General features: G+C 44.1%; 2 protein-coding genes and 2 long non-coding RNA genes across 4 annotated transcripts; 3 read left to right on the top strand and 1 right to left on the bottom strand.

The window, feature by feature from the left end:
- Positions 1–68314: 68314 nt before the first annotated feature.
- Positions 68315–102049, bottom strand: LOC142564871 (uncharacterized). The gene is made up of 4 exons (XR_012824701.1): positions 101935–102049; positions 96239–96386; positions 87350–87479; positions 68315–68580 (listed from the first exon to the last, which is right to left on the bottom strand). It is a non-coding gene; the product is annotated as an uncharacterized LOC142564871 (long non-coding RNA).
- LOC142564870 (papilin-like) lies at positions 97286–141370 on the top strand. Its single transcript, XM_075676061.1, has 8 exons — positions 97286–97576; positions 125441–125626; positions 129533–129700; positions 132049–132213; positions 133702–133887; positions 137314–137493; positions 138645–138809; positions 141087–141370. The coding sequence occupies exons 1-8, from the start codon at positions 97504–97506 to the stop codon at positions 141272–141274; spliced, it is 1311 nt and encodes a 436-aa protein (XP_075532176.1). The 5' UTR covers positions 97286–97503; the 3' UTR covers positions 141275–141370.
- A 6852-nt stretch (positions 141371–148222) lies between these two features.
- On the top strand, positions 148223–161553 carry LOC142564840 (uncharacterized). The gene is made up of 4 exons (XR_012824688.1): positions 148223–148476; positions 149231–149407; positions 151736–151927; positions 161313–161553. It is a non-coding gene; the product is annotated as an uncharacterized LOC142564840 (long non-coding RNA).
- Positions 161554–179085: 17532 nt separating this feature from the next.
- On the top strand, positions 179086–216740 carry LOC142564839 (carboxypeptidase inhibitor SmCI-like). Its single transcript, XM_075676018.1, has 6 exons — positions 179086–179338; positions 184274–184450; positions 191377–191568; positions 201601–201777; positions 206232–206423; positions 216626–216740. The coding sequence occupies exons 1-6, from the start codon at positions 179275–179277 to the stop codon at positions 216646–216648; spliced, it is 825 nt and encodes a 274-aa protein (XP_075532133.1). The 5' UTR covers positions 179086–179274; the 3' UTR covers positions 216649–216740.
- Positions 216741–237649: the final 20909 nt, after the last annotated feature.

Below are 237649 nucleotides of genomic sequence, written 5' to 3'. Positions count from 1 at the left end.
TGCCAAGCATCAACAAAACACGCCATATTGCATTACTGCTCTTTTCTTATTACTTTAAAGCATCTGCGCTTTATCAGCAAAAACATTGGGGCTTTTTTTGAGAAAAAGTGGTTTGGTCGAATTGTTTCTGAAAGAAAATTGCTCAAATCCTGAAGCAAAGGCGGCCAGTCATTGGCAAAGAGCACTTAGCAATGGGACCCGTTGTGGACTGAGCTCCTTACTTTTGTAAAGGAAGGAGCACGCGCAAATTATTATGCGTTGCACTACGTGAAGCTAACACCAGTGTCAAAAAAATGGTATTTTTTCTCACTAAAAGTGTTACTTCAACTCGTGATGCATTACTAGAACACCTGGCCGCGTTCAAAGTGTTGTTAACAAGCCTAAAGTTTCACCAAAAGATAGGGCTGACAAAGCATCGGTAGTCTGAGGACCATTTTGTAGGAGCCCTTCTCATAGATTCCCTCTGCATAAAAATACTTTTTGCACTGAACTTCTGAAACGACACAAACGGTGCTAAGGGCGCGTTGCCCTAAATACAGGTGCGCGCTCAGAAATGATGCAACTATAATTTTGCATAAATAACAGCATAGTCTCTTCCTAGCTGCGAAAAGTAAAAAGTGAAATACGAGAAAAAAATGACTGTTTCCACACTATGGACTATTTCCGCTGGCCCTAATCATACTCATTGTTGTTGACTATGAACATGGCGTCAGCAGTGACACAGAGAAGTTCGAGATGTACGAATGCAACGTGCTAGCTGGCATGCTGAATGGGATACAGGTCGGTTTAAGTCAGCTTTGTTAATATATTCAAGCCAAACAGTCTAAACAAAGTAGTAGAGCATCAGCGTTGTCAAAAAGTTTATAGTTTTTTACAGACTACATATTCAGTGATTGCTGCGTGTTCACTATAATTTACTCTATTTGGACAAACGAAATACGTAGTCAAATTGCGGCTGCATTGCGATGCCGAACATAGCGCTGGAGCAATAGTTTTTTTTTTTTTACTTAACATAAGCAACGTTTAATATCAATGACTGTGGAATGCAACACAGGTGGAATAACGTTTGTTTTCACTGCTTGAGAATCCAAAGCTAGTCGTTAAGAGCTTCTAAAATTTTACGCGACCAAGATTTTTCAGGTCAAATCTCTGTGTGCTCTGAAAAACAACGAACGTTGCCAAGCAATATGAAAAGAAACGCATCTCATTCTGTTATACTCATAAAAAGCCGTGCGGCTTTATTGTCGCTATAGTTTAACAAAAGCCAGAATAGAGACTCAATTTTCAAGTCCAAGTTGGCTGTCAACACTACCGGGGTACATTGCTTTCCTTTGTTAGGTTGACTTTTTTTCACGCCATTATCTCTGTTCTCTACTTATCGCTGGCCGCTATGATTGTTTTTTCAGTGGTCAAAATCTCCCGATAAAGAGTTACTTTTTCATTCCCCACTTCAGGAGTGCTTGTTTCTTTCTGGGCTCAAGAACGGCCAATGAAGTGTTACATCGATACGCTATTCAACTTCAGTTGTTCTTTTTTTGCGGACGGAGCGGGAGAGGGGCTCTAAAGATAGCCCAGTGAAGATTTACATCTTAAGTTACACGCCAGTAGGGTTGGTTTTTCTGGGCTCAAGATTTCCCAATGAAGAGGTTTATTCGCACTTTCCTCTTCAGTGGTTCTAGCTTCTTAATGCGCTCAAGATCGCCCAATGAGGAGTCACATTCATAATTTCAGCTTCAGTTGTGCTTGCTTTTTCCGAGCTCAAGATCGCAGAATGAAGAATGACATTCGTAAGTTCCGGGTCAGAGGTGATTGTTTCTTTCTGGGCTCAAAAAGCCCAATGAAGAGTTAGATTCATAAGTTCCGGAACAGTGGTGCTTGCGTTTTCTGGGCTGAAGGTGTTTCAGTGAAGAGTTACATTCACAAGTTCCACATCAGTGGCGTTGGTTTCTTTCTGGGCTCAAGATTGCCCAATGAAGAGGTTTATTCGCACGTTCCTCTTCAGTGGTTCTAGTTTCTTTCTGGGCTCAAGATCGCCTAGTAAAGGGTTAAATTCATAAGCTCCACTTCAGTGGTACTTGTTTCTTTCTTGGCTCAATATTGCCCAGTGAATGGTTACATTCATTAGTTCCGCGTCAGTGATGCGTGTTTCTTTCTGAGCTCAAGATCGCCCTATGATTAGTTAAATCAGTATGTTCCAGTTCAGTCGCACTTGTTTTCTTTAAAGGTTCAAGATCACCCAATGAAGGGTTACATTCATAAGTACCTTTCAGTGGCACATTGTTTGTAGGCTGAAGATCGCCCACTTAAAAGTTACGTTCATATGTTACACTTAGAATTGTTATTTACTTTTCGTAGGCAATATAGCGTTGTGTTCTGCATTTCAACTTTATTTTCAACCTAACAGGTGCCGTTTGAAACATTCCACGCAGTTCATTTCAAGTTTGATATTCGTCAATCCAGCATAGCTGATTGCCCTTGAACTATGTGAATAAATTTCTTGCCTGTCATAAGCATTTGAAGTTGTTTGTATGTTATATACTGCTTTTGCGGGTTTCACAATGTTGGCAGGAGTGACATTTATCAGAATCTATTTATTGACTCTATATGACAGTTGATCCCTTCGCTTTTTGATTGGTCTTAAACAACATCGTTCGTTACAGGACGTAACCGGTACGATATTACATTTACTTGCGATAGAACATCGTACATGGCTGAACGAATTTCTATTTCTGTATTTGCGACATGGCATCGACACTCAGACAAATCACATTCTAGTTGTTTCAATGTCAGGATCCGCCGGATACGTAATGTTATCATTGTTGCTTTTGACGTGTAATACGCGAAACACTGATACTTATATGATTATCGGTAGTTTTTTGTCCTATTTATACTTTCCGCTCAAGAGTGCATGCACGTTTTACGATTTATGTTTCAACAAACTACGGATAGCAATATTTTTAATGAGAACAAATTTTATGCACAAAATGTAGCCCACTATTCCATGTATACTTTGAGTACTCAGATTTAGTGGACAATCATACAACCTCTCTATATTGACAAATCACCAAGAGGGCTATATCAAGCCACCATAACAGTTACTGCAAATATGAATATTTAGTCGAATATGTATGCGAAGATGAACGACAAGTTCGAGCAAAATCTTTAAATCGTGGATCTTGCTCTATTGGCCAGTTTTGAGTGAATTAGACGAGACCCTAAAGTGCGATATCTTAATTAGCTAGACTGATTAGATGGTAGGATTTAACTTGGAGCTATAAAACATGAAAATAGGGTGCCATATTTTATAAACAATTGGTTAGTAAATAGTTGCATACTTGCTTTTTGTCTCACCTTCTGAAACATTATTCCCCTTCTTAGACGAAATAATATATATAAAGTGTTAGTTATATTCGTTATAATGTCAGAATAAACCTTACGCTCAAATGTCACAAAAATGCTTAGTTTTGTCCGAAGTTGGTGCAGACTATTAAAACCAATCTGTGCTCCCGACTGTTCCTTTAAATAACGAGTGGTAAGTTGTTTACTTCTTGATATGCTTTCTCGCAGAAGGCAGCGGTGCTGTTTGCACATGCTTGAGTGTGACCGGTTCGATGGAAGTTATGTGCTCACCCAAAATGATAAAACTGTTCAGAGATTCAGCAGGCGCTAATTTTTGCCAGAGCTCCGCACTTCTATTTCGAGCTTCTAAAGAAACATCGATGAACCACATTCAGATGTAAAATGCGGTTTGAGAAAAGCGGAAACAAAATGTGTACTGCAAATGGAGGAATGTCGCGGATTTTCATGCACACAGGTGCAACTTCAAGGACACTGTATGGCTGAATATTTCACGGCGCCTCGTTTCATAGCCGCAGGCCCGTGCAAATGTACCAAGCTCGGTTTTTACGCAAATATTTTCTTTATTTTCACTAGGACAAAAAATACATTAATGTCAAAAAGATATAGGGTGTTTCGTAGGTCACAATAACATTTGTATGCAGGATCACAGAGTACTCTTGTCTCTACTACGCGGTGCCGACACAATACACAAGTAAAATATAAATACATAAAAACTACTGATAACGTTCGCGTACTTATAGGGCAAGTATGTCATTAACCTACAATAGAATTTAGGCATCTTATTATATAAACGGGGATTCTTCTTCATATTTAAATTTATTAACTAAGCTCGTACATCAAAAATAATAAAGTAGAGTTTCGAATAAATACATTGGATTTAAAACTATTTTGCATTTCTCATTAGAGTCCATATAGACTGATCGATCAAGAAACACGGCAAAAAGTTAAAAGTATTAGTTGCAGTGGTCTCTCTTACCTTATAAGATATGAATTTTTTCTTCTTTTAATGAACCATTATAATAGGGAATGAAAAATTTTGAAAGTGAGGTATTGCAGAACAATTATTGTGTGCATTTTGACAAAAGTTTTTATTGCTTTAGAAATGTTTCTTACAGATGTGGTATTCTAAGCGAATAGAAACGCGGAAGAGCTTGAAAAGCTTGCTGCTAAATTTCTTCCTATGTACCAAAATGTGCTCCCTACAAGTTATTTACTTACGTGAACGCCCGTCAAAGTCCTACATGACTGAACTTGTAGGGCATTAATAAATTTTATGTACTCTTAGCTCTACGAAAGCAGCATACAAATTAATTTCGCAGGCACATATGCACATTTGGACGTTCACAAATTACGTTACTAAGAAATTCCTGATGCAAAACTTCGGTGCAGCTGTTATCCTTTGAACCTAATGTGTACGCAACAACTAAGTAAGTACCAGAAATTTACCTTGATACCAGTTATGGGACGCTCAGCCTATTAGCAAGAGATGCTAAAAGAGTGAAGCAATAAAAAAAACAGGCATGTGACGCTTTTATATTTATAATTGGTTTATACTGCATATACGAACTCGTGTGTTAAAATTTTCAAGTCAAAAACTTCTGTTACTGACATTATGATAATTATTTCTCATGTGCCTATAAAGAAGTCATACCCCAATACCGCTACTAGTTCCGTTATTTCATTTCAGACAATATTTTTGTTCATGAAATCAGTGATGGTCTGCCGCAAGTTTCTCATTAAAAATATTTCCGCTCGAAAAAGGATGTACTAATGTAGTTGTATGTGTGTGGTAAATGCCAGAATACAAATACTGAAACAACCACCGAGTAGGGGGGGGGCTTATTCTGTGGGAGTCCGGCTAGTGGACCGTCCAGTTCGACCATTGCTTAGTGGATGCAACTGTACAGGCGATGAGGAGACGAGTGGCCCCAGCCAAACAGCATCGGCGAAATGGACAGACCACTAGGTGGACACCTACCGAATACCCCCCCCCCCCCCCCCCTGTACAGTGTCGAGTCAATGTCTGCAGAAAAAAACGACCATTGCTAGCACTTTTTGCATTCTGAACACGTCTTCACCACGACGAAGTAATTGATTAACACGCGTGTAGCACATTAACCACCAGTTACCGTTTTCCGCGGCAACTCTTTACAATTACTCGCAGACTAATTTCCAGTGCGCAAGCTACTAACAATGTCCAAGGAAAACATGGTCTCTCTTCATTCATTTTACTGTTTTAAAATCTCACTTCGACAATTGCAGCGAATGTGAGTGCATGCGGAGAAGCGGATAGTTCTTTCCTGCCCACATTCGCCGCCATCTCGCTTTCATCGGCAAGTGGGAACGTATCCATATAATCTTGTGCTTAGGACTGAGATGTCTGCGCACGCGTTCATTAGTATATTACGCCTCATATACGAATTTATCCGTTCTCGGTGTAAGCTAGAACACAAGTCGAAATGTAAGGTATTTTTTTCCTTACCTTCTTTTTTCTAATAAAATTATTTGTTGTGATCCTGTCCATTGATGCGCTTTAAGAATATTTTTGACATGTTCCTAAAAACACTTACGGCGAATTTACCCATCACGCATGCAGCATGTTCATAGCATATGTTGCTTTAAAAGCAAAAGGGAAACTCAAGACTCAACGGAAATGCCGTGCGGGGATACGATCGAAGGCGGCATTCCAAAAGTAAGTTTCTAATCGTCCTGATCTCCGAATGCAAGCTACACGCTTGTAATGACATCTACGTGTTTTTTTTATATTTAACGAAATGTTGTGTCACTGTTGATGAGCCCATTGCTCACTCCCGCGCTCTCTCAGAAGTAGGAACGATCACAGCCACCTACAGTAACTGAAGATTAATATTGCTGAGGTGAACCTTTTTGTATACTAGCCCATAAAGACGATCGCTTCCGGTGGTAAGGATTACTTTGGCGTGGAACTCTGTAGTATAAATTTTATGTTAATACACCTTGTAAAAAAAGGTGCGAGTGTCATGTAAGCAGCTGCAGAAGCAACTATCTTGTACTTGACAGTTGTACTTGAAAACAATTTGGGAGGGGGGGCGAACATTGGACGTAGCGGCAACGTACACTTAAAGACAGGATGCGCAATTCAATACCTTACCACGTAGTTTAGGGCTTATCAATTTATGCAAAATATAGAATTAATTGCGGCGCGCGGACTATGGGATTTTGAAAGTCGTAGAATTATGTAGTACACAGATAAGTGGTTGCTTGCACCCAAAGAAGCAGCTGCTCATACTGCTCAGCAGCAGTGCTTTCTTCAGTTGCAATAAATAAAAGCATAAGTTTGGGCTTGCTGCTATTTCATATCCTATACGACTAGTCCAGAACAAACACAAAGGCCAAGCATCTGCGTCTGCTGTGCTTTGTATGCGAGCGTGTGAGAATGTGTGTGTGCGTGCATTCGCGTGTGTGTGTGTGTGTGTGTGTGTGTGTGTGTGTGTGTGTGTGTGTGTGTGTGTGTGTGTGTGTGTGTGCGTGTGCGTGTGTGTTTCCAATCCGTCCCCTCGTCGCTGGAAGGGAATGTTTGTGTCGTGTATGCTACCGCATCAACACTAACGAAAGTTGGTGGGTGTACACGAATGCTCATATTTATGCGCTAAGGAACGTCGCACGAAAACTCTATATATTGTAAGGCCGTTTTGCGAAACATATCAAACTCTTTTTCTCAGATAAAGACTTCTCGTGTCAATGAAGTTATGTTCTTTTCGAAATGCTGAATGCAATATATATATTTCGCTATGCAAAGCTAACTATATTCGAACAATGTACTAGGAAATGCATATGTGTGTGTGTGTGTGTGTCTGTGTGTGTGTAATCGGTCCCCTCGTTGTTGGAAGTCAATCTTTGAGTCGGGTATGCTACAGCATCAAAACCAACGAAAGTTGATGGGTGCGCACGAGTGTTCATATTTATGCGTTGAGGAACGTCGCACGAGAACACCAAACATAACAAACTCTTTTTGTCAGATAGAGACTTCTCGTATCAATGAAGTTTTGTCTTTTTCTAAATGCTCAATACCATATATAGTTCGCTATGCTAAGCTAACTATATTGGAACAATAGACAAGGAAAACCAACACGTTAATATGTATACTAGAAAACAAGAGCATGAAAATGCCGCCAGAAAACACGTTTATTTTCGCCTTCGGCTCTAAATGCAGAATGTTCTTCCTGTTAGCTGCGTCATTAGAACCACGGTGCTCACGTGGAACGCTGAGAAGATATGCATAGCTACAAGTAAAAATCACACGACAATCGTAATCATCCAACGTCAAAGCAGCTGGCGTAAAAGAAGGAAGTATCTCATATGGCGAGCGGAACGCAGTGTGAAGCTGGTACCATTATTCGCAGCGACCGGCACACGCTATTCTAGCCGCTTTTCCCAACAACGGCTGCTCTTTGGAAAATAGAGGACGCGGGTTATTAAAGCGTGGCGGAAATGGCTCATTTACGACGAATATTCCTCAGAGATCGCGTTCTATTAGGGCTATATAAGCAGTACTTGAAATAGTACAATTTTGTTCTAGCACGAATGCGAAAAGTACGTTAGCATACCTGCGAGTATGTGGAACTTGGCTTTTGCAAGTCGCCTACTCCATTCAGCTTAAGAAATGCTGCAAGGTTGAGAAGCGAGTAATACAAAGCTGTGCCAGTTGGATTGACGCGTTGGAGTATATGTGGATCAAAGCTTTTGTGAAGCGGGTCTCTCGCACGCGCGTGCTTTCATGCACACTTGCTGCGTAACGTGGCACATATGCAAATCATTACGATTGGGTCACTTGGCAGTGGCGTGAGAGCAAGTTGTAAGCGTGCGTGCAATTGGCACAGTAGGTAACGTTTGGTTTGCTGGGCTCGGACACCGACCTTCCATCCCATCATTAGAGGCGCAATTCTTCTATTTTTTGTATAGGAGTCATACGAAAGCACAGCAGCATCCAGCAACCGTGGTTGGCAAGGCCCGGGAGGATTCGCTAATAAATCTTCGGTTTAAAGAACCGGTCTTGCCGCTCCCGATGTACCCAAGGAAAACACGTACCATTGCGGCAAACGTAACAGACTAAATAAATGAGCCCCGTTTCAGGCTTTCTTATTGTGTTTTTTACTCGCCCCCTTTACCGCCATAGTTAATTACGTGAAAGTAACTAAGACACCTACATTAAAAGCTGTTCTCTTTGCATTGCAACATTTCCCAAATCGGGTCTTGGGCTTGCATCGCACACCCGCCTTTAATTCTTTCAAACTAAATTTGACGCGTGCTTCTTTTTCTTAGTTCTGTGTGCATCCACCAATGGTCTCCACTGTAGGAATCGCGGAGTTTCAATAGTTTGCGATTTTCTTAACAAAATAAAGTGATAACACACTTGCGCAGTGCAAAGAGTCGCACGAACAATTAAGTGGGTCAGGAAAGCCACTCGCTTGCTCAGATAATCAGCTTCCTAGGTTTCTGCATACCCTTTCTTAAACGTGACGTATACAAATATTTACAAAAAGCAGCGCCTTCTATCAAACTTAAAGCCCACAGCATTTACGCAAACTTTGGGGTTGCAGCTAGATATCTAGTCTTGCCAACCAATAGCAAGTAATACCATACAGCTTCGTGTGGAAGATATATCGCGCGGGCAATATGGCATTGTCACGGCTGCAACCAGGCTGCTTTATTTGTTATATAACCTAGAACATTTCTTTAACTGTCTTATCAGCCCCATAAATGGCCCAAAGGTACGACGACGTATCTGTGACACAGGCATTACATATCTATTTATATTCGTATCTCTGCTAAGCGGAAGATCACCACGCTGCCGCTCAAGTCTGCTAAATGTATTTCGCGTTGAACACACAGCAGCAGCTTCACCTTGTGCCGCTTTCATATGCACCACCAAATAGAAACGAAGTGCTCCTGCATTAGTCACAAATTTCTACCACAGAAGTTTTAGCTTCTCACAAAGGGTGTGCGGCATCATAACTTTTGACTTCCGTGTTTTATTCATTGAACTCTCTTTTCGGATAACATAAAGTGCAAAAGAGCAGTATCTGTGTTTAGTTCAGTGCGCGGCAAGTTGCTTCCATATGTCCGGCTCTGCATCAGAACGACAAGTTGGGCCAGTTGGTTGGGATTCATGGTAAGGGTGCAGTATATTTCTAGTACTCAGGGCTCTTTTCTTTGTGTCTGTTGTCCTTGTCTTGGGTGCGCTGTTACAACCCTTACCATGTCCGGCTCTTACTGTCTCTTCTTGCGCTTGCATTCAATCGACCAAAAACATCGATAAATGAACATTCTAAACAATAATATGCGCACGCAGATGTTCTGTTTTCCATAATATTGCCTTGATTACTGTTTTACCAATATCATATAACTTGTGGAATTTAACACTGGAGTGAGGGAGTGGCAGATCCAAATATGCGGTTGTGGCAGAGCGCTGTATGGAGGCGCTCCCTGCATTTAAATCAGGTGCTATGCTTGCTATTACCAAAGCTGCAAGCTGCACACAGAATAAAACGCATTCACAGGCAAATATGGTGATTTTCTTGGTATTCTTTAGTGTAAGCTACTCCTGACTCACTTTTCTCACCCTCAAACACGTTGCTCATTATTTTTCATACTATTTCTTACCAGGCTGCCAAATATAAGATTGAATTAGAGAAGTCAGTAGTGTTTTGACAGAAAATGCGCTGCATAATACAAAAATGTTTGGTCACGAGTCCACGCTTTACTATTGCGCCGTAATATTGCTATAAATTATAAGAATGACCCTCGTATACGTAAGCGCTGATGGAGGCGTGATGGTTTCTAACAGAGTATCGTAAGTTTTCGTTAGATGTAGTTTATTGATAGGAAAGGTACGGATGAAGATCTCAATTAATGTGCTGTAGTCTGCTAATCTGCATTGGGGCTGAGGGAAGGGGAGTGAGGGTACTGAAATGGAGGATGAAGATGATGAGAGAAGCGGTGAGTGCTATGTACAGGCGCCGGCAAAAGTGGTATACTCCACGCAGTCCACGCAGCGGGAGCCGGAGCAGCGGCACACTGCATCGCGACGCCATCTACAGGCGGCATCTGGGATCGAGACAGCCAATGGGTGCCCTTTATTATCGGCAGAAATGATCTCTGATGCTGCTTGTAGATGGCGTTGCGATGCAGTTCACCGTTGCTTCGACTCCCGCTGCGTGGTCTGCGTGGAGTACACCACTTTTGTCGGCGCCTGTAAGTTGAGCGGTGTCTCTACTAGAGCCACTCGCTTCCTTTTGTGTCATGAAGAAACTTCTGCATGACACAAAACTTCAGTGCTTTGTCATAATCATCGTCTTCTCATCCCATTTACACAGCAAGGCAACAGCTAATGCAGAAATCTCCGTTTTTGCCTTGTTGCTGTAGCGCAATGGTGTTCTGAAATACGGAAGAGCACTGAGTTCGTCTACAACTTACTAAATGCAGACAAGCCGTACGGCGACGGCCTCATATTTTTGGCATCAATATATCCGATTTGATGGTATCCGTGCGATCTGGAAGACTTGATGCAAACACATCATAAAGCTTCACTGGAGCGTAGGTTAGACCACCTGCCGTGGTTGCCTAGTGCCTACGACGTTGCGGTGCAAACCCCGAGTCTGAGTGGGTGAGATCAAAGCAGGTAGCGAAAACCGAAATTCAATGGGGGCAAATTTCACCAACGGCAATGAACCAAGCATTGGGTGCAAGCTAAAGTACTCCAGGTGGACCAGATTATTCCAGAGTTCCCCACTATGGCGAGCCTCATAATCGTATGGTGGTTCTGCGACGCAAAACCGCAGAATTCCAATCAAGATACGTGGGTGTCTCCAGAACTTCAGCACACTGGTGGCAGAATGACTAACGAAGAAAGCTCAAATAGGGGATTCAGTCAACCAGAATAGGACAATGGCGACTTGGCACGTACCATTTGACTGTGCAATTATCAAAGGGCAAAGTACTTTCCGGTACTAGGAATAAAAACTCCGGCGACGGCTTTTCGGACAGCGCTGTAAGCAGCGTGCAAGCACCGCTACAGTTGCTCACATTAGATCTTGAGGCGGAAATTCCCCAAAATGAACTTTGGTATGTCAGGGACACTCAAGTTTACGCTGTTCGATGATTTACTTTGCCTGCCTCAACAAATTAACGCTGGTGAACGATCAAGACTAACCTAACTGCTTCATTTTTATTCCTTTGCATTTTCCAATTGCAGAACTGTTGTCTGCTTACAAATATTTAATACCACGCCTATGGCTTAGCACAAAGACTGCCCGCCACTGAGCTACCATTGTGGATAAAAAATTAGGCAATTTGCCATGTGTTTTATTCAAGAATTCTGCACTAAAATGTACCTTTTCGAAACTGCACACTTAGCCGTTGCCTTGTGGTGGAAAGCTCCGGAATAATGTTTACCGCCAGGCATTCTGTAGTGTGCCCATAAAGCAGAGCACACAAGTGCTTTTGAATTTCAGCCCAATCAAAATGATCCGGCTTGTTGTGAAAATCATGCTTTTGGCGCGGCGCTCAACAACAAATTGCAGTAGCATGTAAGGTATGTTGGCATGTTAGCACATAGACAGGGACTGCACGTATTAGTAGGCTACATTGTGCGATCACCTGCCATGCAAGGTCATAATAGGGACGGCTCGAAATTGTAATCAGGCATGAAAAAAGGGTTGACGTCGACAAGTATACTCGAGCATAAACTCCAGGTTTACATGAATACATAGCGTTTGAATTGTGTGAAAATGCCAAGAAGTCATGCGAACGCTAGCGCACCAGAGTTTATGTCTATGGACACGAGGATGCCACCACCACAGCCTATACAAACTTACAATAGAGATTTAGAGCTGATCGAGCCAGTGGGCCAGTGGGCCAGCAGGCCAGCGTAGACGCGCATGTTGTGCCGCGCATGCACACTGGCGTCTATGCTGGCCCGCTGGGCCCGAAGGCCTTCTGGTTCGCTGAGCTACAACTCTCCTTACAGTCTCGCTCGGTTCAAAGCATTACGGTCATCCACTACTCAAGCCATACTCTTCAAACCCGGCTGCATCCTGTCGACCCATGTGAGTTAACGGAACCTACTATAAATAAGTATTTTCATGACTATGTATGTGCAGCTGAACTTTTTTTCAATTTCACCTTCCTGGAATAGATTAATTTTACAGTCTACTCTAGGCATTTCTAGAGCGTCTCTAAATATGCTAAAACATTTGCTTCAACTCCGAGAACCTTGCACAATTATGCATTTTGTTAGTGTTTCTAACGAAAGCTAGCGTTACTATAGCCCCTTCGGTCACGAATTATGATATTCTGCAGGGAAAATGTTAAAACTGTAGCGTATTGATTCTTTAGTTGTGCAGAGCGCGAAGAATAAAATCCACCTCTGCAGGACCATTACTATGCAAATTCGGTCTTCTTCCTCATATGGAGGCATCGTGACTCAATATCTGACTGTTTTCGAAAGACTGCTTTGGGGGTTTCAAGAAGAAAGAGAACCTATTTATTTAAGGTTGTGCGATTGGTGCATCAACGGCTTCACCGGTTGTGATATCGGAAGGAACTGTGCTTCGGAAGCTTCCACACACGAGAGAACATCACATTTATGGTAGGGGTGCTGGTTTTAGCCAAACACTTCTCGTACATGCACCGCTACGGAAACGCCGACTGGACTTGGTGATGCTAGTGATCTTTCGCATCCTATCTCACACAATCACAGCGCGTTTATGGTAAGCATGGCGACTAAAAATAACTTATTGAGGAATGACATTCAAAGGAAGAATGCTAAATTGCAACGCAGACAATATTTTGAAAAATACAAAAAACATCACTCATTGCTGGTTCTGTGGTTCAGCTTCAACCGAACGAAACTACATTGATTTGGCATCAGACTGGTAGTCACTGCTATCCGGACAACCACTAGAAGACGCGACATAATTGCCACAGCGGCGTCGTTTGCTTGATGGTCCGGAAAACGTGAGCGTCTGCCATCTTCAGGTTAACACAGTGCGTACGAAGTTCTTTCTGCACACATTCAAAAACTGTCGCCACTCGAAAATAAAATGAATATTAAAAGCAAAACCTAAAACTGAGACAGTAAACAAGGTGACGCAACATGGCCAAAAAGTGTCGGTAATTCTACGTTTTGTTTCCCTGCCTATGGTCGCCAGCATGGTAAAAAAAAGAATGAGTAAGTCACGGCGTCTCCGTATGCAGACGCGGATGAAAATGGTCAGAACTTTCCAGCAACAGAACCCTGAGTATTGATTAGGTGCATTTCATGAAAGGTGGCTCTTCGTTTGCGTAAAAGAGGGGTTTTAATTGTTATTTATCCACGAGCAACTAGACCTTCGGTAAAATGTTAAGTCGTCCGTCTTCAAGCATCTTTTTTCTTCAGTAATGTTTTGCTGCGTCATATCACTTGGCGGTCATTGCGTTTATTTATGTCTAGAATGTTAGCCGCGGCACTGTGCAGCGTGACTCCTTCGATTTTCGGTGATCAACGGCAAAAGAAGAAAGTCGTGTCTTCATATGCATACACCGTGATTGAAAGTTAGAGTTTGAGCGTCTCACAAACTGAATCAGCCGATTTGCGAAGGTATTGCTTATGGAGTGTGGTATATTACAATTACAAAAAATGTACTGATTTAGAAAGCTCAGTTATGTGAGATTGTCAGAGGCATTTTCATTTCTTCCTACCAGTGTTCACAAACACCAGAATTGTACAACTACGCATATTGAAGAAAATGTGTTGTATCACGAAATGTAGAAGTGTTGATAAAATCTTTGGGACTGGAGGAACGTAATTGCCCGCCCGATCGGAACGCGCTTTCCGCAAAATGGGTTCAAGATTTATATTCCAGCATTCTTCCGACAGCATGTGTCAAGCACAACCGTTTTTCATGGCTTTGGGACAATGCAGTCAGAAAGCAAGCTGATTGAAAACTTGAAAAGGCCTCGGTCAACATTCGTGAGTTATTTGTGACACGCACACTAGTCACTTTACTTCAGGGTCAACGTGCGTGATTTATTTGAAATTGCGCACAGCGGAAAAAGGTGACGCCCGCACACAAAACACTGCGCAACAGGTGTGGTGGATCAGATGGTGCAGAAGAAGTGGCCAGCCGGGATAAATCGAAATATGAAAAACGCGTGCTCTCTTGAGAGTACACAAAATTGGAAGCCATTTTTCCCTTACTGATAATGTTGTAGCATTAGCATGATAACATAATGTTCAGAGGCAGGAAGAAAGTAGTGAAGGTCAGGGAGCAAACGGGGATAGCCGATATTCTATGCGACTAAACGAGAGAAAAAATTCGCAGTGAGCAGGCCATGTATTGCGTAGGGTAGCTAACCGAGTGTGCCATTGGATTTACAGAACAAGGGCCAAGGGAAGGGCAGCGCAGTCGAGGATGGCAGAAAACTGGGTGAGGTGATTGAAATTAGAACATTTGCAGCCGCAAGTTAGAATCAGCTAGCACAAGACTGCGGTAATTGGGGGTCGCAGAGAGAGGCCTTCGTCTTGCAGCGGAGAGAAAACCATGCTGATGATGAATTTTGTACCAAGCGGGCACCTGCACACTTCAGCTGGAATATTTGGCTATTTACCTTGTGCACAGGTTTTTCCCGTTCATACGACATGTCAAATACTGAACGTACAAGTGGTTTTGTCGGTGGTCACCTAACAGCTTTGTCACAATTCATACACATTTGCAAACATTCATCTTGATACAGAAATGCTGTGTGTTAACTGTCTCATTGAGAACTACAATACCTTACGTGGTAATGGCTCTTCTGCTTGAGAAACCATTTTGTGGTCGTCAAAATACTGTGTTCGCGGCAATCCAACAAAGAAACGGATTTTTAAGCAGCATGAGCAGCTCGTTAGCTTGCGTTCACGGGATCACTCACAGAATGCCAAGCAACTTCACTGCATAAATTCGTGCAAAAGTTCACTGATATGAGTGATACAGCCTGTGTTTGTAAGCATGAGTTCATGAAATGTTATAGCATAAATTGTGCATTAAAATATATTCCGAGCGAACGTGCAGCCGATACCCCGTTAGGCTCCAATCTCCGCAGCGCTCGAAGCAACAAAAAGGTGGTGTCTCCGCAAAAGTGTAAAGGTTACCACAAAAATCCCAAAATCATCGTGTTTTCTGCATTTAAGAACACAAGTTAAATGAGACCAGCGGTTTAGTAACAGGGATAGGTGAAATATTCATTGATTTACCAGCCAAACGCTAAAAGGCAGCAGAATATCCCTTATGGAAATCCTACTTATGACTGACATATTGGGTCTAAATATGCTGTATTCCTGCAGAGAACGCCACTACAAGGGGAACAGATGACACAATAATTGACCTTAGTATTCTTCACTTTCTTGCACACACAGTAATATCTACCATTTGACTCAATAATACAATAACTAGGTAGCAACCGTTTGACAGTCACCATTAGTATGGTAGTGATGTATCGTACTACCTATTTCAAAAAAGTATTCTGTGCTGGGTACAACTTCTTCAACTGACTTATAGCGCCCGATATTAGCAGATTACGAACTCAAAAACATACTTGCTGCCAGTCAGTAAGCCCAACATCTTACAGACCAACTAACTTTCAAAGCTGAACATTGAAATGAATCCTCAGTAAGTCACAAGTGCATGTAAGTATCACCCAGACGATAAAATTCTATTTTTTGACGCCTACAAGTCGAGAAAAGGTCCTAGGTGCTATCGAGTTGTCAGGAACACCCGTTGCCTCTTTAGCCGGTACATTTGGTTATAACTTTTTTATCTGCATTCCACAAAGATCAAGATGTCCGAAGTACTGCAATAACTCTAATACACACTGGAAAAACAAAGAGCCAGACCACCAAAACCTTCCTCCAGTTGCTACTTCCTTAGAGGAAAATGTAATTGCGCTCGAAGGAGTAGATTTCGCGCAAGACTTCAATAAGAGTGGGTTCACTAATTATCCTACGTAAATCAAACCCTCATTTACTATAAAAACAGCGCTATGCTCTTTTTATGCGGCTTCATTCACTTTTAGTGATATTGACCCAAGAGAACAATTTAATTTGAACCTGCAATTTTCAAACTCTCTAATCATGGACTCGCATATGGGCATGTCACGTTGCCTCAGCCTTGGTTTAGGCCAAATGGCACATCTGCAGCACCTCCTGAAAGACAGTTTTTTTGGTAACTGGTTCATCCAGCTTCTAAACGTTAGCCGAGAATACACTCCATCCATTTATTACAGCAATACATTAATTTTGTTTCACGTAGAAAACCTTAAAAGAAGTGTAAAGCTGGGCTGAAATTGTTTTGCTCACTAAAGCTGAAAGTGTCATAGGAATGAAATATTCACAACTACGACTCATGCTTCCCTCGCAATTAACCTATCAGCTATTACACCCCGTCATCCTCATTCTAGTCGTTGTTTTCCAGTACCTTCTTCAACTCAGTCTACAACAAAAGATGTCACACGTATTCTCTACTAGTATCCTCTTGTACAGCAGGGTCTGCTAATTGAAGGCTGGCTAAAATATTTCCTGAACGGTTTCATTTTGCGATCATGCAAAATTTGTAATGCTTGTTTTCCAATGTTTTCATGAGCATTTACGTCACCCTTCTGCCTAGAGTTTCATAAGCCCCACGATATCTAGTTCATGTCGAGAGTCATCGACAAGAGTCATCAGCATATGTAACTGGCGCTGAAAACTTAATGTCGCTGTGCACGCTACTATCTTCAGTACATGTTTCCTATGATCAGGGCATTCCTTCGTGGAACTCTAGTCAATATTGATACTAAACATATTGGGTTGCGGTATCTTATTGAGTGAGCAGGACAATCGTTTGTTCTTGTTTCAAAAGGTATGTTAAAATACCACTCACAAGAGAAACAAAAATATCAAATCAGATACTCCATGGACGTTACATTCATCTACCCGCCTTGTGTAACTGCACGGGAAAATTCTAAATTGACGGGTTTGTACTCTTAATTGTGCGGCCACAAAGTTGAGAAGAGATTCCCAGTGGTACGCGCACCTACTACAAATGTCAATGACCAGCTAACCGCGTAAATGCTATCTCCGCGTAAATGCTACAGGTGACAGACCGCATGAAGACATCTAATATTTTTCCGTACGAAAAAATCCGTGTACACTTTTAAAAAAGGTTCTTTTTACAGCACTGCGCTCAAACATCTGACGTTTTACGATAAGTGCTCAGGACGTTTCGCTATGTCCTGGAAAAACTACTCCTGAAGTAACGTTTCGTACCTTACCGTGTTGCTGCTTCCAAGCGCCGTGTGAGCTGAATGGGAAATGAAGCCCTTATTTTGGCGGGGTAACAGATAGCCACGACAAACCCGATCTGCACTTGTCAAGTGCCGGTCTTTAACCGGGCCCTGATGCCACCCTGTTTCTTTCTTTTAGTGACATTTGTATTTTGATTGACGGGGCAATAATCCGAGCCAGGAAAGAACGCCTGGTACGGTTTCCTGTACTAAACGCATGTCGGCCGCTCACCTACGTGAAATCAAACTTCTGCTCATGCCGTATTCCATGCTCCTAGTCACAGCAGTAGCGCCACTAGAGGCCGCAGTATCGAATTATAGTTTATGGCGCAGTGAACTTGGTGAATCAGATGTATATTACGATAATGTCACAATTCACTTATAAATGTGATTACCTTGAAATGCAACGATTGTGGGGTACCTTCAAATGTTTACCAGTGTCTGAATACGCATACCAGATAGCGTTAGGAAATGTTTTTGTGTGTTCTTTCTCTTGTTTACTCCGGCCTTCTTTTTTTCACACCTGCTTACCGCACAACATAGCATTAACCGCATTCCAATTCTTCTACTAAGTGATTCTTTTCCTTTTTACGTAAATACGCGCGATGCAGCATTTTCGAAAGAACTCCTCCAACGCGGTGCACAAACTACGATGCAGAAGCCGGCACGTAGCAACAAATTACATTCTGTATTTCTACAATTAACACGAGCTGCGCGGCTAGTTCGTTAGGAACCCTGCCTTTTCCTCAACCTTGACCACTCTTGAATTTATTCCTTCAGACTTTGAGCCCACAAAGCCGTCAGAAACAACTTTTCTTCACCAGGTCATGGCGCTCATCGCTTGAAGGCAGTGATCCTGGATGTATTGGAAGATATGTAGTAATCTGATTACTAAGCTCACTCGCAAAACGCATTTCAACATGGCCCGTATGCCACTGGCTCCATTTCGATGTTCTTATTTACAACGCAAGGCAGAGGGTTCAATGGCCGTTTGAGAATATCAGACCACAACCGCACACAGTAAAAGAAAAATGAACTCATAAAGACTAGTTTATGGTTTGGACCGACTCATGTATAGTGTTCAGTGATGTTCAAGCAGAGGGTGTAACAAGGAAAGGACAAGTAACGGGTCATATTTACGCACCGGCACCAATAAAATCTCGTATAAACCTGTCATTGCATGCATTCTAAAGACTAAATGTCGAACTATAGTTAGTTCCACATCGTCGTACTCATACAATCGTGCCCCGCAGGGGCGTCTGCGTCAGCAGGCGTTTGGTGTGTTGCGACACCACGTACCCGAGCACACGAGGGTTGGACCCTCCCGCGTGTAGCCGTGCGCGGCTCAGCCGTGTCCGGGGAAAAGGGGATCCTGGGGGTTGAGCCGATGCTGGGTGCTCGGACCTTTAAGGCCCCCCGGCGGAGGCAACACACCCCTTTGGCCTCTGCTTCACGTAGACGGCACCCCCGGACTGACCCACCCGGGGGAAATCGGTAGTTGCCTTTTCCTGTCTCTCTCTCCTTCGACCCTTCGTCTTTCTCTCACTTTGCAGCTTTCCTGTCTTCTTCTCACTTCTGAATTTCTGATCCTTCTGGCAGCTAGGGTTAACCTTGTGTGAAATAACCAAGCTCGGTTATATCATATTTGGTTATAGTGGTTGTGTACAGCTGGCGATGGCAGGCCTCGTTTATTTACAAGGCCTGTCACGTCCCCTCGTTGGGCTCCATGGTGGGTGGCTGACACCACTGCCGAAATTACTCCAATTTTTATGGCTTCTTCTTTCCCCAGGCTTCCTGATCGCCCTCTCACAAAAAGAGGGCGCACCGAAGAATGTTTCAACTTCTTTAATAAGCCCACTGAAATTTTTCCACGTTTCCACGTGATTCACAGCGAAACCCCCGACAAGACCGTAAGAACTGTATCACCTTTCGTTGTCGCGAAATGCCTAACTGAGACCCTAGGTGCAGGATACAAAGTCACGAAAATGGCCAGTGGTGACATTCTCCTTGAAGTGCGTGATAAAGCTCAGCATGAAAATCTGCAAAAGCTCACCTCGCTTGGCGACACCCAAATCTCTCTAGTCCTCATCGTTCATTGAATAGTACACGAGGGGTAGTATCAGATCAGGACCTGCTGGAACTGACTGAGACAGAGCTCCTAGAAGGCTGGCAAGACCAACACGTTACGAATGTACAGCGAATTAAGATCCGGCGTGACGACAAAGAAATTCCGACAAAACACCTCATACTTACCTTTTGTACGAGCACACTCCCTGAACAAATCGAAACCGGCTACATGAAAATAAATGTAAGACCATACATTCCAAACCCCCGACGCTGTTTTAAGTGCCAAAGATTCGGTCACGGCTCTCAGAGCTGCAGGGGCCGTACCACCTGTGCAAAGTGCGCATCACATGAGCACCCTGCAGATAACTGCAATGATGATGATGTGTGGTGTTTTATGGCGCAAGGGCCAGGTTTGACCAAAGAGCGCCATGACATGTGGTAATGTTGACGATGTATTGTGGATGACATGCACAATGAACTCATCATGGTAGATGTGATATGGCTGTAAAAGGGCCTAAAAAGACTTACGCTGTAAGTGGAGTGGAATATATAGGTGGTAAAATAATGACGGTGACTAGGATGTGATGTGGGCTATTGCAATGGGCTTTCGTTAAAAGGTGATGTAATAAAACCATAACACTGACTCCAGAGCTTAAAGAGAGCCCTTGAATGCAGGGCTGTTAGTCGTGTGCTTAAAAGTTGCCTGGCCAAATGATTTTCAGGGTGTCCGTTGCGGCTAAAAACTCTAAGACTGTTCGGAGATTAAAAAGAGGTTCATCGCTAAGAAAAAATGCAGGGTGAAGGGGTAAATTCTCGCGATATGCAGCAGGGAAAACTTTTTCCTCTCTGTTTCTATTTCAGGGCACTGAATAAGAGCATGGAGGACAGTGAGATTATTGCCGCACTTAACACAGGTTGGAGGATCGCCCCCAGTCAAGAGATGAGAGTGGGTGCCGTATGTGTGGCCTATCCTTAATCGGCAAAGAAGTACCTCCTTGTACCTTGCTATTTTCCCATTTATCCAGTTCCCCAGTTTTGGTTTTATTATGTGAAGCTTATTCATTGCTTGTTTATCCCATTCGCCTTGCCAATGATTCCGCAATTTACTGCGTAGGAAAGGCTTTAGGTCTGTGGCAGGGATGGGGATATTTGAATCTGCATCGCTAAAAGTTACTGACCCAGCGCCTTCGTCAGCAGCTTCGTTGCCTTCTATACCTTTGTGACCAGGTACCCAGCATATCACTGTCACTTGATTGCACATATATAGGGAGCACAACAGACTGTACAGCTCACTAAAAACTGAGTTTTTATATTTTCTTGGTCTAAGTAGGGCTCTGACTACACTTAATGAGTCTGTAAATACAATAGCCCTAGCAAGTTTTGTGAGCTTTATGTTTTGAACAGCCGAGAGTATAGCGTAGGCTTCAGCTGTAAATATACTTGTGTGTGGATTTAGTGCTCCAGATACTGAAAATGAAGGTCCCAGAGCTGCATAGGAAACTCCTTTAGAGGACTTGGAAGCGTCTGTATAATATTCTGTACAGGAGTACTTCTCCTGAAGTTCACGAAAATGGAATTGTATATGTGCTTCTGGTGCCCTCTTAGATATTTCTACAAAAGAGACGTCGCATTCAATGGTCTGCCATTCCCATGGTGGGAGCAGGCGAGTGGGTGCCATTAGGACATTCTCTGGGACTAAGACGCCTGTTTCTTCTGCCAGTGTTGTCAAACGAAGGCTCAACGGAGGTGTAATAGCTGGGCGGTTACGAAATAATCTGGCTGTAGACACTTCATGAATAGATGAGTGAGATGGATGCTGAACATCTGATTTGACCTTGAGAGCATAGGAAAAAGTTAAATATGTCCTTTGGAGATGTAATGACCATTCATTACACTCCACATACAGGCTTTCTACGGGACTTGTCCTAAAAGCGCCTGTAGCCAGGCGTATACCCATGTGGTGAATGGGATCTAGCATCTTTAAAGCACTAGGCGCAGCAGAGTTATATACTATTGCTCCATAGTCGAGGCGGGACCGTATAAGGCTTTTGTAGAGGCTCAAAAGGCACCTCCGGTCACTTCCCCAAGATGTGCGGGATAAGAGCTTTAGTAAATTCATTGTCTTCAGACATCTCGCTCTCAGATACCTAAGGTGAGGGACAAATGTTAGTTTCGTGTCTAAGATGATTCCTAAAAATTTATGTTCGTGGCTGACAGGTAGCCGTTGTCCATTAAGATAGATAGCAGGATCAGGTAATATACCTCTCTTTTTAGAAAATAGAAGGCATGTGCTTTTTTGGGGGTTTAACTTGAAACCATTCTCGTCAGCCCACTTAGATATCTTGTTTAGACCAAGCTGTATATGTCGCTCACAGATAGAAATATTGCATGATTTAAATCCTATCTGTACGTCATCCACATACACTGAATAAAACATTGTTCGTGGTATGACGCTATAGAGGGAATTCATTTTTACGATGAAGAGCGTGCAGCTCAGTACACCTCCTTGTGGCACACCTGTTTCCTGCTTAAATTGACGAGATAGCACTTTGCCAACCCTCACACGGAACGTACGATTAGAGAGGTAGCTTTGGATCAGATTCAAGAGATTGCCTCTGACACCCATACAAGCCAGATCACGAAGAATTCCATAACGCCAGGTTGTGTCGTATGCCTTTTCCATATCTAAAAATACGGCTAATAGAAACTGCTTGTGCACGAATGCATCTCGGATATTCGCCTCCATACGGACAAGGTGATCTGTCGTACATCTACCCTCCCTAAAACCACACTGCAAGGGGTCTAGTATTTTGTTGCTCTCAAGATAATGAATTAGGCGTCTGTTTACCATTTTCTCAAAGAGTTTGCATAGGCAGCTTGTCAGGGCTATAGGCCTGTAGCTGCAGACCAAAGTTGGATCCTTGCCCTCTTTGAGATTAGGAATGACGACTGCTTGCTTCCAGGCAGTTGGAATGTAACTGGCAGAGAATATGGAATTAAAGAGTGCTAGTAGTGTTTTGTGTGTTTCGGCGTGTAGGTGTTCTATCATCTCATAAACTATTCGATCGCCTCCAGGAGCTGATTTATTGCAACAGTCCAATGCTGCCTGCAATTCGACCATGTTAAATGGCCGGTTGTAAGGTTCATTTTTATTTCCTTTCCGGTTCAGAGGCTGGCGTTCCGCTTGTCGCTGATATCTTAGAAATGTATCTGAGTAATGGGATGAGCTCGAGATGTACTGGAAATGTGCCCCTAGCGAATCAGCTTGGTCCTCAATAGTGTCTCCTTGTGTGTTTACTAAAGGTAGAGGGTGAGTTTCACGGCCTTTTATTTTGTTGACCCTATTCCAGGCTTTCCGTTCGTCTGTATATGAACTGATGCTACTGATGTATTTTTGCCAACTTTCCCGTTTGGCCCGGCGGCGCGTTCTTCTACCTAGTGACTTTATTTTCTTGAAATTGATAAGGTTCTCGGCAGTTGGAGATTCGCGAAGGTGACTCCAAGCCTTATTTTGATTTTTACGAGCTTCTTTGCACTCCGCATTCCACCAGGGAACACGTCGCCTAGTGGATGATCCATTTGATTCGGGGATACACAGTGACGCCGCATCAACTATAAATGCTGTCAGATATGCCACGGCGTCATCAATAGAAAGTGCAGAGATGTCTTCCCAGGTCATGCGGGTAAGTTCGTTATAATGTTTCCAGTCGGCTGACTCGACTATCCAGTGGGGGATGCATGGGGAGCATTGATCATGTTTTGTTGATTTTATGATAATTGGAAAATGGTCGCTCCCATATGGGTTTTTAAGCACGTTCCACTCTAGATACGGAACCAGTGTACCAGATGCAAGGCTCAAATCGATCGATGAAAATGTTTTGTTTGCCACGCTATAGAATGTAGGCTCTTTATTATTTAGCAAACATGCACCTGTAGTGAAGAGGAGGCTTTCTACTAGGCGTCCCCTGGCATCACAACGACAACCTCCCCAAAGGGTGTGGTGTGCATTGAAATCTCCGACGACAATATAAGGTTCGACCAGTTCATTAATAAAGCTTTGAAATTCTGTTTTTGAAAGATGGCAATTCGGAGGGATGTATACTGAGGAAATCGTTACTAATTTATTAAACAGTATCGCACGAACTGCAACTGCCTCTAGGGGTGTTTTAAGTTGTAATTGTCGGCAAGCAACACCCTTATCTACAATTATTGCCACACCGCCAGACGAGGCAAAAGCGTCGTTGCGGTCTTTTCGATATATGGCATACTGCCGGAGAAAGTTCGTGTGTGAAGGATTAAGATGTGTTTCTTGGACACACAGCATCTTTGGATTATACTTATTTAAGAGTTCCTTAATGTCGTCCAGGTTGTGGAGTAAACCCCTGACGTTCCATTGTATTATCTGCGTATCCATAATGTATGTGTTTTGTGCTGTGTGTCTAAGAAATATAGATTATATAAGCTCACGAGACCTTTTCAGGCCCCTTGATACGAGCTCGCTCTTTCTTCCCGGCGCGCTCGAGGGAGCTGCGCCGTTCCTTGGGCGTCTGAGACGCCGGATTTGTGCTTGTATCCATCACCTCGTCTGAGGTGGTGGATACTGCCCGCGGAGCAGGCACTTTCGCGAGAGTGGTGGGCCGATCTGTACGAGCAGTGGCCCTGGGTACAACAGGCCCGGAGACCTGCTGGCCCTCATTTGCGGGAGACGGAACAGCGTTGGCTGTTCCAGTCAGGGGGGCGGATGGCGTGACCGCCGTCACTCTCCGAGTGACTTGGGCGGCCGCCGAGCGATGTGGCGTTGCCCCCCGGCGTGCCACATCGGTGTAAGAAGGACTGGTCTGATTGTTGGAATGGAAACGCTTGCGTGCCTCTGGGAAAGTCAGATTTAGTTTTACCTTGAGTTCTATTATTTGTTTTTCTTTTTTCCACGAAGGGCAGGATCGCGAGTAAGCTGGGTGGTCTCCTTCACAGTTGGCACAGTGGGTTGCTGAACTGCAAACGTCAGAAGAGTGTTCGATGGAGCTACACTTGGCACAAGTAGCACGCCCTCTGCAGGTTTGGGACCCGTGGCCAAAACGTTGACACTTAAAACATCGACGTGGGTTTGGAATGTATGGCCTCACACGTAGCTTGCAGTAACCGGTCTCGATTGATTCAGGAAGAATGCTGGTTCCAAAAGTTATGATAATATGCCTAGTTGGTATTTCTTTGTCATCTCGTCTTATTTTAATCCTTTGCACCTTGACAACGTTCTGTTCTTGCCATCCTTCTAGTAATTCACTTTCACTAAGTTCCAGAAGGTCATCTTCCGAGATGACCCCGCGCACTGTATTCATTGTCCTGTGTGGGCCTACTGAGACGGGAATGTCCCCAAACGCTACAAGTTTTGAGAGTCTGTCGTACTGTGGCTTGTCGCGAACTTCGAGAAGAAGGTCACCGCTTCCCATCTTTGTTACTTTATACCCTGGGCCTATTGCTTCAGTGAGGGATTTCGCTACCAGAAAAGGTGATATCATTCGGACTGTCTTAGTTTCGTGTTGGCTGTGAACGACGTGGTATTTCGGGAAGGACTCTTTTGGTTGCATAAAAAAGCTGAAAGGTTCATCGGTGCGCCCCCTCTTCAGGGAGCGATCAGGTAATAGGGGAAAAGCTTCAGCCATAAAAATTGGAAAATTCGGCGGCGATGGTGGCCACCCACCACCGAGCCCAACAAGGGGACGCTACAAGGTTGGGAAAATACCTGCAGACGCCAGCCATGCATCGCCGCTATAACCTAATATACGATACCCAAGGTTGGATAACTACACCAGGTTAACCCTCGCCACCTGGAAGTCTGGAAGTAATAAGAAGCGAAGAGAAGACAGGAAAGATTTAAAGTAAGAGAGAAAGACGAAGATTGAAGAGAAGGACAGGAAAAGGTGACTGCCGATTTCCTACAGGTGGGTCAGCCTGGAGGTGCCGTCTATGTGAAGCCGAGGCCGAAGAGGTGTGTTGCCTCCACCGGGGGGCCTTAAAGGTCCAAACACCCAGCATCGGCTCAACCTCCAGGATCCCCTTTTCCCCAGACACGGCTAAGCCGCGCACGGCTACGCGCGGGAGGGCCCAACCCTCGTGTGCTCGGGTACGTGGTGTCGCAACACACCAAACGCCTGCTCACGCAGACGCCCCTGCGGGGAGATAACTGCAATGATCCACCCCACTGTGCAAATTGTGACGGTGAACACCCGGCATACTCTCGCTCTTGTCCCTTATGGAAGAAAGAAAAAGAAATTATCACGCTCAAAGTAACAGAAAATATTTCCTTCAAAGAAGCTAGAAAACGCCTCTCGTTTGTGGGGCCTTCTTTCTCCGACGTGGCACGGCAGGGGGCAGTGCCACAACGGTTCTCGGCGGCCGTTAGGACCACGCAAAGTGGACCGACGGTAGCGCCACTCGCCCCCACTGCGGGATCAGCTAGTGCTGTTCCGCAACCCAGCAAGAGCCAGCAGTCCACCGGACCTGCGGGCTCCACGACTTCTAGGGCCTCTGTTCGCACAGAGAAGCCCGAAACACCCGCGAACGTACACCGCGAGCGGGCATCCAGCGCCTCTATGGAGGCGATGGATACATCAAGTGTATCGGCGTCTCGGACGCCGAAGGATCGGCGAAGCTCTCAGGAGCTGCCCAAAAAAGGCAAATCCCGCATCACAGGGCCTGGCAAGGTTCCTGTGGGATAACATAGTTTTCCTCTCTTGAACACACATCACCATACACTTTCACTATGGATACACAAATATTATATTGGAATGTCAGGGGTCTTCTTCACAACCTAGATGATGTCAAGGAACTCCTACATAAACATAACCCAAAGGTGCTGTGTGTTCAAGAGACTCATCTGAAAAGCACACAAACAAACTTTCTTCGTAACTACGCCATCTTCAGAAAAGACCGTGACGAGGCTAACGCATCGTGCGGTGGCGTAGCAATTGTCGTAGACACGTCTATAGCTTGTCATCATGTAGCCCTACAGACACCCCTCGAAGCAGTATCAGTGCGAGGAGTTCTTTTTAATAAGTTGGTTACTGTTTGCTCCATTTACATACCCCCAAACTATCACCTTCACAAAACAGACTTCTACAACCTTATAAATCAGCTTCCGGAACCCTACATACTCGTTGGTGACTTTAATGCCCACAACACCCTTTGGGGAGATTCCCGTTGTGACGCGAGAGGTCGGCTGATAGAAGATTTTCTTTTGACATCCGGTGCATCCCTATTTAATAAGAAGGAGCCGACTTATTACAGTGTGCATCACAACACATACTCATCTATAAACTTAGCAATTGGTACTGCTAGTCTTCTGTCTCACCTGAAATTGGATGTCATCAAGAATCCTTTTGGAAGTGATCACTTCCCAGTCACTCTAAACTTAACAACACAGTATGATTCTCCACCGCATGTCCCTCGATGGAAATTAGCCTCAGCCGATTGGAAAAGTTTTCAAGAATGTACTTATTTACCGCGGGACTTTTTAGAATACTATACTATAGATGATGCCGTATCATATTTTACTCATTTTATTATCGACGCAGCGCAAAAGTGTATACCACAAACAAATGGTCTTTCATCGAAAAGACGTGTCCCGTGGTGGAACGAAGATTGCAAAGAAGCGCGAAAGAGGCAGAATAGGGCATGGGGCAGGCTTCGTCGATCACCAAATGCGGAGAATCTAATTGAATTCAAGAAGGCAAAATCACAGGGCAGGAGAACACGACGACGTGCTAAGCGAGAAAGCTGGGAAAGGTACATCTGTAGTATCAATTCGTACAAGGATGAGGGTAAGGTATGGAACAGGATGAACAGATTAAAGGGCAGGGAAACACAACCGCTTCCTTTAGTAAACGCTCAAGGCGACACCATGAAAGATCAGGCCGACCTCCTGGGTAAGCATTTTGAAAATATTTCTAGTGCATCACACTATGCGCCAACTTTCCTAAAGTTCAAGGAACGCATAGAGCGAGAGCGCCTTGAACGAAAATGCGCAGCAGATGAACCTTATAACCGTCCGTTTAGTCTCGCTGAACTGAAGGCTGCTCTCAGTTCCTGCGGCAACTCAGCACCAGGTGGTGACCGCATAATGTATGCAATGATAAAGAATATGCATCCAGAAACATTGAACACCCTTCTGTCTCTTTACAACACCATGTGGCTATCTGGGCATATTCCATCCTCATGGAAAGAAGCGATTGTCATCCCAATTCATAAGCAAGGCAAAGACCCCGCATTAGCCAGTAGTTACAGACCAATAGCACTAACGAGCTGCATGTGTAAATTATATGAAAAAATGGTTAATCGGCGTCTAATCTATTTCCTGGAAAGCAACCGTCTACTTGATCCCCTTCAATGTGGTTTCAGGGAGGGTAGGTCAACAATAGACCACCTTGTTCGCATTGAGGCAAATATTAGAGAGGCTTATATACACAAACAATTTTTTCTTTCTGTATTTCTGGACTTGGAGAAAGCCTATGACACAACATGGCGATTCGGAATCCTCCGAGACCTATCTGCGATGGGCGTACGCGGCAATATGCTAAATATGATAGAAAACTACTTGACTAACCGCACATTCCGTGTTAGAGTAGGCAATGCCCTGTCCAGGCTATTCACTCAAAAGACTGGTGTGCCACAAGGGGGCGTGCTTAGTTGCACCCTCTTCATTGTGAAAATGAACTCCATCCGCAAAGTCATTCCATCCTCAATTTTTTATTCAATATATGTAGACGATGTACAACTAGGATTTAGGTCTTGTAACCTTGCTGTTTGCGAGCGCCAAGTCCAGCTCGGACTGAACAAGGTCTCAAAATGGGCAAACGAAAATGGCTTCAAGCTAAACCCCTCCAAAAGCTCCTGTGTACTTTTTTCTAGAAAGAGAGGCTTGATACAAGATCCTGATATTATGCTGCATGGACAACACATACCACTCAACACTGAACATAAATTTTTAGGCATAATACTCGACTCAAAACTAACCTTCATTTCTCATATCAAGTATTTGAAAGCTAAATGCCTTAAAACAATGAACATCCTGAAAATACTGTCACATACAACATGGGGAAGCGACAGGAAATGCCTCATGAACCTCTACAGGAGCCTTGTACGATCGCGCTTAGACTACGGTGCCGTTGTGTATCACTCAGCTACACCCAGTGCTCTCAATATGCTGGACCCTGTGCATCATCTTGGTATCCGCCTCGCCACCGGTGCCTTTAGGACGAGTCCGATTCAAAGCCTCTATGTCGAATCGAATGAATGGTCACTCGATCTGCAGCGGTCATATTCTACATTTAATTATTTTCTGAAAGTACATGCTAACGAAAACCATCCTTGTTATCCCACCATAAACGATATGACCTCTGCAACACTCTTTCACAACAAACCTACAGCCAGAGAGCCATTCTCGATCCGTGTGACAAAGCTGAGCGAGGAGATGGATGTTCATATTCATGAAAATAGACTAATGGCTTCTGCCAAGCCGTTTCCACCGTGGTTGTGGCGAACCATTGACTGTGACACCGCATTTGTGGAGGTAACGAAGAACGCTCCAGAGGCGCACATTCATATGCATTTTCTGGAATTACAATTTAAATACCCTTGTCCAGAGTATTACACAGATGCGTCTAAATCACATGCTGGCGTGTCATACGCAGCCGTCGGCCCATCCTTTTCCGAGTCCGATGTTCTGCACCCTCAAACAAGCATCTTTACAGCAGAGGCGTATGCAGTATGGTCGGCTGCAAAACACATCAAAAAGTCAAAACTACGTAAGGCGGTCATATACACAGACTCATTAAGTGTTGTGAAAACATTTATGTCATGCTTCAACCACAGAAATCCAATAATTGCAGATCTTTTCTCTCTCCTGTGTACTATTTAGGCCTCTGGCCAACATGTAACGATATGCTGGGTGCCTGGACACAGAGGTATTGAAGGTAACGTCCTGGCAGACCGAATTGCTACCTCCTTAGACACAAAAGCTTGCAACATGTCCGCAGCCGTTCCCTTCTCAGACCTAAAGCCATACTTACGGAAACAGCTCAGAACCTACTGGCAGCATAAATGGGACTCGGAAACCCTTAATAAACTCCACATAGTTAAGCCACATTTAGGATACTGGACATCACTGACCAAGTCCAGACGAAGTGATGTCCTATTCTGTCGTCTCAGAATAGGGCACACTTACGGTACACATAGCTTTTTGTTGAGTGGCGGTGAGCGTCCAATGTGCAGTAGATGTGGGGAGACACTCAGTGTTCAGCATGTCTTCCTAGAATGCCGCGAAACACAAGCCGAAAGGAAAAAACACTTCCCTTTAGCGTACAGTCAGTGTATACCACTTCACCTGGCACTGTTTCTAGGCAGAGAACCGCTATTTCACATGCAATCTACCTTAGCCTTTTTAAACGACGTTGACACGCTCCACGTTTTCTGTGCAAGAGATTCGTAACACGGCCTCTTGCGAGAGGCCACGGTTGCGATGTGAACCTGTGTTATAGCACATGCCTCCAGGCCCTTGTATTCAAGGGACCAGCTGAGGCTGTTGTGCTATTTGTCAACAACAATCACTTGTCCATTTTTATTCATGTAACGCTATTACACCATTGTTGAACATCCTAAACTTACAGCATACCCTACTTCAGCCATTCTCATACTTTTATTCCTTGTGTATTTTATGCAACTTATAGCTCTCAGTTTTAGGCCTCTCTACAGCCACGTCACATAAGCCATTTTTTTCATTCAGTACTCATCACCACTTCCTTGGCGCTCTTTGGCCACACTTGGCCCTTGCGCCAATAAACACTACATATCATCATCATCATCATACAATCGTGATCAATAAGCCGCAAACAACAGAACATAATACCCGATTATGTCCTTCCTGGGACCTGTATGCTCTGCAAATATGTAGAAAAATCTGAAGCTGTGAAATTTGTTAGCACCATTTAATTGTGAAGTTTCTTCGCGTTATATTGATCCCAAATTATAGGTTCATTAGGTGGATTTGTTAAGTTCTTCTGTGGGTTGGAAGAATATATATTCTTTGGTGCTAAATCACACGATTCTCTGCACTTTTTATCTATTGACGAAACTGCACTAAAACAAAAAACTGATGTCCAATAATGAAACTATTTCATAAAGATACGGTCTTAGGAAGCTCAGCGCTACAGCTACTACAAAACTATTTCGAACACAGCATATACGTGGTAAGCGTTTTAGGCGTTCTTTCTAATTACTCGTACACGAATATTGGTTTGCCAAAGTTCTATACTCTCCGCTCTTTTGTTTTTATTTGGTCCATTGACCTTCCACGCTGACCTTCTTGAAACTACATAGTTTACCTAGGCGACGCCCCTATGACCAAGTCTCACAAATTCCTCACAGCTATAGTATCCAAACCTAACGATGATTTCAACTGCCTTCTGTGTTGACCGCATGCTAATGAGCTAAAACGAAGCCTATCCAACGCATTTCTTGTATTTACTTCCCAGCAAGCAACACCGCACTCGGTTCCCCCAACTTTTGGCATTCCCCACGTTGCTGAAAGCTTTTCTTGCAGTAAGCCTTGGCATGTCACTTGATCGCAAGGTAAATTTTATTGAAGAAATTTCTAAAGTAAAGGCAGCAGATAGCGACAAAAACATCAAGCCTAAAAGCAAGAAAAATAATAGCCTCTCGAACATGCCATTACACTTCTAATTGATTCAGTCGCAGATTACCTTTTCAAATATTTACGTCAGAAACGCATACGTAAGCTATTTACAGTCATTTAGGTTCCGCAGAACCAGGTTGTTAGCTTAACATTTAGGGTATATAAACACAACGCATCGTATCTATTATCCGTTTGGTAAATATTAAGTCAGCACTTGTTTTTGTTTCAACGAATCAATAATACACGATGCGATAGCTGGATACCACAATGTTAACTAGTACATAATAATTTTACCCGGTTCGTATTTAAAACAGGACCTAATTTTACTCCAACTACGCACTAATCGCGGAAAGCATAGTGTAATTTTCTAATCCCTCGCTTTCTGGTGCTAACACGAAATATAAGAACGTCTCAGACGCACCAATTGAACAAACGACTTCAAAATATATTTTACCTACTGTAAATGCTAAGTTAATTTGCAATTCATAACAATTCCTGAATCTATCTTCACTTACGTGTTATCGTGTTAGTATATACAAATAATGAGCAGTCGTCATCTTGATAGAGAAGAATTGCAGGATAGTGGAGAACCGGATCTACTGGTATAAACTCATGGTGTGGATATGCAATAAACAACTAGCTGCACATGTGATTGCAGTTGATATTTAGCAAATATTCAGTCTTTGTCAGCGTTGTATAAGCTATTCAAATGTTTTGTGTGTGTTTGTGTTCCGGGTTTTGAAAAGAAGTCTCCGCCTACCTTCCCGCAGTTTGCCTGCTTGCCTTTGACGCCACTGAGTATCTCGGCAGGATATATATATATATATATATATATATATATATATATATATATATATATATAAACGCTTCATATATATCATAAGTCAAGAAACACTGACACAAATGACAACATAGGTTAAAATACTTGTGCTTAATTGAAATAAACAAACGACTAATTAATTGAAATTAAAGGTGGATGAAGAAACAACTTGCCGCAGGTGGGAAGTTGTTCCCACTTGCTTCTTCATCCACTTCAATTTCCCCTATGTTGTCCTTGGTGTCAGTGTTTGTTGGCTTCTTGTAATATGACTATATATATATATATATATATATATATATATATATACGACGGTGCTCTATGATATTACTGGTATCACACAGCGGAAAGCGCCAGCGCCACCACATAAAGGGCAAACCTTGATGGCCCGGCGAAGGGCAGGTGATGTACTTCTGCTTTACTGGGAATGTTTTATTGCATTTTACCTTGCTGCGTTGTCTCTCCTTTTCCTTTTTGTCTTTGTAATTTTCATTGTTATTTTCGCAAATTGCTAACAGATTATTTGTATAGGGTCGCAGGTGGCCTAAATACTACGCTGTATTTGTAGTGCACTTGGCACGCGTTGTAAAGGAAGTTCCGCATTTGTCTTTGACCCTGGGGCCTTACTCTACATGTGTCTTTTATCCTGTGCATGGATATATTTGCTGCAATATAAATGAAGCTTGGTTCAAAATAAGAATTGTGTAGCTGTTTTATGTGTTTAGTATGCATATTTATGTATTTTCGCCAATCAAGCCATGTGAGCCAAATGGCATTCAAAATTTTCTGCAATTTAGGTGTTTCGAGAATTTTTATAACAGTCCTCCGTGAATTGCCTATTATTTGTGCTTACTTATTTCACTAATGACGCCTATTATGCGACGCAACTTTTGACAGCTTCTTATTTACTAATTCTAACTATTGTATTGTTTTTCTAATGTTAATTTTGGAAAAGAGGCCCATTGCAGCGTTTAAATTTGGTAGTTTGACCTGCGTATATATATTTTGAAAACCACCGGTACAGTTAGAATAAAGGTCACTCTGGTTTTTATTGCGCAATTCAGTTTCGAGCATTTCTAGTGCTCGTCAGAGCCTAAGGAGAATTGAGGTAGTTCTGAATTAAGATTTGCGGTGCTTTGGAATGCCAATAAATTGAAATTCTGAAGTTATTTTCCAAATTTTAGCAGCTCGACAATAGCCGTTTAAATTTATGTCGTACTCTCGGCCCCTATGATCCCCTTGATATATGGATGAATGCCGGGCGTTATTAAAGCCAGCGAAAGTGGCGTCAAAACAGTTCACTTCCGCTGAGCCTTCCGCTGAGCTAACCGGATATAACGGGCCAGAATCAGCCACAACATCAAAAACATCCGGGGCACTTTTTTCTCGGCTCATTGTCAGCCATTTCCACCGCGATTAACTTACTTGCGATCGTTGAGGCGCACGTGCTTTTGTGAGGCATTTCGCAACCAATATTTTCAGGTCTTATCAATGAAAAGAATTGAAATTTCATCTGACATATCAAAAGCACCTAGCAATTACTGGCAAAACCTGCCTTGAATAGATTCAACAACATAAAGAGAAAGATCCCCCATTGAGCTTCGTGAGATTAAGGTGAACATTCCCGAAAGGCCAAACAGCATTTAATAGCTTGCGACCACGCATCCGTGATTGCACAAAATCTGTGCATTGAACTCTCTTCAGGAAGCGGTGAAGTGCATGCCAAGCCACTGACCGGCCACTACTGACTTTTATTGTCCTGTATTGCGTAGGATGTAAGGTAAAGGTAATGCTGATGCGACCGTCTGTGTCAATGGCTGACATTAGCTCATGGGAAATATGCTTTGTTCTAATGCAAGACGCTGTATGAACAGATGTATTATATTGCAGATCCGTGAACGTCCCTAGGAGGCGTTGCTCCAGTCATTGTGTAATCATGCCGAAACTACCCATCAATAAGTGCGGTTAGCTCCTATGCGCAATACAAGAATTCGTACTAATTATGTCAAACAAACAATCTGATTATCAAACGTGAAGTTTTGGAATAAGTTACCAGGTCGCATTAGAACTGTTTCATGCGCACCATCATCATCAGCCTGGTTATGCCCCCTGAAGAGCAAAGGCCTCTCCCATACTCCTCTAGCAAGCCCGGTCTTGTACCAATTGTGGCCATGACGTCCCTGCAAACGTCTTAATCTCATCCGCCCACCTCAGTTTCTGCCGCCCCCTGCTACGCTTACCTTTCCTTGGAATCCTGTCCATAACCCTTAATGACCGTCGGTTATCTTCCCTCCTCATTACGCTGTGGTGACCATACACTGTAGCATACTTGAAATCAATAAACTCAAACCTTTCCCTGGAACAACAACTGAAATATTAATCTACCGCACCGTATGACTACGCAGACTGCCGAAGAGAAATGCTATCGTTTTTTTTTTGTGGGGGGGGGGGTGGAGGGCGGCTGTATCGGCCGCATCAGGACCTCAATTGATCATTTCTGTGGTACAGAGCCCATCTCGTCATAGATGACTTATTTTGCAGGCAGTGCACTTAGACCAGTAGAAGGAACATTGATTAGTAAGTATGCCAGAAATAATGCTTTCAAAAAAGTATTCACGGCGATTCAGAAAAAAACTTCATAAGACCGTGAAAACATAGTCACCTGCCGCTAGAACGTGCTGTCGATTTCTTATTGAGAAGTACGCTATAAAAGGAGGCATCTATTGAGTAGAACGCTATACTGCTCGCTTTAGAATTGTTTATTCACCAAAACAAGGGGGCTTATTTACAAGCAATTGTTTATGATAAGGATAGTTGGCACTATGTTGTTGCTGGTTGCCTCGACGACTGCTTATTTTCGCTGTGCTTTAAGATTAATGCCGCATTACCCAGCTTGTCAAATTCCGCATTACAATGACTGGTTGTTAAATTGCGTTAAGGATTGAATATTGAGCAATATCAAGGATAAATTTTACCGAACAGTGTAGTATAACTACAGGGACGTTTCTGGAAACCATGTCCACGTACGTAAAGTCTGCGCTAATGGGATAGAAAATCGTGATGATTCTGGACTAACCAGATAACTGTATCAGTTCAAATGTTACCCCTCTCCGAAAGTATGCTTACGCAAGTTTCCCCTATCCTTATATATACTTAAGCAAGGTTTCTTATGAGTTATACGCCTCCTTCTGTTACCGAGACACAGAGTCTCGTTACGGGGAAGAATACTTGGTTCCCTGTTCGAGCAATCACATCAAGAGGGTCACTAAATCGTTCATTCATGAATTCAAATATAAACAGTGAAGGCTGAAAGAGCCCTGAACCACGTTATATCGAAGTCGGGAAATGGAGGTAAAGTTAAAATCAACTATCCAAGAAAAAGTTTGCCGCCGAGGCAAACTTTTTCAGCAGAGGCGAAGTTATTGGCAATCAGACGTCCCATTCGCGATACCTCCTCTCCTTCTTCAACGGCTTGCACTGCGAAAGCTACGGCACAGCGGGGCTTGCGCACAATTTGAACAGGGCGCCACGGAGATGTTCAGTAGGCGGAACGGCTACTGAACATCTCCGTTACGTGCAGTTTAAGTTTGATTTTGGTTGTTCAAGTAGACGTCATTGCATCCGAGTTTGGCACCTACGATGCGCAGAACGCTGTCGTCCTCAGCGGGCTGCAGTGCGCTCAGTCAGCTGACTCGTCGTGGGACACCGCGGCGGCCGCAGTATTTACGATGGGTGGGTGATCTCAGCTACATGCAGCTGTAATGCGTATGCGGAGCGTTTCCTTTGAGCACGGCACGGATTGAAGGCGAGGTTGCACTCGTATGCTCCAATCAGGCCGTGCTATGCGGTGCTGACCGGATTTGTCCTGCATCAGCTTGACCGACGGATAGTACCCACATTCAACTTGCGCATTTTGAAGCGATATATCAATGGCTCACTGCGAAGCGACGTCTGCCAATGCGTCCAATCAGGAGGAGACAGGAGTGAGCATGAGCTGGTCGGCGTGCATTTCTCCCAATCAAATCCCAGAAATGCATTTGTAGTTGAAATAGGCTATTCCAGAAATACCTTGCCGCAAAAAGCACTTCAATGCGTTCAGCAGAAGTGGCGTTACTGGCAATCCAACACGGCCTCCGCTGTGCTCCTATTCCTTCTTCAATGCCTTGCACTGCGGAGGCTACGGCGCAGTGGGGCGCGCCCACAATGTCCGCCTTCTAAATGCGACCGTGGCTCGCATTTGCGAATTTCATTTTAGAGATCAACGTAGAAGGCACAACTTTCGGCTTTGCTGCCTACTACGCGCCAAGCCTTAGCCAAACGCGATTGTCCTGAGCGAGTCGCAGTGCGCTTATACAATGGACTCGTGGCTGCAGCCCGCTGCGGCCACCCGATAGCAGCCGTGTAAGAGAATGACGAAATAGCGCGTCCGCTGACGATATAGAGCGTCCAGAAAAGAAGGAGCATAGGCCCTTCTGTTGAAAACAGAGCGTTTGAGGGATAGGTGAAATCGCGCTCCCTATGGGCAAGCTGCACTTGTCGCGCACGACTTCAGAACTTGGTTAGCATGTTCCTAGCAGCGTATGCTACGGCTGCTGTGAACTGCCTATGCAGCAGCGTATGCCTATGCCGTTTTTTTTTTCATCAAGCCTGAGGGGTTGTTCACGACCCCTTCAAAGGTTCAATAAAGAATGTCCTCTGTAAAATAGCACCCAAGGTTAAGGTAATGGGCGCGTTAAGTCAAGGCGCTCGAGCGCGCTCTAGCCAGCAGAGTGCGCTCTTTTAAACTTAACGGCTAAAAAGTGACTTCCGGTGCGTGATAACGGAGCGTGCTCTACGCGCCTCACCCTGTAAACGGTGCGCGAGGGCGCGCGCCTGCTACGGCTTCCGGAAAAATGACGTGTTTCCTACTCTTTCCACTGAGGCAAGTCCGTTCTCCTTGCCCACCCGTTCCTCTCGCTCTCGCCGCCGCGCAGCGTCGTAAGCAGCTGCCGCTGCCTCCGTCGCCGCGCGTCAAGTTCTTCTACCTCTTCATCGCGTAACAAGAACTGCAAGAAAACGGTCGGCGGGGCCATTTTCGAGAATGCCCGCGAAGTGCAATAGCGGTTGCGGAAGCAACATGACATTCGCCAGACGGCGCGTTCGTGCATTCGAAAACAGTGGGCGAAAATGGCCGTTAAGTTAATCTGCGAAGGCGTCGCGCTCGAGCGTGCTCGTTTGGAGTTCGGAGCGCGCTAACTTAACGCCCCCAATGTCTTGACTTCCCTGCTCTATTACCTTCTTTCGAAATAATGCGTTACCTTAAAGGGACACGAAAGGTTACTATTAGGTCAACGTGTACTGTTGAAATACCATCCCAGAAACCTCGAAACGCTTGTTTCGTGCCAAGGAAAGACTTATTTTCAGAGAAAATGCGTTCTGAAGCGTTCGCGTACCTCTAGCGCAGTTCTAATCGCCCGCCCTCCGATCGAGGAGTACTGACATCATGGTCTCATAGTGACGTTGCGCCATCGGTGAGTAGAACGGCGTCCGCAGACGGCGCTACGGCTTTTCTGCGCAAAACGCAAACGCGCGGCCAGAAACAGAGCCAAGACAGAGCCGACAAGAGAGCGAAAGCGGGAGTGTGGTGGCTAGCGGAAGGAGAAACGCGCGACCATAAGCTGGTACTTCATTCTATGACGCAAACTTCGACGCTCGTCGCAATGGACCCTGACAACGACAGATTGGCTCGCGATGGTGGGCTCAACTCCAGCGATTTGAGCACTGACGAGCGTGACCTGCTGCTGAGGGGTCGCGCTGCCGGCGTCGTTGCGTACTACGACGGCGGCCTCGACACCACCTCTCCGGAGCGGGAAAGCAACGAGGGCTTCCCACGACATCACATGGACGTGGCATTCTCGCTCCTGCATCCAAATGAAAGTTTCGCGAGCCAGCAGAACCCTCACAGCACGACGCGATAACGAAACTACTGAAACTCCAAAGCGTCCCCGGCGCAGAGTCGAGCGCGCAGAGTAAGCGAAAACGAAACCTTTCGACCACCCATATTACTGAAGGGTAACGTCAAAATGTCAATTTTTTCTTAGAATCGAATAGACGTAGACAAGTAGCATTTTTTTCCGTCTTATAATTGAATGAAATTACATTTTTACTACGAGTAGTTGAGTATAAGTAACACAAATTATGAGGAGTGCTTTCGTCATCGGGCTAGTACCGGAATGTTGCTGGGGGGTCTCAAATCGTGTCATGCATTTACCTCAATTTCTCAGTCACTAAAGCTCTGTTCGCGATTATATTGACGCCTTAGACGTTCTAGAACATTGCTCTACCACTTTAACTTGAGTTTCTGGTAACCTTTAGTGTCCCTTTAAAGAAAGCTTTCCTAAACTTTTGCTCTAAAGAGTCTGAAGTTGAAAAAAAAACCGCAATACCTATGTAGAGCATGAATTCGGCCTTCGCACTATCGCCTGTGCACGCGATGATTATAATATGAATGTAGGCGACGCATGTATTAAACGCAGGTATTGATCGTGCTTTAGTTGCCAATGTTTCCGGACACTTGCCAGGTAAATCTTATCGAGATTGCACATGCATGCAGAAAACGAACAGAATAGGAAGAAGAAAGTCGTGGGTATTTCCTAAATTAACGCTGTCACATAGCCTTAAGCAAGTATGGAGTCGATAAGGCGTAAACTATGTGGTTACGGCTAACCAGAAGTTAGGAAATGTTTGTCTGCATGAAAAACCCGACCGGTTGATATTCCAGAAAAGTCCTCAGAAATGTGCCGCAACGCAGACCAACATTTTCGCAGAAGGCCAACTGGGCGTGGTTTATGAAGTTTCTATTAGCTGCGGTCACTTTTATATAGCGCAGAGAGTTCATTGCATTATTACCAAAAAATTATTAAGAAATTATTTTTAACATAAACATTTGTTTAACACATTCTAACATTCGAACATAACATAACATAGACATTTAACATAAACATCCGAACACACTCCTCCCTTTCGTTACACTGGCGCGATTGTAAGTGAACTCCAAAATGTGTAGAAGGACCGACATTTGGGCGAGTTGGTACTGGTTGAACATCTTGAAGGGGCAGCGCAAAAAGACGATGACAGAAGGCAGGAACACACAGGACAGCGCTGTCCTGTGTGTTCCTGCCTTCTGTCATCGTCTTTTTGCGCTGCCCCTTCAAGAAGTCCAATATGTGTGAACCGTATAGTTATGTTCATACATAAGGGAGAAGAAATTCGTCTTGTGGTTGCGACGTGTAATATTTTTAATAGCATGGGCACGCGCCTCAGTGTTTGGTTTTGTCCCGCAAAGAGTTACGTTGAGCGAGGTCGCGCCCGGGTTTATGATTGACCGGTTGTTGCTACGTTCCCTTGAACATGCGCCGATTGATTTTGTCTCTTCGTTTCTTTTCGCCGTTGTGTCCCCTTGCACTTCGTTGTCGGCATTCGCTGTTCTTTCTTTTTTTTTGTTCTTTCTGTCATCCGTGTTCGCGCACCTGACTTTGAGTAACATATGTGCGCTGACTGTCGTTTCCTATCTGATCTTCTTCATTCTGCGAGGGTACGTTCCGGTCAAATAATATATTTCCCATTTGTATTCGTCTTACGTCGGTGTTTGTCGTTATGTGTGGTTGTTTTTAATTCCCTGTCTGAAATTTTAGCACGTGTAATGACTGGGCCTTTATAGAATATTTTTCGTTCGCGATAGTTAGTTGTAAGGGTTCTCATTTCTGGGCGTATGTGTGTTGGCCATTGATTTTGCTATTATCTTTTCGTTGTGGGATGGTACTCTCGAGCTAATTCAAGTATATTTTTTTTCTGTGGGTAAGCGTATATGTGTGTCTATGTGTGTGTGACAGATTTTCATTTTTTGTATAGTTTTGTGATTCTTCTATGGTGGGCTTCACTTAAACCAAATATTTCTCATGAATGAACTTGAATTCGTTGCGAGTTCGGTTCCCAAGATGTTGTTTTGGTCCCTTGTTCATGTTCCTCATGGATTACAAAAACGTTCACATTAAGGCTCCACTCCTCAAGACTTCGTTCACGACCTAATGCAAGACGCATCTTCGACATAGACACGGTGGATGCCCACAGGCTAACTACATCTAATCCTTCGGAAACATCATCGTGACTTCCACCTGTTGTTACTCCCCATTCAAAACGATGAACATACTTTGCAAATATAATTATAGCACAGACAGCAGTGTATAGTATTTTACAAAGCCCATTTAACATCTTCGCTTTCTTATCCAGAAGCGACAAACATGCTCTGTTTTCTTCATTTGCAACTATCCCTGAGCAGGAATTTTCTGCACCCTAATTCACACCATGAAATTGTTCATTCAGCAACTAGAATAAGAAAACGTCAAAGGGAAATGCATAGAACAAAATAACATATATAACATTAAATTTATCGTATATTTTCTAAAAAGAAATGTCTGTTCGGTGAGCAGTCAATTGTTCAAAGGTGTTATAGATTTCGTATGGCAGAGCATATTGCTTTCAAATAGATTTACTGTGGATTTCCGTTTCAGAAATCACGAGTCAGTCTAAACAGAGGGTCTATCTTCATAGGAGAGGCACGGTAAACGCTGTCGAAGGTAGTTCTACTCGTTATATGTGGGCAAGTACTTCATGTTCCCTTCAGAAAATAATGCCGCTCGCTTGTCTGAGAAGCAGCCAAGTTAGCCTGCAGTTTTATTATCTACAACAGCTCAACTTTCAGGCTAGCCAATGCCTCATGGGCTTAAATGCTGTGGCTTAAAGGCAGAAGCAAACCGAACGATTGCGTACTTAACAAAAATCAACATTCGGATGCATTCTTCAGTGCAATTATAGAGAAAAGAAAAAAACGCTAATTGTAATGCAAACACATCATGTCCAAAAACAATGAGCAATCATAAACAGACACACACTTGGGTATTTTTAGGAGCTTAAATTTAGAATAGCCCAGAGAAAATCGAAAGGTAAAGGGTTCAGAGCGTCGGAAACATAGGTTTCTCATACCGCCGAACGACATTTTTGTAGCGTTGCTTTGGTGTGAAGAAAAGGTCTGCAATGTACTGTCCCTAGCAAGGGCTCACTCAAAATTGTTTCAATGCCACGTCCTCGATGAGGAAACAATCATAATCCAAGTTCTACAAAAAATTTAAATATTACCCTATTGGCTAAATCGCACGTCATAGCCTTTGGGTTTCAACAAGAAATGTAAACGCGAGTTTATTCTCTTATTTTTCAGTGACTTGAGCAGTTAACACATAAAGACTAGGCAGGTGAAGCGTTAAGCATCTGAAAAAATTACCAATGTAGCATGGTTTGTTTGAAGAGACGTAGAATAAATATTACAAAAAGATAAATGATGCATTGAAAGGCTCAAACAAGATGACTGAATTACAATCGGTCTTTGGGGCGTTAGGACAGCAACTATATTTTATTTCTTAATTAGCCCTCCGGGCAATATGCCACTGTGTGCAGTAGTAGGCGAAAGCAGCAAAATTAAACAAAATGCATTTATTCTGGTTATTGGGCAAAAATAATTGCGTCTATTAGGATAATACAGTTTAAGGCTAACTGAACACATTAATTGCTGTAGATTCGCACCCGGTCTGGGGCATTCTTGGCATTGACGTTTTTCTGTGATGGCAAAAGTACTATTCCCTACCAAAGCAACTATGTCGGCTGCATATTAAAAGAAATATGCTTGTAGTGAATAGGCCATGAACAGTCAGTTGCATATGTGATTGCAGTTGAGATGCAACCACTATTCGTTGTTTGTCAGCGTTATACCAGCTATTCACGTGTTTTTTTTGCGCCGGGTTTTAATGCGACGCTTTCCTAGCCTACCTTTCCTAATTTTGCATGACTGCTTATGGCGTGACTGATTACCTTGGCGGGAAATCCTTCTATATATACAAATGTATTGTGTGATTCACTGGCACCGCACAGGCCACTGTCGACCAGTCTTTATGCCGTCATCGTCATTCCATCACCTTTATTTCCTTATGGTCATTATATCGTTTCAGGTTGCCATTATCGTTAGCCGTCATCAGTGTGTTGTCTTCACTGCGCTGTCATTTCGTTGTGATCACGCCTCCACTGTCACGCCATTATAAGAACTCCGTGGTCGTCCCTTCAACAGCATTATCATGTCGCAATTTGGTCAGCACTACAATGTAATCATTGCGTCACTGTAGTCATGCCGTCGTCGTCATGCCATGGTTCAATATTGCGTCTTTGTCCTACAATCGCCGTTGTGAATTCGTGGTCATATCTTCGTCATAATTCCATGGTGGTCATTCTGTCGTCGTCATTGTTCCTTAGTCCCGCATTGTCGTCATGCTGCCTTTATCGAGCCTTTTCTTGTATTTGTTGTCATTACACCATCTTCATCCCATTGTGTTATACCGTTATCGCGTCGACTTCGTCTTCATGATAAGGCAGTCCCGCCATTCCCGTCAATGTGCCATTTTGAGGCAGTCATCGTCGCGTCGTCATTGTCCTTTCATCGCGACACACTCATCGTTATTTCAGTGTCAGCATCTCATTTGCGCACCGAAGTTGTAATTCTGTTGTTGTCATGCCATTATTTGTATGGCGTCGTCTTCATAGAGTCATCGTCATGCATTCATGTTTGTTCCATCGTCATTCCACTGTCTCCATTGCAGTGTAGATATCGCAAGTTTTTCACTGCGTCATCATAAAGTCATCGCCATACATTCGTTGTCATGCCACCATCGTGATGCCGTCGTAATTATTCGTCTGTCATCGCAATCATGCACTCGTCGTCATTGTATGGTCTTCGTCGTCGCGCTTTTGAGTTCATGCCGTTACATTCATGTTGTCATGGTCTTTCTGTCATCAGCGCCTTGGTTGTCCTAAGGTCATCATGATATTGTTGCATCGTGTTCATTCCACATGGTCTTTTTTCATTGTCTACATGCCGTTGTCGTCACGATATTGTCATCATAAGGTCATCGTCAAGCTAGAACGTTATTCCATGGTATTCAAGTCGTTGTCGTCGCACGTCCTGGTCATTTACGTAGGCATCGCTCTAGTGTCGTCATACCATGTCGTCATGCAGAAATCGTCACCATGTCGTTGCCATTCTAGCGCCATCATCTCGTTTTTGTAATTACATCGTTTTCGTGCCACCACTTCCTAATCCTTCATATAGTCGTCCTTACTCGATCATATTATTGCCACCGTCATCATGGTAATAAGTTATATCAATCGTCGTCATTCAGTCGTCTCGCACTGTGCATCTGCCTGATTTGGCGTCTGCATTTTGGCGCCAGTTGGGAGTGGTGAATTGCATAAAGACAATTTTCAGTACTATATTGTTGCACCTTATGTTGCATACAAACATCGCACAAGATTACAAGCTGTAGAGGTGCAATTGCATGCACCGCCATTAGTTGGATAGTGTTTCAGAACCCGCTTCACTAAAAGTTCGCTTTACTAAGGTTCTAACATGCGCTTTCGACCTGTGTATGTTGTTTTATAGCTCAGTGTTTTAAAATACCAGCAATGTATCGTTCCAGCCGATTCATAAAGATGGTAAATTCCTTAACCCGCAAAAGTCGCATCCTACTCGGAAGCAGTTAATGACCGCGTCAACGTACTCGTCGAGGACAGTCGCTTACAGCCCACATGCTCCTAAGCCGTACAATATCAGTCGTACATAAAAGCTAATAGAGTTTGTGGACGTTGACATATTAGTTCAGAAACCTAAGGCTTTTTACCGTTCCTCGCCGGCTCCATAGACATCAAAACTACAGAAATTAAACGAAATACCGCACCAAGCTCTTGCGGTTCGCTGAAAGTGACCTATGAAGAGAAAACTGGCAGCCAGTGAAAATTCTTTATTACAGTGGTTGAAAAACCTAATTGCAGGGAAACTTTGTTTGGCTATTAGGTCTAGCTGCTTCAGTTCTGTGCAAGAAAATGAAAATACTATGTTCATTTGAGAAAGCATTCTACTCAGACCGCAGCTAAGAACGTTACCTCTAAACCTGTCCGCTAACAAAGCACACAACAACCACACAATAAACCTGCAAATTTCCTTCAAGTATGGCTGCTTTGCATTTCACGAATTGATAAAGTAATTATCACTTATATATATTTTTTTACTTCAACCATCACGCGAATAATTTATTCGTCGGTGCGTTAAACTAATTCCTGTGTCTTAAGTTGTTTACGTGCTTGTCCGTAAGACAAAGAGGTTGAACAAACCAAGGCTGTTGACTTCGGTAAGTGCCATAAAACGCTTTCGGGACAAGCCAGTCTTGTTAAAATTCTGTCACTGGCAAACTTATTAGTGCCCTCAAATGCGCGAAGCGCGCAGCGAAGTTCCCACATGTTTTTCGAAGGACTCCGGCCGTGAGGATTGCGTGGGTCCGCAGCTGTAGATTTGTCAGAACATATTTCAATCGTGCACTCTCGGACAGAACCGCACGCTGAGCATTCGTTGGGAAACTGCGGGGCACAATGAGCCATCCAATCACCATTGGCCTTCTGACGGGTTCATTCACAGCTGCAAAGTTTAGCTTCAGCGTGGCAGTCAAAGATAAACTCAAGTCAAATCCTCAGCACATATTTAACTTTAAACGGGTACGCGTAGGCGCTTCTGAAGCTAACTAATGGATCTGCGAGTGAAAGAACAAAGCATAATAGGCGTAACATGAAGAGCCAGACAGCGCTGTGGACTAAACAGCTAATGAAGCAGCCAACATCATATTTGAAATTAGGAGAAACCTGTAGAATGGGACAGGTCGCATAGTCCGTTGGGTATGAAACGGATTGCTTACTAGAAATAAAGTGGGTCACAAAGTTAAGGCCACGCACTTAGACAACGCGACAGTAGATCAGGCTGTCTCCGGGATGGCGCTAGTTTTCATTAGAACATCAACAATATTTCACTACTTTAGTCAAGTACACACTCTAGGATAGGCCTACCCGGCAAGAAACTGACCGAGAAGATCCGACAAACACAAGATAAACCATAGAAAGTTCCTCTTTTAAACGAAATAATTTACTTGAAAGCCTGCTTATATAGTTTGCAGGCAAACCGTTTTTAGTTTGACTGCGTAATTGCGAAGAGACCAGAGCCAGTAACTGGCACATGTGTAGGGGCCCATGGGTATATATATACCTTCTATTGGTTATTAGAAAGCTGTCCGGTGCCTTTTATAGTCGGCAAGACAGCAAGAGCAGGAGCAGCCACAGTCAACAAAGGCTGTTCGCAAGGCTTCAAATCTAGGCTTCATTCCGAAAAAAGAATTCTGCCCGAAATGTGAAGGATTTAGAGTATCAGCAAATGACTAGACAATGTGCTAAGTAAGGTTTGTATTTTTATACGCCGCATAACGAGCTGTAAACATTCGCTTACTATAAAAGTCATGGTGACGCACGAGCATGTACATGAACAGATCTGACTCAAATGGCATCCAACGCTCGCTGTCACGACGCTCACACGATGAGGAACCTCGGCAACAGAGAGCTACCGCTGTGCGATGCCGCACGCCTAGTTATTTCTAAAGCGCCACCTCTAAGACACACAGATTACGCGGCCCTTTAACATACGGCACGCGGGAACGAAGCGTGCATGAACCCACTAGCCGTCTATGTTATCTCTTAGGCCTGGCACCCGCTTCGGATGACCTCAAGAATACTGACACGTCTACTTGTCTTTCTCGGGCGACCCGTTTCACCGCCTAACAAAAGTTATCACACACCGCAGGACGTGCTTGCATGTTTCGTAAGTTTCTGGAATGTTATCAATGGTTCCATCCGCTTTCTGTTGTCGCCGAACCTTGTGCAATCTGATTGCATGTATGCGTGACGCAAATAATAATAATAATATTTGGTGTTTTACGTGCCATAACCACTTTCTGATTATGAGGCACGTCGTAGTGGAGGACTCCGGAAATTTTGACCACCTGGGGTTCTTTAACGTGCACCTAAATCTAACTACACGGGTGTTTTCGCATTTCGCCCCCATCGAAATGCGGTCGCCGTGGCCGGGATTCGATCCCGCGACCTCCTGCTCAGCAGCCTAACACCATAGCCACGGAGCAAGCACGGCGGGTTGCGACGCAAATGGCGTAGAACTTTGTGCAAGGCATGCGGGTCGCAGCGATTACTCTAGAACATTCGACGACTGATCTGTAAAAGCCGACGCGCTTGACCCGCTGATCAGATTTTCGACGATCGCCGAGTGTGTTCGCCGCTACCGTTGTTCTTTGGGTGCAGCCTGTTTTTGAGGGCACAAGTTCGCTCAATACAACGCTCGTTTCGTTAATCACAGTTTTGCTGCCTTCTTAACAATCACTGCCACGTGGCATCTGGTGGAGGTGCTAGTGCGTTCATGTACCGAACGCCCCCGCAAAGCCGCGATCCAAGCCCGAGGACAAAACCAACATCGCCCAAGACCAGCATGCTAGCCGCAGACTGCAAGGACTGCCCCCAGAGCACGGACTTTTACCTGAGTCGTCGACAAAGAAGATTGCTTGAAAACAACCTACTCGTAAAGAAGAACTTCTCACCAGTGCGCGCCAACTACGTTCTTGTTATCCCGTCAGGACTGCGTCCAGAAGTATTGCGCGCCCTGCATGACGATCCTACCACTGGCCACCTCGGATTTTCGCGGACACTATCGAGGATACAGGAAGGTATTATTGGCCGCGCCTGACCGCCGACGTCGCCGGTATGTCAGAACATGCCGTGACTACAGCCAATCGAGCCTCCTTGCCGACCATTCCAGCAGATCGGGATGGACTTGTCGCGACCCTTTCCGACATCAACAGCCAGAAATAAGTGGACCGTAGTGGCGACGGACCACGTCACACGCTTCGCTGAAACTAAAGCACTGCCGAAAGGTAGCGCAGCCGAAGTGGCGAAATTCTTTGTCGAAAACATCCTGCTGCGACATGGCGCCCCAGAAGTCCTCATTACCGACAGAGGAACGGCCTTTACAGAGGAGCTCACCCAAGTCATTCTGCAATACAGCCGGATAACGCACAGGAGGACAATGAGCTACCACCCACAGACGAATGGTCTTACGGAGCGCCTGAACAAGACCCTCGCCGACATGCTAGCAATGCGCGTCGACGTCGAACACAAGACCTGCGATGCCGTCCTGCCGTACGTAACATTCGCTTGCAACACGGCGGTGCAAGAAACAACACAGACCACGCCGTTTAGGCTGGTTTACGGCAGGAACCCGACGACGACGCTCGACGCCTTGCTGCCGCACGTCACCGACGAGGAGAATCTTGATGTCGCTACCTATCTCCAGCACGCCGAAGATGCTCGCCCGCCCGCATTCACAGCGGCGCCACGCACGATCTGAAGTGGTCCACATGGTGCGGCTTAAACCCTTTTACGGACGCTGCCAAACTTCCTTACTTTGTTGTTTTCTTTGCTACGAGTGCTTTTATTTATTTCTTTCATGTGTTTGCAGCACCGGGTCGATGCTTTTTAAGAGGGGCGTATTGACACGTGTACTTGTCTTTCTCGGGCGACCCGTTTCACCGCCTAACGAATGTTATCACACAGCGCAGGACGCGCTCGCATCTGTCGGAAGTTTCTGGAATGTTATCGATGGTTCCATCCGCTGTCTGTTGTCGCCGAACCTTCTGCAATATGATTGCATGTATGCGCGACGCGAATGGCGTCGAACTTTGTAGAAGGCATGCGGGTCCCAGCGATTACTCCGGAGCATTCGGCGACTGATCTATAAAAGCCGACGCGAATGACCCGCTGATCAGATTTTCGACGATCGCCGAGAGTGTTCGCCGCTACCGTTGTTTTTTGAGTGTATCCTGTTTGCAAAAGCACAAGTGCGCCCAATAAAACGCTCGTTTCGTTGATCACAGTTTTGCTGCCTTCTTAAGCGTCACTGCCACGAGATAATACGACGCTGTGGCCACGCTTCCGCTCCGCCCCACGGAAATCAATGTGCAGCCACCGCCGGGCTAAAGGACTCGTTCGCTCCCTCCTTACGCGTCCTCTAAGATTGGCTGCAAAGGAAGATGGAGCGCCTCTAGCCATCGTCCCTCTGCACTATCAGGCAAATGCTTGCCCTCTCACCAGCAGCATGCGACAAACTTGCCGCTCATTCCGCTGGCATATAGACCTATGAATTATCCCAGTGACCGCGAAAGTTCGTTTTGACTGTCGGTGTAATTCAGTCGAAAAAAAAAAGCAGTAAGCAAGTGCCCGAGAATCATCCACAACATTTCGCTTTGTCTGGGCACCGTTCATTTATATTTCGTTTCCTTTTTCAACAAAGCAGCTTTCGTAGACTTCACAAGGTTGCAGCTGTTAGTTGTATGTGCAGCATATACCCCGTCAGGAGTTAACGCACTTAGTATAGATGATGAATCCCGCTGGTAGACAAGTGCAAATGACTTCAACGGATACGATATTGCTGATAAGAGGTTTACTAGCAATGCAAATCTCAGCGCAGCGTACTTTACCAGATGTAATATGCTAATCTAAACGCACAATTTTATTTTACACGCGGAATGTCAGGACCTTCCACATGAAAGAAGTGAATGGCCTTATAACGCGATACCACTGCTTACCTGCAAGTAACATTGAATGATTTGCATTAGAAATAGAGACAAGTCGCTTGCGAAAGCTTCGCTGTGCCAGGTTTACGTTGTGGCCAAAAGACCATTAACAGGATTGAAAGTCGAGTAGGCGTTAAGTATAGTCACGTTGGATGCGAAAAAAACTGGATGAATTGTCTTAGGCATCCAATCGGCAGTACCTCGTGGTAGAAAGATCGAGAAACTGTTACTTCCATCAAATGAGTTTGGCATGCAATTAGGTTAGTATATTTCATCACAACAGTCTGCGGCAAAAAGCCTTTATGTCGCTGGATGCGATGATTCAAGCTTCTTAATAATCGAAGTGAAAGTGCAACAATGCCTTTATCTTTTTGGCAGTTCCTCTAGAAGACAGATCTTACCAGCCATTCTTAGCCTATGTGGAAGCGTCTGTTATGAGTGACAATGACAACACACTCTCTGTTCTCTTTGAACGCTTCCAAGTTAGCAGTTGCGACTTTTGTAGCGAATTTTATCACGATAGTCGCACGAAGATTGTGGATAGAGAAATAGACGTACCCATGAAGACAGACTTCTCAAATGTCTTACGGTAGCTCTGTTTTCAAAACACACATTGTTTTCCTTAGGCGCATTAAAAGGATTGTATTCCTTTCTCCGCGGAGCCCTAGTTTCAGCCAAGCCCAAGTTTGGCAAGCTCGAAATACTGGACAGCTAATCCGAGTGCACTTTGTGCAACTCCATACCAAAGACGAGTATCCACTGCATCAACAGCATTCGTGATATTCTTATTACTGCGTACTTCTTTTTGCAGCTGCCGCACTAAAAGCTATTTTCACTTCATTTTAGGTTAAAGAGACACTAAAGTGAAAAATGATTTCTTCTGCTTCAGTAAATTACCGTTCTACAACACCAAAAACACCACTCTTACAACGATAAGACGTTTGGTAAGCCAGAAAAAGCGCAAGAACGAAATAAGGGTGGCGACGCCTACTTAAGTTCCCGCACCTAGGGGCTGTGACATCTTTGATTTTGATGGCATCCTTTAGGGCCTACTAATTATATATAGCGGTACAGATTGACTACATTGTGTTCTAAAATAACCAAATATCAAACGTGGCAAGTTTCGGAAACCTTTATTCTGCCAACGCGGCCCAAATGCGAAAACATACTTTGGAATCCTTGATGTCATGCTGACGTACCGGCGCTGGGGTTTCGGCGCAAAATTTAAATACTGCTGCTTGCACCTTCATTTTGTCATCTAATAATCAAACAGTTTTTTTTTTATATGACTGCCTGTAGGGTTCTGAAAGAATGCTTCATTAGTCTAAGCATTTGTATTGAAGCCCTGCTTTATGAGTATTTAAGCAGATAGCAAATGGTAGGCACAAAAACAGATTTTGCGGTAACCAAAACTTATCGTACGATCAAATCACAGGAAATATGGGCGGATTGCATCTATAACAAATTGTACCACGTATTTATTATGTTTGTACTACTTAGAGGGGCCACCGTTACAAAGCAAAATGATTGGTTAGCAAGTTTTGTATAGAGGCGCAAGGGGGATGGCGCCAGAATACCGGAAGACACAAACGACGCTCTTTTGGGAGACACGTTTTTTTCTGTAGTACACGTAACCAGAATGCGATGACCACTTACATATGCAACCTATTGTTCCGGCCTTATCGGGCGCTAAACTTCGCAGAGTTCGGAGAATCTTCTCGGGGCTGCATGAAAGTCTATACAATAAGTCTTGTTCATCGGAATCAGGCTTGTAAAAACATTTTTGTTTGCTGAAAAAAAGCTTATTTCGACTAAATCGAAAATTTCACTTATGTAGTTCTTAGCACCTTTAATGTAGAAGCATTCACGCACCTTTTCCGGTACCAAAACGGAGTGGTCAACTCCGGCCCGGTGTATGGTTTCGTAAAAAAGCAAAACTGACATGAGAAACTCAGCCTATACCCATACTTCTCCGTTTCATACTTAGCCTGAAATGCTGTATATTCGGCAAGAAGTTCGGTAATAAAAATCTGCTCGTTACCCACCGGGGTAGCTTAGCGGTTACAGTGTTGCGCTGTTAAGCGCGAGGTCGTGGGATCGAATCCCGGCGGCGTCGGCCACATCTTTTGGGGCGCAAAGTCCAAGGACGCTCATGTCCAGGGCATTGGGGACACGTCAAAGAACCCGTGGCGGTGATAATTATACCGGAGTTCCCCACTACGGCGTGCCTCCTGTGTACCTTGCTGTTCCAGGAATAGTGAAGAAAGCTAGCCTGACCACCACGACTCTCAAATAGATCACATTGGAACTTTTGGCCGCTCATCGCGCTGCTGCTGAATACATTGAAAACGAACTGTCCAACCAATTTGCAATATTTTGTGATTCGAAAAGCAGCCACTAAGAGCTTGCGAGGTATACGACGTGCCAATTATGAACAGCTGGTATCACAAATCAACGAAACTTGCCATTGCGCTTGTATACGAGGACATGATATCATCTTTCAGTGGCTGGTGGGACATTGAGGCGTCGTTGGCAATCAACTCGCCAATGACGCTGCCGGATGTGCCTAGGCTGGCGCACCGACACTACTTATACCTTTATCGAGACTAGGCGCTGCAAGAGAGCTTCGCAGTCTCGCTCGTGCCATCATGTTAAGTTACTGGCATACACAACAGAACTCTAAGAATCGTTTATACAGGCTCCACCCATCACTGAAACTTAAATTACCAGCAAACCTTTCACGATGTGACCCAACACTGATGTGTCGGCTGTGGGTAGGAGTAGCATTCACCAACTCCTACAGCTATCGTATTGGAATGGCGGACTCACCAATGTGCGCTAGTTGCAAGTGTGAAGAGACCATCAGTCATCTTTTGTGGACTGTTCTCGCTTTGATAATCGCCTTCAGACTCTCCAGTGTGCCTTGAATAGACTGGATGACCGGTCATTTACAGAAGCGAAAATCTTGGGAGCCTGGCTTCTCAGTTCATTAGCCCAGAAAGCAGTTCGAGCGCTTTTTCACTGCTTTCAGGCAACAGACTTGAGTGCTCGACAACAGACATCCTACACCTAACTTAGTGCATGTGAAAGTGCGGTATAGACTAATTTTCTCCCTCTCTCTCTCTTTCACTCCCCATTCCCCCTCCCACGTGAAGGGTAACAAACTGGACTCAGTCTGGTTGACCTCCCTGCCTTTCCTTCTTTCCTTCTCTTTCTTTCTCTCTCTCGCTCTCTCTCTCAGACTTTCCATATTGATTCAACATGTGCGCCTAGACCCAATCAATTTAAGGTCCTATATTTACTTTAATAATTATTTCAGGATCGACGCACAACTACCTGGAGATCTCTTTTTCGCGTAGGCCTCAATACAGCCTCTACTTTAAATCACTGCTTTAACCTATAATTATGAAGAATCATGAGATATGTCCTGGCGCTCTTAGGCCTTAGATTCCATTGAGCCAATAAGACCCAATAATCATCGTTAACTTCATCCTGCTCTAGAAGGCCCAACATGGGCCATAAACTTCATAAACTACTGTTGGTAGCATATCCAAATAAGCTCGATCAGAACAAATCAGCCAACGTTTAAAGAGTTCTAAGTTTATTGATAGCATGGATTACACCTCTCACAGATCATGTATCGAAGCTTGGTCAGGGTTACTCAGATCGCAGCGCCCACAACCCTTCCAAGAATGCATGGGGAGTCTGGCCCCCTCGACCAAGGGCTCCATGTTGCAGCTAATGTTGAAAGGAAAAGTGCTAGGTAGCTTAAACTCTTGTGGTGATCGTTTTTCACCATCTACCGACACCTGCAAGTGTTCCGTTTGCTACACGACGCACCTGCATTTATTAGAAATTTCTGCGTGGTATTTTCCACTTTACGAAAGAATTGTTATCTTATCATACAGCGTGCATGAAGAGAATAACGGTGTACACTCTCGAACAAAAGTGAGCGCCAGCGATTGTGCTGGAACCTACGAATTGCTAATAGCCACCACTTTGACCAGTGTTGGGAATTCCAATGAAGGATAACTTTGCCGCCGCTATCGTGCTTTGTGGCGTCACTGGTTTCTCAGGACGCAAGATCGCGCAATAGACAGTTAGTATTATGACTCGCGGTTTTCGCACTGTCTGGTCAGTGTTGCCAGATTTTGATGCGAAAGCGTGAAGTGGCACACTGAGTCACAGTTCGAAGTCGCACCATAAAACGTACTAGAAAAGGCTTTCATAAACTTACACTGCTACGCTTACAAACGTCCACCATTCGAACGTATTCAGTGAATGTGCAGAACTTTCATCGTTAAATACCAGTGAAATTAGTGTAGTAAAGGATTAGGCAAATAAGAAACATGCATTTTATGAGAAAAATATGGATATTGCAAAGGCCACTGTGGCGTGAAGCACACGGTGAAGTAGGCGCTGCTTCATCAGGATCAGAGGAGTCGTGCATCATACAGCCGATTTCGGCCACTTGCAGGTCAGCTAATGCTGTCTAGAAGGCCATTTTGGGAGAAACGTTTTTTGGAAGAAGTGATCAAAATGTCGCCACTTGTTCTCTCACGTCGCTAAATACGCCGCTCGTTGCCAAACACAAAAATCTGTCGTTGAACACACAAGGATTTCGCGAAATGTAGCGGCAGAATCGCTAAAGTGACAACACTGTGTCCATTTTTTCGCCATTACTACATCATGACTACATAGACGTACTACATTTTCACTGAGTGAACATTGCAATCGGATTACAACTCGTGTCCCGTGGGCATTTACTGTTAAACATTTTTACTACAAACGAAAGGGTCTTCGAAGCCTAACCACATACGAAGTCGAACCACATGCGACGCGGTAAGGTTGCTTTGTGACGGGAGAGCGCGGTTGGCTCTACAAGTCAGCAGTAAGATTCAAGAGAAATCAAGAGCGATTTGGGGAAGCCAAGGCAATTTCATAGGCATCCACAAATTAGGCTGAGAAGCGCTTCCTGAAAAAGCATTTCGGATAATTACTTCCTGCAGTCCATACCTCGTCACGCCCTCCGTCGCAGCAGCCTCGATGGATCACAACTGTGCTTCGTCGACAATTGCACGAGCTGTGTTCGTATATCTTTCGACTGATATTGGTGTTGCTACATTGGACGAAACGCGCGATATCAGCCATGCCATAAATCGAAGGATAAGAAGTCCTTTACGGTGGGAGAGCTGGTACATGTTGCGATTTATCACTGGCCCGGATGTCTCATTGCATCATTACTACTGTGAAAAGATGAAGCGCCAACAGAAACAGCGCACTAAGAAAAGACAGGAAGCGCCTTATTCAGTCTTTGTTCTTTCTTGGTGGGTTGTTTCTTTTGGCGCTTCATCTTTTGAAAGCTACGAGCCAACTAGCCCCACAACGTGTGCTACTGCTTTACTACCATTCTCAACTTAAGTTCGTGTACCGCGGGGGCAATGAAGGAATGATGTTTGAGAAACATGCCTAGTTCCGATTGCTACAGGCACTCAGTGCCTGTAACTCTGGCTGCTCATTCTGTGGTTACAATTCTTTTCTTGTCATGTTATTATTGCCATAAATTTGTCGCAGTTGCTGACTGCTACAAGATTAGCGATGCCCGCCACAGACCAAAGGCAAAAAGGAATGGAAAGAGGCAGAAACAGCGATAAAGAAAGTGCTCCTCTATTACCCAAGATAAGAGCGGACATGGCTTTAGACGCAGTGCAAACATCGGAGAACGGAAGCATGCGTATCGAGCGTCCTACAGTGTAGAGCGAGGGAGCCGACCACGGTGGCCTTTATCTGAGAACCCAGTCCACGGAGACGCGCAACTTCTGGCCTGGCAGTGAATTAGCACATTTAATTTACTTGGAAAGATCGGATGAGAAACTCGGCGATAAATGCAGTCACGATTGACTAAAACAGTTTAGTGTTGTTTATTTCAGTTTTCTAATACCCCTTGGCACGTGTCTGTTAAATCGAAAAAAATCTTCCTGGTTTAAGAAGCGCTGCCTCCCGTGCACTGTTGCTTTGTTCGTGGATTAATTACCTGCTGACATTAGCTGAAATTTTGCAACTGAAGACTGGTTTCAGCCATCGACACAGATATATCTTCCATTGTTAAAAAAATTGAAGAGAACTTGGAACACTGAGCTTAAGATTAAGAAGAAGAAATATTTTTATGGTGCGGCTCAGTAAAACGTCCAAACTTTACTCCCGAGTTATCTGTCCAGCACACCTTCGTGTGAGGCTCATGATTTAAAGCTCTACTATGTGCACACTTCTAGAGCCTTCAGTTCGAAACGTCCTCGGCAATGACGTCAGTGGAGCTCTCGTTGATTTTACCTATGGTTTCGCGCAAGTGCACTCTCTTCGTGGGGCCGTTGAACCTGCACTCGCACTCTTTACGAGGTCGATAAGTAAGCCACAGCCATGTGTGCGTTATTTTTACACCACCTTGAGCTATGTGTAAGTTTTCGGTGGCGTGGACATGTTTCTTATTTTGGGCGTCGTTCAACTACAGAGATGGCCCGCCGCGGTAACTCATTGGCTCTAGCGTCAGACTGCTGCGCTCGAGGTCGTGCGTTCCACTCCAACAGCGGCGCGCCCGCATTTCAATGGCGGTGAAGCGCAAGACTCTTGTTCAGCTTTCATTGGGTGCACGTTGGAGAGCACACAGGGAACGTGAATCAATGCCAATTCTCCATTACTGCGCGCCTCATAATCAGGAAGCGATATTTTGTTTTTCTTACCTAGAATTCCAGTATGAAACGGATTTGTTAATACTTAGACGTATTAATCAATTGGGACAAAATTCTACGCGAACCTATTTAACGTTGACACCTTGTGTTCGCGCGCGTTACGGATGCGAAAATAAACTATCAGTTCGATTTAGAAATGACTATCTGAAATGCGACATCAATTTATGTTGCGTCATAATTCGAACTGTTATTCCTTATTGTCTGTTTCAGTGAAACGCTCCGAACGGCAAACAAATAAATCCGTTACCATCGAGAGCGAACCGAAAGAGAGAGTCGACGGCGCAATCGCATTGTATGTAGTAAAAGCGAAAGAGTGCAAAACAGGACCCAGACAACTCTCAACAACACAAGCGCGTTAATTGTTAGTCCGGTCTGTGTCGTTTTTGGGGCTGAGTTTTTTTTTACCGGTACCATGAACCAGTCAGACCAGAACGTAGCCTTGTTAAGCGCTGTAGCTAATATATTTCAGATGCTCTTTAAAGTAAAGTCTGTTTTATCATGCCACTAATGAATAACTTCAGTCAAAACAAACAGACCAGTGGACTTTCATTATGAAATAAAATGAAAGAGCGCGTGATTGTTTTGATGCATCGATATAGGAAGTTGTGCAAACACTACAAGAGATGAATAATGGGCACTTTTTATTGTGGGACGGATGCGTTTATTTATTTTATTCGCTTATTGTACATTCAAGAAATTACATCATTGTAGAGGGCAGGCCTACACAAATAACACTTAGAAATTTGATAAGGAGCACTTTATGTTAAACAGAAAATGACAAAAAGCAGCAGCAAGAAAATTAAACCAAAATATTATTGCATGGTGTCATAAAATACATTGAATGAGGAAAATGGTGGCACTCAGGTCATTGCTCTATGCACGGATACACGCATGGAATAAAAATAATTACAAAGGCTACAAAAACCAAACAAATGGAAGAACAAAAGAACAGATATCAAAAGGACCTGTTAACTTCTTCAGTGAATCTCTCAGTGTTATTAACACATGCGGTGTAGGCCAGCATCTGATTCCAGCCACGGCACATTTTGGGTAGAAATTCTATTTTTAAATGGGAAAAGTGTTGCTTCGCACGCGTTGGAGAATATTGAAACGTATTGAAATGTAAAATGGCATGTGCGCCATGCGTCGAACGAAACAGGGAAGTGCAGTTTGAGAAACTATTGTTTTGTGTTCGTAATTGGGCAAAGTCCGAAGGGAGAAATTGGAGACAAAAGTTCCTATTACCTGCTATTTTCGCCGTCGTTATCGGTTCCTGATTTGCCTGTTAATCTATCCACACTGCAGTGTGCTAGAAGGGGGTAGTGTGTTCAGCGCGGGCCAGCGGTTGACCTCGCAAGACGTCGCAAGGTTGAGTTCACTACACGCCACAAGGTGGAACCACTTCAGCACAGGAACCACTGTGTATGAAAGCCGCGTGCTTTTGTCAACGCGTTCATTAACCGACGCTTCTCGCGCTGGTTTCGTCTGCAAATTTGAATTATTGGTATTTGCGGGCAAACATCTGGATCTGATTGTAACGCACGTCGTACTAGCGGACTCAGGATTAATCTTGACGAGTCGGGGTTCTTGAACGAGCCCCTAAATATAAGTGCACGGTTGTTGTTGTCTTTTCTTTTTTTTTCATTTCGCACTTATCCAAATGCGGTTGATGTGGCCGGGACTTCATTCCGTCACCTCGTGTTTACCACCGCAGCACCATAGGCACTAAGCAACCTCAGTGGAGCTTCAGAATGTCTGCAATTGTACTGGTTTATTAAAGCGAAGCTTTATTTGCCTTTTCTGTCGACATTCCGGGCACTGCTGCTGTGGTCTTGTTCACGCGCGCCGCTGGGTTTCTTGCAACGCCACCAGATGGCGCTCGCCTCCGCTCATCCCGGAAACTGGAGTGGAAAAGAAACCTGCAATGAGTAACTACATAAGAGGACTAATCAAAATCAGGAAAGAAACAATTTATGATAACTCAAAGGGGAGCTCATTACTTTTCGACGCGAGATCTGGATGCTTTGGAACGCGCACCTGTAAAGCGAGATATAAGAAGGGCGAAGAAGCATGTGCTCGCTGCGATAAAGCTAGGGAAACGACGGAGCACGTTTTATTAGAATGTGAAGACGTCTACCCAGCGGTCGATTTAGCAACTACTGGCCTCCTTGAAGCCCTTGGGTTCAGCGGGAGCAGTGGTAAAGCAAACATGTCCGTAACAGGCATTAGTAAGAGGCGATTGGAGGATTGGTGGAAGAAAAGTAGGGAAACGACAAAAGACGGAGACGTACAAAAGCACAGCTCGCAATAGGGGATCAGAAAATTTGGGCGTGGTAGTTCATAGTGTTTATTTCATGGTTTAATTTAGGTAGGACATTAGGCAGTATAATAGCAAGAGCTTCGTGGCGCAACCCACGAGCGTCCACCTTCGTGGCGCAACCTCATGAGCGTCCCCCTTAAAAGCGACGCTCATGACATCCATCCATCCCATCCGGAGGAGGCAGTGGAAAAGAAACCTGACATGAGTAACTACGTAAGAGGACAAATCAAAATCAGGAAAGAAACAGTTTATAAGTAAAAGGGGAGCCCATTACTTTTCGACGCGAGATCAGGATGCCTTAGAACGCGCACTTTTACAGCGAAAAATAAGAAGGAAGAAGAAGCATTTGATGTAGTAGTTCTGCGGAAACCCCCAAGGTGAAGAGAAGTAATGAATAAAGGGAAAATCAGACATCCGGACAGGACCAGGACCGGACCAGGACGAATTTTTCTTCAACTATGAGGTTTTTCTTTTTTTGGAGCAATTGCTACGAACGGGTGCATGTCTGATTTTCCTTTATTCGAAGTAGCAAGCGTGGGCTTGCTGCGATAAAGTTAGGGAAACGATGGCGCATGTTTTTATTAGACTGTGAAGATATCTGCCCACCGATTGATTTGAGCATCACTGGACTCCTTGAAGCCCTTGAGTTCATAGAGAGCAGGGGGAAAGTAAACAAGTAAGCAATAGAAATTAGTAGGAGAGTGATCGGAAGATTGGTGTAAGTAGGGAGGTGGCAAAAGGCGGAGACGTGCAAGGGTAAAGTTCGCAGTAGAGGGTCAGAAAATTTGCTAATGGGAATCTATCAAGGATTTCTTTTTCTTATCTTTCTTTCACCTAGGTAGAACGTTAGGCAGAGAGAGAGAGAGAGAAAAAAAAACATTTATTCGGACCATCGAGGTGGTTGCTCTGGAGGTCGAGTGGGTGATGTCCTCATTTCAGGACTCCTCTGGCCATGGCTGCTCGACGTACTTGCTGGACGAGAGCTTGTTTATTAGCAATAGCTTGGGGGAGAAACACCCCGCCCCGTTCCAAAGGGGATGCTCATAACACCCATCCATCCATCCATCCAGAGCAGATGGTGCAATTGCTTGAAGGCCTATAGAGCTGGGCTTTTTTTCTGTGCCGTTTCATTGCTCTACTGAATCAAAGTGCGTCTAATGCCTTGCCTGGTACGAAAGAAACAGTCCACCTTGCGCTTATTAATCGAAACCATATTATACGCTAGCTTAGAAAAACGGAGAGGTGAAGGGCCACACAATATCAAACACTGTCGTCATTTGCCGCTATAGTATGCATACCACCCGAGACAGGGACTTACGCGCAAAAATTTTGGCGATACGCTTTTGTCCGTTAACTTCACACTTTCACGCTGTCGCATCACTTGAGCACCATTCTCGCGGGGCCGCTCACCAAAGAGTGCTATCTTGCATTCATGATCACATAAAACTGACCAAGCACCAAGAATAACTCGCAGCTTGGGTTTTCATAAAGCGGTATACAGTTGACGATATTTCCACTGCGTGTTGATACGGGGCCAAATTATTCCTCGGACTGTCAGTGATGATGCAGAGAACGACAAACCTGACCTCTTCCCCCTTTATTTAACGTACGGTGCATGATGGTATTAAGTCCTCAATCAAGCCACTTGTTTGTATAATTGTTAGGCACTTAAATACTGAAGCGAGGTAACGGTCAACCGCAATGGACACAACGAACTTATTAGGAAAGGATTATCTGTGCATTTTTTCAGACAAATGACAACAGTTTAGTAATGTACAGTTTTACTTTCTAAGACTAAGGCATAGTTGAAACATGACTGCCTTTTTCTGCATAGCCACGTTACCTCTAATGGCAGCTGTTCTCTCTGTTATCTACTATACAATGTTCGGCTCCTCACACATATCCAGCGCTAAAGAACCGTTGTAAGGAATATATTCGTCTAGATCTTCCATGCTTTTGTCAGTATCTCGTACTACAATGACCTGGCCTTATTCTCAGAGCTAGATGATATAATTTCTATTGCAGTCCAGAACATATTCATTTTGATTTCTGCTATCTCTGTCTGTCCACGAGGAACATACTCCCAGTCGTGTTTTTGTTCCTTGCCATTTACAGCCAATCCACAGACGTTCCTAACTTGTACGGTGTACTCGATACGGCTTCGAACTTGGCCTAATGAGCATGCCTACACCTACACCTTACATCGACGTAATCAATCTGCTGCAACCGCCCCACATAAAAGTGACAATAGCCGGTGGCTGCCCCACATCTCGAATTTAGTCACGGCATCTAAACTGCGTCATCCAGCTGCGTTTAAATTTCCAGTTATTTATCGTGCTATGACCACCCAGTACCTTAATATAAGATATCTTGCGTTGTCTAATTTTTCTCCGGGAGGCATTTGCTAATTCATTGTGTTTTTAATTCAGTTCGTCGCTGGTGTATCGCAACATTAAGCACTTAATCTACCTTTGTTAGAGCCTGCGGCCCGCCTAAAGAAATATAATGGGCGTGGCGCAAATCAACGTCTAACCGGAACTGCTGCACTGTTGCTGATATATCCCGGCACTCACAAATGCGCCCACGTGGCATGCGCGGGGCTGTTCTCGGTTGCTACGCACCACTGACTGTAAATATGTTGCCTAAGCTAGCGTCATAGTTTTTATGCTTCCTGAGGCACTGTCCTTTTGAATTTTGCACTCCTTCCGTTCGACCTCAGGCCCAGTGCACACGGACTTGGGCTTCAAGCTTTCCTGAGTTCGCTAGCCCCATTAGCTACATATATGCTTCGCGACCGCGCCTTGTTGCTGCAGTTATTACCATTTAAATAAGTTTTCTAATTTTTAAATTTGAATAATTTAATCATTATTTTCCCCCATTATCCCCAATAGGTGCCGATCCTTTATTTTGCCCCAAACATGTTACTTGGTTATTGCCATGAGTTCATCGACCAGAGAAGCTCACTAATCCTCACTCAGTCGTCTACGCCTACTCTCCCTCATGTCCGCTTCTTTCCTAAGCATGTTGGAAACCCCAACAAAGAATACTTGGCGTTCTTGCTCCTCGCTCTTCGAATTTCCACATCAAGCTGCGACGCCCTATCTCCCTATCCTATCGTCACCCCTCGTTTTGTTGACTGCTTCTGCTTCCAGCAGTTCAGTTGTAGCCCCGTCATGACCACACCGCTTGCGCCTCCGTCATTGATTCGCAGCTTCTCAGTGTTAGCTTCTTGCGCATGTCTTGTGTCGGAGGCAGCCCTGCTCGCAGTTTTTGTATCGTAGGGTCCACCATTGCTTGGCAGAATCGGGGGCCCTCAACTTCATTTGTACGTTGGCTAACTTGTCTGTTACCAGTTTCCCTTGTTTCTGCTCTCTTTTGTGTTTATTTTCGAGCTTCTCAACCCGCCTCACAAGCTGCTTATAACTTTTTTAGGCTTTCAGCGCAGCTGAGAAAGAGCAAGAAGGAAGGTGGAAGGGGTAATGAGAAAGAACGGAGAAGTGAGTGAGCGCTAACTTCCAACTGATGGTTTTCGTCCTCTAGACGGACGAAGGTCACCATCATCTATATGACTAGAATCACTTAATAGGCAAGTTCATCTAAGGTTTATTAAAATAAGGCTTAAAAGTGGGAATTTGCGCAGGTTAGCAATAGTAGTAAGATTTTGAGATATCGTTACAAACGGTACGTATAGGCGAAAAAACAGGTAAGTTGGAAGCCCCGTGTTTCTTGTGCTTCTTTTATTACATACCAGTCGTTTCTAACGTGCTTTTGCAAGTTTGCTACGAAACGTTAATTAGTATCCACGCAATGATGGAATCCTTCAGCATTTGTAACACACGTAGTATCAGCTATAACGTAAATGGCAAAACATGCAGTACAGTACAAGTCATGCTATCATTTAAAATTTAAGGCAAATAGCAAAACCATACAAGTAAGGAAAAAATGCCTGTCGTTGGGTACAGGTACGTAGGAGTTCGATAAAGCATTTTGTCTGAAAGAACAGAGGCATTGAGCTAGTTTCTTATCAGAAGTTGTACTGTCCGACACTTTCGCACCGTTGTGCTGCAACAAATGCTCGATATAAGTGCTACTTCTTGCGAGGAGAATAAATTTAGTCTACTGGCGCTTCATCCGTTAAATGTGGCAAATGAAACATGTTGATTGAGCTAGCACGGCACTTCACTTCAACAGGCCGTGGTACCTTAGGACATATGGAATTGCGCAGCTAAACACGAGGTCTCGGGTTCGATCGAAGCCACAGCGGCCCCATTGTGATGGTTGCGAAATGCAAGAACACTTGTACTGGGATTTAGGCACACGTCGAAAAACCCGAGTTGTTCAAAATCGATCCCAGAAAGCTCTGCCACTACGGCCTGCCTCATAATCAGATTATAATTATCGCCCGTAAAAAGCCGTTGTCACAAATATATATTCCTGTTAGCTGCCATTGCATATTCCAATTATGCAGGACAATCGTTACATTAACACAATGCATATCGCGTCCATCGATCAGTCGCCGTGCGGCTTCGACTTTCATGTCAAGCAATTATTTATAACAGCTTAGCACTTTCCCCGCCAGGTTCTCGTACGACCTTTTTTTTTCTTTTATACATTGCCCAAACACTTCCTGGTTGTCCTACGTGCCTGAAATATGCCATCAGTAAAAAGCCTGTAAAAAGTAAAAAGGTCGTGGCAGGTTGTCTACCTTGCACGTAGTGTTCGGCCACGTGCCCTGCCGAAACAATGGGAAAATAGAATTTCAGGGACGGACTCTATGAGCAGCGAGATGCAATACCGTAAATACTCAAATATTCGCCGCACCTCTAAATGGGCAGCTCAACAATTATTGAAAAACTGAAACTACGGCAGCAGCTTGTCTGCCTTTGGGTTTTGCCCACGAATTGTGCGTCGACGGCGGACGTTGCCGTGAAAAGCTTTTCAAGTGTCAGGTTTATTCAAAGTAGGAGAAGTGCACAGGAATTTTTGCACAAGACATCTACATTCCGAGATCAAGGCTTTGAGCTAGTCATCTGTGATGTCGCAGGCACGTCTAATTTAATGGAGTGCATGCTACCTACAGGTGCGCTTCTGCGGAGGCACTGTGCTATCTGCACGCATTGCGCATATGTGGACCGTATTGCGATTCAGATGTCACTTTTTTGCATTTGAATGACATCAGTATTGCTTGGCGTGAAGCGTTGCCTCACGCCAATCAGAACATCAGGAAAAAAACGGAGTTTTTGCTGCATTAGCCGTTTCTGAGATTCGTTTACGGCAAAAGTATTCAAGATAAGAAAATGCACCTTGGTGTGTCAGGAGAGGAAACATCACACAACAATTCTGTGGATAGATATTGCGTGTAAGACAAGCAGAAAGTAATGTAGGCTGCAATAAATGTTGACAGAACAATTACTTTTTTGAAATGAATATCTTCCTTCCTTTTGCATGAAGTAAAACGATTTTAACCTATACTCTATTATACATACTACTTATCACGTGTGCGAAGTTTTTATGTGTCCTGATAATTAGTTGATAAGTTATCATTATTTCCAACTGGCACTTGATGTTTATACTTGGTCACGCATTCCCAAAGTTGGGACAAAACTAATCGAGATGAAAACCTGAATTTACATTTTTCAAGCAGCAAGTCCTTCGCTTCCATTCCTTAGAAAGAAAATCGTCATATTTTTATTAGGGGATCTACACGGGAGCACTGAATTTAGCTAATGTTTGTGCTGGTCATGTCAGTGCTAATTGTCATCAATTTCCATGTACGTGCTGATTCACTACGAGTGCTGCCCATAAGTTACCCGCACAGTGTACTGTTATTGCTGTTACTAACAGCTTCCACTAAGCAGTGGTTGAAAGCACAAAAAAAGTTACAATAACTGATAAATCTCACAGCTGTTATTTAGTAGTGGCCTCATTAGCACAAAGAAATTATCAAGCTGTTTCGCGTCCGTGCCGGCATTTCTCAATTGTGGCGGCACTAACTATTATAAACCAGGCAAAACACTGACGGCTTCTTTCCCTAGATTTGAGTGTTTAGCTCAGTCTAGTCACCACGTGTGCCCGGCCCTCATAGCTGGAAGAACGAAAGAAAGAAAGAAAGAAAGAAAGGGAAAGATGTAGCGCCGGGCATTGGGTCACTCCTGAAGAACGGCTGGAAGTAAGGTTGGGCCAAAAGCGAAGTCAGATACGGAAAAGTAAACTAAGAGAAAAATAAATACGAGGAGCTATTCGATCTCTTGTTCTGAATGACGACTAGTAGCGCCCCTAATCTCCTCGCAACATTTCGCTCTCCTTGCACGATACATCATGATTTCGTGTCCGCTAGCCACCAGGTTAGGCTAAAGTCCCGTTATGAACTTTTCTGAGAAAAAAAGCTAAGTACCGAAAATGTTTCCGGCGCCGCCGACGCACTTTATTGGACAGCGCCCACTTCCGGCTGGGAGCTACTTCCGTCCGCCAAGTTCTTCCTGTGCCAGTCCAGCTGGTTCGCTGGACCAGTTCGCTGCTGAATTCCACGGCACTAGCATGCTTCTTTTCCTGCTTGTGCAGTTGTGTGGGCTGCAGATGTTCAGCGAAGGTAACTTCTGTATATCTTTTGCTGTTTGTTGGAAGTCAGCGTACTTTTCCGGACGCTTCTTGCTGCCTGCTGCTTCGGCCGCCACCGCCGAAATGTGCGTTAGAAATAAAAAGCGCGGGAAAAAATGCGGTAGGCTGAACACGGCGGCCGACGCGAGCCCCAAGGGTAAGCCTGGTAGGAGGAGGAACTTGTCGCTTCTTGGCAAAAGCCGTTCTAGGGACCTTGGGTTGAGCCATTGTGTCATTGTGGCCAGGAGCAATCGCGGATAGCGGAAGATTCCAGAAGCTTGCTGGGTACCCGCTTTCTTTTTGGCACCGGCAGTCACCTTTTCCTGTCTCTGTCTACCCTCATCTTCGTCTTTCTCTTCCACTTTTAATCTTTCCTGTCCTCTCATTTATTCCATTCACTTCGACTTTTCCTGGCGGCAAGGGTTAACCTTGTGTGGCTGTCCTAACTTGGGTATATCATATTGGGTTATATTAACGGCATACTGTTGGCGCTGTGCAGAAGCTTGTTTAGATGTTCTGCCACGTCACCTTGTTGGGCTCCATGGTGGGTGGCCGACGCCGTTGCCGAACAAATCACTTATTTCTATGAGAACCTCGAACCCGTTTTCATCTGATCGTGCCTCGAAAAGGGTACGCACCGACGCAACCTCGCTGTTCTTGCCCAAAAACAAAGAAACGTTCCCGAAATTCCACGTCCTTCACTGTGAACAAACATCCACAAAAGCTAGTGCAATTTCATCATTCCTTGTTGCCAAGTGCCTAAAAGAGACCATTGGAGCTGGTTATAGGTAACAAAGATGGCAAGTGGGAACTTGTTCCTCGAACTAAAAGACAAAGAACAATACAACAGACTCGCACACCTCGTAGCCTTTGGTAACTTTCCTGTTTCGGTGAGCGCACATCGAAGTGTGAACACAGTCAGAGGCGTAGTATCAGATGAAAATTTAATGGCATTGAATGAAGAAGAACTCCTGGACAGAGGGAAGGACCAAGGCATAATCCATGTGCAGTGCATCAAAATTAGACAGAATGACAACGAAATCCCAATGAAGCATTTAATACTCACTTTCAGTTCGACTTCTTTACCCGAGTCCCTTGAAACTGGCTACGTAAAACTTCATGTTGGACCCTACATTCATAACCCGCGACGTTGCTTCCAATGTCAGAGATTTGGTCACGCATTCCAGAGCGGCCGAGGGCAGTTTATGTGCGCAAAGTGCGGCACAACCGGTCACTCTAGTGACGACTGCAATAATGATGAGTTAGGTTGGGCGAACTGCGAGGGCAGCCACCCTGCATACTCCAGAGATTGTCCAGCCAGGAGGAAAGAAAAGGAAATAATTACTGTAAAATGTAAGGAGAATATAATGTTCCGTGAAGCGTGACAACGGATCTCCACGCTAGTCACAATGAAAACATCTTTTGCTGAAGTGGTGCAATGGGGCGCGGCACCACAACAGCCTCTGGCGGCAGCCCGGACAACGCCTAGCGTGCCGGGGCTGTCGCCACCCGCCCCTACGGTGGGAGCAGCCAGCGCTGCCCTACCATCTCTCAAACCGTCCACACCAGTGGCCTCTTCAAGCTCCGGCAGCAGCAAAGCACTGCAGAGGAAACAGGGGTCTTGTCGACCTCCGGCCCGGTGGGGACAAAGACTTAATTCATCGCTTGAGATGAAGTCTACGCGACGCACACATCGCTCTCTGGGGCGGGTGTCCAGTGCCTTGCAAGAGGCTATGGACACCAGTCCAAGCCAAACGGCGCAGGTAGCGTTGAAGGAGTGGCGAGGTTCTCTTGACCGCTCCAAAAAAGAAAAAAAACACCAAATACAGGGCCTAACGAAGGCTCTGTAAGGTAATGTCACTTTTGAGACACACAGCACAATTTTTTTCAACATGGATGACGTCATACAGTGGAATGTTAGAGGACTACTAAGAAACCTAGATGATGTCCAAGAAAGTCTCTGTCAGTTTAAACCTAAAGTGCTGTGTGTGCAAGAAACCCATCTAACTTACAAGCACACCAACTTCCTCCGACAATACATGACTTTCCGGAAAGACCGCGAGGATGCTGTCGCAACTTCTGGCGGTGTAGCTACCATTGCTGATAGAAGTGTAGCGTGTCAGCATTTGAAGCTCCAAACGGCCCTTGAGGCCGTGGCTGTTGGAGCCGTACTTTTAAATAAACTCATTACCGTCTGCTCTTTGTGCATACCACCACATTATCAGCTTCACAGACGCGGCTTAGAATCATTAATAGATGAGCTCCCAGAACCCTATCTGATTCTCGGTGATTTTGATGCACACAGTAGTTTGTGGGGCGATTCACGCTGTGATGCGCGAGGTCGCGTCATTGAAAAGGTGCTTTTTTACTCTGGAACATGTCTCTTGAATACGAAGGAGCCCACATATTTTAACCTGGCCAACAAGTCACTCTGCCTATCTTAGGATTTTATCGCCGATGCTTTTACCCTATTTTAAATGGAAGGTGCTTAACAACCCGTATGGAAGTGACCATTTCCCAATAACCCTAACTACACCGAAACAAGATCAACTTCCACCGCAGGTTCCTCGGTGGAAGGTTGACTCAGCCGATTGCGACCAGTGCCGACCTCTTACACGCATGACTTGGACTGAGACGTCCGGTATAAGCATAGATGACGCTGTTGCATAATTTACAGCTTTTATACTTGATGCCGCCTGTAAATATATTACTCAAGCCAGTGGCATGGGTTCCAAATGCCGTGTTCCCTGGTGGAACGATGCATGTAGGCAAGCACGGAGGAACCAGAACAAAGCGTGGGCGATGCTTCGCGATTCTCCAACAGCAGAAAACCTGGAAAACTTTAAACATGTCAAATTCCAGGCAAGGAGAACGCGCCGGCAAGCAACACGAGAGAGTTGGGCGAAGTTTATATCGAGCATCAACTCGTACACAGATGAGAGAAAAGTATGGAATAGAGTGATGGAAGCTAATGGGCAACAAACGTATGCCCTGCCTTTAGTAAATAGCCACGGAGAAAGCCTGGAAGATCAAGCCAACTTATTTGGTGCACATTTTGAACACCATATCTAGCTCCTCACACTACTCCGAAACTTGCTAAAGTACAAAACACTAATAGAGAAGCAAAAGTTAGAAAAAATGTGCGAGAAGTGCGGCGTATAACGAACCATTCTGCATAGCAGAACTTCAGGCGGCACTGAACTGTTGTAATACATCCGCCCCAGGTTCAGACCGCATAATATATCAGATGTTAGAACAACTACCATCCGAAACACAGAAAACCGTCCTTTCGCTTTACAACCTTATATGGTTTTCCGGCGAGATCCCCCCTGTTTGGAAGGAGGCTACTGTAATTCCAATTCTGAAGCACGGAAAGGATCCTTCCTCTGTAACAAGTTACAGACCTATAGCGCTAACAAGTTGCCTCTGCAAAGTATTCGAAAAAATGATTAACTGTCGCCAACTAGACTTCCTCGAGTAAAACAAATTGCTCGACCCATACCAGTGCGTGTTTCGGGAGGGTTGATCGACCAGTGACCATCTTATACGCATCGAAGCACGTATCCGTGAAGTTTTTGTCCATAAGCAGCATTTCTTATCAGTATTGCTTGGTATGGAGAAAGCGTATGATACTACGTGGCGATTAGGGATATTGAGAGACCTCTCAGACTTAGGTATACGTGGCAATATGTTCAATGTTATCGAAAGTTATCTGTCTAATCGCACATTCTGTGTTCGAGTGGGCAATGTTTTGTCACGGAAATTTTTACAGGAAACTGGAGTGCCGCAGGGTGGGGTACTTAGCTGCACGCTCTTTATAGTAAAAATGAATTCTCTTCGTCTACACATACCACATAACATCTTCTATTCCACATATGTGGATGATGTGCAGATAGTATTTCAATGAAGTTCTCTTGCAGTCTGTGAGCGACAGGTCCAGATTGGTCTTAACAAGGTCTCCAAATGGGCTGATCAGAAGGGCTTCAGACTGAACCCACAAAAAAGCACCTGTATCATTTTCTCTAGAAAAAGAGGCCTTCCCCCTGATTCTGAAATTGTGTTGCATGGTGAGCGTCTGCCTGTAAGCAGAGAACATAAATTTTTAGGCATAATTTTAGACGCAAAATTAACCTTTGTACAGCACATAAGGTGTCTTAAAACAAATGTATGAAGACAACGAATATCTTAAAGGTGCCCTCAAGCACAACCTGGGGTAGTGATAGAAAATGTTTCATGAACTTGTATATTCTATCCTATTCAACGCCACTTTATTGCAGTTTAAACATTCATCCCCTTCCCCAGCTCTTTCAGTTTATTTCGTAATATTTGTTATTATACTTTGTATAATAATATTATACTTTGTTATTGATACTTTTGTAAATACTAACACTACTAGGTTCTCAGAACTCCATAATCCTCTTTTACTTAAAGTGCGCACAAACTGTGGTAAGTTCACTACCACATTTGTGGGAATAAAACTGCGCAATTCTATTCCCCATACCATTCCCCTACAGAGCATATATTGAAGGACCAAGGTAAGAATTATTTTATGCAGCAACTGTCTTAATCGTAACAACTGAGTTTTGTGATTGCAATAATAATTCACTTGGCTATTATATGTTATATTACTCTTATTTTTATTATATTGTAAATTTGCGTTACTTGTTCACTACAGAAGTTTTGTTCGCAATTTTTGTCTTACTAAACAGCTTTATATTCTTGTTTTTTCACAGTGTTCCTTATTTTTATCAAATTGTCTGTAAAGTCACCGTAACCAATGCTTGATCTGTTTCTCGTTTTTTTATTTTGTTCATGTATGGGAGTCCCCCTGACAGTTTCTAACTTTGGAACTACCTTTGTAGTGCTCATTCTGTATACAATTCTTTGTAAAACTGACATCGTTGATGAATAAACTTGAACTTGAAAAAGCCTCATACGCACACGACTAGAATATGGAGCCATAGTTTACCAGTCTGCTACTCCAACTGCTCTAAAGATGCTAGACCCTGTCCACCACTTAGGAATTCGTCTGTCCACAGGTGCCTTTAGAACAAGCCCAGTGAAAAGCCTGTACGTTGAATCAGATCAATAGTCACTTCAACCAACTGCAGAAAACATATTCGTCTTTCATCTATTTTCTTAGAGGGAACGGAAACAATCAGCGCCCCGCGTATTACACCATAAATGATTTGTCCAATTGTCAACTTTTTTGCAACCGGCCCACAGTGGCACAGCCTTTCTCACTGCGTGTTAGAGACATAGCTGAAGAAGCAAGGGTTCCACTGCTTGAATACCACCTTATGCCCCCTGCTATACGGCCTCCGCCATAGCAGTGGCAACCAATAGACTGTGATACATCTTTCGTAGCTGTTACAGAGCGCGCGCCTGTCGCGCATATACGAATGTACTTGCTCGAATTACAGCACAAATATTCCTCTCCTGAATTTTTTACACACGCATCGAAGTGTAATTCTGGCGTATCTTACGCAGCCAACGGTCCATCCTTTTCGGATGCCGGTGTTCTGCACCCTAACACAAGTATTTTCACAGCAGAAGCCGTCGTTAAACACTATAAAAAATTTAATATCCCAAAGGCACTTATATACACAGACTCTTTGATCGTCGTAAATGCTTTGAAAACTGTCAAGAAATAATAAAACCCCGTAATTCTATCTCTTTACTCAGCATTACTAAATACCTATGTGTCCAAGCAGCATATCGTGGTATGCTGGTTGCCGGGGCACTGAGAGATAGACGGAAACGTGTTGGCTGACGAGCTAGCCAGCCACATCCTTCCACACGAACGCTTTCAACACTTCCACGACTGTCCCTGTAATGGACCTCAAGCCCTCAATAAGAAAAAAGCCAAGGGCTTTCTGGCAGCGCTTCTGGGATAAAGAAACGGAAAATAAACTATATGTTATTTAAGCCGTATCTTGGCAACTGGCCGCCGGTATCGAAAAGCTGCCATACAGAACTAACACTTTGCAGACTCAGGATAGGACACACATACAGCACACACGCATACCTCTTGTCTGGTGGCGATCCACCCACATTTGATAAATGTGGTGAGCCATTTACCGTGCTTCACATCCTGTTGCAATGCACTGAATTAGACGCTAATAGGAAAAAGCATTTTTCATTACCACACCGGCAACTAATTTCACTTCATCCTCTAATGATCATAGGTATAGAATCTCTCTTTAAATATCAATCCTTGTGGGAATTTTAAAAGATGTACATAGTTTTTTATGTCATAGCACCAGGAAATCCGTAGCACGGCCTGTTAACTGAGGTTTCTGCTGCAGTAACTGCATTAAAGGAAAGCACCTGCCTCCCAGCTTTTGGGCTCAAAGGCCTCCCTGAGGCATAGGTGCTATTTCCATATTCTTGCATTTTAGCTCCATGATCACTTATCACGCGTACTATATCCATAGGCCACTACATGTATCGCTATCATAATTTTTTACAAGATATCATTTTAGGCTTCTACGATACATTGATTTTAGGCCACTTTACAGCCATGTTACATCCCACCATCGCAACTCACAAATCAGCGCTTAACACAACATTATCAGTCATGGCGGTCTTTGGCCATACCTGGCCCATGCGCCACGAAAAACACATTCATTCATTCATTCTTTTTTTCGCAGATGACTGTGGAAACCTTTTCGATAAACAACTTGCACTCGCATCCTTGAAGCTCCCAGGCTCGTTCGACGGTTTCTGGAAAGAGCAGACGTGGCCAAGGCTCGTGCTTCTCCCCTTGTGAGAAGAGTGGGCATGACAGTGGGAGGGAAAAACTTTCTTGTACGAAACGGTTCAGTTGCGCAGACTATTTGCCTAGAGACAAGTCAATTTCTACTCAATGAGATGCATGCCGGTGCTCTTGAAAATGCGGAGGAGGACATTGAGGCGCCACAGACGAACCACTTACACCTAGAGCCGCCACAAGTGGTAATCAACACTTAGAAAAGAGTACGATTAAGGAATTGCTTAAAGTATCAGCGGTGAGAAGGCCTCCAGGCGCAGCAACAAAATGACAATGGTGCCGTGCACGGCACTTCTTGAAAAAAAGGGGGCAGCGGGGGATATATATCTACAGTACAGCAGTTCACCTGTAACAACACAGAGAGACAGGAGCATTCTGAGACGGCGAAGACCAGATATTTTTTCGCATTCGCAAACATTACCAAGTGGCGTCACCTGGTGGGAGAATCTGAACTTCACATTAGACGGCAACCAGGATACTTTTTGCCATAGACAACAGCGTTCGCACATTTGGTACCATATGATCATTAATAATATAGCCACTGCCGGAACAAATCGAACCAAAATGAGCAGCCCCCGTTTAAAGGCTGCGCCTCATAAAGCTCGCAAGAAACCATAGTGTCGCCCTTACACAAGTGCATACGGTACAATTTTTGAGTATAGCACTTTTTTTTAGAGCACACATGGTGGAACAATCAACGGAAACACACGTGTTCAGTGATCTGAGAGCCGCCTTGTCGAACGGAAATAAGTACGCGCAGCTTAGTGTACTTCCGTTTCAAATTGGTGCGACGCATCTTGCTCTGAAAAATGATCGTGCTTATCGATATCCGCAATGGGAACTTTTTATCCTGGAAACGACATCCTTTAAAAATAAATGCCTTGTAATTTCCTTTAAAGCATAGTATTTGTACCCAGGAAATAATATTTTAGCGTGCATCCGAGGTTTGTTCTCATTCAGCGCAATCATGGAACAGAAAAAAAAAGGTTCGCATGTTTTGGGTGATTGCGTTTGCTCATTGAATATGCTGAATATTGTCACGTAGTAGTGATGGTAACGAACACAGTCGCGAAACTGCGAATGACGAAACTAAGGTTTATTGCGCGAGGCTGCCCCCTCCAAAATAGGCTACACTCTACAAACAACGATAGCGGCGAGCACAGTCGGAGATCGTCAAAACTCTCATCTGCTGGCGCAAGGGCGTCGGCTGTTACACGTGAGTCACAGAAGGTTCAAGAATAAACGATGGCGTCCGCGTGTCTTCCAGACAGTTCTACACAACACCCGCCGTGCGTGCAAGCAATCAGATTACACAAGATTCAGTGACCACAGACGGCAGAAGAACCATCAATAACAGTGCAGAAACTTCCCATACTTGCAGGCGCATCCTGCACTGAGCGATAATGTTTAACATTTCTTAGCCGGTAAAAAGCTGTCATCGGTGAAGGATAAAAAAGTGCACGTGTCAATATAACATGAAATTGTTTGATTGATCTAAGGTTGATAGAAGATAGCGCTGGTAGGTGGAAATACACAATTCCTGTATTTATAGGAAAAAAGAACATCAGTTTCGCGACACTCGTAGCAGTAGTGGTACTAGGTGTCTAATAAAGAACCAGCAGTTGTCCTAGGGGCCCTTTGTTTGAATACTGTCATCGTACAATTTAATTTATATTGAATAATTAAAGCCAAAATCTGTTTTCGTCACTTTAGCATTACTTTTCAATGTCAGGTAAGTTTCAAACCTCTTTCCTGGGCCGATCTTGGAGGTAGTGTATAGCCGCGCCAATAAAGTAGCAGTAATTTCTGTTTGAACTTCGTGATTGTTTCACACTTTTAATATTTAAGTGTGATGAGATTTAAGGTGAAAAGCAAGCGATGGTAGTGTTTTGTTTGGCCCTATTTATTCAATGGCTGCCATTTAGAAACTTCTGAGGAATAACATTTCCAAGAATGCAAGGCCTCCTATGAGCAACTTTAGCGATTGAATGGTCTGAAAATATAACCCGCATATCATATAGCAAGGCATGGCATATTACATGCATATACATAAATGTGTACGGAACGTCACGGCAAGACCGGAGGCGACAGCGAGACAGAAATTATCTTCGGATGTCCATACATGCACCTGCGATAAAACTTCCAGCTTCGTAAAGTGAGTCCATTTTGAGTAGTTTGCTGCTAGAGTATTCTATTATATTGGGTGAGCGTAAAATGCATGAGCGTGTCTAGCAGTGCACAAGGCAATGCCTCGCGCGGTATCTTGATGAAATGGGATAGAATGGTGGAATAGTGATTCCTTTCAGATGCTCTAGACTTTAATGACATTGCATATCCTTGAAAATATTTATCATTATTATTATTACAGATGTTGCTCTAGTTGTGGAGGCGTCATGCGTAAGTTTGCCTTTTTTGTCAAAGCTTTCACTTATCTTTTGCGGTTGATGGTTGCGACCTGATAATGCGGAACTTCCGGTAAGGCAATTTACAATTATTTGGCTGCCTTAAAGGAAAGCTGAAGAGTCTGTCGAATTCAATAAGACGCTCATATACGATGCGGGAACCTTATAAACCATGTAGATAAAATTTGGGTTTTTTTTTCAATTAGGAGCGACGTAATCGTCGGTTAAAATTGCGCTGTAGCTCCGCCCCCCGTCGAATGCCGCGCGCTGCTGCTGACGCTGACGATGCGAGCGGAGACCGGAAACCTGGTGTTGTGACGTCAACACTAGTGTTCCGTTCCTTCGCAGCCTCCGCCACCGTGCCTGACCGTGCTTGTTTCTGCGTGCGTGCCATCGTAATCTGCTTCGATCGACCCTGCATTCCTTTGTTGGTGCGTCTGCGTGTATGTAGAGTGGTAGTATACGGCCAGCCCTGCAATTCGGCCTGCGCAGTTGCTGTATATGGCCACAAAATGAGAGAGGACTACTTGCCACAACAGGCTTTTTAAACGCAGGGCGAAAAGATCGGAGCAACGAAAACAAAGACGGCACGAGTGCGGACTGACTGATGATAACTGGTGTTGGAAGGCCCTATGAATAAACGAACTCGCCCAAACCTGGATTTTGATTTACTGCGAGCTCCTTCGTGTTAGCATGCTGAACGGAAGGTGCATGTTTATCTCCCGCCCTTGACGCAGGTTTCGTCGTAAAGCGCCCCGAATTTTCTATTTGCACGTGTGTTGTAAAACAGCCTGCATGCAGCTACCATAACGCAGTGCAAACGTAGAGTTTGCATCTGCTGGAAAGCCGACGCTACGCTCCCCCCTTCTCTCGCGCACAGCGAGAAACTGACCGTCGCACGTAGCCGACGGAATTCGCCGCCTTTACGACTTCTGTTACGAGTAGTGTGCGGATGGCGCACAGATGAAGGTCACTACACGTACTGCATGAACCGGGAAGCTTTTCACGCGTTTAAACTGTCTTTGTAGATTGCCGACAGCTTTGGACAGCGCACAAATGCCGACGATCGCATCCCCGCTTACGTTTCACGAGGAGGCATGCAGGAACATAGCACTACAGTTGTTTGACCGGAAACAAGCTCACTAGATCGGCGAAAGATCGGCGAGATCACTAGATCGTTTTGCAAAAAACATACTCACCAAAGAGCATTTCCAACGCGAGGAGATCCCAAGACTTGCTCGTGCCAGCATCGTTTGCTTCTTCGATAGGCCGGCTCTTCGCCATCGGCTCGTACATGTAGGGAGTAACGCCGAACTGCTCAGAAAAACGCAGTCTCTCTAAATTTTCCAATACCGTCTCAGAAAAACAGCACCAAACTACCTGGCACCGCGCTTCATGTGTAGCGGCAGCGGTCGGTTCGGACGAACACTAGTGTTGACATCACGAGGCGCCCGACCAATCACAGGCGGAAATGAGACGCGCGAGCTGGGCGTGTCTGCTGCTGCACTTTTCGTCGAAATAAAATATATTTGCGCTTTCTTTCGCTCAATTTCGATACGATATTCGAATTCGGAGGGTTGAAAACCATTATGTACACATGTTCACTCATTTTTTTCTGGAAAACCTTTCAGTTTCCCTTTAAGCATGCCACAAAAAAAAAAGACGTAAGGTGGCAGGCGAACCCGCGGAGTAGCTGACGAAATGTTCGATTGGCAACAACACCAATAGCTTGACAAAGAAGCCACCACCGCAACAGGCTCATATAGCTCCACCACATAATCGTAGTGTAAGGTGGCGAAGCCTACGCACTTTATTCTTGTGTAAAGAGAAAATCGCCGACAGGCGATCTTGTACGTGAACGCCCACAGTTACGCTCTGGCAGCCGCAGTGTATGGAACGCACCGGAGATCTGGCGTTATCGGCTTTATCCTAATCTCAGATCCTGAGGCTCGTTATGGCCGGCTTGATTTTTCTCCTTGCGGGCTAAATTATCTAACAAAAATACGTGTCAGCTTTATGGTAAAGGTCGAACCATCTTTTATGGAAGCGTACAAACGTAGGGGAAAAACATTTTGCACTTACCGCAGCTCCCTGTTGCTAAAAGTTTCCAAGAAGAGGGAATATTATAGCATGGATCGTTCATTGTAATACATGGTGTTGTCACTTGCTTGTTCGTTAAAAAAACTGCGAATTTGTTTTTCCCTCTACTCATCGTACTTGGTAACTTCTGTAGCAAGCCTGTAATGGCACTTCCGCCCCCTGCAACCCGGAGGAACGTGGCCTTCGAGATTCGCATAATTTCTCGGCCGTGCAAGTGAGAGGCGCCGATGAACACGATTTCGCAGTTCTGTCTTGACCAGCTAGGCAAGTAACCACGCCAAGTGTTGCATCGCACAATCGCGGCCGCAAAAAATTTCATTCTTCCGCAAAATTGCACAAAGAACTGCGCTACCGTAAACGCAAAATCCTTTTTTTTCTTACAATGTTTAAAGAAAACCGCACGTCTCTGTAAAACGCTTGTCGGCAGTGCTCCCATGGTGACAAACAAGGCAACACAGTGTTGACTTGCACATACAATTTCCGAGATGTTTCGTGCATGAGTACATAAGGGGTAAATTCAGGCAGCTTGCCACCTTACAACTTTTTCTGTGGCACTTGCTGACTTAAAGCAACAAGAAAACGAGTGGTCTCGCTTGCGCCCGTCACAAAGTCCGTGTAGGCACATGGGTAGCCGTAGCAGTTGTTAGCATAGAACATATCCCTAGGGGTGGGCAGCGCAGCCCGAATGAAGTACAAAAGGAAGTCACACGATGCGAGCGCAGGCTAACAACTGGTTTATTTTTTCAAACGAATGTGATCAAACAAATGCGAATGTGATCATCGCACTATCACATTCACTGCATATTCAATCACTTGTTTGAAAAAAATAAACCAGTTGTGTCTGCGCTAGTATAGTGCACTTCCTTTTGTCCTTCGTCCGGGTTGCGCTACCCACCCCTAGGCATATGTTTAGTCATCAAGTCGCCCAGCTTGCTGTGTTAATTCTGTTAGCGAACTTTGATTCTCCTCCTTGAGCTCACTATTCAGAGAGGCAGGCAGTAATTGCACAGAAATCTAACCACATAATAAAGTAGTGTAAAACTTACCTAGTAATTACATACATAATTGATTGCTTTTTGGCCCAATACTGCACTTTACTAATTTTAGCCGGCGAAATGGCAAGGTGTGTCCACTTCGAATGAATCTCCAGAATTACGGAAGTTTGGAGACATGCGCCGTCAAACTCGCCGTAGAAACGCACTGTTGCTCCACTCACTGTTGTAATCAAACGCTAAATACGTGCATTTTTGTAAACTAAAAGGCCTGTTTCTCCCTCCCTCAATTTTAAGCATTGAAGCGCTAAAGTAGCTATAACAGTCATGTATTTGGTTCCACACATTGGAAAATATCTCGAAACTGGTGTCATCCTGAACGTTCATTTTCAGTGAATACATCGTGCAAACTCATCAGCTGCAATTCCTAAGCTGTAATATGTGCCGTGAAGTAATTAATTCGGACATTAATTAGGAAGTCTTGGTTTATAATTTGACCAAAGACTGTAGATTTGTGTTGATTTCTCGTGCTATTATTGTCCGCTTCTTGAAATAACTCAGCTCAAGCACAAGAATTTCGCTATCGACCACAGGCGATTTAAAAAAAATCCTGAATAGTTAAAAATGATCACCTCGATTAACCAAAGTATTCCTTTGCGCGGGATGGTAATACAACAGCATAACACGTGGTACAACCGCTAACCTCAGTAGTAACGTGCGAGGTCGATGCACATAAACAAGATATAGCTGCAGTTAATTACCTTTATTTTATTGTATTCGTACTTTCTCTCGCTGTTGTTATTACGAACGTATTATATGCGCATCATATTCTCTCTGAAATAAGAGACCCCTTGCACACCTTGTTGCGCCATCCCTTGTCGCGTGTGAAAAAAAAATGATGCGTAATAGAATACTCGTACAACGACCTAATTTTAATTTTCTGTAAGCGCTCACGAAAGCCCTCAACCTAGTTAGCAGCTACGTTTCTGAACAAGTTGCCGGGCTGCGCGTGCTGGAAGTGTAGACCAAAATGCCAGTGTGTTTACGTGGATCTACTGCTGGGGTGCAGCGCGGTTAGGCTGTGAACCAAAACTTCTGGTGAGACGGACTACGGAACGTCACAACAGCAAGGCGACTACGGTGTAACAACGACTGTATCGTGGCGATGAACGGAGCACGGCGAGAGTCGTAAGACGAAGGTGTTACAACGACGATGTAATGACCAGGACGGTATCTCGACCACCGCCTAGTGGCACGAGCTGTCATAGAACAAGGGTCATTGGACTGGCGCAAGAGGCGTGAAGACGGCGGGACGATGACATTTGGAAGGCTAACCCGAAAGGAAGATGATAAGACGACCATGACGGTTTCAAGAGCTCGGGAATATACCTAGTGACGCAAGCTCCTCGGAAACTTGGTCTAGATGCTGGGTGGATGCACAGATTGATGAATACATAAGCTCAAATTGCCGGAAGTAAGTAAAGGGTGCTAATCGAATTAGAATTCAAGGTGAAGACTATGGTATCTTGGCAGTTGAAGGGTTGAAGATTTATATTTTATTATTCCAGTGAGCTGTTTTGACGTTCCTGTGCCTAGATAGACGGCGCCAAGACGGGAAGTGTTTGGTTTCCACGTTGCAGACGGCACTAAATCAATATCGTTCATGACGCGCTAGTCCTGTGAAATACTATATAAGCTTGAATCTTCACTGCATCATTATCGCGATAAAAATAATCTCCTGACGTCTCTGCCGCGGTTACGTGGATAAACGGCGCTTGCGCAGTGATCAGACCGAATTGCCAATAACGGTAACGTACCACGCATCACGCAAAGCTAAAATTATCTAGCGTCTTGAAATTTGAACTTGCCCCAGCCTGAATTTTGAACTCTGGAATGATGCATCTTTTACTGTTACAATTACCCACCTTTTTTTCTGCACGTCATGTACGTGTGCATGTTACCAATGAAGCCGTTTGCGGGTCACACAAATGTGGGCGCAAGAACCACGGAGAGTCGAAATGAGTCGCAGGATTGAGTCTTTCGGGACACGCAACGAAGGTTGCTCGAGGTCGCGCAGTCAAGTCGTGGAACTGCTCGTGACGTCATCCGCTAGTGTAAAAGTGGTTCACGACTCGCGCTTTCCGCGGGGCTATTCCTAGGGTAGCGGATATTTCTGGACGCATGCAGCCCTTGCAATGGCACGGTCATCGCAGCTGCCTCTACAAATCTATACATGTTGACGGCTTCATTGCTTCTGACTCCTGGCAGTGTGGTGTAATTCGGGTTGTCATCGCTAGAACTAAGGCACGTCTTGGGCTCGTAGTCACAAATCTTTTTCGGCAAGGGGCGCTCATCTTTGCAGTAATGGGAAAATGACGTTGGCAGTGTTTACCCAGTTTTATTACAAAGCGTTATTGGAATCTATCCCTGGGCTCCTCGTATGCTGTTCTGAATAGTATGGTTTGATTGTGACCTGCCGTTCAGATGGTAGTTACTGCCGCTTCTAGTATGCATTATAAAGGAGTAATGTTTCACGACGCAAAAACTGCATTTCTAAACTACACGTACTTTTTTATAAGGTAGGGTATTGTATTCAACTGGTTCCTTGTTATTCTTGAGGCGTAATTTTTTTTACATGTTGTCCTCTCCTGGCGACTAATTTGCTCTGAGGGTTTTAAGAAATCGTAGTAGCCATAACACCTCATTGTATCGTCATGAGGTCTGACTCTACAACGCAGGCACGTCGTGTGTTTCGTATCCGCTTCCTCTGATTATTTCGTTAAACAGGGATGTATTGACTATCGTAAATTAGTTATATTTTGAAACCATCATTCTTGAGGAGTTGGTCATGCATGAATGGGTATGCCTCACAGGATATGTACCGATTCATGTCGAATTCTCCTCGAAGTCTATGCGCCAATGTGACACAAAGCGCCATGGATTTGCTAAACATATATTTTTTTTGCCTTTCTTTCTTTGACAGATGTCAACCATTCCTTTCGTACCGGTTACGTTGGTGCGTTAATGGGTCACACTCTGCAACCACTTGATTTGCTTAATGTTGCGATCCGGCGCTTTATAGAGTGATGCTATTCAAATACGTTTACATCATTCTTCCTTCGTTAGACCACCGAGACTGCTAAAACATTTTGGGGGCCACGCCAACTTTGCCTATCTCTCACAAGAGGTCATGAAGAGCGTGGTAACTCTCCGTATCGAGACGACGTGTACACACTCATTATGCATCATTAGGCCGAAGATAAGAAAACAAACTTTTCATTTTTATTCTACGCCTTCGTGACTTAGCTTTCCGATATAGCTGCTAATGTTTTCGGACCAAGCCTAGTTAACCTGCTTGTCACCCAACGACCGAAAACCGCAGAAACTCACCACATGAATGTGACATGCACGCACTGAAAGTTCATTAACCTGCCAAACAAAAGCGCACATATTTTTTTAATACCCGGAGGCTGCCCTGTTCCTGAATAAATAGAAGTTGGCTATCCATTGAACGCTCCGGTTCTGGCCACTCGTAGCTACTGGCAAGAAATAATTTATTTCACCGTAATAAAACATTTGGGAGGCAAAATAAGGCTACCAAGACCGCTTGACGCGTATACAACTTCACATTACCAGGTATTCTTCGCAGACGACTCCTTTTTGCTGTATTTACAACGCCGCATTGCACACCGCCGCAATCATCGACGAGATAACGCAAGCTGTGGTGGAAAGCTGAGTTATTGGAAAGGCCGACACCGCTCTGTTCACTCCGTTGTCCACTTTCACTGTGCTAACTCGCCTCCAACAAAACCCCCTCCTCTTCAGTGCATTCCTCGCCTCTCATCAGGTAATTAGATGATGAGATCCCATCACTGTACGCAATTCTATTCGCTTTGCAACGAAACAAAAGTCGCCTCCTAAAAACGAGAACACCGCTTGATTTGGCTGTTCAAACAACCATGCGACTCACCAACCGTGTTTGCATGGGCGGTAGCGTAAATTTAGCGTCAGGAGAGTGGAGCAAAATTGGGACAGAATATATTTGCGCATCAGCTCCGCTGAGCAGTATACAACCTTAAACGCTGAATGGACCCGCCGTGGTTGCTCAGTGGCTGTGGTATTGGGCTGCTGAGCACGAGGTCGTGGGATCGAACCCCGGCCACGGCGGCCGCATTTCGATGGGGGCGAAATGAGAAAACACCCGTGTACTTAGATTTAGGCGCACCTTAAAGAACCCCAGGTGGTCAAAATTTCCGGCGTCCTCCACTACGGCGTGCCTCATAATCAGATAGTGGTTTTGGCACGTAAAACCCCATAATAAAAACAACGCTGAATGTGAATTCTGGTCACTTAGCATGTGATAATAATGTCAATCCCAAAAGCCCCTCAATTATTGTTCTGTGTATCTTGTGGTTGAAGAACAATGTCAGGTTGGAGTCCAGTGTCGCTTGATACAGTATGAGAGAACTGATTATTTGCCAGTGCAGAGCCATCGTCAGCAGCTCGTGACATGACCGATATTATCATGAGGAGCAATAGTAATTGATACAACAACTACTATGCCAAAGCATAATGCTTACGCTAAAGGTGTCACATGTATTTGTGTCTTCGCAGCTATCTTTCTTCGATGGAAGACGAGGACAAGGGGTCAGCGAGCCAGAGTGATATTTCTCTAGCTCAGCTACTTGAACCTGATTTCTCTGTATATCTTGGGAGAGCCGCCATTGGTTGTGGCACGGATGCAACTTGACGTCCCCGTGCCTGTGTTAGGGATGGCGACTGCAGTGGTGGCTGCGTCTAGAATGCGCACTAGCGTATAAAGCGATACCCACCTCGACGATACCAGTGTGTACTCGGTCAGCAGTGAGAACTCCTACAATGATGACTTTCAGCCAGTGAGGAGCCGCAAGGTGAAGCAAGCAAGCACCATGGCCTACCTGTCTTCAAGCACGTTGCCTGTAGGAGCAGCTCGGAATGCTACAGTCAGTACGATTCTATTTCTACCAGAACTCGCTAGCTACAACCTGAGGCGACACAGCAGACAGTCTCACTTGGTGCTCCTTGAAGCGGTGAGGCCAATTCAAGTCACGGACGTCAGAGTCAACACACGAAACAAATGTATTGGCTATTGACGTTGTACATGAGACTGGGCTGAGCACTTTGAGAAAACTTATGGGCCTTGGTGGCATGAAGGCCCGCTCTTATATTCCGCTGGACATTTACACCACTGTCGGTGTCGTCTACGACGTCGACGCTTCCATCTCCAGTGCTGACTTGCCTATAACTCATGTGTCTCTCGGCTCGGCGCATCCCGCGGCGTGAAGGTCATTTTCAAGGGAGAATCCCTTCACATACAAGTCAAGGTGGGACACTTTAGACACCCCGTGCGACCCTTTATCCGAAGGCCACTTTAATGCCGCAGTTGCATGAGCCTTCGACCCGTGAGCGCAGTGTGCAAGCACACGATAATTTGCTCGCACTGCGCAGAGCCACATGCTGGAGACTCTTGTGTAGCCACGGTTCTCAAATGCCCCAATTCAATTGGGTCCCATGGTGCTACCTCAAAAGACTGCCCCGAAATGAAGAAGGAGAGGGGGGTGATGCAGCAGATAGCGAGAGACGGTTCGTCGCTTCGGAAAGCCTTTGGAGCCAGAAGTGACGCTGCCTACGCCATCGGGCTTCGAAGAACGCAGATGCCTCCATGAAGAGCGCACCATATCCAACAGTTCCAACTCCTCTGCCCCCTAGGCCCGGCGGAGTGGAGTCTAACTCTGACAACGAATTGGGGCCAGACAACACCAATGCTGAAGCTTGCCCCACGCCATCAAAGCTACAGCCACACCCACAGCTGCAGACACAGCTGAAGCAACAGTCGGCCTACAGCCGATGGCACAGCTGAAGCTACAGTTGAAACCGCAGCCACAGCCGGAGCCACAACGGCTCTCATAACCGATACCACAGCCGGAGACATAGTCACATCAATGGATACAGCGCACTACGGTAGAGTCCACAGCGCCAACGACCACGGACCTTTTGGTCGTCACACATGTTACCAACGCAAGTCATCAACTATGAAACTTGATCTTGGTGTCACAGCGCTTCACTACACACAGGGATCGCTTCCTACCTGTTCTTGCTATTCATCCTTTCCCTTAGCCCCAGTGTAATGTAGTCAACCGGACGGTCATCTGATTGAACTGCCTGCCTTTTCTCTCCTTGTTATCTCTCTCTCTCTCTCTCTCTCTCTCTATATATATATATATATATATATATATATATATATATATATATATATATATATATATATATATATATATATATGGTGTGTGTGCGTATCTCATTGCAATGCCCTTGTTAGGAAAGACGTCATATAGGTCGTCTTATGAAATTTCGCTTTTTTTGAGATGTTTGATACAGTCTTAGTAAGCACATCAAACTTTTTTCAGAGATATTAAGGTTATTGTTGAGGCATAAAGTGGCGCAAGTATAACCATCTTCTATTGCTTGATGAGTTGTCCAGCTTTTCATCCGCGTTTTCCACAGGTCATTTTTCCACGTGTGCAAGTACAAGGTGACTGTGTTTTGTGCTCAAAAGCACATATCGTAGAACAAAGAAACCTTGAAAAATGTCACGTTTACCACTGCCTGCAAGCTGCCAAGACCGATACATGTATTGGCTGCCTTCTGATTACTACCTTGATTACTATCATGAAAGGTGATATGCAGCCACGAAAACTGCCTGATATATTACGACAGGTATCATAGCTACGCATAATATTTTTTTGCCTTTGTGTGCCCTTATTAGAATAAGGTAACCTACTTGTTTTCACGCAGCATATCAACTGGTTTCGTTTTTCATTGTACTGAGCACAGAGGCCCTGTAAAGAGCCGTTGTACATTTTCAAACTGCAAATGTTTTCTTCTCGCATTCCTCAGTATGACGCTCGTTGTACGGCTTCGTACCGAAGTATAGCATGTATAATATTTCATATAATATCAGAGACATTTGTTAATGACTTGATCCCAGTTGACCAAGTCATTAACTATTCGCGTCAAAATACAGTGTAGACAAACATAGCCGGTAAATAAAGACGACCTAAAATATTCTGGGAGTTTCAGAGGATTGAACCAGGAATGTACTATTTGCGCATTGATAAATGTCACCCAATTATAGTATGCACAAAAATAGAAGGGGCTCAACTGTCTAGCCGATTTCATGTCCGACCAAACATTCAAAGGGCGTTTAGGAACGGTTCTGTCACGCGTATTCATTCAGGAAAATGGTGTGCCCCAGGGATATGCATTCCGCACAACATTGTTTGTGGTAAAAATGAACTAAGTTAATAATGTAATTCCATCCTCTGTAATGCACTCATTATATGTAGAGGATCTGCAAATCCCCTGTCGTGCATCGAACTTTGCAACCTGTGAACGGCCAATCGAAATTGCGTTAAACAATCTCACGCAGTGGGTATCTGAAAACGGTTTTCGTTTCTCAAGGGAAAAAACTATTAGTGTTGTCTTGTCACAAAAAAGAGGCCTGCAACCAGATCCCGTCCTTAAGCCACAGGAAGCCACACTACCGGTAAAACAAGGACACTGGTTTCTGGGTGTACTGTTTCATAAAATGTTGAACTTTCTCGCGCACACAAATAATAATAAAATTAAAGCGAACAACGCCTTTAACATGCTCAAAGCCTTGTTCCGGAAGCGCTGGGGCACTGACCGGAAATGCTTGCGATACATCTACCGCGCTTCCTGTGCGTAGTATGTTACACTATGTTAGCATCATATATGGTTCAGCTAGACAGTCTCGCATCCGATGACTTGATCCAGTTCACAACCTCGGACTATCACTGACAACTTACACAATATCACCTGTCCAGAGTTTATACCTTGACTGCAACGAGCCTCCATTAGAGGAGCGCGGAACACGACTAACTTATTCCTACGTACTGCGAATGCAGTCCTCACCACAACACATATGCTACGTTATCGCCACACAGTGCAGCTCACGCTTACACTATACAAATAAACCGAACATGATTAGGCCGCTTATCCTGCGACACGAGGAATATTGTCGGGATTATGACATTCCTCGCCAATTCCTCCAGGTTACCAGAAAGCCACAACCTTTGCCCCTGTACGAAGGACGCCCCACAGGAATACATTATACAAGAACTCTGCGCTCTTCGTGAAAAATATAAAAATTACAGGACATTTTATACTAGTGTCTTTAAAACAAAAATACACGTGGGGGGGTCGTAACAGGAAATGGGGAAACAAGTATTCAATTACCATACCATGCCTCTGTCTAGACAGCCTGTATACGCAATATGGAGGGTAGTTCAAAAGTTAATCGCTGACAAACACGAAAGCACAGCATATACACAGATTCATTAAGCATACTCAAGGCTCTAAACGTGAAAGCCGAATGTGAACCCCTGCTAGGTAATATTTTAAACACAATAACGTCAAACAAATACGGCAGATCAATTAGGTTTTGCTAGGTACGAAGCCATGTATGGATACCACGTAACGAAACACGGGTAGATGTACATCGATGGCCGCGTGCAAAAACATAACAAACACAATACTTCCACATAAAGAGTGTCAATGCAATTTGAAGGCCTTGACGTGAAAATGGCAACACGAATAGGAACATTGTGCAACATGCTACATCTTATTATACCTGTAGCTAGCGAATGAAAGTCATGCAGTCACCAGCAACGGGACAATGAGGTGATCTTGCATGGACTTGGGATTGGACAAACACATCAAACGCGCAATTTCCTGCTTCGAAAACAAAACTCGCCCACTTGCCAAAAATGCCATGAACCTCTTACAGCAATACACATCCTAAGGACATGTGCACACATCGACAAACAGAAACGGAAGCTTTTGCACTACCTGTATAATTTACATGTACGATTACACCCGGCCCTATTACTTGCAGATGACCTCCTAGTGCCAAGTACTAACTTGTACGACTTTTCTAGAGAAAACTGGTTATCTAAACCGACTATATTATAAGGCAGGTCTACCGGCTCTAATGTTGCGTTTCCTTTTGTCTTGTGACTGGCGCAGCATGAGCTTAGTTGCCTTTGTGCCACTAAACCCAAATTAACCAACCAACCCAGGGGAGCCCAAATTCTAATAATTAGGGCAAGAGCTGGGCGTGCGGTAAGAGAAGACATTCTAGAATGGTGGCTGTACGAAAAAAAGAAGCACGCACAATATGACGGCAGCGAAGAAAGTTGAAGCCCGTCAGCAGCCGCTCCTACAATAAAGTGGCGACGCGAGACCTTAACGATCTTCTTTCGGAATGTCCCAGCCGGAGACATCAGCATCAAAGCGCGCCGAATGCAACCGGTCCGAACGTCACCGGGCGCGCTAGCTGCGCCATGACGCCAAACTGTCAATTGTACGCGTTACGCAGGCTTAGCATAACTTCTGCGCGCGAGGCGCGGGTTCTTGTAAGGCCGACTATATCCCTAAGCTTGACTAGTGACAGTGAACGCCAGAAATTGAATTCAGCAAGCTTCAATGGTACTCGCTGAAGCAACTTTCTCGTGTGCATAGTGCTTTTCAGCGGACGTACACCGTGCTGAAAGCAAAAGCTACATGCATGCTGTTTTTGACACATACCCCAGACTTTTAAGGTGATGTGCACGTGTATACTCAATATTTCATCACATGATCGCACCAGCTGCAAGCGCTACAGAAACCAGAGATACCAAAACAGCGGCAAGTCTCTCTCTTTCCTGCAATTTCTTCCGGTACGTAACTAGCTTTATACACGTATGATTTGCCCAAATGCATATCTTTTTATTAGCTGCAACAGCTTCTCTTCTAGCTTTTTTTTCATCAGCTAGAAGCAAGCCTTGCATTCCGTGAGCATTTAATTTGTCATTACAGTTGAGTTACTCTACTTTTTTTCACACGACATTCTTTTTTATAACATTTGCTGTCCTTCGCCTGATCTCATAGACATGTGTTTTTAGACTTTGTAGATTCTTTTCTCACGGGCGGCAGATTTATCTTCCTTCCGCCTTTTCATTCTTTCTTCTGTTTAAAGGATTGTGGAACGTATGGCTAGCGTAGTGCCCCATCTATAATTCATCACACCGCTCCATAAATGAGCACTTAAGTCCCCGCACGCTTTCCGCGGTTTCACGTGGTTGCTACTAAAAACGAGCCATTCAGTTCCAATTCACACACGCACTCTCTATCTCTCTCTCTGACACAAACACACATGCACATAGATACGTACTAATATGTTGGCACGCATCTGAAAACAAGAACTCGCTTGATAGACCTTACCCTTCCTGTTTCTCTCGTGTCATTTCTTGATCTTGCGCCTATACGTGTTATTTGATATTGTGACAAAGCGCCGAATAGGCCCACTAGAAAGCGCTCGACAAACAGGACCCATGTATCAATCTTGGTTAATGAGCAGAAACAATGCTTGTTCACGTTAGAACTACCCCAATGAAAGGAAAAAAATCCACGACCTTCAAAAATAAAAGAATTTCCAGAAAATGAGCTTTTGATTCCAATTCTGTACGGAAGCAACACTCACCAAGGTCACTGGGCTTTTGCATCCTTGCGGTAACTTCTAGGTCTTATCGAATAATATATACACGCGTGCCCATGGTCTGCTACAAGGGGTTTCTCAATATGGGCCGTGTTCGGTTAAGTTTTATTGTCGACTGTAAAAAAATGGAAATTCTGTTTCTAAGCAATATATTTGTAGCACGGCAGTGCACGTCGTTTCGTGCCGTGTGCAAAGAGCATTTAAATTTACTTTACATTGAGTTAGTTATCAATTATTCACTTTCCTAACACGGCGTTAACCAGGACAGCGCTAACAAGGTACACAAAAATGAAAAGTATGAGCGGATGGGACGTCCACTGCATTTCATGTTCATTATACTGTATAAAATTTATCTAAGTGCTAGGTACGCTATTACGTGCAACCGCGCTTATGTAAAACGACCTCGCCGTATATACGTTAGGTGGAACAAGCTTTATAAAAGAAAGCCACGGTTATCCGCTGGAGAGTAGAAAGGTACCACACCTACGTTCGCTTCCACGACCCTTCCATAAGAAAAATTCTTAGAATCATCAGTACAGATAGGCATCTTAAATATGGTAACATCGCGACGCGCCAAGGAACCCTCAACGGGACACTGCCTTTTCGTGTGATTTATATTTTTTTCTCTGGCCCGCAAAAATAGACCCCGACGGCCAAAGTTCAAAACTCCACCGGGCAGCGCCGTTGCAGTGTGGCCTAGCAAGCGCACGCTAAGGGAGATTGGAGATTAGAAGCATGAAACGTTCGTTTGCCGACCAGATGCAGGTTGTGCGAGCTGCTTGAAATAACAGGCCGGGCCAAACAATACCGAGAATGCTCGGCGCGATCATTCTTCGAGAAGAGCGATAAAAAAATTCACATGAACGATGCGGTGCCAAGAATTCCCCAAGCGCTGTTAAAGGGCAACCTCGAAACGACCTTGGCGCCACCTGGAAGGCAGGAGGTCTCTGTATGCTACAGGCGGAGCCTGGAGACCGACTACAAGTTCGAATGGCTGCGTGGGAAGCAGGAACAATCGACAAAGGTAGTTCTCCGCCATGCACACTCATCGCGCTGCTTGCGCTAAAAAATATGCAACGCAATACTACAACACAATGAGGAATATCGCTACGACAGCTATGGCACAACCGCAGTGCTTTCTGTGGCGCTGTCGACATGGCGCTGGAAAATAACGCCTGGGGTTTGTTCGGAAACACTGTTTTCACGGGGAACATTGTGCTGAACACGCTGTGACTCGCTTCGCGGCGTCTAACGTGTGCTGCATCTGCAGACGCATTTTCCCCACCTGCGCTTTCTGTCCGACCAGTCTGGCTGCCTATACCTACCTCCGCTAGCACTATAAATTCTCCCTGTGCTGCTATGCAACAAGCATTAGCCCTCGTATCGTGATGTTACACTCAAAAAACGAACACGACGAGGAACTTCTTTGAAAACGAGTTTGCCGGAAACTTCAACTATCAAATTAGCTATTATTTTAAAATATTACTGCTGCTTATTCTCCTGTGAAAGTGCGATTGAGTTACTGGTATCTACGGAGGTTTCTTTCTCAAGTAGCTCTTAAGAGAATTTCATTTGGTGCAGTAAAGGGCAGTTGTTTTTTGTGCTCTAGTTTCACGTGGGTTCACGTGAACCTACATACGTAGCTCTATCGGTAGATATCTACGTTTATGCGGTACATAAAACAGTGACAAAAATATTTTACATCATCCCTTTAAGACGGAAGGCAACTATTTACACGCATACTATAAAACTCGAAATTGGAATGAAGGCTCTGATCCAGTTTAAGTTTCGGGTTGCCTGAAGAATATAACCTCAATCTGGATCCGGAGTGGTAGCAATGAAACGACGATTTAAACAACGTAGCGATAGATATGGTCCCGTGAAAATATTTAACCTAAACCTCTTCAAGAAGAGCTTGAATAAGTGGCAGACAGGCAGTAAATATCAGTCTTATTTTTCCAGCGCGCTTTTTGCGCCTCGCGTCAGGCCACCTAAGTTCTAATGACTTACAAGCACAACGAGTGGCAACTGGGAAAAATGTACGCATATATATATATATATATATATATATATATATATATATATATATATATATATATATATATATATATATATATATATATATATATATATATAATATGGCAAGCCACTGAAGAAAAAATGCCGCAAGACAAACAAAGACATAAGTGAGCAGTGAGCAGGTTCCCAACGGACAGCCTACTTCGACTTACAAGATTGCGTTTGTGCCTCTCGACGTCTCTGAGAACTTAAAATTCTGTACACATATAGATTCTTAACACTCACCTTGGTAACGCGGTTCTCAAAGGAATTAACGAAGTGCGTTTCAACACGAATAAAAGCGTAGTCACAGTGGAAGTAGCGACGAGACCGTACTAAAAGAAATGAAAACATTGCGCATACTAGGACACATACAAGTACGGTCGTTCATTGTGCACAGTGGTCGCACTAGGGGCAGATGTTATTTCCGATGTCTTAATTCACATCAGCGACGAAGAGCTGCAAAGGCTTCTCTCTTCAACAGTGAAGGTCATAGATTTTCACCGCTTCGGTCGATCGACGAGCGTCAAGATTCTTTTCGAGGGAGACACGCTACCTGATCATGTCAAGGTGGCCTACGTGAGACACCCGGTGCCTCCTCATGTGCCCCGACCACTGCAATATCACAAGTGCCTAAAGCTTGGCCATGTCAGCGCTGTCTGCACAGGCCAGACGGCTTGCCTCCGCTGTGACGGCAGCCATGACGCATATTCATGCACAGTAAAAGAAGCGAAGTGCTCAAATTGCGATGGACTCCACGAGGCCAATTCCAAGAATTGTCCTAAGCAGAAAAAGGAGGTAAACATACCGAATCAAATGAGCAATACAAGTATGTCCCACAAGGATGCGGCAGCGTCAGTGTAATACTGGAGGTGACGAACGCGTCGTCGGCATGAACAAGCTGTAGGTCCAAACCAGTGCTCCCTGGCTGCGATTCCGCAGGTCCAGCTGAAGGTAGTTTAATCGGCATCAATAGATCTCTCCAAACAATTGCTCCAAGCCCGCCTTGCAAACCTGGAATCGAATGTATAGCCACGCTTGCCGCCACGCACACAGGTTAGCGCGAGCAAGGACAGTGCCCTCGGATATCATCACCGGACCCTGTCATCAAAGGTATGCTGCGACGAATAATCCACGCCCTGCAGCTGCTATAGCCTGGTTTAAATACGCCAGTGGCGCTAAGAGCATCAAAATTATGAAAGCTACAGACAATCTCCAAGCTATACTGCAGTAACTTCCGCCTTTGCCCACGAAGACGACTTAGCTGTACTGGGAAGCGTACACGTACGCGTCGCAGGGAAATAGTATGTTAAATTAGTACACATCACATTCACCATACCACCACCCTCCTTCCTCTTCACATCCTATCGGTGTTATTCCCCAAACCCCTTCCCCAGCGTGGAGTAGCAGGCTAAAGGTACCTCACTCATGCCGACCTGTCCACCTTGCTGCCATTAAATATTCTCTATCTCTCTCTGAAATGTGGATATGTGTTCGGGGTCTTCGCCAAATTGCGGCTTCCTCTCGCGTCAGAGACGCTTCTGCTGTCGCTCAATATATTTTTAGCGTTAGAAAGCGTGGATGTTGTGGTGGCTGTTGGAGCTGTGTCGTGTTTCTCTGCTACTGAATATTTCTCTCGAAAGGTACGCGCATATTTCTCAAGATAGGTGACAGCTCCATACCCCCCATACTCTTTATCCACATTCGTGGCGTCCTAATAGAAGAAATTAGGAGGGCAAATGAATGGGCAGACAACGCCATCAGAATAAATTCATCAGATTATTGGAATGATAACCAGGATCACGCGAAGTGATCGGCGCAGATTCAGTGAGTATCGAATCAATAGGACAATAGAAGCTCCTATTAGATCTCGATTCATGCACACCTTGCCGTACTACGGTACGACTTCAAGCAACAGAATAAAATAGAATGTGCAAATCGAAAGCCACTAGAATGATACTTGCAATGCCTCAGTATGTGTCCAATTAGGCCCTCAAGAAAAGCGATGTTTTTTGATACACTGGACGGTAAAATGTAACTAGTGTGAATATAGTCGGTACAGACATCGCTCCAAGGAAGAGCCCTTGTCAGGTTTCAAGGTTAAGATACCATAAACCTACTTACCATTTTGCCAGAGCGCTCCTTCCCTGGAATTATCTCCCGCGCGTTCGCACCAAAGCGCCCCCTAAGCGCATGTCCTAACAAGACCATCCAGCTCACGGAAAACACATGAATGTACTCTTGGATAACTTTTATCTTTCCAATAACACGTTTCTTTATTGCACTGATGCAGGTATTGTCAATAAGTACGCTGCTGTTTCAGTTACGGTGTGCCATACCAACCTCATCAGGGCCTTCTCAAAAATTGCAGACAAAAAGCAAAGACCGATCGCCGCCATAGCAGACGTAATCATACTGCCTACCTACCCAATGCACAACATTATAATGAGATCCAACAGCCAGGATGAATGCAAAGCGTTCCAAATCAATGTACTTTCCTGCGACATCTTCCATGAACTGCAAGGATATGCGCATAAGCATCCAAGCATCAGTGTCTTAGTGCTGCAGCAAATTAGAAGGAACAATCAAGCCCACAAGTTGCCCCGAGGTGAAGTTAATCCCCTATCTCCTAACCTTGCTAAAAGCCTTACCACGAGAACTGGGCCAAAGTCATGTCGAAAAATACCGATTGACCCGTCTACAAAACATTCGAGAAGAGGCCACGATTTAGCTTCTCAACCTTCACTTTTAACAGAATGGACACCACACTCGCAAGGATAGTGCAGACTTTCTCGCTTGGCATGCTTCACCTTACGGACCATATACAACATGTTCCAGGAAGGCCTCGTGACCATCAGTGCCTTTGTTGGCATATACCTTATCCCAATACAGGGCACCAAATTTGGGCTTCCTCCTACTAATAATGCACACTACAGCATCTCTTTTCTACCTTCCCAGTGCGACCCCATCGTTGACCAAAGTAATCATGCCTGCTGAGAGTTTATGACGAACATGGTGGAGCCTTCTGGCACAGCACATAAGAAATACAGCACGTCCGGAAGACTCCAACAGTATGATGACTCTAGACATGAAGCAAAATAAACATTTATCTCTCCTCGTTATCTCTCACTTGAAGTGTGCTCTTTTTTCGTGGTTAACATTTGTTCAAGGCCGTTTACTTGGGAATGTATTTCAGCCGACATCACTGTATCTAAGGCACTCAGCGGAAACCAGTTCTAGGATAGCACACTTTGGTTGAAGAAAGCAATAACGCTAATTTCTTTCTATGTTTTTCTTCTTTCCCTTTCGCGCACATCAAGGATCCTCTGGATCAACTGTAAGGGATCCTCGTTCCCTTTTTATAGAAGAGGGCGAATGAGTCATCAGGCACAGTTAAGCAACCAAATTCGCGACGGGGCCCGAAACCTGAACTTCTTTCCTGTCTTCACTCTCTGCAGGTTGAAAACTGCCGTGAAAAAGAAGCAGAATAAAGTGTTTTTATAATATTGCTGCTGTAGGACGAGCTCGAGATGGATCGGCGACTAGTCTGGTTAAAAGGTTTGGCACACGATGTTAATTGCTTCTGTGAAGCACTGCCAAGGAGTGTGGGTTGTTTTAGCAGGCGTCATGCAGGAGAATCTAATTTCTACAAACACAAGTGCAGTCGCAACTCACAGGAGTGCGGCTAAGAAACTGCACAAACTAACCAACTTATGTCGTATTCCCTTTCTTCCTCAATAAATTCCATCCCAATTTAGGAAACTTAACGTTTCCTTCGCTGTCATAGGGTAAAAAATTGTTAACTAAAATTCCTGCAACTTCCCTGTTCACCTATCGCTTTTCAACCTTTCAAACTTTTCCTCAAGGCAGTACCCTCAATATCTAACTTGCAATTTATGCAATTATTCAATAATGGTACAGCGAAGAAAGCTAGCAGCAAAGGCCCAATACTGAGTATTAGAAAAAAGTACCCCCAAGTGGTTTTTATACCTAACCAGTTCAAACTTTTTACACATCTGTACTGTTCTTCTCTACACCGATAGCGTCCCTCGAGTTCTGGGCCTTGGTTTTCTACAACTATTTATGGTTTTTTTTGGCGGGACTTAATGCGATTCCCGCGCCTCCTGTGGCCAAAATCAATCCGGTGCCCCTCACTGCGTCGTAGCTCATAATGAAATTGTCGTATTGCACCACAAAATTCCATTATCTCTGTGTGAACTGTTGTAATACCATGCGCACATAGAAGCGGGCCCTCAGCTTTCATCGCATCCGCCCACCTTGCGGCCGGTGTTGCTTTAAATCGTCTAGACAGAAACGGGAGCGACAAGCGCTTATATTTAGCCGGGCGCCAAGCTTGCCGCTTGGTTTTCTAACTTTTGTCGCTCCCAGCGTATGAAGACTGAATGGCCGTGGTCACGTAAGCTCTCCTCCGAGTATCCAAAACGGATGTTCTTACGTAACTTGTAGTCCAACGTTTTTCAGAGAAGGAAAAAAAGCAACGTTAACGCCACCACTGCTCTTCTTTATTCAGCTCTGTCTGACTCGCGCGCGCAGTTGTTTCCCGAGCTTCGAGAACGTCAACAAGGCGTAAAGGCCCATCATGCTTCCCGCCTTTGGCACGTCAGCCGTCTCGGCACGCCGCCGAGTGCGTCCAATGCCGCCTACGACACGTCTATGGCTATAAACTCCCTAGTACGGTGCACCGTTGCGAAGGCTGAGACCGCGTCTCGTCAAACAGGAAGAGGGAGAGGCAGCCAGCTTGCGCGCGACACTACGAGTGTGGCAGCTTCCGGCCGTTACGTAAATAGTTGACAGAGCTGTTCCGTTTTGTTCCCTCGCTTTTTCTTCGTGCCATGGTTGCACGATTGCTGAGGTGTTCTGCGGTATGATAATGAGGCCTCGGTTTTGTTGCGTCAAGAATGCGATGACGCTCGGTCAACAAAATGGTGAACAATGGCTTTGGAGCGTGTTTTCTCAACCGCTGGCGGTGAAAATTGTTAAGGAGACCTCCAATAAAACCTCTCGCGTAGCCGAATTGCCGTTTTCATGGATGTATTCATTCATGGATACTGTAAACATTGGCTACCTCTGCCGTGGGATTTTTTTTCTTCAGAGTTATCAACATTTCGTCTTGGGGGCCCACACTAACCTATTTCGCTTTATCTTATGCAGTTGCATCGCAAACGTATCAGTCGATTCGTACGGAAAGTGCATGGAAATAAACTTCTTAAAGGACTGTCTTTCTACGCACCAACCTGTTACACTGTGTGTGTTTTTGTTGGCTGTAGGACCGTTGAAAAATTCTGGATACAGTGGCGTGCTCATGAATGTACACGTGCTTGCAATACTGTGAGCCTAACCTCAATTTGGCCGAAATTTTGAAGCCAGCCACTTTGGTGTTTCTGTTCTTTCGACTACGCCAGTGCGTTTGGTACATAAAAGAACTTGCTTCGCAGATTTAAAAAAATATATATTTACCTTCTTTGAGATGATTCGTGCTTCGTTTAGACTGTTCTGATGACGACCTTATTTTACGATTGTGATTCGGCCACTTAACGGTACGGCGAAACGACCGTTATGTATATAACTCCGTAGAAAGAGACAGCTCGTGCCCGTAATCAAACGTGACACTGCAGAGAAATGTAGCTCGCTGATTCTATATTCCATGTAGTATTACAGGAAATTATTGGTTGTCCAGCTAGCTTCATTCCACTATGCGCGATGCATACTAAGGTATGAATTGCGAAGAAGATCGAGTGTTTTAGACGCGACGTTATGGGGTAAGCGTTCCGCATGGAGCTGTAAAAACGCGCTCTAAGGATTCACCCAGAAGGAAACGCCTCTGAGCATGCCGCAACTCGCTGATTACACTCGCGTCGCCCTGGTGTGACCCTGGTCTTTACGGCAACTGTTATCACTGAGCCAGTCGACAAAAAAAAAACATTATTTTGGGGATTACCCAAGGTAAAGTATAAAGCACGCCCCGCAAACTTATAATATCATTCAAAAGAAAAACAGCCTAAAGAGCTTCGGGGCAATATTTCGCGTATAAATTATGAAGTAAATCATCACACCTTCCCAAGACCTGCACATCCTTCACAGGCTACGCACAACGCTGACAAAAATTTTGTTAAGTCTACAGGGAGTCTTCTCAGCGCACTTAGTGCTTCTCAGGAGCTTTTGTTAACCTGACACATTATATATATATATATATATATATATATATATATATATACTTTCTGTCTTACACGTACATGCAAAAATTATTCTAGCACAAACAAAAGACACAATACACAGAGGGAGCACACCCACCAAGTGGAGGTCACTCATATCAAGCTGTTTCGTGCGACTAGAAACCACCTGTAATATTAGAACGGTACGCCTTGAACGAATGATACTAGCGGTGCATTCTTCGCAGTCGTCCGTATTCACTGAGGCTAATTAGTCTGCCAGTCTGTTGATTAGTCAGCCGCATTCATGGAAAATTCTAAATGTTCGTTTTATGACATAGGTGGTGCTAGGAAAGCTTGAAAAAAGTTTAGTGATAGCTGTGGTTGTAGTTGAAAAGCTGCACAGAGTTCTCAGAAACCATGAATTAAATTGCTTTCTGCCGTGTTTTCTATGCGGGTATTCTCTTCTGAGCTCTAAAGAAAAACTACGACGCACGAAAAAATGGCTTAACTCTGCTGACCGGACCTCGATGGCAAGACTCTTAATCGTGGTCTGAACAAATGAAGGACGCGTGGTAGTGGTTAGAGAAAGTGTGCTTTCATTCGTGTTCAGTGCGGGACTCTCTCTCATTATTTATAATATTACCTGATTTTGATCTTCAAGACGAAGGTGCTTATGTACGCTTGACGCTGCGGCCACTTCCCTGGCTTAGCAACACGATCGAAAGCGCTGCTACGCAGAGGCGCAATATATCAGTTCCGCTTATTTTTGCTTCCTTGGTTTCCTTCAGTGCCTGCAAAAAAGTAACTTCATTCGTTCGTGCATTCACAATTTCGACCAATCTACATTTGGTCTCGTTCACCTAAGCCCCACCCAGTCCATAGTGAGAGCATATATCTAGTTACCTGAATCACCCTGTATATAACTCTACCGAAAGGAAAAGTGAATGAGACTTCAACATTAAGGCGCCTTTTGAGCACGATACGCTAAAACGGGTACAAAGCAAAACCCGAATACAATTTCCATTTCTTTCAATTGAACGCTGCATTACGTTCTGCTGAGAAATTTCCCAACTCTCAGGTAAACCAATCGCACATTCAACACGCAGACACCAAGATGAAACAAAAAAATGCTGCTGAAAAAGGAAGTCTCCATTTAAACATCACCACCTTACTTTGCTGTGCCGTTACTTCCAAAGCAGTGCTGCCGTTCAGAGAAACACAAAAAAGGAAGACGTTTATTACGTATATATCGAGACGTTAATCGAAACGTAATCGTCGCCATAATGATCGTGATGGCGCCCTGTCGCATAATCTTGTCCCTTCAATTTTTAGGCGCTGACCCACATTGTGACTTTAAGCGTCGTCCGTTGACGGGTGCGTGCACTATGTCGCCTAATATCGCCAGCAATATCTCTGGCCGTCAGTGACGAGATCACCCAGGAATATAATAAAAAAATGATGATGTCACTGCCAGGTTCCCCAAGAACGCGGACACAAGTGAACGAACAAATAAAAGCAAATTCACTGCAAAGGAAGCGCGAAAAGGTGCAAGATTCCGAGAGAAGCACACACACGATACGATAGCGCCCCCCCCCCCTCGCCCTCCTTCGTCGGCACCTTTCTCATGCAGCTTTCGACATTGGCATTGTGCTGCCAAGAGGAGAGACGCATTTGGACTCGGCGCGGAGGCCGCACTAAGGCGAAAGAAGCCAACATCGGAGGGACGAGAGAGAGGGGGGCGACTTGGAGAAGGGGGCAACACAGAACGAACACGCACATGCGGGTCGCTTGCCCGGCGTAAGCGCAAGGAAGGGGGCTCGGTGTGTGCGTGCGTGCCGCGAGAGCGTTTTCATCGGCCAGACCGCGTCGACGAACGAGGCGGGGAACCCCGCTCGGTCCAAAAGAAGGATGTGGCCCGCGCAGTGGATTCTGTCCGTTCTCGTCGCGGGACTTGCGGATTGCTTCGAGTACGAGACCCTCTGTAAGTGCACACGGAATGCTTGTTCTTTGCTCTTTATTGCGAATTTTTTTCCCGCGTTCGCGTTTGTGGGTGGGAGAAGCGGGGAAGGGAAAGAGTTTTGTCGTGGTGGTCTTGCATGGTGGGAAGCCTTGAAAGCCCGCGTTGGTTAAATTCTTTCTTCCGAAACTTGGGAGTTGTGACAGGCGGCGATTGTTATACTCCATTTGAGCAGACGGGCGTGTTTGCAGATTACTTTGTTTTTTCAGTTTGATTTCTACACGTACATTGGGAAGGATAGTTACTGATTGCTGCTTGTTGGATGTTGGTTCGTATTGATTGTAAAGATAAGTGAGTTTGACATATACTTGAAGACGCAGATAGAAATGAGTGCTTGTATTCTCTTTGTGCTTCTAGCCAAGCCTTAGTCTTCTATACGCTATCATAGTCATTTAATTAGTAGCTCTTGAGCACTACTTCATAATGTAAAGACCGATAGTGACTCATAGGTTACCGATTCCTGCCGGGAACATAAACAATTCCCGTGACATGAGTAAGCCATTTCTCGCTTTGACGAAGCTGGAATGCTTGAGATTGTTCGTATTATGTTTTATTATTTACTTATGCTGTGCGGTAGAGTGTCAGACTATGCTGGCGTACGCTCTATCGGAGTGTGATTATCAGTTTTTCTTCAATCGACGTACTTTTTTGTATTTATTGCATTCATTTCATTATTTCATTAACTTCGCACTTGTGTTGAACGTGTTTATGTACCGCCTGAAATCTGCCAGATGCTACGCCGCGCAGTGACCCAGTTTCCGCTTAAAACGCTTCACCCGGGAACACGGGTTGATTGACCCTCTTCCTACGTTGCAAAATTGTCGTTACGAAACGAATCCGGAATTGGCACTTCTTGCCCTGGCTTTGAAGTGTCGCGTGTGCCTCCGTTTACCCTATAGGTATAGTACGCACAAGTTACCTCATTTGCTATTCTGCAAAGCAGCCAACTTCTCTCCTATGCGGGAGGTGTGAGAATTGCTGCTTGGCTGCTTGGCGGCCTTGGGTGTCGACAAACTGATTAGTTCTTGATCCGTTGGCGTTTCTGTAGTCCAAACAAGTAATACTTTCATGTGCTTTAGATTTGCATACTGCCTTTCTTTGTGTCTTTTGCGAGCCCAACAAAGTATTTACGTGCACGCTGCTTTAAGACAAAACCTTGCCAGATGAGTTTCGCGGAAGAACATCCTAAGTGCTTTGCCACAGATATGTTCGGCAATATGCACCTAGCTGCATTAACGGCTTTGCATATTTTACTATGTTCTAATTGTCAGAACAAACCTACCTGTTCTTCCAATTATGTTCGACGAAGTTTGAAGCTGTATTAGCGTACTAAAGCTTTTAAATTTAGATAAAATGGAGCAACCTTCCGCGATAGAGCAATTGTAATCGTAACTGATATTGCAAAAATTCATTTCATTTGTTGATGCCAATAATAATATTGTTACAAAACTAAGGGCGCAGGACGTCTGGTGTGTAGCTACAGTTAACGTCCTTGTTAACCATGCGGCATCGCAGCTGAAAATTAAACACCGCCGAATAAGGGTGCATACACGTTGACGCAATTCCTGCAGTTGAGATTTCGGGTTCTCTTGCAGAATGGGCGCATTTTATTGTGGTAGAAACTATATGGGCACTCCAAACGAGTATTCGCGTTGCTTTCACCAAAATAAAATAAAAAATAAACATTCCACATGTAATAACATTCCGCAAGTGGGGAACAATCGCACGTCTTCGCATTACACATGCGGCAAATTGTTCTTTCATCTACTTTCATTGCCAATAATTAACCATTTCTTTAAATCAATTAGTAAGTACAAGTAATTTCCCCTATGTCGCCTTTGGTGTCTGTGTTTGTTGGCTTCTTAGGATATATATATATTTATATACACAATTCATGAGCCTGTGAGACCAATCGCAAGACGGGTGGGCAGCAAAGCAACAAAAATAAAAATTACATCCGCTCTCTCCTCCTCAAGAGCACAATAAACAACCTACAAATGAACATTAAGTGTCACGTTACCTAGGTATGAGATGTCCATCGCCGAGAATCGAAGGTTTGCTCACGGCCCCATCTCTGGGTACGGTAATTGCGTGTATGGTTATTATGTGTAATCTACACCTCTCGTATATTCATACGGTGGAACGCAACCACACAGAGAACTATGCAAGGCCTCACTAGCTTTCTTGACTTCAGATTAGGTTCATGCAGACAACGTTTGCGCATCCTATTGTTCGCCCTTTGTACCTTATCGCATAGGAGCGAAGAAGGGGGAACCGGGCGGCTCAGTTTTATTAACTAGGACCACGTAAAGCAAACAGACAATGAAGCCAAGGAATGCATCGGGTAAATTAGCTATAGTTGAAATTGAAATGTATAAAATAACGGAGGGATGGGCGAAAGGAAATGAAAGTGGACGCAAAGATAACTGGTCACCGGTGGAAGCCAAAACCAGAACCTCCGCATTACGCTTTCGTTGCACTACCATTTGCGCTACGGCGACGGCTATCATTGCGTCCACCGACTTGAGTATTTATGTTTGCTAGGCCTAGTCCTGGCAATGTTAGCCAGCGCTACTCAGAGCCAGGATAGGCGGATATACAATGTCCACCCGCTCTAGTAAAAGCTGCGGGGTTGCACTAATATCAAGCCGGGCCATGTGCGGCTCATTACATGATGTTGCGCAGAGTTTCTAGCGTGTACTATCACACTGCATGTCCTGCGGGTCGTATTTTTCCCCATCACAGATCATTTTTAACTGTATTACGATAAATTAGTGCACAGTACACCGCTTGCTTCCATGATCACCACTTGAAGAAGCCATCTTGAAATAGATTGGGAGGAGCTACGGTGAGGCAGCTCCAGCAGCTTACGCTTTGACTGTGCTGCGTTTTTCGCGCAGGCCTGGTATTTTTTTAGTGACGCGGTTTGTCAGACCACATAATTATTAATTACTAGCAGACCAGCTTTTCAACACTGTTGCAGTGTATTGATTCCAGTATACAGGGACCCTGTTGCGTAAAACGATTCCAATCTGTTTTTATTCCAATTTCCTCACGTAAAATTTACGCAACAAGCGAAGCAAGCATTTGACGGTAACACACAAGTTTGTTTGAGAAGCCCAATGAAACGCGCCCCTGATATATGGGTCACTTATTTTGCTTGCAAAACGAATAGAGTTGCCTACATTGAGCAAATTTTCTTATCGAATTGGTTGACAAGAGGCGAGCAGCACGCTCAAGTGGAGATGTCTTTGATGGGGCCGAGCCAGCGCAGTGGAAATAGATAAGTGGATGAACAGAGCGGTGCCGGCGTCTGCGATTGGTCCCCTTCCCCTTACTTAGCTTGCAATGGCAAATCGAAAATCGCAATGACGTGCAACGGAACGGTAAAATGCCGCAAGAACGGATCCTCAGAAAAGAAGTGTTGGCAGAGGGACGCCGTATACGTGCCAAAAAGGTTCGATAAGGATATACTCCCACGATAAAATTTTATTATACGCAAATAAATCCATGCTCCCCGGCCACTCCTAGTAGCTAGTGCCAGAGCAATCGGTGGGTAGGCCTCTTGTATTCTTTTCGGAACGGAGCAATATCCGGCTTTTCCAAGAAAAACACTGTTTTGTTCGTAATATTGCTTCGTCTTTAACGCGTAAACTTCACTTTGACGCCATGAGTTTTCGCCGTTTTCGTGACGCCGCGTGAAAGACTGGCGAAGTGGGAGTGGCCAGTGAAACTTTTGACCCATCAGGGAGTGCTGATTGCAAAACTGCAATAGAGAAACTTGGAGGAGTAGCTTTACGTTATAGCGCCCCAGAATTGCGCCGATGAACACCCTGATGAAGAATGTTTCTTGGTTACTGCCTTCTTGTTGGCCAGGCCACGTGGTGCTTAGGCCTTACTGTGCTGCCGGTTCCAGTAGCTTTATTTCCTGAGCTGGTTAGCAGCTTTAAATACTGGGGCACCGAAGTGCGCTAGAATCCGTGCAATGCATGACGCAGCTGATCTCAGTCGCATGTAGCCTTCCTCTCGAGAAGACTTATCTGCAGGCTTCTGTTTTGCGAGTAGAAAAGAGCTTCGGGCTGTGTCGATGTTTGATGCAGAAGTGGTCAGCTGAGGAAAGAATAAATGGACAGAGAGTGCCAAGTCGCCACTAAATTTATTTCACGAGAACCGTTCTCATGTAATGAATGTTTGAATGCGCAGATTCAATAATAATAAAAAAAATAACTGAGCGCGTACAAGGCGCTATCGATTAGCTATGTCGAGACAGGGATACTCGTTTTTGCAAAGTAAAACGAAAGGTGCACTGATGCATAACTCACCCCTCTTTATGATATAGTATGCGTCCCTTAGCTCTGGAGTCACCGTATCACGGCTTCTTCGGAATGCGCATACCAGGTAATGGTGGTATACGGCCCCACAAAGCGCACTGGAAGAGCAAGTATGAAATAGTTTCGTTCCTTATAGCGCTCACGTGTTCTATTGTTCGGTATTTACCCAGCACAGATTGGCTGATGCATTGCGACAGCTCAAAAGTATTTCATATACTACGCCTACAGAGCAATGCTGACATGGTCTAGCATACTTCTTTCCATACGTAAACTTCACCTTCATTGTCAGAGCACAGACACAAAGCCGAGACACTTTGTAAGATGCTGAAAACAGCACGGGCACATTGTTCGTGCTCGCCACCATCTTCAGGTAGCGGTCAATTTTTGTTTTATGTGAGCTACCGCCTGGGGTCTTATATTCGTTTGGTTGGAATCAGGCCTACTGCCATAACATCCGAGCCTTCGAACCCAGAACACTTCACGCAATGGATAATGCCTACCAGTGGCATCCTGCCCACTCTAGCCCCAAGATCTGTATAGATGAAAACTGGTGTGCACAGTTACAAAAATGGGGCTATAATATGCCGTCTTGGCTAGTGGAGCGGAATCGGCACGGAAACGACGTGTCAGTCCAAGTTGAAACATTTGATCTCATATTTTGAAGGGCACAATGCTGTAGGTTTCAAACACCTAGCAGCTGCTTATCCATGCACTGAACTGCGCTCATTGTTAGCATTTTGTTAGGTATGAATCAGTTGTTCTTTTTTTCTCTAAGGAACCCCGTTCAGTGCATCTTTTTCCTCTGTGACAGCGACTAGGAACACAAAATTTGGTTTAAAGTGTCAGTGGGCCAGCTGTCCGTCCTTTCAGCTATCCTGTCGTCGTCATGCGACCTCCTCACCACCTACTGCCTGGCCAACCCTCTTTGTATGTTACCAACAAACCAGGCAGTACTTACTGTCGCCGCTGAGGATGGACTCAAATAACAGAGGCAATGTTAGTTTACGTGCTAGCCCCAGCACCATTGCCCACCTTGCATGTTTGGCCACTCCTCCACGAGCATATATCAAAAGAATGTGGGAACCTGTGCAAGGTAGACAGATATCAAAAGAATATGGAAACTTGTGCAAGGTAGACAGGCGTTTCCGTAATGTTGTCCGCCTCAACTGCAGCCACTCTTATACCGACTCGTCATGTTGTTCAATAATAACAGCTGGTTCAAAAGACGGGAACCGCTACTATGCTGTTGGGGATTTGAGAAACTCTCAGATACAGTTATCATGAGCTCCCTTAAACCTAGACCATATTATATGACGCAGCACCGCGAATCGTTCTCTTTGTCATTGTTTTCTGGCTGCTGATGTCGCCGAACTGTACACTGTTGCTGAAAGAAGGGCAAGCGTATGGTTTATCAGCGGACCCTGCCAACTGCATGGGAATGATCATGGGGGTGCAATAAAAAAAATAAATGCAATTGCAATTGCAATGCAAACATTGCACGGTTGATATGCAGTGGCACTCGGCACAACTGGTGATACATTAAACACGGAATGCGATAACACGGCTGATATGCAGCGGTACTCGGCACAACTGGTGATACATTAAACACGGAACGCGATAACACGTCCGGGCAGTAGATGTATATGTCTCTCCGTACATATCATGAATACGTTCACAGCCACATTTTCCTCTTTCCTCTTGCGACGCTCTTTCCGCCAGTGTAAATCTGAGGACAAGAACTCTGCTCCTCCATGTGACGATTTTTTTTTTGCCTCTCGCTCATATGCTACTGAGAATCCACTTGTTCCGGAAGAAAACTGGGTGTCTTGAAGTGTTTTCTAGAATCGCTCGTACTGCAAGGCCTGGAATGATATTTGTTGATGGTTTCAACAAACTTGCTTCGATCAAATTACCAGTACCTATATCGCTGTCTGGCCCATGTCAGCATCGTTGTTTCTAAGCTAATTAAACACACACGGTCATTCCATTTGTGTGCCCACTATATTACAGCGACCATTTGTTTTATTCACAGTCGTATTGACTGCCTTGTCACCAGGTTTTTTTAAACGTCATGTTTCTACCCGCGAGAATGGTTACCCACTCCTAAGTCGTCTGATACTCACTTGGTTTCTATTATATTTCGAAGCCTATCATTTCTAAACATTCACTTTAGTAGATATTGCAATTATTTTGCTATGATTCGTGTAGCGGATTAAGACATTCTCTGAAATTATTCACAAGCAGCATTCACAGAAAAATGTTCGTAATTAACTTGCGAGCGATTTACTTTAGGATGCATGTGCATATTGCACAATAAAGTCAGTCAATCACCAATATATATCCATTTAGAAGGAGTCCTTAGACTAGTGGCAATTGCAGGCATACATATATATAGTCAAAGGCTGTAATGAATTATACTATACGTTCCAGTTGATGTCAATAGCCATCTATCAGCGGGGATTTAAATCAAGTGCTAAGCTAAACGGACTGCAGTTCATCTACACACTGTACGAAGACGTGTCAAAGGTATTTCTCATTAGATTTGTTGTAGATTGAACCTAATCTAGCACTGCGTTGGTTGAATTTCTAATCTACAATATCTGCCCGCATTAGTTAGGGACCAGCGTAATAATTATTCGAACAGTATTATTCAGTCACTTAGACGATTTCGTTTGTTTTATAAGCGAAGCTTTCATCAAGATGACTGCTTAAACAGGAACAGCAGCCCTCTTTAGATATGAAGGAAAAACCGGGAAAATCCGGCGTGGTGTAAGCACTATTGGCAGCGTTCCTAATAAAAATTGCGTGGTATACAGAGAAACTTGATGACCCTGCAAAAATGGAAACATTGGTTATGCAAAATTTGTTGCGGAATTTTACTTTTGCCATCTAGCTAATTTTGCAGTGAAATTCAAAGAGAACTGATTTGGCACTTGGCTCTGATTGATAACGGAACTTGCATATTCAAGAGAATTGCTGGATAAACGGACCTTTACATGCGCAAGAAATCGATGGCAACGCTCGCGGATTTAACTGCCAAGCTTCAACTACTCTTTAATTTGCCGCTTTAATACACGCGTTTCACTCGCGGCATTGTAAATTCACCATTGCACTAAAAGGTGCCTCGCATTAGTCATGAAGTCTGAAACTATAGCTCCAGATCTGAGCTATCTACATCGGCAATATGCTAAAATATATATTGAATAAATAGTTCAACGTCGCGTCCCAAACCTATGCAGAAAATTAAGAGCGAGACCGCGTTGTGAGGACCGCAATGCTATCTGCCCACCAGGATTTGTGAACTGTACGCCAAAAGCGCGGTAAACAGGTGTTTTTTCATGCCGCGGAATCGGAGTTTAGCCATTGAAGGAAATGTGGTACGAATGAAATACTTCAACACCCACCCCTGTGTCTCGAAAACGTTTGGCAGCATATTACACTTCTGCAACGCGTGAATGCGAAAGCCTGCTGCATACTTTTGGTTATGCATTAAGTTATACGATCAGAGAGGCCACACTTCCTGCAGGACACAACGAGCCGCAGTGTGAAGTACACGTGTGACAAGTCGTTGTCTGCGAGCTTCGGCCTCCTCTCCGCGTTGCCGGCTCGCATCGTTACGTTGCCGCTTTTGCAGTTCGGCTTCTTCGACTCGTTTTCGACGCTTAGCTGCGCCTTCGCGCACTCGTATAGCTGACTCAGACTCACGCAGACAACGTTTCTCTTCAACTTTACGTTGCATCCCCTCAGCAGGGAAAAGAAGCACTCAAGGTCGAACGCCTTGCTCCCGCCGCTTCGTACGTCGCACTTCGTTTCTCGCTTGGCGGGAGTCCACGGTCGTAGCGTACTTCCGAGGGGGGTTTGCGATGCTTTACTGACGTTTCCGATGCTTGTTCTGAGCTTGTTCTTTATTAAAACGTGTGCTGTTGTGTGGATGATTTGAATGAATGTATGCACTGTTAGCTTCAATTTGCAGAGCGCTTGTAGCCGCTGTCTTAGTTGGTATGAGACATTGCATTTTTTGCTTGCTTGCTGAGGCGTGAGCGTTTGCTGATGACGATGGTTTTTGTACCATTGGACTAGAAGAAGAAGAAGAAACTTTAATAAAGAATGGTCCGGCAGCTTTTGTTGTGGTGGCCTCAGGTGGCGGCGTGAAGTCCTTGGGCTCAGGCGGCATCTTCGGCTTGCCGCACGGCCCAGAGCTGGTCTGCTAACTCTGAACTTTTGAGAGCCGCGTCCCAGTGGCGGTGACGCCAACGGAGAGGTTCCCCCGGCGGCCCCCGAAGCTGGGGCGGCGTCGGGAAGAAGCGAGTTCGAGGAATCCCGTACTCTAGCAACGGCCGCGATTATGGACGCATCGCGAACGGAGGTGGTTTCATTACCGTTGTTGCCGGCACATCCCCAGAGCATGTGTCGCAGCGTTGCTCTGCGTCCGCAAGCTTTAGACTTAGCCGTTGGATATAAACTCGAGTAGCAGTGATCTAAGATCGTGGGGCTAGGGTAGGTGCGTGTCTGGAGCAAGCGTAAAGTTACGGCCTCGTTCCTGTTTAATTTATCGTGTGGTGGCGGCAATGTGCGTCTTTCGAGTCTGTAGTTTTGGGTGAGGTCCCTGAACGTGGTTAGGCGATCGCCCCCCCGCCCATTGTGAGTCTTGTTGCTGCATATGTGTCGTAGTGTCCCGATCCGGCAGATCCGATGCCGCGCTCTCGGGGACGGACTAGACGGCGATTTCTTTAGGCATGGGTCATTGCAACGAGCCACTTAAGGCTTCCGCGCTAAAACAGCCCATCGGCTACAATTGCATGGAACTAAAGTATGGGTGCCGTTCTTCAAGTTTATTTTGTTTCATTTACTATTTTTATTTAAATTATGGGGTTTGACGTGCCAGAACCACTTCTGATTCTGAGGCACTTACTTTTTTTTTCGGGAGAACGAATCGGTGCTGCTCTCGGAATTACTGCTTATTGAAAATCATTTTGTTACATCCTGGTTTCACTTCCCATATTATAACGTGCAGTGCAGCACAATAAAATCAACTCTCTGAAAGGGTACAAAATTAGCCGCCTCCAACAGTGCTACATGTTACAAAACAAATGTCCGATTTGCCCGTTACCCGGGAAATCCCAGTCATTTCGAAAAGCATGTTCAAAATAAAAAGAAAGATTATGCTATGTGATGCCACAGTTTAAATACGAAGAACTCTGCGGGCATGTTCGCGTCAATGGTTCGTAGTAAAACGCCCGGCCCTGTTTTTCCCCACTATGGAAACCTGAATGTTGATAGAAAATGCATTAGGGCAATCTATGTTCAAGCTACCTTGCAGGAAAGTGCTAAGCACGTGTGCGTGTCGAGAACATTGCTGGCGCTTACGTTCTAAACAGAAATGACGCCGGCATGTAATAAAGTGCGAAAAAGAAGGCGGTATTCTTCTAGCTCAGTAGGTGTTCGCAGAAGACTTCAAGCTCAAATGAGAACCGGCCACGTACTTCCCAAGGTTTCCCCAATCGGCAAGCCGCCATAATGGGGCATTTCACTTGTAGCCGTCTAACCCGGTTTAATATCTAACGCGCCTACTATGCCGAAAACATGAATTATCTGCGTGGAAACATTTCTCAAGTAGATAACATCGATCCCACCAGCTCGCGTAACGCCCCGATGATTATCAATACAGGAATACCGCAATAAAACGATCTCGAAAGCCAATAAAAGTTCGGCCTTGCCCCCCGGCAAGCCAATTGGCTCAGCACGGATCCCAAGTGCCGTTGCTCGGCTGAGCGAAAAACACGGCGCCGAGCCAAGAAGCGACGTACTTGCTCGTTGACAGGCATCGCACGCGGTATAAGACGCACCGGCCAGACTGCTTGCTGGGGTTTTTATTTTCTTCCCCAGTCTTTCTTTTTTCTTTTGCGTTCGCTCGACTAGTCGTGCGAGAAGCGACGTGCGCCTCTCCGATAGGGCACTTACAACTTCCGTGTTGGGTATGGAGCGGTCTCAATCACTGGATGAGGGGCAGGGGTGGGAGGGAGGGAGGGAGGGAGGGGGGGGGGGGGTGTTGAAGCGAGAGGCGCTATGCGTAATGTAGAAGTGACAGCTGTCACGGACAAGGCCAAGTCGGTGGTGTGTTTCGTTTTATTGGCGCTTTGTATTGGTGCGGCGTAGGTTCACGTCGCGACGCTATACGTTTGGCTGTCATATGCGTGACACTGATTGGACTTTTTTTTTATTCTTTACGAATTACGCTATTTATTGATTGTGACGCACCGACGTTGGTTAACAGTTATTGAATGCACTGGCGAACGCTCTTTTAACTTGTGACTTGCCGTCCGTGTGCACATATGCAATTATTTATCCTGGAAGAGCAGTTCAAGCTTGCATTTGTACGCGTTGCCTGTGAGAGAGAGAGAGAGAACCCTTTAGTGAAAGGCAGAGATATTAGCCGGCGTTAGACATCGCTGACATGCTACTCTGTGTGGGGACGGGACTTCATTTTTGTGTGGCTCTGGCACAGGGCGCCTTTCTGTCTATAAAATGGGCTCTTTACTACACCCGTAGGTGCCGTACCTCTTTTTAAAAAACAAGCAGGTACGAATTTTTCGTAAGAAATGAACACGTGATGGGTAATTATCTTTACTATCATGCAGATATTTATGTTACCCATTTATATACCGATCAATTTTCAAGGTCACAAATACTGCGCTGCTTTCTAGTACTTGGTTAGTGAGAATTACACGTGGCCAAATATCTGCATTGCACATGGGGTGTAGCGCATGTTGTGCCTTAGGCCCTTGCAAGCAATTACTTTTACGTCAGACTGGAAAGGGGCTTCATGGGAGCCTCAGCTAGCACCAGTATAATCTGTAGAGGTGGCCACGCATTACCATCTGGCGACTCATTGTCGAAGAGGCTCGGGTCAAGGTGATTTCGACAGGGTACAAGTCAAGCTTCAGATGCTGTACCTTAAAGGGCTGAAGAGATTAACAGCAACACACCTAAGAAAAGTTAGTAAACTGACTGGTAAACTTGTATGATCTTGTCATTCGTTGTCCTCTTTCAATTTGAGAAAGAGCTGCTAGCATTCTGCCCGCTGCCTTCCTTATCGATATATCATCAGTACCTGGCGGTATAGCGCATCTGCCTCTTTCGTTTTTCTCAGTTTTTGGCGTTGATGATGTCAGAGTTCTCGTTTTGATGCTTAGATTCAAATGATGTGTCGGTTAATGTGGTTGCTGACGCCAGCGAGCTTCTACACGTAAAAATCAACCACGTGTGCAAAAACGCACACGCACACACACACAAACCAATAGACAAGGTGACACGGTAAAGCCCCGAGCATTATGCATCCATTGCTTTCTTTTGCGCTAAGCTGATTTACATTTTCGATGGTGCACGCATAAAGTTTCATTCTTGTCGGCACTGCATCATCCGTTCTGTTAACCTGCCTCACGTTCTCGCCTAATATTTTGCGCTTTTCGCTTTTTTGAGAAATTTCCTAACGTCTGCACTTCTCAACAGCTCTTTCAGAACTGAATAGATAGAAAAACATTACACAATACTTAGGGAGTCCGTGGAGCAAGTGCGTTCGTTTTTTTCTTCCTCTGGCTTTTCTTCGGGCTTTCAATAAGCTGCAGTATTTCGCGAACTGAAAGGTCAATACATTGCACGTCACTACTGTAATGATTCTTCTAGAGATGGTGCAGCTAACAATGAGGACCACACATAATCAGAAAATTACACTCTGCTCACAATGAACGGGCGCTGTGCTTTCTCTGTTATCTCGGTACACGTCTACGCAATATGCTCGCGAAAACATAAAGTAAACGAAAAACGTGAACCTCACCGGAGACCATTTCTAGTGCAGGGAATAATGCCATATTGTTCTGCACGCTCCACTGAGACAACACTATACCACTCCCGACGTGCCACCGCGAGCGTGAGTCCTTGTATGTTCAGCGAAACTATAACCACATCCAGATGGTATTTCAGTTGCTGCAATCTGCTTTGCGTTATTACCTACTGTCATACTATCTTCATATTTTCTTTCTTGCCGTTGGTTCTACGGCGTACAGAGAAAAAAGTCTTCGTTTTCCCTGCTGAAGTATACGAGCAGATGTAGCTGCTGTACTGTTCGAGTTGCATTGTTTAAAACGATTTGTGCACTGATAAATGACTCGTTGTTTGAAGCTCTGTATGAAGGTTCCTGTTGAACAGCCCGCACTGTTCGCAATATCCGCTGTGTCCACATGGCGCACATTACCCAATATCCATATTACCCACACTGTCTCGTTATCTCGCCTGCAAGCCTGCTGGAAAAGCGCGAGTTATTTGTTTAACTTTAGCTCGGGAAGCTTGAAATCGGCATGTCACTCCCTTTTGATCCCGCCGAAGGGAGCGGCTGCGAAGAAAGGATAAAGAGGTGGCTAGCGGTGTGTGGCCTATGAACTTTGCTTGACAAGCGAAGCACAATAAGATAGCTGGTTATCAGCGGAGGGTGACTGGTGATGTGACGGCACCTAATGCGAGAACGCTGTCCTTGTTCACCATGCTCTGCGCGCACCGTGCTCAATATGGGAATCTCTTTCTAAGGCCGGGGCCGATTGACCGTCGCGGAAATTTTTTTCTGAACAAGCGTTTACTCGACAACTGTACGCGAGTCTAAAGCACCGCGTTGAGCGTTTTCGTTGGCATATGGACGAGATTATTATGGTATCGATTTTGCCAGAAGTCGTATGGAGGTACCAGCGCGGGATGGGACGGCACAGCAGAGGTGAATCACTCTGCCGTTTTAGTTGCAGTAGCTGCCTGCTTATTAGTTCTTTAATTGCGTCCATATGCTGCACCCTGTTACTATACGCGAGGTAATATTTCCTTTCTCGGAACGCACGATTGCTTTGCGTTTGTAGCCCACTCCCTTGTTGCGTTTTTAAAGGGAGGAGCATACGCCTTAGACCATATGTAGAAGAAAGGAGGCATAGACGAGACCCAATGTTTAATTGATGGCGCACCACTCACACGACGATCCTCGCACAAATGTTTTCGGGCGGGGCACTGATGGGTAGAAAACGTCGCTCCGTTGTCCGGACCAAGCGTTGTGGACTCAACGTGCGGTGCAGTTCACCATCGACACAGCACACCTTATACTGATGCGGCGCGTCGAAGGGCAGCGTTGCAGCGGCCACCGCGAAGTGCCGAACACGTGCGCAGCCAGCGCTCACTTGTGGATCCTGCCCCCTGGGTGGAAGTAGTTACACCTACTCCACCCAACCAGGAAACAGGCCAGGCTACCTTAGGGTTGCTGGCACCGAATAAGTTATCGGCAGCAACCGGCGCTACACGCAGCGATCATGCAGGACCGGCAGCAGGACACAAGGTGAGCGCAGTCAAGGCTGCCTCACCCTCCCCGGCCCCTGCCGGTGCTGGTAGCAGTCGGCGTAGCTCAGAACCAAAGGCAGCCCCATCAACCTCCGGGCTGGTGGGAGCAGGGGTTTCGTCCTCCATTGCGAGACCCTCTTGCGAAACTTCTCGCTCGCAAGAGCGTGTGTCCGGCACCTCACGAGAGAAAATGGACACTACACCTATTCGGACGGCGCACCAAGCGCCTAAGGATGGGGCGAGGCTACCTGGACCGCTCCAGAAAGGACAAACCCAGCGCTACAGGGTCTCGAAAGAGCTCTGTAATATAATCCCTTTTTGTACACAGTGCACCAATGTATTTTCGGCATGGATACACGAATAATACAATGGAACGTCAGCTGTCTTAGAAAGCTCGATGATGCGCAAGACCTTGTCCATGAACACAATCCAAAAGTAGTGTGTGTAGAGGAAACCCACTTAAAACTGAAACACACAAACTTCCTCGGACAGTATGTTACGTTTCGTAAAGATCGCGATGATACTGTCGCATCATCTGGTGGTGTTTCCATTATAATTCATAAAGGCATAGCGTGTCAACGCTTACAGCTACAAACGCCCCTCGAATCAGTGGCGGTTGGAGTTATCTTACTAAACAAACTCATCACCATTTGCTCGCTTTACATACCCCCACATTGCCACTTACACAAACACAAATTTCAGTCCTTTGCACATGAATTGATAGAACCCTACCTTGTTCATGGGGATTTCAATGCACACAATAGCCTGTGGCTTGAATCTTCTATAGTTGCGAGAGGCCGTCTTATTGAACAGTTTCTCTTCTCTTCTGATGCGTGTGTCCTGTTTCTTCCAAGCTGAATAAGAAGGAACATACTTATTAGCATCTTGCAAACAGAACCTTTTCTTCAATTCATCTTAGCATAGTTTCGCCGTCCATATTGTCTGACTTTTAATGGAAAGTTACCAGAAATCCTTTTGGGAGTGACCACTTCCCCATATTACTGAGAACAACCAAAGGAAACGAATATCCACCACAGGCTCGTCGGTCGAATGTTGATACAGCCGATTGGGAGAAATTTCGAACTCTTACTAATGATATCTCGTGGGTTGACATATCTTCGTTAGGAATTAAAGTTGCTGTGGCGTATTTTACCGCCTTAATAATTGATTTCGCCTCTAAGTGCATATAGGAAGTAAGTGGTGTAGCATGAAAACACCGTGTCCCGTGGTGGAACGACGAATGTTGGAATACTCGTATGAAACACAACAAAGCGTGGGGGTGGATACGAAATTCTCTTACTGCGGAGAATTTTATCAACTTTAAGAGGGTAAAATCCCAAGACAGAAGAACGGGCCGACAGGCCAGGAGAGAGAGTTGGCAGAAGTTCTTATCGGGTATCAACTCGTATACGGATTAGGCCAAAGCCTCGAAGAGAGTTAATAAGGTGAGAGGGCTACAAAAATGTTGACTCCCTTTGGTAAACACACAGGCCGTGAGCTTGGAACACCAAACGAACTTCCTGGGCGCACATTCTGAACATGTGTCCATCTCAGCGTGCTATCTAGAAACAGTTAAACAACACAAGGCCAGAATAGAAAGACAGAAACTGGAAAGAAAATGCAAAACAATACGAGGCATATAATGAGCCTTTCTGTTTAGCTGGGCTACAGGCATCACTAAACAGCTGCAATAAATCTACCCCAGGGGCCGACCGTGTAATGTATGAAATGTTGAAGCACCTACCCACTGAAACACACAAAAAACCCTCCCTTCCCTCTACAACGCTGTTTCGTCTTCCGGCGAGATCCCGTCTGTCTGGAATGAGGCAGTCATAGCTGTTATTCTGAAAGAGTGATCTGGAAAGATCCGCCGTCTGTCTCGAGTTACCGGCCTATAGCGCTAACAAGCTGCCACTGCAAATTTTTCGAAAAATGATAAACCGCTACCTACTACGGTTCTTAGAATCGCGCAAACTGCTTGACCCATACCAATGCGGATGTCGCCGGGGTCGATCCACCACTGACCATTTGATACGTATTGAGGCATAAATTCGTAAAGATTTTGTTCCCAAGCAGTCTTTTTTTCGGTATTTTTAGATATGTAAAAGGCGTACGACACAACTTGACGCTTTGGAATCCTCCGTGACCTGTCTGCAATGGGAGTCTGAGGCAACTTACTGAATGTGATTCAGTGTGACGTCTTCCATCGCTCGTTCTGTGTTAGAGTAGGTAACGTTATGTCTCGTCCTTTTACGCAAGAGGCTAGTCTCGCACAAGGTGGTATGCTGAACTGCGCTCTTTTTATTGTCGACAGGAATTCACTCCACACTGTCCTACCACGTACTATGCTTTATTCTGTATATGTGGATGACATCCAGATAGGTTAAATAGCATGTATTCTTAGTATCTGCGAGCGACAAGTACACCTTGGCTTAAATAAATTGTCTAAGTGGCCACAAGAAAACAGTTTTAAAAGGAACCCTAAAAAACACGTCCTTCGTGTTCACTAACAAGAGAGGTATACTGACAAACCCCATAATAGGTTTCAATAGAGAACGCCTATCTGTGAGCTGTGAACATAAATTCTTACGTATCATCTAAGTCAGCAACTTTTCTCCCCCATTTAAAGCATCATAAAGCGAAATGCATTAGGACTATGAACCTACTGAAGCTCTTGTCACACACTACCTGGGGAAGCGACAGGAGATGCCTTATAAGCTTGCACGAAAGTCTAATACTGTCACGGCTTGACTATGGAGCAATAATCTATCATTCTGCTAGGCCTAGTACTTTGAACATGCTAGATCCTACCCACCACTTAGTCTTCCGCCTTGCTACAGGCACCTTCAGGACTAGCCTTGTACAAAGCCTTTACGTCGAATCTAAAGAATGGTCTCTGCTACTAAAGAACATATTTAAGCTTTTCATATAGCTTCAATGTCAAATCAGCTGTAGATCATCCATGCCATTGAATGATTGACGACTTGTCCACGGCCAGGCTGTTCCGTAACCATCCAGCCACTAGGCCTCCTCTGTCCTTCCGGTTGGAACACTATCAGAAGAAACAGGGGTCCCTCTTTTAGTGAGTGTCCTAATGGCTCCTACTCGGCTTCCACCACCTTGGGAGTAGCAGACTGTCTGTCCACTGTGACATCTTTTTCTTAGAAATATCAAAACGAGTCATTGAGGCAAATATTCTTTCGCATTTGCTTGGGCTTAAGGAGAAGTATTCCTGTGCTGAATCTGCTTGTATTGCTTACGCAGCTTTAGGAACAACATTTTTAACAAATTATATGCACTGCTATGCTATCCTTAAAATGGTAAACAAGTCATCATTCATTGCTGGGTGCCTGACACCAGTGGCATAAATGGCAACGAGGCTGCCGATGAGACCGCTACCTTAGTAGCTTTTAGTGACACTGACACAAATATACCCATTCAAGCCACGGACCTTAAACCCTACTTACGTCACGAGCTGAAGAAACACTGGCAGAAACTGTGGGATTCCGAGGCATCCAAAACACTGCACTAGATCAACCACAGGTTAGGGCACTGGATATGGGAGAAAACATCACGATACAAGGAAGTGTTCCTTTATCTATTAAGAATAGGTCATACCTTCGACACCCAATCTTATCTACTGACTGCAACTGACTACTGACTGAGTGGGCGCTTATCTACTGACTGAGTGGGCAGCAGAAGTTCTTGTATGGGCCCTATTATTGAGATGACATTTTCATAATGAAACTTTTATGCCCTTTTATTTTGAGTCATTGCCATTATTTTGATTCTTATATATTTTTCGCAGTTTACAGCAACCCATCTTTAGGCCTCCTTCAAGCCATGACACATCGACATTTCCAAATCGATTTGATCACTTCATCGCTTACCCAATTCATTACCATATGTCATAGCGCTCTTGGGTCATAGATGGCCCAGGAGCCATCAAAAGCCATACATCAGTAAATCAGTTGAATTGGTGGGATACAGGAAGGCCTGTAAAATAGAAAGTCTCTTGCACAGAAGTTACCAATTGAAGCAAAGATTTTCACCTATTGTGAGTAACAGGGCCACCGATAACGTTTGTGGGCAGGTTTCTTTTGTGCAGAGAACATCATTCTAGCCTAAAATCAATATAGATAATGCAATATGCGGAACAATATACATACACAATATGCGCTACACAATGTAAATTGGTTTCAGGCAAACCGTTCGCTATTATTTTGCCATTTATCGTGAAATACAATTTTTCTTGGTAATCTGCAGCCCCTAGCAGCATAACACGTTTACATAACCAGCACTCTTAAGAACCTGTATATTTTAAACAACCAGAGTAAATGTAATAGAAACATGCTTACATTGCACGGTAAGCACTTTAAGCTTGTCTGTTTTCTCTGTAAAGGCATTCTCGGCCGTTACAGTGTACTTCAAGTTGTGCTAGCAGTGATATTTTGTATACCAATATTTCCCTACTACTCGCAACGTGGCTGAGTATTTTTGATTTCGTTATCTAGCAAAAGATCACTAACAGTAAAGTCACAAAATGGAACTTTGTTCTTTGCCTGTATAAGCGCCTGACTAATATCAATTTATTGTAGTTTTTGCCTAGGATGCCGATGTGCGACCGCATTTGTGTGACGTGTACAACAACTCTCACGTGGTCATTTTTTTAGCTTCAGTGTTATCGGTGCTAGTAAACTTGTGCTGTCCGGCCACTTGCCGTGTTTGTCGTCACACCCCGAACAATTGCAATACGCCTTTATGACTTTTCGTTCTAAAGTCCCTTTTAAGACATTGTCAAGGGGAATGTTAAGCTTCAAAATTTACGCTTCAAACTTCAGTCTACCTGGTAATTTGGCCTACGGTAATGCTTTTAGGTATCCCGCCTTGCTTTATTTCGACCTCCCTGAATAACCTGGCCTTTTTACCACATTCTATTGCCATGATTAACAGCGTGGACCAGAGAACGAGAAAGCCCCAAAAATAAGCTTACTATCAAATGATGCTTTTATTCAAATCTTATTTTGTTGTGGGGCAAGCTGAACAAAGACAACAGAAAGGCACATCTTACACTGTTGTCCTTCTTCTATTTCTGTTGTGATTGTTCAGCTTGTGCTACAACAAAAATAAGATATGCCGTACCAACAAGCCGCTATAGCTATCCTCATCGATTTTATTTAAAATATTGCGCAATTCATACTCTCTGTTATCAGTATGATTTAACTACTGTTAAGTAGCCTCGTGCCGTTTCCATACTGACTGCCCCGCGTGGGCCTTATGCTTCTTTTTTTTTACGTCATTTCCTTTTCTAATAATTCAGTGTTATATGTTGAGCAGCATTATAAATAAAACCAAGACTTGCGAGTCAAGGTGTTTGTTGCATTTTTCTCGTTTTCTCCTGTCGTCTGCAAGTGCTTTTCACAAACAATCTGGCCACATTTCATATTCTGGAGCATTAAGATGCGGCTAGCATGCATTTTATATTATGTATTTTTCTTGTAAGATGTACTAACATCTATCAAGTGTTGTGAAGAGGTGCTAAATTTTTCTTTTATTTCATTTATGTGTTTTGTTCAAGTTTTTCTGCTTGTAATTCAAATTGTACTTTCCACACTCAGTGACTTATAACGACCTCTAAGGTGTGATAAATGACTGCACAGGCAGGGAGTTCACACATGCTCTAATATGTTCACTCCCTGTATATGCCATCACTTAGCTCCAGTGCCGTTTACGCCGGGGTGTTGCATTCATCAAGGCGTATGCACGTTTGATTGTAATGACCGATAGCGGCGAGTGCAATGCCTGCGTTGCGGAGGAGACTATAGAACACTTCCTTCACCACTGCGCATCTTTTCTAAATGAAAGAGATAGTCTCTGCAAAGCTCTAAATGAGTTGGATAGAAAACCATTCACGTTGGACACGATCTTGGGACTATGGCCTCGTGAATTTCAACTAAGAAAGGCCACAAAAGTGCTGGTGCGATATTGTAAGGCTAACGGCTTGAGTGACTAAGTTTCACACTGAATACTCTCTTTGATATAGAGCAGGAAACTGCTACCCCGTCGGTGATATCTTATATCTCTTAGTCTTTTCCCCCGCTTTTCCGTTCCCAGTCAGGACTGGTTACATTCCCTGCTCTTCAGTTATCCTTTTTTCTCTATATATAATGTTCTAATATATATAAAGCAGCAGTAATAGAATAGTGGAACTAGTCGTTCAACCTTAAACGCCGATGAAAGGAACACGAAGTCTTTCGTGCAAACAATCTTCTGGTATGAAATCAGTAGTGAAAGTTACGGGTGAATCGTATGACGCACATGCCACATATCCAATAATTTTGTGTGATTATATGAGAATGCATTCAAAATATATTTGGTCTAGGGAGATGATTCAATATCTGCGATGTGTGTTGTTTGAAATCTTCTGGTGGCGTAATATATTACAATACGTACCAAGTCACCGAAGTGGACAGGTGTGTATCACTGCCCGACTACCTTCAATACTTGCCTAAGAGCTCCTTTGCATATACATCTGTGTATTGTAGTGGCCTTTCCGCTTTTTAGTGGCTCCTGTGAGGCCTTCTCAACTGTCGTTATTTATCGTATACTTTGGTTCTTTTTTAGCACAATATATATTTGTGGTTCGAAGCAGTTTTTTTATGTGTAGAAATTCGCGACCTTAGCATCGATGTGCTAGGTTTCAAGTAGTAGTCAATGGTGGTGGACAACCTTTTGCAAAAGAATTCAAAATGAGGCCATTGATTTGCCACTGCGAGAAGCACGAATAAGGGCGGATGGAGTACTTAGACGTGCCTCACATTTCTTCCTTTCACTGAATACATTCTCCCTATGCTGTGATGCGGGAAAGAGATGCATACGAATCGTCAATGTTGCTTAACGTATAATTGAGCAGGCGTTCCCAGTACAGGTCTCGGAAATCAGCGAATACTTAACATCGGATATGACGTACGCTGCTCGGTACGCTTCCTTTTTTTGTTTTGAGGCACGAGCTAACTAAAGTGGAAGTATTATTTAAGTAGGAATAACAGTAATGTAGAAAGAGTTATATGTAAGAATTTGTGTGAAGATGTGAAGCTCACGTGTGCAAAATCCCTTGTGTTGCTTCCCGACCCCTGCGCACGCCGTGAATTCAAAATCGCGCTTGACTCGCTTAATTAGGAAAGGCGTATAGCACTTCCTAATCCTAATAATAGCAATTATTGGCGTCTTCGGTTTTCTTCATCGCTCGAACATAACATCCTTCCTTTCTTCTATTTTGTCGTTGACGTATTGCTCGCTGCTGTGCAATTCGGAAACGCATGATGTCCGTACGTCATTCTTTGGAAGTTGCTCCATACCTGCTCGTAGAGCCGATGGGGTTTTGACCTCAAACACAAGGCATGTGCAGCACTGACGTCAGCAGAACTAAGAAGGATGATGACGTGGTACGGCTTTGACTCACTGAGCTGAAATCTAACTTAGACCGTCGCTCTGCCAGTGCAAAAAATCACGCTCCTATTTTCGGATTGAAGAGGGTACCATGTTTCTTTTTTTGCGCGACCGCCAGAAAACGGGACCATACAGTTTTTTCAAGAAACGCTACACGCTCCCGAAGAACCTCCACAACTTTGCATCAGATAGCTGGCGATATTGCATGTGCGAATCTGTACTATAATGTAGTAAAATGAATAGTTACACAGCGAGTGTGAATTTGTGCGGTTGTTGAAATAGTACTCCTTGAGTCCGATTCGAATGCGAATAGAATATTGCCTGAAGCGAATCGAATGAAATGGAATATTGAATTCGTCACACAATGATTTACATTGATCTTTACATCTTAGTTTATTCAAAACATTAACTATTATTTGACATTATGTCGCACGTTACAAAGCGTTGTTTACTAAAAGCAGAAATAGATCATTAGCAACAAGTGAGCAGTTTATGTTCATACTCAGCACTCAATGACGAGTGCGAATTATAGAATGCTACCAGAAAAGTACGGCTTTGTGAGCGACATAGTGTACTCTTCTGCTTAACCTTTTCCATACTGTTCTTAACAGCGCAAAACGTAGACGGGGCACGAGACGAGAAGACACCACAAGCGCTCGTGGTGTCGTCTTCTTCTCTCGTGTTCCGTCTACGTTTTGCGCTCTTAACACCAGGATGAAAAACCAACAAGCCCAAGCTGCTATTCTAACCTTTTTGTCATTTGTATCTGCTATTGGTGCTGAGATGAAATTTCAGGCGATTTCGTTGCAATAATGTGATAATTCTTGCTCTTTTAGCGATTGTTAAATATCAGTAGGCGACATTAAATGTACGAAAACTATTAAACATAAGTGTTTGTTTTTCAATTGTGGCTATTCTTATCGAAGACCGAATCATATAAGGCAACATTCGGTTCCTTAGTGGAACGTTTCGAATATGCGCACAGCCCTATGAAGACGTGTACTACAGACTGGCCTAAAGCTGTCCTACGAGAAAGAAGTAACTTCGGGCTTTGTGGCTTGCAAGGCTGGCTAGTGCTGAACATAGAAAGCAATGAAAAGAAGGTTGTTGATAAAGTTTCGTCATAGAATACAAATATTGATGGTCGCAAGGACAATAAAGGACTGTGCTCATCGTTGTGAGTGACTCTACGTTCGTACGGTGTTTCACTGCGCAGTTTTCACTAGCATAAAGGCAATTTTCTAAAGTCTTCTGTAAATTTATGAATGTCAAGTGTCTTAGCATCGCTAATACTATCTAGGGCATATAAGAAGTGCACGATTATACTACAGATGACAATGGAAATAATGAAAAGTGTGCTCGGCGTGCTGGTAAACTTTAAAACGTGTACTCAGTCGGCAATTTTATAATGTGAGCGCACACAGCGCAGTGCAAGTTTATTACTGGTCGATGAGAGAGTCCGATTTCCGACAGTGAATATTGTTGCCCTATTCGTAGGATCAATTGCCATAAGTCTAGAGTCGAAGGTTGCTTGCTCATCATCGGTATTCTTTAATGTCATTCTGCTCTCAAAATCAGTAGTTTTCAAGTGCTCCCAAAATCTAATGATTCTTTGACCAAAGAGATATGTGCTATGGACAAAAATTTTGAGATAGCAAGCAGGTCTTTCTAGTAACTGAATTACGTGCCACAAGTACATCAGTTTTTAGGCTGGTGATCTGCGATTATAACATGCTGCATGCCAAAAGCATCCCTATTATTATATTATCCCTATTATTGCATATGACAACAGCAAACCTCCCTTCACTGCTCACACAAAGTGTTACAGAATGCACATCTTACAAGAAACCATTCACAGTGGACTGGTTCTCTTTTCACGTGATGTTGACACTGGAGTCTACTTTGAGCACTGCTGGTACAGCCACTGCGCGCCAATGCTGTAGCGGTGTGCTCCTTTGATATTGCATGGAAATGTGGAAAAATTATGACGCGAAGATGGTGGCTTCAGCCTTGTTTTTAGTGTCCGCGTCCGCGTAGGCGTCCTCCACTGCCTTATCCAGACCTGCGCGTTGCCATGGCTCTTCAACCACTCTGCGCGATCGTATGGCCTACCCCAGTCACTCTCTGATGTATATGCTCTATTTCATACTGGTCAGGCAAAGTCGCGAATGCTACACCAATAGAGAGCTCAGAGAAGTGCCAGTATATGATCGCACATCAAAACTAATATTTTACAAACCAGTTGTTCTTGACCTACTATATCTGACATGCTATGCTTTGGTGCCGAGCGTGATTGCTGGACTCTGGTCGCTGGTCGCACAAACGCATCACTGTGCTCCTCTGGTGCAAAGTATACGTTAAGGTCACCGACGGCTTTCAGGTAATAAAAACATGATACGATACTTCTAAATAATTAGCACATTTATCCTATATCTCATGCAGTATTTTTGCTTGCGAATCTCAGTAGTAATAGACGTCTGATATTTGCGTAACGTTGCTTCCTATGTTTGAAACAGTTTATACTCGTGAAATCATATCGCCCCTGATAAAGTGCGCGATATCGCACGCTCTTTCACCTAGTACGCTTTCCGACTTCAAAAGTAACAACGGAGGCTGCCACATTACGGTTTTCGTTATTGATAACTAATTGAAGCACACGCACACGCGCACACGCTTGCACACTTTTTGGTTTACTCATATTTCATCGCACCACACGCACGATATGGCACACTGTCCGAATGCTGACGTCATGCCAGCTCAAACGATTTGAGGCATATCTGAATACTCCTTGTGGCAGGGGCTTTCATGTTAGAATGTGTGTCAGCAGTCACGAGAGAGCGCTTTGAATGACGGCGTCATCTTCAAGGGCAAGGCCGTCTTATACGCTCGACACCCGCGTCTGACATAGTCGAGTGGGCTGCCTGCGTTCATTTCCTTATTGCGCAAGGTACTTCTGCAAGCTGTAACGAAGCGCATCCATTGTACCATTTAATCTACGTAACTAGTACCAATATCATGCGAAACCCATAACTTAGACCTGATGAAAAACTGGTTATGTACAACTTAGATCATTTTATGACAGAATAGATAGAATCACGGGTGGTAGCTCGATACACCAATGCCAAGCTAATGCGCTGCACTGACTAATATCGTAATCATATCATATAATCATATCGCAAGGTCCTTCTCGCCTGCTCTCTTGTTTCATATAATCATCAGACTCAGTGACACCCAAGGAAATCTGTCTATTCTGCGAGTTTTTCTTTTCAATTTTTTGTACCTTCGCAAGACGGTTAACGAGCACCTATATCTAAGTACATTATAGTTCTTGCATTTCGCCCGCATCCAAATGAGGCATACGGAACAGGCATTGGAACCCGCGACTTCGTTCTCAGTAGCAAAACGTCGCAGTCGAATATATAGCGTGGTGGATGCTAGGCGAATATAGGTGTGCCTACATGTATATTTTTGTGTAGCCTGCAGGCCTCGTTCTCTTTACGTGAACAATGAGTCCCTGCTAAGATCGGCCAAGAAGGTCCTGCTTTCTGACGTTGACCATTGTCATAGCTTCGGGGTGACAAAAGAACCCGTCGGCAATCGGCAGTAAAGTAAGCTGCTGTAGAGACCAACGGCATGCCTAGTCGGGGAGGTGTTTTTTATGCCGTTTGCCTTTATATATGCGAAACACGTGCGGTCTTTTACAACGTATTTGCACCTGTTGCGGCGACAATGCCAGCACTGTCAGCACATGCAGCTTCGTCCATGTGCTTCGGGCTGTTGACTATTTGGGCCTGGCTATGCTATCTGCTAGCCTGTCGTTTATCCGAGATCGCAGAATATGCGCCCGTCCCGGAAGGAAGCTGGTCCCGGTTTGATTCCTTAACCAGGAGGACGAATTTTTTTTTTAAATGAGAAGCTTTCTTTGTGAAAACGCCGTATGGCTTTCTTTACAGCTTTCGTCTAATACGCTCGTTTGTAATTTCCTTTATTCAAGCTTGTATAAAGGGTCCCGGTGCCCGACCTTGGTACCCTCTTCTGCATATTCTGTTACTCTGTTAATCATTTCATCAAGAGGAAGAAACTTCAAACTTGAGAATTTCGAACTTCATGTTACTTTCGGGTAGATGATATCTTTCGTTCCCCCTTTTTCACTGAATCGTATTGCTCTAGATAACTTGCCATATAGTAATTCCCAAATCATTGCCAAGACAAATAATTGTTCATTTAAAAGTAATTCCGTTGAAGGCCAATAACTTTTGGACATGTTTGGGGATAGTTATATCAAAGATATTTGATTCGTCTATTCTGTGCCCGAGGTCGGTATTTTTGTTTTTAGGCAACGAATGAACTCTACGAATGAAACTAACTGTATATTTTTAAAAGGTTGTTGCAGAAGCCACCAGTATTTTTCATGCTCTCAGCAATGTGGCAAGTAATCCAAAGTGGTGTCAGTTGCACTATATGGTTTGTTGAACATGCATTAAAGTGTAACTTTCAGTTGTTTTGGACCCGCTACCTGTTGCGTTTTTCGACACGTAGCCTTCAGCAAATATTCATTTGGCCACTGAATATGCAGACCACAACAACAACGTGAGAAACCAGTTTTTGGACGTTTTTATTTCACTTATTTTTCGTCTTGTTACCATCCGTCGACTGTACTTACAAAAATATGAGCTTATCTCTGATTACGCAACACAAAGATTTCACTCGTATTTTGTAGTATTCTGGCGGTTTTTATAAGCTCTCCGTCCGTGCTGATGCAATAATGAAGATAGTTTTGCCTTTCTTGGCACTATTTTCGCAGCGTTGAAGTAGCTAACGTTACAAAATAGTTCTGTGAGCCCATCTTTGGCGCCATCGAAGCCGGTTCAGCCGATCTTTTCCGAGGGGAAAACATCATTTTTTGAACGGCTAGCAGAGCACACCATCGGTGCGTTCGTTCTATACTAGTGCCTTCTATCCTGTGCTACCTTGTTTCGTCTGCAGAGCCGTATGAATTTTTGGGTGGGAAAAGACAACAACGCCCACCTGGGTTCCCTGCTTTTGATTCTTAATGTGGAGCGAAATTTTATGAGTATTTCGAAGTAAGGGCAGCGCGCGCACTTGGGTCATGTTTTTCTTGCACCGAAAAGACTTGTATCATTGTGCAGACAAGCTTGTTCTCTTTTCTATGAAAGGTGACGCTGAAAAGAAAGAAAGAGATAGAAAGCTGATAGACGAAAATACGCGCAGTGCGTTTTCTAAAAGAAATACTGCCGGGTTTGAAAAAACGGCGCTCAAACTATCAGAAGTATGATGGAACAGCTCAGCGAGACTATTTACAATTTGAATTGCCATAACGGTGGCTGCAAAGCTAATTGAACAGTTTGCAGATGATTCAAAGTAAATCAACACTGACGAGAAATTATAGAGGCTGATGAAGTAGTATGATCGGATTGTTTTCATTGACTACCTCAAGCATCTGTGGACAACGGCAATGAAAAGCAGATGGGCAATACATGCATGACGGTATAACTTTGCTGCGGGTGACCTGTAGTAGTGGTCCTCTTGAACGGCATTTTGGAAGCATTAAGGGTTAGTGATTAGTGCGGTATTATTAGTTAGGGTATTTAATGCATTGGCTGTTCCTAGATAAAACTATCATTGCTGGGATGTCGTTCGTAAAAGAGGTGGGCACTCAGAGTTTCAGCGGCAGTTGCGTGAAGTAATATGTCCTCCAGTGAATGCCTGGGCATTGAGAGGAGTTCAATAATAAACATGATAATAATGAGCCTAGGACGAAGGCAGAGCCGGGCATATATGCGGCTCGGATCGAGGGTACAAAGATAGGCTTGAAGGTGAAATATAATAAGTAGGGGCTATGATTTTGCTGCCAGAGAAAAGGAGTGGACGTTTTTACAAAATGCTGTAAATCTGGAGATTGATGAAAGAAATAGGAACTGTATCTACATGTTTCGCCATTATTGCTGCGTTTCTGTAGGCAGGGGAAGGAACGTCGATAGGCTAATTAGGAGTTCCTTAAAAACTGAACCTCTTGTTTGTGTTTTGTTCTTCCGACTATGTCTGGCGTCTTAATTCTGCTGTTACCCCGTGGTGATCAACATCATCATCATCGTCAATATTCTAAACGACAGCGCAAGAAAATACATGGACAAGAAAGTTCAATTCTCTCTTTACATTATTCGCTCTTGTTCATGCATCTTGTCCATGCGCTGTTACTTAAAATCTAGCTGCGCCAACTCCCCCAATGGTCAGTTCTGGTAAACCATCATTACAATCAACAGCAACAAAAACGATGTCGATGGTGACCACGACCACAGCAGCAACCACGAATAAAGAAAACTCGAAACGCTGAACCAGTATTATTTGCCACGCACCTACTCCTGGACACGTAGTGTTCAAAATGCGACAACCACTCGCTTCATCCGAAGCTTCATGAATTTGCAATTCGATCATGGTGCTTCGATATATCTATTCGCCATAATCACTATAGGCGAGGAGGTGTCAGGTGCTACTATAGTGCGAAGTTTCATTGTTCTTATGTTTACCTTACCAGGTACAGTGTTAATATGCCGTGTGGTGAAAAGCTTCTTTCCATGCCGTGGTATTCCGTCGCACAATGCATACATGTATATATGCCAAGAAACCTGACAAGTGTTTATTAAATCTGTCACGCTTGCAGGGGGACCAAGGAACCCTCACACAAAATGCTACGACGCCGTGGGATACCATCCGTGCAGGGTGGCGCATGCCGGGTCCAGGTGGCACTTCGACATGCAGACCAAGAGCTGCTTAAAGAGCCAGTTCTGTGCAGAGGACAACAACAACTTTCACACTAAGACCGAGTGCGAGTACGCGTGTCCCGCTTGTGAGTATGCCGACATGTGCAACAGCACTGCACGCAACAAACACAGGAGCAATGCGCGACGTGAGGATGACCGGGCGATTCAAACGCCCGAACTTTGCGATGATGTAGAGACTAAGATATGTTTATTGAGTAAGTTTTCTGACCGCTGAGGAGTGTAACGTCAAGAATGCATGTGATGGCGAAAAAAAGAAGACACGTAGAATATACTGTAGAAGGTCAGCACTCTTTATCGCGTAACGACACCTAAGAATGCAACTCACTAGGGACCATGTTGGGAAGAAAATCATGGCGCTAGATTTCCCTCAGGTGGAAGTATCGACTTATGTGGCTGGCCATTTCCGTGGGTGCAGTCCGAGCGCACAGTTAGAAAAAAAATGTTAGCGCACTTAAAAGTGCTGGTACTTCCAAGGTAAATGGCCTTACTAATATGGCTGTCAGGTAATGTGTGCAAGACAGCGAGCTCAAACTAGGCCCGAAATGATACAAGTGTGGTTCAAAACTGTACTAATTCTGGCCATCTAAGAGCAATTATATAGCTGACCCAATTACTTGACGAAACATATAATCAATATTATTAATTGCAATTCTCGTTTTCTCCGTCACCACTACCGTCGTGTTCACTTGTCAGGAAAAATAACTTTATTTGTCCTGATGAACAATGCAAACTTATTCCTCAAGTGGAAGCTACAGTTCAGCAGCTGCTTCCTAAATACGTAGGAAACAAAAAAAAGAGGTTGTCTCACCAACTACGGCAGTACTTTCGAAAATGCATTTCTGGATGTAAAAAAATATCAATATACACAGTATAATTTCGTTCAATTTTTTAGAGCTGTAGAATAGAAAAAAACTTGAGCGTCAACTCAACATTGTAACTCTGAAAGCTACTACTAATATTATCTAGAAAGCAGAGAAAATTTATGTATCATAAATTGATCTCAAATATGGCATTAAATTATCAATAGAACTTTAAAAAAGACGGCCAATGCATTGAAACAATTTTAGATACACATGAACATCTGGAATTGATAGGCTTTAGGAGCTTTAATAGAAGCGGTGTAAGTGCTGCTGTATCATTTCTTGGTGGTATATCGGTCTTTGGTTCAGATACTATACATTTCTCCTAAGACAAACTTTACCTGGGCGCCAAATCCGAATAAAACTTTCAAGCCATGTAATAAGCCCGATAGCTTTTGTCAGATGACCGCGCAACCAATTTGAATCATCTTTCCTGTGCTTGAAAGAGAAAGTAGAATTGTAGTGGCTGAAGTAAACTCTCTCTTTTATTCAGGATCTGGTATATTGTAAGAAAATCGACAAAGACAGGTAGGTTTCAAACAAAGAGCTGAAAGATTTTTACAAATCCAGAACTATGCACCAAAAACAGATATCGCAGTTTAGTAAACTGCATCTGTTGGAATAACTCAACCGCCTAAATCTAATATATATATATATATATATATATATATATATATATATATATATATCAACGAAATTGAATGGGAAAACGGCGCTACGGTAGCTCAATTGGTACGAGCATCGAACACGTAACGTGAAGACTTGGGTTCGTATATAACCTGCGGCCAGTTGTTTTACAGCGTAAGCTGTGATGGACTCATTCCAACAGTCGTTTAGGTTGGTGATAGTGTCCGCCGCCACTGCCTCCTCCACCGGTGTCTGGTGTCTGTAGCAGCTACCGCCGGGAATGCCCCCCTCCCCAAAAAAAGAAAGCCCAGTTCCCGCCAATATTTTACCCGGGCTCGATGCGTGGGAGTCAACTACTCCACCACGAAGCCACGTCAGCTATTTTTTTCATTATTACCTCGCTTGACACAGAGTTTACGAGCTCAAAACAACATAGTGGCAAGATAATAGTATCGAGAACCGTACTAGAAGTCAGCAAACGTGGCTCAATGTTGTTGCACTGAGCCACGTCAGCACTTGCTAGCATTCATCGGCAAAATGCCCTACAAATGCGTCCTAGCGCGCCAGGACACACGTAATGGGACATGCGCGCCGCGTAGTGTGGAATCGGGCACAATTTGCATTGCAGTTTCATATTGTTTCACCAAGTAGAATGCCGTGTAGCAGGTGCACAGGTAGCGGTGCAAGGCAGTGAAGAAAGTTTATGGATGAAAAAGAAGTTTAAGGAGATTTATACAAGAATGCTAGAAAATATAATATGTGTCGGAATAAATCAAGCTGGCTAGCCGACTAAGGCACCACCGCGTTTCAAAGGGCATGCCAATAAATAGTCATAATTATCATCGTATTGTGTCGCTCGCCTTGCAATGCGATATGCGCGCCGCTTAGCATCTATGCGTGCGCCCTTTACATTGAAGTTGCATGTAATTAAAGCAGGAGGAACCTCATGTAGCAGTTGCGTAGGTAGCGGTGCAAGGTAGATTGCGAAATCTTGAGGAAAAAAAAAGAACATGGAGATGTATAAACATTTATGTAACGAAAAATATGTATGGCATACCTGTATAGTACAATTAATCATGTGTCTCGGAGGCATAGTGATCGAACGAGCTGATAGTTGAACGTACGAGTAAGCTAACGTCTAAACGAACGAGCGAACGACGACTAAACCAGCCAGTGAAGGAGCGGGAGACCGCACGTTTTCTTTGCGAGTGCTCCACCGCCGCATCTTAACCTACGCGCACTTTAAGGTTGGCGCGAATTATCACGTACGTCTCAAAGAATTATGGCGCTGTCGTTCGGCAATGAACTCTCTTTCCGGAGAGCACGCACACTTTTCCTTTGTATCGGAGATCCACCGGGCGACCGCCATTGACGAACACGAACAAAAGAGGCAAACGAAGCTATTCGCTCTAAAGAAGGCTAGTTAGTAACCACAAAAATGCGGAGAGTTGCTTTCCTTAGGTGAATTTTCACACTCGAGCCTCAAATTTTGTCAAAAGGAACGCGATGAATCCTAAACGTTTTGTAATCACGATTTCACACGCAGCCTGGCATACCCGGGAATTCAAGGCTGTTGGCGTACATTATGATTAGGCGCACCAAATACGGCCATACTACTTATGTAAACAATGTACACGTCGCCTAGGACTATACCATGAGAGACTCGCGACTCTCTCGTATAGCCGTGTGGAGAATGTTGGTCTGAAGTTGTCCCTCCCAATTTGATAAATCCATGTCTTTCTTCCTAACCCGTAGTGCTTGCCGGATGGTATCAAGAAAAAGCTTCCTGTCTTTGATGAAACTATTTTGCCGTACGAAGGCGCAGCAGGTTAGGGTGATAGAAAATGCTGTGAAGCGACGTCGCATGCCGCAAAAGTTCAATGCGTTCGCAAACCAAAACAACACGGAAGAGCGATGGCGCCAACATGTGCTCCTCGCCACTCTGTAGACGCTTCTCAAGCGAAACTGGCAATGAAGCGTGGCTGTAAACAAACGAAGCTGGCGTGAGGGCCCAAGTGTTGCCATTAGGCCAATGGCGACGTGGTGTAGGCCTCGACGAGGGCGCGCGATGAGGGGGCGGCATTCTTCAAAGTATGGTGCTACTTTACGAAGCTTAAGGGGTTTTAGGTTTGTGCAGATGACAGCAGCAGCCCGCGGAGGGGCGTCATCGAATTCACATTGAGGCGCGCGTGGGTGGAGTCATCAGACATAGTCCTCTCGGTAGCATGATGCCTGGTTTGGGCATATTACCAGTGCTATCAAGTTGGTCTTCGGTACACATTTGGTGTCGTCGCCAATTTCTCGCGGAAGGAGTTTTTTGTCTAATCGGATCGTGCGCATAAGCTTAACCATGAATCAAGGCGTGAGGTGAAGATGGGCACGAGTGTCACATAAAGGAAGTCATCGTTCATTCGACCAATTATTCGCGTTGGATTATACGGCAGTTCTTTGTCTCATTCTAGCAACTGTGCAATTCTTCTGCAGATTCGTTCTGTCTGTTCGAGAAAGCTGAAGCGCCTTGTACCAACACTACTGGACATAGCCAGTGGTACTTTGACTCGAAACTTCATCGGTGCAAGAAGTCGCACCAGTGCGTCACGGGAGGCAACGCTTTCGTCACGAGAGCGGAATGTGTCTCCAAGTGCCGAGCAGGTGAGTCACAAAATTTTCCATGAGAGCATTCTTTTCTCGAGCACGAGGCCACGGGTTCAAGTCCCATTCACGGTGGTCCAATTCTGATCTGACTGGAATGAAAAAAAGAAACCTTTGGGGCGATCTTATGGGGAATGTAGGACACGGAAGCAGTAAAAAAATTGCCTGAGATTCTTTCGGGGAGTACCTAAATGCCTGTCAATAGCTTTGGGACGTTCAAAATTACGTATTTGTACAGCTTTTTTGCTTTTCACCCCCCATTACAGGTTAACCACTGTCTTTCAAACCACAATAATTCTCGAGTAGTTACGTAATATATATGACGTTGCGTATCTTGTAATACCTCTAAGGTGTAGCCAAATATTTCATTATATCACAATTTCTAATAAAGTTTATCCAGTCCAAAATTACGATTTCTATGCATGGGCTGCAAAAGCTGGAATGTAGTTAGGGTAGAACATGAAATGTGTTCGCTTGGACTGCGACACTTCTGCAAACGATGAGGTAGGCATGAGTGAAAACATTGGTAATATTTGAAACAAATTATTGGAATGTTGAAAAGGTAGAATATGGTCATTTATTTGTACTATTTTAGGTAGTGTTCGCCTATGAATAGGTAGCAGAATTGTCAAAACGCCGGTGGAGTGAGCCAATGTGTTATGTGATTCGTAGCCTTGGTGCCGAACGGCTGCAGTTCCCAAACAGTACACACCACAAGGCTGAGAGCATGTGTTGACTGCGGTTCAAACAGTCAAGCTCTGGTGCAGGAACGAATAATGAGATTCCGAGTTGACGTCGCAAATTGCGGGACGCGAGGAGCAAAACAATGCGGACTTTGAGTTCATGTTTAGCGCAACGCCTGGAAGCTGAGGGCACGCAGCAGTGCACGCCTTCTTCGTGGAAAAAATCATTACAGGCGGACGTCACCCACTTGGGAGCTGTCACGTTCCTCTTCCGAAATATATTGCTACCAGTCACTTCCAGAGACGAAACTGAGGCCACTACAGAAGGCGACGACGATGATCGCTGATGTGGCGCGGACTTTCTTCGATCTTGTAGGCCTTGTATGCCAGTGGACGCTTTGTAAATATCCTGTGAATATATATAAACCTTTCCCCGTAACACTAAGGGCTGATTCCCAAGACAGTACAGTCTAACACAGAGCCTCATATTACCAACTACCACGAGGAAAGAATGGGTGAAACCGGCACGTTACCCATGCGCCAGACGTTTTAAAGAGCAAGTTTAGCACGATGGAAGCGTGCACGTGGTGGTGGCCTAATGGATGAAGCTTGTGGTTTCTGTGACGAAAGACAAAAATTTGGTCATGCGGTTGTTTGCGGCATTGGAGGCAGCGCTGGCGTACTTTGGTGGTGTCTCGCAGAAAGCTGAAGTTGTGCTTAGCGCATGCGTACGCGTCACGGTATGCATGAAATCGCAAGTTTGTAGAGGATACGAGGTATGCAATTTTCGCTTTTATAAATTACAGCACAGGGGCGCACGCAACGTACGTGCGCACAGCTATCGAGGTGCGGCAATCTTCTATTATGCAATCGCAAATTCATATTTTGCAGTGCTATTTTCTGTAGTCGCGCATTTTTTTCCTCTTGTTCCAAAAAAAGGGTTTCTTTGTTTTTAGTTCTAATTTGAAATTTCTAGGGAGAAAATACGGAAAATAATAACATACCATTGGCAAGTCCGCCAATTTTGGTACATCTACAAACAGATGTGCGATGAACCGTATGACCTTACTTCAAAAAACATAGTTTGAACCTAACAGCCATAAGATTCTTAATTTCCACTGGTTACAAAATTGTGTGTCTTGTATTTGCAGCACAATATTTCTGAGCATCGCGTATGTTGTGCGTAATTATGTGGTTTATGTCTTCTTCCTTGTAGTCCCATAAGTGACTTTGAACATCTTGTCTGCAACGGAGGATCGTGAGCTTCAGTTGATCATAAATCACTATTGCCTTATGTTCTGTGAAAGTGTGATATGCTATGTGGTTGAATAAATATATAGAGAAGTAATGATTTAAGGGAACAAAAGAAAACAGCGCTTGGCGCTCGTAGGGAAAACTGAAGCGACAATAAAGACGTTGCATTCTGTAGTTTTTTCTCAACTTTTCTTCGTAGTGTAAGTTTGTACAGCTGTGTCTATTTTGTCATGAAACTGCACCACGTCACCCTGCTTTAAATTTGTATAAAATTATTCGTTGTGGCATTCCGCATTCATGTGCTCCGGAGGTGGCCTTTCACGTGAGGACCGTGATGCACACGGTCTCGAGTGACCTCCTCGTGCCCCGTGTAGCACAGGTAACCGCTCAATCTCCCTTCTCTCCTTGAAGTTGATGTCTGCGATGCGCCCAGACCAGCGGAGCTGTGCAGCAGTGACCAAAAAACGGTTTGGTACTATGACCGAGAAGATGGACGCTGCCGCAAGGACGTCAACTGTCACTTTCGTGGAAACAACTTCCCCTCCCTCAACGAATGCGAAAGAATCTGTATAAAACGTAAGTAATGCCTTTGGAGTTGACATAATGAAGGCAATCAAGGAAGACAGCTCATATGTATTCGATTGATCACAGCTTTCGCGCTTTTTGCGCGGCTACACGTTATCGAGTTCCTGGGGTATCAAGAAGTCCTGTTGGTGCATTTATACACTTGCTTCCCGCATGAATGACTTGCGAGACTAATTGGTACAATTGCGAAGCACCTGACAATTGTATCTTCTATCGCATAGTGTGCTAATACATTTACTCTAGATTTAGCATTCGTGGTTCTACAGTCTTGGTGGAGGACCCGCATTCGAACCGATGTGATATTGCGTATTGACGTTATGCGATTGGCGAATTGAATACCTGATATCTGCCTCAAAAGTGCTCTGATATGACAGGACGTCGTCCTAGCGGTGTCCACACAGCCTGGCAATAGTTCTTTCGAGAGAAGAAATAAAAATCTTCAAAACGCTGCTGTTATCAATGCTCCTAAATTACCAAAAACGGGGCAGTCAGTGACATAGGCTACACCATTTCTGAGAGAATAAATCAACTGCAAGTTCAGCGTCTTTCCTGTGCAGTTCTCTCCTGTGGCTGTTTAGTTTGCCGTAGCTTGCTGGCTGGTATTTTATATACGGGGTCCCTTTTCTATTCTTAAAAGAAGTGTTAAAAATCTGTCATGGCAGGTTGCAGAACTGTAGACTTTCCGCAAGATTAACAAAGGCAGACTTTGAGTGCACGAGAAATTTAAATGAATGTTTGACTAAATAACTATGTTTCGCTCAGTGAATTTTTAAGTAATTACTTTACATTCTGTATTTCCCAAATAGTAGCCGATGACTTCGAAAGTCATATCCACTTGAAGAAAATTGTTAGGCTGACGCCACTTTTGAGCCAAACGTTCCCAAAGTTTGCGACAATATGCATTGATGTTCGAGGAATTTTTTCTCAGCAGTGCGTAAATATGCGTTGTTCTTTCGAAAAGCTGGTGGACCAACAGGGCTCGTTTGCCATAAACTTGGATGGGCTTATCTCACAACTAGTGCTAGCTTCCAAACTAGTTCTGTGTGGATGTTCCTTGTGAAATAACTTGCTTAAGTTTGTACATTGCAGAGCGTGCGCCCAAAGTATTTAGATATAAAGGCAATTAGCGAAATTTGGTTATTCAGATATGCACTTCGATTGCTTGTCTAATTTACGTCTGTCTGTATGTATGTATGTATACATGTATTATAAGCGTAGCGATAACGACACGAGGGCACGACAAGATCACATGAACACACATGGAGCTTCCTACACACACTTTGATACCTGGGAACCACGGCGGGGTGCCATGCCTATCGCGTTGTTTCTAGGAGTTGGCGACACGTCTGCTTCTTAATTTGTTCTTCTTGTGTACGCGTCTCGTTTGCGTTGTGCTAGTGTTCAAAAATTTTCAACAAACAATACTGACGAACTAAGCCATCCTTGACACTAAGCCGCACCACTTATTTCCTCCACCAGGCGTGGCACCAAAGCCTGCCCCGAGCCAGGTGTGCTACACATTCCCGCCGACGTATGGCTGCGGTCGGTTGGTCGAGAGGTGGGTCTACAACATGGAGTCCAAAAAGTGTGAGCGGATGTTCGTCTGCCCAAAGTCCGGCAACAGCTTCGTTCGCAGGAGCAGCTGTGAGAAGAGCTGCCCTTCGGGTGAGCATTCTGGAGCCCGTTTGGAGGTCTCGGTCGTCGTGTGATAAGGAATGGGACACCATCTAAGCTGGTTATACATGCCAACTTCCAGCATTTCTTTGACCTCGCCGCCTTTAGGGCATGAGAACGTAGACGGAAAGCAGTTAAAAGTGTCCCAGTAATCCTGCATTTAGACGAGAAACAGTAGGGCTTTAGTGCTAACATTGAATTTTGCTTTCCCCTAATGAAAGAACAAGGAAGCAGGAGCAACGTTGCTTGGAATGATGAGGCTCCAGTCACTAAGTGAAGCTTACGCGATATAAATGGCGAAAAAAAAAGTCCCCACATTTGCACCCTATTGGTTCAACGCAAGCAAACACACATACTAGGAACAAAGTTTCGTTTTTAGGTTTATTTAGAAAATCTCCAGATGCAAGAACGGTCATGACAACAGTGGTCTCACATCGGCTGCCTTGTCGGCCTAACATCTGATCTAACTATTCAGTAACGTCACTGGAGATTTAAGCCCGCAATGAAGATACTGGTAACATAAAAACGGCTGCAACAGTGCTTTCGAGTTTCTTTCAAGTTACGATGACTTAGACACAAGCTTGCGTAGTGCACATCACTTCCACACAATATGGAGACGACGTGAATTCGAATGCAGATAGAAGTAAACTAAGTACTGACATAACAGGCCCCATCGCTTGACTAGCGATGCGTTACAGAAGTGCACTTAGTGTATTCGAGGAGTCTACTTGCAAGTACACAGGTGTACACCTGCACAAAGAAACAAAGTGCAGCCGGCGTTTATTTTGTTATTGCATTCTAGTACACGTCGTTATTTCAGTAAATTGTTGTGTTCAATAAATATGTGGCCAAAGCTAGTCCTCAGATGGTTCCCGAGAGCCTACGAGTAAGCCAGAACAGTATAGTGAAACTACGACGTTGTTATCGGAATTCATCGCAATTAGTAATGTAAAAAATTTAAGGAGACAGTAAGAAGATATTTGAAACTGGGGACCTTAAGCAGCCTGAACCTCAAAACTTTTAGGAAGTCAGTAAGTTACGCTTTCAGTAATGGCTGACTTCCATTCTACCAATACAACATTCCCTGCAAAATGAACTAGTGAATTCACGGTTGAACGGTCTATTTGACACTCGAATGCTTTCTTCAACCCCTTCTGCCAACTTTTAGAAGTGTGCCACAGCTATGTAATGCCATCAAACTCTGTCGGGGACCTCACATGAACCTGGAGTGCATGTACAATAAAAACGTGAATATAGTATTGTATTGGGAAAGAATTATGGAAATGATCACGAAATTCCTGAAGTCCACCACTGTTTTGAAGCTTCATCAGCTAGAATAATTATTTTGAAATAATTTCTCTTCCTATTACTGTCTGAGAGACTGGTCGCGTTCGCAGATATATATTTAGCTGCGCCATGAGATATCACCTTAGTGAATTGGCTGTTACGAATACATAGAAAGAGAACGCTTAAGGAGAGGAAAAGCCGATAAATTGGCTGTAGGAGCGCGTCCAAGGCCTGCCATTCCAGACTTGAGTGAAGGCGAAGGTGAAAACTAAAGAAAAATAGAAGCGAGTAAAGGATTGATGATCAAGTTATATTTGATATGTGCCCACTTTCCTATCTGTCCAGATTGATCACTATTCGTGATAATGGTGCAAGAAGGCACATACGACCCTAAAGGTCTACACACCACCACGTAAAAATGTGTAACTATGTAGGCTATCTAGATGCATCCAAATCATGGCAGTATTCAATAGAATCAATGGCAGACCTGCCATTAAAATCAAAGCTGCTTCTCTGGCTAGCTTCACTCTGAAGTCTAATACAGAATGTATATGCGGTGGGGAGGCGTCGCTAGGGGTCACCGACCCCCATGTTATTGATGATTGCCGCGGTTTAGATGCTGCTATGTTTTCTGTCGGCTGTGTCTTACCAGTACTCACGTACGGGGCAGAAACCTGCAGGCTTAAGAAAAGGGTTCTACTTAAATTGAGGACGACGCGACGAGCTATGGAAAAAAGAATTATGGGTGTAACGTTAAGGGATCAGAAAAGAGCAGATTGGGTGCGGGAGAAAACGCGATTTTCTGGCACCTTAGTTGAAATCAAGAAAAAAAAATGGGGCATCGGTAGGACATGTAATGAGGAGGGAAGATTATCGATAGTCATTAAGGGTTACGGACTGGATTCCAAGGGAAGGGAAGCGTAGCAGGGGGCGGCAGAAAGTTACGTCGGCGGATGAGATTAAGGAGTTTGCCGGGACAACATAGTCACAATTAGTACACGACCGGGGTAGTTGGAGAAGTAGGGGTGAGGCCTTTGCCCTGCAGTGTGCGGAACCAGGCTGATGATAATGATGATGATGATGATGATGATGATGATGATGTTTTGTGCTCTGACATGTCGGTTATGACCAGTCTCAGCACAGCATCCAAACCGTCGAATTGCGGTTCGCCTTCAGATCGCGCCTGAAAAGTCGCACAGACTTTGCGAGACAAAACCGATGCATTCATTTGTAGGTCAGGCCCGAAAAACTTATAAGTGAACAGTGTTGCTCTCATAATAAGCAAACGACGTAATTATTCAAAACGGGGGCTACTGGAAAGGCGTAAACATTATTAACTACATTATTTGTTTCGATGTGTTTTGTACTGCTGAGAAGTAGCGATGGAAGCTCCGGTATTGCTCGTAAGAAAATGTTTAACGCAGAATATGGTACCCGGTTTTCGATAAGCGTTCGAAACTAACTTTGCACAATTTGTTGAAGGGTACGCTATTTGAACGATGTGACACTTCGATCTAGTAACAGCCAATGCTGCTTAGAACCTTACCTTAGTTGAAAATTGCAGCCAAATACTTGCCGACGGGTACTTCAAAAGTGCAAACCTAATATTTTTACGCCATTTCGCTCAAATAAAAGCTTATATTTAGCCCATCAATTGACTGTGCCCGAAGGGCATAGTTTCAGGATAGGTACGCGAGCCTCCTTCAAATGCGCTAATGTGACTAACGCTTAGCTGATTAGACAGAATTTATATCCCCAAGTCAAAGAGCACTTATTCATCACATTAGCACAGTGATATGTCCGTGAGGTTTGTCTAATACGTTCGCACTGCCTAGATTATCTTGTTTTACATATTGCCCTTCGAGCGAAGAAAACCGGATATTATTATTATTGATATTCATACTTCTCCTGTGCTTCTGGCAACCATTATGGTGCGGCGAAGCAGTTGCATAAGTTTTTTCTATCTCTCAGCCTAAACAACGAACAAATTTTTGTTCACAAATAATGAAATCCTAACGTCGTCTTCAAAAAATCAGTGCTCTAAAGCAAACAATTTTTTTTTTCAGAATTAAACATCCAAGCCCGCTTGGATTGTGAAAAAAACTTTATAATTTCTTTTCATAATTACAGAGTCCTTCTGCAGTTTTCCGAGACCTCAAGAAGATGTCGCTTGTGCCAACTACCCCCCGGCGAAGCACACCTGGTACTATGACCCATACACACTGGAATGCCGGCTAGGCGCCGCCTGTCACTTGGCAAGGGGCAACGCATTCCCCACTAGAGAAAGGTGCAGCCAAGTCTGCAGAAGTCGTGAGTTTCGTCGCTACACTTTGGTGCTATGTGGGGCAGGCGAACCCGCAGAATGCCGCGATGCTCTCGTTTTAGTCTTCTACGAAGCGCACCTTTTCATTATTGGTGCGGATCAGACAAGGCACTCCAGGTAGTGTCAATGAAAAGTTTCAAAAAAAATATTGCCCGTACCTGATTTGTTCCCGTTAATGTCTGAAGTGGCCACCACTTTCGAGCCGTAGCAGCAGCTGTTCCATTCATCGTCCAACGTTTCGTAGAGCGGCAAAGTGAGGAAGCAAAATTGAGCGGCTGAATCTGCCTGTATCTACATGCGCATCCGTTAGTCTGCGACATATCAGATCCTTGCGTTCTGCAGTTCTGCAGTACTTCCCGCCAAATTCAAATGCTGAATGCTGCATCACCTGTTACAGTTTCCATTGTCGATAATTTAACTGGTAATACCGAATGGTTGCTAAAATGTAATTGGTAATTGGATTTGAGTGACATTACAGAATAAGAAGTAATCAATCAAATACAAAATGAATTGAAGTTGATTGAAAATGTAACAGCTTTACAGATACACGTTAGCAGAAGGCCAAAAGCTAAAATACCTAATGAAGCCCATCCCCTCCAATCAGTCGTTTCATTCGAAAAACAGCAGCAATGTCAATTGTCAACATAGTGAATCATAAAGAAATGTCAGTAACGCATCTCCAGAAATTCATCACTTCCTTGCTAAATTTTGTAACGCCTCTCCAGGGTCCTTAAAGACAATAAATTGATCTCATCTGAACAATACGAAAAGACCTATTGAAAGACTCCATCTAACTTCAACAGCACACACATTGAATAGATATACTACTTTGTGTTGTGCAGCAACCAGTCCGTAACTCTCACATTGTAAGGAGTACTTTCGTAGAATTACTGCAAACGTGTCCGTTAATGCTAACAAAATGTGTCAGTTTAAATTGTTCGCACTCCATAATACATTCTTATTTGTGTTCCACTGGTAGGGACATTCTGGAACACTAAAAATGTACGTAATTTGATCGCAAGTGATTCATTACATCCAATTTGTTACGCACAAGTTTGTAGCAGACAACTAAATGGCGCCCCAACACAAAATAAGTCATGCAGTCAGGCTAGACATGGCGTTCCCTTCCCCTTTTCAGGCGATGTGTGTTACGATCGTCCGAGCCCACCGTCCTGTCCTGGAAAGGAGAAGACCGTATACACATACAACGTCTTGAAAGCGACCTGCGAGAAGTCAAAAGGCTGCAACAACCAAGGAAACAACTTCCCCACTGTACAGGAGTGCAGAAAAGTTTGCGAACGACGTAAGTGCACAATGGTGTTCCACGATATATGATTCGAATCGGGGTAGTATGATAAGCGCGGTCAGACGAACCAACTTAGCGACACATTGAACGATTGCGCATCGCCGCAGGGAGCGCAAATTTGGTGGCGCGTTGCTAGATGCATAAGAAAAGTCATTCGCAAATTCTAGAAGAGCCCTTACCATAATTCAGGCGAGAAAGGTTATACAGTGTTCTTCGATAGTTTCAAAACTAAAGAAAATAGCACGCAGATACCGCGCACAGTTCGAATCGGTGTAAGCGAAGCCCTGTCATAAACCATGCACCACAGTAAGAAACACACAACAGTATTCTCAGAGAATATGATCAAATATCACGATTGATTACAGCACGGCGCTGCATTCGACTACAAAGCTAGGCGATGAGTGTTTACTTCCAAGGTCCTTCAAGATATTGACCGACTTGGTTAATGCTGAGAGTGCAGAAGCTATGCGCCTAATAAAAAAGACAACTTTTGTTTACAGATCACTAATAGCCATTTCTATAGGCGGAGGCGCTGCTTTTGAACGTTACAAGTACCAGCAAATTGGCTTTAGAATGAATGCCGGGCAAGGAGGTTATAAAAAAAAATTCGATTCCATAACCTGTATAGAGTACTGTTCTATTCGTAAGGCTGCACTCTTGCGGCTACAAACTCACCCACAGGGATTGCTGCTTGAACACTGTGATTGCGACTATGATCACACTCTCCGGTGAGTGCGTTCTACAGCTAGTGTTGCTGTACCTTTCCGAGTGACAGTCCTTGTATAACACTGACGACGAAGTCCACTTGCTCGAGGTGACGGCAAATTGGCTCCGTGGGTGGATGACTGAAATGGGCGCAAATTGGTTCGGATTTATAGTTATGGCAGGGCAAGGCGGAGGTAAAGCAGGCAAAAGAAAAAACAGAAAGAAGACCAGCCATAAGCTGAGGTCACAAAACAACTTGTCGCAGAAATTTTTTTTCGCAAAAATATTGGCCTGTCTGAGTAGGATAAATCTTCATTTTTGGAGGAGAAAAAAGCAAAGAGGTGGCCGGTAACTTTCATAACCTGACTGCCTGCTTAACGTGCGAATGGGAGAAAAGGTTGAGAGCCCTGGGTGTCACGAAAAGAAAAATTATCGTGTCTCCGCCACATAGAGACAACTGGTTATGGCGGTTTATTGTACTCAAAAGTACGTCGTTCTAGCGAAACTCATGATTTTTCCAGCTCTCTGTTTCGAAATTGCTCTGAACGCCGTTCGCTTCATGATTTCTTTAGTGATAAACAGGTTAATTTGAGTAGTGAAATAACCTGATATTTTTTATTCCGCTCTTTATGGTATTCTGCTGAATAATGACTGTGTATTTAATGATTAGAACTGCCTAATAACCTTACTGACTGCACTTGTTTAATTATTGTATTATAAATGCCACTGTTCTTTATTACTGATTTTGCTGCTTATCAGTTGTGAATTTCACGCTACATAAATTAGGAGGTGCTCCTGCAGTGGCTCACTATCGCTATGGGACTTCCTCCAGCACGATACCATACCCGAGTTTGTACATGCAATTTTGCAAGAATAAACGGGCAACTTCAAATTTCAACCACACCATGCATAAAATACAAAAATATCTGGACATAATGTGTTGCTTGAAATTTACGTTAGAAGCGATATTTACTGCTACAGAACGAACTACGGCGGCGCCTCGTTAAAGCGAAATTGGAACGGTGTTTTCAAACGTTTCGGCAAAGACAGGACACAGATAGCAAGAAGCCCACACAGTGAAGCATAATCTTATCTTTGGACTATACATCCAGTCTTGGTGGTTTTTTTTCCAAGTAGGCCGTGTGAAGTACAGAACAGGCCAAATTAACAGAATGCTACGCTGCAGTTCAATGGTTTACTGATATATTTTGTTATGTTAAATTATGCCTTCCATTTGCAGATTTGCTATAATGGGGTTCAAATGCAGTACTCTAACAATTGCTAACGCTGCCAAATATGCAACGACTACTTTAGAGCCGCTAACTCATATCTAGTGCATTCAGACCAGCCGTGGTAGCACAGTGGCCATGGTATAGTGCTAGCTCGATCGTTCGATTCTTGCCGTCATGCCCACATTTCCCTCGAGTACCTCACATTTGGTGCGGATCAACGAAACCGAGGTGGGCCGTAATAATCCGGAGGCTCCAAATACGGCATGCCTAATAATCGGATCGCAATTACAGGACGCGTAATCCTAGACTTTCATTTGTATAATTTCACTACACGCAGATCGATCCCCAGAAGACTGTCACCACTGGCCAAACCGTGGACCGTGCTACGCATTTATATTCAAGTGGTACTACGACCCTTACCATAAGGATTGCTTCCAGTTTCTGTACGGTGGCTGTAACGGGGGTCCAAACCTGTTCGACTCGAGAGAACAGTGCCGAGGCGTTTGCTTTCGTGAAAACCTGTGACGACACCTCACACGGAGCCGGTTGGTAAGACGATGCCTCAGTTCAACGCGCTGGTTTGGTAGCACGGGGCATAATAAAATGAAATTATGCTCAGGAGCAATACGACTTGATCCTTTGTTGTGTAGTGTAGTGGTTCATGCCGTCAAAGCAGCGCAGTGAACCAAGTCTTGTGCAGCGTAGTGCCCGGCATATATATATATATATATATAATAGTAAGAATTTCTTCCCACGCAGCTGTGCAACGTGAAATTCGACTACAGCATGGCGCTAGTCAAGCAGGCGCATGTAGGCAGTCCACTTGACTTCAGGCTCCATGCCTAGGCTGTGAAGAAAAAAATAATTTAGCGGCAACTCTGATCCCTAAGATTTTCCGCTACACTGTACACCTACTCGAATTTGTACCTGCAATAAAGTTTTCAAATAACTGCAATGTTTTTGTGAAATTAAGGATAAAATTACTACTGCCCTAAACTAACCTAAGTAAGAATAATAGAATTTAGTGAAATACACAACAAATGTGTAACGTAACAAATTGATAAGGAAACAGTCTACTTCAGATGCTAGCTTCATAGAAATTCCATTCTTCGTCATTCATTTCAAGTGCCAATATGAGTGCGCGCATTGATAGAATTCAAATATCGTGAGATGCACAGTTTCATTTTAATTTTGTAGCATTCGAGGCGCAAGAGAAATTTTTGGCAAGTGAAGAGTTCGGAATTCATGGAAAGCGTCACAAAGGAGGCCCTCTGTTTTGAGTTATATTCTGAGTTATAGACGTTTCAATAAGCTTGCCTGCACGGTCGAGGAGGATAAATGCACTTATTCCACTATGGTATCTCATATATGTTGTTTTTTCAACCGTCCTAGCGAGCGACTAGCAAAGGAGAAGTAAAATATACGGTAAGTATTAGCACAACAGAAGAGCTTACTCACGCTTGCAACTAATTAAAAGAGAACGGGCACAGCCTAGATATTACCGCGTACAACTCCGTTTTTTCTGTCCGCGAAACCATGCTCACTTAAGCGTTATTCCGCCTTAAAAATCGAAGCCAGTATCTGGTCGCTTTCCTTTGGCAGCCTTTTGAAATACGTGTATTCTGAATGTGGGTATCTGCTGTACTTTGTCATCATCTTTTTATAGACTCCAGTGCACGCTATTTCATGCTGCTTGCTTTCCCCTTTTATCTTTTTACGGCCATTGCCGTAGAGGTGACTGTATGCAACATAGGTTACCAGCGATGAAAGCGGATGAAATAAAGCGTACGCTTTTCTAAGGCATATATTTATCTACACCATATACACCAGATTTCTTAAGGCCTCGCAGCGTGAGTGTCAGCCGCGCCGCTACTCTCGACTCCAGATGCTTCCCTCTAGGGAGGGTAGCGGGAGACTGGAGGAAGTGGCTGCGCTTAAGCTGCGTGTTCGCTTGTTTCTGTATTGCTTTCTTTCACGTCTTCTTACCGCATCTCTTGAGCGCGATGTACAAAGGTTATTCGTCCGAGCGGCACTGCACCGTCGTTGGCTGTGCCGACAACCAGCGAAAGAGGAAGCTGCTCATACGAGAAGCTGATGAAGCAAGAGCCCTGCAATCGGCGTTCACGGAGACAAAAGAAGTTTTGTGCCAGTGTAGAGTACGTTCGCTGCACAAGTTTCCTGCGGCGGCTGAGAAACGACACTTTGGTATGATGGCTTTAAATAAAAAAAAGGCTGCGGGTCCTGCGAGCTTCCTCGAATGGGTATTTGTTGTGTGACCGTAAGCTATGCGACAGTTTGTGTCTTGCCTTCCCAAGCTTTGCGCGTGCGATAACGGCATAACATGTCCATTTACGACCCCTCGGTGTCTTCATTTTTTCGTCTACTCGGCTCACATTCCACATGGAAAGGCCGTGGAGGGGAACCCGTATTCGAAACGGCGTTTTGGATACGAAACAAATGTGCACAGAAAGTGTCCCGGTGCCCATGTAGACTTTGTAAATTGCGCAGCGATTGTTCCACAGCGGCAAATCAACAATACTGCGCGGAACTTAGCGGTTTTCGTGTCTTGTGCGTTACACGCTGAACACTGAGCCGCATTCGATCACTCGTGACCGCAAAAACCAGAAAGCAGCGTATGACTGACGTGCACAGAAACAGGACAGCGCGTGGGTCAATGCCTCACTTAATTTTTTTTCTTTCGTTGACGCGATGTATGGGTGCTTGGACTGATATAATTGCCTGATGCTCCCAATCAACCTCACGAGAAGCATGCTCAGGTGTTCCTAACAGAGCGATGTCGTACATGGATACGCAAGTTGTTCTGTGTTCTCTATTAATTACGAGGGAGAAAATAATAAAGCGCCTGTATCTGGCGGCACACGCGATATGATATACGATGCTTCTATCTCGTGTACACTACACAGGCTCACGAATTGCTTACGTTGCTGATTGTCTCCGTTGTCAATGCGAAATGCGGGTCGTACTTCCTCCGGGTCAATGTCATACGTCAGCTTTTTCCTGCCACTGCATTCAGCGTGCAAAACACAGAGAATAACTTTATTGTACTCATACCGACCGTTGTAACGTAAGAGCACACGGCGATTGAGATGTCTAAGCAGGCAAAAATACTTCACAATGGAGCGTGGTAGCGAGCGGCACAAATATGATCCTCGGCTTTGAAAAAAAAATATTACATGTTGTTACGGCCACGAGACCCGTACATTTACAAGCCGGATACGGATAAACGCGATGGCCTTGATCAGTTGAGCGCCTGTCGAGATTGAGCTAGCCAGCCACACGTCGTCTTCCTCGTTCACGTCTCTTGGATGCCCCTCCATACCATTTGTTGAGGCGTAAACTCACTACGCAAGTAAGAGCGTCACAAACCCCAAACATGGGAATAACTAAGCAGGGATCGCAGAAAATAGCTTGGCCAACTGCACGAGATGCATTGTAACTGCAGTGAAGCATACGGCGTTGCGAGGTGCTCTAGCTAAATTACCTCCGTGGCTGGGTTTCTGCCATCTGAAATGTGATCGCATTAGAGAAGATACAATTGCAGGCATTCAGAGAGAACAAGGAAGTTCCAGTGTGTTCGGATCAAACATTGAGCGGCGACTGACAACAGCAAACGCGCTGTGGCTCACTTCCGCCTGCGCTATTTCCGCAGTCCCATTATCATCATCATAATAAAAACATGGCCGCTCCCTACAAATTCTGGTCTATGAGATGAAAAAAAAACTATTAGTAGCACCTAGTCCTTCTCAGTAAAGCTTGGCAGGATTGTCCTCATAGTAGTCGCTGACAGGCTTACGTTCGAAACAAGCTTCCACAGACATCAACGGGCATTGTGCCATGAACTATGCACATTCACATACATCCGAAAAGAAAAGTTTGCATACTTGCATGGATTCATTTCAGTTAGCACAAACGTTGCGGTTGACGTTTGGCGCTAGGGCTCAATGAACTATTTTGTTTCATGCAACGACGCTTGATGCACCTAAGTAAAAAAAAGAAAAGCCGGCCAGATCATACTGTCGTCGCACGTAACAATTATTCAAGCTTAGATAACACTGCATGTATTTTTTTCCAGCGCAGAAGTGCATTCACCGAGGTTGCTGGTGCAGGCGACGTTATAACGATAAGATAAGAAATTATAAATTTGTAGAAATACTCTGGTTCAAGTTGTTTAGGATAATTGGCGTTGTGTCCTTTTGTTGCTTGTTCGCACATCAAAAAGGTCCCACGTATAGCACTCATAACGTTAGAACTCAGGATAAGACTTCAAGCTTCTGCAACTGAAAGTGCTATTGTGAAATGTATTTTTTTGATCACCCTTTTTCTACTAAGGGCCTTTACTACAGCAAGTAGCAAAAGAAACCACACGATCTGGCATTCAAGGTTTCAGTGCAATAATATCTATTCAAACAAATATAAATAAATATATATATGCCCCTGATGAACCTGTTCCACTACCATCACCAATCGAAGAGTTTGAAGAAGCCAGTGTGACACAGGCAGATAATGTTGAAGAGTTTGAAGTAGCCAAATGCGGCACTTATCTTCGTGATCGTGTATCAACACGCAAAACACCACGAAACTTTAGACAAGCAGCGGCAAGGTGCATGACATCGCGGAATTGCACCCGTGTTTACAATCTAATGAGATGTTAGTGCTTCGGCATTCTTCCAGCAGCAAGTCGTAAGGGAATACATCTACTTAGGGTAGAGTTGGCATATCCGCCAACTCTACCGAATGGTCCGTAAAGTTTACATATTTTAGGTTGTTCTACGTTTTCATTATTGTTGCATTAAGTTTTGCGAGAAAAAAAACACTTCGCAATAATAGCTTAGCCTGCTTAAAGGTGGCGCTGTGTGAGATTGCAACTAAATCGACACAAAAAAAGGAATTTTCGATTGTACTTGCGCCAGTCTCTTGGAAAACGCAAGACAACATGTACGAGAGGGGCCCGGTCTTCGAGCTGAATAATTCAGACCCTGTTCCTGAAGCAGTCAAACTGAGCAGCACGCAGTCACTGATGAAGTCGCTGATGTGGAAGTAATGTTATCCGTCGCTCCGGTTCCCAGGGGTCGCAACTATGTTGCGCTCCATCTAAAGGCAAACTGTCAATAAAATGCGCATGCATCGAGCAGAACATGTGCGGTCGCAGAAAACTTACATGCCTGCTGTCGAAACCCCTCTCTTCCTTCTTTTTTTTAGTCGTGTCTGCATGACCGTCAGGAAATAAGAGTGTTCACAGGTTGGAATATTTACATTCGTGTATTCACCCGCTGTATAGTGGTCTGCTTACTCAAACGGTGACGTCACGGAGATCCCTCTTCTTAGTCCAACTGATCCAGGAGCAGCCTACGACAAGTAGGCAGTACAAGCGAAGAGGCGCCCCGAGGAAACGTGCAACGCGTCTTTCTTTTTTCCTTTTCGTTCTTTCTTGCGTAATTGCCGTAGTTGCGCTTGTGAAAGCTCAGCGTGTGCTGTGTGCAGTCGATGTTTGGGCCGCTGTGTGACTGGAGTGCTCTGCAAAATGTGAGAAGGGGAACAACCCACGCCATCTAAGTGTTCTTTGCCGAGGTGCCGTGCAAGCTATACCGCAAGGAGCCGCTGGTCTATGTGTTCTCTTTCCCGAAGTCAGAAAGCCACCGTTATGTACGACCCACGAGCAACAGCAAAGACTAATCAGGTAGTGACGGGTGCTGCAAAAGTAGGTGACGTTATTGCAGGGAAGCTATTAGCCTTTAGATGATTGATATTTTTAATATCCGCGTACCTAAGAAAAAAATGTAGGGTGATCCCGGTAGAGAAGCACCCAGAGAAGGGACGCTAACAACGCGTAGGATATTTGAAATAACGCATAAAACATACAGAACAGCATACTTTTCAATAAAGAACAAGTACAAAACAAGCACGCGAAGCTCATAATGGATTATAAGGTGGTTTTAATGACAATGCCAAGCACGTAGCGTTCCCCACATACGTTTCCCGGTAAAGATTACTCTTTCGCAAGCTACCGCGCAGACGGCAGCTTGCGACGTGGGCAGCGACGTTCCTAGCCTTTCGTACATAAAAGAACCAGCCTAGTAACTGATTTAAATACTGTTGCAACACAGCTATGGCCAGTGGCACGCTGTCAAATTACATTTAGTTCCACTACTCTACATTATCATTAATACTGTTACTCAAACCAATAAAGCATTGCAACCCCCCCCCCCCTTCAGCAGTTGTAGACATCACCTTTCGCAGAGCTGTTATGGCGAGTTATTTTTTTTTCAACGAACCCTTCGGTAAGTAAAGCACCGTTTATTTACAAAAATTACTAAAAGATCGTTTTGCTGACAGGGAACCGCACCTTTTATGGACAGCGTTGTTGCTCACTACGTCATATTCAGTTTTGCATTTGGTGAAGGCGGGGCACGTTAAAGGCACACGTTAAACGTATTGGGTGGCGAGGCGTTCAAGTTTCTCGCTGAATTAAACGACCAGGCAACAGTAACTCAGTTGTGTTGTCCTGGGTTATGCAACGTTTGCAGTTTCTTCTGCAATGTCAGCAGAAGAAGCAAATGGGAGCATTACAATTATAACACAGATTAGGAACTTACATTAGGCAAATAGTGTGCTAAACACCAGTAATGACAAAATTCAGCGGTCAGAAAACAAAATTGTGTCGCAGCTTGCGAAACCAAGGTATCCGGAGAAGTGCCTCTTTAGGACACGCAAACAACAAAAAGAAAACCCAAAAATTACAGGCAGAAAAACACAATACAATAGGTAAAATAAAACCTAATAATACTTATCACTAAGGCAGTGGAGCAGGTAGATACAATTAAGAAATGAGTATATTCAAAGTCGCACCGGTATTGAAGCAGAAAGCCACAGCCAAGGGAGCGTCGTGGAGGGTGCTAATCATATCTCACTGCAAGATATATGACCGCTACTGTCCTCGTCATCACTCCGAAATTTCTGCTAAATTGCGAATTTAAAGCAAAACACAAACAGAGCAACACTTTCCTTCTCTGTCTTACAATGTCATACAAAGTGTTTTATTCATCGTCTGGCTCCGTGAAGGGCCATCCTTTTGTCTAAAGCATTTCCATAGAGTGACACCCAGCATAAACGATAGCATCACAATATGGTAAAGAAAGGTAAAAGTAAGATCCACTGATAACCTGTTGGAACAGTGAATTTATAATGGCTGCTAAAACCAGAGGAAAACGAAGTGAACATGTACTCTTCCGAAAATGTACTATAGTTATCACAGCTTTCTCTGTATACGATGTCCCTTAACCGGAGTTTCGCAGGTGCACTACGTTTTTTTTTTTGGCGGCAATACGTAGGAGCAGAGCAACGTGCGCGCGAAGTCACAAGCCAATGCGAGCGAAACATCTTCCCGGACAATGCATTTTACATTAAACAAGACAGCAGAATGACCACCGAAAGTGTGTTTTTTGGTACGGCTTCCTTCAGTATGTGCACATGTAGAAAGGCCGCAACGTTCGCTAGCGCGCTGTTACGGATGCAAATGCGAGCGTAATCAATACACGCGCTGTGTGCGATTTGTCATTACTGTCTTCGAAAAGCGGCAGCTGAACTTGAGTGGCAAGGCAAACACACTACACTCCTGAAGCACAGTCAAGTATAAACAGCAATGAGGGCGTCATTTCGAGCGTTAGCAATTCTCTGTATTCATCTGTTTTTACCTAAACATGGAACGAGTAAGTTGCCGAATGCATGCTTTCGTGCTACTATATAAATAGAGATGTACGACTTGGTGTTGCTTGCAGCACAGCGTGCGAGAAAATATTTCTACCTCTCCTTTCAATGAAATTTTACTGCACCACATTTAGGCATAGGCCAAGTGAGGAATGTACGGTGATGGTTCACCTAAATATTATAGCTTGTCATTATTTCAAACCTTCTTTTAGCGATCTGATATGCAACACAGGCGCTCTTAGATGTACTGAATTTCCTTTTTGTGGCGGGCATAATGGGCACATTCTCCAGAAGCGCCTCCACGTGTGATCCGGATGGCCTCATGTAAATATCAGAAAAATAATGCTAAGGAAACTGAAGCTTTCTGTAAGGAAGTATTGGTGTACATACATTACATACATTTGTAACACGAACTTAAAAGCTTGCCTTTCTGGCTATGAGCCTATAGTACTAATGTTCGAATAGCTTACAAAGGCAAGTAAATTTTTCTTGTATGCCTCGAATATGCTTGTCCAAAATCAAGAAAGGGGCTGACAGATGGAATGGCACTCTGTGGTATAAAGTTTGTAAACAGGAATAAGGTGCCTCAGAAAGGGGACCTATCTTTTGACAAAGATAGGTCCTCCTATCGAAACCTTGGCCAGCCTTTCTGAGGCACCTTATCCCTGTTTGCCAACTTTATCCCATCGAATATGCTTGGTGCTTCTTGTGCATAACATTTATGTCCTTTACGCACACGTCGAATGTGTGCTCCAGCAACCAAGTACGACAGAAACGAGGCTTGCCTTAAGCCGCCTACGAAGAACTGCACTATCGTCGAGTACAAATGGAGTTTCATTGAAGAATTGAATGGGTGCTACCAAAATTATGTGTGCTCAGACAACATAAACAAATTCGACGATAAGTTCAAGTGTGCAAGGGCGTGTCCACCACGTAAGTAGTGCTTCTCCGAATATTTTTTTGTAAACAGTTACGTCGTTATAATATTATCATTCCCAATATTTTCATGATAATCAGAGCTCTTGCTAAACGTCGGCCAGACAACGCTTATTACCAACTCATTTGTTAAAAATGCTTGCTTAAGCAACTACTGTAAGTTCAGTAGTCTATTCGGGAGGTTTCTGCTTTTAAATGTTTATAAGCGGGTCTCATTTTGATGCATTACTTTGCGTAAGAAAATGTAACAAATTGAGGCGGAAAGAACAAGTGCTATAGCCTTTTTTTCAACTGATTGATTTAAACCGCAGATCACAAACAGAGATACACGTTGTACTGGCTGAGTGCAAGATGGCAAATTTTTATCACCATTACATTTGCGCATCCGTTTGATGGTGATGCTATTTAAATAACAGTTGACGTCGCAGTTTATTTGGTTTTTATAAAACAGAAATACCCACAATGATAACATGCACATGAATACTAAAAATATCTATATTTAAATTCTGTTGTCACAATTAGGACTGACGTCGTGAAAAATATTATTAAACTTTATGTTTGCATGTGTGCTCACTCCGTTATAGTCAGCTGTCCTGGCATATTCTTCATATCAGCGCATCACATACATCAAGCAAGAACTACTGACCTTACTTACGACGATATGGATCGAAAATTTCGAAAAAAAATGTTTAAGTGTTCGTTATGGTGCATCTATCATGTAATTATTTGACGCTTTGACATTTTTTTACGTTCTCGTGAGATTCCAGCTATTTCCTACATGTTTACCGCTCAGTTCCCTCCCAAAAAAACTTTTGATTCTGGCTGAGCAACTAAGTCGGCAATGGCAAGATTTCACGGAGAAAACAGCAACCAGTCTTAAGTCAACTAATCAGGACAAAATCAACGGCACCTATCAGAATTAAGGAACGGTACCCCATGAATGCTCATCCGCGCTTTATTTCTAACACACACACACAGACATATATATATATATATATATATATATATATATATATATATATATAGTGACGATATACATATACAGTCTTGGGATGAAGGACTCCTTCTGACGTCACAAACTGCGGGTGCGGTCGAGTATATAAATATATATATATATATATAATCAACTTCGATATAGAGTTCGAACTAGATATTGCCTTATTTTTTAGAAAATCTGAAGAACACCTGAATGGTTTATTTGTATCTGAGGTATCGTTATTGCGAGAGAAATAATTTTTGCAATTGTTGTTTCAGCTATCACTCAAAGTCAAAACAGTGTGACAGCGCACGAAGCCTGAATTTACAGAACAATATTTCGTTATTTAATATTCAGTATAGATAGGTGATATTTCCAACATGCATTGAGCAGATATAACGAAATCATCCTGTCCCACTGATACGCTACAGTGCCCAGGAAATGAAACGCGTCAATTTAGGGCTAATGCGCATATTTCGCTTCCACGGGCTGCTGTTCGTGTCACATCGGCGTAATTTTGGCGCGTCACTTAGATCGAAGTCCACGTCAGTTTGGTGACTAAAGTCCCTGCGACATGACAGGGTACTCTCGAGTACTTTGCGCAGATGCAAGCTTCTACTAAATGCTCTCTGTCGCGTTTCATTCCGTGAGAACTGTAAAATATTATATCGCTTACACTGATAAGCCGGGTATTGCGAACTTTTCTGTAGCCTTTCTGTAAAAATACATCACCGAAAGCCGTTTCTGGCTCTCACATCAGACACGGCGATCATGTGTCCAAACAAGACAAGACTGCATGACGCGTTTGTTTGCAAAGAGGAGTCAGCGCAGAATAGTTATTTTTAATCACATATTCAATATAGCTCCAAGTAGTCGTAGATTCACCACTCGGCACTTTGAAGAAATAACATGCAGGTACCATCCACAATACTGTAATGACCAAATCAAATACAGCACGTGATTGCCGTGCTGTTATGCCCTAAATTCAAGCATACAAATAGGAATATCTTAATTAGGGATAATAGATTTTTCGTTCAATTTAGTACCAATGGTTTGTTTATCATATTCTATCGCCAAATATAATTTCTCACAAGACGCGAACTTGAATTTGAGCTACATAAGTGTTTGGTAAGGCTCACCTAAATACTGAGTTCTCGTCACGGTAAGCTCCGCATAAGGTGACTTACATTTGGAAAGGATAGGGAGGTTACAGGACGGCTCTCAGTTTTTCTCTGATTCTGGAGCCCAATGTAACACTTAGTAGAATATCAACTAGGTATGTGTGTATTGAGACTTGATGGAGTGGTGTCAGACACAGGGAAATGTTTCCATTGGCATTCCGCTCGCAGTTTGGCGGCCTTTGCCTCCAAGAAAACGGAAGACTTGCAGTGACTGGCTCCAGGGGTCTCCGTGTTACCAATTCTGGTTGAGATATTATCCTGACGTCCATGGATTTCTCCGTTTGTACATGCTTTACACTGGGTGTGGACAATGGAGGAATCAGCTGTATGTCTACGATCCATGGAAGTAGACTTGTCAAGGTATGTATTGTACCTCCGAGTGTCAAGTTGAAGCATGACCTTTCTTAATAAGGAATTATTGAGCTCAGTTTAAGAAACATAGACTGGCCGGAAGCACAGGGCTACAAATATTAAAAGTTGATAATTCTTACATCAATAGCTCAGATGCTTCGCTCTGCTGTCCACAAGGAGGGCACAATGGGTACGAAGCAGATCCTTGCCGATGAAAGGCAACATGCTACAATAACGTGCCAGATGTGTAATCTTCGAAATATGGACATTATCTCGCAGGTTAAAGCGCAGTTAGAGATTGGTGTACCATACGACCTTTTGGCGAACATGTCCATTCAGGTGGAGCAGGTAAATAGAACAAACGTGCAAAACATTGATGTTATAACGCACCCACCGTTATTGCATCTGCACATCGCCTTGCCTATGAGCCATTTTTCTTACAAGAAATTTTGCTTTCAGTATGCAACAAAACGGACGTGCCACGTAAATTCGAACATGTGCTTAACTTCTGTATTTAATACAGTCTGTGTTCGAGTTATTCATCTTTTAAACACCGTACATTAAATGACTTAGCTAGATCCCGAAGGAAGCATAGAAAAATATTGGCTATTTCGCGCAACTTCGGCAACATTGGCATTTATAGTGACGCGAATTTTCACGTTTGCCAAAAGCAGTCATGCCATTATCCGAAATACTGACAGTGCTGATTCGCTCTGCTTGTTGATTTACCGCCATGAAATGTGAAAAGAATAGGATGGAAAAGTGATCAGTGAATATGTCGGAATTTCTGTTGCATTATAGGCTATAGAATAATACCTCGCTTCTCAGTGAACTATCTGTCGAATGAAATAGGCAACCTATTGAGAAATGAGAAAAATAACAGCTTAGTTGTCAAGTTGTTTTGTTAAAATCAAACTCGTTAAATGAAAGAAATATCAAGATCTATTCAGCTAAAGATTATCACCAGAATTTCATCACCAAATTTCATAAATCTGTGAAAGCAGTTCAGACGTCGTGTAACGAACTTTACAGAAGCCACATCAGCCATGTAACCTTCATCGCACACAGTGACGAACAGGATACAGTTTCATGCATACACAGCGATGAGGTTACAACGGCTTTGCCATACATGTCCAGGGAAAAACTAGTAGGGAAACATGACATAACAGTTGATTTGGCCATTAGTTCAGAGGATAAATGTACTCGCAGCGCTTGAGACCATCGTTGGGTAATACCGCGAAACGTCAATTGCACCAGAAAGTTTTAAGAATACCAATATTATACCAACCAATAAGAAGGTACACGTAGAAACATTCAAGAAATTGAGACCCATTAGCCTGCTTTCAGTTTTGTACAAAACATTATCCAAGATGATTTCCAGTAGAATCTTCGCAACACCTGAAATCCTAAGTACATTCTCACACGAGAAAAATTTGCTATGCAATGCATCGTATTCATGCCATCAATCAAGTGCTTCAAAAATCTCTGAAATAAACCTAACCAAACCTAACAACTCCCCGCAGGGGCGTCTGCGTAAGCAGGCGTTTGGTGTGTTGCGACACCACGTACCCGAGCACACGAGGGTTGGACCCTCCCGCGTGTAGCCGTGCGCGGCTTAGCCGTGTCCGGGGAAAGAAGGATCCTGGAGGTTCAGCCGATGCCATGTGTTCGGATCTTTAAGGCCCCCCGGCGGAGGCAACACACCTCTTTGGCCTCTGCTTCACGTAGACGGCACCCCGGACTGACCCACCCGGGAGAAGTCGTCTGTTCCTGTCCTCCTCTCCAATCTTCGTCTTTCTCTCTCGCCTTTTTCATGTTTCCTGTCTTTTCATAACTTCTCCTCACTTCCTAGTTTCCCGGCGGCAAGGGTTAACCTTGTGTAGCTAGCCAGCCTTGGGTATGATGGTTATGTTGGTTATTTGGTTATAGCAGCAATGTACGGCTGGCGTTGGCAGGGTTCCTCTAGCAGGAACTTCTATCACGTCCCCCTGTTGGGCTCCATGGTGGTTGGTCGGCATCGCGGCCGAAAACCGAACTGTACTTATGGAAAACGCTTTTCCTCAACTCCCTGATCGCCATCAGAAACGAGGGCGCACTGAAGAGGTCTTTCAGTTTTTGGGACGCCAAGTCCACAACTTTCCTCGTTTTCATGTGATCCACGCAGAAAAACCAGCTAAACAAGTGCGAACAATCTCCCCGTTCCTTGTATCTAAGTCTCTTAGGGAAGTTTTTGGTCCAGGATATAAGGTGTCGAGGATGGCTAGGGGTGACCTCCTCTTGGAACTCCGTGATTAGAAGCAATTTGAGACGCTGCCTCAGCTAGTATCATTTGGGGAGACCCAAGTATTAGTAATACCGCGCCGCACGAAGAATACCTCTCGCGGCGTTGTCTTGGACGATGATTTGCTGGAGCTCACTGAGGCTGAGCTCTTGGAGGGCTTCAGTGAACAGAATGTTATAAATGTCAAAAGAATTAGGATGAGGCGATATGATAAAGAAATTGCGACCAAACACCTAATACGCACCTTCAATTTAATTGTCCTGCCCGAGTCAATCGAGGCCGGGTACATCAAGCTCCGTGTAAGACCGTACGTGCCAAATCCCCTCCGATGTTTTAAGTGCCAGCGTTTTGGCCAGGGTTCGCAGAGCTGCCGAGGCCACCAAACTTGTGCGAAATGCAGCGCGCATGAACACTCCTCTGAAGCTTGTGAGAATTCTTCCCACTGTGTAAATTGTGATGGGGAGCACGCCGCGTACTCGCGGTCGTGTCCATCCTGGAAGAAAGAAAAAGAAATCGTAACTATCAAAGTAAAAGCGAATATCTCATTCAAGGAGGCACGCAGGCGGGTTTCATACCTGCCCAAGAAAAGTTTTTCCGATGTGACGCATCAGGGGGCAGCGCCACAACGGACTCCGGCGGCTGTCCGTCCCCAACCCAGTGAGGCGGCAGTGACGCCATCGGCCCCCGCGGCGGTTGCAGCTAACGCTGCTACGCCAACACAGCAGAATCGACCCCGAACGTGGGCGCAGCCGAGGTTGCCCCAACCTCCCCGGCCCCTTCCAGCGCTGGCATGAGCCGGCGCAGCCAAATCCCTCAGGGAGCCCCATCGACCTCCGGGCTGGTGGCGCAGGGGTCTTGCCCTCCAAGGCGCGACTCTCTCTTATAACTTTTCGCTCGCAAGAGCACGTGTCCGGCGCCTCACAAGAGGCAATGGACACTACACCTGTTCTCAAGGCGCACCAAACGCCTAAGGAGCGGCGAGGCTCCCTCGAACACTCCAGAAAGGGCAGAACACCCGTTACAGGGCCTCGAAAGAGCTCTGCAACCTAAGGCACCACCTCCCTTTCCATACACACAGCACTTCTTTACTTTCAATATGGATACACAAATTATTCAATGGAACGTCAGAGGTCTTCTTAGGAACCTTGATGACGTGCAAGAGCTTATCCAAAACCACAATCCAAATGGGCTGTGTCTACAGGAAACACACTTAAAACCACAACACGCAAGCTTTCTCCGACCGTATGTCAGGTTCCGCAAAGATCGCGATGATGCTGTCGTATCATCAGGCGATGTTGCCATTTTTATTGATAAATGTATTTCCTGTCAGCGTTTACAGCTACAAACGCCCCTTGAAGCAGTGGCAGTTCGTGCTGTTCTCCTAAACAAACTTATCACTGTGTGCTCGCTCCGCAAAGCCCCACATTAGAAATTAACTAAACATGAATTTTAGTCCTTTATAGATGCATTGCCAGAGCCTTATATTGTTCTTGGTGATTTCAATGCACACAACTACCTGTGGGGCAACCCTCGTATAGATGCGCCAGGACGACTTGTTGATCAATTCCTTTTCTCTTCTGGTGCGTGCATTCTGAATAAGAAAGAACCCACATATTACTGTCTTGCCGACAATACCTTTTCTTCAATTGATCTCAGCATAGTTTCTCCTTCTATTCTGCCTGAACTCGAATGGGAAGTTACAAACAATCTTTACGGAAGCGACCACTTTCGCATACTGCTACGAACACCTAGAGAAAACGAATATCCACCACAGGCTCCTAAGTGGAAGATTGATACAGCTGACTGGGAGAAATTCCGAACTCTCAGTAGTATTTCATGGGATGACATGTCCTCCTTAGGAATCGATGCTGCTGTGGAATATTTTACAGCCCTCATAATAGATGCCGCAACTAAATGTATATCACAAGTAAATGGCTTGGCATGCAAACGACGTGTCCCGTGGTGGAACGACGACTGTAGGATCGCTCGTAAGAAACAGAACAAAGCGTGGCGGTTGCTACGCGCCTCTCCCACTGCAGAGAATCTGTTTAACTTGAAGAAAGTGAAATCACAAGGTAGGCGAACCCGCCGACAGGCTAGAAGAGAGAGTTGGCAGAAGTTTTTATCCGGCATCAACTTGTATACAGATGAGGCCAAAGTCTGGAAAAGGGTTAATAGGATATAAGGTTGACAAACATATTCGCTTCCTTTGGTAAACACAGAAGGTGAAACACTGAAAGATCAGGCAGACTCACTTGGGGAACACTTTGAGAGCGTGTCGAGTTCAAACCATTATTGGCAATCCTTTTTGAAATACAAACAAATAGAAGAATGTAAGCCAATAATACGAAAATCCAGACAGAATGAACCTTATAACCGGCCTTTCATATTGCTGAGCTGAGAGCTGCCTTGAACACATGTAAAAGCACTGCACCGGGACCTGATAGAGTCATGTATGACATGATTAGAAACTTACATACTGACACCAAACTTACTGTACTCACAATTTTCAACGCTATTTGGGCTACGGGCTACCTCCCATCTACATGGAAAGAAGCAATTGTAGTACCTGTTCTTAAGCAGGGTAAAGACCCTTCCTTGGCGGCAAGTTATCGTCCGATTACTCTTACAAATTATCTTTGTAAGCTTTTTGAAAAAAATGCTTAACCGCAGATTTGTACATTTCCTTGAACTCAACAATATCCTCGATCCCTTTCAGTGTGGCTTCAGAGAAGGGCGGTCCACAACAGATAACCTTGTGCTCATTGAGGGAAACATTCGCGACGCCTTTCTACATAAACAATATTTCCTATCCGTATTCCTCGATATGGAGAAGGCGTACGACACTACGTGGCGCTATGGAATCTTGAGTGACTTGACAGGAAGTGGCATCCGGGGCAATATGCTCGTCCTAATAGAAAGCTTTTTGTCCAACCGTACATTCCACGTGAAAGTCGGCAATGTATTGCGCGACCTTTTATACAGGAAACTGGTGTTCCTCAAGGAGGTGTACTTAGCTGCACGCTCTTCATCGTGAAAATGAACACCCTTCGTGCTTCATTACCGCCAGCCATTGTTTATTCTGTTTACGTAGACGACATACAGATAGGTTTCAAATCCTGCAACCTTACAGTATGTGAGAGGCAAGTACAACGGGGCTTGAAAAAATGTCCAAATGGGCAGAAAAAAACGGATTTAAAGTGAACCAAAACAAAAGTTCTTATGTGCTTTTCACAAGAAAGAGAGGGCTCATTGTAGAACCCAGTATCGAAATGTATGGTCAGCGAATTCCTGTGAACAAAGAACACAAGCTCTTAGGTATCATACTTGATTCTAAATTAACTTTTATTCCACACATAAAGTACCTCAAGATCAAATGCTTAAAAACAATGAACTTACTGAAAGTTTTATCCCACACAACATGGGGCAGCGACAGGAAATGTTTAATGAATCTCTACAAGAGCCTCACTCGATCACGGTTGGACTACATTGCCGCGATCTATCATTCTGCAGCCCCGAGTGCGCTAAAGATGCTAGATGCGGTTCACCATCTAGGAATCCGACTGGCCACTGGAGCGTTCAGAGCAAGTCCCATTGAAAGTTTATATGCAGAATCAAATGAGTGGTCACTTGATCTGCAGAGAACATACACGAGCCAAACATATTTTCTGAAAGTCCACTCTAATCCTCAACATCCGTGTTTTAATGCCATTAACGATATGACATACGCTACACTCATTCATAATCGTCCCTCCGTAAGACAGCCTTTCTCGCTGCGTGCGAGGAAGCTTAGTGATGAAATGCATGTCCCACTCCTCGAGCTCGGCCTAATGCATCCAGCCACGCTGCTACCTCCTTGGGAGTGGTAGCTCACACAATGCGATATATTTTTTGTGCAAGTGACAAAGCATGCTCCGGAGATTGAAATCCAAATGCATATCCGGGAACTGCAGTACAAATACTCCTGGACGGAGTTGTACACAGATGCATCGAAGTCACACGACGGGGTGTCCTATGCAGCCATCGGTCCATCCTTCTCGGAATCCGATGTACTACATCCGGAAGCCAGTATCTTTACGGCTGAGGCCTATGCACTGTTGTCGGTTGTAAAACATATAAAGAATTAAAAACTCCAGAAATCAGTTATATATACGGACTCCCTTAGTGTTGTGAAGGCCTTGATGTCATTCTGTAACCACAAAAATCCGGTAATTAATGAACTCTACTCGGTGCTCTGCAAAGCATATATATCTAACCAACGTGTGACTATATGCTGGGTGCCTGGACATAGGGGCATCGAGGATAACGTTCTAGCGGACCAGATGGCCACATCAATTTCATTGCATGCAGTTAATCCTACTGCTTCGGTCCCTGTCACAGACCTGAAGCCTTTAAGAAGGTAACTGCGAAACCACTGGCAACGTATGTGGGACCCAGAAGTAAATAACAAACTGCACGTGATAAAGCCGCAGTTAGGTTCTTGGCCCTCCGTAACAAAATCACGGCGAACAGACGTCCTATTCTGTCGTCTCAGAATAGGACACACATTTGGCACGCATAACTTCTTACTCACTGAAAATGATGCTCCAAGCTGCGGTAGATGCGGGGAGAGGCTGACCGTCCTCCACGTCCTTCTGGAGTGTCGGGCTGCCGAATCTCAGAGAAAGAAACATTTTTCTCTAGCATACCAGCAGCACATTCCCCTACATCCCGTATAGCTACTCGGCCCAGAACCTTTATTTGACGCCAACGCAGTCCTAAGTTTTCTGAAAGATGTTGTCTTGCATGTTGTTAGCCCCACATGTTCGTAGCGGGTCCTCTCTTCAGAGGATGCCGCTGTGATAGCTCTTTCGTATAGCACATGCCTCTAGGCCCTTGTGTTTCAAGGGCTCCGGCGAGGCAGCAGTGGTCCAGTAATTTTACCATCTTATATATTTTCTATTTTGCATCATTCTTCTACGATGGATTTTAATGTTCATAGTATTCGTCATTAGTCATAGCCATAATTTTATAGCACGTAGATTTTACGCACTTTACAGCGACTATACTTAAGACACTTTACAGTCAAGTCACATCTTCCATAATACATCGCCAACATTAATTACCACTTGTCATGGCGCTCTTTGACCAAACCTGGCCCTTGCCCCACAAAACACCACACATCATCTACATAAACCTAACCACTCTGCAGTTTTCATAAGCCACAAAAAGGCATTTGATTTGGTAAGATAACTGCAGTCATTAAGGAATTGCGTATTTAAGGAGTACAGGGAGCATGTGTTAGTAACTTAGAAAACTTGTCTAAAGACTCCTCAGCTACCCCAATAATCTACAAGAAAAGACGAAAGTACTGATCAAGAACCAAACAGAAGAAATAATAAATCTAATGCTAATCACTTCATGCTACGAAATATTCAATTGCGTAGACATATGAGTAGTATTCTAGACTGGAAAAGATTTCGAGTGAGGATCAAAGGCACATAGCTCAGTAGCCTACGGGTGTTGTTCGATAAGGCCGAAATGCAGAACGGACAATATACAGTGCATCTTCTGTAAAAATCCTCGGTAGTCGAAATTATATCTCAGTCCCGCACTACATCATGGCTAACAATCATATCGTGGTTTCGAAAAGAAAGACTACAGAATTTATATTTTTGAATGCCGCATCACTGCAAGCATGTGTGTGGCAGCAACAATAAAAACGTTTTCGGGACGAGGCGCTCTTACGTAGCCAATAAACATACACTTCTGTTTCCTCACTGAAATTTGATATATGTTTTTTAATTCAAGTTTATTTGCATCTATACATGTATAGATGACAGGAGTACAGACAAAAAGCCAAATGAATTCGGCTTCAGGGAATCTGTACCCCCTACAGAAATGGCACTGTGCACAATAAAGAGAACAAAAACATACAATAACGTGTGAAAAAAAAAGCATTAGTGAACATTGTATAATAGAAATCCATAGGGGTAAAAAAACCAACGCTAGAATGCTTCAAGAAATTATATTACAGAAAGCGAATAGTATAAAATGATACAAATAATGCATGCTTCAAATTCACATCTAATAATAATAAGTTATTTACAAGCAGAGAAAAATGGATAAACATTCATGGCGTCGGTGTATACGAAAGCAAAACAAATAAAAGAATCCACAATGAGCCCATTAAAGATAGAGATAGGTGTCTATTGAGTTTCCAATGAGTTTAACAAAGATGGCAGTGCCTGGCATAACATTTGTTGACCGTAGTTAGTGCGCACCTTAGGAACGTACCATGTTTCTCTGTTACGTGTGTTGCAAATGTTAGAATCTTGAAATGCTAGAATCTTGTAGTCAAATACTCAAGCATCTCCGATTGTTTGAAGCCGTCAAACACTCAACTCCGGCTGTGTGAAGCGCATCTGTCAACATACCAGCTTAAAGCACAATCTTCTACGCGAGACCGACATATGAAAAATATATTTTACAGTTCTTATAACTTTTACAAATATTTGAACCCTGCCTTTTCAGCACTTCTATTTACTAAAACGTTTGTTCACTTCCATTTATTGTGAACATAATTTTGCTTCTCCCTTTACCTTTTTAACAGGCTGTTCTTTCTTGTTTTTGCTTTCTCCACTTGAAGTGCTGTTGTATGCAGGGAACTTCGTAAAATAAATATTCACTACCTCCTCGTAGTGTTGTGACTAAAATACAGGTAATACGCGTGCTCGCGCCTATGTGGGATTGAGAAAAAGAAAAAGGGCTGGTTGTGTGCCTAGAAAAACTTTTTATATATAGCTCGATAAGATTTCCACTTTTAAGAACTTACGACTGAATGCTAGGTCAGTTTCATACAATAAAATGGGCTACACCTATTGATTAGATCAAATGAGCCGTGATTTGCGGACAGCGAATTGTGCCTATTCAAGCTCATGTCTTGCCTGAAATCAGTTTTTATATGCATATTTCTTTAACTGAGTTCCTATATTTTTTTGAAAATTCTATCTCTAATAAATGAGTGCATGCAGCTGCGCAGTTGAACTTGGCAAAAGCTAGTCTGCGAATTTTTCTGTTTCTATGCTGAGAACGTTTCGCTAATAAAACCCTTCAAAAATTCGAATCTTTCAGAAATGCGGAGTTGTTCCAGCTGCTCTCGTCAATGAGAATATACAGTCTTTCTGTCGGCGACTATATGCAGTATTTTCACATGATAATCTGAAGTGCATGCTTCATATCTTGAATCAGTTGCCCCCAGTTAAGCCAATAAGCTCGCCATGCTTCGCTATGCTTTGAAATCATTGTTTGTGATGTGTAACTTTTGTTTCAAGCAGATTGAGTTCTCGCAATAAAGCATGGTTCATCCTGCGTCCACGCTGTCAATTCCTTGTGACACCTTATTAAACTACCATTTACAGTACATCAACCTAAAATAAAGCCGAGAACCTTAGCATCAGAGGCCTGCCTCATTCAGGTATATGCGATATATAAGAAGGCGCAAGCTGGGTCCTCTGTGCGACGACGCAATCTAAGCCTCCATGACATCAGTTACTGATCGATATGAGTACTGCCTTATCCTAGCATTGTAAACTCAGTTTCCTAATTGCAACTGCCTGCAAACACGCGTTTCGGTGTTCTCTATCCTCTATTCTCTACGAATCTTGCCGGACCTAGTGCCTGTCTTCTATTATTCTATAAGCAACGTAACCGGCCGAAAAAACGATGAGCGAGCTTCTTTTATTAGCAGTGTTCATTAAAATTGAGCGATGCATGTTGAAGGCTCGTTTCTCTTTCGATGGAATGTGAAAGAGATTAAGCTGGGCTGAACCGATTTTTAATAGTTTGTACTTGTGAACAAGTTGATGAGAGTAGCTTGTTGGGCTAGTTGGTACTTGTTTATGCTAGGAGAATGCCAGCAAACAAAAAAAGCAAGAAGTGATTATGGTGTATATGATAGGTTCGGCCTTACGTATGTTAAGTACGCACGTGGGGGACGTCGTTTTCATGAATAAACTTCAGTTGTTAGTCCAGCCACCCTCCTGTCGCTTTGCATATGTCTGCCTCTCGATTTTTTTTTCTTTTTGTACTTTTCTGGCATTCTCTTAGCAGAACCAGTTCCGCAATTATTTTTTTTCTTGCACCAAGCTGTCACTTGATATCAGCCTGCCTGAGTGTGAAGGCTTTATATATAGTGAGTGCAGAAAAAAAAACACGATTGTGAGTGACAAAAAACAGTTTATTTCTACCTTTCTTTGTTATTCGCAGTGCATAAAATAACATGAAACAAATGGTCCGTATAAGTGAAATAAAATTGAGTGTATTATGTAAATTACACAAAAGTTAGATAATAGTGTTCCTTTCGGAGTATTACATTCAAGTTGCAAATTATTTCATCTACTTTGTGTAAAGTATTTTTATGGTGGTGCGCTGCTACATCTTTGAGGTTTCTTGTTCAGAAAGAGGCAACCTCTGCATGCGTGACTTATCGCTGGACAGAATGACTCAGATATAACGAAATGAAAACTACAAGGAGGACTCTCGTGGTAAGCCCCTCATTTACAATGATCCAGAAAATTTGGTTGCAGAACTCCTCATCCGCCATGCCTAGTCGGTCCATGGACGGCTTAGTTGGTGCGCAGAATAAAATGCCTTTTTATTTTTAAAGGATAACACACTAAACGGTTTTGTCTTGTTTCTTCATCTGTAAATTTATTATTCCCGTTATAGAAACTCAATTGCTCGAGAAAGCAGAAAATAATAAATACGTTTTACTTTATTGCGACAGTTACCATGCGCGCCAAGTGCTATGCGGCCTCGGGCGTGTGAAATAAAACCCACAACGCTATTAAATCCCACTGTGGCGTTTTCGTGGTACAAGACTTTACTGACGCGGACATAGACTTTCGCCTTACTGCCGAAAGCTAAGTCAATGCAGCGTTCGACGGAACAGGAAGTAAAAGCGGTTTCCTATGCATTCCCAAAAGAAGTATGGCACTGTTCGGCAACACGGTCATTGTTTGGCCTCCGAACACTGCACCGGGTTAAGTGGCATGACATTTATTTGTTTACGATAGCAGATGAGCGCAACCTGCAGCTTCAGTGACAAGAACAGTTACCTTGTCGGATCGAAAACTGCGCTGTACATAGTTCGTGTTTTCAAAGGCTTGGATAAAATGCGCTGTAATTATTATGTGTGCTGGTTCATGGGGAATAACTGATGCTTCGTGAAGCACGATGGCGACGACAGTTACCAGAACGCTCAAGAATGGAAACGCAACCTTTCCGTGTGAGTACTTCAGCACTCCTTTAGGCAAATCTGCAGTGCACATACGCCGAGAGGTTAGCAGTTCTGTGCTGCACTTGTGTGCTGGCTCTTCGCAGCAATTCAAAGGCACCATCCTATAGTAGTCCCGTCGGAGTTTTCACCATAATGGCTCCCCCGTCGTTCTCTGCCCCTCCCATATATCTAAAATGATATATTCCGCCGGTAGCTGCTCTCTAGAAAGGAATCGCTTGGTATGACTTTCTGTCCCATTCTAACAAGCACCGCCTCCACAGAAGTTCCTTAATTTCGTTGGTTCACAATCTCGTCGCAGGCATTTATGCCGCGATCTACCTATGTAGGGGCTGTTGGCTGTGCAACTCGAACTGACACACTTCTAGAACAAGATTTTGAAGGTGCTGATAGTGACAAAAAATATTTTTCTACATTTAATGCCAGGCCGTAAACCTTTAGATTTAATGATACATTAACAAACAGCCGATAATTAAGCTTCACAAATGAAAAAAAGAAGCTCCCTAAATGCTAAGAGGAAGCTTGGTGAGGCCGAAAACATTCCAGAACGCAATCAGGATGACGACGCTTACATGAAAATTCCTGCACTGGGTTGTCAAGAAGTTATGAATTTCAAGAGCACAAACATTTAGCAACTTTTTATTAATGGAAAGAGACTGGACGATCGGCCGTTTACAGATGCAAACGTCCTGGGAGCGTGGCCTCACAGCTCACAAAACCAGAGAGCCACTGGAACTCGTCTACAGTAACTGGAGGCGAAAAGCTCGAGTGCTCATTTTAAAACACGCTGCGCACTGCCTAGTTTTTACGAACGTGTGATCAACCCGCCATGCTTGCTTAGTGGCTATGGTGTTGGGCTGCTAAGCAGGTGGTCGCGGGCTCAAATCCCGGTCAGAGTGGCCGGATTTCGGTGGAGGCGAAATGCGAAAACACCCGTGGTACTTAGATTTAGGTGCACGTTAAAGAACACCAGGTGATACAAATCTCCGGAGTCCTCTAGTACGGCATGCCCCATAATCAGATCGTGGTTTTGGCACGTAAAATCCTATAATAAAGAAATTTCATGAAGGCTTATGTTTTATATTTCTCTCTTTATTTCACTCCCGCATCCTCTCCAGCTGTAGGGCAACAACCTACACTAAGTTTTGTTAAGCGGTTACCTTTGCCTCCTCCCTTCTTCCGATTTCTCTTCATTAAACTACTACATTCTGGGAGCCTACGTACCACCATCAAGGGGCACATTGCGAGGACACATGAGGAATACGGACAATGTTTCTGACGCCGGGTGTAATCACTGAGGATTCTAATGTCCACCTCTATCCCCGGGGAAGGTGAACTCGACGGGCAGTGGTTGTATCTTATGCCTCGGAATAAGAACTTTACAATTGTTTACTGATAGAAGCTCCAGATACGTGGGCGGGACATCGCATATTAGCTTCCCAGATCTTACTCTTCAGTACGAAGAGGTTTTATACCGGGGTCCGCCCTCAACTTCCCCTAACCGATGTGGCGTTGGCGTGAACGCGTTAAAATGTCCTCTATCCTGACAGGGATGGCGCCGCCATCTAGGAGCGCTGAAGCGAAGTACTGCATCATGAGACTAACGAGCACCGACAGTAAGCGCTGCGGTACTCCGATCACAGCGTTGGCTCCAACGCGGTGTAGCCTGGTGTAGGCGGTGTAGGCCTTTCGCTGACGTGACGATGCAGTTCTCGTACATGGTTTGCCTTTCGCGTCCGATTAGCCTGTGACGCCTCGCTGCCTACGGATTACAGTTTCAACATAAATCAGCCGTGCTTGCATGCCGCCTACTGCATCGCGTGCGATGTCACCAGCTAAGAAAACTGCTGCGCTAACCGGTGAACAAAGGCAGCAACGTCGACGGGCGAATCTCGCTTTCTTCCAGCGAGAGAAAGGCCAGCGTGAAGCAGAGCGCCGTCGTGCGTTCACGGCGCACGCTGCGAACTCGGCCGCTCGCATTCCTGAAGCTGAGCATTGACTACAGAGTCGGACCAAAATGTCCGTACATTCGGCGAAGCGACTTGGCGGCACGACGCCGTGCTCCAAGCAAACCAGCAAGATGGTCGCCGACTCGGAAATGCTGCGTCTTTCGCTGCAGCAGACTGCGAGCTCGCGAAAGGAACATGCAACAGCTTCTGTGAAAACACGTTTCACTTTCGTGTTCTGTGATTTTTATGAAAGAGGGATCAACCCCATCTTTTTTCAGGCTCCTATGCCAGAAGCGAGAAACGGCTTGTGGACCTGGAAACACGACAAAGTGAATATACCTTAATTTACCAGAGAATCAATCGCTGACTAGCTCCTACTTCTACAGCACTATCTCAAGAAGGTATAGTAGCGGACATTCATCTAAACTTTTCAAGACATCTGTCATGACGCCTTATAATCTAGCCTAGAAGACGCAATGGAAGGTGTCCTTCAGGCCTTCCATTGCATCGGTATCGATGCATATGTAATACTTTTACATCGTTATCGAGAAACTTTCAGTCATTCGTTGTCGTGCAAAAGAAAGATATAGACGCAGAAAGTGCAGTTATCACTTTTAACTGGCGAGGTGTACAAAAGAGAAAACGCAGCGCTGTACGAATAAGCTGACCTCTCAACAATGCGTGATATTTAACGATTTCCTTAATGCCCCAAATGATTTGTCTCTCGCGTGGAGGGCATCTCGGGGTTTTCGAACAACTGCTGGACACCACCACCCTCGTATTTGTTAGCATATTGACGTTGCAGGTTTTTTGTCTTGTAAGATTGCCGGTGAATCATGTTTTACAGAGTGAGGACGGCTCATCACTTCATTTTCATTATATCCCACCTTGAAGCACCCTTTTTTGATGGATGAATACGAAGCGGCACTTGTTTTGTGCAGCCATTCCTTGGTGGCCGGACTTGATCACGTTACTTGCCACTCTCTGTGTAACCCGGAAAACAAGTTTGTTCGGTGCTTCTGTTCTTCTATAGCGGCTGCTGGTAGACTGGCACGGGAATTGAAGTCGCGCAATTTCGCTTTTTGAATAGGACAATTTGCCTTTGGGGATTGTATCGAACAACCTTTAGCGCTTGCTAATGGTGTTGTAAAATAATAGCAGATGGTTCTTCACGTCTCGACTGATACCAAGGGCACTTCGGAGACTATGCGAATGCCTTGGCAAGATTTTGTAGCGGCGGTGCATCTAAAAAGCAGGTTATCGACACTGACGTATGTCGAACACAAGGAAGCCGTTTGCAATTGTATGCTGCCTTGTTTCTAGACGCTACAATCACTTAGGGCAATGTCGCCTTTGCAGACATTCTTAGATCGTTAAATGTAGTTGGCATTGGTGGCATTTTAGATCATTCGGTTTGTAGCCACTTACAGAAGAGCAAATTGTAAGTACTCATTGAAGATGGTCCGATACTTCAGCATTAAAGTGGCCGTGCAATGCCTCAGGGATAAGTACTCAGCCAAAATTTCTTAATTTAATGTCATTGAATGATTTGGCCGCCTACTGAGCTCCATCTGACCTACTATCTACGCACACGGCATGTGCAAATGGACGTCAGGTGTGCCTTGACTTCAGCTTGGCGCTCGGATTCAGGAGGCAGCGACTTTGACATCATGCTACCTGTGTAAACAATGACGGGATATCTCATCTGCAAAGTGTGCAGTTGTCGCATTCACCTGGAAGCCAATTTCTGCATGTGGTATACCGATCGATGTACAACTTGTATTATCCAGCATAAGCCGCATGTTCTTGGGAGTTGTGTTTAAGAGAGACTTATGCTGGGGACTCTCAAGTGAATTCTGTAAAAAGCAGTTGACATACTTTTTGTCGTTTAAGTTCCATGCAGAAAGGAACTTCAAGCACTCTATGATGCATATGTACGTTTGTTTGAATGCTGCATTGGAGCCTGCCTGTCACATCCAACACATAGAACATACCCTGCTTTTAAACTGGAGAATCAAAGTTCAAGTTCTTGGGATATGCGTTGGCTTACCGCGTAGTGCGTCAACGGTTATAACTATTGCCTTCTTGCTTAAAAGAACACAATCACGACAAAATATTCCTTGAGGCAGTGCGTGCACACATCAGGCCCTTTGTCTCGGACGCATTTCTACCCGCTCGCTTGCGTTCCCGCCGAAAAGCTCCACACGATACTCAGTTCCATTGTCTGTGCACATTGTGTTTCTCTTTCACAAAAGTACGCAGCTGTGGACTAGCCATTGTTTCCATTCTGGTGTTAGAGCCGTCATGGACCTCGCTATACCGCCAAGAGAAATAATACTTGATAAATTACACCACCATATTCAAAGCAAACAACTTTGTTATTACCAGCACGGTTTCTCGCAAAACTTTTCTAATACTTTAGCACCACTGGCAGCTGTGATCCGTGACTTTCCATCAGCAATTGATAATCAGCTTCATATCAACGCAATTTCTTTATCTTTCCAGAACCTTGCAATATATTCAAGAAAGCATGTTCCCAGAGAACCTAAGAGATCCTCGGCTTCATAGCAGAGCTGGTTATAGATCACAGGCTTAAGTACGCAAATGTATGCTGTATGTAAAATTAAAGGGTAAGGTTTAGCAAAAGAAAACTGTTTTATTTGGTGTTTAATATAGTTTTGTGTTGAGGCTCTTACGGTTCTTCATGCGCATAAACGACTTTGAAAAAAACAGTGATGATTGTGTTACAGTGATATTATTTCCTGATGATGGTGCAACGCACGCTGTTTTCTTCCGCACGTCTTCACAGTTTCTGTCAAATAAAGATGTTAGTAGTCTCAGAGATGAGCGGGAACGACCGAGAAATAAAATTTCTTTTCTCGAACAGTATCATTGGCTGTAGACCCTTTTCAGGAGTACTTTGCGCTAAATGAATGAGATGGCTGATTCCAGTGGCACGCCACGCCAGCATAAGCTAAAGCGCACGACTGCGAAACCGTTGGTGCTTTTACACTTCTACTATGCGACCAGCTGTGGGAAATGCAGCTTCGTGATCGCTAAACCCTGCGCTTCATTCGAGCTGCAAAATGTATAATGCTAGAGGTGAGACGTGCGCAGTTCTCTGGTACGGAAACAGTTACTGGCATATTAAGGAATGGGATGCATTCGTGCGGTCCACTTCACGGACCACTACGTCACAAGGACTGCATGCCTTGCCGACCTCTCGGGGTGCTAGGCCTGCACAGCTTTCCTGAAGCGTGAAAAGAAATTCACTAGTCCTCAAACGTTATATCGATAACCTTCGAACGTAAAACTTCAACTCCGGAACTTCGGTAACATTGAGTATCTCTCGTTACACCTAGTAAGTTTCTGGCACGTTACCAACACGCACTCACTTCAGCTCACTTAACCTTACGCCCACTCTATCGGTCACGTGTCATAAGTAAGTGAATGGGCGCACTTTTGAATCAAGGAGCCAAACGGGGGCGACGGACTACACCGAGAGCACGCGAATTTTCTAAGGTGAACGTTTTGTTATAGTCCACAGAATGAACAGAACGAACGAAATACAACAGTGTTAATACATTTTTTCTACAAGCCACTGTTAAGTATCAAACATCGATGTTTGACGCCTTGTTCCCACTGACAGCAAATCATCCACAACTGAAACCCGCAAATGATCAGGCAAAAAATACATAAGCAGAGTGAGACCCCACCAAGAAACGGTCTCAGTCAGGAATGTGAGAAGTCACGGCTTCAAACTGACTGGAAAATAAAGAACGAAAACCCATAACACTGATACTGATACAATTCCGAAGTGGAAAGTTTCCACCAGCTTGGGATACCTTTCTAGCCTCGACTCTAGTACAAGCTGCGCATACGCTGCTCCCACACCTTTGGCAAGGCATAATGAGCTCCGAAAGCGCTTACATCTGTTCTAGGGTTCTATAGCTTCGTACTTGTTCATCCGGGGACCGTCTACGATATCTGCAAGAACAGATGTTTACAGAGTGGCACCAACGTCATCCATATGCATTGTAAAACTGAAGGCAATGGAGGCTGCTTAGGTAAGCAATGGGCACATGACCACGTGATCAAACTTTGTGAACCCAAGAGATTCCTTCGAAGAGTATCTATAACAAAATGAACCAACTTTTTAATTATGATGGTAGGGGACGATGCATTCTTGTGGCCCCTTCACTTAGGCATGTGGATATAACTATCAATAGTGAGCTAAACTAGAGGTTTCTATAAGTATCAGTACTTAAGCACATTCTAATTCGTATCGTAATAACGTATGCACGGAAACATACAAGCAACCCTGCTTTTTGAAAAGAAAACTGAAATAATTTTCATCTCATTAAAAAAACCCGCAGGGGCATCTGCGTGAGCAGGCATTTGGTGTGTTGCAACACCACGTACCCGAGCACATGGGGGTCGGGCCCTTCCGCGTCTAACCGTGCCCCGATTAGCCGAGTCCAGAGAATGGGGGATCCTGGAGGTTGAGTCAATGCCGGATGCTTGGACCTATGGGCCGCTTGCGGAGACAATACTTCCTTTTGGCTTCTGGTTCACGTATTTATTTATTATTTATTTATAAATAGTGCGGTCTAGGTTAGACCATAGCGGAGTGGTACATTTTCATAGGAAACGTACGTTTGGACAAGAAAGAAAAAACAACTTTTAACTTTTAAGGATCAGAACACTTTAAATGAAATGCTCTTAAAACGACAGCAAAGATTTTTGGGTTACAGCTTCATTAGAGAGTTTATTCCAATCGTTTGTTCTGCGAGGACATAAAAAATATTTGAAGGAATTGATTCATTCCCTTAAAGGGGTAATTGTTTGCGAGCGGTGGTCTCTAGTTGCGTAACGTGCAGATGAACCAAGAAGTGTGATGTGTTAATTTTGTACCGACTATTTACCAATTGATCAAAGAACTTAAGTCTACGAACATCATTTCTATTAGTAACTGGTTTGAGATTGCTCGTTTTATTATTAATTCGCTAATAGAGCGGTGACCATATCAGTTGTAAATGAATCTTAGAGCCTTTTTCGGTATTCTTTCGAAGTTTTCAGTGTTTGATTTGCGGAAAGGATCCCTTATTATCATAGCATACTCTAACGTAGGATGGATAATGGAATTGTAAGCAAGATACGCACTTGAGCTGTAGCTAACATTAGTGTGCTTCCTTCAACTATTGGCTAGAACTCTATCTATCTGTATATTCCAAGAGAGTTGGCTAGTATTCAGTAATCCTAAATATTTACAGTGCTCAACCTCATAGGAATTGATCAGCAGTAGAATAACTAAAGAGCCGGGGTTTCTCATTGGGAGTGATCCTCATGAAATTTTTTTCAAAATTCTTGGGCATTCACCACTGCTCACACCACAAAATGACCTTGGCAAAATCTCAGTTAACTCCGTTTGATCCTGTACAGAGCTTACTCAATCATCAGCGTGCAATCATCGCAATCATCAGCGTGCAACCTGATATTCGCAGGCATGTCTTTAAGAATATCAACTATGAATACCAGAAAAAGCAAAGGACTGGGCACAGATCCCTGGGGAATCAGGCCCCAGAATCAAGTGCCACACCTCTGGAGGAAACCCGATTGAACGCCACGTAATAACAGTGATCAGAAAGATAGATCTTGATCCAAATAATTATTTCTTTGTTTTGGATAATACAGACCCAGCCATAAGTAGCGACGGCACACATGGTCGTTTGTGCGCGAGATGCCCTAGTGCCCAGTCAAGGAGCGTCATGACGTTGGCGGAGGACGGTCCAATGCAGGTGTTATGGGATGACGAGCAGAACGTCGGGGCCATGGGGATGAAAATTATGCTTCTTTATTATCATCAACACTTGCCGTTTTCATTGCAGAAGGTTGCTGCTGCCACAGTAAACGTGTCCTAAGCCAGGAAAGTGTATGTGGCTTGGTAATACTTTGAAATCCAAAAAAAGATGTTTCATCCTAGTTCAAGCCAAGACCAGAGCAGGGTGATGCACAAGTAAGCGCTTATTGCCTCCAAAATAAATGTGCGCCGATTCGTAAAGTGGTCCAGTCTAAAGAAAGAGAAAGTAATGCCTGCTGCAAGAGCCACTGCTCCGCTCTCAATGCGGTCATTCACCTTGATCCGCTAGCATATACGGGAGCATGCGCCACAAATAGAATGTGAGGCTAGGGGTCCCGATACATGAGACGCGCGTTGGGTACCAATTTGTGTGCATAACCCATTAGCGCCATTTGTACTTCAAATTATGGCACCATATTTATTTGTAAGTAATGAAGAAGCAACATGTGTATTTAAAAGTCTATTTTGCTAAGAGGGCACTTCACAAGACGGCCACGTCATAATTTTCTTGTCTGGGTGATTTTGATCTATTCATTGTCAAAGTTGGAGAAAAGTCGATTATTTCAATGACACTGTGCACCCAGCTCATTTTTCTATCACGCTTGATATTCGCTTCGCGAAGCTGATATTTTCAGTGGAAGTTTCATAAAAGAATACCGTAAATGATGACTGCATGACCTTGGAAATCCCCGCAGGGGCGGCTGCATAAGCAGGCGTTTGGTGGGTTGCGTCAACACGTACCCGAGCAGATAAGGGTCGGACCCTCCCGCGTGTAGCCTTGCGTGTATTAGCCGTGTCAGGGAAAATAATATATATATATATATATATCGGCGATGCATAGCTGACGCCTGCTGGTATTCTTCCACCCTTGCAGCGTCCCCTTCTTGAGCTCGGTGATTTCTATCGCCGCCGAATTTTCTCACATTTATATGGCAAATGCTTTACCCGCACTACCTGTTGCTCCCTGAAGAGGGGCGCACCAATGAAATATTCAATTTTTTTATGCAACGGAATGAGCCTTGTCCCAAGTCCCGCGTTTTACGCAATAAGCATGAAACTAAGGCAGTCCGAACGATTTTACCCTTTCTAATTCTAAGTAATTGGCTCATGCCACAAAGTAAGGAAGATTGCAAGTGGATTTCTTTTTCTGGAAATTCGCGAAAAAATTGAGTAGGATCAACTTTAGAGCATTATAGCGTTTAGGGACGTTTCCGTTTAAATGGCCCCACACAAATCGATGAACACATTGCGTGGTGTCATCTCGGAAGATGACCTTCTCGAACTCAATGAACGCGAACTACGTGAAGGATAGCAAATGCAGAACTTATTAAGGGTACAAGGAATTGCAATAAAGCAAGGCGATAAAAAATTAGCCATCAAGCGCATAATTATTACTTTTGGAGCCAGCAACCTACTTGAATCAACCGAATGCGGCTTTTGTAAGCTTCGTGTCAGACAATATATCCCAAACCAGCGGCGATGATTCAAGTGTCAGCGTTTCGGGCATGGATTGCAAAGCTGCATCGGGCTTGTGCAAAAAATGTAGTTCTCAAGTAAACTGTTTGGGCATCTGCACTTCAGCAATCGGCTGTGCCAACTGTGATGGAAACCACTCCGCCTACTCGCGAAAAGAAGAGAACTATGATAAAAAATGAAATTCAAGCCTAACCTATCCTTCTAAGGGTCACGTAAGCGTTTTTCCGTTCACAATCAGGGCAGTCCTGTCGGCACCAATTTGACCTGCCGGGGGGCAGCGTCACGTCATGCGCCGGCCGCCCGAGTCTAAGGCAGTCTGACAGCGGTCACGCCATCCGCGCCTCCCCATCCCACCTCAGCCCCCGGCAGGAGCAGCAAACACTGCTAAGCCTCCAGTCAAGTAGGGCCAGCAGACCTAGGGGCCTGCTGGTTCCAGGGGCTATGCCCGTCCCGAGCTGCCTCAAGAACATCCGAGTGTGCTCCCTGGGCGAGGTTCATCTACCGCCTCGGTAGTGAAGATGAATGGAAAGAACACTACTTCGGTGTCTCAGAGGCCGAAGGAACGGACTAGCTCTGTGGGGCGCGCTTGGAAAAAAGCCAAAACTCGCATCGCGGGGCGTGGAATGGTCTCAAGAGCTAACTTAATCTCTTTTGACATAAGCCGAAAACACTTTTAATGCAACTACAATAATAATACATTGGAATGTGAGACGTCTGTTGTAAAATTAAGATGGAATTAAGGAACTGTACATAGCTTTATTCCAAGGATGATGTCTGTGTGCGAGAGACACACCTCAATCGTGTGCACAAAAACTTTTTCTGTCAATATGCCATTTAGCGCAAAGACCGTAACGACGCTCTCAACACAGCGGCCGGGCTGGCCATAGTACTGGATATGGGTGTGGCTTGCCAGCATTTGAAGCTGCAAACATCATCTGAAGCAGTTGCAATCAGATCCATGGTGTTTGATAAGCTATGCGGCAACGCGCATTCGGAAGCCATAGACGCGCCCCATTTCAGGATAGGTCCCAAACTTGTAACAAAAATATCATCGGGAAAATAATGTAACAGATTTATGAGGCAGGAAATCAAATGTAATCACAAGTTAGGCGACCGTTACGTTGAATGCTTCAAACACCACTGAAGTACGTATTCACTGTGCAAGAGCTGCACGTGAGCAACCATTGTAACATATCACTCGTTCACCTGAATCAATTATTGTATTAGCACCGCGTGAGCCTCGGCAAACAACAGCCAAGCTCTTCCCTCTTACTTGCCTAAGTTTATATCGCACTCTTGAATAGAAAAACAACTCTCAAACAAGCGATAATGACGATGGAAGTGCTAAATTTGCAACTGGAAGGCTAAGCAGACCTGTATAAAGTTTAATCTGACAATGAAAATCAACTTTTTTTTTAGATTCGAAATTATAGCTTACTTTTGAGGGCTTGCATCGCGTTTTGCTCCCATAATGACCCAGCATACTTTATAAAGTACACCGACATACTGTTTGTAAAACAAAGGCCAATTTACAAAGCTTTAACAATGTATTTACAACGAGAGGGGCAATTAGTAAGCAAAAGTCAACAAAATCTCGCTCGTTCATTTCTCTTGTGCCTAATTTAATGGAATTGATTACATGTTCACCAGAGGGGTTCGTCCAGCCATTTGTATGCACGTCTCGTCTTTTAATCGGCATAGACCGCTGACTGTTTACAATGTGTAAGATCCATGCGGTTGAAGAGGCATAAAATAAAAAAATAGCACTCAAGGATAGCACATAGGACATGTACATTCCTGTCCACGCATTCGTGTCTCCTATATCTTTAATAAACACCTGGCATCACATTGTGATGATGTATTATTTGTGCCCTTAATGTTTTGTCGAAAAAGAACATTTTATTACAGTTGCTGTATATTGGTAGGTGTTTTATTGTTTATGAATGGTAAATAAAGTACTCTATGAAGGTTCATTCTTTTAACTCATAATACTTCATAGAAACATTTTTTAAATATTTACCAGTGTTGCAGTTTCGTTGGAAATGACGAAACTGCTCGCGTATTGAGCATGGCGCCCAGATTAGTGATGATGCGTTTTCCGGAAAATTACAAACGGCTCCGTGAAGCTAATGTACTTTTGCCCAGATGGAGTGTCATTGCTAATGCTGCCACTGCAACTTCAATCAACCCATTTTTGCTGGAGGAAACTATAAGCAGCTAATACGTGCAGCAAATTTTTTTACTTGCAATTCAGAACGCTTACCTCATCTCATTAATCTCGTTGTGATTTTTACATTATATTTTAACAATGGAAACGCTGTTATATGTAGCAAAATGTGCTCTAAAGAGGACACAGTTGCAGCGCTTACTTATACTTCCGAGACTGGCGAGAGTTTTCACATATGTGTTTTAGTGCTCTTAAGTTTCTGGCCAACACACAGAGCGATTAATTAGCCCAGAATCCACACGCGCCCACAAACGCAGTTATTCTCATCCAGTGGTGATTTCTTCGTACAATTTTCTTCAGTCAAATGAGGCTCTGGTGATTGCGACATTTCTAACATGAACGGTATATGTTGCTGCGCGAATTGTTTCACCATAGTTTCTTGAGCACAGCGATACGACAATATATCCGCGTTAAGCAACCTGTGTGCCGGGACAAGAATAGGCGCTCATGAAAAAGAAGCCTATAGAAGGACTGTAAGGAGCCACAGTAAAAATTTAATCGCCTACGAACGTCGTATATGCTGCTCTAAAAAAAGTGCTCGTAAGGACAGCGCCACATCGTCAAATCATTTACACCGTCGAAGCAGCCGGCAAAGCACGTTACACTGAGCGCAAGGTAGATAGTGATGTTGAGACAAAGTTGTTTATTCACGGTACGTACCTACGAGATGAATTCGCCTCACAACATTAAGATTAGCGAATGCCAGAAGTGCGGAATTGACGGTAATTGCATGCGCCAGAAAATAGTTCCAGTGCAATCAAGAATTAGAAAATCGATAAACATAAACGTAAAAGTGGAGGAAGCACCAATACTCATTTATCGTGATAGGTGCACCAATAAAATGGTAATCTGCAGAGCAAACTGCCTTGTTGCTAAGCCGAAATTTAACAGCACCAACGAGTAAATTTTTGTTGGTTGAGATCACAATGACGTAGCTGAATATACACTTCGTGCAAGGAGGCAAAACGGCAGTAGGAACGTCGAAAATGAACAATTGCTATGCGCTATTGCTAAAGAAGCTTAGGATAGAAATAAAGAAATAGCGGAGAAAGAAGCGACGAACAGAAAGCTAGACACAGAAAAAGAAGGGGACAAGAATCTACAGCACTATTCAGAGGTTTAGAAAACGGTTTATAGTTTAGAGCACTAGCAGATGCGTAGATACCTTCACATGAAAGTGGAGTTAAGGAAAGCGCAAAACGAGGCTAAGCCTTAAGCTTGAGGTTTTTTCTATAGAGATGCACCATGCGCTACGAGCCTTTTGGTTCCGCAAGGCTATGCAAACATTTACTGCAGCTCATCTAGCAGGATAGAATGCAATCGTTGTGGCGAGGCTGCTATCCGATAACTTTGTGACCGGGAAGATTTTTACCGTTGGTCTTATATACACATATTTCAAGAAAAAAGATAGTGCTACATCTACATGCGTATTGTGCCTTGCTACATATGTACAAAAGCTTGTCGGCTGTTGAGACAGAACGGCCTTAATCTTGTGCGTACGCCATCACAGTATGACAACCCTCTTTAGTATATTGTGAGTGCACTTGAATCATTGAATAGTCTTTATGCATTCGTGATCAGCAGCATTACCATAAATAACAACAGCCACTCATGGCAACAGATAAAGGGGCAAGCCGGAAAGCTGCATCAATTGTCAGAGATGCTAATCCCCATAAACACTGCTGCATAAAACATTATTATGAATCATTCCTTGCCTCATTTTCGGACCTAAGTGGTAGGTATTTTCCTGTCTTGCCTGAATGTAAGGAAGAGATTTTCTGTGAGCGTTGTGCAAACAGAACCTTTGTCCTCGAACACAGAATCCAGTTGCTCTACTCATTAGGGCACAATAGTCTTTTTTTTTGGCAAATGCTTTCTGCAAGAAAAGAGCAAGAAAGTTTGCCTAAAAGTTTGTCGCGGCGGAGTGGTATGGTGGGGACAGAAAAATATGCAGAAATTATAAACGATTCTTTACTAAATGAATTGCCAAATTCTTCCGCAAAGACCTTTCCATTTGTTAAAGGATCGGTTTACTTGAAGGTCTCTATTTGTCATAGTGAGAAAAAGAGGATGAATGAAAAAGCCTACGTGCTCGGGAGCCATTCATTAAATTAATCGACAGTCTCATTCGAATACGTCGTTCTATCCTATCACTTTCACCCCCGAAGGTTGTGGGTTTGGGGGCCTAATTAACAGTATCTTAACTGTGCCTTAACTTCCTCTTAATTCGCACCAATGGTCGTAGTTCGACTCATGCCAAATCTTGTGGGTTCGAGTGCCTTATCCTAATTACCTGTGGCGCTAATTGTCTAAATTAACAACAAAGGCCCAGAGTTGGACTCCTATCATAGGTTGTGAGTTCGAGTGCCTTAATTACCGACGTCCTAATTAACTGTGCCTTCATTAATTTCACTTTATTAAACACCAAAGATCCCACGAAAGGTAGCGGTTGCGACCCCCAATTTTGGTCCCATTGTATTGTACCATTAAATTTTGATGCGATAACGCCAGACAGTGAAATTTTGAACCCATGAGCCATCTAAGGCTTTGGTCTTAACACTTCCCGCTTGTTGTTTCATTGCATAATTCTGGAGTGAACATAGCCGTTAACAAGCCCATCTGTAGTAGTAATATAGGCAGACACTCTGTCCCTTTTGAAGAGAGGTATACCTTCGCATTTAGTAACGAATGTGCCTCACCCCCCCCCACCTCGTTTGCCTTAGGGTGCACGTCTTTGGTACCGGCGCATTTGCATCAGCGCTGAGTTGAACGTGCGACTGCCAATCACAATCCGCGAAAACGGGCGACAAAGGCAAATCTATTTGCTTTAAAAGGCATTGTGAAGGGAGGATCAGGCATTTCAAAAGTGAAAGGATACACTGCGACGACACTGTTATACGTCTTTCAAGCCGTGTTTGTGTCGTCACTTTCGTCTGCAGTGCGCAGTTTTATTTTGCTTGTTGCGAAACAGGTTAAAAAACATCTTGAACAATTGCTCTTTCATCTTCTCCTTGGGAGGCGTGTTATCAAGGATCTGTCAGCTTCGGGGTGTCTGCGGCAGCAATATCGTTATTGGTGATGTTAAAGTTCCTCTTTCGGACCCACGAGAGAAATGCGTCATTCATTTCATCAAAGCAGAATTTCACGTGACCTTTGTAAGAGATCGTTATTCAATTTCTAAAGCAAACATATGGCAACATCCTTCTATTACATGTGACAAGGTTAGAAATTCGGGCTGTTCATGCATATGCTTGACTTTTTCTAAAAAAATGTAAACCCTGTCAGCCTCCCAACCACACTCTGCTAATGCGGCATCAGCAGTCAAATTATGGCGGCCGCCTTTCGGTAGCTCATGCAGTTTTCAGACATGCAGGAAATAACGATTCTGCTGATAAGGAAGGAAGCCATAATGTTTCATAAAATTTCAGGAAGATTCATTATTGATTTACAGTAAAGTTAACGTATACTTGCTTTGGACTCTTCATTTTTACGTATAAATGAAATTGTGCTTCCTGTGGTTAAGTAACATTCACAGTTCTTTTTAGGAATAAAAAATGGTCATTTATTGGAGAGGGTTTACACTGTCGCTGAAACTGGTCGTGTTCAAGCACGAAGAAGAGTGGTACGCCAACTGCAGATGATGACCACAGTGCCGAAGTCATTACGACTACGGTGGCCTTCCACATTATTGTAATGAAGCCACCTGAATTCTTACATGTCCTCCAGCACAACGATAAAGACACATGTACTGTTACTAACTTTTAGTGTACATACCGCCTCAACATCAACTGGTACGTTTTGAAGCGCCAGTATTTCCATCCTCAGTATAAGCAAAAAAAGGATCTAGATCTCCCACCAGGTACATGACGCACTTTAAGCACCTGTGATTATCAACAGTGGCTTTTGCTTCTAAGGTTTCACAATGGCATAGACTAAGAAGCCACATTGTGTGGTAAGCACACAATTCGTTGGTGGTAAGGCGAGAGACAGTCACGCAAACCAGTACTTTCCGAGTCCACCACAAGGGTTTGTCTGTGTGTCCTCGCACAATTCGGACAATGAGCATTTATTAAAAACCTTTACACCCTACCCGTGCTGTTCAATGCCTCTGCGCAAAGAACACACCTACATTCACGATCTGCACAAACAAGATAAAGTGATTTACCATGCAACTACCTAAGTTTTCTACAGACGTGATTTCTCTTATACGGCTCAAGCATACTGTGAAAAAGTAGCCCTGCTTATCTGCATTGAGGGGATACCAACTAGGGTACAGCATAATAGAAATGTGGGCGCTACACGCGCTCGTGTTCCTATTGGTTATGAATACTGCTGTTGGACGTTCTACACGTAAGTGCGAATAATTTGTTATTCACTTGAAGACGGAATAATACGTCCACGTTCTACGCGTGCCGCACTTACGCCCAATGCGCGGTAGGTTTTGCAGTAATTCAGTCCATAGGCGATGGTTTTCAGCAAAATGTAAAATAGATTTGACGATAACGAAACATGCTGACTGCAGTGACCTGATTATACAGGGTGCTCCAGCTAACTTTAGTAATAGTAAACATATGCGAATGTCACGTAACTGAACAGAACATAATGTGTTTTGCCGTCGCTAGGAGATACTCAAATTATAGTTTTCATTCCCTCTAAGAAGATAAATAGTCTCAATTTCTTTATTTTATTGTACCCTCAAGACCGAAGTATTACAGAGGGGAGTGGGTAAACAAAACATACACAAGTAAATAAACAAAGCAGCAATAAACAACAAATGTGATTAGTTAATTGCATCCGGGAGTAATGACGTCTGATAAGGCCGAACGAAACTTTGAGTTGTCCTTGATTGCGACAACTGCACCGGAAAGGTGGTTCCATTCCTGAGAAGTCCTAGAAATGAATGATTCGTTAGAGGTTCTGGTGCGGCACTGAATGATTCCAACCTTATGGCTATGGCCGATGCGAGAGGAAATGTAGGTAGTAGATGATATTAGATTATTGCGTAGGTACGAATTGTGGAAATATAGTTTATGAAATAAATCAAGGCGAAAGCACTTACGCCAGGCTGAGAGAGCAGCAAGCAGCAGAGAGTTTTTCATGGCAGCTACGCTTGATGTACGGCTGTTTTTGCTATGAATGAAACGTACGGCATTGTTTTGGATTAGTTCAAGTGATTGAGTAAGGGTTTCGAGGTGCGGGTCCCAGATGGATGAGGCGTACTCCATTTTACTCCTAATAGGCGTTTTGAATAGAATTAATTTTAATGATGTAGGAGCAGAAGAAAAGTTTCGGCGGAGATAACCTAGCATGCGATTAGTATTGTTAATTACGTTGTCGATGTGCAACGACCAGGAAAGTGACGAGGTTATGTGGACGCCTAGGTATTTATAGGAGGTTACGACCTCCAGGGCAGTATCATTAAGGTAATAGTTCGGTGGAGGAACATGGCTGCGAGTTACACGCATAGATTTACATTTACTTACGTTAAGTTGCCTTAACCATACGTCACACCAGTTAGAGATAGCGTTTATATCGTCTTGTAAGAATTTGTGATCAGATTTGTCCGAGATTTCACGGAGGATAACACAGTCATCTGCGAAAAGGTAAATGTTAGAACAAACGTCATTGGGTAAATCGTTAATGTAAATTAAAAAAAGAAGAGGGCCTATAACTGATCCTTGGGGCACACCAGAGTCTACAGGATTAGATGGGGACATATGATTGTTTAACACAATATATTGCGACCAATTAAAGAGAAAATGTTCAAGCCATGCAAACAGGTGAGGATCAAGATTAAGTTTACTAAGTTTAAATAGGAGTAATTTATGACACACTTTGTCGAAGGCCTTGGTGAAATCAAAGAAAACACAGTCTGCGAAAGAACCTTTGTCGAGAATAAGATGAAGGCTGTGAGTAAAAGTAAGAAGTTGGGTTTCACATGACAAGTTTTTTCGGAAACCATGTTGTGCTTTTGTGTATAATTATTGTGTTAGTGCTTTGCTAAATGTGAGTACAGAATATGTTCAAGAACCTTGCAAGGAATGCTTGTGAGGGAAATGGGGCGGTAGTTGAGTGCCGAATGTTTGCTACCGGGCTTATGAAATGGGACCACCTTCCCGACATTCCAATTTGCAGGTAGCCGATGGGTATCTAAGGATTGCTGAAAAATTTTCGAAAGCAATTAATTCATCGACAATATTTCACTAGGCAGAAGGAAAAACATAGTTTTCGTATCTCCAAGTAACGGCAAACAACATTAGCTTGGTTCTGTCCAGCGCCGTGGCATTCGCATATCTTTAAGCTCTTGCTAAGGTTAGCAGGAACACTTTGTATATTATGCTGCGACTGTGTATTTTCAAAAGAATCGCGCCAAATGTACCTTTTTCAAAGAAGCAATAACTTCCATTCGGCGGTGGACTGGCACTCAGCAAAACAATCAGTCCTTCGACATTTCCTTGAGTATTTGTGTACATGTTTTGCTCATGTTCTGCCTAGTTAGGTGAAATTGTTGTAAAACCCAATTCTTATTGATTTCTGGAGCAGAATCTTACACTTGTTATAAGATAGGGTGAATTCCTGTACACCTCAGTTGAAGTAGCCAGATTATAGCCTACTTTCCATAATCAATTTTCGGCATACATTATCGTGCCTCATTTTACGCGCAAGCATAACCGTCCAGCTCTTCAAATCGGCGGTGTCTGTCTGAAGCCGCGAAGCAAGCGAACGACGAAGGTTCCTGGAGGTGAAGAAAATCTCGCCCTCAGGTAAGTGCCAAGGAGCGCGAGCCCGCGGCAGAGTAACGCCAGCTAGAGGAAAGTGTAGCTAACGTAGAGCAAATGCGGAAAGGACAAACGAAGCAAAGCATTGCAGAGGATAAAGGTAGGCAGAGGCACGCCAGGTTGACTTCCTTTGACAGTTGCTACCGGTATTGTTGGTGATAGAGACGTGCTGGGATAATATCGTCCTCGCTCCCTTTGTGCTGTGCGTCGAGTGAAAACGTGCGACGGTGAGCCTATGATGGCTGCTCAATTTCGCTTGCGTAAGGGCGGAAGCGCACTATATGCCGTCGCGTGCGTGACACCGGGGGAAGGAAGGGAGGCGTGGCGTTGTACTACGGCCACTCGCGGTCGCGCGGGCCTTATCTTGGAAGCTTCCTGCTTTGCGGCCGCTGTCTAGGTAAGCCGAACGCTCATAGCTTTGCATACACCGTGTTCTGACCCCTGAGTTTGAGTTGAGGCGTCCCTTCGCTCGCTGCAGCGGCCGCGATTCCTCACGTCAGCATTTTCATAGCAAGTTTCCGTGGTCATCGAGTGATCGAGTGTGAAGTGTTCATGTTTGCCAGTGAGCCCTGACACTGTGCTAGTTAATTTAGTTAGTGAATGTTTGCAATGGGGGTCCTTGACAATTGTGATGGTACAGTAGTCGTATCGTAAACCTTATGTTACGAAAGTTAGTACTTACTAATTATTACTTCTTGCAATTCTTTCTTGTATTTTTTTACGGCCGAGTGACATTCCACGCAATAATTTCATGTCGCATTGTACAGTAAATATTGCGTATTGATCAACATATCGTGATTATTCTCTAAAGCGATTATTCGCTGAGCTTTAAAACAAGCGAAAATGCTTTATGCGGTTTAGTCGAAGCCAAAAGCGACAATGAAACCGATAATGATTGTGGCGAAAGGAAGGTTCGGCGCTCACACATCTTTCGCTCGGCATAGACCAGTCACTCATCTTACAACAGCACTATAGGATCGAAGCTGAATGAAATTACTTGTGCGTGCCGTTCGAGGATGCAGACCAGCTTTTATGGCTGCGGTACAACCACCGGCGAAATGGTATTTAAAACTATCCATGTCATACTCGCATGCGTAAATTTCTTTTGTGTAGAAGCGGACTCAGGGCACAATCCACACTATCGGCGATTCAAGCGATGCCCGCCACGTGGCGATGGTACTCGATGTCTCTGAATGCCTGAGCAACTCAAGCAGGCTAGGTGACTATTAGTCCCGGCCCGGCGTCAGAAGGGCTGCCAATAAATCATCATCAAAAGCTGCTGCTGCTAATGGACGATACCACCGCCCCCTTTGAGCACGTAACGTGATTTATAAATAGGGAACAAAAAAAGGAAGCCCTACAAGACGAGAGATAGCGTGCGGCAGTTTATGTGTTCATTAGGCAATTCAGTTTGAGTTCATTTTCGGGCGAAAGAGGACAAGCACTTTTCTGCTGGTCAAAGTAGAGAGTTGCGCACGTGTATTAAATATCTCTTGTTCTCACGCGCATTGTACACATTGTTACGCGTGTAAAACTCCTTAGAAGATGTTTACAAAGAGCGAAAGTTCGCGGAGACGGAATAGAGCCCAGCCAGCCTGAATTCGATTGGATTGGATTTCATTCTTCGATGGCGCGTAACCACTGCGGGGGATTGGCCATAATTTGGATGCTATAAGAAAGATTTTCGTGGTACAAAAACTGGTTAAAGTGTCATGTGCAAACGAATAAAAATAATGTGTCCACTTTTCGTCGTCTTCATGACCGTCGTCATTCTCTTCGCCTCATCGTAACATATTTCAATCGCCTAGTTTGTATAAGGAGGGAGCCCTGGAGCGGCGTGACAATTGGATATAGCGCCTCAAATAAAACTGGGGGGGGGGGGGGCAAACAGGCACTTAGAAAAACCGGCTAATACACTCGGCCTCATTTCTGTGGATTAGAAGGCAGACCTTGAAGCCGCTGACTCACGTAACCACTCTAGCTGGGCGACTTTCAATTGCTCTGGCAAAGCTCTGGGTCCATAATTGACTAGCGCGGTCGTCATTTTTGAGACCGGCATTGTAGGTGAATATAACGACGCCATTCTGTGAAAGATGTACACAACTCCGCGCGGATATTTTCCATGGAGAAAGAATGCCTCTATCATACACAAAAGAATGTCACGCATGCCAAACAAGCGTTTAAGGCTGTTCTATTTCCTCAGGGGTTTGGGCGAACCTCTGTCAACAAAACCAAGCGTCCTATCCAGCTCCCGTTGTGACCGATGTATGTTTCTGCAAGTGTGTCACAATGCGAAAACTTCATTTTCATTTGGAATAAATTGTGGTCACTCGCGCTAAAGCAGCCGCGCCATGCTGTAATGATGCAGTGTCTTCTTTTACCGTTCACTGTCGCACAAAAGAAAAATTACTGAATGAGGCAGGTAAGAAACAATTTACTATTGTTGCCTGATTGAATGGTCTTTACAAATGACTTGATCATCTATTTGTGATTCTACTTTTTATAGGTGTCGACGCACGGAACAGTTCTTGCGACATACCACCGACAGTAGAACGCTGCAGCATTGTACATCGAAAGTGGAGCTTCGTGCGCGAGTCCAATAGGTGCGAAATAACCTATGTCTGCTCTGATCACCCCAACAGATTCCACACAAAAGAGGAATGTGAGGCAACTTGCCCGCGCCGTAAGTATTTATGGTTAATGATGAGCTTCGCCTTTGTCTTTGAGGAGCGCTGGGAGCTAGCGATAGCGTAAGCCATCGCGGCCAGATCCAAGCAGAAGGGCTTCATTGACTTGTCAGGTCCTCTGGTGGCCTGAAGGACTCCACTCCGGCAGCAAATTTTTTGTGGCCCTACATCCCAGACGGACGCAAGCGCTCCAACTCTCACCTTACATACACATAGTGAGAACTCCGGAGCCCAATACCTTACGCGACAATCAAGAGGAACAAGCCTGCGTTCGACCGCACGCACACGATGACCGGCGATAGAGAGGCGAGGAGGAGTTACATCCTGAGCCACTTCCGCATGCCTACATACACACAGCTGTCAGCACTGCCCATTGTCACGAAGGACACTAAAGCGACCGCACAGCATTCCCACGCGAAAGGAAACCGCAGTGTAGCGGTAACTACGAACGCGTGCCCATGTTTGAGTTTGTACCAGGCTATAAATTCTGCGTTTATACTGTACAAAACCCACACACTGCCGTGGATGCGCAACGCTCTACCACATGGTATGGACGCGCGTAGGCAAACGCAAGCTCTCAACAATAAGACATCCCATCACACGACCATGGGAGGCCGTACTGTCCAGCTAAGGCTCCACGAGCCAGTTGGAGCTGGTCGACAGAGCGAGAAGGGCAGCTCAGGCCATAAAGTTTCTCGATAACAAAGGAAACAGCTCATTGGATAGCGGAAAACCCACCAACGCGCACTTAGCTCGCGTGCTCAATTGAATTATTATATTCTAGCTTTATTTTTCTATTTCTGTGGGAAAAAATACGCATTAATAAAATTAGCAAGGAATGTGGGTAACATTGAGGCCGTCCTCACAGATGGGTACAAGAGTCCACAATGGTTCCCATGTATTCGAAGCGAAAATATACTCGTACCTGATTCCTAATTAGTACTTGAATCCGTGTACGAATACGAGCAAATCTGTGGCATCTTCATTCGGAATAGACGCAAAATGCGGCCATTCTCCTTCATCATTAGCGCCTTAACTTAACCTAGATGCCTAGGTTCACGGTATTCATTCATTTTATTTCGAATTATGAATGGTAAAGATATAGCCTAATTGCAATCGAAAGCCTTAACCTGGACTTTACTCCACTATAGGCACAATAGTTTAACCAAGTTACACATCATAATGCAAAAGGACCATTTTTGATACTTCATGTATCACAGTAGAAATAACGCTATATTTGCATGCACTAAAGCACTTAAATTTTACTTATACTACTAAAAAGCAATAAAAATATATATAACCAGATATGAAGGAAGTCACATATTGGGTCATCAAAATTCTATAAATCCTACTTTAAGAAAATACGCATGGCGAAAGATGAAAATGACCGAGAACCAGAGAAATAAAGAAATAGCAACAACAGGAGCAATGTGTAATGTGTTTCGGCACCTAAACTAGAGTTAACTAAATGTAGCAGTTGGTGCGTGCGTGACAGGGTGTAACTCTCTCACTAATTGTCCATTACCCCTGCTTTGCAGTACTCCACTTAGTACTGTACATGCACTCTCCGTGGTCTCATTGCTCAAGTTCATCACTTGCCACCCTGGAGCACGTTTGTCTTTCCTAGGGCACCTATTCTGTTGATGTAATGAACATCGCATTCTCCACGAAGATCTCAAAATCTCCACTGGAATCTCACCCAGCAGCACTTTTTCTCTAACGAAAAGACTGGTAATCAGTACAGAAAATGTAGAACCCGCCTCTCTACCTGTACCTACATGCATGCCACAATGATGCTGTAATTTAGATCTCAACATTGTGCTCTTTTGCTGTTCTTGTACTTTGCTTTTTTTGAAATTCATCCTTAACTCACCATTTTTATTGTGCATCTAGATGCGGTCACAGTCATGTTGTTTATCTTTTAGGGCCACAGATCTTCTTCTCCTTCTTCTTCACAATGCAACGCTTGTGAGAACATCTGATGTACCAGCTTAAGTTTTATAAAAGGTGTTTGATCTCCACTTATGGCCAGGACATTAAAGTGCTAATACTGCCTCTAGGTTGTATCACTGTGGCGAAGGTCAGGAAATTGCTTCATATATCATAGCCAAGACATTTTATTCCTGGCATATTTGCAGAAACATATTAGAGATATAAATTGGTGCAAAGGTTATCGTTTCTTCATAGATTTCGGGCAACAGATGTACTAGTTCCAAAACGAACCAGTCGCTTTTTGTTAACTTAATTGTTGTGTTTCCAATTCCAAAACTCGGCAGTAGCTCATAGGTGACGCCGTAGTCAAGGGCTCCAATACAGTTTTTCACAATTTAGGGCTATTATTTAGCCCCCAAACCACGGTACACAAGCTTTCTTTAATTCCAACCCTTTCAAAGAGCGACCGGCGCCTTCGAGAATGGTATCGGTGGCTTGGGGCCTAGCAGAGCAAGCCATGTCCGCTAAGCAACTTCGGCGGGTGTTGTTGTAGTCACAAGTGGGGTTAGTGTAGTCATTACTAAAAAAAAAATGACTGGAGGGAATCACTAAAACTTCTGAAGTTGTTGTGGAATCGGATATATATTTTACCTAAATCATGAAAAGTGTTGTAGCAGGACTTGAGGGATTAGGTGTTTGAAAGCCTTTGAGATATTTTTTTAATATATGGTTATGGTTTTTATTTGGTAAATGTATATTGCATGGCAGATTTCAGTCTTCAAAGTGAACTTTACTGAGCCTGATAAGAGACCACAATAAACGCTAGGGTGAAAGTTTTGCTTACGAAGAAGCTTGGGCAGCATGGTCATCTCGAGTATCAATATTTTAAAAAGGTCTTGTTTTCGTTGGCGATTTGCTGACACAAACTTGACTATGAGCCTGTAATGACTTTCGCCTTAATAAGTAAATCAAGATGCATTGCTTCAAGTGAATGGGTGTACCGGAATCGTTTGCGAACAGCACATGGCCTCATGATCAGCAGACGTCACCACATGCGCAAAGGACAAAATGTATTTAGAGCCATACACCCTGAACTCGCGAGAGGGTGACAAACAGTGTGTATATATATCCAGGGACACAAGAGTGTAATATAGAGAAGTTCATGACACGTTAGCGATGACGCTAGCCCTGTGATCAATGTTGGAGACTTCAATGTGGACATTTCAGAACAATACAAGAAATGGCTCACTAAGTTTTTATTAAAAAAGTATCGTTTGAAGGGCCACACCAACCCAAGTCGCTCAACTACTCAATAATGTTCTCGTAAACATATAACTTTGTCCAAGAGTCTGTCTAACGATGTAACCAAAGCATTGAGTGTATATCACACTAATCATAAAGGTATCGTCTCTACCATTATTAAATGATGAATATTAATACATGTACCCTTGTCTAATCCTGTGTAACACGCTATAGCTTCTTTGGTCATCCACCTTCACAAAGTGCAATGACTCCTGTGTTTTTTTCCTAAAGCTCATCAAATAAAAAGTACAGATGACAATTTATAATTGGTGCAATAAGTGCGTGTCAGCCAATGTGTCCGTCTTTCTCAGAACAATTCATTGAGGGGGCAGGTACTCTCCACCAGCTTTTGCCGCTTCTAGGCACGTCTCAGCGATTAAAGTAATTCTTAGCTCATAAAAAAATACGACACTGGAACAAGGCTACCTAGTTTTTCATGCTACAAGCGTTAACGTTTATGCCGGAGAGTTTATATTCACAAGTGAGTCATTATGGGCCTCGGCTGGCAATATTGCTACGCAAAGGAAAGGAAGAAGGCTAAACAGGAGGGGTGGGAACGCAATTTAAAGTGATGAAAATGGAGAAAGGTGAGTGTCGAAACGAAAGTGAGGGCTACAAATTGTGGTGGCGCACATCACTGTCACCATCACTAGAGTCTGGAAAGCTACTGTAATATTTCTCCAAAATATAAGGATGCAATCGCTTCAGTTACTCCAGCTGTGCCGTACATTTTGAATATTCAGTGTATCGTAAGGCACGCAGGTATTGTAAGCATTCTGACGTATGTCAGGGGATTCCCGCGTCGATATAAACCTGTTTGACTATGTACTTGAAAAATGTTCAATAATAAAATTTTCAGCGTCTTTTCTGGGCATTCCAGCATATTTTGACTCTTACTTCCTTGGGCTTTTTGTGCCACAGGTCTTGTGTGTCATTTGATTTTGCGCCCCTGTGCTATGCCAACAATGAAAATAGTCCCGATGTTTATCTAATTTAGCTGAGAAGTTCTGATGACATTGCGAAGAGCTGTTTGATAGTTTCAGATGAGTTTTACGTTAGACTGTAAATGTGCACGTTGCTTCGCTGTTATCTGTTTTTGAGCGCTATGCTTCGATTTCTTTTTCTTTTTAAAATTTTTCCTTTGATTTGTTCGTTTTCCTGGATAATCATTAGCTAGCCAAGAAGCATTGGATTAACTGGTCACAGCCAAATACTGTATTCTGTGAAGTAGCAGAAGATTCACCTACCATTGCCAAGTTCTTAAGGAAGTAGAAAACTTTGCCCTTTTACCACACGATTCTTTTGTATCTTTCCTTTTGCGGGCCAGCAATTGCAACAGCAGTTTCTCTGCTTATGCGTCAATTTCGGGGTCTGGATTGCGTCTGACATTCCCAGACAGCAATATTTTTTCAGTGTATTAGGCAGGGAGCGGAGTTAAGAACACACACTCCATGTTAAATCAACATGTCGTCAACGATTCTAAAATACATGTAAACTTCTCAGCAACCTACCAGCCAAACACGACGCCAACGCAACACCGCTCCATTAAACACTAAATAGTTTACATGTACGTCAGCAACAAATGAGAGTCAATCCGCTGTGTGAAGATGGAATACTAGCGGAGCTATTGTTATGCCCGAAAATTCGCCCTCAATCCATGGTGATAACGTGTTTCGAGAGCAAAATCATACGAATGCACGAAGCCACACACGTTTGTTTGTAATTTGCAGTTGAGCATACTGCTAAGTTCATTAGCATAATGAAACTTGGAAGAACTAGAGTTAGATCCTACCAGACAAACATGAGACTGTCGGTTTCCCTCCCACACAAGCTCATGTAGTGCCAGCAGGCAGGAATTTCACAACTTTTGGAAGTACGCTGTGAACAACCGAATTATGAAAAGTAAACAAAACTCGATGTAATGATAAAGTTGTTTTAGCGGCCAATTGTCATAGAATTTTGGTGGGATACTTTTTGATAAAACAAGCGTGATGATAGCGCCCACACATTCTGGTATCACCTCTCTTATTAAATGCGCAAGCATTTCTGTGCCTACCGAAGGAGAAATTTGTTCATCACCTGAGACAATGAATGGCTCATACCCCCTTAAACAAAAAAAAATATTACCTACCTGAGGGTCTGCTGATATTGAAAATGTCCCCTATTGATAACTGATCTAATGAAAGTGCCTATGCATGTAACGAGACGTAAAAGATTTTGCATAGAAAGAAGTGATTTTGCTTCAAATTCGGCAGCTGAGTTTTCGCACACGCAGACTAGATGTAGGACACGAAAAAATCCACGCAACCCTAGCCACAAACCGCTTCGCTGTAATAAACTATTAATTTCATATAATGGTGTAAAAATTGACTGCGACTTTGGTAAATTAGGATGCAATACACGCAGTGTATTACACGAAAGTGTTCTTTTCCAGGAGCCTACTGTCTGTGTGGTACGCGAAAATATAAAAATTCTGAACGATGTTAAGTAAAACATTCTACCAGCCGAGCACACCACTAATCTTCAGACACAAATTACCCTGCATTTTCGTGATCTCTTTCCGGCTTTTGAAATATGCATTCACGGCTTTCTTTTTGTTGCATTTTCTTGTTGCCTCTAAATGTTCAAAATTATTCTTATGATTGCTATACTTCTTGCGTCGCATCTCTTCTTGTAGTATCTTTCTTCTCCTATAACGCTAAACTACCTGTATAATGTTGAATGCGTGTATCATTGCTTTCTCCACTTTTCATTGCTTCCTCTACATAATTTCGTTATGAATCTAAACTAGCACTAACGTAGGGACTCTGGTTCTCTTTAAGCTGGTTTCACTGTAAGCTTTAGGCCAGAAACAAACTTCAATTCGATCCATGTAAAAGTAATGACGCCAAATTTCTAAAGGTTGTTTGCTATGCCACCTCCAGAACCACTTGAGGGGAGCGGGAAACCGCTGCGATTTACTGCCGACGACGACTACAATGTTAACCTTGTTCACTGACCTGAGCAGTAAAACCAGCTGATTGGAGACACGGTGATAGTCACGTTGTATAGCCTTGTGGTATAGTTGGCCTCAGAGGTAGTAACGGAGCACGCCCAGCGTTCAGAAATGGGATGCCCACCATCGTAGAACACCCATGGCTTAATTTTCTCGTTCGCACACACCAGATCATATGGGCCAGTCCAGCCAGCTGCAGTTTGCATAAGCAAGGAGGCGAATTTTGTTAACCTTCGCGATGGCGCAGGCATACGCACCCACGAAATAGCACGACGAAAAAGCATGGCGTAGCGAGAGATACACGCATCTTCGAAAGGAGCATAGCGTTTGGAGTGTTGACTGCATGCACCATTTTGGTTGTCGTTCAAGTGTACTTTGTTATTTTAGACAATCAGCATTTGAAAAGAAAACATAGAATAGCACTGTTCCTAAACAATGCTGCCACCCATCTGATGCACGTATGGTAAACTGCGAATGCACTTCTCAAATGTGTCAAGGCGCTTTTTGTCCAACATAAAACTGCCTGTACGTTCAGTGTATGTTTACGCAATGCTCATGAGTGTCAAACGACCGAATAACTTCATAGTTTAATTTCTCTAGACAAGCTGATATTTAAGGTGCCGAAAATATTTGCGAACCAAGAGAATTAAAATCCCTTCGTAGTGTCAGCTAAGATAAATTTTTCTTTAACAGTTACAGGTCACACACCTCTAACAAGAGAGGACTGCTCGTATTGGATTAAACATTTAGACCAGTTCAAGTTCAAACAAGAGACCTCCTACCTTGACGGTCGAGGGCGAAGACAGCCAACATTACTATACGGGTTCTGTGGAGAAAGAAACACGAAATTATATGCTTACTACTCCAGAAGTGGTTATTGTACAGGTAAGCAAATATTACACGAAAGCATGAGCAGCGAAACCGTTACATGATGCGTGCTTTATAATTATTGATTGCTCCTTACATAACACTAGAAACAACAGCCCGGAGATCTTGGTGTCATTAGAGAACTGTAATATTTACGAGTACCTTACAGGAAAGATAATAAAGCTAATGTTCTCGATCTTATTAGCCTGAATACTTATTTCACAAGCTACTTGCGAAAGATTGCTGTTTGTCAACGACACAAAGTTCCCTTCGCTATTTCTTGTGGGGCAGTCTAATTTGGCAAATTATTAATAGATTTCCAATGATTATATATATATATATATATATATATATATATATATATATATATATATACATATATAAGGACGTGATTACAAGGGGGGATATGGCACACCCAATTTTTATAAGTGGTTTCTTAGGCGTGCGTCCTTAGGTGCATTGGATTTTTTACAGCTGCCATGGGAGCGGTTGACCCGGCATGCGAATTATGGACAGTACTGGGAGTTGCCTAAAATTCGTCCTTCTGGCTTCAAATGGCTTCGCAACTTTGTAATTGAAACCGTTACGCCACGAACGCATGCATCGACAAGCGATGCGAAATACTCTGATAAATTGATCACGTGCATGCCAGTGCCTGCAGACGCTTGGCGCGTTTCAATTGGGCGACCTCGACAAGCTCGAGCGTTACAATTACTAGTGATTGGGCGTGTTCGGAGTGTATGCTGGGCTTCGAAGAGTACAGATTGCTCTGAAATTTACAAATAAGAAGGCATACAAAGCGCAATAAACTAAGCCACAAGGACGTCTCAATCCGCAAGCACGGAGATCAGACAAATCCATTTACTTCCCATCATTCTCATGATGGGTCAACGACTGCAGCGCTAGAGTTCCCTGTGTACTCGTGGAAAACTTTTTGTGGCGATGAAGGCAATGGTACGGAGGCTTGGTCGAAAAGTGAGGCTTGGCCGTAAAATGAGGCTTGTGATAGCTTTGAAAACGCGGGCTTTAGAATTGGTCAGTTTCTGCAGGCCAGCCCTGCTTCGGAAAATGTATTGTGCCTGGCACTATAGCTGTGGCGGTGCCCGGCAACAACAGTGCTGCGTGGCGCATTTTGGCGAAACATGCGCACAGTAATATTGTCGCGGAAATTTACGCAGATGGCACATGTTGCATGAACTCGAGGTTTCAAAGTTAAATTTGACTGGCTCCCCAGGGCCGCCGCCGCAATACAAATAAAACGAAGAAACCAACAATCCGCTGCTCCATCGCCGGGTTAGAAACATCAACATATCTTCTGAGACATGCATTCTTCAAGAGCTCACACAAAAAAAATAATTTGTTACCACTGGCCCTGGACGTAAATTTTGGCCATATCTGAAGCTACCACGAAGCGTTGGCGCCCTAATTCATCTTTCCACTTGGTGTGGCCTACCGTGAGCACTTTATGTTTTAAAATACTAACGTGCAATGTCCGCGTCTTGTGCGCGTGCGGCCTTTAAGGACAACACAGCACATGTGGTGCTGCACTAACGCCTATATGGCCAACACACAGAAAAACATCGTACAACCATAAGGCTTTGAGCTATCGTACAATATCGGTTGATACGATGAGCAAGAATGACTAACAGTAGATGGGCGCTGCATGAAATGTCTTTGTAATTAAATGCAAACACTTGGACAGCTCTTCATGGGAAGAAAATCACTTGAAAAAATGGCTCTGTCTAGTGGAGCAAGCTGTGCTTAGATTGCAATGATTGACGTTCATGAACAATTACGAGTGAGTGTTTTTCTCCGGTAAGTCCTTTTATTTGGTCTCATTACTGAGTATTTTCCCGATATCCTTTTATTTCTCCTGTGCGATTGATTAGTTAACTACAGTGAACCCAGCAACCATGCTTGGCTTTGAAAAGAAAATAACTTAGCCGGTATGCATGCTGCGAACAAGCATTGATAGTCTCTTTAGAATGATCGTTCATGTTAAATACCCTGGCGGTATACATGCGTGCATGTGAGGCACTTGCGATTCTGTGAGAACGACTTGTCATTCAGTCCTGACGAGAGACATAAACCGCCACCATAAACTCGTCGTTTGAAAGGACGTGGCGACCACGTGCACTTGACGTTTCCTGTAATTTGTTCTGTTCACAAAGGACGGAAGCATATTCCCGGTAAAAATTCTTTCATTTTAATTTCTTTGCCTACAATATGCGCTCAAGAAAAAAAAAAAGAAGCAGCTGTGAAAAATGTCGTCAGCGGTGTCAAGGACTCTACGCGTCGGCATCGAAATATTGCACTATGAGCCCTTTGTTTAAATAAAAAAAGTCTAAATAATTTTTCTTTAACCATTCAGGGCATCACTCTTGCTCGTACCCCTATTTCAAAACTGCAACTTTTGTGATTGTTCGCTGGACCTAATAACCAACAAGAATTCTGATATCCACTCAATATAGCTGATACTCTTATTATGTTTCAAATTTAGCTGTATTGAGTGGCATGCTCTTTACTATAGATGCAATAATACTAACTGTTTTGAAAAAGTTGATTGACCGCAATCACCCTTATTCTGTCTATCAGGAAACTAACGCCACTTTATATTCTATATTGAGATTTATTTGCACTTTGCTTTCATTATTCTGCACCTGAAATTGTTGCACAAAAATAGAAATTAACTATTCAAACTCGATTTTGAACTGATTTTAAATTTTATAACAAGCAAGATTATGAAGCTGAAATTGTAGACGCTCTCAATCCTTTTCAACTACAATGTTTTTGTTACCTCAAGGCTGGAAAAGATTGTTTTTTTGTTAACCTTGCATAGCTGTGTATTCAGTGGATATGACGGAGTACGCTGTTTCGGACACTTTACTTCAAAGTAGAATTGATACAAATTTATTCTTTTGCCTTAGCATAACAATACATGCCTAAAATGTTACTTTGCTTTCCAAAAAGACGCGCAGTTTCATGAAGTTGGGTGGTTTAACTCCAGAGCTTCTTCCATTCTCCCGATTTACAGAAATTGTGCTGCGGACATGGTGATCAAGAAATAAATTTAGAGCTGAAGAAAATTGTAAAATATTTTACTTCCCTCCAAGTGTAAATTTTATAAAGTTCAGCAAGTGGACATCAAGGTGTATAACCATTTTCTCCTTCGCTTATTAAACCCTATTTACCTAAAGTATCAACAAAATAATAAAAAGTTACTCGAATGAAATATGATCCTAAACGCATTGTGCTCTTGCAAGATAGCAACATGCATTGACAAGTCATTGAAGCTCCCGGATACAATATTTGACGTGACAGACCTAGACTGTTTAGGATTTCACCCTATCAGAGTACAAATTTGTTAGCATTCACCCGCAAAAAACATTCCGTACAATCATTGCGCGCATGGCACGCAAGTTCCAATAAAGTTCAATAACGCGATTGAAATTTGGAAGCTGGTGACAACGTAATCACATGGTGCTGTAACGACCAAGTAAGCGCACTTTTGAAATACAGCAGCGCGGCTTCTTAAATGATGGCATACACTCAATGAGGCTCGCAATACCACAAGCTTTATAATGCATTGGCAGAATTCGTATAAACATACAAAAAAAGTTTGCTTGCGAATGCAGAATAGTTTATTGCTCAGTGTGTAGCGTATGCGCGCCTTGGAATAACTTAAGAAATACCTTGAAATAAATTCGTGGAAGGTATTTTTGTAAATTCACTAAGACAGTTGAATGAACTATGAGAACATCACAAAGCTACTACTGCTTCCAGGAACTGCCACTAAAACATCAAATATGGGGCACAGCACAGGTATCTTCTTCCATGCTGATTTATTAAGTCATCAGTATAGAACGTGCGGCACCTCAAAATGATGTTAAGGATTATGACGACGATGTTTACAGGCATCGTCTTTTTGAAATTCCTGCGCGAGAAACAGTCACAAAGCCTGATTGGTCTATTCTGATTGTAATACTCTTATTGCCTTCAAGTCACTGCGCCATTTATCCTCGATCTTTTGTTTTCTAATAAACATTTTATCCATTTAATGTACGATTGTCTATGCATATAACAACTCCAGCTCCATGCATCTATCTCCTGCCTTTCTTTAATTAAAGTTGAAACGCCTCTTTCTTACCTTGACTGGCGGACAAGTTAATACTTCCATCCGCTTGAAATACAGCACTTCTTTCAGACGCACGTTCCTTACGCTTCTTGCTGGGTGAATGCCTTAGCATATCCAGCTCTGTCATCTAAGAGAAAAGGCCTGCTCTTTGTGTTACTGCAGCGAAGCTGTATGTGGCTAGGTTCTGACGAAAAATGTGTCCCTGGGCAAGAGACGTGTACGTAGAGATTTTGCCTCCATACCTGGGCTTATCCCGAAGATAGTGCAATACCAGTGCGACCGACGACCGAGCTAAAGCAAAATTTGAGCACTCGGTCAACTTGCAAACATAAGTTTTATATCTCAGGTCCCAATACAAGCGGTATCCTAAATAAGTTGCTACACTTTTAACCCCGTCGGCCATGTCTACGTTCGCACCGCCCTCTTTTCGTCGGCGTTTCAATTGCTTGCGTATCTCCTTTCCATTCCTTCCGCTCTGCCGTGGTAGGGGTCCCGCAAGCGTGCTGCCCACCAGGACCACGAGGCGGAAAGAAATGCGAACCGTCCATGTGACCCGATCCCGAAAACATCGAACGTTCCACCCGATAAATGGTCAGGTTTCAGAGGGAGATTGAGGGGAACCACTTTTGCGTGGGCGGTGTTGTGTGTTAGCGCTGTGGCTTTCGAGTGACCTCACAACCATTACTGCACTGCGGGACGTCTACTAAGACACGATCACCTTGGCTACGGTGAAGCAGTGTACGCCCTCGGAGTGCGCCGGGATGCATGTTGGTTTTACGTGCCGGGATTCATTAATAAAAGGTCTCGTACAGCGTTTCGCAACAATACGTGGGTATGTATGTAACCCGCAGCCTCATCATCTTCCGAGGGTCAGCATCGTGGAGGAGCGACTAGTCACGCTTCGCCTTACATTTATGCGCATACGGCGTTTGACTCACGTGACTGGACAGTTGGCGATCAAGGAACCCGCACACACACCTTCTCTGGTCATGCACCTTCACAGATTGGAATGGCAGTAAATTTTTACAGCGAAGCTGTTAAAGGCTGGCTCCCCCAGGATGTTGTCCGTGTGTAGACGCAAAATTCCGCAGTTAGTGCAATGCCGGGCCGACCCGCTGCGGTGGTGACGCAGGCATTAAGCGCTCGAGATACGTGCCCTGATCCCCAAGATAGTACTATACCGGACCCACCTACGGAGGAGGTGCAATTCGCCATTACGGGGCCCACATACACAACTTCGCTGGTCATCCTTCTGCAGCGACTGAAATGGCAGTGAGTTTTTTTGAATAAACTTGAAAATGTTTATAGAATGCATTCGAACTACAAAAAATCACTGATGATTACAAACTACCTGACGTGAATTTTGTTTAGGGGCTGCATATGTGTTTTGAACTCGAGATACATTGTGGCAAAGAATTTGGTTGTGAACGAGAGGGTCGTCTCGGCGGTGGCGCTGAGCTTTAGCTCGGGCAGCTCGTTCAGCAGCAGTGCCAGACGAACCAATTCCACCGGTTGCGCCGTTCTTGTTTAGAAAGAAATCGTGAACACGGGAACACGTGGCTCGCATGGAGCGCATTCTCTAGCGGCGGTCGCGCAGGGGAAGTAGCGCATGCGCAATAGGTCCCAAGCCTGCACCAGCACTTAGTCTCCATATCAGGCATCGGCGGACGCGGTCGCCGCATGCGTGATCGCCTTCATCGAGCTCGTCTCATGCGCCCCCCCCTCAGCATTTGTCCTCACTCTTGTGCCATATTCTCTTCCTCCATTTTCCTCCTAGTGTTTTCGCTACACCCTCCTCCTCCTCCACTTTCCCATTCGCACTCTCTCAGATATCGCCGTCCTGTATCACCCGCTGCGCTCCGCGTTCACTCGGTAACGTATAGGAACGCCGACGCTCATCACAGGAACGGCCTCATAATAGCTACACTCTGAGAAAACCACTGTGTTCGTATTGCTTCCAATTCGTTCCTAGGTTTGCGTTGTTACCATGCGCTGAAGCATTGAGGGAGGGCGCCACAAAGCGGTTCAGTGACTACTTGAACGCGTCAGTGGCCATTTTGTGAGAACTCTGTACGCATGAATATGCTTTCAGGTTATGTATTTAAGGCCTTTTGTCATGGCTTTTTTTAACTACAGCTAACGCTGACGTCAAACCATGAGCTGGCACCAAAAACGCACGAAGAAAGTTCACACTGCATTCTAATTTGTCATTGTAGCATCTTTATGACGCAGTGAGACCACTTGCGGTTGTCGTCTTTCTACCTACTCAAGGGCACAGAGGTAAAGAACATAATTTTTACTTTGTAATTTATCATTCTGCTACAGTCCTCTGGAGAAGCACACAGGTTTGAAAAATTAGACTGAGAAGCTTAACCGCCGCACATATTACTGATTTAGCACAATGTGCGTTGCGTTAAGGTCGGACATGACAATGCCTGCTACTGCAGATTACAGTGCGACTGTCTAGCAAGGCACGTAGTCAACCGCACAGAACGACGACGGAAAATTTCGTATACGTAGTGTTCTTGCAGTCATTCTACGTGCTGTATATTCACCGAAGACGCCTTACTGTGACTTAATCGCTTACTGTTCGATGCATGTTAGTACAGTATAGAACGCTGCCAGTGCTACTGCAATGCATAGAGCACATATAATTAAAGCATATCTGGTCGCCCACATCCTTCTTCAGTGGTATTCGGCAAGTAAGTACGACACATCTTAGTACCTATAATTCTATTTCACATGAGCAAATCCAAACATCTTTAGACGCATTTCGCCTGTTATACTTTTTTGGCAATTTGCTTGCTCTTACGTACATGTGGAGTCTACATATGTGAGAGTAGTATCTTTTCTGCAAGCTGAGTGGCATCATCGAATGAACTTTTTCATGTGTGCGAGAGGCATTAGTAGTGTTTTTAACATGGTCTAGACGTAGAAGAAACAAAGCTTTTATATGGAGATTGTAAAAGTTTATAGGCTGTAGTTGCTTCACATCCAACTTGCGGATTTACCAGACTGTGATACGTGTTGCTGCAAATAATACGTGAAGGTATATGCTTCCCGCGCCCATCCTATCACCATTATTGAGAGTGGGGTTCCACTAAACGAGCACGATTGATGTAGGCATAGCGCCGGTATCGGTTATTTAATTTGCTGACGTCAAATCAGAGGCTGGACTGAGTCGAAGACTGAGATCGAGACTGCCAAGCCAATGATGGACGCGGTTGCAGGCATTTCCTGTCCGTACGCGAGGCCAGAGTCCTCTACATTGCCTTCCGCACCATTAGGACTTTCCCGCTCAACACGACGGCCCGATGTTCGCAAAGCTGGAATGGCCATGGTGGTATGCGAAGCGCATCCGGTGAGGCCACCCCTTGGAGCAGCCAATGGTATATATGCCCGTCAACCAGACTTTGACGATAATTTCAAGGCTCGCAAGACCAGCACGACGAATTTGTGTGGCTGTCCCCGTCCTGTTTGCCTAACGCTTGGAGCCGCTGACTGTGTACCTTCCAATCTGCGGCACCTTCGTCACGAGAACCACTCTTTGATTGCCGAGGCTAGAACATTGAGTCATCCTGGCGATCTTGCCCTCGCAGCAGCCATCGCCGTGCCAGGAGTATTCGAGATTACAGAAGCCACGTGGATGGCCATGTTTACCAGCGAAAGCTGTTCAGCGCACCGGGAATAGAAAAGATTGAGCATCCGGACATACAACGACTGCAAGCTACGCAGAGCGCCATGGGCTTGGAGATATAGGAGATGATGAAGAACAGTGAGAAGCTGGTTTTCGAGATGCGACAGAGAGTTAGTCAACTAATAAATATTTTCTTACTTCTAGAATCTCTAAGGCAGGCCCTAGAAATCGGGGATAGACGAAAACAAAGTTATTGTTATGGGTAATATAGAGAGTGAGGTCTACGTAAGCGGAGCTTTCAAATTTCATATCTGCCTTAAAGAAGCAAAGTTCACAGCCTGGATTGAAGAATTAGAAAGAGGGCCAGAGAACTACGCTAAATAAGAGGGAGCAGTATGATTACGGAAACGGTAGTTGTGTTAAATAAGACGACTCCAACAAGTGTGGGCAGGAAAAGTGTGACGTTATTCGAGCCAGCGCAATCGAAGGAGACCGGGTCGACGACGCCTGCACGAAAAGATGTTTATTTATTGTGGATTGAGCTCCCACTGCGGTTAGTGCCGTGAATATATTCGCACTGGCCCTGTGACTGAGGATGTAGCTGGACTTGTGGATAGTTCATTGATTGCGCGTCAGGAACAAACAAAAGCGAAACAAGAACGAGAAAAAAGAATGAGATGGCCCCGGTAGAAGTACGAAAAGTTTAAACAAAATTAGCATCTATAACCACATTGCAAAATGTGTCAAACAGATTTGAAGTTTATGGCGGTGAGCGCGAGAATGACAATACCCTACGGATGATTTTGATTTGATTGATTATGGTCAGCTTGCAACGGAAGCTGTGTTCAAGGCCTCGAGATTTTAATCAAGACGAGATAGCGCGGACCCGACAAAAAAACGTGCAACAACACTTGAAAAGTACACGTGAATTGAGTGGACGCCATACAGCACTTTAAATTTCCAGAAAGATGTCAATCATTGCTTCTCTTTTCAGGCTAAACTGCGGCCTTTCTTATGAAAGTGCAAGAAATTATGCAATTTCAAAGACGTGTCAATAACAGAACAACATGATCAATACACCCCTAGGTCTTAAAAGAAGCGTCAACCACGTAAAAGCAAGCGCACAGCCGCCCTCAGTATTGCAAATATAAAAACTATTTTTTGACGTTGCTACCACCGGTTACCTCACTCTCTAATTGCCCACCCCATTTTACTGTTACTACAGTTTCTAAAAATATTCTGTGCGTAAGGTTAAACCTTACTGTCCTGACGTGAGAGCCGCCTGCGTCAACCTAACGGTTGATGTTCAGGACCCGAATAAAGTTTATCGTACCATACCATACCGATTGTTGCGCATTGGGGCCATTCGAACATCCTTAAAGAAGAAGCCAGAGCCCCCATTTCATGCAGTATATTTTAAAAAAAAAGCATTACTGTCTTTATGCAATCAATTATCTTCCTGCAACCCATCTTAAGGTGCATGACAAACCAGTGGCTACTTTTGGGGCTACTCTCTACTAAGTTTGCTTTGGCGCGTTTACGAATATGGTAACTCTTTTCAGAGAGAACGAGTCACATTTGCAATCCATGTAATCCCATGTGACTTACACCATTGTTAGATGAGTAAACAATGGCTTTCGCACATTCGTGACAGAGTTCTCCACTCTGCAACGATGCCAAGCAAAATTAAGGGTACAGGACAAAGTATTACAGGCAAAACGTTGTTATAACACACAGTAGAGGCGTCATGTATAGAAGAACCAGTGCTGTATTTAACTTGATTAGTGGCAGAGAGAATGCATCGTGTAAAGCTGGAAGAACTGCAGTAGGAATCAGTTCTCGCACACGCATGGTAGGTGCAACCGGCGCCACTCTTTGGTCTCTCAGCAGTTAAAGTGACAGACACTAGCAGGGCCGAGAGAAGATACGACGATACGGAAAATTATTCTGGTAGCGTTAGAGCCTACATACTCAAGTGAAGCTCGCAGAGACCTAACATTCGTCAGTTCTCACATTTCTGGTTACGCCATAAAGCACTACTTTCGACAAAGCTGTACATTAACAAATTTCAACGCGTTGTAAGTACCACGGTTTGATTTAAGTTAGTAAGAGCGCGAAAGCGAGAGGAACAGGATTTTGAAGCAAGATTGTGAGAATACAGGAGGAAATCCAAGAACACAAAATTACAGAGTAAATTTCAAGAAAGCCGCCGACATTCTTCGTCGCAGACCTGTTCTGGAGCGTCTGTAACGAATTTTGTTGATGCGTTCAATTACAGGCGCCCAGTTTAGAGCGAGCGCTTGTCTACAGACGCCCACAGTGGAAAACTGCAGTCTTGTCCGCCTCAAGTGGAGCTTCAACGCTCAATCAGGACGATGTGAAAGAAACTACGTCTGTTCAAACCACCCTAATGCTTTCCAAGATGAAGCTTCGTGCATGGAAATGTGCCCTTCAGGTAATGCAGTCGTCAGAATGGTTCTGTGTAAGATGTTAATGCATAGTAAGTATACCTGTAAAGGTCGAGATCAGAATCATCGAAGTTGCTTACGTTCGCGTGTAAACAAGCATTCAGTACGACTACTTGAAAAATAAGCATCTGTCGCATCTTCAAATATTCTGCTTCTTGATTTACTCCCTCGCAAAGAAGAAAAGCTAAAATGCATTCCCATGTAAGTATCAATCAGTGAAATTTTTCCTTTGAAAATTGGAAAAAGTATGTCAATAAGCTTAAAGAAAGAGGTCTCAGTGCTCAAGAACACATGGCGACCTCCTGTAAGGAAGTTTACAAACAATAACTGTGGAGTAAACCTGCTGCATCTTATAATATAGAGAGTCAAATACCACATACGAAATAGCAGTTTAAGAACCAATACTTATTTATTCTTTGAAGCACCTTACAGGCCCGTAGGACATTGTGTGGGGGGGGGGGGGCGAAAAATCCCAACCATGCATACACAACCCGTACAAAGAAACCAACACATCATAAATTTGCAAAGTATTTATTACTGATTATAAATACTACCCATTCCTTTTTGATGTTCACTAATGGGAAGAATAATTACTGCGGGATGACAGGCGATTCCACACTCATAATACAGGTTGTGTAAGTATTTATGAGACGATTATGATAAGTATTGAAAAGGCCGATTTGTAGACTTGAACAAAATAATCAGGAAAATGAACTGGATTTATTTATCTATGGAGAGTATCGTGAAGCTTTAGAGCAGATGTGAAACATTAGAACAGTATGTAATAAGCGTAAGTATTAGAGTATCTTGGCTTTGTACGTGTTGCAGTGGCATCAGGTAAGTCGCATATGTATTTCCCGTTAATGAGATGCACTAATTAAGATGGGAATGAATGAAGTCGAAGTAAATGTAGAGAAGATTGATGTGGTAAAATAATGACGTGCTGAAGTACTTTTACGGCATACGTCCACTTTCGTTGAATGTAACTATTGTGATTTTTGTACTTCAAGGTACAATACAGTATTACTCCGAGAAATGATTACTCATAAACTGGGTGAATAAATCTTATATCAAGGATAATTACGGGTTGATTGGAATAACTTTGTAACTGTAGTGTGTATTATGTTTTTTGTTTTAGAAAGAACAATTGCGGGCCATTAAGACGACCCCAGTTCCGTACATAATTGAGGTGCGCGTTGTTTGCTTTTTCCAACAGACAGTGAACTGTCAGTAGCAAGCATTCTGGTGCTGTATGCACGTAATTAAGGTGCTTTGTTAACCAGACAATAGGAAAGGTAACTGATATAAATTTAAGACAAAAGAGGTCCAGGAATGAATCCTTGAGACCCACCCTTGGGTATTAGAAAGAAACTCGAAAATGTAGGCCAAATATATGGGATTGTTGCCGAGCCAATGAAAATTTACAATTGAAAAATTATGCAAAGATGTCTTTCTTTACAGAATGTTCAGTTCTGTATGTTCATTTTACAATGAAGTGTCTTAAGAAACACATTTCTTTGGCTAGGGCAATAACATTTGTATCTGAAATGTGATATGTGAAGCCCTTGTAAGAAATTAGATATTTGCTTATGATAGCGCCAAAAAACAGCCAAATGAAAATAGAAACCCCAATATCAAGTTACGAACTTTTAATCATGCGTAGTCATTACGTAAATTCTTATTCAAAGTTTGAACTAGTGCCGTAGATTGTGTCTTTGTGAGTCTTAAAAGCATCCGTAAATGAATAAAACATTCATTCCTTTCAAAGGTTTTGCGGGTCGCCAATGTCGAGCGTATTTAAAACCACCAGGTTAGATATTTCGATTCGAAAAAGTTTGCGTCAGTGAGCGTGTAAAGCATGCATCTTGCACGCATAAGTATAAATTGTTGCGTTTGGTGAGGTTCAACAGGAATGTACGGTTTGCTTCATGTTATGACTGCTACCGGGCAGGTACGCCATCCGGCCGGAGGGCCAGGAGCATAGTAACGCTCACCCAAGAACGCGAACACTGCGCCCGTTTATTCACTGACAGCCCTTTTCGCAGACCTTCTGAAGCAGCTCGCGGCACTAGGAGTAACGTCGGTCTCGCGTTACGGCGAACGCGGTTTTTCCATCTTCGTTGTCGTTTTCACTTTGAAGCACCCCAAAAGTTCGTAACCTGGGTGCAGGGATTGTAGTCGGGTGAACGACTTAGGTATAGCTTCATTTTAGACTGGTTGGATTGTCTGATGAGTGCAGTCCGGGACAACTTGAAAGGAGAGGTAGTATGTTAGATCTACGAGTGAAAGCCGAAATTCGGGTAATGATCCGGATCTTGTTAACAAGTTTCCGCTGGCGTCAGTACGACACTGACACAGATCCTCCTTAACGCAATCTCCTCACTTGAATCAGTCAGGAAAAAAAAGTCACGAAAAAGAAAGCTAACTATGCTTATTCCACGCTGGTGTAGCAGGTCGCACGGCGCAAGCCTTTACACTTGCTGTTTCCGCCTTTGGCTTTCAGTAATGCGAAAATAACTCTCGCGCGGCGAACTCAAAGTGAATGGCTCTTCATTTCGATTGCCAGTCATAAGCTACGCACAGTTTGTGCTCCCTCATTTTGAATTTACTTTCAACAATGCAATTATGATATATTCAAGGAATTCTTCTATGAGATAAAGATTGTGTTGGGCAATAACATTTAATGAAAAATAAAAAGTAATTAAAATAAAAACTAAGTTCTGCCTGCTGCACGTATGTATTGCAGGCTGCATCTTCGATGGCAGTAAATTTCTTGCGAAAGGAAAGCAGGCCCTGTGGAACTGCTTGTTAAACGATACACCTTTTAAGCTATTGTCCTGTACAATCGTGCCACAGGACAGTTGCATCGGTAACCAATGCACAGGGAGCGCCCGCAATGTTACACGTGGGCCACTCCACCTTGTTTTCATAACATTTGCTGCCTTTTTTTTTCCGGGCACCTCCCTTGTTTTTCTTCTTTTATCTGGTAAACTCACCAGAAAACACATACATTTTCGTCAAAACATTCATAGCGCAATGAAAGCCACATGTTAGTTTCCCTAATAATGTTGTCTGTCACGTCTTTCTATCTCTAGGAATCAATAAATACAATCAATAATTACCTAAATGTGAAGCGACATTGTGGTAAACCGACTTCTTTTATTTATTCAAGGTTTGGCAAGCACCTTGTTATGCACTGTTACCAAACGCTGTATATCGGTGTCGGTAGTTGGGAGGTTTATATTTTAGTTTCTAGCAGCGATGATTAGGCTGTTTATCTTTGACTGCGTTTGAGTTGACCCTTTGAGGATACTAGCCCAACGGCTTTCAAGTGCGTTTAAGTATGAGAAATTGGCTTGAGGTGCTGGCAGCTTTCTTAAATACTATCAGCATCGACCGCAGTGTCTCTTTGCCTCCGTATGTAAGAATAAATGTTTTTTAGCAGAAAACATCTACTTTAGGACCGCAATGTTGCGTCTAACTCACTTGGATGCGATAAACCGTTCTCGGTGTAGCAATGTTTACCTAGTAAATAAATCGACGGAATTTGGCTAGACAGTACGGTATGCGACGTGTCAGTGCCATCAACGATACAGCTATGCGCTAGAATCTTTCAGCCAAGGCAACAGACATTAAACCACATGTGTAAATATTACTATTGAGCGCTCCAAAGTGCTGAAATAATTGCTTCTCCCTGAAGTCTTGGCTTGCGAAGGATCTGACTGTAGTGGCTAATGGAAAGATCCGACCAGTAGAACCAGCTGACTATCACGCCAGACATTGTTATAGTGACGTTGTATAGCTATGTGCTTTAGTGGACCTGAGAAGTAGTGACGGAACGCATCCGGCGTTTAGAAATGGGAAGCCAACCACCGTGGAACATTCACGGCTTAGTTTGCACATTCGCGCGCCGTAACACATGGGGCCAAGTAAAGCTTGCTACAATTTTCAGGCCGAAGAAGGCTGATTTTATTCATTCTGTCGCCATGGCGCCGTCACGTGCACCTGCGGAATTTCATGATGTAATACATGGCGCAGCGAGGGATACAGGCGTCTTTAAAAGCAGGATGCCACTTGAAGTATTCACTGCATATATGAATTTTTGTTGCCGTTCAACGGCAGCTTGGTATTTCAGACACCCAGCATTTATGAAGAAAATAACAAAGGAGAACCGTTTTAAACAGAACTGCCACCAATCTGAGGCAGTAATGGCAAAGCGACAATGTTTCCTTTGAGTTGGTCTAGGCGCTTTTTGTGGAACATAAAAGCTGCCTCAAGCTTCAAAGTCTATTTACGCAATGCTTATCAATGTCAAACGACTGGATGACTTCGTTGCTTAATTCATCAAGAAAAAATATTATTTAGCTGTCGAAAATGTTTTCGAACCGAGTGAATTCAAATCTCGTTGTGGTGTCCACTAACATAAATTTTTTGATAACAGTTACAGGTAATGCACCTCTACCAAGAGATGACTGTTCGTATTGGATTCAACATTTAGACCAGTGCAAGTTCAAACGGGAGACGTTCTATCCGGACCCCCAAGGGCGAAGACAGCGTGTATTGCTGTACAGGTTCTGTGGAGAAGGAAACACGAAATTATACGCTTACTACTTCATAAGTGGCGATTGTGTAGGTAAGCAAATATTGCGCGAAAGCATCAGCAGCGAAGGGGTTACGTGATGCGTGGATTACAATTATTTATTGCGTAATTACATAGCATTGGAAACAGCAGCCAGGACACCTTGGTGTCATTCAGAAACTGTAATATTTACGTGTACCTTGTAGGAAAGGCGGGGAAACCAATATTACATTTACTGTTAGTTTAAATACCTTTAGCACAAAGTACTTGCAAAAGATTACCGTTTTTCAATGACACAAAGTTGCCTCAAATATTGCTTCCAGTGGTAATTTTGAAAATTATTGATATATTTCCAATAATAATAATAATAATAATAATAATAATAATAATAATAATAATAATAATAATAATAATAATAATAATAATAATAATAATAAAACCTGGCGTACATGCACCCCAGGTTTTTCCTGGGTGGCCATCTCCCCACTCCGTAGGTATGATCCTGGCAGTTGGCCATCTTCGGTCTGCTCAAACAAAGACCGTTTGGTAAAATAGAAGCGGATCCACTGGAAAGTTCGGCCGCCTGATTCGAACAGCCTCCAATGACTCGAGGATTGCCTCAAGTGTGATATTATCGTACGCCCCTTTCAAATCGAGAAAGATCGCCACAGATGTGCGCTTGAGGCATTTTTGTTGTATTTTGAACGTTGCCATGTCAATAACATTGAATATTGATAACCTGCCTCGCTGTAAGCTGTTAATGGACTCAGCGTACATGTTGTGGCGTTCAACATAGCATTCTAGTCGTGCAAGGATTACCTTTTCCGTTGCTTTCTTCATTGCGCTTTGCCAGGGCTATATGGCGAGGGGATTCCAGGTCGAAAGGCGGCTTTCCTTGTTTGAGTAGAGGTACGAGTCTGCTAATTTTCCATTTCTGAAGAACAATGCTCTCATGCCGTGAGCGGTTGAGTAATTCAGCAGTTCTTGCCTGGTCTTTTGTCTGGGATGGGCAAGAGCTGCAGAGGGGATGCCCACGGGCCCTGGTGAAAGTGAAAGTCAAGGAGCGGCCAAAGAAGCCTCCAGTTCTTCCATAATAATTGGAATTTCCATTTAAGGATCGCGAGACCAAGGTATGGCACTCAAGTTTTGGGCGTTGGGGGTGATGCACACAACAGTAACACGCGCATGAAAATCATTCTCCGCTTCATCTTGAGTCTGGCAGTGATGTAGGGCTAAGGCCATGAAAGAATTTCACTTGCAGCAATGAGCGCAGGCAACGAACAGCCGTCCAGATCTATGAAAGTGGATAGCGAGAGTCCAGTGGTTCACGAAATGCTTCTGCAATTTGTCCAAATGGCCCTGGGTGTTCTTCTGCGTTCCCCGTGCCATTCTCAAGTCGCAAACTACTCTCGTGCGCCTGCATCTCCTTTCAATTTGTCGTTGCACGGCGGTTAGATTTTTCAGTTCTACGTCAAAAACATGGCATAAAACATCTCTCATTGTCTGTGTGATAATATCCTCCAGGCTACGGCCAACGTATTCCATGCCGGCATTTTCTAAGTATAGTTCAAATTTAGTCCAGTCGATTCTTCTAAGTGCATTCCTCGAGAATGTACTGTTTAGCCACCTGATCCGCAAGTATGTAGGGATATGGTCCCGTCGTGTGTGTCTATGTCTGAAAACCACTGAGCTTGTGAACTGAAGCGTTCTGACACCAAAGTCAAATCTAGGCAACTGCTGCACTTAAGGTATCGCATGTGTGCATGACTGCCATCATTCGTGACACAAATTTCATGATCAGAGGAGAACTACACCAGATTCCTGCCTCAGGAATTGATTGCCGATCTGTCCCACAGTAAGGAATGCGCGTTGAACTGTCCCGTTATCATCCAAGGACCACTGGTCTGTAACAATATGTCTCGAAGTCTGTCATGTTCAATTCGGCCTGACGGGATATGTAGACACAAATGAGGGTGAATGGCACTTTCTTTTTTGTCACAGTAGGCAGAAATATTGATTGTTATCATGTCGTTGTTGCATGGTGGGCATATGTAAAACCCGTGCCAATGTACGCAACATTGCTGCACTCTTCGCACGTCGTTGAAACAAATGGTCCGCCCCCGACAATTTGTGGGGAGTAAGTACATTTGGTTCGCAAATAACGATTATGGGAATCCAATCTGTTGTAACGATGTTTAATTAAAGGTGAAGAGCAGCAGCTAAAAAGCAGCCTAGCAGCAGCGAACAGCCCGAGCTCTCTGGATAATCACAGCACGGGTCGTCGTCGTCGTCTCCGAGCTGCTACCGGAAACACGAGGCGCGTCTGCTTAAATACATTGACCCAGGCTGCGAAACGGAGCCATCCTGGCGACTCAAAATGCAGACACGATAAGGGGGTCGGAATAAGGCTTCAGCCGGCTAAAATGCACGGTCTCCCGACCTGGGTAACGAAGGCCCGGCGATGGTGTGACGGGCTCGACGATATAGCTTACAGGGGAGGAGGCGTCGATCATCCAGTACGGATCGTGGTACCGTGCAAGTAGTTTAGAAGAAAGGCCAGGCTTGTGAGATGCTATCCACATCCACACAATGGAACCAGCTGGGAAGGTGGGTGTGGCCTGATGATTGTTTCGTCTTGTCTTCTGACGCCCCTGATCCTCGCTGGTCAACGAACGAGCCAGCTGGCGGCAACCTTCACCGTATCAGGCGACTTCGGGAATAGATGCACTCGGAAGCGTCAGGTCGGTGGGGCAAGATAGTATCTAGACACGAAGGCTCACGCCCATACAAGAGAGAAAAACCGGTGGTCGCTTGTGTCGTGGTGTTATAAGCGAAAGTACCGAACGGGAGTACGGTTTCTCAATATGTATGGTCGAACGAGACGTACTTCCTCAACTTGTCGCCCAGTGTTCGGTTGAAGCGCTCCGTGAGACCGTTCGTTTGGGGATGATACGCGGTCGACTTCCGGCGAATGATATGGCACTTGCGAAAGAGGGGTTATATCGCTTCTGACAAGAAGAGACGACCCCTACCGCTGAGTAGTTCTCGAGAAGCCCCGTGGCGAAGGACGAAGTTGCGAAGAACTAATATCGCAACGGCGCGCGCGGTCGTGGCGTGAAGAGCCGCGGTCTCGGCGTAGCGCGTCAGGAGATCGACGCCAACAATAATCCAGCGGTTTCCACATCCAGTGTATGGGAGCGGGCCATAGAGGTCGATGCCTACGCGCTCGAACGGTCGAGCAGGGCGCGGTAGGGGCTGTAGTGGGCCAGTAGGGCACAGTATGGGAGTTTTGCTTTGTTGGCAGGCGGTACATGATCGAACGTACTTCTACACAAACCGATACATTCCACGCCAGTAATATCGTTGACGCAGCCTTGTGAAGGTTTTTAGAAAGCCGGCGTGGGCGCTTTGAGGGTTAGCATTTAAGTACGCTGACATATCGGAGCGTATGTGACGAAGGATAGCCAAAAGACATTTCCGACTGTCAGGCATATAGTTGCGGCGGTAGAGGGTGTTGTCTCGCATGGCAAAGTGGGCTGCTTGACGGCGTAACATTCGCATTGAAGGCACGACCGGTGGAGCGGAAAGGTAGTTGAGCAGCAAGGCAAGCGATTGGTCCTTGCGTTACTCGATGGGCATGTCAATAGCGGTCAGTAGTGACGGGTCTGAGGTCGGAGAAAGAACGGAAAGAGAAGCGGCATGAGATGTCATCGGCGAGCGAGAGGGTGCGTCAGAGTTGGGATGCTTTCGACCGGAGCGGTATACGACATGAATGTCATATTCCTGCAGGCGAAGCGCCCTACGGCCGAGGCGGCCCGACTGGTCTTTCAAGGAGGAGAGCCAAGAAAGGGCGTGATGGTCAGTAATGATGCTGAAAGGAAGGCCGTAGAGATAAGGACGAAACTTGCCCAATGCCCTAATGATCGCTAAGCATTCCTTCTCTGTAACAGTGTAATTCATCCCAGCTTCTTTGAGGGTACGGCTGGCATAAGCCACGACGTATTCTGCATTCGTGGCTTTCCGTTGGGCCAAGACCGCACAAAGGCCGACACCACTCGCGCCGGTGCGAACCTCTGTCGGCGCAGTTGGGTCGTAATGACTAAGAATCGGCGGTCAAGTCAGCAACTCGCTTAACTTGACAAAGGCCTCATCCCATGCTGATGACCTCGCGGAAATGTCTGTGCTTGTGGTAAGCAGCTTCGTGAAGGGTGCGATAATAAAGGCGAATTTTCGCACAGAGCGCCGAAAATAAGATCATAGGTCGATGAAACTTCGCAGGGCCTTGATAGACGTGGGCTTCGGAAACTCGGCGAATGCGCAAAGCTTCTCGAGATCAGGACGGATACCGTCTTTCAGGACAACGTGACCCAAGACAGTTAATGTTCGGGCAGCGAAACAGCACTTCTTAAGGTTGAGCTGTAGGCCAGCTGAAGTGAGACAGGGTGTCATCCAGGTAACATAAACAAGTCTTCAACTTGTGTCCACAAAGGATGGTATCAATCATGCGCTGAAGGTAGCGGGAGCATTGCAGAGCCCGAAAGACTCAACGTTAAACTCGTACAGGCCATCGGCAGTGATGAAAACTGTCTTTGGGCGGTCAGCCTCAGCCATGGCAATCTACCAATAGCCAGAGCGATCTGAAGACGAGAAATATTTGGCACCTTGCAAATTCAAGAGCATCGTCGATCCAAGGCTGTGGGCAGACGTCTTGTAATCCTGCTCAGGCGGCGATAATCAATACAAAACCAAATGGGGCCAGCATTTTTTTCGCACTAGAATGACTGGTGACGACCAGGTGCTTTGAGAAGGCTGAATGGCGCAGCGCTGCAGCATGCCGTCGACTTGTTCCGTGATAAGTCGGCGCTCTTCTGCGGAAACGCGATACGCATGCTGTCGCAAGGGGAGCATGGGAACCGGTGTCGATAGTATGAGAGATACTTGTCGAGCGACCCAAGGATGTTTCATTTTAGTCGAACGAAGAAACTAACTAGTTCAGTAGAGTAAGAAGTTGAGTGCGATGAGACGGCGAGAGGTCTGTGGCGATGGCGTTGTCGAAAACTGCTGAAGGCGGCGGTGATGAGACGGAAGTTATCGTGTCCAGATGTAAACGGGTGGCGCCATCGTGAACGTCAAGGTCTTCAATACACGTGACAGCTTACACAAATTCTAAAGTCTCATCGTGCAGTATGGTCACTGGAGAAGGGGGCGGATTAAAACTTGGTATCAAAGCGGATTCAGACCTAACAGTGAGGAAGGCGAACGGGAGAAATAAGTCCTTGGAGTGAGCAAGTATGTCAGATGGCGTAAACGCCGCAATTGAGTTTGGCACGGCAGTAGGTCACAAGCACCGACGTCTCCGGAGGTAGATCAGTATCATCATCAACGAAGACTTTGTGAACACTGAGGTCGGCGCCGACCGATTGCGAGTCACATAGCGGCGAAAGGTCCATTTTCGCGCGAGAACAATCGATCATGGCACTTTGACGGGAGAGAAAGTTCCACTAAGGATGAGCCCATGAGAACAGGAGGGCAACAAAACAAAACTCGATGGTGTACAAAACATCTTGGTTGACTACATGGGCGGTGCATACAGCTGTAGGATGAATAGGTTGCGCGCTAGCAGTGCAGAGTGCCGCGCCAGATGGAGAGGTTGTTATTTTTTCAGCTTGCGAGAAAGATTTTCATCAATGACGGAAACTGCGGCCCCGGTATCGATAAGTGCTTGAGCAGATGCTTCCTTGACATGTACGTTAGTGACATTGTGCGGTGAAAATTGAGGCCTTAGAAAGTTCGATAAGCTTGCTTGCTGCAGTTCATGCCTCTGGAACTGCACTAGTCAGTTTCCCTCGGCAGTTGGTGGCCGACGACACATAGGTGACAGCGAACGTCGACGGGTAGACGGAGAACGGTGGTCGCGATCTAAGGGTCTCAGCGGCGCTTTGCGTCGTATCTTTGCGTCGTATGACGGAAAACGCTGGCGCAAGTGACAGGGGCAGCCATGGGTACAGTCGGTGCCTATGTCGCATCAGTCATGGTGACGGTGGGCAACGTCCGATTGCGAGCTCCAGGGTGACTTGAGGGATTCCAGCCATCGCCACTAAATGTAATAACGTTTAAATAAAGGTGAGGAGCAGCACGTAAAAAGCAGCCCAGCAGCAGTGAACCGCCCGAGTTCTCTTGATAATCACAGCACGGGTCGTTGTCGTCGTCGTCTCCGAGCTGCTATCGGAAACACGAGGCGCGTCTGCTTCAATACATTGTGAAAATATATTGGCTGAAGGATGAGATGCGGGACCACAATTCTCTGGCGTTCCACTGTAAAATCGAAGCTTGTCTGACCTCTGTGCGAAATGACAGTATTGGATTAGCCATGCTGTTTACTCAAGGCTTGCGAGTACTGGACTTAGAGCATCTAGTACCAGAAGTGCACACTGAGCTGACGGCGTCTTTAGCTTGTTGAGGTGCACTCGAATGGCGTTCGACAGTGATCGAAGTAATACAACTACTTGTTTGTCCTCTTGAGGCAGTTTATTGGCGGTAGGTTCAAAACTCTAGGTTGCTAATCTGCTCTGTGAATTTACAGCTGGCTGTGGCTTTGGCAACCTTGGTCGAGCTGCTTGAGCCGCAGCGTTGCTTTTCTAGCATTCCAGTTATTGTCAGCCACGACCAGTCTGGGCGGCAAGGGAGGTGGACTAGGCGTGCATGCGATGGACGCGGTAGAGGCACTGAATATCTTTACCAACGTCGGCGACGATATCGCCGCTTTCTCATGGTTTGACAGCCTCCGTAGCAGACGGAGGGTCTCTCGCGATTTGTTTAATACAGCAACCTCGTTTTCATGGTTTGGGCAATCTTTTAACGCTGCTTCATGGGACTCATTACATTCGAGCATTTAAGAGCAATGACCCTGCAATCATTCGAGGACTGGGCTTCAGAGCGGACAGAATACACTGCTGTATTCTTGCTTGCGCTGTTCGCGTGACCCAGCTTCCTGCAGTTTAGGCATTGCCATGGCTTCTGTAAGAAAGGTCGTACACGATCTCGAAAGTGGTGCACCTTTGAAATACGAAGGTAGAGAGCCTCCTTTGAATATTGTCTTCAAACAATATGATTTACTCAGGCGGGAAACACTCGCGATGACTGCAGCTTCACTGGCCTGTTTTGAAAAAAACTTCTAGGTAAGGGCTGGGAGTGGCAGCATCTACAATGAAGATGACACAAGTGGCAAGGTCACAACCCAGCGGTATGTGAGAACGGGCCTTAATTCTGTCAAGGTCGCTGACGTTGCGCACGGTATTCAGCATGGCAGCATGCGTGACATCAATCACCATTACGTTCTTACGTGTATGCACTCGGATGTTAGTAATTTCGTTCGGTACCGATCCCTCCAGCGCCAAGGACGCGCCTGTTGAGTTTCATGTTCCCGTCGGGCACAGCTGGAACGGAAAGAATGGTGTTGGTCACAGGCCTCCGTTGTGGTTTTTCATTCAATGTGCTCGAAGATAAAGGGGCCTTGGTGTTACATTTCCTCAGCTTACGGTTCACAACAAATTCGAAGTCGTCGTCGGAGGGCTCATCGCTGCTCAATGAGTAGATATGGTTGTCATCGCTGTAAGAGTCGCTATGAGGGCCAGTCTGTTTTCTTGATGCCGCCACCGCTGACGTCGCCGAATCTGGCAGACATCCGAGGTGGTTCATGTCAGTCGCCGATGGACAATGAAGCGTAGTTTCAGAGGTACACACTTAATTTCACAAAAAAGACAAAAGATGATCAGAGAACTTTCTGCCACGCAGATACTTCGTCGTCATCGTCGTCGTCGTCTATCTCCTTATCCGTGGAGATGACGCAAGGACAATAAATTTGACTTAAGCATTCACATGCTTATCTTGAATACATATCAAATTGCCGCTCCGTTGCGTGACACCATATTTTGCAGCTTTTCTGTATATGTAAAGTGAGCGGAAAGTAATAAAAAAGATGCATATAAACAATGGTTGTTCAAGATGCCCAAGGTATGCAAAGTCCTAGTCTTGACCTTACGCTAGTGCAAAAACCGTGGTAACAGTGGTTCTGCACGCAAAAGTCGCAAACAAGAAGTACGAATAGTGTAACAGTAGCCTCTAATTTCGTCATGAACCCTCTGTAAATCTACGTGGCATATCCTTCAATGAAGGTTGGAGACGTATTGGCATCAGGAAGCTTTCTTATTATCTCCTGCGACACGGAATAATTAACAGTGATTGCGTTATTATTATGACGTTTTCGGAGCCCCTCCAGTTTTATGCCTCTGATAGAGATGGAGCACGTTTCCTTAAACTGTGAACACACGTTACCTTTTTCTAGAATAGTCCCAAAATTCTACTGGTGTCTAGAACTTGCCCCTCTGTTCATCAGGTCGTTCAGTAAAATATAGAGAAATTACTTCGTGTAAGACCAGGAGCTTGTGCATTGGTATGGCGAGACTGTGCTACTGCCTCAACTGACCAAGCAATAGAGCTATTTTTGAAGCATTTCTTTGTTCCACAAAAATACTCACATCATACTGCTATATTCTACTTTGTTCGGGAAAGCATTCATAACGCCATGTCTGCTTGTCATTGTATAAGTCCTTGCGTTAAACAACAGACAAAATAATTGTGTCTGGTTCCCTCATTTCACAGCACCAGCTACAGCAGAACTTTCAGCGATATTGAAGGCAACGTGTTTGCTGTGCCAAGTCAATCTCCAAATGGAAACGTCCACACTTCAGCAGCTATGCGATGTTCAGGCCAAACATGCACACAGTATATTTTCGCTGAAAATTGCGGCGATGGCACACGTTGAATGAACTCGACGTTATGAAGTTGCATGTCAGTGGGTGTCATGGGGCATCACCATATTACGAAATTAACGAAGACAACAATTCGCTGTTCATTCAGCTCATTAGAAGCCTAAACGTACCGTCTGAGGCATCTTTTCATGAAGAGCCCAGACGAAAAAATTTGTTACCACTGAGCCAGGACTAAAGTTTTAGCCGAATGTGAAGTTACCAAAAACCGCTGAAGCGTTGATTAATATTTATGAATGTTTATAGGAAATTATCGGAGTGTGTTTTTCTCCATACAGTCCTTTTATTTGCTCTGATAAGTTAGTATTTTGACCGTGCCCTTTTATTTATCCCGTGAAATTCACTACTCAAGCACAGGCAACCCAGCGATCACCGTTGGTTTGAAAAAGAAAATACCATAAGTCGCATGCATACTGTGAAGAAGCTTTACTAGCCTCTTTAGAATGATTCTGCATGGTAAATACCGTGGCGCTATATATGTCTGCAAGTAAGGTCCTTGCGAATCTCTGGGAAAGAGCACATAGAACGCCACCATAAAGCCGTCGCGTTAAAGGACGTGTCGGTCGCGTGCACTGGACGTTTCGCGCAATTGTTCTGTTCACGAAGCATGGAAATACGTTCTCAGTAAAACTGGTGCCATTTATTTCCTTTGCCTGCGTTATGCGTTCAAGAAAGGAAAGAGAGCCACTTTGAGCAGTTTCAGACACTTGTCAGCGGTTTCAAGCACACTTAACACCAGCAGCGAAATAACGCATTCCCGGTCCTCTGTTTAAAGATAAAAACGTTGTCTCAAAAATATTTCTTTATCCGGAAGAATATCACTGTTACTCGCACCTTTATTTTGAAGGTGCGACTTTTGTAGTTGTTTATTAGTTGTAATAGGTGATGGAAATTTCTATATCTACTCAGTATAGCCCACTCTATGTTTCAAATTTAGCTATGTTGATATTTTCAGGGCTCTTTATTTGAATTGCACAGATGCTATTTAAGGAAAACTGATTGCCCGCAGTCACCGTTATTCTATCTATGTGAAAAATAACCACGCTATATATTCTCTATTGAGATCCATTTCTAATGTGCTTCACTTATTTTGTACCAAAAAATATTGTACAAAGGCAGGAATTAACTATGCAAAGTCAATTTTGAATGGTATTTACATTCCGCAGGAAGAAAGAATAATAAATGGGAAAATATAAAAGTAAACAATTTATTTCATCCTCAAATGTCAGTTACTTTAAGGCTTGACATGACTGCACATTTTTTAGCCTTACATAACTATGTTATAGGTGGATATAGCGGAGTACATTATTTTACAACTTTTTCCTTAGCATAACTGTACTTGCCTAAAATGTTACTTTGCTTTCCAAAAACGACTCGTTTGGAAAGCTAGTTTAAGTCCAGAGTTTCTTGAATTTTCTCTATTTACAGAAATTGTACTACGAACGTCGTGACCAAGAAATGAAGTTACACTTGAAGAATGTCACAAAATTCTTTTACTTCTCTGAGTGTAATTTTAATAAAGTGCAGCCAGAGGACACCAACGTTCTACAAGCCTCTCCTGTTTTACTTATTCAGCCGTATTCGCCTGAAGACTTACCAGAAGAATAAAGTCACTCGAATGAAATGAAATCCCAAAATCGTTGTGCTGCTGCAATACAGCAACATGCAGTGACAAGTCATTAAAGTGCCCGGTTACAATTTTTGATGTGACAGATTTAGATTGTTTAGGACTTCACCGTATGGAAATGCAAAGTGGTCTACGATTATGCACAAAACTACATTTTGTACCCCCTTTGCGTCCATGGTAAGCAAGTTCCCATAAAGCTTAATAACCCGGTCTGAATTTGAAAGCTCGTGAAATTATAATCGTGTTATGACATCTCGACAGAGTAAGCACACTTTTGCAACACAGCAGCGCTGCTTCTTGAAATGATGGCATACACTGGTTCCGGCTAACAATATTACCTGCTTTATAATGCCTTTGCAGGATCCGCATAAACATATCAAAGCCACAATTTGTTTTCGAATGCAGAATATTTTATGGCTCAGCCAGAAGCGTAGGCGGACCCTGGAATAACTTAGGAAATGCTTTTAAATTCTTTCTGGGAGGCATTGTTTTTAATTTACGAAGACAGTCGAATTGTTTTGTGAGAACATTACAATACCGCTACTGCTTCAAGAAGCAGCCAGTAAAACGTAAAATGTGGTGCACAGTACAGGAATCTTCCTACGTGCTGATTTATGAAGGCGTTATCTATAGAAAGGATGCGGCACCTGAAAGGCACTTATGATTTTAATGCTAACGATGAAGATGTTTATTTGCACCGCGAGAAATAGCGACATAGCTTGCTCAGTCTTCTCTGATTTTACTACACTTCGCATTGTAGCCACTGCGCCATTTATTTATTTATATATTTATTTATTTATATATTTATTTATTTACCTACTCTAAATGCCATTGCGGTGTTAGAGAGACGAGTGGATATACCTGTTCAATATAGCAGTCCTGCATGATGCATGCTCCTCGTTGCAGGCGGTGGAGGCAGCGAGATGACTCCACTCGGATGATTTCTTCGGCACGTGGCATGGAAGTACATGTTGCTCTGGCAGAACGGCACTTTAACTTTGATGTTATGGTCGACGCGGTATGAAGGGTAACAAGGTGACGAGAACAATGTGCGTTTCAGTTCAGTATACGTAAAGAAACTTTTATGAGAGAGTCATACGCGGGCCTGCTTCCATCTGATAGAAACGTTAGGAAAGTCTAATGAAATGTTTATTGAAGTATAACTGGCGGCGCGAGAATGAACCGATCTGAACGAGTTCGGAAGACTTCTAGTGCTTTTACAAGTGTAGATAAGGGAGGATCCCAGATTGAAGAAGAGTACTCGAAGTTCAACTTGACTAAAGTTTTATAAAGAAGGATTTTTAAGCAAACAGGAGCCAAAGCAAAGTTACGTCGCAAAAAACCAAGAGTGCGATTCACATTGCTAATGGTGTAGTTAGTATGAGGATACCATAATAAATTTTATTGGTGTGGACACCTAGATATTTATAAGTATTGGCAGAGAGCAACTGAAGAATATTAATGGAATAAACAGCGATAGTGCAGTCAGCAGTTCTTCAGAAAATTATCATTATTCTGCATTTGTTAACATCCAGTGTCATGGAGCAGAGTGAACACCAAGAAGTAATGCTGTCAAGATCAGCTTAAAGTTGAGAGGAATAATAAGGGTTGGGGGGATATTAGGCGGTAGAGGACAAAACAATCGGCAAAGAGCCTGATTCTTGATTTATTGCAGGTGGGAAGGTAGTTAACATGAATTAGAAACAATGGAAGTCCGAGGACGGAGCCTTGCGGTACACCGAATGTGACAGAACAAGAGCGCGAGTTATTGTCGTTAGCAGTTACAGGCTGGGTTCTGTTATATAAGAAGCATTTATTCCACTTCAATAAATTGGAGTCAATATTTACCGTACTTAGCTTTAGTCAAAGCAAACAGTGAGAAACCGAGTAGAAGGCTTTTTGGAAATCAACAAAAATACAGTCGATAATAGAACCATTGTCAGATTCCGAATATAGATCGTGAGTAGATAGAAATAGTTGAATTTTGCATGAGTAGTGTCTCCTCAAACTATGCTGACTGTTGCGAAAGAAGTTAATTTGTTCGTGGAATCCGATTAGATTAGAATAGATAACGTGTTCGAGAAGCTTACACGGGCTAGTAGTCAAAGTGATGGCGCTGTAGTTAGGACTAGATGAGTCCCCTGGTTTGTGCACAGAAATCACTTTCGCCGCCTTGCAATCGCTGGACATTAAAGCATGTTGCATTGACTCTGAAAAAAGTGCGAAAAAAAAATGACTGAGCAATAAATGGCAGTCTGCTTCATGAATTGTGGAGCGATTCTATCCATAGCAGGTGCTGATGTTTTCATTTTAAGTACGAAATTAAAAAGCCATAATTGATGATTACTGATGGTGTTACGTTTTCTGTGTTTTACGTTGTTGCGCATCAGCCAAGCCAGCTTTGCGTGCGCACACTCTTGCACATTTTCGTTCGTGTACCCCTTCTGTCCCCCCGGCTCCTGCGCCGCGATATCGTCTGTGTTCCCTTTCGCAAACCCTCTCACCACTGCAATAGATATATATTGCAGCGGTGCCTTCAATAAACGTTGTTCCACGACCAGCTAACGTCTCGTTGTGCTGCTGCCTGTCGCAGCAGGTTACGACAAATAGGTTCCGTACAAGAAAGTCCAGGATCAGCTAAGATTAGTAAATCATAAGAGTTGTCATTAGAAAATGCGTTTAAAAAATCGTTCCACAAGGTTTCACAGCACCTGTCACTTGCAATAGATGAACCAAGTTTATCACAAAGTTCAATCTTTTTATGTTTCGGACCATAAACAATGCTGCAGAAGTTACGAGGGCTAGACTGTAAAAGACAAGAAAGTGTATCGCCAAAAAGCATGTTTAGCTATTGTAATGCTTGTTTGTAGTGTAACCTTGCGCTCTGATAATCTGCCCATCTCTCCGTGGTATCACAAGATATAGCGCTAATGTGCAATCGCTTCTTTTTATTATGTAAGCGAAGAAGTGATGATGTAAACCACGGAGAGCCGATCGCCGCTCCGATAGTACGCACGGTAACATTGGAATGCATTAGTGAGTTAATCTCTTATTTTTTAACACCCAGTTCTCTTCAACAGAGCGATCTGAAGCGCATTCCATCTATTGTTCAGTAAAAGCTTCCAATTCCCAACATATAGAAACAAAATCACCATTGATATAATTTTTCTAACTTTAGTTGCACGCTCAGGACGCTGTGGCTGCAATTCACAAGTGAAGTTTAGAACACGATTCTCACTAAGGCCAGGTAAGTATAAATCAGTGAAACGACAGAAGGATTTGTGGGGAAAACCAAGTCAAGTGCATTACATGAAGATATTGTGATGCGCGTGGGTTAAAATATTACTTCCTTCAAATTAAAGTCATTACATACATTTACCTTGCATACATAGTCTTTGCTCTTTTGTTTTTAAATAAAATTTTGTTCCTATATTGTAAAACGTTTTATACCTCTGATGACTCCAGTTCCATCAATCTCTGTTCGGCCTTTTCTCCTCCAAGCTCGAAACGTCTCTTTCTTGATTGCCGGACCAGTTAATACTTCCATCCACTTTGGAAGCCAGCGCTTCTGCCAGAGGCACGTTCCCTACGATTCTTGCTGGGTGCAAATCTTGGCACATCCAGCTCTGTCATCGAACGGCAAAGGGCTGCTCTTCGCGTTATTTATGCAAATTTGAAAATGTTTGTAAAGAGTGTTCAAAATGAAAAAAATGCACCGATGATTACGATACTCCCTAATGCGAATTCTGAGAGCAGCTGTTGAGGTGTTTTGAATTGGTGTTATTTATTTATTTATTGGTTTATTTATTTTCATCAGTTTCACTCTCAGTTGAGAGCTTAGCAGGTCGGCATTACAAAGACAATAATGTTTTAAAAAATCGACAAGGAAATACCGAAGCACATCCGCGGGAGTAGCATTAAAGCAATAAATGTGGTCTAAGCAGATATTCAAGCAAGTGCATCAATACTGCAATAAGGTGTTACAGTGTGCAATAAAAGATAAGATATTATTCGAGAAAAAAGAAAAGAAAGCAAGCTTCTTTGTAGAGCATTTAAAGCAAAGATCACCCACAAATTCAAATTAACATTTCGAAAACATGCATGCTGCTCACACAAAATGAAGCACAACCACGAAGAAAGTTTACAACCAGTTCGCCAAGCAAAAAGAATCAACGAAGAATCGATCATGCTCAAAGTGCAAACACCACAAAATAATACTGAAAACAAGAAAGCGGAGCACAACCAGGCACAGGATTGTAATCTTCTACAAAAATGGGAATGGAATTAAGAAGCAAGCAAGTGATAGTACAAGAACGAAGTTGTGTGCAATAGCGTAAGCAATCTCTTTGACCAAGACAACCAGTTAACATTTCATCGGCCATTACCTGCAAATATTAGGAAAGGAAATACATTGTATAAGTGCAGGAATCTAAGAAAACCGAACTAGCGTTCACATGAGAGAGTGTGCGCGGCAATGGTGATGGTTCTAGAGGTGAGATGTGTGCTTTGTTGTGAAATCAGACACTGTTTCAGCGTCCGGGACATCTGGATTTAACGGATTCCATTCGCGTATCGCAAGTGGAACAAGCGATTGCCCAAACGAGTCATTGTTGAAAGAATATTCAATTAGTGTGCATTTATGCTTACGGCGAGCCGGGCGCAGTTGTGAAAATGCGACATACATAGACACACCTATCTTATAGATGTCATGCAGCAGCTGGTACAAAACCTTGAATAGTGCCTGCTTTGCCTTTGTGGATAGCTTCCTAATGCCGGAAGAAGCCAGAAAATTAGTGGGAGAGCCCGTGCGTTTTTACTTGTTATACACAAACCTTATGGCTTTGCGCTGTATTTACTCCAATTTTGTTATACTAGTTAGGGAATGAGGGGTACCAAACTGTGTTAGCATATTCTAACACTGGTCTTACGAAAGTAGTGTATGCTAGTAGCTTTGCGGATGCAGGCGCCATTCTTAAACATCTTTTTACATAGAACAGCTTGCGTAGTGCGGCTGCCGTAAAGTTGGCAACGTGTGTCCCATCTAAGGTCAGACGTCGACGTAAGGCCTAAATATGTTGTTCCACATTCGCTAGTGGTTTACCCTTAATAGTGTAAGTGAATTGGGACGGGTTCTGTTTACAAGTTACTGCAATGGTTACGGATTTTGTTACATTAATGGATATTTACTGTTTAACGCACCAGTCTACTAACTTATCAAGGAATGCATTGAGTTTAAGGTGGTCTACGATGCTGTGAATTTCCTTATAATAGTGCAGTAGTCTGCGAAGAGCTTTATACTACAGTCCATGCTTTCTGTAATATCATTTATGGAGATTAAAAATAATAGTGGTCCCACAACGGAAGCTCGATGAACTCCTCAAGTTAGAGGGACTATTTCTGATTTAACACCTTCGAAAAGCACGAACTGTGCGCGGTTTGTTAAAAAATGTTTTATCCATGAAAGAACTGATCCCTCTCCGATTCTTAGTTTTGCGAATAATTTACTGTGACATAGGCAATCAAAGGCATTTCATAAATCAAGTCAAATCGTGTCCTTTTGGCCGCGGTTATTGATGTTAAGTGCGAGGTCATGAACTACCAGGGTTAGCTGGGTAATAGTGGGCAAACCGCTACTAAGTCCAAGCCGATTAGGGGAGAAATTTGCCTTCTAAAGAAAAGCGGTTATTTGCTTTAGCATAATCTGTTCGAATAGCTTACACGAATTGTTAGTATGAGATATTGAACGGTAATTTTGTACTGAAGACCTATTTCCAGATTTGCGAAGGGGTATTATTTTTGCAAATTTCTAGTCATCTGGTAGTTCACACAAAGTAAGTGATTTGCGCGAAATTAGCCGAAGAGTCTTACTACACCACTCCTCATATTTCCTTAGGAATTCGTTTGGAATATCGTCCGCGCCACTGGATTTTTTTTTTTTGGATCGCAGTTAAGTAGTAAGTTTAATATTACTGCATCTTTCACTTCAAGACAATCGATGCTTGATGGACCAAACGATAAAGCGGGAGGCATGATACCGTTATCTTTGGTGAAAACTAATATATTGGGGCAAATAATTTGGTTCTGAACAACAGGGTCCTCTCGGCGGCGGCGCTGATCCTCTACTTTGGCAGCTCGTTTACCGGCAGTGTCAGACGAATTTTCACTGGTTCCTTCGTTCATTCCTCAGAAAGAAAGCATGACCATGATAACGCCTGGCTCGCGCGTGGCGCATTCTGGTCTAGCTCGGGCGGCGCAGGCGAAGTAGCGCATGCGCAGTATGTCCCAAGCCTATGCAATCCCTTAATTACCATACGTGCTATCGGTGGACGCCCTCACCGCATGTCTGGTCGCCGCCGTTGAGCATGTCTCCTGCGGCACCCCGCTTCCATCCTTGCCCTTTCCCCATGCTCTCCTCCTCCGTTGTCCTCCTATAGCTACCACTCCAGCCTCCTCCCCGCTTTCCTCCTCGCTCTATCCACTCTCGCCGTTTTCCATCAACCGCTGCGCTCCGCGTTCACTCTTTATTACTACCCTCTGCGCGTTCCGTCATTTATGCCAAGAGACGCCGCCAACGACGAGTGACGCGGACGCTCGACGCCGGAATGGGCGCACACGAGCCGAACTCTAAAATCTACTGGGTTTGTATTACTTCCACTTCATTCCTAGGTTTGCTTTGTTACCATGCGCTGAAGCACTCAGTCATAGCGCCACAAACACAGTTCAGTGACTACTTCAAAGCGTTAGTAGTCAGTGAATATGCGCACAGGTTATTTCAGGGTTTTTTAACCTCAGGGACATCATATTCTTAACGACCGCTAATACTGACGTCAAACCATGACCTTCCAGCCAAAACGCACGGAGAAAATTCTCAGTGCCTCCCTATTTGTCCCTGTAGCATCTTCATGACGCATTCAGACCACTTGCGGTTGTCGCCTTTCCAGCTGCTGAATACTACAGACGTAGGTAAATTGTAACTTATGATTCTCTTACAGTGCTTTTGACAGGTACGCAGGTTTGAAAAGCTTGCGCTGCCGTACGTATTGCTGACTTTGCACAATGTGCGTTTCATTAAAGATCAGACGTGACAATGCATGCTACTGCAGATTACAGTGCGACTCTCTAGCAACGTACGCGGTCAAGCACACAGAATGACGACGCAAAATGTCCGTGTACGTATTGTTGTTGCAGTCATTTTATATAAAATCTATTGCGTGGTTTCTTTGCTGTGACTGAGTCTGTTGCTCTACGCTGCATCTCAATACAGTAAAATACGTTGCCAGTGGTGCCGCAATGTATACAGCCCATATAACTAAAGCATATCTGGTCGCCCACGTCCTTCTTCAGTGGTACGCTGCAAGTACGTATGACACATCTTAGGACAAATATTTGTTTTTCACATAAGTAAACCCAAGCATCTGTAGACACATTTTGCCTGTCATACTTATTTCGCAGCTTGGTTGCTCTAACATACGTGCATAGGTAACGGTACATATGCCCGTTTACGAGTCTTTCACTTTGACGATTATTTCGAGACTTGCAGGACAGCACGACGAATTTCTGTGACTGTCCCCGTCCTGTCGGGATAACCCTTGAAACCACTGGCTATGCAACTTCCTATCTGCGGCACCTTGGTCATCAAAGCCTCCCGAGGCTACAATATTAAAGTCTCGCAACGTGAGCCTTCCTGGCCATCTTGTCCTTGGAGCGACAAGTGCTGTGCCAGCAGTACTGGCCAAGACCGACGCCACGTGGATAGCCCAATGTTGACCAGAAAAAAAAATGTTCAGCGTACCGATAACAGAAGAGATTTTTCACCAGGACATATAACGACTACAAGCTACGCGGAAGGCCATGCGCTTGAAGAATGAGATCATGGATAGCAGTGATCTGGTTATTTGTGAGACGCGGCGGAGTTCTTCAGTTAATGAATATTTTCTTACTTCTAGAATATCTAAGGCAGACGCTCTAAGGCACATATAGACAAATGCATAACCTTATTGGTAAGGACGAAATAGGGAGGGATGTCTACACAAGCAGAGCTTTCGAATTTCCACGTCAGCATGCGCCGCCGTCACCTGACTGACAGCAGGACGCGACTATACATTCCTGGAGTTCTTTCGGCTGTCGCTCGCACTCGCATCCTCATGCTAATTCCACCATGCCCGTACACTCGAATCCTCGAAGACTTTCCGGAGGCGACGATGTCCTGCAATTCAAATCAGCCACCCAAGCACAGAGTAACCCACCACATTGTCAAGCGTGGTCCACCCGTGGCACCTCATCCACGCCGGCTCTAAGGTGAGCATCTGGTCATTGCTAAACGGGATATCGAGCATATGCTCAAGCTGGGCATCATGCGCCCTTGGTCCATCATTTGGACCTGCCCACTCCATCTGGTGCCGACAAAGAACTGAGTGACTGGCGTTCATGTGGTAACTTGCACACGCTGAATGCTCACATGGTGCCCGATAGCTATCAAAGACAACCCGGAAGGATTCAAAACATTTAGTAAAGTGGACCTTGTCAAGGCCTATTACGAAATACCCATTATGCCTGCCGGCATCCCGAAGACAGCCCTTACTACACCCTTCGGCCTGTTTGAGTATGTGCACGTGCCCTTTGGGCTACGCAACGCAGCTCAAACGTTCCAAAGATTCACTGCCGAGGTAACGCGCGGACTCCCGGCTGTATTTGCCTACATCGATGTCATCCTCATTGCGAGTCCCAATACATTAGATCATGAGTGTCTGTTCCGGTAACTCTTTCAATGCCTTCAGCTATTTTGCTTCGTTGTCAGCCCCCAGAAATGCGTCTTTGGGTTACCCAGCTCGAGCTCCTGGGTCAGCACATTTCATGCTGGCAATTCGTTCGTTTCTATCTGACGTCCAGACTGTGCAAGCCTTCCCAGCAGCCATTACTTGCTTCTCCTCCATCCGAGATCTAATATCCGTACTTGCACCATGGTGGATGCTTCCAGTGTGGCCATTGGCGCTGTTCTCCAGCAGCAAATCGATTTTGAGTGGTGTCCACGTGGCTTCTCTCAAAAGCTCCACCCTGCCGAGACTTGCTACAGCGCTTTCAGCCGTGAACCGCTCGCTATATACTCCACCATCCACTACTTCCGGCACTTCTTGGAGGGTCAGCCATCTTATGTTCTAACGGATCATAAGCCTCTGGTTTATATCTTCCGTACAATCTTTTCCCAGTACGTCGGAAGTTAACTTCGTCAACTGGGCTATATATCGGGGTTCACTGCGGATATCCGAAACATGAAATGCATCGAAAACGAGACAGCTGATGCGCCTCTACCGCATCAGCTGCTTCGGCACTTCTGCATCAAATGTGGACTGAGAACCTCTAGCTGTGGTGCTGATAGACGACCCTGAGCAGCAAGTGCTGCGTGCCATTCCCGACATCACTGCGGACGCGGTCGCCAAAGCCTTCGTTTCAGCATGGGTTTCCCATTTCGGCTACCCTAGCATCGAGACCACGGATTGCGGCCGGCAATTTGACTGCACCCTCTTCAGTGCCCTCAATCTCCTGATTGGCGCTATGTACTGCCGTAGCACTACATATCATCACTGTGCTAACGGTATGGTTGAACGGCAACACCGCCAGCTCAAGGCCGGCTTCACTGCAAGCCTGGATCGGAAGTACTGGGTTGACCTATGGTGCTTCTCGCGTTACGCGCTCTCCGTCATTGCGACTTTGACTGTTCGGCCGAATTCATCTATAGTGCACTCCTGAGGCTTCCTGGATACTCGTTAGTTTCTTGGGACCACTCGTCCCGGCCGCTGTAGAAACTAAAATGCCTACAGGACTGCATTCAGCAACTGTTCCCTGTCCCGCTTAGATCTTTGGACTACAACATTTTTGTGCATACAGACCTTGCTTCTGTATGGCAACAGCTTGTATTAATGAGCTTACTCTGATCGGACTGGAAAGGCGGAGTGGTTTGTTGGCGCACGGTTCATAGCTCCATCAGACACCAAAAGATTTAAACTGGAACCGGATACCTAAAACCTAATTTGGCCAATGACTGGGAGTTCGTGCTTTCGGCCAAGCCTGCTCATTACATATTTCAGCACATACACCACCTTCCTGTTTTCACACTCAGTGGCCAACGTTTCACAATATTTGCTCATTGCATCTTCCAGCACATCCACCACCTTCCTGTTTTCACACTCAATGGCCAACGCTTCACAATATTTGAAACAAACGAAAAATCATCGACAAAGAGGAACACGTTAAGAACATTCTTGTCGCCGAGCAAGGCATGCATGTGGCGATCGAAATGAGCAAGTTCTAAGTGGCTAATGACTCGGGCGATGCAGGACCGAATGCGTACCCCTCCTTTTACAAGTATGGTGTGCCTTTAATATGAATGTACGCTCAGCATAAATAAAGCGTTAAGAGTTCTAAAAAACCATGAACCCCAGCTGCGTTTTGGAAAGCACTGGAATCATATTTTCGATAGAATGCTGAACGCATTAAAGAATGAGGTAATGTGGTTAAGAATAAAAGATAACTGTAATGTGAATTGAAAAGACTTGACTGCTTTTGTCAGCATTAGTGTTAAAAATTCTAGCTCCTGGCTAGAGTTGCTCACTATGAAAGGATCATCTAGAGGTAAAACCTTCAGATGACGCTGCAAGAAAATAGCGACAGGGTGCTCCATTGTTCCCGATCCAGAGAGAGTCGTCCTTCGTGGCACATCAACCTTATGCGTTTTCGCACTATAAAGGTCCTTAAAAATTATTTTCGCGCTTCTCAATCGCCTTCAGAAGTTCACAAAGATTTCACCTGTCACATAATTTTATTGCGCAAGACTTGAACTTGCTCAAAGATACCCTAGAGCGCGAATTGAGAACAGAGGAGATGGCCTCCCTCGATTTTGATGTAAAATTTCACTTGGTAAAACAGCGAAAGCACCCTCTTTGCCCGCCGGAACAACGCGCAAAGAGTGGTCACGTAGAAAGGACGCTACACGTCTAACATGCAGGGTGGATTTGGAGTTCTTGCAGCGGCTGAGCACCCCAACACCTTCCGAGACGCAGCCTGCCCTCGCCTCGGCCAAGGCATGTCGAGACGCCTGTCACACATAAGACATCTGTTCTAGCCTTGGTTTGGCACGGACATGTTGGCCCAACGTTGGGGTGATGAAACTAACAGGGCTGTAGGTGCAATTTCGAGTCGGCTAGCGCGTGACAGGGGTAATTGCGGATCACTAGGTGAGGCCTTCCTCATGCTGTGGACATAACAATACCACGATGATGATGTGACATTGGGTATGTACCGCCCTTTAATAAATCTCTTTGTGGGTTACTTGTATACCGCCCGTTGTGGGTCATTGAGAATGGGCCCATTTTGCAATGTACAGTTTTGCTGCCAGCTTTCATCGGTGTATTTGGCCAATAGGTATGTGACGCTCTTCAGTAAACCTCTTTGACGACTACTTAAATGGCCGGGTATACGCCGCTTACATTACATAGGAGCAATTCATTACGTCCTTGCAGGCGCATATTAAGCAACATGACAAACCAGTGACTCCAGTAAGTTTACCTTGTCGCATATACGGGCATGGTACCTCATTTCGCAGAAGACCAGTCACATTAGACATCCCATGAAACTTATGTCACTTGCACTAATGTTAAATATGAAAACAATACCTTTCGCGCAGTTGTGATAGAGTTCACCACTCAGCCACAATTTCAAGCAAAAGTAAGAGTACAGGAAAAAGTATTATAGGCAAAACATTGTTAGAATACTTACTAGAGGCCGCATGTATGGTGAAATCAGTGCTTTATCTCTCTTGATTAGTGGAAGAGAAAATGTGTGGCGTAAGCTTGGGACAACTGTGGTAGGCATCACTTCTTGCACATGCACGGTAGGTGCAACCGGCGCCACTATTCTGTCCCTTGCCAGTTTAAGTAACAAGCACTGGCTGGGCTGACAGGATATACGCTGTTAAGGGAAAACTATACTGGCTGATTTATATAGAACCAACCCACTGAAGCGACGCTCGCACAAATTAAATAGGATTCGATTGTGACATTTATGGTTGCGCTATAACGCGCTACTTTCACCAATTGGCCTTGGCACTCTTTGGCCACATCTAGACCTTGCACCAATAAAGGTGAATTATTATCATCACCACTTTTAACAATGCAGTATTTTATTAAAAGGCTGCGCGTTGTAGGTATTACGGCGTGAGTGAAGTTTATATGGAGGCGGGAAAGCGGAGGTGGGTTACGGCAGCATTGGAACAATAGAGGGGGAAAATACAAGAGCACACAATTAAAAAGTAATTCTGTCAGATCTACTTATATTCGCAAGGAAGTTCATGAAAGCCGCGAATCGTCTTTGCCGCCGACTTGTTCTGAGATGTCTCTAACCATTTTTGTTCATGCGTTCAACTGCAGGCGCCCAATCAAGAGCGAGCGCTTGTCTAGAGAAACCCACAGTGGAAGACTGCAGTCTTGTCCGCCTGAAGTGGAGCTTCAACACTAATTCAGGACGATGTGAAAGAAACTACGTCTGTTCAAACCACACGAATGCTTTCCTAGATGAAGAATCGTGTGTGGAAATGTGTTCTTCAGGTAATTAGGTCTTAAGGAGGGCCCCTATGTAAGATGTCAATGTAGTGTAACTGTGGGCGCTGTAACGTAGAGCCATTCCGCGCGTTTCTGATGCATTTCTGTAGTGAACCCTCTACGATAGGTCAAAATATTTTCAGGCCACCCCTACTTCTCCTGTCTATCATGCCTCGTCAAGAAAACCGCGATAACACCCCATTTGATATGACCTGTACACATTGATTATGCATGAATATACCGAACAAAAGAAAAATAATTATTTCTGATTTGACACTTTTTCGTCATTAGGCCTCTACTATTGGTCAAAAGTTTTTGGGCTAGGCTGACTACCCGTGCTCTCACGCGACCTCATAAAACCGCGAAAACTCAGCGCGTCCAAGGTACGAGTTCACTTTAGAGATGCACTAAAATGACGAAAAAAACTGAATTTTTTTCCTGAATAGCTCGAGACAGCCCCGTTCCAAATGGAACAGAAGATGGCTGCCCGCTGATCCCTCAGAAACTGGTTACTTGCACCTGCCGGAGAGTGTCGATTTATTTGCGTGTAATAAATCTTTTGTGCGGCACTATAACGTTAACAAGCCCTTCCGCCACGTATACGACATTGCTTCGCCAATTTTTGATTGCTGATGCTCCGTTTTAGCGACATTCCTAACATTCCGTTGCACACCGCCGCAATTTTCGCCCAGCCACGGCAAGCTAGTAGGCGGAAGCGGAACAAGTGGAGACGCCGGCCTCGCCTTCCTTGTCCGGTTATCAATTTTCACTGAGCTGCCTTGGCCCCATCCAAACCCTCTCATGTTGGCAATGTTATTTGTTTTGAAAGAAAAGCGACCTCTTGTAAATGAGACATTTGATTTGGCTATTCATAGAAAGTTGCGGGTCACTGCCTGATTCTTGCATCGGCGCTTAGATAAATTTCCCATGAGGAGCTTGGTATAAAAACATATCGCAACAGTTTTACGTTCCAGGGCCCTATATTTCCGGACATCGAAGTCACAAACGTCGAAGCTGCGTTCGTTCGCGTTTAAGCAAGGAGTCACTAAGCCTAGTTGATAAAATATGACTCTCCATTTTGATGTGCTCCCGCGCAAAAGAAAAGCCTGAAGTCTGTTGCCCACGTATTTATAAAGCAGTGATTGCTTTATTTCATGAACAGTTAACAAATGCGCTATATAATTTTTGTTAGGATGTTCCGGAGCAGCAGACTGCAGGAGGACCTCGTGTACGAAGTTAAACGAAAAATTAATGTGAAGTACAACTGCTTTACACTAGAAGGAGGAGGAGGAGGAGACAAAGGAGAGGAAAGACAGGGAGGTTAGCTAGTGTAAGTAGCGGCTGGCTACCCTGTGCTGGGGAAAGGGGTAAAGGGAATAAAAGGAGAAAGACGAAGAGGGAAAAAATGGGAAAAAAAAGAGAAAATTCACACAGTAACGCGAAACTACGCGCTACAACGTTCAAAGGCGGTCGCACAATTCGCAGTTCCTTAAAAACTTCAACAAAGCCCTTAAGGCCTTGAGTGCCGAAGCCCGTCTGGACCAATGTCCTAGAGCTTTTTCCTCTGTAAAGGGGCGATTGTCCAGTTTTGCGAGAGCGGTCACGAGCACTTTTCTTCGCACTGCGTAACGGGGACAGTCGCATAGGAGGTGTTGAATCGTCTCCTCGCAGCCGCAGGTGTCACAAGTAGGGCTGTCGGCCATGCCAATGCGGAATGAATATGAGTTCGTGAATGCCACGCCGAGCCACAGGCGGCACAGAAGTGTTGCTTCCGCTCGTGGCAACCCTGGTGGTAGGCGGAGTTGCAGACGTGGATCCAATTTGTGGAGACGTGCGTTCGTGAAATCACTGGTGTTCCACAGATTCTGCGTAAGCTCGCGGGCGAGGGAGCGAAGACTTGTGGCTGCATCTGTTCTTGACAGCGGTATGGGTATAATCTGGGCACCATCATGAGCTGACCGGGCAGCGTCATCCGCACTGTCATTTCCTGAAATTCCACAGTGTCCCGGTATCCACTGGTAGATGATGTTGTGTCCCTTGTTGATTGCGTGATGGTGGAGCAGTCGGATGTCTGCGACTAGGTGCTCATTTGGTCCATACATATACAATCCAAATATTAGCATAAATGATTCAGTGAGAAAATCTGCAATGGAATTCAACGAACGCATAAAGAAGATCAAATTATGGCACAAGAAATAGTAGCCGCTCCTTTTTGAAAATTTCTAATGAGGGATAATGTTTTGTGCGATACGAGATAATTCCGCATTTATAACGACGTAAAATAAGCAGTGTCACTTCTATAGTTTGAGTGTACTGAAGACAGCAAAAGATTCCGATCAAAGGCAAAATCATTGGATTTTTATTTACTAGACAGTTACGCAACAAAATGTTCCATTCAATAATAGATTTGTAGACTTGGGCAAGGTAATTTCGGGAATAAACATGACTAAGTTATATTGCGGAGTATCGTGAAGCTTACGACTAAATTCCATGGATTATAACGGTGTGTAGTAAGCATAAGTGTTCTGGTAGTTTATTTCTCGATGTATGGCAGAGGAATCAGTTAAGTTAGATATATTTTTTCCCATAATAGTCCGGGTTTCATAAACAGGGTCCAGGTGGCATCAATGCAGCCTGCACATGTACCCTTCTTTGCGCAGTCTCCTCGCCTGAATAGCTACATCAGACTAGTCTGTCCTGGTGTAGCAGCTAACATAGGGCAAGTTTTTCTCCTTGTTGTTGTCACCTTTACTTTCCGGCCTTGCCAAAATAACTCTCCTGCCCAATACTCGAAGCAAACGACTCTTCATTTTCAAGTAGCCATCATAAGCTGGACCATGATTTCTCCCCCATTTCGAGTTCAACTGCCTTCAATAACCACGATTTTGAGATATTCTGATAACGATTGTATGACGGCAAGTATCTTGTTCAATGAAAAAACGACAATGTGTAGCCATTTAGAAAAATATTACACGTTTTACGCTGTTGTCATGTCTATTCGTATCAGTGGACAATTGCAGCGGGAAGTTCTTGGAGCTAATGCTAAGGGAGCGCGACCATTGTTGCACTAGGGTAGCTCCACTCCTCGTGCATCGGCATTGATTGCGTGCCACTAACGACCCGCTTGCCTTCTACGAAACTACATATACCTAAGCAAGTTCGTGCTTTACCCAAAGCTTCACTTCTTTACATGAGTTGGATCGCTTGACGTTTCAGCATCGTCAGACTAATTTAGGTGCACTATACGACGCGGTTGCCTCCAGGAATTTTGCGATTCTTCCTGGCTAAGTTGAGCAGATTCCGTTCCATGCCTGCAAATTTCCTGATGCTACGACAAGGCCTATTCTTCCGCCCTTCTACACCTTTCCATTTTCTTGAGGCCTATTCAGTTGCACTAGCATTCTACGGGTTACCTGCTCTATGAATTTGACATCATTTCACTTGTGCTGAACCTTTCACAGAACAGCGTGTTCTATTACGCGCATTAGAAGCACAGGAGCATTAAGATGTTACTTGCGTGCAATGCAAAGAAAATTTTGCATTTAGCGAACGAACCTCTCTGCCGCGTTTGTATTGCCACAGCTTTACACTGCTGGCCATGCTTGTGGATTTGACTGGCTATGCTCTCTTTATTGCTATGCGCAGGAAGAAGACCAATAGTAGTCGTTTGTTTATCATAGCGATTCATTCCCCCCATGCGTGCTAAAAGCCGTGTGTAGTCACGTCGCTGTCACCGGGCCGAGGTCGTTCTGCTTGATAGAAAAACTAGAACAGTAAAAATATAAACACGCTCGATATCATAGCCGTTGAACAAGTATTGCAAAATGTTCATTGGCAGGATCGCAATCCCACTTTTTGCTCGTCAATCTAATGCTAGTCTTGTTCTCAGCTAGTACGTTGCTACTTTCTTTCAAAATAAACAAGAGAAGCATGTCTGGTGCTTGGATTAGGAACCTGACCCCAGCACTCCGGCTGTTTTAACCATAAGGTCACAACGGCAGCTGCTTACCTTTCAACGGTAAGCAGCTGTATCAAAATGATCGCCGCGTGTTGATTACGACTATTATTTTGATACTACAGCATATAACGCACAACTGGCGATTGGCCAGGAAGCAGACGTTACACATATCGTCAATGACAACTAGCCATATCAGATGATCGCCGCATGTTGAATAAACAACAACGAGGCACCTCCGGTGGTAGGATACTAATCTTGCCCCTCCCCTTGCCAGCACTAGAGCCTGATGCCCTAACCAATAGGTCGTAATCGGACGTATTCCTCTATTGCGACAACGACAACTAGCTTTTTGAGATTATGCTTTGAGATTAGCTTTGAGATCATGATTAGGAGACTGTGATTATGCTTTCTATAATATGTTACACACACAAAAAGCGAAATCGACGAACAAGTGTATCCGCATGCTAATTATGATGATAATTTACATACTCTGGCACATACCCACAGCGGGAGATTCGCCGAAAGGCAAGCGATGCATATTGTGCCAACACTTACTAGCTTTTTGTGGGGGATAATCGCCGCGGGTATATAATGATTAAGATTTTCGTACTGCGACATATACCCACCAAGGGGATTGGCCAGTAAGTTGGAGTGGTCGTCATGCTAACTTCAATAAGTGCAGTCAACTGCTCCACGTAGAAAACCTTGCTGGACTTCCTAGATGACGCATGATTCCATTCGTACCTGAATGTTTTCTTTTGTGTGCCGTTAGACACAGGTCTCATCCTAATAAATAAATGTAATGAAAATGCCCACTACATATTTGAGACGATCACATACTGTTCATGGTTATTGTGATTCACTTACTCTGCCACGTAACCCAAACGGGGGATTAGGCGGCGTACCTAGAAGGAGCAAGAAGAAATTAAAAAAACATAATGAAATGTAGGAGTTATGACATTGCGCGCGCACGCCAGTTACCTTTAGGGCAAAGCTGCAGAAATGAAATGGTAATACTTATATTCCTCTATCAATGCCTTCATGAAACATTGGTTTCAGATAGACTGCAACATGAATGTTCGATATGAGTAAGTTGCTACCTCCAAAACATACAGACTATGTGATTCACCAATGTAGGCTACATAAAGAAACATATATGGCTTATAGTTTACCTTTTAAACATATTATGGTAGCTTACACAATGACAAGAGGGGTAACATAGTTTGCATTGAGTCGTACAATAAAAATGGTCATCAGATTTCTGATTTTAATAAAATCGAACTTCGCCTGAACCATGCGAGAGCCTTAACTTGCTGACAGGAAATCGGAGTGGGAGAAAGCGATTTACTCCCATCCTGACTCATGTTTGTTATAGTCAAGGTACGAAGAATTCCTGCACGCTTTCTGCAGCCTGCGACTGCAGAAATACTGCAAACTGTCTGCAGAACAACGTATACCCATTGTTAGGAGGTATGTGATAGAGGGTGGCCGAAAATCTGGATGCTGTTTGCATGCTTTCAGGGAATTATAGTGCCATATTACGGTAGATGAGTGTGCAAACCGAGACACGGTTTAAAGTGAAGTAATACAACTGCCTACACACTTGCGCTTTTCAGCTGTTTTTATTAAACTAGTGTTCATCGTTCGCTAACGTTCTGTGCAATGATGTGGTCAAGTTGGGTGTTTTATTAGGTGCAGTCCGAAAATCGTGAGAGTATTCGGTGAATTTTTTTCAATAATACTTGTTTTCAGTGAAGAACCAACGTTTTAACATCGTGTTTTCTGTCTGCAGTTCCAAGTCTGCAACCGCCAGAGACCTTCAAAGATTGCTCCTATTGGCTTCTTCGCTTAGAAGAGTGCAAACAAAAGTGGCTGACACCGTATCGGGGCTTTCGGGGAATATTGATGTACGCCTTTATATACACTGAATGCGGGTCTTCGCCCCAAAAATACTACGCATATTTTCTAGCACACCACCGCTGTTCGGGTAAGATGAATATATGTGTGTTCAACAGCATCATACTGATAGCTTAACAATATTAAGTTTTGCACAGCCGTCAAGAATGCAGTCTGTTACGCTTCGAAGCAGCAACATGGAGATACGAATACATACAGTTCCCAAGTGTGCTGAATTGCGCTAAATTTCTGGCTATTGACTTCAATTGAGAACGAATCACATGTCGGTGAATAACGTAGTCGCTTTGTAAGAAGCCTTTATTTAGCGAAATTGTGCCACAGTCATATTAAACGATATTTTACAGCCACATCTTCATACAAGGACCTGTATTTTGCGGGATACCAACAAAATTGATTGCACGTAAACAGTAGCTTTCATTTATAGCAACCTCACGCCTTGCCACCAGCACCTACGCACACATGATGATTACACAAGTCTTTAGGAGATGGCGCAACTTCCGACCGAAAAGCTGTGCACGAGGTGCCCTTTCAACCGTCTAGAAACACCACTTCGACACTGCATGACACTATCGAGGGTCCCCGTGCTCTTTTGCCGGTCCGTGTGAGAAGCTCATGCTGAAAAAAAATGTGGATCGGTACCAACTTGCGCAACTTGCATGTTTAACAAGTCTATAATAAGAACCGGCCAAATACCTTGACCTTATGTTATAATATACGCATAATTATTTGCCTATAAGTAACGCTCAGGTGCTGGAGGTGAGAGTGGGGGTGGAAAGGCACGGCTTTGGAGGCGCTTTTGGTAAGCGGAGAAGTTTCAAAGAATCACACTAGTGCCTGCAAAAATTGTGTAAAGAACTAGCCATGGATTAAATGCTAAGGACTGTAAAGAGTAGCGCTGACCGAGTGCTCACTCTCTAAATATGATCACCAGAGTAAAGGTTAAACAAGCGTTGTGGTGTTTCACTTACCGAAACCTCACTGGCAGTTTGTGAAGGATGCCATGGGGAGAAATCCGAATTTTGTTGACTTAGAGGGATTGGTTAATGTGCGCCGATATCACGGTGCACAATATCTTTACAACGAAGCAGAACTAGAGTATTATTGAAGTTTTATTTATTCGTGATTGTCGCGTGCTACAGTGGCATGCTTTGACCTATTTATGATGTAATAACTCTTCGTTGCTTTACCTTTGCACAGAAGTTGATTTGCGTCGTGGTCGCACAAATCAGTAGGCCAAGTCAACACAATGTCAGCAGCAAATCGAATGGCCTCGTCTTTAGGACACTCAGTGGCGGACACTAGGGAGCAAGAATACTGGACACCGTTCCAGTTATTTGTTTTCAAGTCTGCAAGTTATGAACCACCGTTTTGTTGTCGCAGTGAAGCGAATAAATTAGCATAGTAAATGAATAAAACTTGAATTTCTTCCTTTTTGCGGCATGATATTTGAGAATATTTTGGCCAGGTGAAGTCAATATGGCAAAACAATTTGCTGGGGTGACCTGAGAAACTACATAAAATATTGTGTTTCTATGAATATTCGCGAACAGGCGGATTTGCAGGTATTGCGCCCAACATAGCTTGCAAGGAGAGCAATAGTGTTTATCCAGCATTTTTAACATAAACAAATACCAATACGACCAAGAAGAAAATCAGAAATTTCTTTCTGTTGACCTGTACGAATGGCGTCAGCAATTTCGATTTTGCTCAGATTGTGCAACAGTATCAGAATTTATATGTATCGCAACTGCTGCCAAGGAATGCACATTAAGATACAGTATACCGGGTGTTTAAGAGACCGCTTTCGACACATTCTAAAAATTACCTGCGTCATATAGCACAATTCTATTCTATACGCTGGTCTACTTGAAGACCAACAATTAGGCTTATAGCATCCCGTCGTTGCAATCACTGCCATTTATTGCGCAGTTAATAGTTAGAAATCATAAAAATTGAAGTGCGCCACTTTTTCCAAATGTGTGAAGAACTCATCGAAATGGCTGCAATTTAAAGGCAAATAGTGTTGCGTGGTATCTCATAGAAATATTGTTTACACCTAGAAGGTGGTACTTGTGTATTAATAAACACATTTTAAGTTTATTTTCAGGCTAGATTTGTCTGTGGAGCGCCTTACATTGTTTCGCTCTTGGTTTAAGTGCTGTTGCAATGTATTTTATGCGCACAATTGTCATATATTGCTGCAATCAGTAATTCATACTTTCTTATAGCTTACACTAATTTTGTAGAATTATAACTCTAGTACAAGCGCGCGCATTGAGCAAGGAAGGGACGAAACATAAGCAGGTCATCGAGACACCTTGTGCAGCCTCGTATACCTACGTGATGTACGGTATGTG

Source organism: Dermacentor variabilis, chromosome 11 (assembly GCF_050947875.1).
Source record: "Dermacentor variabilis isolate Ectoservices chromosome 11, ASM5094787v1, whole genome shotgun sequence".
Taxonomy (NCBI): Eukaryota; Metazoa; Arthropoda; class Arachnida; order Ixodida; family Ixodidae; genus Dermacentor; species Dermacentor variabilis.
This window is presented reverse-complemented; position numbering and strand designations above follow the sequence as displayed.

What these genes read in the sequence shown, in the direction of transcription:
- LOC142564870 (XM_075676061.1), top strand. Translation starts at nt 97,504, where the DNA reads ATGTGGCCCGCGCAGTGGATTCTGTCCGTTCTCGTCGCGGGACTTGCG. An exon ending in CGAGTACGCGTGTCCCGCTT is followed by an intron (nt 125,627 to 129,532) that starts GTGAGTATGCCG and finishes ATTCTTCTGCAG; the next exon opens with ATTCGTTCTGTCTGTTCGAG. An exon ending in TGTCTCCAAGTGCCGAGCAG is followed by an intron (nt 129,701 to 132,048) that starts GTGAGTCACAAA and finishes CTCTCCTTGAAG; the next exon opens with TTGATGTCTGCGATGCGCCC.
- LOC142564839 (XM_075676018.1), top strand. Translation starts at nt 179,275, where the DNA reads ATGTGGGCGCTACACGCGCTCGTGTTCCTATTGGTTATGAATACTGCT. An exon ending in TGAGGCAACTTGCCCGCGCC is followed by an intron (nt 184,451 to 191,376) that starts GTAAGTATTTAT and finishes TTTCTTTAACAG; the next exon opens with TTACAGGTCACACACCTCTA. An exon ending in CATAAGTGGCGATTGTGTAG is followed by an intron (nt 206,424 to 216,625) that starts GTAAGCAAATAT and finishes CTCTATTTACAG; the next exon opens with AAATTGTACTACGAACGTCG.